Genomic DNA, 278,481 nt, shown 5'->3' on the forward strand with positions numbered 1-278,481 from the left:
CATCGGTGACAGCAACGTCCCTTCCCTTCCAACCCTCCTGCCCCGGACTTTAAGGGACCTTTCCATAAATCCCCAGCTCCAGACGTGCAGTTTGTGTTTGGAGGCTCAGAGGTGGGACGGAGGGGACAAAAAGCTCCTCCAGAGCAGGGCCGCCAGCCTCGGGAAAGCCTGGAGGAGCGGCGACGACTCAACAGCGGCCACCCCTTGTCCCCACGTCCCCTCCGAGCATCCTGAACGCCCATGGGTGTGAGGGCCGCGATTGAGCGACTTTTGCTTTGCATCCAAAAAAGCTTTTCCCCCGTAAATCCCTGCCTGGTGCCAAGGCCACCCAGGTGCCCCAGCCTTGTAGCCTTGACCGGATCCCCCCGAAAACGGGACAGCTTCTTCGGGCGGGTCCCTGTCCCCTGCACGCTGGGCCTGCCCATGCTGCCCGGTGGTCCAGGAGCTGCGGGCAGGATGATGATATTAACGCCGGTTTCCATGGTTTCTCACCATTTGCATAGGATGCTCCTTAGGAACCGGAGCTGCTGGCAGGAAAACAAAAGGGAGATGTCGGAGGAGCGCTGCGGGGGGTGGGGGGGGGTGGGGGGGGGCTGCGGCGCGGGGGCGACCCGGGGGTCCTCCGCCTCGCTTACGTTGGCTGACGTGATCCCTTTCCAGCAGCATCCCTGGTACGGGGAACCGGGGAAAATCGGTGTCAGCATCCCGCATCCCTCCCATCCCCATGGGGATGCTGCCCATCACCCCTTGGCACAGCCTCGAGCTGGCAGTGTTTGGAAATTCGGGCACCCCTCGTCCCGTCTGGGCACAAGGAGCACGTTTTCGGGGAGCGAGGAGCAGGCAGCGAGGCTGTTGGAGTCGCCCGGGCTCGAGCGGGGTGAGCTGTTTTGCTTTGTCAGGCCCGAAGGGAACGCTTCCCTGCAGCGTCTGGAGTAAAAATGGCACTAAGGGGTGAAACGAGGCATCGCTGGGGATCACAGAAGTGAGACGTTCTGACTTTTTCTGACCCATTTGGTGAAAAAAATGTTCGGGGGAAACTATATCAATTAATGAACTACTTAGCTCCCTAAGACTCTGTTTTTTAGTGTAATCGGGGTACCTGCTTCTTCCCCAGAACTTAATTTCCTTCCCACAGAGGCAAAGAAACGGCTTTAGGTGGAAATCAAGGCAGCGAGCGCTGCTCCTCGCACCCACCCAGATCCCCCCGGGGCCAGCAGCGAGGCCGATGTCCCCCCCGGCGCTGAGCACGGGCTCACGCGTTTGAGCACCCACTGGGGAAAAGCAGGTGGGGGTGCGGGGGGGTTTTGTGCCCCAAAACCTGAGCGTGGTGAACACCCGAGCCCAAACCTTCCTCCTTGCAGCAATCGGAAGGCCCCCCCGTTTCTTTTCAATCGCCATTCCTGACTTATTTTCGGCTGTGGGAGCTCCGGGGGTTCCCCAGCCAAATGCACGCAGGACGGGATCGATGCCCCCCCCCCCCCCCCCCTCCAGCCTGCGGGGCATCCCCAACCCTATAGACCCCATATGTTCCTACATCCCCGACCCCACACATCCCTGCATCCCCCCCAGCTGGGCATGGAGCTCCCCAGTGCCGGGGGGGGGGGGGGGAGGGGGGGCGTGTCAGGGCTGCAACCCCCCCGGGGGGGCTGAGCTGGCTGCCACGGAGCCCCCCAGCTGCCATTCGCCCCCATCCCTGCAGCACCCAGGATTTATAGGGACGGGCGAGATTTCGGAGAAGCAGGCGGCTCTCCCATTGGCTCGCGGCCGGGCGATGATGTCATTTCTGCCCAATCTGGGGGAGGGCGGTGCTTTTTTATTTTTTTATTTTTTTATTCCCCCCCCCCCACCACCCTTCCCCCTCCCTGCTTTTTGTCCCCTCCCCAGCCCCGGGGCTGGTGCTGGAGCCCTCAGCATCCTTTTTGGAGGCGCGGAGCCTCCGCTCCCAGGGGGGTCCCCAGCCCCGGCAAGGGGGACCCCGGCTTGGGAGGAGCTGGGAAGGGGAAGGGGGAGCTCGGGGGGAGCTGGAAAAAGGGGCTGAACAGCCAAAATTAGGCAGTGGCGTAAATGCCACGTGTGGGGAGAACGAGGAGGGTCCAAAGGTGTGGGTCTGAAAGATCTGGGGCTGAGCCGTGGCTGCACCGAGGCTGCAGGATGTGTGCCCAGGGGGAAACCTTTCTCTGGTCCCTTCCATCCCCTTCGACCCCATAGCCGGGAAGGTTTGGGTATCAGCACCAGGGTGCTGAGCAGGTTGTTAAGCGCGCAGGTGCTGCCAGACCGTGGGGCTTCTCCCATGGCCTCGACTCGCTGCCAGGGCTCGTTCCTACCTGCCACCAGCTTCGTGCCCAGCTTCTCCTCCAGCCCCGTCCCACCTGGAGCTGGGGACAGCCCCGTGCCATGCTGACCCCCCCCCCCCCATCCCACCCGTCCCACCTGGGGACAGCCCCGCGTGGATGGGAAACGGGTGGCACGCGGCAGCCCGCGGTCCCCAGGGCCCTGGATAGACCCAAATCTCCTTGGCCTCCTTTTTCTGGGCCTCGCTTAGCTGAAAGCGGGACAGAGAGAGGCTGCTGCTGGAGGAAGGCAGCTGAGGTGCTGGGGGGTGCAGGGTGATGGCCAACATGACGGTCACAACCTCACGCAAGGGCTCCAGGAGCTGACACCAAGCCCTCTCCCGCCCCAGATGCTGGCCATTTGGGGCTGGGGAGGCAGGGAGATGCCTCTGGACGTGCCCCCCCCAGGGATGGGTTTGTGCCCTGAGCCTGGACCTGTGGGGATCTCAAAGGAGGAATTGTGCAGAGCCCCCCCCGCGGGGTGCCACGCGCCCGGTGCCAGCCGCGGCCGGGCCCGTCCCGCTCCCGCGTGGTCCCCACAATGGCTGTTTTGTCCCTCTGCCAGATGCCACAGCTCGATTCTTCCCTCGTCCCCGCTGTGTGTTCCCTTCCCCCCACGTGTCCTCATCCCACGGGTGTCCCACGGCCCCCACACCTGCGTGGGTGCCAAGGGGGCTCTGGCGCGGAGCTCGCCTCCCACCGGCGCACGGGAGCATCCTTTCCGAGGAAGCGATGCCCCGTCCAGCTTCAGCAGGAGGTGTTATAAAAGCCCCGCGATGAGACGAATCAGGCCCCAGGTCCCTTTTCCCTGCACTAACACAACGGTGCTGTGCACCCAGGGGTGCAGGTGCGTGCAAAAGTGTGTGCAAGCACATGGCGGGGGGGTTGGGGGGGTGCGCCACGGGCACGTCCCCGCTTGTGCTGCCCTGTGCCAGTGCTGCCCCTCGGACCCCGTCACCATCTCCACCAACGCCCCACAGAGCCACGGACTGATTTGGGTTGGAAGGGACCTTAAAGACCACCTAATTCCAGGCCCCCATCCTGTGTCCTGCTCCCTGCCAGCACCCCGCATCTCTCCCCTCTGCCTGCTCCACTCCCTGCTGCTGCCCCAGTCTGCTCCCGCTGCTCCCCCAGTCTGCTCCCGCTGCTCCCCCAGTCTGCTCCCACTTCTCCCCCAGTTTACTCCCTGCTGAGGCAGCCCTGGCCAGCTCAATTCTTTTTTTTTTTTTTGGGGGGGTGGGGGTGGGGTCTGGCCATCACACCAAACCCCACGTCTCCACTACACGGAGGGCAGCTCGTGCCAAATGGTCGGCGTCACCTCCCCGGGGTCTGCCGAGCTGTGGTGCCCCCCGCACGGTGTCACCCCGATTTCCACCTGTGGCCATCCTGGGGCTGCAGGCTCTGCAAAGCCACCCGCCGGGCATTTTTTTTTGGGGGGGGGGGGGGGGGGAACACCTCCCCGCAGCCCGATGCCCGCGGTGTGACGGAGGAGACCGGTGCCTAAAATATACCCGCACGGTCCCCTGGAGGTGCCGGGCTCGTGATCGCCGCCGTCGGCGTAAATAGGCCAGGGTGAACCGAACTGGGGGGGAAGGAGATCGGGCTCGTGGGGAGGGCACGGACCTGAGAGGCGCTCCCCGAATCCTCCGCGCGCCCGGCGGGGGGGACGTCACACCGAAATAGCTTCGGGACGTGGGACTTGGCCTCGCCGAGCTCCCGTTGCCCAGTTTTATTCAGAACTGGTCCTCACGTGCCTTTGGAAATGGGTCACATCGGGCTTGGGTGGTGTCCCAGCCCTGGGAGGATGGAGGGGACACCCCATAACCGATGTCCCCAGAGGCTTTGTCCTGGCGGGGGGCGGCGGGGGCGCTTTGTCCCCACCTGGGGACATCAAAGCTGCGGGGTGTCCCCGAGCCCCCCGCGCAGGGAGGTGCCTGCAGCCTCCGGTTCCCGACCATTGTCACTTTGTCACTGCCCAGCTTTGTCCTGCTGGGGCGGGTGGCACCCACTCCTCGCCATGCACGAGCCCCCCCCCCCCCCCCCCCCCAGCCAAAAGTGGGACCCCGTTGGGTGCCAGCCGAATTCTGGGCTCGAACCCTAGAAATAAAAACTTAAAATTATTTTAAAAAAATCCCATTTTCAAGCATTTTCGTGCCTTCCCCCTCCACGCTTCCATTAATTTTCTTTTTTTTAAAAAAAAATCTTTTTTACAAATATTTTTTTTTAATTTTTTTTTTTATTTTATTTTTTTTAATTTTTTACCCTTTTTACCCGAAAATAGCAGCCGGCCGTGACGTCACCGGGCTGCTCCCCGGTTCGCACGGCTCGGGGCCAATGAACGCGGCCGCGGGGCTGCTCCAATCGGCGGCCGGGGAGGTGATGTCATGGGGGGGGGGGGTGGCACCGGGCCCCCCCTCTCAACCACCCCCCCCCCCGGGGGGGGGGGCAGCTCCGCCGAGCCCCCCGCGCCCGCGTTAAATGAGCCCGGAGAGCGCCGAGCGGCAGCGCTGGTGCCGGCGGTGGGGTGAGCGCAGCGGGCGGGGAGGGGAGAAAAAAAGGGGTACGGGGGGGTGGGGGGGGGGGTGTTGGGGGGAAAAAGGATGCATTGAGAAATTTGGGGAGGGGGGGGGCGTGGGGCGGGGGGGGGGGGTTCGCCCTCCGGACGCGGCTCCCCGGCTTCGTCACCCTCCAGCATCCTCACCGGGGGGGGGTACCTGGGGGAGATGTCTGCGCGCCCCCACCCCATCTCTGGGCGCTTTCTGGGGCAGCGACCCTCCCCCCCACCCCAAAGCCACCCCCCCCCCCCCCAGCCTGGCATTCCCCCTCGCCATGCACAGCAGGACCCCCACCCCTTCCCTCCAGCCGGGGACCCCCCCGAGCCCCCTTTTCACCCCCCTCACCCCTTTTTTTTTTCCCTCCCCGCTCCCCAAGCGCAGGGGTTGCAGGATGGGGTCCGCAGCCCCCGCTCAGCCTGGGGGGCATCCCGAACCCCCCCCCCCCCGCCCCCCCCAGTTATGCCCAGCACCCCGAGGGCAGGGCCAGCCTGAATTATTGCTGGTGGCAGGAAGCCCCGCTGAAATATTTATCCCAGGCAGGGGAGAAACGAGAAGGAGGGCGGGAGGAGGTGGGTGAAAAAACCATCCACGGCTTTGAAAGCTTCGAGGAGGGGAGCGGGGAGCCCCCCCCCCCCCCCCCCGAGACCCCCCCCCCCATCCCCGTTCTCCGTCGCTCTGCGAGGGAAGGGGGCAGGAGGTGGGGTGTCCCCGCTGTCCCCCAGCGGAGACCAGGGTGTGATGTGGCCCTGCTGGGTGTCACCCCCTTGGGTTCGTCTCGGGCTCCCTCCCCGCCACGTGCGCCTCGCCGGCATCGCCTCCGCGCCGTGGGTTTGAGCGAGGTTTCATCCTGGGGGCGACAGCGGCGCCGGAGCCCCCGCCACACCCAGCTCCACCATCGGGGCTCAGCGGGGTGGAAACCTCCGAACCCCAAAACGGGTGCTCGATCCAGCGACGGGGAGCGGGGCTGGCGCCCCCCCCCCCCCCCCGCCCGGTGGCCCCCGACCTCCCCCCGCTTTGATAGGGGGGAAAAAAATCTGCTGGGTTTTATCCTCCAGCCAGCGCGGGAGGGCTGCAAGAAGGGCTTCTGGAGCCCAAAATGCCTCCGAGCCCCCCCCCCCCCCCCCCCCCCCCGCCACGCAAGCCCAGGGAAAAATGAGGATTTGGGGTTTTAACGCGAGGAGGGGGGAGGCTGCCAGGCAGGATCAAGGCGAACGCTTCCAGGCGCTGCCAGATCCCCGTGCACAGCCTCGTGTGGGCACACGAGCCACCAGAGCATCCCCGCCCTGCCTCGGCTCCACGCTTGGCAGGAGCTGCTTAAAGGCAAAACCCTTTGGGCAAGCGATGGGGAAAGCCCTCAGAGGGGTCTCGCCCCCGGGGGGGGGGTCACCAAAAAGAGGGGGGGGGGGGGGGGAGGCGTCTCCAGGGAGGTGTCCCTGCAGGCTGCCACCACGTTTTGTCCCTTTTCCCCCCCCTCCGGCAGCGTTGCCACGCGGTGGCAGGTTGCTTGGAAAAAAACGCAGAGGCGATGAGCGCATCGTGTGCGATGGGGGTGTCGGGATTTTGGGGGATCCCACAGGATGAGCTGGGTCAGGGCGTGCTGCGGCTGGGGGAGCCAGCAGAGCCTCCCCCCCCAGAGCTCCCCTGTCCCAGGATGCCTGGGGAGGTTGCTGGAAGGCGCAGGTTTGGGTCCCTTTTTTATAGAAGGGCGCGTGGGGCGGCAGCACGGGCAGATTTGCAGCTCGTGCACCAGCAGAGGCTGTGCAAAGCGGGGGGGTGCACTTGTTCATGGGGTGGGGTCTGTGAGTGTGTGTGCAGGTGCACGCTGATCCTGGCACGGCCACGCACGTGCATGCATGTGGGTTGTGCAGGTGTTGGGCAGCATGGAAAGGGAAGGGCTGCACGTGCCCAAAGCACGGTGCTGGCTGCTGCCATCACACCGGTGTGTGCCCATTGCACCAGTGCGCGCCCATCACGTCACACCAGCGTGTGCCCATTGCACGAGTGGGTGCCCATCACATCACACTGGTGTGTGCCCATCACATCGCACGAGTGCGTACCCATTACCCTAATGTGTGCCCATCACAGCCCACCAGTGTGTGCCCACTGCACCAGTATGTGCCCATCACAGCACACCTGCGTGTGCCTGTTGCACCAATGTGTGCCCATCACATCACACCTGCGTGTGCCTGTTGCAACAGTGTGTGCCCATCACTTCCCACCACGTGCGCTCTCCACCCTGGTGTTTGCACATCCCACCGCACCGGTATTCCCCTATCCCAACACCACAAATCCCAGCCCATCCCAACGGCGTGTGCCCGTCACACGAGTGTGCCATCACATCTCACCACCCTAGTATCCCTTACACCCCCCCAGCGTGTGCCCACCCCATCGGTGTCCCCTCACATCACCTCCGTGTCCCCGTCCCCCCACCGTGTGCCCACCACATCACACCGGTGTCCTCCCATCTCAGCAGCCTGCACGCGAGGCCGGGTGTGTGCAGCTGCCCCCCCCGTGGGAGGGCAGGGCCGGGTGAAGCCCCCAGACCCCCCGCACTGATCCTGCCTCTTTCCCCTCCAGGCCCCAGGATCGCTCTTGCTGCAGACGCCCAAGGATCGCCGCGCCATGACTCTGGCTGGTACGGTACCGTTGTGGGGTCCCACGGGGACAGGGGGCAGCGTGGCTCCGTGCACCCAGCCCTGACACCCCCCATCCCCATGCTGGGGCACCCCCAAGCCCCTTGCCCACCCAAAAGACCCCAGGAATGGCTGACATCCCAAGCTAACCCCTGCCTTGGGATGCGCACAGCACCCCAGCAGTGCCATGCAAGGGGTCGTGCGTGTGGTTAATACACCAGGACAGGCATAACCCGCGTTGAGAAAGGCTCCCCATCACCATGTGCCTTGGTTTCCCCATTGCACGGTGTCTTTGCACGCCTTGCCTACCCTTCCTGCATCGGCCTGCTCTAACCTCTGAGCAAACCGTGCCAGCCCCATCCCAGCCCATCCCCAGCATGTGGCAGCCCCTGCCCAACGCCTGGCAGGACCCCCGCCCCCTGACCCCGCTCCCGCCTTCTCTCCCCAGCTTACAAAGAGAAGATGAAGGAGCTGCCTCTCGTCTCCTTGTTCTGCTCCTGCTTCCTCTCGGACCCCCTGAACAAACCCGCGTACACGTATGAAGGTAGGAGCCCCGTGGGCGTGCTGGGCCCCCTTGTCAAGGCACCCACAGCTTCTCTGGGACACCTCCAGTGTCTCACCACCATCAGCATGAGAAATTTCTCCCTTAAAGCCAATCTAAATCTGCCCTGTTTCAGCTTCAAACTGTCACGCCTCCTCCTGTCACTACAAGCCCAAAAGTCTTTCCATATTTCTTGAAAGCCCCCTTGGGCAGGGTGCTGGGAGGTCTCCCCGGAGCCTTCTCCTCCCCCAGGCCCAACACCCCCAGCTCCCTCGGCCTGGCTCCAGAGCAGAGGGGCTCCAGCCTCTGCTCATCCTCGGGGCCTCCTCTGGGCCCGCTCCAGCAGCTCCACGTCCTCCTGGGACATAGGGGGAGAACTGGGACCATCCCCTCCTCACCCTGCTGGCTTCACTTCTTCTGATGCAGCCCAGGATATTGTTGGTTTTCTGGGCTGCAAGCACACGGTGCCAGCTCCCTCCATCCCCCAGCACCCCCAGGTGCTTCCCTGCGGGGCTGCCCTCGATCCCTTCATGCCCCATGACGTGGGAGGATGTGGGTGGGATGCGCCCGTGCCGGCAGTCAGCCCTTGCCCCTCTCCCAGCAGACACCGTAGACCTCACCTGGTGCGTCATCTCTGACATGGAAGTCATCGAGCTCAACAAGCGCACCTCGGGGCAGTCCTTCGAGGTGATCCTGAAGCCCCCGTCCTTTGACGGCATCCCCGAGTTCAACGCCTCCCTGCCCCGGCGGCGCGACCCATCCTTGGAAGAGATCCAGAAGAAGCTGGAGGCGGCGGAGGAGAGGAGGAAGGTGGGTCGGGCGGGTCGCCCGCAGCAGTGCAGCCTGGGGAGGTGACATGGGGAGGTGACACGGGGATGTGACACGGGGACACAGCCTCATGCCCATGGCATGGCCACCACTGGGGTCATCACTGAGTTTGGAGGGGATGGTGCCATCAGGGAGGGAAGGAACCCGTGGTCCCTGTGGTCCCCATGGTCCCCATGGTCCTCATGGTCCCTGTGGTCCCTGCGGTGCCCGTGGTCCCCGAGGTCCCCGTGGTACCCATGGCCACGGTGTCCTCTTTGCCCACGCAGTACCAGGAAGCCGAGCTGCTGAAGCACCTGGCGGAGAAGCGGGAGCATGAGCGGGAGGTCATCCAGAAGGCCATCGAGGAGAACAACAACTTCATCAAAATGGCCAAAGAGAAGCTGGCGCAGAAGATGGAGTCCAACAAGGAGAACCGCGAGGCGCACTTAGCGGCCATGCTGGAGCGCTTGCAGGAGAAGGTGAGAGCCCGGCGAGGAGGGAGGGGGGGAAGCACTGGGACACCCGTCCGGGCACCCCGCATGGCTCGTGGGGTGGCACAACCCCCCTGGGGACACCGCTGAAGGGGGGGGGGGGTGCCCCTTCCCCTCCCGCCGCGTGGCGTTACCCAAAATCAAGGTCCCACCGGGGCGGGGGTGACCCCACCGGGCCTGGCGTGTCCGTGCTGCCGTGCCGCCGCTGTGTGCAGACCTCTTCTCTCTCCCCCGAAGCAGGTCTGCTCCCAGCCTCAGCACGGAAGGTCCCACCCTCACCACCTCCAGCTCCCTCCAAAACATCCCTTCTGCAAGGAGCTCGCCCAGTGCCCTTCTCCAAACGCCTCGGCCAGCCTTGGGGCAGAGGCAGAGAGCACGAGATAATGACGGACAATCCGAGCTCGCCCCATCTCCTTTGGGGTTCCCGCTCCGCCTTGTCTGGCTGACGTCTACCTCCTAGATAGAGGGCGAGGACAATCTGTCTGTCTGTCCCCGAGTGCCTCCACAGTCCTTAAAACGCCCCCCCGGGGAGGAGAGGACGCAGTTGACCCACCGGTGTCCCTCCGGGGACGAACCTGGCCTCGCGAACGCCCTCGTGCCTTCGAACCCCTCCGAAGCCGCTGGCCCGCCCGTGGGGCCCGAAGCCCGGCGAGCTAACGCGTCTCCCCCCTTCCCTCCCCCCCCCCCCCCCCCCCCACAGGACAAACACGCAGAAGAAGTGAGGAAAAACAAGGAGCTCAAGGAAGAAGCCTCCAGGTAAAGAGGCGATGCTTGGACTGACAGCTCCGGGGAGGTGGCGGAGGCTGCCGCAGCGCAAGGCCGGCCGGTGGAAGGGGACGTTCCTCTGCTTTCTTTGTTTGTGAATGTACAGAGTTGACCAGTGAAGCCATCCTAGTCGTTTCGGGGAGGGTGGGGAGGGAGGTGAGCGGATGGGTGGGCGGGTGGGCGCCTCCCCGGCTTCAGGGCACGCACCCCACGGGGGTCCAGCGCGCCGCCCGCCAAGGAGGTCGGAAGGAGCCAGCCCAGGGCTGGTGAAGTGGAGGAGGTGGCCCCGGGGATGGAGAGGGTGGGGAGGGAAGGGGGGAAATGTGCGTCGTGTGTGACTTTTGTTTGGTGCTAGGCAGGCGGGCGGGTGCGCGCCCCCCTCCAGCTGCGGTTCTCCGGCTCCGTCCTGCCCCGGCGGGCGCTTGGCCATTGATGGGCAGCAGCATCTCTTGGTGACCCCCACTCCCTTCATCCCACCTCAGCTCCAGGCTCCTAGCCAGGGTGGGTGTTATTGACCCCTAAACCTTACAGCACCACTTTGGGGAAGGGGAAGAGGAGACCCCTTGGTGGAGGTGGTCAGAGCGAGACTTGCTTGCTCCAAAGGCTTCACCCGGCTGTAGGAGATGCTGATGATCCTTTTCAGGGTGACACCGAAAAGCCCCGTGACTTCCCAAAGAGCTGCTTGTTTTTGTAAGAAATCTCCCAAGACTCATCTTCTCGGTAGCTCTTGGACAAAAATCCCCTTTTCTGCTCTAGAGTGACTCCAGGGTGAGAGGCTGAGTGGCACCCCGCTGCTGGCTTGTCCCAAGCCATGCCCCCCAGGAGGTGCTTTGCGGAGGGAGATCTGTGCCTCCAGGGAGGGTGAGGAGGGTAGGGGGGTCCTGTCTTCCCAGCAGGAGACGTTGGAGACTCTGCTCTCTGCTGGGGGTGTACAGCCCCTCCTCTCCCAGTTGCCAGCAGGCAATGGTCCCAGTACCGCCAGGCCCTGGCACCTCTAACCCTGATGCAAACCAAGGTCTCGGTCTCCTCTACGGCCAGAGAAGGTTTTACAAGCATTGATTCAGGTCCGGAGGGAGCCGTGTCTCTTCTTGTGCCATGAGATGCTCGCCCCAACCCCAGGGCCGGGGGGGACCAGCCCCCAGGCCAGGAGGGGCTGCCAAAAACGGGAGCGCGGGAGAAGGCAGCGGGTGAAGGGGATGGAGGGGGCTGTTCTAGCTGCGGCACGAGCTGTCCTTTTTTTGTATACTACAGTTGTAAATAAACTGCCTTGGCATTTCTTTTGTTTTCTCACGAGCGGTGCAGTGTCTCCTGTGTGTGTTTTTTTTTGGGGGGGGCACCGTAGGTTTGCTTGCACTGGGGTGGGGAAGGGGGCAGAGGGGGAGCACGAGCCAAATTGAAGCTGTTTGCGTGGAGGGGAGGAGAGGAGATTTGGCCGACACGGTAAGGATGAGGGGGCTGGACATGTACTGAGGTCTATACTGAGGCCAGATGACCCCCCCTTGGTCCATCCGTGGAACAAAACATTGCGTCCCTGGTGTCAGGAGAGCCAGGGGGAGTTCTGCTTCCCCAGCCCTAAGGAGGAAACAGCACCAATTCTTCTCCTGTCTTCACTCACCTTGAAAGATGATGGCACCAAATTTAGGACCAGCTTCCCAAAGGGGCCAAAAGTCCATTCCTCCTGGGCCAAGGAGATCCTCACCAACCTGGTCCTCCCCGGTCTGATATAAGTACGTCCTCCCTGAACCTGAGGAGTCTTGGAAGGTGGGTGTCCAACCAAGAACCTGGTGGTCCCCTGGCTGTGGGAGTCAGTGCCAGCATTAAGACAAATGCCGGGGGGATCCAGTCGTTCGTGGGAAAGCAGAGATCATGCTCAGGGGGTCCCATCACGCTCAAGTGCAACAGCAAAGTGGGGTATCACATAGGGCCTTGCAGAAAAGGAGATGGAGTCAGCAGTGTGGAGCTCACCATTGTCACACAAAATGGTGGGCTGTGCGTTACCAAACCCCCAAAAGCCACGTGGGGGAGGAGCAGGGGGCTGCAGAAGGTTTTGTTAAACGCAAGAAGTGAAGAAAGGCCTCAGGCTCAAAGAGCGGGCAGGAGGCATAAATCTTGAGCAGATGACATCAGCAGGAGTCTCGAGGCCGACCATCGGCAGATTTGTAGGAGCTGGGTAAACCCACAGCAAATAAAATACCGCTCTGTTCAGTCCATTGTATTTTAATGAACAAAGAATAACAAAATATATTGCTCTACCCGAGGGCCCTGTGCCACAGCCTACAACAGCGTGTGCACTGCGGGGCCCGAAGGGCTGGAGGAACCATGGCACAATGGAAAGAGGCACTCATGCTATGCTGGGGAGGAGGGAAACAGGGAGAGACCAAGGGAGCTTCCTCCAAGGAGTCTTGGAAAACACCCAAAAGCTTTGAGGAGGGCGGCAGAGAAACGGGGAGCAGAGCCAGGAGAGCACAGCTTGCCCTGGGGAGAAGCCAGTGGGTGGCAAGGGAGGAGAAAAAGGGGACACCGATGTTAAGAAGGTGGCAGTGTGGGCACAGCTTGTGGCACCGACACCTCCAGGAGGAGGCTGTTTGGAGGAGCCTCCCCAGGGAGGTTTGGGGGGAGCAAGGCGCAATGCAGAAGGCATCGGGATGCTCACCCCAAAAACCTGACTGTGTCCGGGCTCCTGGTGCAGCATCCCAGGTTATCCCATCCATAACCACCTGCAGCTCAGATCATCCTTTGCCAGGCCCCAGCTCCCGATGAGCCTGGACAATGACCCAGCGAGGCTCGGGGAGCTCATTTTTCTCCCCTTGCTGTTAACCTGTAACACATCTGCCATTCCCCTTCCCTGAACCCTCTTTGAACTCTTCTGCCCAAATGAAGCAGGAAAAAGGTAATTTAATTAAAAATTCATCACCAGCCACAGCATGGCCGTGGTCTCCATCTCTTGATCCTGCGAGGAGGCAAGCTGGGGAGAAAAAAGAGGGGCTCTAGCTGCAACTACAAATGTAAAAACCCTACAGAAATTAAAGGAAAGCAACAACAAGTCCTCTTTATCCAGAACAAGGCAGTAAAAGAAGACTTAAAATCACATCCTATCATTCCTGCAGACCGCTTTTAAGGTGGATAGAAAATTCGTCAGTTATTTGTCAGAGAAAGGACTGAGAGGTGAAAACGCAATGGAAAATGGAAAATCTTCAGCATTTTGATTTTTAAATCCTTTTATTTGGAGCATAATTATTGCAACTACACAATCCCTGCCAGAGAAGCGAGGACCACTGCAGAGCTTCCTCCTCTTTTGCCCATGATGATGTCTGGGCAGCTCTCCCAGCTCCCCCCAGGGCCATCTCAGCACCTCGCAGCCACCCCAGGACATCCCTGGGTTAAAGTGGTGGACCTCCAGTGCTAAATACACACGGCGATGTGAACACTGAACCCAGAGATATGGAAAATACATGCAGGATTGCTGGTCTGAAATTACTCTTGGGTTCACATCCAGAGCGCTCGACATCTCCCCTCAACACAAGCTCCGGCCTCAGCATGGTGCTGAGTCCCACCACCCAGTCCAAGCCAGGACTTGGGACCCCAGGTTGGGGTTCAGGCCTTGGGGAAGCCCAATCCTGCCAAGAACTGCTGCCAAGAACTGCTGTGAAAAACTGCCCCATGCTCATCTTTGCAAGGCCCTTCTCATGGCCCACCTCCACGGCGTGAGGAGAGCTTTCACCACCCAAACACTGCTGAAGGCCTTCACACTTCTGCTGGTGGTTCAGCTCTCTCCGAGGCCCACAGGCAGCAAGAAGGACGGTGGCTCAGTCTGTCAGAGATCCCCAGACTCAGTTTTTGCTCCCAAGGAGTTATTTCCAGCCTTCTGTTCCCAGCAGTGGCTGAATCGAAGAAGGTCCAAGGCTGCTTCACGGGGAGAGGTGGGGCCTGAAGGTGCGTGGCCGGATCATCATGACCACCTTCCTCAGGGAGTAGTAGTCCGTGTCCTTCCACGAGTACCACACAATGCCATCCGGCCCCAGGATCTTTCGGTTTTTAATGGAGTATCGGCCGCCCTGCGGTGCAGAAAGAAGGATGGGAAACGTATGGAGGTGTCATCAGAAAACTGATCGCTCAGACACCACGGCAAAGAGCTTAACGGTGATGCAGTGGGAAGAGCATGTAAAGCTCGACATATTTCAGATGGTCCCAGTGGAGATGGCATCTCAGGCCGCATGAGTCACCATCAAACGGCCCCAAACTACAGCATGCAGAGGTGGCTTGATACTTGTGTCTGATCCCTGGCACCAAAAGGGCTGGGCTGCCCTGGTGCCAGCGCTCCCTTGAGCCCTGCCCCAAGAGCAGAGGCTGGCCAAGCCAGGAAGGATTGCAGGGACATGAGGACAGCCCCCTTCCAGCCCCGGGCCTTGTATGGTCTCTGTCCCCAGGCCTTGAGCGCTACACCTGTGTCCCTGTCCCCCCCCTTACCTTGTAGTACACCCCGTTGAGGTTGGAGAAGAAGCACTGGTGGTACCACCAGCCTCCGTGGGAGATCTCGGCACAGATGTTCCCCGAGTCGGGAGTGCTGAAGCTCCTCTTGTTGTGGTACCAGGCGAAGGAGTCCTCCACCGTCCCGCTGAACCCGTCCACGTGCAGGCGGTAGTAGTTGGCCTCGTCCTCGATGCTGCCAGCAAAGGTAAAACTATTTAAAAGGGAGTGTCTGAGCCTCCTCTCCAGTTTGGGGACCGCGTTCCTGGTGTGGGCACCTAGCAATCATTGGGCTGCTCTGCCCAGGCTCCCCGCTGTGATTCATCACCTCTAAGAGCCAAAGTCGATGTATTTCTCCCTTCTGTGGGATGCTTTTGTCATGACTCAGGGCACTTGCTATAGGTCTGAGCCGGGCAGACCATGACTCTAAAACCACAACAAAGGGCTGAGATGGCTTTGGCAAGACGAACCCTCTGATTACACAGTTGTGCCTCTCCTCCACAGAGCAAGCATCCTGTCCTTCACCTTGACCGAGATAATTAGTAATTTGCCCCTGGGCTAGCAAAGGCGGAAGGTGACTGCTCTTGCACATGGCATCTGATGAGAAAAATTGGGGTGATGATTCAGAGCAAGTTTGCTGGCAGAAGATGCTCCAAGACGCTTTCAAGCGACATTTTTTTGTGTGTTTTTGTTTTTCTTGTTTTGTTTTGTTTTGTTTTGTTTTGTTTTCCGGGTAGTTTCAGCAGTTTTGGGGTCTACCTTAAGCCCCAAAGCTTCAAACATGCAGTGCTGCCTTGCACATCCTCCCATACAGGTTACTCCATGGTCACCCACAAACATTTCCAGCAGAGAGAAGGAAGGAGTTTTTCTGGGACAGTCTAGACAGACCTGGCCACCCCTGCTTAAGGAAGGATGTGGCTGATGTGGTACGGATAATAAAACACCAAGAACCAGCAAAGGCCATCCCAGCTCCTACCTGAAGACCTGGTAGAAGGCGTGTTTGTGCTTGTTGTTCCAGTCCTCCAGGTCAATACGCAGTGAGTAGTCCCCTTGGCTCGTTATCTTGTGGATGTTCTCGTTGCCCAGCCAGAACTCGCCGCTGAGGTCCCCAAAGCCCTCCTTGTACTCGTTCCAGGTCCGATTGAAGTCAACCGAGCCGTCCTGACGCCTCTGGATGACCGTCCAGCCCCCACCTGCCAGGAGAGAATGGAAAAGGGGAGTCTGTAGGGAATGTCCATGAGTCCCCACACCATCATATGGTGTGGTGTCACCTCGGAGGGTCCAGCTCCAGCTCAGGAAGGTGTATCCTTGTCCTGCCCTCTCCCACCAAGTGGCAAACCATGGTGTGAGTTGGTTTTACAAGGATCAAACGTGGTGCCCAACGCAGCTCAGGGAAAGGGGCTCCCACCTCTCCCATGTCTGCTCATGATGATGTTCTCCTGCCAGCTGTCAAGGGTTCATTCCAGACCTTCAGGTGGTTTTAAATGAGTACGGTGGTAGTCTGGGGGAGGAAAATGTTTTGGGACTGGAACGAACTGGAGATCCTGGAGTTTGGAGATTGTTATGTACTGTTCCTGCAGCACCACAGAGGCACACGAGCTCTCTTCCAGCATTGTCTCACTGTCTCCATCTGCTCTCCCATCTGTCTGAATCCCTCTCTCTCATTTTATTCCAAAACTGTAAGACTGAGGAGGGGACTGGGGCCATGTTTTTATTTGCTGTTTGTACAGGCTGTCACCCGGCAGTGTCCAAGATTGTGACAACGGTCATGCAAATAATAGTAATGCCATAACACAGACCACATTGTCTGAATAGCCTGTTTCTTAATGAGTGTTCATGTCCACAAGCTGCCATCACCTGTAGATCCTTTGGGCCAACCTTCCCCAGTAGGTGAGAAGCCTGCATGTGGGCAGCCAACCTCTTCCTCCATCTCGGGATGTGTTAATGTGACACGTCCAGCCCGGCTGGAGCACACCCATGGGGCAAAGAGCTGACAATCCACCATGGTTCCCTGACAACTGGCATCATTCTTCCAAACTCTGGGTGTCGCAAACTGATTTTGTTAGTAAGTCTGTGCCTGGGGATAATGGATATGTGTATGGATGTTTAGACAACAATGGTCTGGGTGGTCATCTGCTCCCACTTATACACCCCAAAATATCTCTGGGCAGACTCTCCCCTCTCACTTCAGCACAGCTACAGTTAGGGATTGCTCTCGGCTGCCCAGAGATGCTCCAGGCACCTCCAGGGACCACCCGCTACTCCAGAAAGGCTTCTCTTTCCCAAAGCCCTGTGTGGTATCCACTAGATCTTTGCAAACACCTCGGGTATGTGAGAAGATCTCAAAGAGCCCTAAATGTTTAGACAACTGGGTCCCAGCCATAATGCCTGGTTTGAACTCTTTATCCAAATATCCCCTTCTTTAGCCAGCAGAGAGGCTGAGCTCCCCCCGGAGATGCTGCTCTCACTGATCGTGATGTAACCCAGATGTAACTCTCCTAGGACACAGCTCACAGGGACACATCTCCCACTCAGAGCTCTCCTGGGAGATCGTGTAGGTCCCGCAGTACCTTCGGTATCCATCTCACACAGCACCTCGATAGGCATCCCTCCAATGGAGGGCATGATGCTGTAGACCCCCGACCGTCGGAGCCCGTTGTAGTAAACAGAAGCACAGTCAATGGGGCAGTTCCTGGCGTGCTTCACCTCTGCAAGAAAGCAGAGAAATGCAACATTTGGTACACAACACAGAAAAAAGGGTAAGGGTTATTTTCATGCCATCGTAACACAGAGCCTGACAAAAATCCTGAATTCAGAGCTTCTACATTGCATTATGTTGCCTTCCTGCCCAAGTGCAGTGGCCCATTAGTGACCAAGTTCATTAGCACGGGTCTGTACTTAGGGTGCTGTGGCTGGGGAAGGGTCATCAGCTGACGTGGCTTTGTGATAGCATAACAATAACACAGAAATGTCACATGTTTTGCCAGGCCTGAGGTCTGTTGGGTTACACCTCACCCCAAAAAGTTCTTCAGCAGCTGTTGGTGCATTTGGAGAGGAAGGATTTTTTTCTTCTCCCATACTGCTGCTGTGGGCATTGTCTCACAAGGAAAGGAGATAAAAACCATTCTGAAGACTCTAAAGATGCTTCTAACCAAGATGTGCCAGGCAGGATTTATTTTGTCTGGCATGAGCTATCTATACTTCAGAGGCAGTCTCGGCTGGTGTCCTTAGAGACAGGCTTCTGCAGAGGGTAGCTCATCCTGGCTTTACGTGGGAGAGGAGAGAAATCCACTCTCCCTGTCTCCTCCCATCACCTACTGGCTGAGTTCTCTGCACAGACGTGCCCAGAGACATCTGAGATGCCCAGGAGCATCCTGGCTGGCTCTCAGGTGTCCCAGGTAGGTCCTGTCCTGTACCTGCCAGGCTTAGGGGGATGCTTTGGATGCTCCCAAGTGTTTCAGGTGGCACTAGGTGACTGCCCAAGGGGAGCTGAATGGAGACCCTACCTAGTCAGGGCAGTGGAAAGACCACGCTTGGCTCAGTCCATGTACTGCTTGCCTCAATATCTTAAATATCCAGCTCATGTGCGTGTGGGCACACAAAATGAAGCATTTGTGAGAAGAGCCTCCCTGCAGATGGCGACAGCCTGGTGTGATGATTGTCATCTTTAGAAAGAGAGACACAAAGGCAGCTCCCATGGGCAGCTCCCCTTCCTTCCACTCATCCAGCGAGGCCAGCCTGAAGCACATGTGGCCTGGACACCAAGCTGGTGTCACTGGGAGATGCAGGGGCCCAGGAGGGGACGAGCAGAAAGCCCAGGAGACTGCCTTTCCACGAGGCAAAGAGAGGCTGCAGGATTGGCAGCTGATGAAAGCTCCTTCTGGATGGGAAAATAAGTCTGGAGGGGGCAATGATGGTTGAATAGTGGCAGCATCCTGGCTCAGCAACTGGGGAGCGTGGTGGCTGCAGGCTGGGGACAGGCTGGGGATGCTGGGGACAGGCTGGGGACGCTGGGGACATTCTCTGGGGCTGGCACCAAGCAGCTGCTGCAGGAGAGCGTGCAGGGGTGAACCAGCTGGGTGCAGAGGAACCAGCAGAGGTTGGGGAGACGCAATGAAGACCCTGCAAGCCTCCAGGAGAGCAGGCAGATCCCCGCTCCTTCTGCAGGGAACAGCTCTAAGCGCTGTGCCATCCGGCTGCACCCAGGCTGTGATTCTCCAGGACAGAGGTGTCAGCATCCCGGTCACATCAAATTATGGAGGGGGCTGCCATGGGTGTAGAAGTGAGCTCCAGCACCCCTTCACATCCCAGCTCGTGCTCAGGAAGGAGCACACATGTCCCAAAGGCAGCAGGTAGGGTTAGAGCTGTTGGCATTGCCTCCACCACAACATGGATGGTCAAAAGAGCTTTGCACTCTTTTTTTTTATGCAATTTTCTGGAAAATTCTTACATTAGTTGGCCTGGGGAAAAATAATGTGCCTTTCCCCCTGGCATCACCAGCTCAAATCAGATCAAAGCTGGGAGGTGAAAGCCATCAGCAGCTCCTGTGCGCGCCGTCTGATTGAGCCTGCTTCTTTCTGGAGAAGGCAGGTGCTGGATCTGTAAGACCAGGCGCACGGCAGGATGGAGGACCATTCTGGAGAAGCATCTCTTCATCCTTCCCTAATGTTCCTCCTGGACTTCTGCTGCAGGGGATCCTGCCCCTCTGCTCAGCACCAGAGTGCTGGGACCAGTCCTGGACCCCCAGCACTGAGAGACCTGGACCCAGTGCCCAGCCCAAGGCCCCCACGGTGCTGCTGGAGCCCCTCTGCTGCGAGTTCTGGGGGTGCCCCCAGGCATCCCGGGGGCTTTGGGGTTCTGAGATGGGGCTGGGCACGGGGGTCAGTACCCCCTTACCAAGGCCCCGGAGACCCAAAAGGTTGCAAAGCCAACCCCGCTGCAATTCCAGCAGCTCCAGGTGGAGCTGTGCAGATCCCGGCTATGAGAAGCCCTGGTTGAAATGTTTTCATCAATGGGGATTCTTTGGCAGAAAACTGGGGCAGAATGGCAAGAAAAAAAAAACCAAAAAACGTGTTTTTTGATTGGAAGTTCCCATGTTTGCTAAAAAATAATAAAATGAATAAAACATTTCAATGACTAACAAGGAAATCAAGCAAAAAAAGACTGGCAAAAACTTAAATGCATACATTAAATCTAAAGAGTATGAGAAATAATGGAAAATTGTTGGTTTTTCGGAGTTGAAGGGTATTACCAAAGCCCTAATTTCATGTTATGAATTTTTGAGACAAAATTATTTCTTGCTCCTTTGTCTTATCTTTCTTCTTTTTTCTTTTTTTTTCTTTTTTTTTCTTTTTTCTTTTCCTTTTTTTTTTCTTTTTTCTATTTTTTTTTCTGATGGGGAAACAGTCCCTGGAGCTGGGAGGAAGGCTCCTGCAGCTGACTGCAGGTGGAATAATGGTAGGAGCGATGCCAACAGGGCTGTCAAAGCCAAAGCTGAGCCCTGCGAGCATCTCACACCATCCAGGGTGAGGAAAAGGAGCTACCAAGGGACCGGACCCGCTCCTAGGTTGCACAGAAAACATCCCCAAAGGATTCCACTGCTCCGAGGAGCCTCGGGAAGGCTTGGGTGAAATCGGGCTGCATGCAAAGGGGATTGAAAGCCTTTTTCCCACCCCACGGTGCCCCTGGCATCTCCCCATCACCTGGCCGGTGCATCTCCTCCTGCAGCCTCATGTCGGCGGGGCCGAGGCAGGTGGGGTTGCGCCAGACCCAGTCGGTCAGCACGGAGACGTTGTTGATCTGCGCCTGCATGTCGTAGAGCAGCGTGGCCTGGATGTGCTGCAGGGTGCTGGCCTCGCTGTACCGCTGCTCCAGGTCCTGCACGCGCTGCTCCAGGCTGCGGTTCGGGCCGGCCGCCTCCTCGTGCTGCGGGCAGGGCAAAATTTGGGATGGGGGGGGGGTGTGGGGGAACCCTGCAGCCCCCAGACCCTGGCAGGACCCACAACCTGCGTGGTGTTCCCTGGCACAGGTGGGACGTGCACAGGTGAGCCAAGTGGCAGATGGAATTCGTCCCCAAACCCCTCCAACTTGTTGCATCTCAGGGTGAATCCAGCAACCCCACCACCACCGCTGGGTTTTTCCTCCTGGAGCACTCTTCTTTCTCCCCTCGGACCACAGAAGCTTTCAGCACCCTGCTGCAAGGAGCTGCCCGTGCCACCAGGAGCCACCTCCTGCTCTTCGGGTACCAACCTCGGTGATGCAGGGCCCCAGCCCCTTTTACCACCTGTATTTAGGATGTGCAGTCTTTGATCCCATGTAGGATATGTGCCCGAGCTGGGGGGGGGGGGGGGGGACGGACTCACACTGAGATGGGCGAGATGGGCACCCCCAGCCCCACCAGCACACACCGAACGTGCTCCAGATGCTGAGATGCTCACCTCGCTCAGAGCTCCCTGCCCGTTAGATGGCAGAGCAGGCTTTGAGCAGCCCCTCCAAAACCCCACTGCAGCCTGGGGAAAATCCTCTCCCTCCCCTGGCCGGTGCAGCCCCCTGCCCCATATCCCAGGGGTCCCACAACCCCTGGCCCTGGCCCTGCACTGGAGGGATGCTGCTTCTCCCCCGCCTCTCCTTTTCCTCCTGATGTCCCCATGTCCCCACGCTGTCACACTGGATGCTGTATGGGTGAAGCCAGACCCCATATCATTGTTATCTCGCCACCTGCATCACCCCTAAAGGCGTGCAAGGTGTCCAGGTACCCTCAAAACCACAACGATGCTGCTTGAGCGTGGGGATTTCCTCCTGCGGGAAGGGGTTTGTGCATCCAGAGGATGTTTTCTGCACCGGTAACTAATGGCAGCTCTACAGCATCCTTCCCAATGCCACTTGAGCATGGCCTGGCCCTGCCAACAAGCCCAGATCACCACGGGATGAGCCTGCCCATATCCCCAAATCCCAAGCAGATAGACAGGCAGGGGGAACGAGGCTGGGAACGAGGATCTGCGACGATGTGGTGCTCTCCTTATCGGCCCCGCAAAGTCTCTGACTCGCCCGTAAATCAGCTCTGCTCCGCGAGCCGTGACCGACACCAGCAGCCTGCACCCACGCGCCAGCTCTGCGCGTAAACCCATGATGCTCTCTCCCAGACAATCACTCCCTCCTCCACAGTCGACAGCTTTTTTTCCCCTGCTGCTGATTAAAACCAGCACAGCCAGGCTGGTTTTAATCAGCAGACCCCGCCGCATCCCCCTGCTCCGCCGGGGCTGGTTTGTCAGGGAGCTTCTCCATCGGAGCGCAGCGGGGTCCTGCTCCGTGGGCAACGGGGCAGTGCAAGCCTTATAGGGCTGCTCACCTAAACCACCGTGGAATAAGGGAGGTGGGGAGGGAAACAAGGCAGAGAAGGGGCCACCTCCCCTGACCCCATTTTGGGGTCCCCGTTAGCCCGGGAGGAGCTGGGACCTGGCAGAGCCCGCTGCTCCCAGCGCGCTTGGGAAGGCTCCTGGGGTGCTCGGGGAGACGTCTGTGCCGGGTGGATGAGCTGACAGCGAGCTGCAGGAGAAGCACTGGTGGCAAAGCAGCAGGAGGCTGATTTATGGGGACGGATTAAAGGAGCAACAGCACCTCAGCGGGAGGAAGGGTCGTGGAGAGCCCTAGCCGGGCTGGATGGTGGGCACGGCGGGGAGGCAGCAAGGGGAGGTGGGGAAAAGCAGCCTGCTGGGCTGGGCACGGGCGTTGGGAAGTGGCCAGACCAACAGAGTGGGAAAACTTCTAGTGGAATTGTCCCTGTGACTGTAGGGTGTGCAGGGGACCAGCTCAGCAGCCTTTTCTGCTTCTGGCTTCCTTGGTTCAGCTGCAAGGTCTTGTTTCCCACCCCGCATTCGGCTGCGCTTCTTGCCATTACCCCCTCCTGTGCTTGGACAGAGGGCTGCGCTCATTGCAGAGCCCTCCAGTCTTTGTTCTCTTCACGCTTCTTCCACCCCTTTACATTCCGGAGTCTTTTTACAAAACTGAGAAATTGCTGTAGGTCTCTGCCGCAGCTTCCTGCTGAAAACAAGGCTGGGTTCAAAGCCGAATGCAGTCGCTCAGGGCCCTTTCCAACAGAGGGCTGAAACCCCCTGCAAATGGCCCAAAGGGACCCCAGATGTCCCAGGGGACATCCCCTCTCTGAGTGCGGCTGTAGCCTGGTGGCACAGGCATTGCTGGCACTGTCCCCAAGGTGTGAACTGCTCGGGGACACCTGGGTAGGGTTGGGGACCTGGCTGCCCCCCCGGGACCCCTGGGTGCATCCTTGTAGGGTGCGGAGCCCAGCAGCACCCCCAGCTCCTTCCCTGCTGCTCACCGGGGATCCCATAGAGGAGAAATGAGTTCTCCCAACTCACCCCTTCCTCCAGGAGCAGTGTCTGTGTCACTGCATTCACGGCTCTCTACGAGAGGGATGCTCTCTACGATCCCTACAAGACCAACTGGGTCCCACAGAAACCATTACATGGAAGGCACTGCAGTGTGTAGGGGAAATCCCCCCCCAGCTGCTGCCCCAGAAGCGTCCCCATCCACCAGCAGCCAGGGTTTGCTGGGTGAGCATCCCCTCTGCCACCCTCTCTGGCTAAGGACTACTCAGTGAAAAAAAAATAATAATAACAATTAACAGAGAAAGGGATAATAAACTAAGCACAAAGACACAGAAATTATCAAGTGGGTGAGAGGGGAGACAAAAAGGGAGAGCAGACAGGACGGGAAGGGACCTGTATAAGCGGGACATGTACCAGCAGTATGACGGTCAGTGCCCTGGTCCAACCGAGCAACATTGCCACCTTCCCCCAGCCCCCAGGGACCCTACACAACAGGCAGGATGTTATGTGGGTTGTTTCAAAGCTTGGAAAAGAAGACAGGATTAAGGGCATGAACACTGCCCGGAAAATATCTAGCGCACTGCTGTCCCTCTCCCTCCTTGGCTTCAAGCTGGAGAGCTCCGTGAAGGAGCTGCAGCTCCAGGTAGCAGGGATGCATGCTGTGGGGCTGGGAATGGGGAAGCATGGGTTAGACAGCCCTAAGGAACCAGGTGTCACCAGGGATGGATGCGAGAAGCCAAGGATGGAAGAGCTGTCCCATCGGCTTGTCCCGGTGAGAGGGGAAAGAGGGCGAGGAAAAGTGGAGACTGGGGTAGGCGGCGGGGTGGGGGAGCCTGAGATGTGCCTGCTCCCTTGCACCAGCAGCAGCTCACCCACAAGAAGTCGCCCACGGCACAGATGTCCACGAGTGGGCACCCAACAGCATTGGGGTCACAGTGCTCAAACAGCTCAAACGTGCCCGATGGGACGCAGCTCCCTTGGGATGGTGGGCACAGGAGGGAGCTTTGGTCTGCATGGGGCGTCCCTGCATGATGGAGGTATTGTGGTCCCAAAGAGTGGGCGGCCAGGATGCCCACGTGGATTTGGGGCTCCCCCCTGGACCTGCAATCCATGGGTATCCCTGGGCTATGGTAGAACAGTGACTTCTGCCCTGCGTGGGGTGGACGTGGGGGTTTCGTGGGGGGAGGTATGGAAACAAAGCCCCAAAACCCTTCACAAAGTCTGAGAAGGGGAAGCCTTGCAAAGATGGAGCCCGTGGGAAGAGCATGGGCGAGGGGAAAATGAAGCCAAACAGCGAATGAGTCACACGGGTTCCCAGGGCCAGACCCTATCAGGCCCCATCTCTCCTGTTGAGATTTACGCAACAGGCTTCCAGCCTCCACCAAGATATTGCCCCTGGTTCTTCTGCACACCCCCCAGCAGCTCGTGGGGCACCCCCAGCCAGGCAGATGAAGCCCTGCCAAATCTTCAGCGCAGCCCAGAGCCATCCCTCCGTGGTCAGCTTGGAGCCACGCTTCTCCCAGAGCGCTCGTCCCCTTCCTTGCATTATACATGGGGGACTCAGCCTTGGACACCTGAGATGTGGTTCAGCCCTGGCTGCCTAAAGCTTCATCTCTAGTCCCGCTATGGGTAATGGGTCAGTGACCCCAACCCATCCTAGGCAGGCTCAGAGGTGGTGGGGATGGTCTCCTTCCTACTACAGCAGGATAAAACCAGAGGGTTTGCAGTTCACGATAAGAAAGATCAGCCCTGGAAGGCTCTCGAGCCAGCGCAGTAAAAGGGGTTTAATGGATAAACCCCTGTGGTCAGAACAATGCTGAGCATTTCGCCGTCATCCTCTGCATCCCCTCCCTGCAAGCGGCTGGGAGCCGGCAGGCGCCGCGTGCGGGGGTGGTGGGGGACCTGCCGAGGGCAGCCCCTTACCTGCAGCTCCAGGACTTTGATACGATGCCGGTGGTTCCTCAGCTCCTCCTGCAGCTCCGAGATCAGCTCCCGCAGCTCTAGGATCTGCTGCTTGCGCTCCTCGTTCTCGTGGAGCCAGTAGGACACCTCATCGGTGCAGCGGAACATGTCCGGGCACCGCTGCTCGTCCCCCTGCGGCAGCGTGGCCACGATCCTGCAGCGCCCGTTGGGCAGCACCTGGTTGCTGTACTCCCCGCACTGGATCAGGCCCGTGCCCTCCTGGGGCTCCTCGGTGTCACCGTATGATGCGGGCAGGGATTTTGGCAGCGAGGGGATGCTCAGCACCGCCAGCAGGAAGAGGGACATCCACGGCACCCCGACGGGGCGGGTGCTGGGGCAGGGCTCCATCGGGCGCATGGGGACGGTCCCCAGGGATGGCTCCGTCACCTCGGGCAGGGCTTTGTGCCCGTGTGGGGCCACGCTGGTTTTCCCCACATCCCACTGCGCTGGAACTCCCTGGAACAGGACCCACAGCAAGGATGCAGCTGGTGGGGACAAAGGGGAGCAAGCAGCCCTCGCACCACGCTGCCCACCAAGGGGTCCCACCACCTCCCCAGTCCCCCCAGGGAGCTCATGGATTTGGGGCTCTCCCCATGCACCTCTGTATGGTTTTGGGGCAGACGTAGCCATAAATAGAGGCATGGAGGGCATGGTGCCCACCTCCGTGGGGAGCCCAGACCATCAAGACACCCCTGGCAGGGTCAGACCTCCATCCCACGCCCTCCATCCCACCGCCATCCTGGGCTTGCCTGGCCCAATTTCCCCATGGCTGTGGGTCGGTTGTCCCAGGTGGGCTCAGGTCCAAGGAGGATGGAGGGATGGTGACCTGGCTGATAGCAGGACAAGACAAATACACGACTTTGTCCCTTTTATCCCGAGAAATCAGCCAGAGCTGCCCAATGCTGGGGCTCCCCACAGTGCCATCCTGCTCCAGCTCTGCTCCCCAGGCTTCTTCCAGCCAAAAGCCATCCCAATCCCACCCTGATGGGGATGGGGACGTGGGAGGACATCCGCGGCTGCCCAGGCACCCACGGTGCCAGCACGTACCTTGGCAAGGGTCGGCTGGGCACTCTGGTAGCAGACAGCAAGCGGGGACTGTCTGCGGGAAGCGGGGCGAGCGTCAGGGGCTGCTGGGCGCTGATTCCCCCTGATCCTCTCACCGCACTATAAATAGGGCCCCGAGAGCCACCGGCCCCAGGCGGCGCACGGCAGGCAGGAGCACAGGTCCCAGCGTGACCTTATCAGCACAGCGAGGATTAAACTGGAGTCTTGGCAGGAGGGCACGGCTCCCTGCTCCCAGACACCCCCATCCCATCCCATCCCATCCCATCCCATCCCCACCATCCTGTCCCTCCTGTCCCCGTCCTGTCCCATCCCCATCCCACCCGATCCCATAAGACTTTCTCTGGGGACAAGCGGGCAGTTCTCATCTTTCTCCCCATCATGCTGTCTGCTCCTTGTAAGAAGGAAGAGTAATCATCTACCCAGCTAGAAATGTCAACAGGCTTGCTTAATTAAATATGCTAATCATTCTGACATAGGAATGCGAGCTGAAACCAGAAATTTCCAAGCTGGACAAAAGCCTTGGCTTTGGGGTTTTCTTCACTTCATGAAGAGTTTCCAGATGATGTTCCCAGATTGAGTCCCACAAGGAGATGCTTGAACAGGCTCAGATGGGGTTCAAAAGCAGAGGAAAGCCTGGAAAAGGGGAAATTCATTAGTGGACATCTGCGAGGGGGTGTTAAGTGTAGGTGTATGTTAGGTGTAGGGTTTTCATTGGTCTGCTTTGTTTCTGTGGGGTTTCGGGGCAGAGCAGGGAGGTGTCCTGCCAGCTCAGGACATGGCACTGCTCCACGGGGCTGATTTCCCCATCTCCGGTGCCTCCGGGTGTCCGTGCGTCTGTCCGCATCCACCACCCAGGGCAGCTCGGAGAAGAAAGCATCCCTGGGCAAGCAGACCCCCCCCCCCCCCCAAGCCCTTTTGCATTGTTAATGAATGGGGAGAAAGAGGGCAGGAAGCACACCAGCCCACCTCCCCTGCTGGGACAGGGACCCCCATTTGCTCCGAAAATCACGTTTTGTTCACGCACTGCCTCCCCGAGCTGCACTCTGCTCTTTTTCAACCCAGGATTTGCTTCAAAAGCCTGTTGTGGGAGCAAACCATAAAGGCGAGCATCATCCCTGGAGCAGGCAGGAGCTGTGCGAGCATGGGAGCAGACAGCCCCGGCCGTGGTGCTGGGCAAAAAGGCGAGAGGCACCCCAGGATCAGGCCACAGGGCTCTGCTGGGAGCCAACGGGGACGGCGAGGGAGGCGCCGTGTGAAGGGACACCGTGGGAAGGGGCTGGGAGAATGGGACTGGGGGAGAAAAGGCAGAAGATGAGGGCGGGAGAGGGAGGAGAGGTTGAACTCCGAGCCCACCGAGACGCACAGCAAGGGCAGGGAGGGAGGCAGCAGAGAAACACAAGCCCAGGGCATGGGACAGCGCTGCAGGGGTGCACCAAGGGCTTTCCCCACACCCTCATGCTCATAGCACCTGCAGGGCAGCCTCCCCAAGCCTGAGCCTCCGAGGAGGATGTTTCTGCTCCGGACAGGGTGTTTCAAGGCAAACAGAGAAGTTCAGTTGTCGGAGCGAAATTTCCTGCCAGCCCACGTCGGCGCACTGAGGACCACAAGCATCCTCACCAGGATGCTCTGCAGCCCTTGGCCATGCAGGAAGGTAGCAGCAGGGCTCAAGAGACAGCACAAAACCCACTGCCTGTGATGGTGTGATGCCAAAATGGGTCTGCTCTGCCAATATTACCTCCATTATCTCTGTTATTGGGGCCCCAACCCTTCACAGGCAGGGGTGCAAACCTTCCTCCCTGGGGCAGGGAACGGTCCTGGCTTGGGGTAGGGGAAATGGGGCTATTTTGTTCCCCTTAAAACTGTAGGTATCAGAGCTGAGAATCATCTGTTCAATGGGAAAATGCTACTTCTGCAGGAAAAAATCACCTCTTGGGCCATGAATAACCCCCAGTCCCTGGAGAATCCCACCTGGGAACAGGGCGCTCTGAACCCCACCAGCTCTCGGGGAGTTGAAACGTTGGAAGCTCCGCACCTGGAGCCTCAGTTTCCATCCCCGTTTCTCCCTCCAGATTACCCACACCACATCCAACCCAAGCACAGAGCTCACCGCCACGCGCTAGGGGTTGTGTCGGGAACACCCCTTGGTCCTGCGATGGCCTCGGAGAGCTTTTGGTGTTCCTCTTTGGCTCCTCCACAGCAGCAGCAAACACCGCTCCAGCACCGTGGGAGCCTCTCCTCTGCCAAGACGTGGTCGTTCGCCCTCCAGGGTCACCCCAGGAGAGACCGAGGCTGGGGGGACAGGGGGGGATGCGATGGCAGGATGTCTCACCCACACCGGGACGGGGCGAATCGCACCCCACAGCCCCTTATGGGGCGCCGCGGGGCAGTCTCGGGGCGGGGGACCGAGGAGAACATCTCGCTCTCGAGCCTCATCCAAGAGCTCCTCCAGCGCGATTAGCTAAAGACCAGCTTCCCTTTATTGCACACGAGTGGATAGACATTTATCGTGCTTGCCTATAATGCAACCCATTATCCTCGTCTTTGACGGGGGCTGCTGGTCCTGCTGGGGGGCGGCGGGGGAGGCGAGCTGGAGGAGGGATGGAGCCGGGCACAGCCGGGCCTTTGTGCGGCCACTCAGGAGCCACTTTCCTGGTAAATGTTTGGGCTCCTAAATGGATGTGACCTCCCCTCCCCCGGCCCCTTTTCCCTTTCATTTCTTTTCCCCATTATGCTCGGAAAAAACCTCGTCCGGATCATTAGCGTCAGAGGCGGAGAGGGGCGCTGAGTGCCACATGGAAGAGGCGACCGAACATTTCGTTCAATGCCCCTCGAGTGGCGTCTCGCTCAAGGCTGCTCCTTCAACAAAGGGAGATGTGAAAATGGGCCCCGGCGCGCGGCTCGCGGGGCGGCCGGGCAGGAGCTGCCTCTTCAGGGAGACAAAGCTCGGCCATTTCGGCTCCCTTCCATTGATGTCTGCCTCGTTCGGGGGAGCATTTAGCCAGGAGGGGAGCGGGAAGGGGGCGGCGGGGATTCAATGAGAGCCTGGGCGATGCGACAGTCACCGGAGAGACGGCAGCTCTGAGATGCCCAAGGTTGAGCGCTCGGGTGACCCGTCCTCGGCATCCTTGGGGGGGACACCAGCTGCTACCCTCCCCCACTGGCCCAGGACTAGCTGAAGCCAGCACCTGGCACCCCTTGGCCAACTCTTTATGAAGCATCAGTGCAGGCTGTGTTGTGCCAGGGGAGGTTCAGGTTGGAAACGAGGAGACATTTCTGCTCAGAAAGAGCAGTCAGGCGTTGGGACGGGTTGCCCAGGGAGATGGTGGGGTCACTGTCCCTGGGGTTGTTCAAGGAGAGGTTGGACGTGGTGCTTGGGGACGTGGTTTAGTGGGTGACGGTGGTGGTAGGGGGGTGGTTGGACCAGGTGATCTTGGAGGGCTTTTCCAACCCTAAAGATTTTAGGATTGTATGGTTCCACGCACACCAAACTGCCCAGGCTCAGCCTTACCTGGTGCATGCACCCTGCAGGTCCCAAATTCTGGTAACATCCGCACGGAGCACAGCTGATGGAGGTCCCCATCCTCTTCGGGCAGCCAGCTGTGCAAGGGATCGCATCCAGACAAGCACCACATTTGCCCCTTTCCCTCTACCCACGCTCGTTTCTGCGGAGACGAGGTCCCCACCACCACCACAGCCTCCATCAGCCCATGGCCAGCCTTCAACATGCCCTCGGTGTGCCAGCTACCCACCAATGGCCTTTTTTTGAGGGAGAAATGATAAAAAACACAATACTTTTCCATTTCTTATTCCTGCCCAGAGGAGAAGAGGTCCCCCAGCTGTCCCCAATATTTAGCATCCCCTGACTGTGCCTTGGCCTCCTGGAAAGGACAAACCAGCACAGCTCAAGGAAGGCAATGCACATTTGGGACCACTTTGGTGCAAAGTGCCCCAGGGCTCTCCCGGCTCCCCAAACCCATCCCTGTCCAGCCACAAACCCACTGCCAGGACCGAGGACACGGCTGAGCATCGCTGTCCCTACACATCTGCCGCCCAGGAGCCTCGAGGTGCTGAGCAAGTGACCGGGACGTGCTGGTGTGGTTCATCCCTGCTGATTTCAGCTGAGCCCTCCCTGCACCTCCTGCTGCGATAAGCCCTGCCGTGGCCACCGGCTTTGTCACCGGCTTTGTCACCTGCTTTGCCTTCTGTCCTCCACCAGATCCATGCAGCTGGCATCACTAAGGCCACCACCATGCTTTAGGCAGCCTCCCTGTGCTCCACCCCTGCTGGGACCAGGCATGGAGATGGGGCTGGGTGCTATTCCACCCCCCTAGGACCCAGGAACACGGTGCGAGCACAGGGCTGCAGGAATGAATCCCCTGCTCATGGCCAGCTGCCCCTTAAGAAGCCGTAATCCCTCTTAGGGGCATGGGCAGTAATCGGGGATTTGGCTCCGGGTGAGTAAATGCGCGTGCAGGGCAGCATCTGCAGGCACATGCGTGTCACAGCTCTTCTAGCCCACTTGTGCCTGGTGAGTGTGTGTCTGCGGGGATACCACCGGCTCTGCAAAGAAAAGAAAGGCAGAATGAATGAGGAATAAAGCACGTAATTGGACAATTTGGGGTACCTGGCTCCACCTCTCCCAGTTCCCCCAGGATGGCCCTGCCTGGGCTAACCCGGCACTGCAGAGTACAGGACAGTTCCAAATCCAGGAGCTGAAGTGAGATGGATTCAGTCTAAAAGCAAGGTGTGATGCTTAATTACTGCTTTTTGTCCTTACCTGCAGCTGGGCTGGAGTGAGACGCACCCAGGGGAGGTTTTCCCATGCAAGGTGCTGCCTCGCTCCCCATCCTTTGTGCATGGACGCCCCTTTCCTGACCTTCCCTATGCTCTGAGCAGGTTCAAAACAGCCCCCACCTGAGAGGGCTGAGCCTTCGCAGAGCAAACAGCCTGATCCCTCTGCAAGCCATAATTCCCTGCAGGAGGTTACAGCCCCAGAGCCCTGTGGCCATCCCCTGCAGCGCACTCGTCCCAGGACATCCATGTCCCTCCCGTACTGGAGATGCGCTGGGATATTTTTCATCCCTTGCGTTCCCAAGAAAATAAAACAACTATCTTTGCCTCAAAAGCTCTTGCTGAGGGGATATAAATTGCAGTGGCTGGGGGACAGGACCATGAGTTTCTCCTTTGCAGATCTGTGCTTGCAGCCAAGCTGGGCAGGGGCCAGGAGGGGGTTGTGAGCCCTGGGGATGCGCTGGGGATGCCCCATTCCCCCGAGGGGCTGCTGGGGAAAGAAGGCAGAATAAGGGAGGAGGAATAAAACTTCAGCCCTTCAGCTTGAGTCAGCTCAAGAAAGAGCAAACTCCTTGGCCCTAGCTCTGCATCCTGAAAAACAAGCTGGTTTTTGAAGGAGACCTCGAGAGACAAAATGCTCTCGTGCCTTGCCTTGCTGCAGCATCCCGTGGGTCATGCACTGCTGTCTTCAGTGTCACCCTTCCTCCCTCCCTCTGCTTTTGGCTCTGCTCACTGGCTGCTTCTTCAACAAAACCAGAAGGTGCTGGGGATTGCCACATGGCCACCAAGGTCCCCAAGGCTCCGGGTCCCCATCGCGCCGTGCTTGGTGCACGTGCAGTGCCACAAACCCTGCCGCAGTGCAAGCCGTGGTGCCCCAAAAAGCATCCCTGCTAAGAGGCCGGGAGGTCCCCAAGGGCCACCAGGAGCTGCTCAGTGGTGGAGGGCATCCTCTCAAACACGTCCACTGCTGGAAATCTCACTCCGATGTCCAGAAGTGAGGCGCTGCCTTACAGAGCCCTGAGATGGGCTGCGCAGCTCCTGGCCAAGGGGGGCTGTAGGGGATAAAAGTCAATGGGGATCCAGCCCCACGCAGCTCCTGCTGGTTCCTGACCCACTGGTTGAGCACTGTCCAGTGGGCTTACGTGACTCAAGCTCTTTGTAAAAGTCAGGAAGGAAAGAGAAAGCCAGAAAACAGGCAAAAAATACTAGAAGTCATCCCAGGGCTGACTTGCCGAAGGGCACGGTGGCTCAGAGCCTCAAACGCCTTCAGTCGCTTGTTCCTAGCACAGTGTCCAATTTCTGTTGAAACCAGAGGGGAAGAGGCATCTTTATAGATTTTGGCATGTAAATCGTGCTTAGGAAAAGGCATTGGCACCAGAAATCTCGAGCAGCAATGCGCTCCCCAGGTCACCATGCCACAGCCATTTCTTTCATCCGTTTGAGGTCTGATCCTGCTTTTGTTAAAGCCAGTGGGGGGAATTAATTGATTCGAGCAGAAAGGAAGCAGCCCATGGAAAAGGAGACCCCTCACGTGTCCTGTGTCCCAGCCAAATAAATGATTTTTTTTTTTTTCTCCCAGAGTCTGACCTATGCTTCTGCTGCTGTGGAGCTCAGGTGCCTTCATGCCCACCTCGACCTGGTCCCCTGGGTGATGGGATGCCCAGTCCCTTTCAGAGCTGCTCTCCAGCATTTTGCTCCAAAAGCAAGGTGCACGGCTTGCATTTCACCAACGTGTGTGCCCAGAGGTGATCGCCTCCACTTACACGCCCAGAAATGTCCTAACCCTATGGGTGGCCTGCCTGTTGCTGGCTCCAAGGCTCAGTAAGTCTCCTCTGGCTTTAAAATCTCCAAGCCATGCCACCAAGGAGGTAGTTTCATGGTGATCAACCCACTTGTGCTGCATCTGGGTGTCCCCTGGATCCCTGCAAATAGAGGATGGGGCTGAGCAGCTGCCGTTGTTTCAGCATCCTTTTCCTGGCCACAACTGCACATTGGGGTGGTTGCTTTTAGATAGGCCAGAGATAGATTTTCGTGTGTTTGTGCACCAAGGGCAGGCGTTCAGCACATTCAGGATCTCCTTACCAACAAACCTGCACTGACTCTCCAAAAATAAAATAGCCTGGAAATTAAGGCAAGCCCAACGGAGCGGACTTCAGACCAAGCTGCAGACAAACAAGAGGCTTTGCTCACTCGCGGAAGGATTTGTTGTCTCCTTTCTGGTGCCAAATAGCCCCCAGGTCAACTCTGCAAAACACTGCAGGAAATCTCCAGCCTGAGATAACAGGGGTGGGGATGTCCCAGCTGCTGGCAGCACGTGGCTGCGGGGCAGAGCCGCAGTGCCAGAGGGATGTGTGGCTCTGGGCAGTGCTACGTGGCTGCCAGGAGGTCCTCACAGCCCCGCCGGATTTGAGCGTGGCTGCGACATTCGCACCGTGGAACAGGGCTCATTCACACCGAGGTGAGATTTGTTCTCCAAATTAAAGTGGAAAGGCCAGAACTCACGTGGCAGACGGGCTGCGCACCCCCTCACCGCCCCTGCTCATCCCTGGGGATGAGGTCGGGATGAAGCCACCAGCTCTGGCACAGGGCATCCCCAAAGGATGCGTGCCCCAGGGATGCTCAGGTAGAAGCATCCTCAGGGGGCTCCCCAGTGGCACCCAGCCCGGAGCCCTGGCGGCTCCCCCTGCCCCTCAGGCAGCACTGCTGGGCTGGGCGGGTGCCGGAGCCCTGGCACGGGCTGCCCCGAGAGGGGCCGGGGGCTGCTCCTTGCAGAGCTCCCCGAGCCCAGGGACGCGGGGCTGGGCACCCTGCTGGGGCAGGGGGGCACAGGGGCACCCAGGGGTGCTCCCAGCCCCAGCCAGCCCAGGATCTGGGGTAGCTGGAGATGAGGTGGGACATAAGGAACCCACCCCAATCCCAGAACGAAGGAGGGGATGACGCTGCACGAGGTGGGAGCTGGGCAGCCCAGGGAGGTCTCTGAAGCCAGGGATCACTGGCAAGAGCCTGGTGAGCATGGAACCATCCATGGCAGAGGAATCCTTCATCCCAGTGCCTCTCTTCAACAAGGTTTCCGCGATTTCCTAAATAGATTTCTTCCTTATAAAAATGAACGGCTCAGATAGGCCTAATGAAGACGAACGAGCATTTAAAGTGGGAATCATAGTTCCGTTTTAGCCATAAAGCATCTTAGAATAGCTCTCCGTCATGGAAAAATATTGCAGAGCAGGGGCTCGGCCAGGGAGGACGGAGGCAGGTAATGCAGTTAGGGGCACGGCAGCAAGATATGGATTGCTTGTGCCGCGGAGGTCCCCTGGATTTGGGGAGGTCTTGGGGGGGGGCTGCAGAAGGCACAAGCCCAACTGAAATGTTGGAGGGAGCAAAAAGGGAGCAGGGGATGGCAGAGGAGCCTCCTGCCTGCTTCTCCCCTGCACCAAGCTCAACACGAGCCCGGGCATTCCTTGCACCTGGTGTGCTTTGCCCATTTAGTGACCCGTTTTTTTGGGCTTTTTTGTCTCACCCCAGGGAACTCGGGTAAATCTGCTGCACCCCAACAACCTTCGGCAAGGCGGTGCCGATGTCTGCAGCCTGCTTTGGGTCCACCCTGAGCCTCTCCAGGCTTCTCTGCCCCTTGGGAAGAGGGGAGAACCTCGAGACATATCCAGGAGGCTGCGTCTGAGGATGGGGCATCTCCTCCCTGATGCTTGCGAGAGGGGGCTCAGCTGTGCCCCAGCACCTGCCCTCGCCCCGGGGGGGTCACTGGTGCACCCCAGGAGTGGTGGTTATGGAATATCACTCTCGAGGTGGCTCCTGGCCCTGCAGACGTACACCTTGAGCAAAATAGGAGCAAATCTTTCACCCACGCAGGAGGAGACCCCGCTCTCTGGTGAGACCGATGAGGATGTGGTGATGAGGAGCAAGGCCAGAGGCACACGGGGTGCAAACCGGCCTCCAGCACCTGGAAATCTGTGCCACCAGCCCAGCTCTGAACACCCACCTGCAGTTCCCAGGCGGCTCCGAGCCCTGCCTCTGCCCGTGCCCCCAGCCCATGTTTGCTGTTTAAAATCCCCTTTTACCCCACTGAAAGACAACCCCAAACCCCAGCACCTTGCCCGAGCACGATGCCCTCCCACGCCGGAGCCCAAGGAGTGTCGTCTGATGCTCCAGTCCGACACCTGTAACAAACAGCCCCCATTTCCCCCCTCCCGGCCCCAAGGCTGCTAATGCAATTAGCAGCATCTCCCGGAAAACTTGACGAGCTTTAGCTCGCAGGGAGATGCTAATCCCCCCGGCCGCTGCGGGGTCCGAGCCGCAAGCGCCCTGCTCCTCGCTGCCCTCGCTCCTCTTTTGTTTGGTACCTGGAAGGGTCCCTCTGTGTGTGTGTGTGTGTGTGTCCCCCCCCCGCCTCCCCGGCTCCGAAAGGGCCATCATCCATCCAGAAGACAGCGGCGATGTGACGCCCCAGGCTCCCCGTGGGGTATAAAAAGCGCCGGGGCTGCAGCCAAGTCGCAGACGCTCTCCGGGAGCGCGCGGGAGACGGGGACGGCGGCGGTGGCGGCCGTGCTCCCAGCCCACGCCACAGGTAAGCATGGTCCTGATCGATCCCTGGGCTCCAAACCAGCCCAGAGGATGCACGGAGATCCTTTTGGGGTGCACGGGGTGGGGGGTGGGGGGGGGGAAACTTTGCAAAATCCTGGGTTGGATGGATTACAGCGGGCTGATGCGGGCTACTCGCATGGGTAGGTGGATGGTCCCCTGTGCAGCAAGGGAGAGGGGATAAAACACCCCCCCACACCGAAATGGTTAATTCAGCCCTGCCTCCTCTCTCCTCCTTTTATAGTCGGTTTGTTTTTTGTGTGTGTGTGTGTTATTGTGTGCTAATGTGTTACAGGAGTGCTCCCGGGGGTCGCAGCCCGAGCCCCCCGGTGCTGCTGCGCCTGGGGAGCCGGGAGGTCCCGGGCAGCTGCCACCAGGTAGAAAACGGAAAACTCCCCCCCACACACCCGGGGTCGGTCTGTCCCGCTCTCCTCTCCCCCCTGTGAGCCGCTGCTCGCTCTCAGAACTCCCAAATGCTTTTTTTTTTTTCCCCCCCTGCCAAAGAAAGTCTCCCTTCGCCCAGGCGCGACCCAGCAGCTCTTCCCACGCTCTCTGGACCAGGAGGAGATTTTCTGTAGTTGGCTTTTTGGGATCGTGGGATGGGATTTGCCTCCCCTGGAGCTCTCACAGCGTGGGGAAAGGTGAAACACGGGAGTCCCCACAAAGTTCAAAAAAAAACTCAGGAAAGTGTTGGTTTTAGCAGAAGAGAAACGTTTGAAACTTACCCATTGCATCACTGATGATACCAAAATTCTTATTTTTTTTTTTTTTACCAAAGGGAGCGCGCAGGCTCACAGCTTTTTCCTTTTCCTTTTTTTCCTAATTTGTCAAGTTGGGGGGAAGCACATTTTTAGGCAATTCAGCAGCTCCTGAGACAAGGGAAGGGGACAGCCCCGGAGGGGACAGCATGGCCCAGGTGTCCTCGGGGTGCCTTGAACGGGTCCTGTGGGTATCCCTGACCCCACCACACCGATCCCTGCTGGCAGCACAGCAATGATCCGGGTTTAGGCTGGATCCTGGGCTACTTTTCACAGCTTCCATCCTTCACGAGGCAGCAGACTCGTTCCCGATCACACCAGTTTTCCAACCACCAGCTGCATTTACAATAGCCCTTCCCAAAATCCAAGCAATTAACTTGGGTACTATTTCATGTAAAATGCTAACATCTCACTTTTCACACCATACTCTTTTAATCCGACTTTAATATTACTTGCAGCCCTGCCTCCCACCACGCAGGAGTTTTCCCCCACGGGGGGCAGGTTAGGAGGAAAAGAGTGAGAATATATTTTATAGCCAAATCAGCCGGCGAGCAGCGAGGGGTTAGCAGGGGATGGAGCCTGAAGGCAGCTCCGCCACGCTTTCCCCTTGCAGCATAACTCATCTTTATGTGCTTCTCCGGAGAGGGCAGCGAGCCTCGCTGACAGCAGCTGTCAGCAGCACGTCGGGTTTCGTGGCGGTGACAAAGACCCGGGATTTCGGAGGGGAAAGCAAAAGGCAGAGGCAGGGGGTGGCGATAGCCGAGCTGCGGCTGCACGGGAAGGGGCAGGGATGCAGGGAGGGCTGGAGGTAGGTGTGCTGCCCCCGAAAACCAGGTGTGTGCAGCCCCAGCGGAGGCAGCCGCCCAAAATTTGGGCATCGCTGGGGCAAAGCGACTCCCCTGGGGCTTGCATCCAGGCCACCCTCAAGCAGCTTCGCTCCAAAGAGCCCCGGCTCCTGCAGGCGGGGGCAGCAGAGGAATCTCCTGAACCACTTGGAGGAAAAAATAATGTGTTTTTTTTTTTTTTTTTTTTTCTCCTTCTTCTGTTTTTCCATAGTTTCGTGCCCGCGTCCCCTGCCAGCCAAGATGTGGGGCTCGCTCTGGAGCAGCCTGCCCGTGGTGCTGGGGCTGCTGCTCGGCCACCCCGCCGCCGCCAGCGGCCCGTGCTGGGAGAGTGGCAAATGCCAGGACCTGGCCACCGAGAGCGGCGTTTTGGTAAGCGGGGGGGACAGGGGGGGCCTTTTGCTTGCTTGGGTTTCTAACCCAAGAAATGGAGGTGGGGTGGGGAGGGGGTGGCAGGGATGCTGTCCTGTGGGGGTCACCACGTCAAGGTGATGCCTTGTGCCCCATGACCCATAGGTTTGGTGGGCTTCTGCCTCTTGGCTGCGTTGAATACTGGAATTGTTTGGGCTGGCAGGGCCCTCAGAGCCCCCCCAGTGCCACCCCCTGCCATGGGCACGACCCCTGCCCCCAGCCCAGGCTGCCCCCAGCCCCATCCAGCCTGGCCTTGGTCACCCCCAGGGATGGGGCACCCCCAGCTCCTCGGGGCAGCCTGCGCCAGGGCCTCGCTGCCCTCGTCATGACAAATTTCTTCACGCTGGGTGACAATGGCAAAATAAGTATTTGAGCTTGTGGCGCCCCTCCTACATGGAACAACTCCAGAATTTGGGTATTGGCCTTCCCCCGAGCCCGAGGGCGTTTGGCTCACCTTGACTGGCAAAGGGATGGCGGTGACAGGAGGGTTGTCACAGCTCGGCCTCTGCAGGGCCTGAGTTTGCTCCAGGGACCCAACGCGCAGCCTCCTGGGGGGGGGGGATCTGTGCCCCCCAGCACCTTCCACATCCCCACGGAGCGGGTAGGGTGCCTGGGTGGGGACATGCAGGGTGGCACCGTCACAGGGAAACTTTGGTGGGACATGGGAACGAGAAGCTCCAAAGCGCACGTACCGGGGCGGGGGGGGGGACAGCGATGTCCCCGGCGTCCCCACATGGCCCAGCTCAGCCTCCCGTCCCTCTGGCCCCCCGCAGGCGTGCGCCAAGGCGTGCCGAGCGGAGCTGTCGGCCGAGGCGCCCATGTACCCGGGCAACGGGCACCTGCAGCCCCTCTCCGAGAGCGTCCGCAAGTACGTGATGAGCCATTTCCGCTGGAACAAGTTCGGCCGCCGCAACAGCAGCAGCGGGCACAAGCGGGACGAGGCGGCCGGCGTCCCCCTGCCGCCCCGCCGGCCCGCCGAGGGGGAGGAGGAGGAGGAGGAGGAAGGAGCGGGGCTGGAGAGGGAGGAAGGCAAGCGCTCCTACTCCATGGAGCATTTCCGCTGGGGGAAGCCGGTGGGCCGCAAGAGGAGACCCATCAAGGTGTACCCCAACGGCGTGGACGAGGAGTCGGCCGAGAGCTACCCGCTGGAGTTCCGCCGCCAGCTGGGGCCCGACGCCGCCCTGGGCTCCCCCGGCTTCTCCAAGGAGGACGAGGAGGAGGAGGAAGGCGAGGAGGAGAAGGACAGCGGCTCCTACCGCATGCGCCACTTCCGCTGGCACGCGCCGCTGAAGGACAAGCGCTACGGCGGCTTCATGACCTCGGAGCACAGCCAGACCCCGCTGGTGACTCTGTTCAAAAACGCCATCGTCAAAAACGCCTACAAGAAGGGCCAGTGAGCGGGGCAGAGCCCGAGGGGCATCCCGCCCCCCGCCGCCGCCCCGCGTAGCTTTAGTGTCCCGCCGGCATGTGTGTCACTTAGAACAGCGATCGCTCGTCGTCTTGTCGATTATCGCCCCTCCGCCCGCTGCTCCCGGGCGAGGGATTTGTCCTCCCACCCCGACCGAGGACTTCGTCCTCCCACCCCGACACCGAGCGGGCCCGGGACGAAGGCACCGACGCAGCCGCCGGGCGCCCCCAGGGAGCGGCGGGTGCTCGCGCTGGGTTATTTTCATACTTTCACCGAGCTGTACAATACTGTAAATGATGGATTAAAAGGATTCTAAAATAAATAATAATTTTTTTTTGCAAGCTAGCCAGGTGTCCGTGATGTCTCTGGGGCTGTTTTTTTGCAGGGGGGGTGGAGAAAATAACCGCAAGGCCAAATCCTGCAGCCGGGGGAGCAAAGAGGCATGGCGGGGGACATGGAAGCGTGATTTTGGAAGAGCTGCTGCTGGTTGCAGGCTCAGCCCCAGCTCTGCTGCCCCAGCTCGGGAGTTTCCCTTCACCTGGCCGTGGGCGCTGGGTGTGGGGCTGCATTTTGGCAGGGTCAGGCTCCCCAAGCACCCGCACAGCTTCCCCAGGTAAGTCATTAATTGCCCACTGAATGACAATGCTGAGGATTCATAGGCAGGCAGGAAAGCTGCATCATTTACGAAGTCGTGCGTCTAAATCATTTGCGGATGCACGGAGGTGCAATGAAAGCAGGGGGATGGGGATAACAGTTTGGGGCAGAGCCCTGGGGGAGGGTAACGGGTTTGCAAACAGTTTCATTGGAAAGCAAACCTCCGCCAAGCTGCAGCTGGAGGTCAGAGAAAACTTACTGGTGCCAAGGCGTAACCACTTCTACCTGTGCACTGAAGCGGTAAGGAGAGCAGGGCGCTGTGCGGGGCGCAGCCCCATCTGTGCTCACAGGGTCGGGGGGAGATTCTCGTTCTTCGCCCCCCTTGGGTGCCCACCAGCCTCTGATCTGCCTTAGGGACACGGTTTAGTGGTGACAGGGGTGGTAGGGGGATGGTTGGACCAGATGATCTTGAAGGTCTTTTCCAACCTTCATGATTTTATGACTTTTGCAGCTCGCAAGGGAGCAAAAGCAGGGGCACAGATGAGCCCAGGACCCACCTTTTGCTAGACCTTTCCCCAGAGACTGCAGGGAGCAGTGGGAAAAGGGAGGAAATAACAGGTGATAGGAGGCTACAGGCTGCGAGAGACGAAGTATCAGGCCATTTAATTGCAGGGATGTGCTGCAAGAGCAAGATCTAGATCAGGAATAATAAATCCTCACCCTTTCCTCCAGCCCCTAAAGAGGTGGCACCCAGGTGCCGTGAACATGCCGACACAGCAGACCCCGTAACAGCAGACCCCATAAGACGGCAACATCAACATTTATTTGAGGGTGTGTTTGAAAACACCGACAGCCTCGTGGCCTTCTCCCCACCTGCCCTCGGCTACACACGAAAAAAAAACCACAGTGCCCCGAAATACAGAGATGGAAACGCACACATGCACCTAACGGCCGAGTTTATAGAAATATACTTTGTCATCTATACATACACCAGTATCTAAACTAAACGTGACGTACAAACAGGTCACTTACACGGGGGGGTAGGGACATTTACAAGTGGAGCTGGGGGCCTGAAAGGCGATGCTGAGCGCAGCCAGCACCCGATTTCGGAGGGAGGGAGGAGGGGGGTGCAGCAAAAGGGAGCAGCACTGGGAGCAGGGGGACCTTGTGGAAACCCCCCCACCAAGGGTTTGTCCACGGGGTAACATGCAGGCCAGCCTCCGGGAGCCCCAAACGGCACCGGCCCCCCCAGGACGTGCCCCATACCATCCCCACGGCTCCTCAGTTTCAGCCAGGCAGGCTCTAAAGAGCAAACCCTGTGCTCTCCTTCCCCCCTTCTTTGTGTTTTGGAGGGGTTTTCCCCCCCAGGCACACAATCTGGGGGTTCATTGCTTTTCCTACTGCATTTTCATCAGGACAGCAATGGAAACAAACCCTCCTCTGCCAAGCAGCTTCTTTGTGTTCCCGCTGACAGCCCCAAAACCTCACCCAGCCAAAATTCAGGCTCCAGGGGGACTGGGCATAATCCAGGGAGCAAAAAAGGACGGGAGTGGGTGACAGAAACATGGGAGGACCCTGAAGAGGGGCAGCGGCAAGGGACAGCCTCGGGCGCTGGGCAGGGTGGCAGAGGCAGAGCCCTGCTGTGAGCGGGGAAGTGCTGCAATCCAGCCCCGGGACCGAAATACACCCTTGTTTTTCCTGTCCTCTTAAGCTAGGTCATTTCCTAAACCCGGATTACAGGACGACCACACAAACAAGCGCTGACCTCGGGGCAGTCGCAAACTGTATCCGCCACCAAGAAAAAAAAAAAAAAAGAGACCAAAAAAAATATATACGTTAATGTGTAATTACAGCTTAAAATAACTGCCTGAAGAGCTGCGGCGAGACGTGGCAGAGAAACGTGGCGTGGCCGAAACGAGGAGCAGGAGGCAGGCAGGGGTGCTGAGGCCACCAGGCACGGGGGGGCTGCGCTTACCTGCTGGCCCTGTGCCACGTGCAGCTCCCACGTCTCCAATTTTAGACCCTCCTGCACCTCTCCACGCAGGGAAGTCGGAGGCGGTGTGCCCGGCTGGAAGGAAAGGGGCTGCCCCAGGATTTTATAGCGGTCCTGGTGCAGGAGGCTCCGTGCTTGGCTCAGCCAAAACCTGCCTGACCGCAGCAGAGGCTGCAGGCTGTGCCCGAGAGCACCTGAGCTCAGCCTGAGCACAGCTTCAGTGCACCAAGGCTTGGAAGGCATTTGGGAGCAAGATTTACCCTGTAAATTACTCAATACCTCCCGGGCATCCTTTTCTTCCCCATCCCTACCATCTTCACCTCGCACTTCTGGTTCAGGAGGAGCCAAAAGGATCCCAAATTCTCCCAAGAGGGTATTTTCTATCGCACGTCTAAAGAAAAACTCCACAGCCACATTTCTCCCCAGTCCAAATCCAGAGGTGTGATCCACAGCCCGCCAGGTGCAGGGTCTGATGGCTGGACCCCATAAAACACCTCTCATTGCAGCCACCTTCCCGCAGCCACTCGTGTTCTTCGTGGTTAGGGCTCTGCTGATTTAAGACAGGATTTAATCAAAGGGACTCTGTTAAAAAAAAAATAAATCTCTTCCTCAGACAGTAACCCCAAAACTGTGAAATCCCGAACCAAAAATGTGAAAACGGTTGGTTAACGCGTTGATAATCCCAACGTGGTCGCTCCTCATGCCTTGTGCCACGGCTCCAGGCACCCCACTGTACGCACGCTGCCTGCGGGCTGTCAGACTGGGCAACCCGCTGACGACATGGACAAGAAGCACAGCTCTTGTAGATTTCCCCTCCTCAAAAAAAAAAAAAAAAAAAAAAAAAAAGGCGTTTTCCCAAATAAAACATGTTTTCAGGTGACCTGGAACCAGCCAGGCTGCTGCGTGCAGCATCTACATCCATGATGGGACAACTGCCACCCTCGTGTCGCGCCGGGCACCCCCTCGTCCAGGGCATCAGGGCAGCTTCAAGTGCCCGGGGAATTGCCCCGCACCAGGGCAGCTGCCAGGAAGACGCAGGCTCACAGGCCAGGAGCTGGATTTGGGGACTGTACCCACCCCAGCGACCTGCCTCGAGCACGAGCTCCAGCAGGCTTTGCTTTTACAGCCGCCCCGGGGCACGCTGCGCCCCGCATCCGTCCTGCCTTTTACACTCTGACACCCTCCAGCTTCCTCCTGCACCCTCGCCAGGGGCTCTCGATGTGGCTGACAGATGACGCGGGGAGGGATTCCCCAAGGAACAGGCTTGCTTTTTGCTGGGAAGATGTACGTGCCCAATGCTGCCCACCAGGAGCCAGACCCTCTCCTCTCTCCTCCCCGAAACCAAAACCGGAGAGGGAGGTCAGAGCAACGACACCTCCCCGCACCTCCTGCCGCAAAACGTGGCTGCAGAGGGTCACGAAAGAAAGTACGGGAGACAGGTCTGTGGTGCCAACGAATCTTGGGGGTAGCCTCAGTGTCCGTGTCCCTATCTGTCACATGCACGAGGACGCAGTCCCCACGGGGCCGGCGGTCTCTCCCCAAGAGGTCCTTCGGCACAGGCTGCGCAGGGGCGGCTCCGTCCTAGCAGCACAGCCACCCTCAGTACACGCACAGGTCCGGGAACTTCATCTCATACACCGGGATGGAGTGGTTTTGGGGCTGGCCGTAGGCAGCTGTGATGGTGCCCGATGGGCTTGGTGGTGGCCTGAAAGGGGAGAGAGGCAGGGAGGCGTTTTACAGAGTTGTTTCATAAAGAAGCAAAGCCTGCTGCAAAAAACCATGCATCTTACACCGCTACAAACCTCCCCAGTGCCCCAATAGCTCAGGGGAATTGCAGCAAACAAACCAGAAGCTACTCCCAGCAACCCTGTGCCATCAGAGACACCCCAGTCCCGGGCCAGCACCCACTCCCAGCACCCTGCAAGCACCACGAGTGGGATGCTCAGCTAGCGGTGCTCAGCACGGCGTGCTCGGCCATCTCCCCAACTCACCGTATGGTGATCTCGAAGATCTGGTTGAGCTTGCTCTGCAGCAGCGTCGCCTGCAACAGACACGGTGGCTGCGTTAGTGCAGCTGCACCCCAGGGACTGCAGCCCAAGCACCACAAACACCCCGCCGGCCTTCCCAGAGAAGGAGGAGGGTGGCTTGGCAAAATTCAGAGCTGCACCGCCACCGCCCACCTCTCCCGGGGGAGCCGACTGTGGGGATTTCGAGAGCCACGGCCCCGACTCACCCGGGCGCCGCAGTGAGCAGCGATCTCCTCGAACGGGGCTTTCTGAAATTTCTCCACCACTTGTCGCCTCCGCTCTCGCTCCTGCTCCTCCACGGCGACGCTGTCTACTGAAGCAGAGGGGAGATGGCTCTCAGGTGCTCCCCCCCCGCAGCACGGGCCCCCCACGCCGCACCCCCACCTCCCCAGCAGCCAGGGCGGCATCCCTACAGAGCTGAGGATGGGTCTTTAGGGACACCCCAGGGCCAAGGAGACGGAGCTGCCTGGCCACCCTACAGCCTGGGTGTAATGCTGCTGTGGCAACGCACTGTGGATCCGCGGTGTATGCGCACAGAGGGGTGACTGTACCCACACACCACCCACAGAACACGTCGGCCTCCACCTCTCCCTCACTTACCTATTGCCTTCTTCAGTGTCTCATACGTGATCTCTTCTGCTGGTGCTCTCTGAAGGGAGGGGAAAAGCAGAGGAGGCTCAATACACAGCACAGGACACTGTTTGGGGATCAGAACATCCCAGAACCAGTGCCAGGGGCTGCATTCTTGCACCAAAACACAGCCCGTCCTTAAAGGACAGGGATCTCTTTCCTGGCAACCTGTACTTTTAAAGTGCTTTTTCAGGCTAGACTACCCTGGCTTTACATCTCCCACGGCTAAGAAATACGCATACTTGGAAAATAGAGAGTTGACACCCAAAAAGCAGTGTGAGACCCTTCCTGCTGTGCAGCTCCCCTTGCACGCTGGGATCCATCAGCACCTGGAGGGGAGCATCAGTGGGAGACGGGGATTTTCTGCCCCCCACTAGCTGCCAGACATACCAGGGCTGAGTTATACACCCCTGTGCTCACGGCCAGCCAAACATGCAGCCAAATGAAGAATTATAACCCAGCTGCACACTGCCAGGCTGCTAAGAGCTCACAGCACCAAAGGAACGACGCAGTTTCTACAAGCCTGGTGCATCACGGTACCTGCTCTCGCTCAGGACTGTTTCTAGACTCCACCTCAACCTGTAGGGAAATGGTCTCACCGATGCTCTTCCTCTTGGACAGGCGATCTTCATCTGGGGAGGAAGTAAATGGACAGAAGAGCTAATTGCAGCCACCCCAGCACCCCCGGATGTACCTTGTGTCCCATCCCTAGGGTAGCAGCCAGTCTGCTCAGGTTTCACCCAAATTCACCCAGCCCAGCAGCACCAAGCCAAGCCCAGCGGGCTTCATGGCTCCATCAGTCCGGCCTGCCATGCATTTGGCAACCCCAGAAAGCTCCCACCTGACAGTTTTGTCTCTCAGTTTCCCCAAAACGGCACCTCTAAGGGAAGGCAGACCAAACACCAGGCCCACGTGCAGCACGGGAACTTCACATCCCCATTGCTGTGCAGAATGAGGGACTGGTTTCCTGCCCCATGGTCCTCCTGTACCCAGCCCGTACCTGTCAGCTGGGGGATGTAGGGTGTGCTGAGGCGGTCCGAGTTGTAGCCGCTGCCCCCCAGCACCTCACTGATCTTGCTCTGCCAGAAGAAGACCTCCGGACCCAGGCGGTCGAGGCTCTTGCTCAGTCTACAGGGATGGGAAAAAAAAAAACAAAAAGCAGGGGAGATGGCAGCACTTCTTCTGCTCAGGGAACAGCACCAGGAAGGAGGGGGCTTCCAGCTCCTCTCAGTCAGAAACAGTGGGCTCACGTGGCTCTGCTTAGTGCCACCACAGCTGGACACGTCACGGTATCTCTGGACTCACCGGTACAAAGCCAGGGAGTACCAGAAGCGCCCTTGACCCATCACAACAGACACAGATGTGCTCAACAGCAGAGCACCACCCCAAAGTAGGGAACGCCTTGAGACAACAGCGGCACCCACTGGGGCGGTTTCTCCGTAAGGGACCTCACCACCAAACGTGAGGGATGCAAAGTGTGCCGAGGCTGTCCCAGCAGGAGTGGGACAGCCCAACCAGCCTCGGCCCCGGGATGATCAGCATGCAGTAGGCGTCTCTGAAATGGTGGCACACCGTCCTGCTGCCTGAGCAGGGAAGGGGATCAGCCAGCGGAGCCAATCCTGGTGTACGGCCAGCTGTGAGCACCAGCTTTGGCAGCTGGACCCTTCCCTGACTGCACGGGGTCCTCATATCGAAATAGAAGATGAAGAACACGATGTCCTTCCCACCGTGCCATCCCCAGATGGGAAAGGAAGACAAGCAGAGGCACACGAAGGGTTGATCAACTCTACCACCCATGCTCCTACAGATGCTGAGTCCTCAGGATCAGCTAGCAGGGAAGAGGGTGTTTCCAGAGGAGGCTCTCACCTGGGTCTCTCCACGAACACATCCTCAGGGAGCAGATAGGGAGCCTCCTTCTGCCGCATCTGGATGACCTGCGGGGGGCAAGCAAGGAACCAAGCTCAAACCTCGCAGGTGCCAGGGGGGCTGCGGCAGACAAGCCACCAGCCCGAGCCCTTCGCACCTCGTGGATGTGCTGGCAGAAGGTGGGCACGGTGATGAGCTGGCTGATGAGGTTCAGGTAAGCTGCTCCGAGGGCAAAGAGCGCGCAGCGGTTGTATGCCATCAGGTTGTCTTCGTTGATCTGGGCCATCTCCTGCAGCAGAGAGACAGAGCCGTGAGACGGGGACAGGCAAGGTCCCAGGGGGGTCCCCATCCACCTCCCAGCACCACCGCCCTGCAAACATCCCAGCTTTTGGAGCAGGGGTTGGGGCGTTGCAGAAGCTGGCAAGCTGACTAGGATCAATCCCTGCAAGTGCAGATCTGATCCCACTGCGGCAGAAGAAGCTAAGAGTGGGTGAGGAGCTTACATCCCCCTTGCTCAGAGACCCCAGCTCCAAAATAAACCCTTCTCCCTTCAGTTCCTCCGTTGCCTCTTCCCAAGTATAGCCCACATCTGGAGAGATTACATCGGGAGGGGACAAGGCTGGGTAAGACGCTGGGGAAGGAGCATCCTGGCCCACCCAGCACCAGCAGCGCACCCAGCTTCCCATCTGCCCACCTGCACCGCCAGCACCAGGCGGATGAGGTCCACCACAACCTCCTCGTTAGCCAGCTCGATGCTGATGAGCATCAGCATGCTGTAGAGAGCCTCGTAGTGAGCCTGCACGTTGCTCTCCTCCTTGCATATCAGGTAGATGTGCCGGTAGAGCTGCTGGCCGTGCTGTTGGGACACGGAGGGACACGGTCACCTGCTGAGCATCCCCTGCATGCAACGCTTCCATCGACACAAAGAAAGAAAAGCAGCAGGGCCCAGCAAAGGGGCCACCATCCACGCATGATCCAGAGCTCCTCGGATCACCAAGCAGATGCAGAAAGCCCCAGGAGAGGGAGCTGTGACTACCAGGTGGTGTTTCACCGCCTGCTGCTCGATCCTGACAAGGAGGAGGCACCAGCAGGGCTGAGAGCAGAGGCTGGGGCAGGCAAACGGTGCTCGTAGCACCAAGCCCTGTCTCAAGGGAAACACAGCTCTTCTGAGCCCAGGGGCTGCGCTGCTGCTCCCCGGCGTGCAAGCTAATAAACCGTCCCTCTCTCGGCCTGAAGTTAGTTCCAGAGGGGTTTAAAACATTTTCGGGCATGGTACAAAGTTGGGAGAAATAAAAATAATAATAATAAATTAAAAAAAAAACAAACAGGCAACTTTGAAAATCACTTGATAAGCAGCATTTGGGACACCAGTACACCCTGAGGTAGCCATTCCTTGGGGCAAATAGCAGATTTAGAGGTCTACAAAGGCCCCTTGGGCGAAGCACTGATAAAAACTGAATCCCACTGGCTTTTCCCGAGGCTATCCCCAGGTTTAGTGGCCTCATGGGACCCCAGGTCTCCAGTGTACCTTGGGGAAACCGAGACACTGTTCCCACACAGGTCTGCGTAAGGACAGCTCGACCCAGACCCTGACACTACCTTCTTCATGAAGACAGTATCCTGGCGCGAGCATTTCTCCACCTTCAGCTTCAGGACTGAGATGTCGCTGATGGTGCTGCAAGGAAAGGGAAGGGAAAACTCAGACAGAAGGAGGACGCACGATTCCCACACGCCTGCAGAGCTCTGGCCAGGAACGAGCCCTCTGGGAGGAACCAAGGGTGGGGAAGCTGAAGGGTGGCTTCAAAACCCGTGTGAGCAATTCGGATGTTGAAGAGAGCCAAACCACTACAGGATTTCAAGGCAGTGGCACTCAGGAACACAAAGGCAAGTTGACGAAGCAGCATGCACGCGGGCTACTTTAGCAGGACCACCGCAAACCCCATGGAGATACTTCCATGTGAGATCAGTCACCTTCTTCTGATTTAGCTTCGTTCCTCTCCAGAGTAAGGCTAGCTAAACGCAGCGCAGCGACACCAGCGCCCAGCAGGGCTATCTGTGGGGATGCAATGCAGTCGATGAACCCCCTCGAGGATATCACTGCTCCTGCAAATCCTCCTGGTACCAGTCTGCCTAACTATGGTTATATCCAGCAGCGTGGTCCCACACCCCTCTGGGCACAGAGAGGCCCCCGCACCCCTCTGGCTCCTGGCAGACCGTTCCTCTGCAGCATTAAACCACCCCAGAACTGGCACCCGATTTAATAACAACTCTTTGGCAGCTCCCAAGCCTGCCAGCACCCTCAGCCTGGCAGATCTCCCTCCCAAAGCCTGCTCTGTGGGGTCTGCGGGTCCCAGCCCCGCTGGGGAGCCCCGGGCACGCACCTGATGGTGGCGAATTTCTGCCGGTTGCCGTGGCGATCGATGAAGCTGATGAGGATCTCGAGGACAAAGAGGCGTATCTCGGCATCCTCCATGAGGGCTGAGGAGAGCAGCCTGTCCAGGAAGGCGCTGGGAAGCGCCGTGAGCATGTTACTGCACTGGAAGCCCACGGAGACCTGCAGGCATCAATGAAAAAGGAAGGCAACATGAAAGTGCCGCTTAGGGGATAAAACGCAGCAATAAAGAGGGGATGCAGGCAGAGAAAATTAAGTAGAGTTTGAGCTCTTCCTAAACTACTCGAGGGGAGAGAGTTGCTGAGCTCAGGACCCCCACAGCAGCAGGTGCCTTTGGTCACAGGCCTTGAAGGGGCTGGACACTCCTGCAGGGACAGTGACACCTTCATACCTGCAGCAGGGACTTCAGGAGCATGATCTGCGTCAGCCGGTTTCGGTTCTCCCTGCCAGGGAGAAAAGAAATCAACGGTAGAACCCGGGTGAAAACAAAACAACCCTCCTCCCACACCCCCAAAGAACAGAGAAGCCTCAAAGGGCAGGAGCAGTGTCCTGGGAGCCACCGCTGCACACAGCTGGGCTGTGAAAGTCCCCAGAAAACGAGGGTTTACCAGCCAGTAAAAAGGCTGCCGAAGGAAGGGTGAACACGAAAGAATTCGTCCCAGCTCAGGCACCAGAAACAAGCAGGCACAAAGCGAGCTCAGGATGACGAACCACTCCGTGCGTGCCTGTCCCGCCGGCAGCTCCCGAGGGATGCCAGGCACCAGATCCGAACAGGTCCCTCGCTTTAAGCTGCTGAAGAGTGGCAAGATGAAGCCCAGCCCTTCCTGTCCATGGAGGTAGGTACCTTTGCTTCTCGCTCCCATCTCCCTTCTTGCAAAGCCACCGTGCACCACGCTTACACTTCGGGGATGTATAACTTTTTTTCTTTTTTAACGCAAAGAGAAGAAATCTTGAATTCTTTACTGTCTGAACTCAATCCTTCCTAGCCTTCTGCTGGAAGAAAGGGACACATGGAGCTCTGGAGGGATTTCCAGACTGTCCCATCACCAAAACCCACCGCCTACCCTGCCTACCACCGCCCAGGGACTAGGCTACACCCCAAGCGGCAGCATTCCCCGAGGCCGAACCGCAGGCTGCAGCTCCTCTGCAAGCTGCTGGTCGGGTTCAGTCAGACATCCATAGCAAGCACCCTCCTTCGCATCTCGTGGGACTTAAAAATTCTCCTGGAGGAAGCTCATGAGCTGGTAAAGGAGCAGTGACAAACGGCCTGGCGTGGCCATGCCAGCACTGAGAAGTGGCTGGGGAATGGCATCAAGGGGCCACGAGCCTGATCCTGCTGCTGCAAAGAGAGCTGCTGAACAGCCCGGGGAGCCCAGCACGTCTCTCACGACGTGAATCAGGATCGAACCGGGAATTACCCCCACGTGAGCGAGGAGCAGAGCACGTCTCCTGTCAGCCCAAGCCTCTCTCCCATCAGGAACAAGTGGGAACAGCCTGACCACACTTCGAGGATAAATATAGCATGAAAATCTGTTCGCTCTTTACCTCCACTTTTCAGCGCTGATACCCTCGCTCCAAATAGCTCTCGGACTCGGTTCCAGCACTTCTCAAGGGATTATGTTGTTTGGGTGTTTTCCTTTCCCTCTCTTCCCCCGCAGCCGGGTTTACACACCGCCTACCGCGCAGTGGCAATAAAAGCCTGGGGGCAGCTCGGAGGGGCCAAACACGGGGTGGGGAGGCAGCAGAGAGCAGCTGGTCCCACGAAGCCATAAGCTTCTCAAAAACATAAGCTTCTCAAAAGCCAGCGGCCGCCTTGCTGCCCTAAGCATCCCATCTGAAGTCACTCCCCTGAATTTTATTCTTTCTTCCCTGCTAATTTTGGACGGCACCCCCAGGACTAAGCTCCTTACCCGAATCGTTCAGGTACCCGAAGAAAAGCAGAGTTCAACTGCAGCATCACTGCCTGTAAATACCTTTCCCCCTTAATGCTCCAGTGTTTCTCAGGACCTCAAAACCTTGTAATCATGGCTGCAGCAGACAGCAAAGCATTTTGAACAGGGATCTCATGTTCCTCAGCTTCCCTTGGTGAAAGCTCCTGATGCTCAGACCTTCCAATAATGCACCCACATCCCACCCTGTCCCCAAAGGTGGGAAGCTTCAGGAGCTCCCCAGCACTTCCAGCCGCACGTTCAAAGCCTTTTGCCTCCAGGCACGGGACAGAGCAAGGAGAGCAGGGCAGGGGAAAGGAAGAGGAGGGAGGAAGGCATCCGTTCTCACCCAGCTTTGCCAGCCTCGATGGACTGCTGCGAGGACGGCAGCGGCACCTTGTTCATGATGAAGACCATCACCTCGGACTGCTGGTACGTGGGCAGCGTGCTGGCGAAGGACCCTGCGGGGACAAGGGCACGCTGGCAACTTGTGAGGCACAGCCCACCACCCGCAGGGCCTGCCGCCCTGAAAGTACCAGGGCTGTGGGGTCTGCCATCCCACCCCGCTCCGATCCAGCCCTCGGCCAGGCTGGGATAGGAGAAGGCCTCCCCGGATCTGGTCCCTGCAGGCAGCTTTTCCTCCAGGATGATTCAAAACCCATCCAAACGCCTCCCGTGAGGAACAGCCCCAGGCTCAGGCAGGGTGAGGTTGAGAGAAGCCAAGCCCTGCCTCCAACCCCTCTTTTTTGGGTACATCCCCACCCTCACCAGCTCCCGCAGGCTCTACCTGCCCTCTCCTCCTCCTCTCCTTCCTTCCTCAGGGCCTCCTACCCGGGGAGAAGCTCAGCTTTGCCCACACACGGCAGCTCTGCCGGGGATCGCTGGGGTTGCGATGCCACCTGGCGATAACCCACCGCCACGCAAGGGATAAATCCCACTTCCCATCGCTGCTTTCAGGACGAGGGTGATTTTGTTTCACCCCGAGATGCAGAAGGCAGAAACCTCCCGCGCCGGGGGGCCCCCCGCCAGCACAGGGCCACGCGCTGCAGGACGCCCCACCTATGGTTTTAATGACGGCCTCCTGGAACATCCTCTCCTCGTGCTCCTTGATGATCTTGGTGCTGACGCCCGCGGCGCAGTCGTAGCTCCCCGTCAGCGCGTAGTCGATGCTGAGCCGCAGCTGCCTCAGCAGGGTGTTAAACACCTCCAGCACCGTGGGGCCTGCGAAAGGGACAGGGGAGAGACGGGGGAGCTGTGCCGGAAGAGAGCCGTGCTTCTTCCCAGGGAGCTGGAGCCTGTAGTTTCCCTAAGGATGGTGTGGTTCAGGCCTCCTATTACCCCATAAACAGATTGAAAACCCTTTTGGCCAGACGCACAGCAAGTTTTAAACCCACCAGTCAAGACAGGAGAGAAGCAGACTTTTAGGGGCGACATCAGCTCGGTGTATTCAGAGTGGGCCCCGGAAAAAGAGCCCTGAAAATCCCTTTGCCCCCCTGCGTGGAGGCGAGGGCTGGCATCGCGCTCAGCCATCTAAAGCCAGCCGTACGTGGGTGTCGTGCTCGGGTGCGCTGAAATGGCACCCAACGGATCCCCAGCTCCCCTCGATGCTCCGGACCGGATCCCCCAGCACCAGCTCACACCTGGGAGCACACCAAACCTCCGGCAGCTCTTCGCATCTCCCACCGAAATATACGGGCAGCGGGACGGACGGGGAGGACGGATCCATGCACCTACCTACAGATCCGGAGGCTGCAATCACCGCTGCCTCCGAGAGGACCTCCACGATGCCCGCGCGCACGGTGGCCGCGCTCTTGCTGTTGGCATCCAGGTGCCCCAGAAGCTGCTGGATCACAAGGTGGGAGTGCTGCGGCTGGAAGGAGAGCGGGAACGTCAGCGCAGGTGCCACGTGCACGAGGCAATGACCCTCTTCTGGTGCCCATGCAGCCACCAAGGACAAATCCTGCCCAGCTGTGCTGAGTCCCTCGCTCTTTCCAACATAGCTCCAGACGCAGAACAAGAGGGCACCCAGAGGAGGGCTGTTTTACGAGAGCTTGGAGCAATCTGCACGGGAAAAATGATCTGAAGAGCTGTTGAGATCTAAGGAAATTGTGACGATTAATCCTGGGGATTTCAGGGAGAAGGGTCCCGCTGAGTTATTGTGACCCTACACCTCCAGTATGCATTAACAGGATTCTATAAAACCTAGCAGTGCTGTAAAGGATTTTAGGCAATCTGCAGGATTATCAACATGAAGCGGAAGCGGGGGATGGCGACGTGCTTGTCAGAGCACTGCTTCTCCAAGCAGAGCTGTGGTTTGGCCGAGTCCAAAAGCAAAGCAAACTGCCAAGGGGGCGAAGTGGGGCAGCGGGTCCGGGGCAGCCCCAGCACCGTGGGGAGTCAGCAGCACTGTACCCATCACCACACAGGGACCCACGCGTGGAAGAAGAAAGGACGGGCCATTTTCCTTCCCTTTGGGGGTTACCTGCATGGCATTTCCATGGCCAGGGCTCCCGGTGAAAAGGGGCAGAGTCTGGCAGGGTCTGTCCCTGTCTAAGGACTTTCCACCCCTCCTTTTCTGCAGGGACGGGGAGCTTGGGTTAATTTCCACAGCAGCGGTCTGGAAAGGGGCAGCTTCCCACCAAAGCCAGGCCGCTTCCTTCGGCGCGTTTCACAGCCTGCTGCCAACCCGCCTGATTCAGCGGGGCTTTGCTTTCTGCTGAGAGGGAGGCGGGCGCTGCCGGGACTGAGACACGGGCTCCACGCCCAGCGCCCTAAAACGCACCCAGGTGGCACGAAGCAAGGCTAAGGAGCATCAGACCTTTATCTGCGGGGCCCCCAGCCCACCCTGCCATGCAGCCCAGTGGCTGCACCGTCTGCAGCCTGTTTTGGGGCACATTCAGGGGCTGAGCCCATCGCAAGCGCTCGGTCTCGGCGCTGTCGGGATGCAGCAATGCGGCAGCTGCTCTGACTCAGCCCAGCCCCGGCCGCTCCCGGGCACGCACGCGCGTCCCCAGCCCGCGCCGCTGGCCACAGCAGCCCCCCCCCCACCCCCCCAGCTCCCCACCTGGATCGAGTACATGATGATCCTGAAGCAGCGGGTGGCAAAGATCTTCGGCTCCCAGAGCGAGTGGTTATCCAGGTGGCTGGGGAGAGATGGAAACGGAGGGGACGGTAACTGCAGGTCCCCCGAAGCACGCAGTGCTGCAAAGCAGCCCCAGGAGGCAGGGACAGCCAGGAGCAGCAGGGAGCAAGCGATGCGGGTGAGAGCAGGGACACAAACTGCTCTCTGAAGCGACTTTTCTCAGCAACAGGTATCTATCCAGTGCCATCTTCCTCAACGCATCCAAAGAGGAGAGCTCGGCCTGCAACCCGGTCACCGTCTCCAGCACCGTGCCGGAGGAGCACGTGCCTTCACCCCAGCTCCAGCCCTCGTCGGCTGCTTCTCCGTGCCCTTGTGCCGAAAAGGAAGGACGCCCAACTTACATGAGGACGGGTTTGATGGCGTTCTTGATGTTGCCGTACGCCGCCCGGCCCAGCAGCTCCCGCAGGCACCTCTCCGCCAGCTCCGTGGGACTCTCCTTCTCCTTCTCAGTGGCTTGCAGCGGCGAGGGGGAGCGGCTGTGAAAGCAGAGGAGGGCGATGAGAGCGGATCTGAGCGTGCAGCAGCAGTGGGGGAGAAGAGGCACGGAGCCCAGATGGGAAGGGATGGAGCAAAACAGTCGTGGCATCTGCCTCTAGCCCCTGCTGCCACGGGCTACCCCTCGCACAGCGGCAGCCACACGTCGCCCTGCCAGGAAGGTGGCGTAGCTCCACCACGGCACAGCCCAGGCATAAATTGCTGCTGGATTTGAGCCAGATCAGCAGGCAGCGCAGGTGCACGGATCGCAGGGCAGGGGGATGCGCTGGGACGGCCCCGTTCCCTGCAGGAACGGCCCCCACGTCCCCGGGACTGGAAGGAGACTCACAGCGCTCAGCGCTGGCAGGGGGAAGGATGTTATCAGTGAGGACGCAGGGCACAGCGTCCCCCCAGGGGGGACACAACCTCCCAGAGGAGGAAGAACACAGCAGTCGGCGTGGCGCAGCACAAGTCACGCTGAACACGCACGCCCCGGAGGGGATCCCTCCCCTTTTCCACGCTGGGGCTATGTGGCATCGCAGGAACACAGCAAACGCCTTTTTTCCACTTCAGCGCTTCAGTTTACAAGAAAAAGGGGGACTGCATCCGGCCAAAAGCCGTCTTCCCAGGACTGATACATCTCTCCTAACCTTCAAAAGGAAAATCCCAGGAGAAATTCGTGCCTGCTTCCCCACTCTGTGCTTCTCAGCCGAACAACTCCCCTCCAGACACCCAGCTGGTGGCAAGCAGGCAGCCAGCAGGGGGTTATGCCGGCAGAATGGAGGGACAGGGAGCAGAGCCCTGTTTCAGCTCCTCACATTCCTCTTGCCTGGCTTTAACCTAATTGCTTAGGTAGCATTTAAGCACAAATCCTCGCAGGGCTCAGCCCACTGAGCAGGCAGCTCAGAGCCTTCGCAAACAGAGCGTGTCCTAACTGCAGGGGTGGTGCTGAGAGCTCTCCTCCAGAGGTAGCATGCTGCCCTGCAGTGGCTGAGACAGCGATAACCTTCCCGGCACCAGGTAACAGGCAGGGCTCCCGCCATCTGCATCATCCTTGAGCAAGGACACTCACAGGGTTTCCCCTCTGACCACCAGAGGCCTTCTTCACACAGGGGGGCAGGCACAAAGCAGCCCACGACGTCCCCCCCCCTGCAAAACCTGGCTGAAAGCAGCCCCCGAAGCTGCCGGCAGAGCCCTCACCTCTCGGCCTCCTCCACGTGCTGCAAGTTGAAGAGCAGCGAGGGCACGATTTTGTCCATGTGCTGCGGGTCCCAGATGTTGGCTTGAAGTTCGTCGTTCACCGTCTTCCTCACCACCCCTTGCAGGCCTTTAATGCCAGACATCCGGATCCTGGGGAACAAATCGACATCAGAATATTATCTATCTATACACGTAGATAGAACTTGACATTTCTATACGTACATACATATACGTGGGTGAAATTGTACAAGAAGTTGGAGAGAAGGCGCTGATTCTGCCCCACAGGAGGGGTTCACACTGACATTTCCCCAATTCTCAGCTGTGGGCCTGCTACACCCCAGGGATATCACTCTGCCCTCCATCCACAGAGACTCGGCTTCCTACAAGCCGACAGACCCAAGCAGGAAAGGCTCTGAAGCAGCCCAAATCGTTCTGGCAGCAGCAGCCGGCTCCCATCCACAGCCTTTCCTGGGAAGCCCCCGGGGCGAGCTGCAGCCACGCGCTAACCGAGACGGAGAGGTGGCGCCAGCAGCCCGGCCTCTCACGAGGGATGGTTTTGGCCCCGGTATGCACGGAGGGTTTTTGTTGCTTCCTCTGTTCCCAGTAGCCACACCACACCCACAGGGATGCTGGATACCAGGAAACCTGGATGTGCTTTGGACACCTGTGTCTTTTCTGGGTCCAGAGCTCCTGACTCTGCTCTAACCAACAAAGTCATCAGTAAAAATCTCCCTACGCAGCTAAGTCTGAAACCAGCCCCTCAACACCCAATGCTAATGCCCAAAGAAGACAGCGTGCGCTGATCTGCAGAAATAAACGCGTTGAATAACCTGCTCTGAGGTCTCCCTATCTCAGTTTGCAGACCCAATCAAGGCAACAATCTGCCCACGACACTACTCCTGAAGAAGGACCACCGAGCAGGAGCAGGGTCGCAGGAACGCCGAGCCCTCCTTTTTAATTACAGGAGAAGCAGAATTTCTTCCAGTCTCCGACACAGCGTCAGCAGGGCCCTAAAAGTCAATTGGAAATAATGAGCCTCTGGCATCACTTCCTGATTAAGGAAAAAAAGCTACCTGCAAGTCTGCAGCGGCGACAGGAGGCTGGGAGTCCCCAGAGAGCAGCAGCAAACCTCAAGGGTTCATGGTTTCAAACCTCAGGGGCTCACCCCTCTGGAAGGCGACCGGTCGCTGGTACCGCAGCTCCAGGAACAGCACCAGCACAGCACCAGGCTGCGCGGAAATGCTGCCTGACACCCAGGCTCCGCTTAAAAATTGCCCCTGGCAGCAGCCACCTCCTCTGCACAGGCTCCCAGCAATAGCCATGGCGCTGTGCCATCAGCGCCTCGCGAGGAGGCACGCGGCCATTCCAAGTGCTGGGTCTTTTTAAACCTGCCACCGCGAGCCCTGGCTCTGGCAGCAGTAAACAACATTAATCTGTCTGCTTTCGTCCTAATTAATCCCCTCAGGGCACGTTTCCCATCGCAGCAAAGCCCGTCGGTGCTCAGCGCTGTCTAGAGACACGGCCACCTTTAAAGGTGGAAAATAACAGCCCGCAGCTGCAGGAGGCGCTTTCTGAACGTGCGTTCATTCTGTCAATACTGGGCTTCTTCCCAGCACCATCGCCTTTCGGAACCGGGACCAGGATCGTTTCCTTGCCGCCTTCTCTGAGCTCTGGCCCAGCCCCGGAGCAGAGGTGAGAAACGCTTGAGGAGGAAGTGCCGAGGCAGCTCAGGTGGGCAGCCTCCAGGTGCTACCTGCCCACGTTTTGCCCCAAAACGAGAAGTTTCAAGTGTGCTGTGCCCAAGGGCACACGTTTGTCCCTTGTCGTGTCACTGGCTGTGCTCGGAGCTGGCCCTGCTGTCAGGACAGAAAACGCAAACTGTCTTTTCTCACACGCGTAACGCTGCACGCAACATCCCACACGGCACCAGAAGCCGGATACGCGCTGCACTGCATTTTCTACGCTTCTGTTTCATCCTCCCATAGAGCCAGGAGGGCTTAATGTGGGGAAAATAAAGGAGGGGAGAGAAGAGCAGCCGATTTTAAGCCCGAGAGCGCCCGGCTCTGGGGAATCACAGCACCAAGCAATGGGCCCGTGCAGCCCGCATCCAACCTGCTCCCAAAATGAGGCGCTCCTCCAGGAGAGACAACGGCTGGGGGCACAGGGAAGCCCCCCAGCATGCCTGCAGAACCAGGGACACCGCTGCTGGCCCCGCTCGTGGCACTCACTTCGTCCGGATCTCCAGGTCATCGTGGCTGGAGTGGCACATCTCGCTGAAGCGGGAGACAAAGAAGTCGTAGCTGCGGTGGTAGGACGGGGTGTCCTCCTCGATGTTGGCAAACTTCACGAACTGGGGGAGGAGAAACAGAGGCTCAGCACAGAGGACACAACAAACAGAGTCTGAAAACACCCCTCCGGATCAGAGCAGACACGCAGCGGGCTCCAGCAGCGCTACAAAGGACTCCGCCGTGGCAGCTTGCACGTGCTCAGGGCCACAAACCAGCCGCACCCAGGACGTCCCCAAGCGGGAACGTGTCACTGCACAGCCCCACCGGGCTGCAGCAGCACTCGGGCCGGGCTCTGGGTGCTGTCGACCTCACCGCGAGCCCCAGCAGAGGGCACGTGGAAGTGCAGCAAGGCTCTGAGTTAAAGACTTCCAACGTGCAGCGCACGCCGGTAACTGAGGGAGAGATTTGCCCCCAGCTTCTTTCCAGCCTCCCGGCCGGCACAAAAACCTTCTGACGTTTCCCAAACACGGCCTCAGGGTGAAAACGGCCTGGGAAATGACAAGGAGGAAACAAGCTGCAAGTGGAACCACACCCCGGGTCTGCCCGCGGCACCCGGCAAGCCAAGGTCCTGCCCATGGCTTCTTTCCAGCCTGGCCGCACCAGCGGGCGTGGAGCTTGCCAGGAAAGCCATCTGACCAACAGACCTGGGGTTTCAGCTTTCAAGGAGAAAATTAGGGGGAAGAAGGGATTAACTACATTTTCAAGCTTTCTTCTGACTTCATAAACTTCTTCAAAGGGTCAAGCAGAAAGAGGAGACCTCGGCCCATGCAGTCACACCGACAGGAGTAAATAAAGAAGGGCAAAATAAGTAAAACATCTGTAGCACGAGAGTGGCCACAAAATCCAAGGCGTCAGCTCCTGGCCTGAGCACACACAGGACACGGACCCAGGCTGGATCCATCCACCAGTGCCCGGTGCTGGGAACAGATGAGGTTTGCCCTTGGCCTGTGCCACCAGGACCTCGTGCTTCATCCTCCCCCTCGGAGCAAGGGAATAAGCAGCTGGCAGAGAGCTGGGGGGATGAAATCTGCCGCTCGGTTTACACTCCCGTGCTGCGCTCACGTTAGCGGGCTGGGAAAGCTGAGGCCACCTGGATGGACACGCGAGGAAGGGAGAAGATGCTCCCTGTCCGGGCAACGCCCCCAAAACCACCCCAAATTGCGCCGAGAGAGCAACGCCGCCGCTGCATTCGAGCTCAGGAGCCGCTCACTAAAACCGCCCTCTGCCAGGCGAGGAAAGCAGCCAAGAGACGCAGTGGAGCCCTTGGGCAAGATCCAAGCCCTGACCCGCCGGCAGAGGCGGAGGACGGAGCCGCGCACGCCCACCGGCCCTCCGAGCGAGACGTCTCCTGCTACAGGCACGTGCAGGCGCCGTGGGAAGGCTCCCTCCTGCCAGACGGGGAGGCTGCAGCACGGGGTGCTGATGCTGGCTCAGCACCGCCGCTGACGGCGCCGCAGCTTTGTGGTGGTGCCGGGCGATCCCGCGTCACTCATGCGAGCTGTCCAGGGCGGCACGAAGGCTCGGGCTGAGGTTTCGGGACGGCCGTGATCATCCTGGGAGGATCAGACTTACCTCCAGGGGGTTAGCTGTCCCCCCAGCACCTCCCAGGTGCCGCGCGGCGCCTCCTTCCTCACCCGACGGGCAGCAGGCTCTCCTCTCTTCTTGCTCTCTGCGTTTGCCGGCATCCAGCCCCGCCGCGAGAGCAGCGGGCGAACGGCCCCCGGTGCCCCTCCGCAGCCGGCAAAGCCAGCCTGCCCGTCCCAGCACTTGTCACCCAGGGCCAGGCACCGGCCAGCGTGCGCCCGCTGCGCCAGGCTCTTAATAACGTCAGCTGCAAAGGCTGGCTCTGTACCACCGAAGGAGCTGGCTCAGCCCTGCCAGGAACTGTTCCCAGAGCACGGGGACCGGCTCCGGCTGATAAACTCCCTCTTACTCACCAGAGAAATGCAGGGCTGTTACATAAGGAACCTCTGTACCAGGCAGAGAGCACAACGCGGTGGGGTTTTTTGTTGTTGTTGTTTGTTTTTTTTTTTAAGCTCGTGGCAGCTCCACGTGCAGCCGGAGGCGAGGGCAGGATGCGCAGCGAGGAGCAGGCACCGGGTTCCCCGGGGGAGCCGTCCCGAGCACCCCCGTGGGCAGGAAAAGTTGTGGAAAAAAAAGGAGGGGAAGGGCACGTCCTCGGCAGAGGGGGCTGAGGTTGGCCGTGAGCCGAGGACTGTGCACCTTCCAGCTGCTGCCTGCGGGTGCTGAGCACCTCGGGGCACCCAGCCCACGCGCAAGCTGCCCCTACGAGGGCAACTGTGGGGGGATGCCCACCCCGGTCCCGCTGCCAACCTGTGCCCCGGGGCAAAAAGCACGGACGGAAAAGTCCCAGCGAGGGCTGGGCTGGCAGGGAGGGCACCGGACCTTCAGGGGAAGGACTTCGCGTGAGATCCGTTGCCGAAAACAAAGCTGGAAAGCTGGCTCTGGGGCTCCGTGACCCATCTCCCACCGCCAAAATTTAAAACGTTGCACCGCAACGCTGCTCCTGCTGTGCTTTGAAGGGCTGTGGGGCCGGGCAGGGGTAACGCTGCCGCCTAGAAGTCCATCGGGCACAAACACATCAGAAGAGGCACATGGAGGAGGGGGAAGAGCCGTTTAAACGACAGATCCGTGACGGTTTGAGGAAAAATAAAGCCGGGGACGCCGCCGAGCTGGAAATCAGACGGTTCCTACCCAAAGCAGGGACGCTGCCCGGCAGCCTCCGAACGAGGATGAGAAACCAAAGTGGATTTGAGCTGCCGCTCCGTACGTTCACCCCGGGGATTACACAAGGAGGGGTTGTGGCGATCGCAGGCCGCTGGCTATCTGCTGCTGCCGTGCCGGTCCTGGCAGCCCCTCTGCAGCTCGTGGCGAGGAGGGAGGTGTGTGGAAGGAGAGATTTCAGGAGGATGACTCACTGGGAGCAGGTTTCTATAAACAACCTCCTCCCGCCTTCGCCATCAGCTCCGTTATTGTGCAGGCTGCTTGAAGACAGCACCCACTAATTAAGCCCGAGCCCGAGGCGCATTCCTTGTTAGCAGATCCAGGGAGAAGTGGCTCGTTATCATTACTCACTTCTCCATGAGAGCCCGCAAGGTCCCTGTGCTGTTTGCCCTCCGAACGCCGCCACGCTCTGGGAAACCGAAGGAAGAGCCGCTAAATCATCACTCCGGATCTGGACCCCTCGTTACAGCATCCACCACCGACTGCTGCCCACGGTTAAACCACGGAAACACGGTGCCCCCTGCTCCGGGGTGCCTGTGTCGGGGCACCCTTGGGTGCAGAGGGACGAGGGTAATGCCCGGAGATCCTGCTCCCATCCCGAGGAGCTTCCCCCTGCAGCACACCTGGGGCTTGTGGTGGCATTGCCACAATAAAAACACCGCGGTAAGGTGCTGTCGGCAGCAGGCAGCCCGGTCCTGCCGGGCGATCGATGCTCCTGCTCCTCCCCGAGCTGAGGATGAATAAATAGGTTTGCCGACGGGCAGCTCCCAGCGCTCTCAGCTGGGAGCGATCAGCAGCCAGGGAGAAGGGGGTGTGAGAGGTCTCCGCTCCTCTGCCCGTCCCCCTCCCATCACGCAGCAGAGAAAGACAGATCAGGGCTGAGCTGTCCCTGAATTTCCCGGACGCTCAACACATTTGCCTCGTCCACCCTGCTGCCCAAAGGAGGTTCGGCTTCACCTAACCCCTCTTTTTTTTTTTTTTTTTTTTCCTTTTTTAGGTACGCCCGGTACTCCCAGTAAAACCAGCAAGGAGCAAGCTGTGCCCCAGCAGGAAGGCAGCTCACAAGCATCCCCGCTGGCTGCCGGCCAGGATCAGCAGTTTGCACGTCACCTCGCTCGTTCACGCCGCTCATTTTACGGCTGCGACTGACACATCCCCGGCCTGGCTAAGCCATTTATTTGCTCTGATTAAGCCAGGCCTTTTACGAGCACGAAGAGCTCCCCAAATCCGCGGGGATCATCCTAAGTTGGGCTATTGTCTGAGACTGCTGACAGCCCCCGTGTCCTCAGGCTCCTTTCGGAGAAGCGGAATTCGAGAGCCGGGGGCGCAGCGGCAGAGATCGCAGGCAGCGAGCGGCGGAGACAGCACGCGGGCAGCGCTGCTGGGGGCTCAGAAACCTCACGCATCGCAGGACGCGCGGGGGGGGGGACATCCTAAACCCTCACCCACGTCCGCTCGCCCCTGTCCCAGCGGGGTTTTCTGCCCCGGCCCCGCGCAGGGACTCAGGGGCCGAGGAGAGGGGCAGCAGGGCGCCGCCGCCTCCCCCTGCGCTGCTACTCACCGAGTTGGTCCCCAGGATCTGCAGGTTGGGCTTCTCCGACTCCAGCAGCTTCGCCACCATCTTCAGGAAGCTCTCGACGAAGAGGTTGATGCTCTGGCAGTGACAGGCCATAAGGAGCTGGTCCAGGGCCTCCATGGCAATGCACACATACCTGGGAGCGGGCAGAGGTCGGGGTCAGCACGGGCGCAGCCCCACGGCCCTCCCTCTTCCTCCCTCCTCCCTCCCAAACCGCCCAGGTGCTCCCCAGTAAAGCCAACCTACCGCCGACCTTCTGCCCCAGCTGACCCAACGGGGCAAAGTTTACATCCCAGATAACCTCCGGAGGTTGTTAGGCTGCTCCCAGCATCCCTCCTCCTACGGAAGACTCGGCTGTCCCGGGACCAGGGCTGCAAGCAACACCGTGCAGCCCTCCCTGTATCCCCTCTGGGCTCCCCTTGCCTTCAGCCAGTCTTTGTGTCCTGCGGGGGAGTGCCGGGACAAAGCGGGCTCCGCATCAAGGGCAGCAGTCCTCGCAGACCCAGCCCTGGCCAGGGAGGAGGGACAGGACGAGGCCGCACTGCTGGTGGACTCAGACTGACGTGCTCCGAAAAAAATTTCACAGTTCGGCACAGCAAAGTATATTCACAGGACCGCCGAAGTTCCTGGGGCGAGAAGCATCTCCTCCAGCGGGAGCTGGATCCGGGCTCTTTATTAAACCGTTCCTGCCACACTCCTGCCTCCAGAGGAAGCCGGAAAGCCCCGTGCCCAGCGCCGAATCTCAATCGCGGGCCCATTCCGGAGGTGGCGACCGATTACGCAGCGACTGCGGGACTTGTCGGGTGTCACTTCACGTCTTCGAGACGAATTGGACCGGCTGCTCGCGGCGGCTCTGGGGAAACCTGCCGCTCGCAGGCTGGCCCCGCGGCACTCGCTGCATCTGGTTCAGGAACGCTGCAGCGGCCGGAGCTGCTTGTGCCAGAGCTGCTGATTGCCCCCTGTGCACGCGCAAAGCCCAGGGGAGAAGCAAACCGCGGCCTCCGACCGCTGCCAGCAGATATTTATTCCGGCTGAAGGTGCCCAAAACGCGCATGCAAAAAATAATAAAAATAAAAAAAGCAGTGACTGCACAGTTTCTTGCCTCTAACTCCTGCAGGACCTTTGATGTACCCGAACACCTGACATGGATCCAACGCCAAGACACAGAGCGCAGCAAACTTCCCATCTCTTTACCACCTCCCCCGACTCCTGTTTCTGCGCAGCTCTGAATCAAGCACCACAGCAGCTTGCACCGGGCCAGGATCTCCTGCCGCAGCCGAGGAAGCGAGAGGTGGCAGGCACAGACCTGTGCTCTTTATACCAAGCACGATTCATCCTTTAACCTCGATTTTGTGCTCCGGCTCCTCGCGCGGCCAGATCTGCCCGGGTGACACCCAGAAGCAGCTCGAGGCAGCGAGCTCACAAGGAGGCTGAGAAGATCTACCCGTGCCAGCCCTGAGTGCACATTAAAGGGCAGCTGGGGAGGAAACTGCCCTCTCACGGGAAGGAATAAGTCCTAAACTTCCAGGTTCCAGCTGATACAACACAGCAAGACTGATCCTTTCTCCCGAGGCCCCAGGAACTGGTGAAACCTGGCTGCATGCTCGAGTGGAGCTTGTCCTTCAGACACCGCTACAGCTCGTCCAGATACCGTGAAAATCAGCAGCCGAGTATTCCTGGGTCTGCCAGGCTCCGACCCATCTGTCGAACTGGGTTAAAAACGGCCCAGAGGGAAAAAGGGCACGAAGAGGTGACCAACGAGCAGCAGGAAGCACCAAGCCCCTTTCTGGTAGGAAAGGAGGCTGAGAACAACGCCACGCGTCCGATATTACCGCGACAGCGTGACCTCTCCTTTGGGGACGTTTCAAATTAGGCTTCAAAACTTAGCCTGCACGCACAGGAGGACGGGGAGGGAACACATCCCCCCGCCAAGGCCTGCCGTTAGATGTCAAACCTCTCCGACAGCCTTTCTTCTCCCAGCATCACCAGCAGAGCCCCGTTAACAGCCGCCTAGCCGCGGAACACCGGGCAGAGCTTTGGACGTCCCGTCCCTCCCGGTGACGGGTGAACGCGGACGAGGCTTTGAAGGTTTGCCAGCTTTCACACTTCCGAGGCGGGCCGCTGGCGTCTCTCCCCCCGGGGATGGAAGGCAGGCTGGAGCTCGCGCCACGAAGCTGAGCCGTGGCTTTGTTCCGCAGGCAGCGAGGATCAATCCAGGAGCTGCTTCAAAGGGAAGGAGCCCCCCCGAGCTCCCCCGGTGCTTCTAATCAGGGCACTCGGCTGTTTCCAGGCGGGTGCTGCCTCTCCCTGCAGTAAACACGGCAAAGCCTTGCGGGGTGGGAACGTGGAGAGAACGGGGCGCAGGCAGGACCACGCAGGACCAAGCCGGACAGAGCACAGCAATCCCCAGGCAGCCCAACGCATCCCCAGCACGTGCTCTCCCGAGAAGCATCAGCACGCTGCCCCTCGCCCTTGGTCCCCCTCGTGCCACGTCAGCGTGGCTCAGCGGAGACGTGGACGGGGTGCGGCGCACCCAAAACGGTCCTGGCTAAGCCCCAGCAAGGGCAGCCCCACCACGGACGTGCTTGTCCACAGCCAGACTTCCAGCTGGCTCTGCAAACATCACCGTGGGCTTTTAGAGGCCAGGAGGGTGCCGCAGGCTCCTCGCGATGTCCCGGAGGGACGACGGCAGCCCCGCGGCTGGGGACGAATGCTGTACACACGCAGACCCCTCGAGCAGAGGCATCACAACCCCAGGGGAATGCTGCGTGGCTCCCAGCTTGCCCGGCCCCTTGCAACTTCGCGAAGAGTTTGCGCATCCCTGCGGGCTCCCACACCTCACTTCCGGAGGCGGGACACGCTGCAGTCCCTCCGCAGCACGCTAAAAGCTTCGGGACACCCTAGAACACGGATGAGCTGGGTACCCCACACATCCCCCGTACCCAAGACCCCGCTCCTATCTTCTGGCCCGCCTTTATGTCGATAACAGAGGGGCACCGAAACAGCCTCCCAGCCCTCACCCGTATCGGTGCCGGCTCACGTCGCGGATGAGCCGCTCGGAGAGGTAGGCACCGATGCGATCCAGCTTCTCCGGGGCCGAGAGGGCATAAAACGTCAGCTTCTCCATGTTGGTCTTCACCAGCCCATCCTGAAAGAGAGCAAGGCAGGGCGTCAGGGCCTCCCAGCCAGAGCCAGCGAACATCAGGAGTCGCAGCAAACCCCGGCGGCGACGGCAGGTGCCCAGAGCACCCCAGCCACCTCCTAGCACTTCCCCACTCCTTGGACACTGGGGAACACAAACGAGGGCTGCATTTGGCCCCAGTTTAGTGCCCTCTGACGTGCCACAGCTGAGGGAGGGTGACCCTGGTGGAAACCTCCCCCGAGCACCCCACGCCGTGAACACAACGCGAACCATTTTGGCAGCACCTCGGCTGTGAAACGGAGCCAAAGAGCCCAGGCTTGGGATGCTCCAGGAGCAGCCGGCAGCCCTTGGGCGTCCCCGTCCCCCACTCAGCGAGGAGGCAGCACTCGGGGCACCGACTTCCCCGCATCCGGGCGGCATAAGCAGCTTCTGGGCCGAAGCTTTAAGAGGGCCCCGCTCTCAGAAGCTGCTTTTCCTCTCCTGCAAAGGGGGACGAACGCCTTCAAGTCCGGTCCCCGTCCACCTGCCCCAGCACGTCTGGGAATAGGAAGCCTGTCCTGCAGTGAGGCTGGAGGAGCTGCTTCTGGATTTCTGCTCACAAACCGGATTTGAAGTAAAAGCACTCCTCGCCACGCGGTTTTACGAAGGCAGAGCACCCCCCGCCTCCAGGGAGCTGTTTTGGGCAGGTCACGTCGCATCCCCGCAGCCCCGCAGAGCACGGATGCACGAAGCAGCGCCTCGTTTACCTCTGGGTCCTCGGGGAAGATGTTGTCCACCAGTCTTTTGTAGCGGGGACGCAGGGCGCCGCAGCAGCCGCACACGCCTGGAAGAGAGGAGACGGAGCTGGCGAGCAGGGACAAAATCCTCAGCTCCTGGGCAAAGCCCTGCGCGGAGATGCCCTCGGTGGAAAAACATCCCCGGATTCAGCGGCACCGACTTGCAGCGCAGGGCGCCAGCCTGCTGACAACCCAGCTTTTTGCAGCCAAAAGAAAAAAACAAAACCGGGAAGAAAACCGCAGCTGAGAGGCAGGGAACTGGCTGTTGACCAGCGCCATTTGACGTGGGACCGCAGGGCTGCTTCTCTCACCCGAGCAAGCAGCGCCCTGAGGTACAAAGCTCCCTTGAACGTGGGTCTCTGCACCTCAGGAGATCTTCCGCAGGTCCTCAGACCAAGAGGGAAAAGGAAGAGAGAACATCTCGTTGCAAACTGTGAAAGGAAAATGCATTTTCCTGTTCGCAGCCCCCACGCTGAGCTGCCGAGCACCACCACGCGCCCCTGACTCTCCCCCTACCTCCGGGCTGCGGGACGGCACGGGACAGCAGTCCCTCTACCCCACAAGGACACCAAGCCACCCGTGTGCCTCACGGTGCCACCCCACAACCCACGGCGCCGCGCTCAGCGGTGACAGCGCCGGGTAAAACCACCCGGAACCGGGGGCAGGAGCCGGAGGCTACCGCACGCAGCCCCTCTTTTTGGGGTGCCTCAGCCGTCACAGCAGCTCGTCTCGCCATGCGCGGGCCATGCCCTACGCAGCCTCTCCAAGGGCCAAAACGCCCTGCGCGGGGCGCTAATTAACCTCTCCTTGATTGGGAGCAAAGCCCCAGCCACCAAACGTCCCAAACCGGTTGCCCTTCCCTGCTCCGTTTTTGGGGAGCCGCTAAGGGGGAAGGGATTCCCTGTAGCCTGGGTGTTTCTCCCTCTGCCACACCACGTTTCTCAGGGCCACGGCATATCCCCAGCAGCAGCCGGAGCGCTCCCACCTTCAGTCCCGTGGGACAGTCGTGCCTCCGTCGCGCTCCCACCCATGCCGAGCACGGGGCCGGCTGCAGCACAGGCATCCAGCACCCCGAGCACCTCCGCCCCGCCAACATCCCCTGCGCAAAGCCACGCCAGCGCTGGCCGCCGGGAAATACCTGCGGAGCTCGTTCATTTAAAACAAAACAAAAACCAAACCGACCCCCGAAGATCGGTGGACGCGCTGCCCTCCGCACCCCCGGGTCCCCCCCCCGGGCTCCAGCCCCGCCGCCGCACGAGGCGTGTTTTCCTGGCCATCACCGGGATGCTGCCCCCCGCGGAGCAGGATGCTGCCAGCCACCCCAAAGCCCCGGTGAGGCGTGAGCAACGCGGGGCTGCTTTTTGGCTAAGGGGACAAAGCTGTGCCGGGGGGGGGGGGGGCAGCCGGCGACTGCCCCCGCTGGAAGGCGGCACCGCGCCGTGCTCGCTCCTGCCCGAGCCCTTCGCTTCCGGGGTCCCGTTTGGGGTGCCCAGGACCAGCACTGCCACGAAGCGGGGTGGCACGGAGCTCCTTCCTTCTCGTGCTCTCCCTGCAAAGCCCTCCGCTGTCCTGGCTCGCTCCCGGGCCGCCGCACCCGCTGCGCTCCTTCCTCTCAGCTGCCTCGCATCGATTGTCCTTTTTCTCCCCGAAGCACCTTGAGGCTGGCCCCTAAATAAATTCTCGTTCGCCTTTCGCGCAAACGAGCACCTGATGACCTCTCCCCTGAATCCTCCTAAATGCCTTCCCTTCGCCCGGGACAGCGGAGGCAGCAGCACGACTCGCCCCACCCGGCCGGGTCCCAGCGACCCCATAAAGCCGGGGCCCGCCAGCTCACCCTACAAAACAGCCGGAGGGCTTCCCCGGAAGCGATCCCATTGAATCCCGCAGCCTCGCGGGCAGTCATCCCCCACTCCAGCAGCGGGACTTCGGAGCATTTCTCAGGATTAACCCCGGGGAGAGCAGCCACGTTCCCAAGCTGCCACCCTCGCCCTGATGAACGAAGCCAGGAGCAGACCCAGCAGGGATCCATCGATAATAATCACTTAATTAAAGCCAGGGCCTTCCCTCTCACCCGGCGTGACCCCTTCTTCTCCAAGAACGAGGCTTTCGAGGCCTCACCTGCGGGCAGAGCAGCAGCAGGACAGAGACGAAGCCCCAGGGCGCCTGCCTTGGAGGGGGGGGGGGGGGGGACCAGGCACCGCCACCCCCCCAAGGGAGCACTTGGAGCTCTTTTTGGATGGGGAAGGCCAGCACCCTGCTGCCCGCACCCAAAACCACGCTGGGACACCCGTGGGCAGGATCCCACACGGCCCAGCTCCAGCCAGAGGGAGGACAAAGCCTCGTTCGGGGCAGCAGCTGCGGGCACGACTCTCTGATGCCTCGTACGAGGGCCGAGCTCACTGCAGCTGGGCGCTCCCCCCCTGCCTGTTTGCATCAAACCAGGAGGAACCTTCCCGTCCCGAACCCCTGCCTTCTCCCAGTTTTGACCCAGCCTGGACAGACAAACGTACGCACAGACAGGGCGACCGCAGGTCTTGAAGAAACCGGAACAAAAATAGCACGGAGCTTGGAGGAAACAGAAGGTTTTTCCTCGCTTTATTTCCCCTCCCCTAAGGGCTCTCCAGAGAGAAGAAAATAAATAAATAAATAAATAAATAAATAAATAAATTCTGGTCCCAATATCAGCTGTTTGGGCTGCACGGAACGTCCCCAGACGCTCCAAATCTTAGTGCCGGGGCTGGCAACAACCCCCGCGGCCAGGCTGGCGCCACCAGCAGCCCAGAAGAGCGGCTCCCCTCTCCCAAACCCAAGCCAGCACCCCAAAGAAAAGCAATTTGGGGGGGGGGGGGGGGGACGCCACAGACGCACTGTACCTGCTCCGGCCACGTGCAGCATCTCCCAGGAGCAGGCAGGGCCGGCGGCGCAGAGCTGCAGCGCGGGGCTCAGCACCCAGCCGCTCAAAGCCATCGCGGCCGGGGCTCGGGGCGCCGCTCTCGGCCTCGCAGCGCCGCGAGTGGGGCCGGCCCGGCGGTGGCGGCAGCAGCAGCATCGCTGCGGGGCGATGCTCAGCCGAGCGGGAGCAGGCGTTGAAATAAATAAGGGAGCTTTCAGCGCGGCTGCTGAGTCACCGAGGCGGCTCCGATGGCAGCTGGGAACGCGGCGCTGGCTTCGCTCCGCCGGCGGGTGCGCGGGGGTGGTTGGGGAGCCGGGCGTTTTGGGGAGCATCCCTGGGGGTGAGAGGACAGGGTGCAGGGGTCGGTCCGGCAAGGTCGCCGAGGGTCCAAGGCTCTCATTCGAGGCTGCCCCTCGTTAGCGTCGCTGGCAGATGAGCAGCGTGGGCAGCGCTAACAAGGCGGAGGCTCGGCGGGTCGCAGCTGGCCCCAAAAGAGCAGCCGGGGATGAGGGAGGCGCGGGGACGGACCCGCGCGGTGCTGCGCGCTCTGCTCCTGCCGGCAGCCTGCAGCCGCGAGAGCCACGGACGGGGATTTTCTTAAAGAACGGGGTAAACCGAGGCACGGAGAAACACGACGTGACCCCCTTCCGCCCCCCCCCGCGGAGGGAATAAGGTGGGGAACCCACAAACTCGGGGCTCCCGCAGGCACCCCGGTGACGTGCGCGATGTCACGGGTGTCACCTCCGCCTCGCACCCCCCCCCCCCCCAGGGGTCACTTTTCGGGCTCCTCCTCGCCGCTCTCAGGTCACATCTGTGCTCTCGCCGGGGGGCGAAGCGAGCCAAAAGGGCCCTTTGCTTTGGTAGCTCCAGGAAAAGTCGATCTGATCGGGGATAATTACGGCGTTTTCGTCGCGGAGATTGCGGCTCTCCAGCACGACCCCCACTTTGCTGCTCCAGCGCCCCGGGGCTCTCAGACAAACCCACGGCACGCACTTCCAGGAGAGGGGGGGGGCGCTGGTACCAGCTGTAACGGGGGCTTTTGGGATGGCAGAGCAGCCAGGGGAGAGCAGGACACAGCTCCCAGCCCGTAACGGCCGCGCACTCTCCCACCACGCGCTGACCTTGACCCGTTCCCCATGAACCCCCTCCCCTCTCCCCATTTTAGCGGCACGCCGGCGATAAACCCCGCCGAAAAGCCTCACGGGCGCGTTGTTCGAGGCGTGGAATTCCCTTAATAAGGGCACTCCGACTGATCGCAAATGAGTCTTAATTAAATCAAGCAAAATCCCTCGTTCAATCCAATCCGCCGTGAAGGTCGCTCGCTCAGCTCCAGGCAGCAACAGGGGCCCGAACGCAGGGAGCGCGCCGCCGGCCCACTGCCGTCTCCCCCCCCCCCGAGCCACGCACCAAACCAGACACCTTCCCCTAATCCGCTTAGCAAAATCTCATTTACGTGCCCGACGTGAGAGTCTCCTCCGTGCCCAGCCTCCGAATCCCTCGGGACTTGGGCACCCGGCGGGTAAACCCGCCTGGGGCGACGGGCGAGATCTCCGTGTTAGAAATGACGTTGGAAATGGCACCGAGCGATATTGGGGCTGGCCCCGGAGACCTTTCGGTCCTGGTCCCCGCAGGGCAGGATGGAGCTGGGAGCCCCAGGTCACGTCAAGAGGGGAAAAGATATCGGGGAAGGCGAGAAATAAGCAATGCCAGCAGGGAGAAGGGGCAGATTCGGAGATTCGGCGCCTCGATGGGTGCTGGTGGCTCTGTCGGGCACCGCTTTGCGGGTCCCGCTCCTGCCCCAAAACCACCCCTGGAGCCACGAGTGAGCGCAGCGGGAAGCCCTCCCAAGGGAAAGGCTTCTCTTAAGCGTTCCTCTGAGCTCCTGTCACCAACTGAAGAAGCAGGAAAACACCACCAAAAACCCAGCTTCGGTGCCAGCAGGCCCCGCACTGAGCCAGGGCGGACCCCGATGTAAATCGGGACGGCAGAGCTGTGAAGCACGCCAGCAAGTTCCCCTCTAATCGCATTTAAGAGAGCTGAAAGCACCGGGCACCGACCAAAACCACAGCCCAATGTCCTCGCGGCACCCAGCGCCGGAACGGGGTGAGGCTGCGGCAGCCCCCGAGCCAGGAGGGGAGCTGGACGCCAGCCCGAGCCGTCCACGACGTCCCCGTGCAAAGAAAGAGCAGCCATAAAAAGGTGAGAGGCCCCCCGGCTCCGACGCGTGTAACGGGGCAGGCAGAGCTGGGGAAGGCGCAGAGCCTTTTAGCCGAGCAATTAAATCTGCAGCTTCCCCCGGCGCTCCTCCGCACCTTGCTCTTGCCTCACCTCCACCGGGGCACACACCATGGCCTGGGGGGGGCCAACACGTCACCCCATGACGGTTCCCCCACGCGGTGACCCTGCGGGGGAGCTGTTTTGGGGGCCAAATCCAGGCTGGTTTTGGTGCTGGCGTGGCTGAGCCCCATCCGGATTTGCCCAAACTCGCCGCTTCCTCCTTGCTCCCCGCTTCCAAAGGCGCGCGGGCCAGGCCGGGGAGACGCGCGCGGATTCGCAGGGTCTCGCCCTGGAGAGGTGCGGAGCACCCAGCGCCACTGCCGGGCCCACCCTGCCCAACCTCAAGAAGAACCATCGCCTTGTCGAGGTACTCAGGCATCAAACGCGGCTTCAGCGACCCCAACGGTACGCGGGGGGGGGGGACGTAAACCGGCCCCGCTGGCGGCACGCATCCCTGACGGATCCGGCCACCCATTATTTACGCTTCGCCACCCGGCTGAGCCCGCCGGGCCGACACCGCAGCACGCGCACCAAGCTTCGCCAGCGGCCAGACTAATTAATATTTCGCTGCGGTGATTAGACCCGGGCATTAGAACCACAGCGACCCCCCTGCAACGGCGTTAAGGTTGGCGTCAGGCAGCGCCGAGCCGAGGGGAGGAGAAGGGGAGGCAAGCGCCTTAAGGGGCGGCCGGTTTCGTTATACAGCACACGGCAGCGGGAGAGCTGGGGGAGGGAAGAGCTTAAACAGCAGGAAATTTCACTCAGAACTCCGGCCTCGGCTAGCAGCGCGGCTCCTCCACGCGAGACCTTCGCTGGGCACGGCGTGGACGCAGGGGTTTTGGCGCAGGTCCCGCACGCAGGGCGGCTGGCAGAGGCGGCCTCCGAAAATCCGCTCAGTTAAGCTGACTTAGTTAAGTCAGCTCTTAGTTAAGAGCTGGGCTGAGGTCCGCAGCCTCCAAAATCTGCTTAGTTAAGAGCCGGGTTCATTGTGTGAGCCCAGGCCCCTGCCCCACGCGGCACAGAGGAAAAGAAAAGGGGGAAAAAAAAAAAAAAAAAAGATTTGTGCGCGTCCCACAAAAACGCGGCGAGGTTTAAGGCGAGACGCTGAGCGGACGCCTTCTTGTGGCTCCCCGTTTCCTCAAGATTTGCTAAATCAAAGCCCGCAGCTAGTTGTAGTTTTGGCAGGAAACGTAACCAAACGGCCTCATTTAGAGAGAAGTGAGACGAAGGCACCAGGGCCACACTCCCCTCCATCCTTCCTGAGCTCTTGGCAGCCCCTGCGGAGGGAGGAGGGGGGAACAACTCCAGGCGCCGGGGCAGGGCGCCCTGCCACAGAGCCACGGCGCTGCGGAGAGCTCAGCACCCCTGGGAGCGCGTCTGCTTGTGCGATTACCGCTTGTGCGACCAATTTCCAGAGCCCTTAAGCTGTCGGGCTCGACGAGCTTCGACGCGAGCAACGCCAGCCACCGGCCTGGCACCGTCCCCTCCGGCGCTCGCTCCGGGCAGAGGAGTCCCCGTCTATCACTGCGGCTGTCCGACGCTGCCGGACGCGCGGGTGCCGTCTGACGTGTGCCCAAAATAAAGCCCTGGACGCGACCGCGGCCGTCGAGCTTTAGCCCAAACCCGAAGGAGAGCCGTGGCTCGGGAAAGCCCCCGGCGCCGCAACCAGCCCCTTTTCCTCCACGAGCGCTGAATTAATTCGCGGAGAGCTTAATTGCACTTCGCGTCCCCCTGCTGAGCCATCCAGTCCCAGCGAGCGCGATTTATTTAGCGCAAAACCCATCCGCTGCTGGCTGCGGCTCAGCGGCACGCTGGCAGCCCCGGGCAGCTCGCAGGGGCCTTGCTGGCGCCCACCGCCGGCAACGCCTCCTCCCCGGGTAGCCGAAAAGCCTCCTTTCCCCCGCCGCCGCAAAAAGGGAACCTCTATTTCCAGCTCCTCTGGCGTGGGAGGAGAGAGCTCGTGCCGGCAGAAAGCGCAGGGAGGGAGCGTGGCGGAAACAAACCCCGTGGCTGGCCGGGCTGGGGACGGCTCAAAGGCTGGCCCCGCAGCTCCGACGGGGCCCCACGGCTGCCAAACGTAGCAGGGGACGGCCAAACCCCGCTGGGAAGCGCCCACGGGACCGCGAACTCCATCCCGTCCCCGGCGTTGCCGGCTCTCACCCCACGCTCTGCCCGTGAAGCCGGTCCCGCAGCCTGCCGGCCCCCCGGGCTCGCTCGGCCTTTCGCAGGGATTTCGGGTTTCAGCCCCTGCCTCCCGGGGACCGCGGTGCACAAAAGCACGGGCTTCCCCTGCGGGGCCGGGACCATCAGAGAGCCCCCAGGCACGGGGCGACCAGGCGGGATCCCCAGCCCATTAGCAGGACCCCAGCTCCCGTGCCGCGGAAATACCCCGAGGAGGAGCTGATCCCTGAGCCTGGCTCGGGACAGCGAGCTCCCACGGGAGACGGGAAGAGCGAAACGAAGGCCGGGCTCACAAAGCCACGCGCCTGGTTCGCTCGGCACCGGCTGCCCGGGCTGGGCTCGCAGCTCAGTTCTCCCATTTTCACCGGCGGCTGGGAAAGGAAACCAGAGGCGGGCAGAAACGAGGCAGAGCTCCCCCCGAAGCCCTCGCCTCGTGCACACGAATGCCAGCGCCGCGGGATTAGAGGGACGGATGTGCGGGGCGGGAGGGCACCGTGCCCCTAAAGCACCTCCCCGGGAGCCAGGCAGGTCCCCGAAACGGAGCGAGCGTCCTGCCCGCAGAGCGAAACTCCCCCAGCAGGCACCCACCTAATCCCTCCCGCAGGCCAAGGGGCGGTTAAAAGAGAGATTAAAGAGATACCGATAATCCCGCGCATCCCTAACGCACCTCGCATCATCCGAAGCATCCCACGGAGCTTTGCCAGCTCCTGGAAGCTCTCCAGGCCCGCGAGCCGCAGCAGCGCCCGGCGCTACGGGCGAAGGGACCAGCCTGGCGTTTGTCCTCAGCTTCACATTCAGGTTCCCCGGGGACGCTCTGCCCTTCCTCACGCTACATCCTGGGAGGAAACGCCGCGGATTTGGGGATTTCGGAGCGGGGGCATCCCCGAGACCGCGGATTTCGGAGCGGCGGAGGAGCTGCGGCCAGATGTGGCACGGGGTCACCTCCCCGCGGGCATCCGAGGGACGAGCGGAGGGCGTCACACCCCAACCACGCCACAAGCCCGACACCGGGGGGGCTGCCGGGGCTTTTGGGGTCTCGCAGCTCCAGTTTGGAGCGCTGCTGCCATCCGGGGCCAGACGGACGGGCTCGGCTATGGCGGGCAGCGAGGGGCCGCGTGTCCCCAGGGCGCGCAGCAGCCGCGTTCACCGCGAGCTGCCCCAGGGCAAGGAGGGGAAGGAAGCGTCCCCCTGGTTCTGCGGGTGGAAAAATACCGGCTCGGAGACCTGAATGACTCAACGGGAGGGCCACGGAGGAGTCAGCACCGTGACGAGGGGAGGAGAGGAAAAAAAGGAGAGGAAACCAGGCGTCCCGCCTCGGCCTCCTTCCCCGTGGCCCCGCTAGGTGGAAATCCGCTCCCAAACCCGCCGGCTCGGCTCCTCTCCCCCGTGCGGCATCCCAACGCGTCCCCGCCCCGCGGGCGGCCCCGGCGGGCCCCAAAAATCGAGCACCCCGTCACGCAGGGGACGGGGGAAAGCACCGTGCCCACGCCGCGCTCACCCCCCGGCACCGCAGCCCCTCGCTGAGCGGGGGCTCAGCCGGCAGCGACCCCACAAACTGGGGGCCCCGGGGACGGGGGTTCCCACCTCTGCAGCGCTCTCCCCCGCGCCGACAGCTCGGGAAGGATGCTCGGGCAGCAGGGAGGGAGGATTTAAGAGCCCGCTGCCACCCGGCCACCCCCCCCCCCCCCCGCCCCGAGCCCTTCCCAAAAATCTCTGCCCCGGGGCGGGGGGGCGGCCAGCTGCTCCCCGTTACGCCTGGCATCACCCCGCTGCGCTTCCAGGGCGGCCTTGGGGTCGACGAGCTCCGAACACCCCAGGGTGCGTGGGGGTACATAGGGCCGAGCTCTACGTCAGGACCAGCAAGCCCTCAGCGTCGCGGGGGGGGGGGGTGCTCGTATATAGGGCCAAGTCTCTCCTGCTATGGGGTGGGGGGTGTGGGACCCGCCCCCCCCCAAGTAAGCAGGTGGAGCTGGAGAACCCTATACAGCACTCCAGGCTTCCCCACACAAAGGACTGGGAGATTCCCCCGTAATCCGGGGTCAGCAGTCCCAGAAAGGAGCTTTCCCTCCCGGCCCTGGGGAGCACACCACCCCGGGAACCTGGGCTGCTAATGCGGTTAATGGGGAGGGGGGAGGTTAAAAGACCCCCCCCCCCCCCCCCAGGAACAGGGCAATGCCCCACTGATAAAGGGGGTGTACAGCCCTTTATGGGACCACCGTGTGTGTCCCAACCCCAAAGAGGGGTCACCCCCCGTAACCGGGGGGACGCACGGCCCTGTACAAGACCAAAGTCGTCCCCCCCCCCCCCCCCCCAAGCCCTAAAAAGTGGTCACCCCCCAATAACTGGGGGCATGCCCAGGACGGAGGTGCCCCCATCCCAAAGAGGGGGCACCCCCCAGCCACTATGGGGTCACGCAGCCCTATATAGGACCGAGGTTCCCCCAAGCCCTCCGAGGGGGCTCCCCCCAGAAAACGAGGGGGTGCCCGGCCCTATACAAGCCCGGGATCCCTCCAACCCCAAAGAGGGGACACCCCCAGCAAGGGGGGGGGGGGGGACCCCGACCCGGTACAGGACGAGGCCCCCCCCCCCCCAAACACCGGAGCGGGGACACCCCGGGGCGCACGGGGTTGGGGGGGGTGGGGGGGGGACGCAGAGCCCGGCCGAGGTGCCCTGAACCCAACGCGGGGGTCTCGCACGGCCCCGGCCCGGTTCCGCAGGCACTCACCGTACATCGCTGCTGCTGCCCCGCCTCGGCTCGGCCCGGCCCGGCCCGGCTCGGTTCGCCCGAAAACGGCGGTGCCCGGGCCCGGCTCTGCCGGCCGGGGGCGGCACCGGGGAAAAAGGGGGGGGCGGCACCGCAGCAGCGGCTCCTCCCGCAGGCACGGCTGCAGCGCCCGCCCCTGGCACGGCTCGGCACGGCTCGGCTCGGTTCAGCGGGGCCAAAGCCCTGCGAAGGAGCAGGGGGAAGCCGCTTGCAGGTCCCTGCCGTGGGACGGTGCCCCCCTGAGTGCCAGAGCCTGGATGTGGGGCGTGGGCGTGAGACCCCCCCCCCCCCCCCCCCCATTTGGGGTTGGGGCCGCTGATCGCTCGAGGTGCCCACAGAAGGCTGCAGGAGCCCCCCCCGGCCGCCCACGCTCGCTCATCAGGCAATAGCTGACGCCTCCCCAGTCCCGCCTGGGGGGAAGTTTATGCTTTAATTAAAACATTTCGGGAGCTTAATCCGCCTCGCGGGCTCCCCGGGCGGCGGAGCTGAGCCCCCCTCCCCGGGGACCGCGGGGCTGGCACGGGGGACGCGGCGGCTGCCACATCGAGGTCTGGGGCTGCCGAGCATCGCTGCTGAGCCCGGAGTGAATCGAAAGCCTCGGGGTAAAACGCGGCGAGGAGGGCAGAGCCCGAGCCAGGCGTGGCAAATCCTCCTGCCCCAGAAACCCCCGTCCCTTATAGCTTGCAAGGATTTGGGACCAGTGGCTCGCTGCGAAGGGACGCGGCGGTCACCGGGACGGCGCTATGGGGTGGCCCTTTGGGGACCTGGCGGCAGCCGCGGCCCCAGCCCCAGTCACCGCCAGCTCCCCTCAGCTCTGCCCAAAACACACAGGGCTGGCGCAAACCCCCGCATTCGTCACCGCTGGAAGCGGCTCTGGCCACGGAGAGCCGGGCCGGACACGAGCACCCCTGCCCAGAGCCAGGGTGCGGGTCCAGGCTGCCTCCGGGACCTTCCTCCTCCCGATCTGCGGCGCAAGAAAAGGATGGAGAGGAACCAAACCCTCCCCACCGCCAGCACCGCCCCCGTCGGCCCCTACCTGTCATCGCCACGCTGGGTCGTGCCACCACGGGGACCCCGACGCACTCCAGCCTTGCCCGGGGGGGGGGGTCCCGGCACGGCTCTGCACGGGGCACGGTCACCGCCCGGGAGCCGGCCGACCCCTGGCCTCTGCCCCGGGCGGCCGAATTATTTGGGGACGGGGTCGGGACAAGCGGCCCTGTCCCCGCTTCAGGCTCGGAACCGGGCTGCCGAGCTCAGCACAGCGGGCACGTGGCGCACCGAGGGCTGCCCTGCTCCGGGCCCCGGGGACCTGCTGCGGGGCAGCCCGGCGGCGAGGAGGTGGCCCGCAGGCACCGGGGGACGGCGGCGACGCGGAGCGGCGACGGTCATGCCGGGAGGGAGGCCGGCGGCGGGGAGCCGCTCGCCCCGGGCACCTCCTTTGTCAGGCACGTCCGTGTGTCCCCGGTCCGTCTGCTCCCTCCTTCCTCCCGCAGCTGTTTCCATGGTCACGGAGCTGCAGCAGCAGCAGCAGCAGCCGCAGCGGGGTCTCCGGCACCGAGCCCTTCGCCAGCCACGTGCCCGGGGCAGAACCGAACCCCACACCCACAGGCCGGCTCCCCCGGCGCTGTTCCCGCGGCCCCTCGGGGTGTTCGCGGCGGCCCTCACTCACCCGCCTCTGTTCTGGTGCCGACAGCGGCCACGTCGCTTGCACGGCACCCGGGGACGGGCTGGTCGCTCGCCTCGACGCTCCTCCGCGCGCAACGCCACGCCCCTCGCACGTCTCCGCGGCGCTCCTGGCACGAGGATCCCTTCCTCGCACGCGCCCGGCGCGGGAAGGACGAGGACGCTGCCACGGCGCCAGGCGGAACGCGCCCCGAGCGGCGGCCGGAGGACGATCGCCGCCAGAAAGGCGGCCGGCGCCCGCCCCGCAGCTGCAACGGGTCCCCCGAGGGCACCTCCGCCGGGAGCGCCGGCGTTCGCAGGGCGTCAGGGCGAGACGCCCCAGCTCCGGAGGACAAAACCCACCGTCATTCTGCCATAATAGGTCCCCAGCGCATCCCCCGGGGCCAGACGTACCCGCACCACACCTGGTTTCGAGGTGGGGAAAACCGAGTCACGCTCTGCCTCCCGCACCCCAACCCCAACGGCTCAAAACCAGCCAAACCCAGCCGGCAGCGATCTCCCTTTTGGGGGGGGGGGGGGGGAGGGGGGGGGGGTCTCCCACCTCCGTGGGAATATTCAGCACCTCACTTCATTCCCCGGCCGTTATCCTTACCTCGCGGGGTTTCTCACTTGTTTCGCTCCTGGCATTACGTATTTTTAGCTGGCCCTGGTCGCTTGTCAGGAGAAGCCGTGCCCTGCCTCCTGCCGCGGTCGCGGAAGTCGCTGCGTGCCCGGCTAGGAAGTCTAGCCCAGCACTGCTGAATTACTGGGTCTGCTGCCATTAAGACCCGGGCAATTGCACCGCTGATCTGTATTTATTACTGCGCCATTACTTAGAGATAAACTGTTTATCCCCAGAGCTGTTGGTACGGTGTCTGGTACCGTATCCCAAGCCCGTAAGGCATCAGGGCTGCCTTAAGCCCTTACGCTGCCCAAACCCACGGAAGACGTTGGCACGGTGCTAAACCATCGCCCTCCACCTCCTGCCCAGGCACGGAGGGGCTCTCTCTCTCCCAGCCCAGAGAAAACCCCACAGAGGGCTTTATATCCGCTAGCAAAACAAGGAGAATAAAGCGACCTTTCTTTCACCTCTGTTCCAACCAGACCAAAGGACACGCTTGGGCCAGGCTGGAAGGAAATCCCAATTTCCCCCTTTCTCACACCGCTCTGAGCAGAGCAGCACACGCTCCCCACGGGGCAGCAGGCAGCATAAACCCGTCGCCACGCTGCTGCTGAGATGTCCCAGCTGGCATCTCAAGGAGGAAGAGCTGAATTCCCTCAACCAGCTCCCAGACAGGTCTGTAAGAACCGTTAACATCCGTATGACCAGAAATGCCTCTGCATGGATGCATAGGACCCACAGAGAAAGGGTTAAAGGGATCAGCTTACAGTGCCACAGAGGGTTGTGCGCCCGCTTTCATCAAACGGCCAGACAGCAGGAAGATGAAGAACAAAAGGAAGATAACAAAGAACAAACCTAAAGATAAGGTGACATGAAGATGAAGAGCAGAGCTGGAGCCATAAAACGCCCGGAGACGTGTAACAGCGGGGCTCTTTTGGCAAAGATTTATGGGAACAGATAATGAGGCAGAAGGTTCCCAAACTGCCCATAACAGATCTGTCAGAGCAGCTTCTTGCTGCCACTCAGGAGGAAGCCAAAAGGGGCAGCGAGGACTCAACACTGTGGCACACACCAGTGATCCCCACCGCAGCCGCGGTGCCTGGGAGGAGGTGGTGGCAGTGTGTGCAGTCAGCGTATTCCCAAGTTTTGTGCAATAAGATCCCTTTCCTCACCTTTCCAGGTGCCCTGCCACCCCCTGTTCCAGACAGGAACTCTCACAAGCCTGACCCTTGCCCCCAGCAGGAGTTTGGGAGAGGAAAACCCTCTCAGGTCCATCTCTACTGTGACAGTGAAGTCCCAAAGAGCTGAGAGATGGTTAAGCTATGTACATGACCATGAAGCCCCCAGAGATACTCAGATCACGTGTCCCCTGCCTGGGGATCTCCTGACCAAGAGGTGATTGTGGAAGGGGGCTCAAAATCCCCAGCGGCTCTTTATGAGCCACCTCTAAGGGGGACACAGCCCTGCTGGTGTCCATAAATCCCCCATCTCACTGGTGTCACCCAGTTTGGTGAAGGTGAAGCCACGGAGCCGCCGTGTCCCCCTCCTGTTACCTTGTCTTCGAGGCATGATGCAGAGCTGCTCCTTCTCATCAGGGCCTAGAACGAGCAATTAAGGATGTTAATTACAACACAGGGCCCTGGGGATGGCTGCCCAACGGCCCCTAACCAAGACCAGACCCTTCTTTTTGAACCCAACCCCACCACCACTGTCACCACTGAACCACGTCCCCCAGCGCCAGGTCCAACCTTTTGCTGAACACCCCCAGGGACGGTGACGCCACCACCTCCCTGGGCAACCCGTCCCAGTGCCTGACTGCTCTTTCTGAGAAGAAATGTCTCCTCATTTCCAACCTGAACCTCCCCCGGCACAACCTGAGGCCGTTCCCTCTGGTCCTACCACTGGTTACCTGTGAGAAGAGGCCGACCCCCAGCTCCCCACACCTTCCTTTTCAGACGAGGCTCAGGACCTCGTCCAACCTGGCCTCAAAACGCCTCAGGGACGGGGCATCCCCAGCCTCTGTGGGCAGCCCGTGTCAGCGCCTCAGCACCCCCTGAGGGACGGATTCCCTCCCGACCCCCATAACCTAAACTTCCCCCTCGGGTTTAAAACCATTCCCGCTCCTCCTATCAACACCTGACTGAGCAAAGACTCTCCCCATCCCTTTTATAAGCCCCCTGGAGTACTAAAAAGCTGCAGTGAGCTCAAGGAGCAGCTCCCCGTGAGCCCCGGGGCGCTGAGGGGGCGCTGAGGGGGCGCTGAGGGGGCGCTGAGGGGGCGCTGAGGGGGCGCTGAGGGGACCCTGCTGCCCCCTCCCGCCCCGCCCCTCCCCGTCAGAGCGGCGCGAACCGCCCCCCCCCCCGCGAAATCTCGCGAGATCTCCGTCCGCCGCCGTTGCTGTGGGGACGGGAAGAACCCGGAAGTCTCGCGCGAGCGGCGGCGCAGGGCGCTGAGGAGGCCCCCGCCCCGCTCCCCGCTCCCCGCCGCGGCCTGCAGCCTGCAGCCGGGCCCGCTCCGCCGCCATGGAGGCGAACCCGCCGAAGCGGAAGGAGCCGCGCAAGGCGCTCCGGATCAAAGTCATCTCCATGGGCAACGCGGAGGTGGGCAAGGTGAGGCGGCGCGATTGGCTGCCGGGCGATGAGGGACGGGCCCGCTGGCCAATCGGGGAGCGGGCTGCCCCGCGAAGGAGGCCGCGGATTGGCCGCCAGCACGGCAGGGGGGAGCCAATCAGAGCGGCTCGCTGCGTACGGAAGGTTGGTGAGGCGCTTTCGTGATTGACAGCGGTGGGGGCGGGGCTACGCATGGAGGCGCGGCGGTTATTGGCTGCGTGCGGGACGGGGGCGGGCTTGTATGGCTGCGGGCGGGTGTCATGGCGGCGCCCAGCAGGTGTCATGGCGGCGTCCATACCCAAGGCCCGGCGGCCGTCACCCGGCCCCGTGTGAGGGAACCCCGCCGCCTTTAGGGTCCGTCCCTGGCGGGGGGCTCCCGGTTCCCATTCGGGTTCTTCTCCCGAGTGCTGCCCTCCCTCCGTGTTAAATAAATAAAATAAAAGTCCTTTAAACGGCTGACACCTCAAAGTCGCCTCGGGGCAGGCAAGTGCCTCGCAGGGAGCAAAAAATCTCGAAGGTTTCCCCAAAACAGCGTGAGCAGGCGTTGTTCCCTGGGGTATTTCTCCCTCCGAGGCCTACAGCAGCTAAATTCCTCTCACAAACAACGTCTCACCCGCCAGTCAGGGCAGAACTGGGGCTGGAGGGAGCCTGTTGGGTCCCTAAATGCGTTTTTTGACAGCCTGAGCAGGCAGCTTGAGGTGTTCCCTGAGATTTTGGGGGTCTGGCTTCACCCCGTCAAGAAAGGGCTCGTCCAGGCTTGGGGTTTTAAATAAGGGAATAAATCCCCGCAGAGTTTTGTGACACTCGTACCTGCAAAGGCAGGCAGTCTGCAGTCTGCATAGCCTTGAAAGCAGTGGACGTGGCCTTGCCTGGCTCTGCAGAACCTTTTGCCAGGTAAGAGGTGCCTGGACAGTGTGGTTTTCCCCTAAATCTCCTTAAATTTCCCTTAGATCTCCCCTTCTGATGCACCCACAGCTCCCTCATTCTCGCTCAGCTGCCAGCTTGTGTCCTGAGGCCAGCCCTGGGGATCCGAGCTTTCTCTTCCAAATGCTTAAAGAATAACAAACACCCAGGGGTGGCATCCCAGATTTTCCTTCCTTTTGCAGAAAGAAAACTGTTCCTGGTAAATATTGGCACTTTGGTTATGAGTTAAGTAATTGGTTTAGGGACTTAGGGCACAGAATGTCTCTGCAGCCACCCAGCAGGCTGGAGGCTGTCGACTAATTCAGCGTTAATGTGACCGTGTGATCCCAGCCCCACGGTGCCGTGTCCTCCTGGTGAGACTTTCCCTCTTCCTTCCTCCCAGAGCTGCATTATAAAGCGCTACTGCGAGAAGAGGTTCGTTCCCAAATACCTGGCGACCATCGGCATCGACTACGGCGTCACAAAGTGAGTACCTTCATGGTGAGGAGCTGGGAGAGGGGTGAGCCACGTGGTGTGGGGGCTGCCGGCGGGTCAGCGAGGTGTCTGCTGCGGGGGACAAAGGGAAAATGTGTGCTGGGCCTGTCCTGTGTCCCACTGCTCCTGGGTGACCACACGGCCCTGAGCTGGGCATGCTGTGGAGTACAGGGCAGAGACCTGCAGCCACGCTCTGCCGTGTTAGCTTCATACATCAAATAATCTGCATTTCGCCTTCCTCGGGTAGCACAGAGCCCCATTGCCGCGTTACATCCAGAGCTGGTGCTGTCCTCCTTGTCTGAGCAGCTCTTGGGGCAATTTTCTGGCCATTAAACCATGCAATCGGAACTTCGTATTGATTTCTCTGGCCCTGATCACCCAGCTCTTTCTCTGGCACAGAGGAAAAGCATTCCTCTGGGGGCACAGCCTGTGTGAGGGTTGAGGCAGAGCATTCTCAAGCATTTCCTTCCTGTTCTTGCAGAGTGCAGATCAGGGACCGAGAGATCAAAGTGAACATCTTTGACATGGCGGGGCACCCGTTCTTCTACGAGGTAAGGCAGCCCCGGCCATGGGCAGCGCGCCGCAGAGCTGCCCTCAGCCTGCCCACCCCCGAGGCGTTTGGCACCTGCCAGCTTTCCTCAGCATCCCCAAGGGGCTTGGTCCAGTGCCTGGCACGGGATCCTCGCTCTGCCCTGCTGGGTCGTCCACAGGGACACACAAGCAAACACAAATGGGTCTCTCAGTCAATTCCCAGACCTTACAGTCTCCCCATTTATTGGTCTGATGCTTTGTTTGCCACCGTGCCTCTGCTCTTTTGTGTGTGCAGAGATTCACAGAATCATACCACAGAATGGCTGAGGTTGGCAGGGGCCTTAAAACTCATCTAGTTTCAGCACATCTTCCCTGGGCACAGCCCCTGCCCCCAGCCCCATCCAGCCTGGCCTTGGGCACTGCCAGGGATGGGGCACCCCCAGCTCCTCGGGGCAGCCTGCGGCAGGGCCTCACCGCCCTCCTAGTAAAGAATTTCCTCCTAACATCTAATCTGAATCTCCTTTCTTTTAGTTTAAAACCATTCCCCTTTGTCCTATCATTATCTGCCCAGGTAAAAAGTAAAAGAAAAAAATATATATGAGTAAAAGATTGGTCTTTTATAGGTTGACTGCTCTCCCGTGAGTAGCCCAGTAAGGTATTACTTGCCTAGCTTTTGCTGCTACAAAAAAAAAAAAAAAAAAAAAAAGAAAAAAAAAGCTGCTTTTGGCCCTGCTTTTTGGCCCTGCAGGTGAGGAACGAGTTTTACAAGGACACGCAGGGAGTCATCCTGGTCTACGACGTCGGCCAAAAGGAGTCGTTCGACGCGCTGGACGCGTGGCTGGCCGAGATGAAGCAGGAGCTGGGCCCTCACGGGAGCATGGACAACGTCGTCTTCGTTGTCTGTGCAAACAAGGTAGGGCACGGTAGGGAGACAAGTTTGTGGCTTTGAGAATGTGGTGACCACGCATCGGTCAGAAAGGGATCAAGCAGAGGCTACGTTATATTTGTACCATGGAAACTCTTACGGACTTCTTTATTTTTATTTTCTGTGCTTTCTTTCTATGCTGCCTCCATCCCTTCAGGATAAACAATCAGCTTCTCCAACCAGATCATCGTTAGGTGATTGCCTTCAGAGCTGTATTGCTCCAGCTGTCTCTGCAGGCCCCAGCCAGGCTCCGACCTTTGCCTCTTGTCTCGTTCCAGATTGACTGCACCAAGCACCGCAGCGTGGATGAAAGCGAGGGGCGGCTCTGGGCAGAGAGCCGGGGCTTTCTTTACTTTGAGACGTCGGCGCAAACGGGAGAGGGAATCAACGAGATGTTCCAGGTAACGTGGGATGGAGGCGAGGAGGGCACAGACCCTGCATTGACCCAGGATGGCAGAACATCCTCCGAAATTCCTGAATCCCACAACACCTCTTAGCCCCCTGCCCTAGAGGTAACTTTGCAGTGAAGCGCCACGCCAAGAAAGCTGTAGCTTTCCCTTTAGCATTCCCTTTTTTTTTTTTTCCCCCCACTTTTAGCATTCCCTCCTGCTAACTCCTTCCTGCGTCTGCAGACTTTCTACTCTGCCATCATCGACCTGTGCGACAACGGCGGGAGGCGCCCCCCCTCCAGCATGGGGGTCGGCTTCACCAAAGAGCAGGCAGACGCCATTCGTAGGATCCGCAACAGCAAGGACAGCTGGGACATGCTGGGTGTCAAGCCTGGAGCCACCAGGTGAGGGGGGCTTCATGCCTAACAGTCCGTAATCTTTCTGGTAGCTTCTGTGGTCTCTTAGCGAGCTGCCTGCGGCTCACCTTGGTTTGTATAGCAGGCAGGTACAAGTAGTTTGTGTTTAGCCGCAAAATTAGGGCAATGTAAAGGAAACACTCTGTCCTGAGCACGAGATTTCCCCTTCTGGCAGCCAAGCCAAGCTGAAGGTAAGTGGAGAGTGATGAACATGAGAACTTCCAGCCCTTCCAGCTGCCCAGCCCCACATCCTGCCTCCAGGCTGAGCTGTCTCTGGTCGCCCACTTGCTCGGCATGTTTGGAGCAGCTCCAGCTTTACCTTCCTTGCTCTCTCCAGGTCCGGAGCAGCTTTTAGGCTGCCGCAAGGCTGCTGCCCACGTTGTCAAAGAGAGATGGCGGCTTTTCCACCTAGTAACGGTTCTCTCACGAGATGAGCTTTCTCTTGCCTTCCTCAGAGAACTTTTAGCTAGGAATTGGTCACTGCTGTGGAAGGGGTTGGATATTGAATCTCCCAGTTCTGCTGTGTGACTTGGGCAGCTAAAACAAGTCCCCAGGGCTATGTCTTACTTGCTTTTCTTTGAAACACGAGAATTATGCTTGCGTACGCTTTGTGGAGGGCCAGGAGAGTAGATTTTTGGGTAACGTCACTCAGGACTCGTCCGTTCTCCGAGGCTCAGCTCTCCGAAAGGTAGGTGTTGAGGCAGAGCCCTCCTCCAGCCCCCTTGCACCCACGGGGAGAGTTCAGCAGCTCCGAGGGCAGTTTGTGCTCTGATCCCTAGCGCGGACGGACTCACCTCCCTCACGAGGTGCCCCCCATCTCTGCACGGCCCTTGGCCTAGACACCACGGCTTAAAGGGCTGAAGGGCCGTGCAGTGCCTCCGCCCCGGTGCGTAGGCGGTTTGATGCGGAGCTGAGGCAGGGTGCGTGTGCCCCCACGCTGTCTCCCAGCTTTCTGCTCCTGGGGTGCCACCGAGGCACGTGGCTGCTTGATGGGAGGATTCGTGCCCGCGCGGTCCCGTGGCGGAGAGGGTGGGTGCCTGCCCCAGGAGAGGGATTCTCCTCCTCTTCCTCTGCTTGTGCCCTGCTGAGAAGTGCCCCGTGAGCTTTTCTTCAGCTCCTTGTCCGCATCATCGCTTTCAAAGCCTGGAAAACCATGGTGCCAGCGAGGGAGGGCTTCGGAAGTGCCTGCACAGGGAGCTCCTCACCCTACCGTGCTTTGCCAGCCAAGCCAAAGCTTTGCTCCCCTCACTGTCGTCGCTGTTGTGCTGTCTCCTAGGGACGAGGTGAACAAAGCCTACAGGAAGCTGGCCGTGCTGCTCCACCCCGACAAGTGCGTGGCTCCCGGCAGCGAAGACGCCTTCAAAGCCGTGGTGAACGCCCGGACTGCGCTCCTCAAAAACATCAAGTAGGGAGCAGAGCCCCTCGGAGCTGGAAGCCTTCCCCTCCTCCTCCCAGCTAGCTCCCAGTCAGCCGCACGGCCGTGGGGCGCTGCCCTCCTCCTCGGATTTACCCGCTGGCACGGACAGAGGCAATCCCAGCACCGACCAGGGGAGCAAGACCCCAGCGTGCTCGCGATGTGTTGCAAAGGGCGCAGGTGGCAATGTGAGGAAGAGGGGGGGGGGTTTGCTCGAGGAAACCTCTGCCGCTGCGGGAAGGAACTGGCTCCAGGGAGCGTCCAGTTCCTCCCCAAACTGTTGTGGCGCCAAGGATGGTCCCTTTGGCAGGATGAGGGCTCTCCCCCTGGCACTCGCCTCCTCATCACGGCACCTCCCTCCCTCTCCCTGAGCTGAACTTGTCAGGGAGAGCCCCAAAGGCTGCAGTCCCTCACGCCACGCGCTCCCTCTCTCCTTCCCCCGATGGGAACGCGTTAGGCATGGCTGGGTAAGACAGCCCCCCCCCCAAAAAAATGCAGCCCCCCCCACTCCCTTTTGGCATTCATTGCTGGTCACCCCAAGAAGTGCTTGTAGGGGCTTGGGATCTGCCTATTGGGATTCCGAGGGAGGTGATGGCCGCGACGGCTGCCGGGCTGAAATGGGAGATCCCTTGGGGTCCCGTGGTTTTGGCAGGACCCCGTTTTATTTCCTTGCTGCTGTGTGAGGTTGGCAGGGAAGGCCAGGACACTGAGCTATGAAACAAAAGCCGCCGAGAGTGTGCAGGGGTGTGTGGGTGTGTCCCTAACCCACCCCCAGACTTACCCTTTTCAGTTGTTTTTTGTTGTTTTGGTTTTTTTTTTTTCCCTGTGGTCAGTGCAATTTTTATTTATTTATTTCTTCACTCAAGGCAGCTTTTCTGTGTTTCCCCTTAAAACATGTCATAAATCAACAGTAGATCCCCTCCTTAGCAGGAAGCGTTAAGGACCTTTAAGGCCGGCATCTTTTTGCATCGCTTCGGTTTCTGCTTTCTTCTGGGCAGAAGAAACCGGCTGTCCTGCCGGGAAGCGCTTTCTGCTCCTCTGGTGCAGCTGCAGCCGAGGGGAGGTGTTGCTACAAAGGGTTAATGTGTAAAATAGCTCCACGTAGCCCTACCGAACCTATTTCTCTGTGTTTTTTCCACTGAGGAGGGCAAATAATGCTGCTGCTGAATGGCGTGCTTCGCTCTGAGGGCGAGATCTCCGAGTTGTTTAAAGGCTGCCTCGGCTCCCGCTGCTCGGGGGCTCTCCAGCCCTGCACACTCCCCCCCCCCCCCCAGCTCGCTCCTCAGGTGCCGCTGCTCGCTGCTCTGGGGTTTCTCCCGGCTGTTTATGGAGCTGCCCGGATGTTTGGCGACGCTTTACCCACGCCTGTCACGTCGAGCGATGCCGGTGACCTTCGAAGCTGTGTTATATTTATAAATTAAACCCCCCCCACCACCACCACCACCACCTCTTTGGAACAAAGGAAGCCCTGTGAGCTGTCCTCCCGCCGCGGCTGCTTGCTGTTAATGTTTAATTGCCCTTTGACTCATTTCTCTCCTCCCCAGCCGGCTCCGGCCGAGGCTGGTGGCGAAGAGCTGCCCTCGGGGGTGATGGAGGTTGTGAATCAACCCTGCAGAGCGGGGAGCTGGGCTAAGGCACCGAGGGAATGAGGCAGCTCGGGAAGCCCCGCGGGGACGTGATGTGGGCCTGCAGCCCTCCCTGGCTGCCTTCAGGGGACCTCGAGCACCCAGAGGCTTGGGGGGTGTGGGGGGGGGGGCTCCGTCCTCGCCCCCTGTGCGCACATCTCCGTGCTGGCTGCGTGCTTCCTCACGCGCTCCCGCGTTGCCCTTTGGCATCCAGCGATTGAGCCGGGAGCCGCCGCCGGAGAACAGAAAGCCTCCGTTCCTCGGGGTGCCCGCAGGTACCGCCCCCCCTTCTTCCCAGCGCTCGGTGGGGCCGGCACGTGGGGAAGGCGCGAGGATTTGGGGTCTGGCCCCATACCCCGTCCCCCGCAGCCGCTGCCGGGTCGGCTTTTTGCTGCTCGAGCCCCGTTCCCTGTACGCGTCCGGGCCCAGGGACTGAACCTTCCCCTGGGACGAGACCACAGCCGTCCTGGTCCACACCCCGGCGATAACCCCGAGCACTCCAGCAGCCTCCGGAGGGCTGTGGCTCCGCTGCCCTCATTTCGGTGTTAATTACCGCACAGAAGCAATTACTTCTCCTGGCAGAGCAGCCGGGACGGCCTCTCGGTAGAGGTCCGGGGCTGACCGAGGGCGTCTCCGTCAGCTCTGAACCACCTCCAGGAGGGCCCGAGGGGAGCAGGCAGCAGCTGCGAGGTTGGGGCAGAGGAGAGGGAACCTCCCGAAAGGTTTCCGGGAGGTCTCAGCCTCCTTGGGGCGATTCGGGCAGCCTGGGTGAAGGGGGACACGCGGGGGGGGAAGCCTTGGTTCTCTCTGCTCCCCGTGGGGATGCTGTAGGGCGGCTGGCACCCCCCAGGACGGGGCAGCAGGATCTGTGGGCATGCAGGGGGCTGGCCCGGCGCCCTGCACGTCTGGGAAATGGGGTCGGGGGCCTCGGTGCCCGGCGGAGGCTGAGGAAGGCGCTTGGTTCAAGAGACGCACGTTCCCCCCCCCCCCCACATCGTGGGGGCCCTGTCCCCGCTGCAGCCTCAGCTGCTCTGGGGTGGGGAGGAGAGTTTGGGATGCAGGAGGGGGCTATGCAGGGAAACCCCCCCCCCCCCCCTTCCAGTGCAGGGAAACATTTCCAGCTACCCCCCACCCCAAAACTGCCCCGGGGAGCTCCCCGGGCTCTCCGAGCATCCCCAAAACCACGCGAGGACCACGACGGCGCCAACCCCACGGGATCCGCGTGCTGCCCCGCGCGTGTGTCCCCCCCCCCAACCTTACCACCCCATTCCCACCCCCCCCCCCCAACCGGCAGCAGCAGGGCGGCCCCCGAGCCTCCGGCAGCGAGAGGGTTACGGAAGGCGGGGACGCACCGGGAGCGGGGGGCGAGCACCGGGAGCGGCACAGCCGGCGGGGGGCTCCCTCCCCCCGGCCCGGGGGAAAAGCCCCCTTCCCCTCCCCATCCCTCCCCCGGCCCGGGGCCCGAGCCTTGCCGGCCCCGAGGGGATGCAGGAGGAGGAGGAGGAAGAGGAGGAGGAGGAGGAGGAGGAGGAGGAGGAGGAGGAGGAGGAGGAGGAGGAGGAGGAGGGCGGCGGGGGCCGCCGGAGGATGCTCCCCCGCACCTGCGCTCCCCGCGCTGCCGCAGCCGGGAGGGAGGGAGCGGGGCGGCGGGGACCGGGGTTGGGGGGGGGGGGGGGGTGCTCCGAGGACCGGGGTGGGGGGGGCTGCGGGGGTCGCCCCCGAAAGCCGGCTGCCCTCGAAGGAGGGGCAGGGAAGGCAGGCAGCGCGACGTTTTTCCGCTGGCAGTGCGCAGGGGCTGGGGAGGGAGCTGGCGCGGAGCTGGGGAGGCCGGCTCGGCACCGCTCCCGGCAGCCGCTATTTATAACCCCCCCCCCCCCTCCTTCCCCACCACCTCTCGCCTTCCTCCGGCCGTTTTCCAGCTGGGGAGGGGGGTTGGGGGGGGGGGGGAGGTGTTGGAGAAGGGGAAGGGCCCCTGGGGCTCAGCCGGGCGGGGATGCTGCGGGCGATGCCCCGCTGAGCGCTTCGGTCCGGGTCCGGAGCCTGGGGATGCGCAGCGATGCCCCGGCACAGGGCGTTCTCCGAGCCCGAGTGCTCGGCCGAATACTCGGCCGACTACTCGGTGAGCCTCCCGTCCGACCCCGAGCACGGCGTGGGTCGGACCCACGAGGTGACGGTGCGAAGCTCGGGGCCCTGCCTCTGCCTGCCCCGCTTCATGCGCCTCGCCTTCGCCCCGGAGTCCCTGGAGAACCTCTACCAGACCTACTTCCGACGGCAGCGCCACGAGACCCTGCTGGTGCTGGTGGTCTTCGCCGCCCTCTTCGACTGCTACGTCCTCGGCACGTGCGCCGCGGTCTACGCCGCCGACAAGCTGGCCCCGGCGTTGGCGGCGGCGGCCGGCTTGGCCGCCCACGTGCTGCTCTTCGCCCTCTGCAAGTACCGGCTGCTGCCCGAGCGGGCGGCGCGCCGCTTCCTCCCCTCCGTCCTCTGGGTCCTCATCTTGGCCCAGATCTTCTGCTACCTGGGCCTCGACTTCTCCCGCTCGCCCGAGGCCAGCGACACGGTGGGCTGGCAGGCCTTCTTCGTCTTCTCCTTCTTCATCACGCTGCCGCTGCGCCTGGCGCCCATCGTGCTCATCACCGCCGTCTCCTGCGGCATCCACACGCTGGTGCTCGGCGTCACCGTCGCCCAGCAGCGCCAGGACGCCCTGGATGAGGGCGCGCTGCTCAGACAGGTACGGGGACGTGGGGGGGTGGCACGGGGCCGGCGGCCTCGCCGGGCGAGTCGTCACCGTTCGGTGTTTGCGTGATTCATCCCGGGGTCTGTTCCCATCCCCGCGCCTTGACCCTAAAGCTGGGTTTGGTCCGGACACCGAGAGCCGGTCGCGGTGGTTGCTGGAAGCAGGGTGCGCCCCCAGCACAGCTGGGGGACGTGGACGTAGACCCGGCCCCAAAAAACACGGATTTGTCCCCAAGAGCCACCTGGGGTGCGTGGATGAGTGGGCTGAAATTTGGCCGCTGGGGAAACCGAGGCACGGTGGGCTGGGGGCATCCCTGCCCGCCCTGCCTGGCGGCCCCGCTTGTGCCGATTTCCCCTCGAATTGCAAAACCGGCTAGAAATGGCCATTTTTTTTTTTTTTTTTGGCCGAAACGTGGCACGAGCCCAGCGTGGGCCTTCCTCCAGGCTCACAAACAGCCGCCGGAGCGTTCCCAGGAGGCCGGGGCCAGGAGAGCTGGGCAGCCCCACGCGGGCGCCAGCCCTGCCAGGCACCAACCCCACAACCACCCCCGCTGTGGGGCCAGGTCTCCATGTGGGGCGCGGGCTGCGGGGCCGCTCAGCGTGGGGCAGAGCCCGGGGACACCTGCGGATGATTTCCTACAAAACCAGAACCGGAGAAAAGAGCATCCCCGAGCCCAACAGCAGCCCTAGGGACGGGCCGCCATTTCACGCAGGGCAGCGAAGGCTGGGAACGCAGGGAGAGAACGGGCCCCGGCTCCTTGGGCTCACGAGCAGCCTCGATATTTCCTGGGAAATACCTGCCTGGAGCAGCTCGGGACTGTTCTCACCGCCCCAAATCAGTGGGTTTGCAGCCAGAGGGGTGATGCTGAGCCCCTTCCCCTGCCTGTGTCCCCACTGATGTCCCCGACGGGGACGTGCTGGCCCATCCATCTCGCACGGCCTTCTTCGGGGGGTGGAAAAAAAAAAAAAAAAAAAAAAAGGCAGCGCCGAGAACTCGCCCGCCGGTGGCTGTTTACGGGGGGGAAAATCCTGCTGGAAGCTCCCGGCTCTGCCCGTTCACCGCGAGCACGCCGTGGGAGGACGCTACGGAAAGCTGGGATGCTCTGGGGCAGGTCCTGGGAGACCTCCTGCTGCTCACAGCCGAATAGGGAGGAGGGGCAGGGGGGAATTTGTCTGCTTTTGGCGAGGTTTGGGGAGTGCTGAGTCCCCGCTCACACCAGGAGCTTGGAAACGGAGCCTGCTCTCCAAAGCCCCCCAGAGATGCTGACTTTTCCCTGCCCCCCGGGCTGGTGGTTCGGGGCCAGAGCCCTCACCCCTGCCACGGGACACGTCCTGGTGTCACACAGTGCAAGGAGAAGCACTTTTGGGACAATTTCTGGAGCACGTGGGACGGTGCAGTGATGCCCGGCCGGAGACACCACACCGGGAGCCGAAATCCTCGTGCAGCAGCGGCTTTCCCAGGTTTCTCTCCCGACGTGGGACGCAAACATCGCGCGTGGCTGGTCCAAACCTCTCGCAGCCCCAAGGATGCTTCCAGGAGCAGGCTGCTGGATGCGACGGGGGCTCCGTCTCTTCATTTCGCCCCCCCAGCACCACGACAGTGCCCGGTGCCAACGTGCCCGGAGCCGAGGGGCTTCTCGGGCATCCCCCCGGCGGGCATGCGCCGCGGCCGCGTTAATCATTGCTGTGGCACGGCGAGTCCGGGGCCAGCAAAACCTTGGCAACGCCGCATGCCTCAGCCTCTGCCTGCTGCAAAAGAGGAACATTATGTCCAGAAATAAACATCATACGCTTTATTATTATAGACGTTTGTACGGCTCCCTGAGGGCAACTGCTATTAATAGGATGGACCGGCGGGTGCCGCTCAGACCGGAGCAGCTCAGGGGGTTAACGAGAGATGCCGGCAGCTTCTGCCCCTGTCCTGGCTGTCGAGGAGGAACCCCGAGGCTGAATGGCACCGGGGGTCCGGGTTCGGTGATGTTTGATGCCGACTCAGCCCCGGGTGCAGGGTACAGTCGCGCACAGACCAGCTGCAAAGCATTTTCCCGGCTTGGGCATGGAAGCCGTGGCTTCATCACCACTTGCTGGGCTCAGCTCATGGCCTGTCCTCAATTCGGATGGCCCCACACACCACACAGGGACTGCAGGACACCATCGGGGATGGATGGAGACGTGCGTGGCCCGACGGGGCAGCATCGCTCCTCTGTGGTGCACAGCCTCACCCAGCCGGGGGCCACGTCCTCTGCATGGGGACATTCGGGGTGCCGGGACGTGTTTGGCATCTTGGAGCACATCTTGATGTTTTTAGGGTCGAGCATCCTCGAGCAGGATGTGCTCGGCTTGGTGGGATGGGGCCGTGCTGTGCGGGGTCTTTGGGCGAGCGTGTCCCCGGCCAGGCGGGGTTCCCAGCGGCCCTACACGTGCCGAGCCGTGCCGAGCCCGGCAGAGCGGTCCATTGTCATGACAACCCTGCTTAAAAATAGCGACCGGCGGCTTGTTTGGGGGTTTCTTCTCCGTGCCCACCTCCAGACGCTTCTCGCTTGCCAGCTGCTGTGCTGGGGCTTCCTGGGAATCCCGAGCTGCGGCAGTGGGGCCGGGCTGGGAACGGGGCAGAGTCCAGCCCGGGGAGGGGTCTGGGGGCCCCTGATGCTCCCCGCGGCTCCTCATGCTCTTTTCTTCCCCCAGAAATGTTTCCCTGCTGCAAAGCGCTTCAGCATCCCCGCATTTCCCACCACGGCTGGCACGTGAGGCTCCGCGCAGCCTTCCCTGGGGCCGCCCCCATCCCCTGCGGACCTGCTGCTGCTTTCCAAAACACCTCTGCAAGGTTTAATGAGGTGGAGTCAGCCCGCAGGGGCTGCGAGCTCTCCTGTGACCCTCGTCCGGACCCCTCCCGCAGAGCCACCCCTTCGTGACGGTCCCCAGCGAGTCACCCCAGCACTTAACCATGGCCGTGCTCCGGTGGCTCACCCCCAGACTCGAATTCGTGTCCTCCTCCAGAATATAAATGTTTTTTCCACTTTCACCGGTCGGGCTCTGCTGCCCAAACAGAGCCACGCGGTGCCACCGAGTGCCACCAAGCCACGTGGGCTCCCCCCCCCCCCCCCCCCCCCGTCTCCTCTCACCCCCGTCTCCCTCTCCGTGCCCCCGCAGCTCCTGTCCAACGTGGCCATCTACCTGTGCGCCATCACGGTGGGCACCATGTCGTACTACATGGCCGACCGCAAGCACCGCAAGGCCTTCCTCGAAGCGCGGCAGTCCCTCGAGGTCAAGCTCAACCTGGAGGAGCAGAGCCAGCAGCAGGTAGGAGCCATGGCCAGGAACAGCAGGGTGGGATGTGGGTGGGTGGCGGTGGGGAGAGGAGGACCCAGGTGGGAAATATCTTTGTGGTTTTGCACCCTGTCCCCGTATGGGGACTCTCCGCGTGACTGTCCTCCTGCAGGACCTCACGGCTCCTGGCATAGCTGTCCCCGCACTGTCCCTGTCCCTGTGTGGGGCCATACAGCAGGTCCCCAGGCACGGCCACGTGGCAGGTCCCCATCCCCATGTGCAGCCACGTGGCAGGTCCCCAGGTACGGCCCCGCGGCACGGCCCCATCCCCAGAAAGAGCCCCATGGCAGGTCCCTGTCCTCGGGCATGGCCCCATGGCAGGTCCCTGTCCTTGGGCATGTCCCTGCGGCAGGTTCCCATCCCTGGGGATGGCCGCAAGGCACGTCCCCGTCCTCAGGCACGTCCACACGGCCGTTCCCTGTCCCCACGCATGGCCACGTGGCAGACCCCTGCTCCTGTGCACGGCCACGTGGCATTTTTTCAGGTGAGGCCATGCAGCATTTCCCTGTCCCCAGCAATGTCCGCACAACAGCTCCCCGGGTCCCCACGTGTGGCCCCGTGCAGCATGGCCCCATCCCCGTGCAGCATGGCCCCATCCCCATGCAGCATGGCCCCATCAGGATCTCGGCCATTTCGCTTCCCACGGGGCTGATCCTGCCACGGGGCTGGGGTAGTGACACTGCCACGGAGAGGCCCTGGCGAGAGGAGCAGTCGGCGCGCTGTTGACAGCAGGCAGCCCTAAAAGCCTCGTTTTCTCCAGCCGCCGTCCGGTTCTGAGCCCGGCTAATTTTAGCGCCTTATCTGGGGCCTCTCTCCCTGTCTCCCATCTCTTATCTGCTTGAGCCGCTGCCAGCAATTTGCTCCCAATGGCAACAGAGATGCGTGTCGGGGCCAGCCCCGTGCCAGCACCTTGCTTTTTTGCCGGGGCACAACCCCCCCCCCATCCCAGGCTCTGAGCCCAGGGAGCGTTTCGTGGCCTCTTTCCCACCAGGGATGCCCCATACAGTGGGGCCAGCAGTAGCTTTGAAGCTCGCCGAGCAATTAGGTGAATTTGGGGGTATTCAGCATCAAGCCCCCACGGTTGGCTCGGGAAAGCCCTGACCCCCAGCCCCTTTTTCTGGCAGTCCCCGGCCCTTTTCCTCGCCGCGGGGGCTGGCCGTGCCGGGCAGCCTGTTGCACGCCGTCTGCGTGGTTGCAGCGCTGAAAGGCGCCGGGCAGAGAAGCGGAGCTGTTCCTCCAGCAACGGCTCTGCCGTGAGCTGAAACCCCAGGACCCGGGGGAAAACCCACTTCATTAACAGCGTTACTTCCACGGAGCGCAGAGCCCCGCGGGCAGCCCGCTGCGGGGTTTGTCCCTTCTCCAGCTCCGGGGCTGTGGGGACGGCAAGGGGCACGATGTCCCCCATGGGATTGCTCCTCCTGTAGGGACCCAGAGTGACTTTAAATCAAGAAATGCCCCCTGGCATGGTTTGCCCACCCCCAGTGCAGCTTGCAGGGACCTTGTCTGGGACGTCGCTGTAGGATCCTTGAGGCTGTGCCCGTGTCAGGCCTCAGGGAGGGTTTTTGGGCTGCTAAAATCTTGGAAAACCCAGTGTGTTTTAATTCTTGAGTTCCGGGTGTTGCAAGGAAGGTGTTGGGCTGCACGTCTGGGTGCTGCAGAAGGGCTCCAGGTTACAAAAGCAAATTTGCAGCACTTCTGCCTGTGCCAAAATACGTGTGCAGGCCCGTCCCTCCTTCCAACGGCACCGAGCACGGAACCTGCCCCCTCCTGGTCACCCACACGGCTGGGATGTAGGCGGGCACCGTCGTGCTGCCACTTGCAAACCTTTCAATGCCAACTTGGAAAATGGGGTGGTGGCGATGGCAACAGCATCGCCTCTACCCATGGCTGCGGGGATGCTCGTGCTGCCCAGATTTTGGGCACCAGGCTGGGAGCAACCAAATATTGGCCTGATTTGGAAATAGGCTCGATAATGGCAGCAAAAGGTGGATCTGGATGGCAAGAAGAGAAGATACTTTGCACCTTGCATTCAGGCCGCACATTTGCAGCATGCATTTGCACCGTGCTTGGCACAGGCTTGGCTTCACCTCGTGGCAAACTCTCTTTGCTGCCCTGTCCCCCCAGGAGCGGCTGATGCTCTCCATCCTGCCCAAGCACGTGGCGGATGAGATGCTGAAGGACATGAAGAAGGACCCGAGCCAGAAGGAGATGCAGCAGTTCAACACCATGTACATGTACCGCCACGAGAATGTCAGGTAGGGCCGTCTTCCCGCCGTGCTAGCTCTGCTGGGGAAAAAAAACTCCCATTTTGTTGTATTTGGCGGTCCCGCAGTGACCAGAAGAGCCCTAGAAGGAGATCGGGGTGGTTTGCTGTGCCTAAAGCAAAGGGTGATGGGGGCTGGCTGCCAGCCAGGCAATGCCCTGGGGCCGCGTTTTGCTCCAGACGTGATTTGCAGAGCATCGTTTTCAGCCATGTCCCAAAATAGCCTTTTGGGACATAGCTGAAATGACCATCTCCGTTATGGGAAAAGGAGTTTTTGCCGCAAATCACCCCAAGCACAGCATATCTGTAACACGCCTGCTGGCCTCACTCCCCGCAGCATCCTCTTCGCGGACATCGTGGGCTTCACGCAGCTCTCCTCGTCCTGCAGCGCCCAGGAGCTGGTGAAGCTCCTCAACGAGCTCTTCGCCCGCTTCGACAAGCTGGCAGCCGTGAGTGCCCCCGCCCGGCACCGAGGGGACCGGGGACACGCTGGACATGCCCTGCCCTGCGTTGCGCGTTGCAAAAATAGAGCTGGGAAGGGGTAGGGGCCCACCAAGCCTCCAGGGAGGCGGGGAGGGAATGGAAAATCGGATTATTTGCGTCCCTCATGGGCATGGGAGACCTCAGCACAGGTCAAGGATGGATCAAGCCCTGCCCAGGAGAGGGATGGGGGTGGTGACGTGGCCGGAGGGGCCCAGCTGTGGGGAGGGGGGCTCACGTTGTGGTCCCCCCTCCCCAGAAATACCACCAGCTGCGCATCAAGATCCTGGGCGACTGCTACTACTGCATCTGCGGGCTGCCCGACTACCGGGAGGACCACGCCGTCTGCTCCATCATGATGGGGCTCGCCATGGTGGAGGCCATTTCGTAAGGGCTCCTTGTCGTCGTCCCCAGAGTGTCCTCGTCATCGTTCCCAGCATGTCCTTGTCATCGTCCCTGGGGTGTCTGGCAGAAACTGGGGGAGGGGTCCCTGTGGTGGGTGCTGGTGTGGGCAGGGGCTCCTGGTGCTCCGCCAGGGGGTGACCCCGCTGGGCTTCTCCAAGCCAAGACACAACCCTGGGGCTTTGTGTCTCCCCTCCCGTGCCAAGTGCATTAAATTAAGAAGGGGCTAATAATTAATGAAGGGGAAGCGTGGGGGCATAATGGGCTGTGGCTGACTCCCGTATCACCCCTCTGCCCCCAGCTACGTGCGGGAGAAGACCAAGACGGCGGTGGACATGCGCGTGGGGGTGCACAGCGGGACGGTGCTGGGCGGCGTGCTGGGCCAGAAGCGCTGGCAGTACGACGTGTGGTCCACCGACGTCACCGTGGCCAACAAGATGGAGGCAGGAGGCATCCCAGGGTGAGCTTCTTTCGCTGGGGACAAGACGTGGTGGCCCCGTGCCATAGCCATGGGGCGGCCCTGCTTTACGGCACCCTGCACCCCGCAGGCGCGTGCACATCTCGCAGAGCACCATGGACTGCTTGAAGGGCGAGTTCGAGGTGGAGCCGGGCGAGGGGGGCTCTCGCTGCGAGTACCTGAAGGAGAAGGGCATCGTCACCTACCTCATCGTGGTGCCCAAGCAGCCCCTGCGCAACGGCATCAATGGGGTGGTGAGTGGCGGCGCGGGCACCGGCGCCACCGCCGCAGGCGTCCTTGGTGTGCCTCGAGCCACCACCTTCTCCTTGCAGAAGCTGTCCCTGACCTCGTCCCACGGTGGCTCCCCGCTGCTCGTCAACACCAAGGAGCGCAACGGCAGCGTCAGCGTGGCCTGCGCCAGCCCCGACGAGTCTGAAGAGCCCGACGCCAGGGCGAGGGGCACCTTGGAGAGCGGGGAGGAGGATGGAGAGGTACGGCATAGGGGAAGCATCCCCGCTGGCAGCTCACTTGCATTTTGGGGGGACTACCACGTTGACCACACCAGATGGCCACAGCCCCTTCCAGCAGCTCGCTTGCATTTTGGGGGGGCTACCACGTTGACCACGCCAGATGGCCACAGCCCCTTCCAGCAGCTCGCTTGCATTTTGGGGGGCTACCACGTTGACCACAGCTCCTGTGCCAGCACATTCTTGTTGACACTGCTTCACGACGCAGGCGGTGAACCCCTCCTTCCCCAACCCACGGCGCCGGCTGCGGCTGCGGGACCTGGCCGAGCGGGTGATCGACGCGTCGCAGAACGAGCAGGAGCTCAACAAGCTGCTCAACGAGGCCCTGCTGGAGCGCGAATCTGTCCAGGCGTGAGTTATCCGGCTGGTGGCGTGTCCCAGCATAGCCCCAGTGCCGTGGGGTGCTGATGGCTGTGTCGCTGGCAGGCTGAAGGGGAAGAGCACCTTCCGGCTCTCCATGCGCTTCATCGACCCCGAGATGGAGACGCGCTACTCGGTGGAGAAGGAGAAGCAGAGCGGGGCTGCCTTCAGTTGCTCCTGCGTCGTCCTCTTCTTCACTGCCTTGGTGGAGGTCTTCATTGACCCCTGGTATGGTGCGGGGACACGGGGGATAGGTGGCCCCAGCCCATCTTTGGTCCCACAGGGCTTCAAACCTGTCCTCTCCTGGGTCTTTTTGGGCAGGTTGGTGGCCAACTACGTGACCTTCGTGGTGGGGGAGATCCTGCTGCTCATCCTTACCCTCTGCTCGCTGGCAGCCATCTTCCCCCGGGTGAGAGGGGGAAGAGGGGGGCCCATGGGGTGGGATGAGCTGTAACCACACCCTGTCCCCACAGCAGTGGGGACACACCAGGGATGGGGCTGGATGAGGTTTGGGGTTGCTCTGCCTCTAAAAACCTTCCCCAGCTGGGTTTTGTGCCAGCCCGTTGTCCAGTTAGGGTTCTTCACAGCCACTGTGATGTCGCCCCCTGCTGTGTCCCACCCGGGTGAAGCCCCCTTTCTTCTTCCTGCAGGTCTTCCCCAAAAAGCTTGTGGCCTTCTCCACCTGGATTGACAGGACTCGCTGGGCACGCAACACCTGGGCCATGGCTGCTATCATCATCGTCACCATGGCCGACATCGTGGACATGGTGAGCCATGGGGGCAGTGCAGGAACCTGCTCTGACCTTCCCCATCCCCAGAGCCCATAATTGTGCACGGCCCCGTGCACGGCCGATCGTTAAATCAATTCAGGCGGCCCTGCAACGGGGAGGTGGATTTTAGCAGCGGGGCTGGCCGGGCACCCAGCAATTAGGATGTCCTTCTCCCTCCTACAAAGCACCGCATCCCTTTGGTGGCTTTGCAGCCCTGGGGGACATCATCACCCCATGTCCCCCATCCTCACCCTACCCTCGTGCCCCCAGCTCAGCTGCTGGCAGGACTACGGCGGAATGGGCAACGGGACAGCGGTGCCACCACGGCCGGGCGGCTGCGGGGAGCAGCCCAAGTACTACAGCTACATCGCCCTGCTGGCCCTGGTGGCCACCATCATGCTGGTGCAGGTCAGCCACATGGTCAAGCTGACCCTCATGGTGCTGATCACCGGGGCGGCCGGCACTGTCAACATCTACGCCTGGGAGCACATCTTCGACCAGTATGACCGCCGCCGTGGCCAGCAAAGCGCGTAAGGGGCAGCGGGGGGCACAGCACGAGGGACACGGCCAAGCCCCCCACCCACCTACACCTTGCTGTGTCTCCCAGCAGGTCATCGCTGGTCCCCTCCAAGTACTCGATGACGGCCATGATCTTCATCGTGATGCTCAGCTTCTACTACTTCTCTCGCCACGTGAGTGACACAGCCCCCTGGCAGCCTCCCTGCTTCACTCCCCTCTGTGTTGTCCCCCACCCAAGCCCCTGCCCTGATTTTTGCATGCTCCAAGGAAGCATAAATGGTCCCCAGCTGCGGAACCGTCTCCACCTCTTGTCCAAGGAAGCCCACCATGGAAGCCCAGGACCACATCAACACCTCCATCTTGCCCCTATGATTTAGGGCAAGTGGCATCATGGTGGCCCCAAGGCCAACATCTGCTCTGTGAGGGTCCCAGAGCAAATCCCACGTCTCTCATTAGGGCTTCAACTTGCCTCAGAGCTGCCATCCAAGCCTGGACCAGCCCCACAGCAGCTGGGATGCTCCCAGCACTGGAGGATCCCTACTGCACCCATCTCCCCCCGCCTGCAGGTGGAGAAGCTGGCCAGGACCCTCTTCCTCTGGAAGATCGATGTCCACGACCAGAAGGAGCGGGTCTACGAGATGCGGCGCTGGAACGAGGCCCTGGTCACCAACATGCTGCCCGAGCACGTGGCCCGGCACTTCCTGGGCTCCAAGAAGCGTGACGAGGTGAGGGGCACCCAGAGCCACAGTCCCACGAGCACATCCTGTGGAGCAGGATTTGTGATTGACCCCAAATTTTTGTGCATGGCCCCTGGATCCAGAGAAATTTGCCAAAGGCTCCAGCTGAGCATCTTTGGCTGGATAAAGGTCATTTCTTGGCCATGCAAAATGGGGACTGCAGAGCACCCTCATTTTTTTTTCTCGCACATGCCCAGGGAAAAGAGAGGCGGGTTGTGCTTTGCAGGAGGGTTTGGGTTTGCTGGAGGTGCAGGCACATCCCCGGCTCACGACCACCCTCCTTCCCCATCCCCAGGAGCTGTACAGCCAGTCCTACGACGAGATCGGCGTCATGTTCGCCTCCCTCCCCAACTTCGCCGACTTCTACACGGAGGAGAGCATCAACAACGGGGGCATCGAGTGCCTGCGGTTCCTCAACGAGATCATCTCCGACTTTGACGCGGTGAGTCAGACTGGAGCTGACCACGGGGGGTGGCACGGGGCTTTGGGGACACCTGTGTCCCCCCCCCGGATGCCTGAAGCTCTGTCTCCACGGCTCAGCTCCTGGACGAGCCCCAGTTCCGCTGCATCACCAAAATCAAAACCATCGGCAGCACCTACATGGCCGCTTCTGGAGTGACCCCCGACGCGAACGCCAACGGCTACGGCACCAAGGTGAGGGGTCCCTGTGCCACGGGGGGCGGTGGACAAGGTGGGGGGGACACGCCTGACCCTGCTGCCCTTGCAGAAGGAGACGCTCTCGGATAAGGAGCGCTGGCAGCACTTGGCCGATCTGGCTGACTTCGCCTTAGCCATGAAGGTGACGCTGATGAACATCAACTACCAGTCCTTCAACAACTTCATGCTCCGCATAGGCAAGTCCGGGAGCGTGGGGAATCAGGGCCAGGGGGTCCCCCAGAGCTGACCCTGGTGTCCCACCCGTGCCACGGGGGTGACAGCCACCCTGCTCCTGCGCAGGCATGAACAAGGGCGCCGTGCTGGCGGGCGTCATCGGCGCCCGCAAGCCGCACTACGACATCTGGGGCAACACGGTGAACGTGGCCAGCAGGATGGAGTCCACCGGCGTGATGGGGAACATACAGGTGGGGCAGCCCGGCTGGGGTGGTGAGGGGGACAAATTGGGAAGCCAAGGGATGGTCACAGCCCTTGGAATGCCCTGTGCAGTGCATGGGAGGGGAAAGCACTGCTGGCAGGGCTGGGGCTGCTTGAGGGGCTCCTCCAGGCTGGGAAAGGAGCTGGGAACAGAGCATGGGGGTGCTAAAATTGGGACACTGCAGGACAACGGGGCAGGAGCCTGGCTGGCGGGTTGACCTATTGCCTGAGCATCACACTGGGGTCCCTGCTCCCCATGATGACTTCTGGGCAGGGCCCCCCCAGCCTCCTGCTGTGTCGGTTTGTCCCCACAGGTGGTGGAGGAGACCCACCTCATCCTGAAGGAGTACGGCTTCCGCTTCGTGCGCCGCGGGGCCATCTACGTCAAGGGCAAAGGGGAGCTGCTCACCTTCTTCCTCAAGGGCCGGGAGAAGCAAGGCTCCTTCCTCAACGGGTCGTCTGTCACCCTGCCCCATCAGGTGGTGGACAGCTCCTGAGGGCCTGGCGCCCACCAGCCAGCACAGCCACCGCCTGCCCAGCACCCAGCAGGGCGTCTGGGGGGGGCCGGCGCCCACCACCACGGCTGCCAGGGACATCTCTCCCACCAGGGTCCAGATCTGAAACCAAACTCAAGCAACCAACCCCTTCGCACGACCCTTTCCGAGCCCCCGCCGCAGGTTTCTAGCGGGGCTTTGCTCTGTCGCGCCCGTGGCCGAGCAGGAGGGAGACACGGGGCCACCCCGGCGGGCTCCTCCGGCCGCTCACACTCACGTGCAAGCGCACACAAGCTCACAGCCCCCGGCGGGCACGGGGCTGGGGCCGCCTTTCCCCGGGCATCCCGGGGGACAGCATGGCATTCAAGTAGCATCGTGGGCCCCGGATGCCACCGCACACTCGGCACAAGGAGAATCACACTCAGGGCTGGATGGGAAGACACCACGTCTCTCCTGCGTGCCGCGAGCGGCAGCCACGCACCGCAGCGCCTGGGGTTTGCTGTTAGTCCATACCAAGTCCATCCTCGTCACAAACAACCATAGTTAGGAGACTGGGGGGAGAGAGAGAGAGCGCGCGCGCAGTACTGCCTTTGGCTCAGAGAAGAAAAACAAACACAAACCAATATTGTGTATTTAAGATATATAAATATATTATATATATATATATATGTATAAGAGTACAGATTGACATTTATATTTTTAACTGTGCCCATTCGCTCCCCGTGGCAGAGCTCCTCTCGCACACGCTGGGGTCGGCTGCTGTCACGCTGCTGTTGCCTGATGGAAGAGAGGACCAGGAACGGCCGAGAAGGGACTGCTGTGCTCAGCCTGACGCTGCCGGGGCTGGGGGAGAGGAGGCACACCCAGAGTGTAATTACGCCACTAGTTTCTTGAATAGAAAGCAGCTGAATTTCAAAGCCCGGTTCTGCGTCTGCTGTGTTCTGGGGTTGCAGGTACAGTGAGAAGGGCTTGGCTGCCTCTCCAAGGGAATACCGGAGGGGTCCCCACAGGGGAGCACAATGCCTTTGGCGGCTTTTGCTCCTTTCCCTTGTTGGGGCTCAGCTGGCTCTGGCAGCAGAGACCCAAAACACTGGGAACCGCAATATGAACGATACAGGAGTTTAACCTCTACCCCATCCCTCAAAAGGAAAGAAAATCCCCATCCTCAGCCCGCGCCGTTCCCCGTTCTGTCCCTGCACTCGCAGGACCTGGCTGCTGGTGCAAGCAGCACCCACGTGGAACAGGAGCGATGCTGATGCAGGGAGAAACCAGCAGCCTCGCCCACCCTGCCAAATGCAGGCAGCTGAGGCTGTTTGCACCCCGGGATATAAACCCGGAGGGGTGACGGGCCTTATGCAGGCACCCTGATGACCTGTCACCTCCTCTAAAGCAGCCTCAGCCTGGTGAGCCTTCCTCCGTGAGGAGCTCTGACCACCACGGGCAGGAATCGCTACCTGGAGTTACGACCCTTGTAAACTGGAGGTTACATTTAAACGGGTTCGGTTTGGACAAACAGCTTGAACAACTACAGAAACAATTAAAAAACAAATTACAGAGCTATTTCCACATGCCTTATCCCATGTGGGGCTGGCACAAAAACAGGGCAGAAGAAAATCCTGTTGCTCAACCCACACGTTATAAGGCTAGAAGAACCGATAGATTTCTTAAATACCACAGAAGTTCTATGTCACTGAAATTACTAAGTTTTAAAAATACTCCTATAAGAACATCAAGTTTTTAAGATCTGATCCAAACTCAGAAGCACAAAGACAGGACACCATGAAAGCTGTCCCGTGCCCAAAGAGAAGGAAACAGAATGTCCAAAGCCACTGCTGGTGTCTGGCGTGAAATCTTCTGGAAAGTTTGATGTTAATGCGCTGGGGGGGCTGCCCTAACAACCACAGCTGTCCTCCAGTCCTCCCAGTTCCCAACTTAAGTCCTTTCCTGGCTGTTGCAAGGACGGCAGAGATTCCTCTGCTTGCTCCCTGCTTTCTGAGGCCTGGATACACGCGCAGAGGCAATCCGTAGGGCTGTTGTTCCAAAAGCACCGAGCTGCTGAAGTCTCAGTATTAGTTTCTCACTATAATCACAAAAATTTCCGTCAGCTACAGAGTTCTGGGGCACCGGCCGCAGCGACGCATGACGAGCAGCAATCAAATCACGCAGAATCACAGCGCTGAGGAAAGATTACCTGCATCAGACACCCAGAAGCCTCCAGGAAACACTGCTCTCAAGATTCAAAGCGGGCCAAGTGCTCCTCAGGGGGATCTCAGCAACAGTGCCGGGCCCGTGGGAAGCATTTGCATGTTGAGAGCAGGCCCCGCAGGCAGGGGAGCTGAGGGGAGGCGAGTTACTGGGGAGAGCCAGGGGGACTTATCAGTGCTTCGTCCTGGGTTTCTTCAGCTTTGCTGAACGAGTCGAAGGCTTTGTGCAGAGCCACGCGGCGGAACACGTCCGAGTGAGCTGCTGCCATCTCTGCTAGCGCCGCGGGAGCGTTGGCTGGTGGGCAGAAGTAGGTGGGGAGAACAGATTTACCAGCACAGAACTATTTGCTTCTCCTTCTTCCCTTGTCCCTAGGGAGCTTTTACTCTCCCACGCCAGTTTTCCTTCTTGTAACCCTTCTCTCTCCTCCCTAACCCTTCGGGGCCTGCATTTCCCCCTCGGGATTTGAAGAGCTGCAGAGGGCCACGGGGAGGGAGCACCTCGGCCGCCCTGCGGCTGGGTTCAGCTCACACAAGGAGGCCTCAGACCACGGCTGGTGGCAGAAGGAGATGACGAGCTCGAGCTGCAACGTTTGGAGCTCCATCTAGCTGCACGCCGGTCCATACACCTTGCAGCCGAGCCAGCCCGAGGGGGCAGATGAGTGGGACACTGCACGTCTGGGGCAGGCCCACAGCCTTCCATCACCACAGGGGGCACAGAGGCAAATGACTCAACCAGGTTTGGTGGTTGGGGTCACCAGCCATAAAACAGCACAGATCAGGGTTAAGCCCTGACACATCGCTGCAGAAGATGCTCAGCACCGCTGTCTGTGACCCCAGGAGGAGGTAGCATTACAGAAGAGGGGGATTGGGTGGTGTCAGGAAAGCTTTTCTGGCAGAGAGTAAGCAGCATTTTGCAGTACTGCTGACACCTTAAAAGGGGTCATAAATCTCACTCCTGCCTCTCTCTGTGCCACTGTATTTCAGGAGGTGCCAGCACACCTGATGGTGCAATGGGGGCAGTTACAGCCTGGCCGAACAACGCGAGACATCCCAACAGCAGGCCTCGGTGTCTACATAACCCTCATTAATCATTTCTCTAATTACACCGAGAGAAATTCCTGATGCTAAAGAGATCCCGTCTTATCTCCCTACAACTAACCCCCATCCCACAGAAAGCTCTTTCCTCCTGCAGAAATATAAGAGCTTGCTCCTTTCTGTCCCCAGAAAGACTAGGAGGAATCCCCGCCCATCTGCACCATCCCCACCGGACACCTGCACCACTCACTCACGTGTGCACGAAACGATGGCTTCGGTAGGGAGGCTGCAACAGAGATCTGCGTAAAGCAGCTTGGCGGTGAACAGAAAGCTCCTGCTGTCGCTTGACACGTTGTAACGAAAGACCAGCAAGTTACACAAGGAGTTCCTCTGCAAGGTCCCTTCTAGGCAGTCTGAAAAGCGTTCCTGAGCGGACAAAGACAACTTCTGAACACGAAGCTAGGACAGGAGCCCGTCAGCGTAGGGCTGGGAGCTCCCCAAGCACAGATCCCCCACCCTCTGCACCATGCCCATACACCCCGGGGTGGCTGCACTGTCAGCAAACCCCACGAGGGTAAGACTTAAACAAACAAGTGCTCGTCTACGCCTTCCAGCCACGTTCTCCAGAGGCCTTTTACAAGAGCTCAGCTCCTCCAGCTTAGGGATCTCCGAGAGGGGAGGCAGCTTGCCTCGTGTTTGACAGCAAATTTTAAAAGAGCCACAGCAAGACGTCTAAATATCTGAATACCAGCGAAACAGGCAGTAGAGTTTGTAGTCACAAAGCCGTCTGTTAAGCTCTGAAAAATCACAGCTGCGAGTGCTTTGTATAAATAAACCTGCCTAGATTTCCCCCAGCACTTCAGAGGTGCATGCCCTCGTAATACTTGGTATATAAAAGGCAAAAGGACAGGTGAGCATCGCTGCCGCAGCCCCTGGTACCTGTAACTGGTCCGCCTGGTACCTCCGCCCAGCGTAAGCGTTCAGGTGGTCCGACAGGACAGACAGAAAGCGCCTGATGTCCGTCCGCAGGTACTTCTTGGCGATCTGCTCCAAGGGGATGAAGATGGGGACGGAGTGGCGTTGAATCTGCACCTCTGGCTTGGTGAGGACGTCCAGGTAGTAGGACTCCAGGTAGGTGCCCTCGTAAGCAGTGCTGATGCAGAAGCACACCCCCCGCTTGGTCAGCTTCCCGCTGATCCCTTTTGGGTCCGGAGAGAGAATTTTTACTCAGTGCTGCCAAAACGCGTCACCACAAGGAACTTTTGATGGGACAGCACAGACTGCAGGAGGGGCCGTATCCCTGGGGAGGTCCCTGGGATGAGCAAGGACTTGCAAGAGGTCAGGGATGTAAAAGCCAGCAATTTTTTTATAAGGGACATCGAATAAATTCAAGGAGACTAAAGGTAGCTTAAATTCCCAGTAACTGGGTTATGCTGGCACTTCCAAACAGTCCTGGCTTCCACATGACAGGGAGAAGAGGCTGCTCCCAGGGGAGGAAAGCAGCATTTCACTGCCCCAGAAAGAGTGGCAGGAGGGCTCAGGGGCTAAACCCACTTTCACAACACAGGGAACTATCCCCACACCGTCCCTCTAAGGACCAGAACACAGAGCACAGGTAACTCACGTTAGAAACGACAAAAAAAGAATTAAAAGTTCAGGAACAGATGAAAATAAGGTGCTGGGTTAGCACCTCGGACCAACTGGATGTGTAACTACCTAATTCCCAAAGGCTTCACTAGCACTAAGGTGTTGCACACTTTCCAAAATCTGATCTCAGTCCAAATGGTGCAGTTGAGTAAATAACAGTTTCTGCAACATCAGTGAGGCCTTCTTTGAGAGGCAGGAAAGTACAACACCACTGCTTTTGCTGGGCTTTCAGAATAAAGGCTTCAAGCACCACAGAAGTTGAACTTCACATCAAATTCACCTTTCAGAACTTGCGCCCCAAAAGCAGCAGAACACACGCAAACCTGGAGACATTACCTGTGAGGTAAAAGAGCTGCAGCAGGGCCTTAATGCTTTTTATCTTCCACTCCAGAACAGCCTGAGCGCTGGGCTGCTCTGGATCCGCCTCGACCCCTTCTTTCTCCAGAAGCTACAAAAACCAGAAGAAGAGAGAGGGCAGAAGTCAGCGACACCGAACTTGTCGCCTGCAGGGAATGCGGCCAGGCTACAGAGAAATAACCCAGTTCTGGGAAAAGTGAGGCAGAGTTTCAAGGGGAAGAGGGGAAAAAGAGTTCAGAAATAGCCCCACGATCTCCAGGTAAGTAGACCCAGCAGTCCTGCACTACACCGTACTGAAGACAAGGGACAGCAGGACTGAACGTTGCTTAAAAACGGAAAATACAAAACGGTAGTTGACTCTAAATTAATAACTTCAGTAATTCCACGCTACGGGAGGATGACACAGCCCTCTGCCAGATCTCTGCAGCAAGCCCTTTCTCACCCGCTTGTGCTGCAGCTCCAGTTTCGCCCGCAGCTCATCCCTCTGGGCTCTCAGCTCCTGCACCCTGGCTTTCAGTCCAGCCAGCTTCTCCTCTTGCTGCTCCTTTTCTTCTTGCTTCAGGGCCAGCTCGTGAGCCTGTGCCTCCAGCATCTCCAGGTGAGCTAACACCCCTGCAGGACGAGCACGACAGGCTCAAAAATCCAGCTATGATTGTTAGTCGTCTGCAAGCATTACCCAAACCGAAATGGGTCCATGTAGATACTTAAAGAAACCACTCACAACAACTTTTCAAAGGGGGATGGGACAGGCAAACGACTGCTAAAGGGGCTTTTGGGAATTTAAACAGAAAGCCTGAATGCCAGCAGGCAACAAGTACCAGGGGGTCCCCATACTCGTTAGCTAATGTCCTGAGAAGCAGAGTAAGCTGTCAAACGAACAGTCCTGATCCTAAGGGATCTGCAACCTCCCGTTTTATTCCTAACCCAGAGCAGCAGAGCAGCTTGTCTGATGTCCCCGTAGCCTAAATTTGCCCTGAACCACAACGTGGCTGGGCGAGTCAGGGTGTCACTCCTCACCCCAAGCACTTCATGGTGCGCTCCTGTGAGAGAGCATACTTCGAGGGACAGCATACTCTGCACCCCAAAGCAGCAGCTCACCATCCCGTGAGTACGCTTTCCTTTCCTCCATCTTCCTCCACGACCCTGGTACAAGTCAGACCGCAGGTGTCAGCCCTCCTCTGTCCCAGGAGGCGGCGGTGAGAGCTCTTCCTCACGGGGCCTCTTCTTCCTCGCGCTGCTGGAAGGGGGCTCCGAGAAGCCCGGGGGCTGGTCGGGCTCCAAGACTGGAGCACGAGGATGTCCTGAGGGCTGAAACGGCACGTTACAAACCGCCAAAGCCTCCCATGAGCACAGGCAGGGACAAGATTTGACACCCCGAGCCTAGAGGGACCGCACCCCAGGGGGGTGACAGGGACCCCTCGGGTCGCCCCCACATGGAGGTGGGGAGGAGGCAGGTGGCGGGGACACCTGGGGACACCACGAAGGGGGACCGAGGGAGAGCAGGGAGGGGAAGCAGGGCACTCTGCAGGTGCCTGGGGACCCCTGTTGAGGGGTCAAGGGGATGCGGGGGAGCTGGGCAGCCTGGGGCCACCAAATTTGGGGGGGGGGGGGGGGGCAGGGGAGGCAAACAACCAAGAGCTGAGGAGGGAACGGGGCCAATTTGGGGGCCAGAGGGACACAGGGCGGCCTAGAGACCCCCAGTGATGGGGATGTGGGGGTCAGGGGCACATAGGGTGGCCTGGGGAAGCCCCCCGAAGGGGGGTTGGGGAGGGTTCAGGGGGACACGAGGCAGCCCAGGGACCCCCATTGAGGGGGGTAGGGGGGTCAGGGGGACACAGGGTGGCCAGTGGACGCCCCCCAAGAGGTTTGGGGGGGCTCAGGGGGACACAGGGCAGCCCAGGGATGCCCCCTGAGGGGGATTTGGGGGGCCAGGGGGACAAAGGGCAGCTCAGAGGCACCCCTCGAGGGGTTTGGGGGGCTCAGGGGGACACGGGGCAGCCCAGGGACGTCCCCTGAGGGGGATTTGGGGGGGGCAGGGGGACACGGGGCAGCCCAGGGACCCCTATCGAGGGGGACAGGGGGGTCAGGGGAACACAGGGTGGCCAGGAGACGCCCCCCAAGAGGTTGGGGGGGGGGTCAGGAGGACACGGGGCGACCCAGGGGGACACAAGGCAGCCCGGGAACGCCCCAAAGGGGGTTTGGGGGGGGGTCAGGGGGACAAAGGGTGGCCTGGGGACCCCGACTGATGGGGGTGTGGGGGTCAGGGGGACACGGGGAGACTCGGGGACACCCCCAAGGGCTTTGGAGGGGGGTGAGGAGGACACAGATCAGCCCGGAGACCCCCGTCGAAGGGGGATTTGGGGGGGGGGGGGGGCAGGAGGACAAAGGGGGGCCCGAGGGCTTTTGGGGGGAGGTCAGGGGGACGCGGGGCAGCCCAGGGACGCCCCGTGAGGGGGATTTGGGGGGACAGGGGGCGGCCAGGGGATGCCCCCCAAGAGGTTTGGGGGGGGTCAGGGGGACACGGGGCGGCTCGGGGACCCCCAGTAACGGGGATGTGGGGGTCAGGGGCAGCCCAATGACACTCCCTCAAGGGGTTTGGGGGTATCGGGGGGGGATTTTGGGGGGTTAAAGGGACCCAGGGACCCCCCCGTGCCCCCTCCCCTCTCTCACCCCGCTCAAACTCCGCGCTCCGACCGACCCCGCCGGAACTACGTCACTCCCCCTCCCCCCCGCTCCTTTTTGCCGTACAACAAAATGGCGGCGCCCTCTCCTCTCCGCCCCCAGCACGCACCGCCACGCTCCCCCCTCCCCTCCCCTCCCGTCCCCCTCCACCGTGAGGCTGCGCGGCGCCGTACGGCAACATGGCGGCGCCCGGAGCGGCGGCGGCGGCGCTGGTGCAGTACGTGGTGCTGCGGGGCGACCTGGCCCGCTCGTGGCCGCTGGGCGCGGTGGTGGCCCAGGCCTGTCACGCCGCCCTGGCGGCCCGCGCACGCGCACGGCGGCCACCCGGACACCGGCGCCTACCTGGCGCTGGGCGGCGCCATGCGTACGGTGGTGCTGGAGGTGCGCGGGGCATGCCGGGAAGGGGGCGCCGCGCTGAGGGGAGCCGTGGCCGCCATTTTGAGGCGGTGCCTCGGGGACCCACCAGGACCCCTCAGCCCCGCTCCCTGGGGACCCCCCCCCGGCCCCCAGGCTCAGCCCTCGGGACCCCCCCCCCCTCCCCCCAGGGTCCCATCAGCAGTGGTGGCTTCGTGCTGGGTCGGTGGGCGTGGGGGACGGCAGAGGGGTTTGTGGTAGCCCGATGACGATTTGGGGGAAAAAGGGGTGTTTTGAGGGGTTTAATGCTTGTGTGGGCTCAAAACTCCCTGCTGGTGGTGGTCACTGTGGTAACCTAACGAAAAAAATGTGGGTCTGGAGCATGAGGCCTGTGAGGAGCAGCTGAGGGAGCTGGGGGTGTTTGGTCTGGCTCAGGGGAGACCATATCGCTCTCTGCAACTGCCTGAAAGGAAGGTGTGGGGAGCTGGGGGTCGGCCTCTTCTCACAGATAACCAGTGATAGGACCAGAGGGAACGGCCTCAAGTTGTGCCAGGGGAGGTTCAGGCTGGAAATGAGGAGACATTTCTGCTCAGAAAGAGCAGTCAGGCATTGGGATGGGTTGCCCAGGGAGGCGGTGGCGTCACCGTCCCTGGGGGTGTTCAAGGAGAGGTTGGACGTGGTGCTTGGGGACATGGGTTAGTGGGTGACATTGGTGGTAGGGGGGTGGTCGGACCAGGTGACCTTGGAGGGCTTTTCCAACCTTCATGATTCAATATCTCTCTGCGGCTCTTACGTGCACCTTACTGCAAATTTTTTCTTCCCCAGGCTCCAGATGAGGCCGCCCTGACGGTGCTGGCAGAGACCCTGAAGCAGCACAGCATTGACCACGAAGTATGGACTGAGCAGCCTGAGAACATTCCCACCTGCCTGGCGCTCAGGCCCTACCCGAAGGACCAAGTGCACCAGCACCTGAAGAAGTTCAAATTGCTGAAGTGATCTCTGCTCTAACTGCGGATGGCCACGGGCAGCTCTCCTCCCAAATCAGAGCTTAGCTCGCCCCCAGACAAGCGCCAGGAGGAAAGCTGCTGCGTCTCGGGAGCGCTGCTAAAGCTTATCAGCCTTGTGGGATAGCGGTTAAAAAGTGTAAAACGCCTCTTTAGTGGAGAGGATTAAATAATTGTCTGTGCAGAATGTGACTCTGTTATATGGGCCTGCTGTGTCTGCGTGCAGTCAGTGTGCTTGTAGATCTTCACCCTGCCAGAGCAGGCAACCTTTTAGGGTCTGCCACACCTGGAAATGTCTCTGGTGTGTGTTAGGGGTGACATTCTTCCACGACTAGATCATGTTTTATATGCCATTCAGCTTGAATTTTACCTGATCCCTCCTGTTCTGCTCTGTATACAGCACATACGGTGCTGCTGTACCTGCCTTTCAGTTCTGTGGTGGCTTTAATTCTCCGTGTTCTCACTCAGCTGCTCAAATGCTTTATGCTTTGAGCTTCCTGCCATTTCTGCAGCTCCCTTGGACGCTGGTGTTTCTGTGCAGGATGGGCTGCACGTTCGCTGCCTCGCAGCACAGGTGGTGTCGTGTCACTTTTATTTCCCACTGATGCAGGGACAGGAGGTGACCCAAACCTGCCTGAAAAACCACAACCCTCCCCCCCGCCCCCAGCCAACCTTCAGGGTCAGGTTAACCTGGGGAGCTCCCGAAGCCAGTCGCCGAGTTTCTTTGCACCAAGCTGTTGCAAAACCCTGCTGGGAGCTGTGCGAACAGCAGACGGCAGCATCGGCCAGCGAGCGGGGATCGCTGCGGCCCTCAGCCTGCTGATTTCTGCCTCGTTTACACGCGTTTTTTGAAAGCAGCCCCCTCTTGTTAAAAAAGAAAGAAAGAAATCGCTGTTGGCTAAAAGTGCCCCGCGGTTCCCTGGCTGGGTCACGCTGTTAACGCCACGTTGGTTGCCGCCCGTGCAGCCCCCCCCAAAATCTCCCCGTTGCCCAAGCCCCCGGTGGGTGTTAGGAGGGCGCCCGGAGCCATTTCTTGTGGGGCTTTCAGAAAAAAAAAAAAAAAAAGAGCTGTTTTTGCTGCCCACTGAGGTTTAGTAGAAACCCTTGAGACGTGCAGGACGGAGAACCCCAGCGGTGCTCCTCTTCCTCACCCACCACCGCCTCCAGCACCCAGGAGGAGCGCGGCGGACACCCACCACCAGCCCTGGGGCACCGGCTGAGCACCCAAACGCCTCCCCTCTCCCCTCCCCAAAACGCTCAGGCACCCCAAAACCCCGAGCTTTTCTCGGGTGCCAGCGGGTCCTCCGCCAGCCGTGAGCATCGGGGCCCGGTCCCCCCCCCCTCCGAGCCACCGGGGCTGCGGCACCGCGCCGGATCGCCCGTCGGCACACAAACAACGAAACGTTAGCTGGCAACTCCGGTTCTTTTTTTTTTTCTTTTTTTCATTTTTTGTCATCTTTAACTCTTGCAAATGTCAATCAACAAAGCTACACATTTTTTTTTTCCACACACCAGCGCGATTTTAGAGAGAGAGAGAGAGAGGGAAAAAAAACCCATAGCCCCCCGCTCCCATAAAAGTCAGCAGTGAATATTAAAAGCGACCCCCAACTAAAAGAGAAGAAAACAAATTTATACAGAGCTCAGCGCTATTTACAGTGACAGGCTTGAGGGAAAAAAAATAAGCTATCTCCCAACAGAGAATTCAATTATTATTATTATTTTATTATTATTATTTTAAATAGTTTAAGCTACCTCAGCTGTTAAACACAATCAAAGCAGAAAGAACCGACTGCTTAATTTTATTTAATATTTAATCAGAAAATTTTATCTACAATAATTGACAGACCCCTCCCCCCCATCCTTCCCCCTAAAAATTATTGCGGTTTTTTTCCCCAAACTGTTCTTTTTTTGTCTTTTTTTTTTTTTTTTGTCTTTTTTTCCGGTTGTAATATACACGTCGTAGCCTCTGTTCGCTAGGAGGCCTTAAACCAGCATAAAACATGGAAAAAATGGTGGGTCAAAATACTCTGTTTTTCTTTAAAACCGACAAACTCACGATTGCTAGAAAAAGCTGATTGTACGCACAAGCGGGCTGGGGCAGAGGGGAGAGAAGGTTTTTTTGTTGTTGTTGTTGTTGTTTAAGCATGAATAAAAACGGCCTTTCTCGCAGAAGTCCAGCGTCGACCCCTTCCGTGCCCCACGCTGAGACGTGATCAGTGACAGATCCAGCTGAAACTGAGCTTGCTCTTCCTCCTCCTCCTCTTCCTCCTCCTCCTTTTTTCTCCTTTTTCGCCTCCTCCTCCCGACGCAGTCCTCCAGCTGCCTTCTCCCTCTCCCCTCCCCGCCTCCCCGAGAAACCTTCGTCCAGATTAAGAAGCCAGCAACTGATTACAAAAATAAGAATCATCTGTAATTTTGGCTCAAGAAACCGACTGTCCCGCCTCGTCGCTTCGCCAACATCCAACGCTGTTTTTTTTTAAAAAAAAAAGGAAAGAAAAAAAAAAAAGGGGGAAAAAAGGGGAAAAAAAAAAAATAACCCCCCAAACAAAACGAAACAAACCCCCCTTTTTGCTCCAAACACTACGAGCTGAAGAATGGCTGCGGTTTGAGATATCAAAAATCTCAGAAAAATATATAATATATATATTTATATATCTCTGTACGTCTTATTATTTAAATTTCACATTCCTCGAAAAGCGGTTATTCAGTCAGTAGCTGCTGAAGAAGGCTCTTCTGCTGGCCCTGCGGGGTCGGCGGCACCGCGGCGGCTTTCGGGGCGCCCAGGGGAGCCGGCGGGTTCAGGTAGGGGTCTCCTACCAGATTCACTGTACACTGCACGTCGGCAAACACCTGAACCTGCTGTACCTGCTGGGACACAAAAGACAAGAGGGGGTTTTAGCGGGGATGGGGCAGGGGCCGGCGGCGACGGACTGGGTACTACGTGAAGTGGAAACTCACTAGAGACTTCCTCTAGTCTGGAGCCACCACAGAGAAGAACTCTTCTGTCTTCTTGTCCTATAAAAAGAAAACCGCTGCACTCATTCGGATCAGAGCTCTGCGAGGTTCACGTTGCTCGTTCAAAAAAAAAAAAAAAAAAGAGAAAAAAGAACCAAAAAAATTAAAAAAGAAAAAAAAAATAAAAAAAGCCAGCCTGGCATCCCCTGGGCACGGGGAGCTGGCGGTACGGGAAGGCAGCGGCGTGGTCCGGAGCGGCTGCTTTACGAAATTAAAGAGCGGTGGCGCGTGGCGGCGTGTTCCCTAGGGGCTCTGCAAACCAACGCCGCGCTACGGGGAAGGGGGAGACGAGAGGCGAGGCTGAGGGGGTGGTTGGGAAGAAGGCGATTAATCGGCTGGTCCCAGCGTGAAAGGCAAATCCCGGAACCCAAAGGCGTCGGCGCTCGGTTTCGGCGCGCCGCAAGGAGGCTGCGAGGCACGGGCAGCACCCGCCGGCGCTGCCTGGCGGGACGGACGGATGGACAGACGGACAGACACCGTCCCGCAGCCTCCCTCGGTCCCTCCGTCCCTTTCCCCTTCCGAATCCCCTCGCTCTGCCCCGGATCAGCGCCGGCGGCACCGCGGCCACCCCGGCGATGGCCGAGAGAGGTGGGCACAGCCCCCGGGCGCGCTGCAGCGGAGCTGGGCAGCGGGGACGGATCCTTCCAACCCAAAATCTGAGCCTAGGATGGAAATCCTCGCCGCCTGCCCTCGCCCTGGGGCTGCTCACGGAGCCGGGCAGGGGTTCAGCTCCTCCTGCCTCCAGCAGCTGTTTTCCCAGCTCGGGTGCAGCGTTTCTGCTCCTCTGCACTAGCAGCAAGATTTTTAAAGCGCTCTGAGCAGCGCACCGAGCTTGGGCTTGACGAGGCTGGAGAGCAGAGCAGGATTTCTGAGGTCCCCAAGCGCCAGCGGCGGCAGGGACAGACCCAGCCCCGTGAGCCAGAGCTGGCCCCGACCAAAGTATTATTGCCCGGTGCCGAGCGTGGCGCCACGACACGGCCGGGATCGCTCAGTTTTGGGAGCACAGCCAACTCCTCTCTGTACCTGAGATGTGCTTAGCAGTTTCTTACTGACCTGCGCCCCATCTGCTTCGGTTTTCAAAAGGTCAGTGGAGGAAAGCTGGTTGCAGTAAAGGCCCGCGGGTCTCAGCGCCGGGTCATTTACCTGTCGAAAGCAAAGACCAAGGCTCAGCGAGGGCTCCCGGAGGTCCCTGGGCCACTCGCCACCCTCTCGAGCCGAGCCTGGGTGGGTCTGGGGAGGGGGAGCCCACGCGTGGGGCAGCGCCGGTGTCCTCCTGGCACCGGGAGCGGGTTTGGGACCTCTCTGCCTCTCTCCCAGCCTCCTGCACCTTTGCCTCGAGCTGCTGCCAGCTCTGGGAAGGTCTCCAGGGAGCGTGAAATGTCACCGAACGCGTTGACAAGAGGGGGAAAAGCCACGGGCTCGGCCCCTGGGGAGGCTGCAAGGCCTGGCCTGCAGCGCTCCCACGCAAACCCCCATGAGCCAAGAGCAGCTCCAAGGAGCTTCGTGGTGTTGAGACGAAGCCCAGCAGCTAAAACACCCGGAGACATCTTGGGCTGGCCGGGAAGGACGGAGCATCTATCAGCCACGGTGCTGGCGGCAGCATCCTGGCCTTAAATAGCCAAGGAGCAGCAGGTTTCCACGCCAGCCCCTCAGTTTAGGTACAGACACTGGGAAATTTGCTAAAAAACCCCAAAACACCTCGCCAAAGCTGCTCTCGACGGGCTTGGGGTGCTGTGGGTGCTCTGCCCCTGCTAAGGGCCCATTGGCCAGGCTCTGGCACGGTGGCAGTGGAGGCAGAGGCGTTTGCTGCTTCTCCCCTCGCCTCTTTCGGGAAGATAAATGCTGGAAAAAGTTGCAAGCCCAGCCCCGGCCCTAAACCCGCGGCAGGGGCAGCTCCCCGTGGGGGCAGCAGGAGGTTGGGACGCACGGCGCTTGTGAACGGGGGGGATTTCACAAACCCCGTTAACCTAACACGGCTCGGGGGGGACCTGGGGGAAAGGCAATCACCCGGGGAAGGTGGCAGGGGGCAGAGGCGAGGCGGCACTGACCTGCTCCGAGCACATGGAGTTCATCCCGGGCATCTGCAGCGAGCTCATCTGCATCTGGCCCGCCATGGGGTTCATGTTCTGGACGTTGGTGTTTCCTCCCGCCATGGAGACGGTGATGCTCATGTTGTTGTACATCCCCTGCTGCGCCGGGGCCGGCTGGGTCTGCCCGGCTTGGCTGAACACGCTGGTAGAGAGAGGGGGGAGAAGGGTTAGCCGGGTGTTCACGGCACTTGGGAGGATGTTCTCTGCCTGTTCTGGGTGGGATCAAGCCCCCGGAGCCAGCACTGGCTGTGCGTGCAGCTGGGGGTGGTGTGGGATGGAGGGAGAGGGGGAAAACTTTGCTCCTGCAGCCTCCTCGCTTTCTTCCCTGCACAAAGCAGGGACCCAGGTCCCTGGGACGGAGGGAGGGACAGGGGGGCATCAGAGGGGCCGCAGCAGCCCGGGGATGCCCTGGAGGGTTGGTGAGCAGGGTGGAAACATCTGCCCTCTGCTCCTGCTGCAGCAGGAGGCTGCTCAGCGTGACCTGGTGGGGCCGGAGAGACACCAGGGGCAAGGGGGGACCACGAGGGGCAGCCTGGGAGCGATGCGAAGCCCCGGTCTGTGTGACCCCAAACTCTCGCTGCTGCCTGACCAGGACAGGTTAGCTGAGCTGTGCAGATACAAAGCAATGCATCCAGGTGAAATTTTGGGTTGGTTTGGTTTGGTTTTTTTTTCCTGTTTCTGGCGATCCGAAGCTCAAACCTGACTCGCACACGAAAAAAGGCAGCAAACCTGGTGATTTCCCATTTCACCCCCCCAAGTCAGAGCTGGACGCATTTGTTTAAGAGGCACCAGCACGGGCCTCACTGGGACAGCCGGACACGGCTCCCTTTATTGTCACATTTCCTAAATCCACCTGCTTTCACGGCACATAATTAAGCCACCATCGAAAGCCAAAACCTGCTCCGTGCCTCGTCCAACACGTGCTCACTGATTGAAACCGAAGCTCTGCGGGCTTCTGGCCACCCCTGAGCCTGGGTGAACGGCCTGGATCATCGGGGTCGGAACCAGAGGCCCTAAAAATCCCCCCCGACCCCAAGCACCCGAGGATCCCCGTGACCTTACTTGCTGTTGCCCATGGCTCCTTGCTGCCAGGTCTTCATGTCGGGCGACTGGTAGCCCGGGGTCGGCGGCGCCGGCTGCAGCATGGGGCTCTGCGACGGGGGGAGCTGCGGCGACATCAGGGGGCTGCTGGGGCTGAGCGAGGGGGCGAAGGCGGGCTCGCTTTGCTGACCCATGCCTGGGGAAGGACAGAGGGCATCAGCCGGGCGGGGGGGGGGGGGGGTGGGACGCTGTCGGTACCCCCCTTCCACCTCCTCCCCCTGCAGCTGCTGGTATCAAGGCAGAAGAATCAGCCGCGACTTTCGGTCCCAGGGTCTCTGGGTTTCACTTCAAGCAGCTGCACCGCTCCCGTATTTGCAAATATTTCAGAGCCCAGCGAGCGGGGAACCCCCTTCCCCCAGTGGTTTCCATCAGCAGGCGGCCCTATTTCCTACCACGCCTGGATGGGAAACGGCCGGGGCACTGATAAGGTCGTGGCTAAGGGGGTCCTGCAGGGCTGCCGCACCCTGGGGCGGCCGTCTCCTCCTTGCTGAGACCCCGCACGGGACGTGAAGACCTTCAAGCACCCGACCCAGTGCGCCCTCCTGCCCGAGCTCAGGGATTTAACGAGAGCTCAGTGCCCACAGGACAAGCAGGAGCTGTCTGCAGCTCACCCCAAACGTCCTGGCAAGGATTTGGTCTGATCCCGAGCGTAAGTGTTTAGGGAAGCACAATTCGGGGGAGCGCTCTGCCGTTTGATTTTGGTGGGAAGGGTAAAAACAAACAAAAAAATGAATTGTTTGGCCAAATGATGTTGTTTCTTTTTTTTAGATTTGACCAGAAAAGGTTCGCTGGGGGTGTGCAGAAAGAGCAGTAAGACGCGGTGTGAGATGGCGGCGGCGAAGCCCGCGGTGCCGCAGCATCCTCCGAGGTCACCGCTGTGCCCTCTGCCTCTCTCCCCACACCGCTTTGCGAGGAGAGCAGACAAAACCAAGGACAACACCGCAAGCAAACCCCACTCCTTGCGATATCTGGGTAAAGCCGGGTTTTCCGGGAGCATCTTTGTGTTTTTCCTGTCCCTCGGGGCACACCTCCAGCGCGCCGTGCCTCCCCACGCCCTCGCCACCCTTCCACCGAGGATGCCGGCGCCGAGAGGGGCTCGCCGTCCCCTCCGGCCTCACCTACCTGACCCCGAATACTGAAAGATGTTCTGCTGCATCTGCGGCGTCATCCCGGCGCCGAACTGCCCGCCGACGCCGCCCATCATCCCCCTGTTGACCATGCCGCCGCGGTTCGCCAGCGCGGCCTCGGGGCTGGACGCCAGCTGCGAGAAGGGGCTGGTGGAGGTGGGGGGGTTCCCGGGGCTCGTACCGTAGTTGGGGGGGTAAGGGAACTGCTGCGGGGGGGCTTGGGGCAGCCGGGCGGCCCCCATCTGCACCGGGAGGCCGGCCGAGGGCGGGAGGTTGTTGCCGAAGCTCTGCTGTCTCATCAGGAGGGCTCGCTGCTGCATGAGCTGCCGCTGCCGGTGCTGCTGGCTGTAGAGCTCGCGCTGGCGCTGGGCCAGCATCTGGGCGTTGAGGGGAGGCTGCGGGGGGGGGCGGGGGGAAAGGAAGATGCCCGAATTAGCCCCCCCCGCTCCCCTGCAAACGGCTCGCAACGACCCCCGGGCCCTCCCCTTCCCCCTCGGCTTGGGGCGTCCGTCCTCATTTTGCGAGGGGGAGCTGGAAAAAAAAGCGAGGAGCAGCCCCGAGGGGCAGCGGGGGGAGCGCTGTAAATCTGCTGGTTTGCGCAGATCAGAGGCAGGGCAGACGGGGGACGTTAAAGGACCAGACTCCATCCAGGCCGTGTCCCCCAGGCGGCCAGGAAAGCTCCCACGACCACCCCATTATCGGGTCAATCCTTTTATTCGAGGGGTGCAGCAAAACCCCCTTCTTGTGCCTAAAAACCCTCTCCTTGGGCTCCCAGCGAGGGCCACTCGCGTGCCCAAGCTCAGGATCTCCGACCTCCATCTCTCGGCTGCGTGCCGCTCCCAAAACCCTTCCCCCGAGACTTCCCTCCGTGCTGGGCTTTTTTCCCACAGGGCCGAGCCAGATGTGCTCGCGTTCAGCACCTTCGAAAGCCGCAGAGCAGCCGGCGAGAGCTTGACAAAGCCATCGGCAGCTGAAAACGGAGCTGCGATGGAAACTGCCGGGTCCCCTCGTGTAATATTCCCCCCGGCGCACCAGGGACGCCACGACGCCTAACGAAATTCAAAGGCGACGTGGAATGAAGTTACCCGAACTCAGCTACACTTTCCAACCCCTCCTTGTAGCGAGCAGATGTTTCATCCGCTTCATTCGAAGTGAAACGAGAACTTTAGGGCCTGGGGATTTGCAGGATCATTAAGAAGATTCACTGGAGATCCTGGTATTTAAAGGACGCCATCTATTGCCCAGAGATCCTTCTCAATTAACCGCGTTGGCACATCCATCTCTAAGCGATAACGAGGCATTTATACCTCACCCAGGTGGAGGGGATGGAATAAAGAAAAAAATAAACCACAGCAGCTCATCGGCAGCCACCTCCTGGCACGCTGGGCGGTTCTTCCGTGCGCGGTGAGCGAGCAGAGGGGATCGGGGCACCCTGAGCTAACGGGGACCGTGCCACCGCGCCGTGTCACCTCGTGTCCCCCTTACCTGGGGTGTCATCTGCTGCTGCATGCCCGCCCGCATGTTGATGCCCACCGGCGAGCTGGCTGCGAACTGGTTGAGGATTGCCTGCCGGTTCTGGTGGATCAGCTGGAGGGGGAGAAAGAGAGAAAAGGACGGGTCAGGAAGATCTGCCAACTAAAAATGCCACAGCAACGTTTTCCCTCGGGAGCCACCCACCCTCCGGCTCCCTAAATACCCCCCCCCCGCCCCCGGTCCCCTCCTAGCCACCAAGGGAGGCTTTTACCTGCTGCTGTCCCTGCAGCCGCTGCTGCAGCTGAAGCCGCAGCTGGTTGGGGGCCGTGGGGGGCCGGCTGAGCGCCTGCCGGGGCTGCATGGCCATGGCGGTGGGGAAGGCGCCGCGCGGCGGCGGCACCTGCACCGGCATGGGGCCGAAGGACGGCTTCTGGCGGACCATGCCGGGGAAGGCGGCGGGGAGGCTGGCGGTGGGCGAGGCGGAGGAGTAAGGCTGGGGGTACATGCCGGGCTTCTGCTCCATCAGGAGCTGCGGGGTGGCTTGCTGGGGTTGGAACCGCTCCGTCAGGGCTTCCAGCCCGCCGCCCTGGGGGAGGAAAAAGAGGGGGGGGGGGAAGAAAAAAAAAACCTTTACGGTGGAGCCCGGAGGAGTTCGAGCCCGGACCGCTGGCGGGGGGACGGACGGATGCTCGCCGCGCCGCCCGATGCCTGGTGCTGTGCGAGCTGTGCCCCTCGAAGCTCTGCACTCGTGGTTTTGTCTCGGTAAATAGCTTAATTTCGAATAAATTGCCGTAGTGCTGGGCGTTGCAACCCCATCCCTCGGCTGGGTGCACGGCCCCAGGGTTGGGTGTGGGGGACGGCCCCAGCCGAGCGCCCTAAAAGATGCTGCTCTGCCAGGGCAGGCTGCTGCAGGGCTAGCGCTACCCCCGGGGGGGCTAAACGCCCGCTCCCCAGGGCTCTGCAGACCTCAGAGAGATGGGAAGGATTTTATTTGTCCTGCTTTGGAGCAGAGACCCCAGAAAAGACTTTTTGGGAGGGCCCAGGGCCCAAACGGCATCGCGCCCCGCTCGGAGCATCGACCTGAACACGGGGAACAGTTTGGTCTTCTCTCCCTTCCAGAAATTCGGATGGAACTTGCATGGTTCAAGGACTGGGTTTCAGGCCATAAAGCAGCGGCCCAAAGCCAGGCTCGCCAAAACGAGGCTTTTTCACTCTTCTCTCCCCAAAATCCCCAGCTTGCGGCCGCCTCCTGATTAAACGGGGCGCAGACACCTCCGGCGCTTCCTCTCACCACGTCGGCGGCAGCAAGGAGAAGTGGGGGGGACTGGACACAGGAGGGGGCTCAGGAAAGGTGAGAGGACCCACCCGTGTCCCGGGACGTGGCAAAGTGTCCCCAAGGCCGCCGTGTGCCTGCCTGTGGGTGCCAGCACCGCTCTGCACCGCTCTGCGGGAGCCCAGCCCGCGGCTCGAGGCAGCTGTGCTTGGCCCTCAGAGCCAGTGCTGGCGGGGGCCTGAAACACCTGGGCCTAAAAAGCAAAAAAATTTGACGTCGGAGTAAATCCCCGAGCTGTCCCCAGGGGGATGCGAACTCCTACCTGCCAACAACATCTCCTGGAGGGGAACTATCAGCACGCTTTCTTCCTGCGTGCTGACAGCGCCGTTTCTCTAAACACGTACCGCAAGCAAATATTTCGTGGAGCTACTTAAAATATTTCTGAGGTTCATCTGAAGCCGTGGAAAAAGCCCGAGGTTCGCGTTAATGAAACGATCCCTGGATGGGAGCAAAGCCCGGGCCGGTTCCACACATGAGACAATCCTCCCAGCCAGGTGCTCCTCGGCCGGGTCGGTGCGGGGGATGGCGGGGAGATGTTCGGGGACATCTCAAATCCAGCAAAGTCCTTGTGCAAACACCCAGCTTTGGCAAGAGCATCTCTGGTAGGACCAGAGGGGCCGAACTCCCTACCCCTAAGCGCACTTGTAGGGAAAAAAAAAAAAAAAAGGCAGTTGTTGATTTTGGATGCACGGTGTGAGAAGAGACCTGGTTTTGGAAGGCAAATGCTTGGCTCGGGAATCACTGGCGGGTCCCCCAGGTCCCTCACGAAAAGGGGACGTGCCACCCCCTGAGATGTCCCTGGCCTTCAGCAGGGGAGGATGAGGCCCAGAGCACCAGGAGGGATCCGCTCGCAGAGGTTTCTTTTTTAGGGCACTGCCGTTATTAACAGGTTGGGTTCGTTGTTTTGGAAAAAGCTGAGTGTGAGCATTACGGGATTACGGCATTACGTGGAAAAAGAACCCACTCTACGAAAAATCCCGAGCCATCCGTCTCATCTTCCGCCTCCCTTGCTGTTCTTCCTACAGGCAGGCTTCCCCCCGCGCCGTGCCCCGTTATTCACGAAAACCCAGCTCCTTCAGACGCCTCCGCACACGCCAACGCCTGCTGCCGGGGCCACGGCACCGTCCAAAAACGACGACGGCGGCGACACCGAAGCAAAACTGGCATTTGTTTCTGCGGTTAAATTCGGGGCAGAGGGGCAGCTGCAGTGTAAGCCAATCTCGGCAGCGAAGGCCGCAGGGTTTCATACCAGCCAGGCCATTAGATATATTATTAGGCAGCACAATTAAGGCTGAAGGAATCTCTGCCCGTGGGACTCCAGCCGGGAGGCTCCTCCGCGCCCTGAATCCCCCGAGCGCGGCGGGGAAGCGGGACGGCCCGCCAGCTCTCCCCACGCCCCGACACATGAGCCGTGCGGGACGGGCAGCGTTCGGGCTGGCTTTTCTCACGGGGGGGGGGCTGCGTTAAAAAAATAAAATAAAAAGCCGAGAGCGGGCTATTGGATTTCACCGGGCTGCTTTCCAACGTTTCCAGCGGAATGGCACCGTATCGGGTATCCTCTCCGAATCTGCTGTTCCCGCTCACATCTGGCCTCCTGTTGGCAGATGCTGGGAATCCTCCTTCACCCTCGTGTCAGCCCTCGGCGTCTGGCCCCGTCCGCCCCCTCCGCCCAGCCCCAGCAGCCCCAAGCCCTTCTCCCTCTCTACCTGCACCAGTTTGTCGATGCCGAGGGCTCGGTCCAGCTCGGCCAGCTCCGTCTCGTCTTTGCCGCTCAGGAAGGACACGAGCTGCTCGAGCAGGGCTTTCTCGTCGTTGCGGCCCTCCGGCGTGGTGGGAGGACACAGGAGCTCGTCCAGCTGCGAGGTGATGCAGGGGCTGCGGGGACAAGAAGCCGAGGGGGACACGTGAACGTTTGCCAAGAGGCGACGGGGGCCGAGCCCTGCCGAACCCGAGCGGCGCTGAGCCCCCAAGGCGCGGGGTTCCCTCCGCCGGGCGCTGCCGGCTTCCCGCCCCGCACAGCACCGCGAGCTGCTTGCCAGGACCAAATCCACCAAGGAACGAAGCCAGGACCGGGCTTCGGGTGGGTTCTGGAGTGCAACTTTGCGCTTTTGCTCCGCGGGAGCTTTGGGCAGGGCAAAACTTGTGCAGGCACGAAAGCGGGGAGGCTGGGGAGGCGCTGGGACAGCTGGAAGCGAAGCAGCTGAAGGCAAAGGGAACCTTTCAGCTGCAAAAAAAAAAAAATAACATTTCTGACAAGCTCGCTCGATATTCTTTGGGAATAAGATTAATATGTAATGAGAGACATTCCAATGACGTGACTAATTGGAGTCAATCGGATTTGCCGGGTCTGACACAATGAAGGGAGCCATGGCACACCACGCTCGCAGGGAGGCACAAAGGAGAGAGCTCGAACATGCCAGCGGTTCCCAAGCAGCAGACATGTTTATCCTTTTAGCTCCAGATGAGGACCAGATGTACAGTAAGTAACTGGAGCCAATCTGACCAAGAGCGCTGCAGCCAACACACGCAGTTTAATCCGGGGAAAGAAAATACTCGGTGCTGGGATTTCTTAAATCGCAGAGCAGGGGCAGAGAGGGAAGCAGGGGGGCAGAGGTGAAAAGCGGGGCTGCTTGCCCTACAGCCGGGATCCCTGCTGGTTGCTGCTCCGTGTCAAACCAAGACCCGAAGCCCCAAGGCCAACGAACGGAGCTCGATGCCCGAACGCATCGCTCTTGCAGTGAAAGGGGAGGGCAAACTTTTTTCCTCCAGGTTAACAGGCAGCGAGGGGATAAATTCAGGTTGGCAACATCTCTTCAGCCCGTGCCGGAGCTGCGCACGGATGGCAGATGGTTCATAAAGAGATCACGGGACGACATAACCTGCAGGGAGCGAATAAACCTCCGACGAGTCCTGCTGTGCAGCCCAAACCACGGCAGCGCCCTCCCCACCCCTCTCCTCCTCCAGCACCAGGCTCGGCGGGCTTCAGGCGACCCCCAGGCAGGTGACCCCGGTCGTATTTGTTTCGTGTTTCAACATTTTCTACCCACCACAACCATTCTGGCTTTTTTTCACGGTGAAAACTCTGATTCTGCACACGTCGGGTGCGCAACGTGGGGTGCCCAACTCGTCCGCGCGGCTCAGACCCGTGCTGCCGGGTGGGAGGAATTCGGCTGCTCAGCAAATGCTGCCCGAGGTCCCAGAAAACACCTCCCCGGCACGAACGCTGCTCCAAAAGGTCTCCCGCCTGCCGCACATGCCCCGGCCACCTCGGGCATCTCAGCTGGCACGGGATGGCAGCGGCGAGGCCACCGCCTCGCGCCCCGGGCGGCATCCTTGACCTCGGGGGGGATTAGAGGAGTGCGTGAGGGCAGCCTGCAGCGACCTGGACGTGGTTCAAGGCGCCTTGGACCCGCTCCATGGTGCAACCGCCCCGCTTCCACCGGCGACACGAGCGCAGAAGAGGGGATGTTGTTGTCCTGCCTGATCAAGAAGCGAAGACCCGGAGGATTTGGGGAACGGGAGAGCTTGAAGAGGAGGCTCCCCGTGGCCAGGCAGGAGATTTGGGCACCACCAGCTTGCTGAACAAGGCCAGGCCCCAGCTGAGACGGACCTCGCGGCTGGAAAACCTCCACAACCCCCCGGGCGAAAGCTCTGCCGGCAGCACCCTTAAGGGAGGCAATTTTCACCACTTGAGCCCTAACTGGGCCACTTGAAGAGAAAACGAGGAGGCCAGCAGAGAGCTGGCAGCCTGGGACACACACACACACGTGTGGCAGCTTTGCCATAGCTTAAACTCATTTCCCAGCCCTGCAAGATCTGCTTGCTCTGGCTGGGGTCTCCTCCAGGGGCCCAGCAGCTGCTTGGACCGCGGGCACCTCCCGGCTGGAGCCCAACTGAAGTTCGTTAGCGAATATTTATTAGCGCAACTCTGTTTGTGCACGTTGTTAGTGCAAAACTCAGCCGGGAGGCTTTTCCTTGGCAGCGCCTCTGCTCTCAGCTCGAGCCCAAGCTGGGTTTTTGCAGCTTACGCCGCTAGATGGAAGCGTGCAGATCGCAGCCAAGCCCCCTGGAGACGTAAGTCGGGGAGGGACGGAGGCTCACCACCACAACCAGCCCTCTCTACCTCTCGTCCTGCTGTCAGCTCGGGGTCCCAGTCCGTGTCCTGGCTTTACCGGTGGCTCCCACCACGCGGGGAGCCTGGCTTTGCTGCTGGGGGCTTTTCAGCACAGACCTGACGGACCCGTGAAAAACCACACCAGGCAGCAGCCAGCCCTGCAAGCAACTCTTTGCCTGCTTTCGACCCCTTCAAGGCTGAGAAAAGCAAACAGCGACTTGCAAAACTCTAGCCAGGCTTTTGGTGCCACTCAAACCGCTCTGCATACCCGGGGACTGTGCAAGGTTCGCCGCCCCTGCACCTTGCCAGAGGTGTGACCTTACCGTGCACGTCCCAAGCCTTTCGCACCAGCCTGGGCCCTGCTCTTTGACTCAGTTCGTAATTCTGCTGCTGCTGCGCGAGCCAGGAGAAAATCCAGCTCCCTTCCTCGCAGCTGTGCTGGCTGGGGAGAAAAAAGTGACTCCAGCACGGCTGCCTGACTCAGTGCTTGGAGAGCAAGGCTGCTGAGTAAGGGAAGGTCATTTTTACCCGATAAAGCAAGTAGAGCAGCATTTTAGGGAGCGTTCATAGCTTAGAACCAAGATTGATTTTCCCAACTGCTTTGCCCTTCGTCAGATCTGCCCCACGGATCTCGCGCCAGCGACGAAGTCATGGCAGCGCCAGGGTTTAAAAGGGGAGTTACTTCCTCGCAGCAAGGGCTCGGGCTGATGGAAACGCTGCTCCTCAATTAAACGGGGATTTGTTTTATCTCCCATCTCATTCCAGCAACGAGGAGCTGAGTTGTTCGAGCAGAACTCCCAAGTGCAGCAGCAGAGCCCATTTAGGCGACCCTCTCCTTGGGCTGAATGACGAGGTTTTAGAAATTAATCCAGATTTAGCCCCGAGAAGAAGATCTTTGGCTCCTGCCTTGCTCAAATGCAGCTCTTACACACATCCTCCTCACGGCTGGAACACAGTGCTCATCTGTTTAATTAGCAGAGCGAGTTTCGCCTCTCCACAAACCACGGACGGATTTGGGCAGCGGGAGCTGCAAGAGGATCCTCGCCGAGCTCCTCACCCAGCAGGTTCAGGATCCCTGGGCCAGGGGAAGGACTCGCCTTCTGTCCAGACACCACCACCTGCAGTGCTGCTGCCAGTGCTGATGGCTTGGAGAGCACCTCGAGGTGCCCCCTGCGTGGCAGGGCAGCAAGCACGGAGCTCCATCAGCGGGGCTCCCCAACCTCCTGGCCTCTTGTCCCCAAATAACTGACCTACAGCACCCTCCTGGCCTCCCATCCCAAAATAACTGACCTGCAGTCTCCTGCATCCATTTCTACCAAGGAGTGAGGTTGCACGTCAGGCAGGTGATGACCCCAAGAGGTGGTCAGAGGTCCGCAGGGGGTTGCTCGACCCCTGTAATCATTTCAGCTGAAGCCAAGCGCGTGGGAATGCAAAGAGCTGTGGTCACGTGAAACCACAAAACCGCCCCGTGGCTCTCCAGGTGCCACCGCTGACCCCAGCAAGGAAGGATGCTGGAGAACGTTAACCCAAATATTGGCCAGCGGGGACTTGCAGCATGGATATATGGGATTATATGGGTCCAGACGGCGTGCATGTCTCACCGTCTGTGTCTGCTGACACAGGCGTCCCTAGAGAAACGGCAGACCCTGCACCTCCCCAGCCCCAGCACCTCCCAGCCTGTGCTTGCTGGGTTTCCAGACCCTTAGTGACACTAGGGCACGTCCCATTTATTTATCCCAGGTATCGCCAGAGCATCCCGGTGTCCTGCCAGAGCTCAGGAAGCCGCCTGAGGCGCGGTACTTACTCATCGGGTTTATTCAGCGTGCCTCGATTCAGGGGTGCCATGCTGCTATCCGTCCACGGGATCTGCTCCCCCATGCCCGGCTGTCCAAACTGGTGATCCGGCACCCCCATCTCCAGCTCAGACATTCCTGGGGGGAGAAGCAGGGGAAGAGGGGGATTAGGGTGCTGGGGAGGGCTCGGGCACGGCTGGAGGATGCGCAGAGAGACGCCATCCATGCTCGGACCTGCTGGGGATGGGGCGAAACCGCTGGCGAGGTGCCATCCCCGTGCCCATCACGCTGTGATGTCTGCAGCTAAACCCTCCGGGAGCCGTCATTTTTCAAAAAACAGAGCTCAGGCTCGTACCCAGAGGTACCTGGGCACCTTCACAGGCAGAGGGGTGAAAACCAAGAGGAAATCTTTCACCTTGCCTGTTTCAGTCCCGATCCCAGGGCACGAGTGCAGAGCAGCAAGCAGCCCCAGCAGGAACGGTGCTGGACCCGTGCAGGAGCACGCGGTCCTGCAGAGACTGAGCACCATGCTGCTGAGCACCCCGTCCCACCCCAGCACCCTCGAACCCAGCTTTGGGACCACAAAACCGCCCCCGTTAATGATGCAGCTCACATCTGCTGATTGCACTGCGACGGGTCAGGGACGACACGGGGGCTTTATCGTTTCACTGGCACGGAAAAAAACGATAAAGAGGGGAAAAGAGGGCTTAGGGATTTAAAAGGAGTGACAGGAGCTATCAGGAAGCAGAGACACGAAGTCACACAGCTTGTGCAACGTGTGACAAGCCCCCAAAGCATCGTGCCTTGGGCCAGGAGTCACCTGCTGGAGCTCCTACAGCTGCCAGCCGTGGATTTGTGATGGTCACCGCTGAGAGCTTCGGGGTGAGCACCCACGCAGCTGCTGGGCACGCACCAGACCCGTAAGGCCCTACCCAGCACCTACCAACGCTCTGGAAATGTTCACCCCATCCAAGTTTCTCTTTTCAGAACACTTTTAGCAAACTTTTCAAAACCTAGTCAAGGCAGAGGGTTCATTCCTGAAGGCCGGTGGTTACTATCGGGGATTTTAGGTGAAGCAGCAGCCTACACCCACCAGCATCTCCTGACTCTGTTTTGGGGAAAAGTTAATTTGTGCAGGGCAAGGAGCCAACGCAATTAGATTAAGTTCAGCAGAACTTGGAGCCCGAGCCCAGGACAGGGAGATTTATGCAGCTGGAGACCTGACATCATCCCATTCGAAATAGGAATTGGGACTGAAGATCAAACGGCGTCTTGGCTCAGCTGGCCGTGGAGCTCCACGCAGATGGAAACGGGGGAATGAGTCTGGTTCTGGAATATGCCACAGGTGGCCAACCCTATGCCAAAGGCCCCGAGTTTGTAGGGAAAACGCTTAAAAGGTGGTTACCAAAGTTGAAAACCTTTCTTCTTTTGACACAGCTGAGCTGAGCTGACTCTTTTCCCAATAAATACACCATTTCCTCATGGACAGCTGCGATCACAGGGCTGCCAGGAGCCACGGTGGCACCGGCGGAGCTTCCCCAAACTAATAGGAGAGAAACCCCGAGCCCAGCCTGGTCCGGGCAGGGGACGTGGGGCGATGACAGCGACCAGGCTGAGCCTGGGCTGGGGGCTTTATTTGCAAAACCAAGAGCCCCCAGCCCGCTCTCTGGGATGGAAACGCGGAGAGCTCCATCCGGCACGGCGGCGCTCCTTTACTTCTCGAAATGTCTTCAAAAAAGCCTTAAGGTTGCTTGGCAACAGGAGGATAAAAGCAGTGGCAGCAGCAGCTCCAGCCCGGGGCCGGCTCGGCGCAGCCGCGGTGCGGTTGCTCCAACCCTTCCCCGCTCGCCCGACAACAGTTCCCTGTTTTGGATTTTTTTGCTGAAAACTGCAGTTTTTTCCCAAGCAGAACATCAGGTCCCCGCTGCTCGCACGTGGTCCCGAAGTTTGGGTGTCATCCCGCAGCTGCGCATCGGCCTCGAGCAGGGGGAAGGCAGCGCCGGGTCGCGGATGGGACCCTGCAGCGCGTGCGGGGCTGGTGCTGGGCACTGCGCTGAACGGGGAGGAAAATTGTAGGGCTGAGCAGCTCAGCGGGCTGGGAGCATCGAGGGAAGAAAGGGACAGTGTCCAAGAAATGGGAAGGAATATGGTTTGACAGGGGAAAAAAGAAAAAGGGAAGGGCAAGCTTCCTCTGATGTGAACTAATATTATATAGCTGCAAGCTGCAGCCTCTGCAGACTCTGAGCACAGCTCTGGCTCCTGCCTCTCCTGGAGGGGATCCGTTGGGGGAGGAAAACTTGGATGTAAAAAAAAAAAGGGGCACGGGCACAGAGCAAAGCTAAGATTTGGGGCTGGTGCGCTCTTGCACGCGCTATGGCTTGCACAATTGTGGAAGGAGCTGAGCTGGGCCGTTGGGTTTCTGCGAGGTCCCACTTCCAGGTCCCATTTAGCACCGCTTGACGCATCGAGCAGCACCCAAAACCCCGCAGGGCTGCGGGAAGGGGGCACAGGGAGGCGGGTGGCATTTTGCCGTGGGTGCCGACACGGCGATTTCAGCACGGCGAGGTGAGGCTGCTGCTCCTGCAGCCCTCGTACCTGCTCGGCTGAGCTGCTGGGCAGGAGCAGGACCCAGTCACCGCACCCCGTCACCTTCCTCTGTGTCCCCAGAAGCAGTGCAGGAGCTCCAGGCTTCGAGGAAATCAACCCCAACCCTGGCCAAGAGGCTCTGGCAAGAAAAGCCATTCCCTCTGCCTGCCTCTGCGGGCCCGGTATGGAAAGAAAGGTCATTCCTTCGTCTGAGATAACGATGCAAAAAGGGAGAAAAGAATAAGCAGAGCTTGAAAGCTCTCTGCTCGTGAAAGCCATCAGCAAACAGGGACACTCAAGCCACTGACTTGCTTGAAGCAGCTGTATCGAGGTGGATGGTTTGGGTCTGCAACCCTGGGACACCAGGGACGGAGGGGCTGGCACGCAGGGCCACGCGCCGGGAAAGCCCGTGCTCCATCCCATGGCATTTTTTGACATTTTAAGAAGAAAAAGCAGACAGAATTACACCACCTCACCACGTCAGAGGCATTTTTAAGCCCACATTGCAACTCTCCAGCACCCACAAGCCTGAGCAGCACCGCTGCTCCTCGCCCTTCCCGTTTGCGATGGGGTGACCTTGCCCAAAAAAGCTCCCCAAGCGAGTGCTTTAACGCTGCATTTTGCCTTGCCTTTTCTGCCAGAAAGCCTCAGCGCGACCTGAGGATGGCGGAGATGAGCGGATACCTGTGGCAGCACGTACCTGTGTCGGGCGGGAAGGGGTTTGGTCCCGTCACTGTGCCCCTGCCCTGCTCGGCCGGCGCGCGGGGCCGCGGGCTGCTGCCGTTGGTTGCAGGAAAAGCCACGGGTCTGAGCTGAGCCGGCTCCAGAGGGTCGCAGAACTCAAAGGGGGCCCGAGCAGGCTGCACGCCCTGCCCGCTGCTCAGAGCTGGAGAAGCAGTAAAAATAAATAAACAAACAAATGAATAAGTAAAATAACAAGGCAACTCAACCCAAGGGCTCGTCGCAGCATCAGCCAGCACTCGAGGGATTTGCAGCCCCACCAGGAAGGGGGAGCTGGGCTGGAACCTGAAAACCAGCTAAAAAAAAGCAGCAGTCGCAGCAGCTCCAGTGAGAAATAAGCAACTGGGCATAAAAAATAACAATAATCAGCTGGGCATTAAAAAAAGCAATAAACCAGATGTGTGCAAGGTGGGGGGGACAGGGCTGGCATCTGTAATATATATAAAAATAGGTTCTGAACACCTCTAAAAGGAGGGGATTAGGACCAATTCGTTCTCAGTGAATCATCTGTGATCTGCTGGGCACTGCTGGCCTTAAATCAATTAAAATCAAACGGGAAAATGATGGTGTCAAGCCTCGCAGCATTATCATTTTTATTCACACGGCTTTTTACAAGTTCGGCTGCAGCTTGCAGTCGGGGAGCACGGAGCAAACGCTCGTGTTCAGCTGCAAAACGAAGGAGGCTCGCTTTCTGACAGCCTCGCACATGGTCACGGCCACCAGCTGAATTCATAACCGTGGCCGGTGGCATCACCTCTGCCCCGCGCGGTCGGGTCCCTGCCAGCAGCCCCGCGCCACCTCGTCATCCTCGTTCTATGGGCGATTCCCTGTCCTCCAAGGACAATAAGCTCGGCTCTCATTAGACCCACCGTGTCACCACGTTGTGCTCACCGTGCTGAGCCTTTCAGCCTCCGGGACAAGCGGGTCCTTGGCAGGGAAATAAAATGCCGGAGCGATGAGCTTTGACCTGCTCCCCACAGCACGGTGCCCCGACGCTGCCGGGATCTGTGCCACTTGTGCCCGTCACCCCCACCCCTTTTAGCACCCATCCTGCCCTGCCTCACCCCGTGTGTCTTTGGGCAGCCGATGCTGGAACTTGGGAGCCCCCAGAGCCTGGTTTTCAGCAGAAGCTGCACTTCAGGGCTCAGCGCAGCTTGCAGCGGCACGAAGGGCAGCGATGCCGAGGATGCGACAAACAATTTTAGCCGTGCACCAGGAAAAATCAGAGGTGGGATGGGAAAAGCCCCAGGGGACTGGTCCAGGCTGGCACGCTGTGCTGGGACTGGCACGGGACAGAAGGGGACCGGCGAGGACGGCTGGCAGCGAGCGCCGGCACGGGGCTGCCCATCGAGGCAAGTGCACAGCGTGGGCTCCTGGGCTCCAAGCGACAGCACCGTGATGGCTGTGAGTCTGCTGGGTGCAGTTTTACGGGTAAATTTGTGCTCTCCTTGGTAAAATCTTGCTTTTCCCATTTGCTGGAGGAGGCTGTGCCTGTTACAGTCCCAGCACGGGCATGGGGACAGCAAGGAGCCACAGCCACGGGCTCCACGCGTTTCTCCTACAGGACACCCCAATTTTCTGATTAGCTTGTGGGCTCCTTCGGGAGACAAATCCTCATTTCTGGGGGTCAAACTGCTGGCTTTGGGGAAAAATCAGGGATTTTTGTTTTCTTTTAACCTCTTTGTGCTGGCCCTGGTGCTACACCTGGGCGTATTCAGCCCGTGCGACCAGGCACACCTCTGCTGTACCCCTGGCCTCTTACTCACATCAAGGCTCTTTGGGGGGCAAACCCAGATCCCCCGCGCGCCCCTGACACCAGGAATGGGACGGCAGCACCCCTGGGTGCCTGCAGCTCACGCGTGCTCCCACCCACCCCAGGGACCCGGTTTGGGGACGAGCTGTGGGTTTGCCCCGTGGACACCTACGGTTGAGTCCGGCGGGGGCTCTGGCGGCGGCGCTGGGCTGCAGGGGGGCCGCCAGCATTTCGGGTTTGACGGCCACGCCGCTCTCGCTCCTCTCCGGCCCGCACAAGCCCGGCAGCTGGGCTGCCTTCTCCAGCGACGGCAGGAGCTGGTCCAGCTGCTCCAGTTCGGCAGCAAACTAAGGAAGGAAAGAAGAGCACAGGTCGGTGAGCGAGCCCACCACGATGCACCGGCGAGACCGAGCTCTGCTTTTGCACGCACACAGCTCCGAAATGCTGCTCCCCCAGCCCTGAGCAAAGCCCTTTGCTTAAAGAAGTGATAAGCATCGAGAGCTTCGGATGTCCCATCATTGCTCGGTGAGCTCTCCAGGGCACGCTTGTGGCCCCCCCGGTGCGGTACAAAGCTCACGGCTGGAATTATTTCTGCGTCCCAGGGCCTGTTGGATTTGCTGCCCCGCTGTCACCCGGGTTTAGCTTGCGACCTCCGGGAAAGAATACAAAAACTCGACCCCTGGGGAAGGAATCGCCCCCAAATCACACGGACGGGGCATCAGCAAGCTTTCAAATCAAAACCACACCCAAGGGGACGGCGGCACCGGGCTGGAACGAAGCAAAGCAGGGACTGGTGTCGGGTTGTCCTGATAATCCTGGGTGAATCCACATCCTCCCAGAGACAAACAACAGGACACGGACCCTAGGGACAAGGACTGTCCCCCCCCCGTGCCCCGCCACCAAGCCTCATCCATGGCTGCAGCTTCCAGAGGAGCGCACGCTGCAATTAGCACAATTATTAATGGCTCCAGCAGCACGGTATTGAGAGGGCCATACATAACCAGCAGCAACTTAAAACGGGAGCTCATTTGCTTTGTTAATACACGTATGCCTATGCTGAAATGATAACAATAAAAAATGGCCCAAGAAGCAGAAGTGACTTTCCGGAACCACTGCCCGAAGCTGCACTTCTGCGCCCGCCTCGGGCAGGCAATTACCATCAGTGGGTTGGTGAAATATTGAAATATCACACGGCTTTTCCTGCCTCCTTCATCCCCGAGAGTGGCCGAGTGGATGTTTAGCCCGGGGACTCGAATAAATGGGAAAGGGTAAGGGATTTGCACCGGAGGATGTAACGGCGGTGCCGTTGAGCAGCAGGTTGGGATTAAAGGGGCCAGGACAAATGAGCTTCGGCTAAAAGGAAAGATGTCTCAAGGGGAGTCAAATATTTGAAAATCTAAGGGCACGGACCGTTTCCTGATGAGCCACCCTTCAGAAAGGCTGGCCATTAACATGTTGTAATGAACAGGCACCTCGAAAGCACTGGAAAAACCTTTGCATTTGATACAAGACCTGAGGCTCCCGTGGGGAGAAGACAGGGAAATTCGGCAGGAGCCAGGCTATGGCCCCGTGTCCGCTGAGACGGGGGGGCTGAGGCTGACAGCCCGTGCCCAGGACAAACAGCAGACGATTTCCTAAAGGCCGAGGGGTGCAAAACACCTCCGTGCTTCCCAGCACAGCCTGCGGCAAGGCCAGGATCTGGCCCTGGGATCCCTTCGCCCTTCCCAAGCTCACGGAGCCGTTTTGCAAGGTCCTCCTGCAAAACATCACCGACGGGAGCTTTCTTCCCAAATCCTACTTGGTCGTGTTTTACAACCCAGCCATAAAACAGCCCACAGGGGTTGCAACTGCCACGGCAGCTGCAAAAAAGGATGGAAAACAAAAGCCAGGTGGGTCCTCCGCGGGCAGGGACTGGCGGTGACGAAGCTCTGCCGCGTCTCCCCGGCGCGGGTTCAAGGTTATCGCTCTCCACGGGCCCAGCTCCGAAGGCTCGTCTCCAGATTTATTCAAGTGCAGCGAGAAAAACTGCGGAAGACAGCTCTGTCTGCCTGCATTAGCTCTTGCTTCCCCTCCCCTTTCTGAGGAAGGACACACACACACACACAAAAAAAAAATCAATGGTTTATCAAGCACCTAACCAAGGGGTAACACCGAAGTGTTGTCAGGTAGAGACCCGCTAGAGAAAGGCATTAAAACATGCCTGCATGTTTTCCACGAAGGAAAATCAACTGAATAACCTGCTTTTGCCTCGTTTTGCCAAGAGGCCGTGCCAGAGCAGCTGCAGGTGATGCTGCGCCCTGTGGCACCCAGCTCCATCCCTCCCGAACCCAGGATGCTCCCCAAAACCATGATCCCAGGGGGGCTGGGACCCCACAGACCCCCCTGACACCCCCAGCAATGTCACAGATTTCCTCCTTGACCTTGAGCAGGTTTTTTTCCCTGTCTCTACAGCCTCGTGGCTGTACCTGCACAGACGAATTGGTCTTTTTAATACCCGTGGCAGGGCACATGATTTTTTTCTCTCCAGTGGCATTTGGAGAATTAAATGATGTTTAGGCAACACCGGTGATGGAAAGCCTAACACGAGCGGCAGGCATCGATACCACGATTTACAATGCAGTATCCAGGGTTGGTGCAGTGCAGGGACCATATCTGTACAAGTTTTAACGTGAGGCCATCCCATTTGCAGCTCACACATCTGTAAATCTGGCAGCTGCGAAGGGAAAGCCACTTAACACGTAGAAACGGGGTGGAATAGGAGAGTCAAAAAAAAAGTTTGTCTCCTACCCCAACCATCAGTGCAGTTAGAAGACTGGGAAGGCGTGTTTGCAGAGCTCTGCTTGGGTCTGCAAAAGGGTTTTCACGACAAACCCCATTTTCAGGCGGAGTTCCTCAAGTTTGCAACTCGATGAGGCATCAGGCTGGGCACGAGGTTATTCTTCCAGCAAGCAGGGTGAGCAAAAGGCTGGGGAAGCAGGCACGCGGAGGGGAAAAAGGCATAAAGCAGTGCTCTGGCTGGCTGGGAGACCTGGTATGGAGCGAGCTGCAAGCACAGCAGAGCATCCCTGAGCATCCTCATCCCTGCGAGCCCGGGAAGTGATCCTGGAGGAGCACGGGGTGCCTCACAGCAAAAGGAGCGAGGTCGTCTTCTCAGAAATGATTACGAGGCAGGATCCGATCAGAAATTCGTCAAGGTCAGGATCCTCATTTCCAATCCCACGATTTTATCGCAAGCTCCAGCTAATTGGAATTTTCTGCAAAGCCCTGGTTCCAGGAGGCACCAATTTCCGTGAGGACCTCTGACTGTTATCGTGCCTTTTTTTTTTTTTTTTTCCTTTTGGAGAAATGCAAAGATTCAGAAACCAAAAAGCAAATGGAGAAGATAAAGCTTTGGTCTGGGATTCTCTCTAAGGCTGGCCCCAGCTCGGTGCACACAGGGTGGAGGAGCTGAGTGCTCCCAGGCAAGGTGCAGAGGGCAGGTGGAAGGCAAGCTGACCTGCAGGAAAATTCCCTCTAAACCTACCTGGAGCTCGGCTCATGCCTTCGAGCAAAAGGACTAAGAGACTTTCTAAAACCTTGCCTTCTCTTCTGTATTTTTTTTAACTCTTGAAATCCCTCCTAGCAATGGCTACGTCTTTTCCTGAGCCCCGCTCAACCGTTTCTTGCTCTCGCTCCAAGAACAGGTGGCTCCCAGCTAACCCGTGGCGTTTCTATAGGATAAAGCCGGAAAAGAAATAATTGCCGGGAGGCCGGCGGCAAGCTGCGGAGTGTGCCCCACCGCTGTGTCGTTCCTAATTGCTATTTCGACGCAAACATGAAAACAAAAAATCCCAGGCAAGTGCTAGATTTTATCTGAAATGGCAGCTCCCCCTCCCCACGCCTCGCTGAAGCCATCTAACTAACAGAAACCATGTGGAGGCTGAACTCTGCGCTCAGATGCTGAGCAGTTAAGGGTTGTTCACTCCTTCGAACACGCGTTTTAAGACTCCACAAACCCTCTCCAGCCTCTTTCATTAACTCTTTGGAAGCACTCGTCACGGTCCGACGTAGAAGCCTGACATTCTCCAGCTGTCTGGGGAGAGATACTTGGAAAGGAAAAGCCACGAACGAGTCCAAAAACGCGAGCTCGCTTCCAAAAGCGGAGAAGAGGGGCTTATAAACACGGCCAGGCTCCAAGTCCTCCGAGCCCAAGCCCTTTTCTGCTTTCTGGAGCCCCGCAGCGGGCACGGTGCAGCCCTGTGCTGTCAGCAAGCCGTACCAGCAGCGTCCCAGAAGTGGATGGCACAGGCTGGATAACTCATCTGGATTTGGGAGAGCACGTTAGAGGAAGAGATAACGGGGGAGATTCCCATTTCCCTGCAGCATCGCTGACCGCAGCTCCCCGGCGAAGCGAGCCCGTAACCTTATTAAGAGCCTCGTTGTGTGGTGGTTGTTCGAGGCTCGCGGCGTGCTCCGTTCTTCGCGCCGTATCTCTCGGGCTCAGCAGCCTTATTTGACACAGTCGGTGAGCAGGCTATCAGCCTCGCTCTGAATGTCAGCCTCTCTGTTCTCGTCGCTTAAAAAGGATTAAGCAGCCTTATCCATGTTACCATCTCCCCTGGCTTTCAAAAATAAGAAATCTCTTCTATTCAGAGCCGCATGTAATGAATATTTATACGCTCAAATCTCTATTGCAGAGATCTGTCACTGGATTATTCAATTTAATAATACTTTTAGGATAACTAAAAGGCCCGTATAATTGCTAATCTCAGCCAACAAGAGGGCAACAGATTGAAAATTCCCAGGGACGCGAGCCCTGAATGTGCCCAGAGATGCAGAATTAAGAAGCCTTTCACTTGGCAAGGCGCACGTGGCCTCCTCTCCATTCAGGCCCACCACCTGCAGCAAGGAGCACCATTTCTTTCTCCTTTTTGTACACCTCGCTGAAGCCTCTTCCCTTCTCTCTCGGCATTGCCTTGAGGGTCCGAGTTGCCAAAATGTGGAGCACCCAGACCCCAGGGCACGGTACCGGTGCTGGAGAAGGTGGCACCGCTGGAGAAGGTGACATCTCACCCACGCCTTCCTGCTGGGGGCGCAATGGGGCAAAACACCCAAAAACCTGCCTTTTTGGCAGTGCTGACCCCGAAAGGTGTGAGGATGCTCACGGCGAGCATCTATCTCACCAGCACGGACTCACCTGGCCCTGGGACTCCAGCTTGACCTCCTCCGCGGCCGGAGGCTTGGCCAGCGGCACCGGGGCGGTGTTGCAGGGCTCCATCTGCTCCGTCTTCTCCACCTTCACCTTCACGTCGTCCAGGCTGAGGGCCGGGGCGGCAGCGAGCTCCTTCTCGTCCTTGTCGAGCAGATAGCGCAGGAGCTGGTGATCCTTGACGTCTTTCTTCTTCAGCGCCTCCGGCTCCAGCTTGATTTCTGGGTTGCCCGGGAGCTGGCTCTGAGCCGTGGGGGTGGTGGCGGGGTTGGGGACGTTGTCCTTTTTCTCGTGCTCCATGGCCAGGGTGGTAATGTCCGAAGGGCTGCCCTCCTGAAGGAGTCTATGCAAAATCTTGTGCCGCTCGGTCAGCGAGCTATGGGAGGAGGGACAGGTGCTGCTCGGAGGGTTGCCAGCAGCCAAGGTGCCGGGGGCGCCGGCGCAGGCTAGCGAATCTTTGCAGCTCGTGTCCGCGTCCGCGTGCCGAAGCTGCTGCTCCGCCGTGGTGGCCAGCAGCTGGACCAGCTTATGGCTGGTGGCTTGCGAGCACTTGCTCTCCCCCTCGGCGAGCCTCTCGCCGCCGTGCAGCATGCCCGAGTCCAGCGGCTTGCCGTCGCCCGCGCCGCCGTCGGACTGGATCATCTCGCTCAGGATGGAGGCGATCTCCTTGCTGTCCTTCGACTCCGTTTTCATGGGCTGCATGCCGAGCCGGCCGGGCGAGCTCTGGGAGCCGAGCTGTCGCAGCACGGGGGGCGGCGTGGAGTAGCCCACCGGCGTGCTGGCGCCCTCGTTCAGCCCCTGCATAGAGTTTATGGGGGCGCTGGGAAAGGACCTGGAGCCGCCGCCGCCGCCGCCGCCGCCCCCGCCGCCGCCGCAGCCGCTGTTTGCCATGCCCACGGGGGAGTGCATGGTGGGCATGGGGGGGGAGAAGGGATTGCTGGGCCCCCTGGGCCGGGGTACCAGTCCCGGGCTGACCCGGTGCCTAGGAGACATGAACTGCGGCGGGGTAATCCCTGGGCTGTTCATGGGGGAGCTATTGAGGTTTAAAGTGTGGTTACTGTTCTGGGGACCAGCTTGTCCCTGGCTTAAGGCAACGTTGGCTCCTATCTGGTTCCCAGGCGAACACCCAAAGCTCGTTTGGCTGGTGCTGGAGTTGCTGCTGTGGAGGCCGGCGCCGGGCTGCTGCTGGTTGCCGGTGGTGGCCAGCATGCTGCCGTTGGAGGGAGGGATGGAGGGCGGCAGGGCCATGCCTTGCCCCGGGGAGATGCTGGGGTTCAGCGAGGGGCTGACCCGGGGAAGCGCCATCGCCGAGTTAGTGTTCTCCTGGGGAGACAGCATGCCGTGATCCCTGCCGGAGACAAAAGGAGAAAGGAAAGGAAGAGTCACAGGAGGCTTTGCCCAAGCCTTTGGTAGTGCTCAGACAGTTCCCGCCAACCTCTTTGATTTTGTTCTGCAGAGATCTGAAGCCTGGAGAGCAGCAGCTTGCAAGCCCTGGATCCATGTCAACAGCGTGGGAGGAGGGCAGCAGCTTTACCACCTCCCAGAAAGGTGACACAACGCTGGAGCACGGCCGCTCCCGGCTCAGTCCTGCAGGCATCACCTCCTCCGGGTCCTATGCTCCATGCTCCACTACCGTTCCCCTCCACCCCGACCTCCTCCCATTCCTCCTGCACAGCCCAGGTCCGCAGCCTCACCTCACCCTGTTCAGCCAGTTCTTCCGAGCCTCTCCCTCCCGAAATATTTCGTCTAAGTTCTCCAGGGCAAGGCAGAAATCTCAGGCATGTCTGTAAACCTCTACCTGAACGCCCGGCGCTGCCTCTTTGCGAAATGGCCATCATCGACAAAACCCAACGGAGCTGCTGCTGTGCTGGTGTTTGGGCTTGGATCCCCCACGGGGTTCACATCTCCAAACCAACACCACGAACACCATGCGTGGATCCTCCTGCTGCTGCAGGGAACGGATGCTTTCATTTCTGGATCACCCCCAGGCGTCGGTACGGAGCCCGAGCGCGGCTCGGCAGCGGCGGTGCCGGGAACGTACCTGTCGATGACGTGGATGCCCATGATGAAGGGCTGCATTTCGGGACTGGAGGGGTAGCAGAGCTTGCACTTGGTGTGGGCGCTGAGCACCGTGCCGTCGCTCAGGGTGAAGCGGTACGACGGGCTGAAGGCCGTGCCACGGGTCATCACTGAGGGAGACAGCCCAAAAGACAGAAAGGCCCTTAGGAACCCGAGCAGGACCACTCGAAGCACCAGGAAGAGGATGGGGGAAGAAGACAAAGCCTGGGGCAACACAGGGCCAAGACCACCTTCACGGCAACCCAAAACCATACGCTGCATTTTTGCTAACCCCTTAGACCCAGCTGCTTCCAAGTGAGTAAGAGAGGCCAGAATAACCCCGAGGCCAGGCCACGGTGCTACACTTATTCTCCCAGCTCTTTTTTCACCATTTCACACCCACCTAAACCCATCGAGCACCATCCCCGAGTGTTCAGAGCTTAAGAGGGGCCATCACTCCATGTCCAGCGGGCAGTACGGACACGTGGATGAACGCCAGCCAGGCACCAGGAGCTGCAGCAGGATGCTTCCACTGCAGCCCTGCCTGAATGAAACCTCTCCAGAAGCTCAGGCAACCTGCCTGTGCTACCTCCTGCCGTCCTGACATCCTTTTTGCGAGCATCCTTGCCGACAGAGCATGAAGAAGCGTAAACTTCTTCCACTGAGCCACTGGGGATGGCATTTGCATATGGCACAGGAAAAAAAAAATCACATTTAGCTCAACATAACGCCCAAATCTGGCCTGTGGAAATGTGTCTCCATTCTGTTATTTCCTGAAGGGTGCGAGGGAACCTCCTGCTGGGCCAGCTCTGCTCCTCTGCGGCTGGAGGAGCTCCTCCAGCGCTGCTCAGCCATCTCACCTCTCCCTCTGGCACCCGGCGCTTATTATTGCGGTGTTTGTTTTTCCAGAAAGCACTTATCCAGCAACGAGGGCCATGCATCAGCCTCGCGCTGCAGCTACCGCCGCTCAGCACGAGAGGGAGAGAGCCGGGGAGAGGAGCCTGTTACCTTCCTGAAATAGCTGCTTGGCGTAAGATGGCTCTCTGCCCTGGGGCTGGAAGAAAGCGTAGATGCACTTCCGCACTAAATCCTCCCAGCCTGTCCTGCCGGCGGCTCTCAGGGAGCTGGTGTCGATGGAGATGATTTTACCTGGGTGGAGAGAGAAAAGGCACGTTACTCGAGCACAGCAGTGCTGCAGAATATATCCCCCAGCTCCTGCACAAAGGGGTCTGCAAACGGGTGCCTGCACAGAAGCTCGACTGTGAAAGAGGATGGAGAACCGTGCTGTAGGAGCTGATCTCGAGGCACGCATGCGGCTGAGCCCCCGGTGCTGAGCAGGAGGTACGCTGGGGACCAGAGCCAGGAACGTGGCCCTGGGAAGCAGAATCCCAGTACGGACACCTCACCCTCATCCACAAGACCTCTGGGGGAAGTCACCCTCACCCCTGGGGTCCCCAAATGCGGCATGGGGGCAGCTGGCCTCACCCCCAGCACCCTGCCGGCCTCCCTCCCCAGCCGTGCCCGCTCTGTTCTCTCCCTTGTCGAGACAAAAAACAGGCAGCCTTGCAAAGCTGGCTGGTATTCCAGCAAGGGACAGGCAGCAGAGAGCTGGGAAGCAGTCATTAAGGATTCGCAGGCTGCAGGGAAGTCCACGGCGGTGATTAACTATCAGAAAGGAGGTCACCAGAATGGCTACGGTAAAGCACAAAGCAATGTTTGGCTGAGAGCAAACGGAAACCTGAAAGGTGATAACTATTTCGCTCCTATCAATCAGCGACCTCAAGGCACCCCCGCATCAAAGAGCGGAGAGCGGCTGCGTGTGCGGAATGGGTACGACACATCCCATCAGCTGAGGTGCCAAAAAAACCCAGGAGGTGCTACAAAAGCCCGGGCGAGGAGGGGAGAAGGATGTCTCCAGGTCCCAGCGCCAACCACAGCGCTCCCAGCAGCCAGCTGGTTGGAGCTGTACGTAGCTCGCTCTTGCTCCAAGCCCCGCGGCGATGCAAGCTGCAGGCCAGCACCACTCCGGGACTACATCCTGCACCCAGGGACGCCCCTCCAAGGGACACAAGTCCAGGTTTCCTCTGGCAGGCTGAGGAAAGCACCAAATCCAGCACTTCCCAGCATCTCCCAGACTTCAGCACCCTCCCCGAAGCCTTGGGAGAGCGCTGGGACGCGTTGCGGTGAAGGAGGTGGGATGCAGCAGAGCATCCTTCGGGACACAACGTGGGGACAGCAACAGGGACAGCTTGGGAAGGACGCTGCCAGCCAGGAGGAGCTCCGACAGCCCCAGCAGCACCGCCTGGGCATTACCTGTGGTGTCTTGCTTGGTCACGAAGGATTCGGAAGGGGCGACGGCTGCCGGTCGAGGTAATCTTCTCGCGATGCAGATCAGGCATGACTGGAAATCTGCCAAAGCAGAAGGAGAGGGGACGAGGAACGTGAAAGTCAGACCTTACAGCCACCGCTTGCAACTCCAAATTTTAATTAAAATAGCGCTGCAGTGCTCAACTGCCACGTCCTGCCCTGGAAGTGTTTACCCCGAGCAGTCCTCCAGCCCTTCAAAGCACGGAGGCTGTCTCTAAACTCTATAAAGTTTGCTGGAAGAGAGAGGTTCCCAGTGTTTGGAGAAATTAATTGTAAAGGCTTTTTGGATCTGGCAGTATCACACAATAAAAGTCAGCGCTAAAAGCCAGCAACTGTCGGCTTCAGGCAAAGTATTTGGTCATAAAATACCATAATTTATTCCTTCCAGTCATGATCTCCTGTGTAAACCGCAGTGGATTAATTCAGCTAATGTGCTGGAAAATAATAGCTGGTACACAGAAATGAGAGTTATGGCATTTGCAGGGAAGCTCCTCTGCTCTCCTGCTCCGAACCCCAGCAGTGGGAAGGAAGCAGCCCTGCTGCTGCTGCTGGGGCGACCCTGCCTGTCCCAAGTCCCTGTGGGGATGTGAAACCTGAAATTTGGCTGAAACCAGGCCAGCAGCACGGCGCTCGGCAGCTCCCGGGGCTGGGAAAGCTCTGGATGGTGTCTTTGGGCACCTACTCCACTTGCTATGAATCAGGGTGCGACGACACCTCGGGCTCACCCAACAACATCCCCCTTTCCATCCTGCTGAGAAAAAGCTCGGCAGGTAAGGGTTGTGCAGCCAGAGAGATTTCCTTGGTAATGAAATGGCATTTCTCCTTCCTTAAGCAAGACCAGAGGCTGCTTCTGGAGACCAGGGAAGCCTTGATGGCTGGACAGCATCCGCTCAGAGGGAAAGGGAGCTGTAAGCAGCCCACAAAGCATCTTTAGTACCCAGAGTGTGCACACGCAGACCCCGCATCCCTCAGCAAAGCCCCTTCAAAATCAGCCCGCCCATTTTTTGGTGAGCGAGTAAAATTCTGGAGGGGCAGCTCGTCCCTGTCCCCTTCCCAGAGCATGGCTGGAAGTACAGGATGCTCTGCCCTACCTTCTCCTTCCTCCTTGAATGACTTGGGCTGGGACACAGTGAAGCACTGCATCACCTCGTAGCGCTGGCGAGCCTCCTGGTTCTCCGCGCCCGGCTCGTCGGGCGGCCGGATCAGCATCCTGCAGCTGAAGGTGTGGCTGTTGCGCCGGGTCGCTTCTTGAGGCCAAGGAACTCCGTTTACTGGGGCGGAGAGGGAGAAAGGAGGAGAAGAGGGGGTGTTACAAGCCACATCTGTGCACACATATCACAAAGACGAGGCGCCACGGATCAGAGCTCTGATCCTTACTGCGGATCTGAGGCCGGCAGCGTTTGCACCAGCCCAGGCTGTGCCCACATTGCCCCAGAGTCCTGGGGGATATTAAACCATCACGATCCTGAGGCACCGCTGCACGGCGTCTCCCTGCTCAACAAACCTTGGCACGGCAGCAGTGGTCCCCATCTCCTCCAAAAGCACCAGGAACCAGAATACGCAGAGAGCGATGTCAGCGGGTGCCGCCTAACCACGGCCGGGTTTCCTGCCAACCCCTGCTTTCTGCAGATGAACTCTCCAGATGAGAAGGAAAAAGCTCTGCTGAATTCAGCCTGGAGGAGAAGCAGTGCCACAGCCTGGGATACCCAGTTATGGGATGGCTGGTGAGCCTGCCAAAGACCCAAGGAACAGGTCCATGATCCCGGACAGGCAATAAGAGCACCTAGAACCCGCGCTGAGGTCAGAATGTCATCGTGAGAGTCATCACACCGATGTTAATGAATTGCTCTGTACACAGCCATTGCTGATAGGCATTATCGTCTCTATCTTATACACAGGGAAACTGAGGCACTGGGTGGCTGAGACACTTCCAGAGCCTGGGAGGACTCCTGACTTCTGCCGTTTTCCTTGAAATCCTCCTGAATGAAGCTTCTGGGACGTCTGCAGCAAGCCAGCTTCCAGCTGGGCATCCCCACAGAGATGGATTTCCTCTTTACTTCCTTCTCATTGCTGGGGCTGATGGAAAAGCAACTCACCCGCTGCTCTCACCACAACGAGACCTTCTGGTGCTGGTCCAAGCAGCTGCTGCTGTCTCCAGCCCACGAGGAGCTTCACCGCGATTTCACGGCGGTGCAGCACACAGCAATTAAAACTTCCCCTGGCTTTCCTCGGAAGTGCTTTAACCACCGTGGCACATCCCAGGTTTCCTGACCATGCAGTTACAGTCAGGTCAATGCTTCTGTTACCAAGCAGCGCTTTTGGAGGATAATTCGGCTGTAAAAAGTCACTTTTGGAGCTGGAATGGGCTCTCGCGCCTCGGTAGCAGTGGGAAGAACAGCACCAAAACATCCTGCTAACTTTACCTGGCTGTTTCAGAATCACAAAAATCTGGAATTGAAACCACTGGTTTTTGGTAAAGCTGCTGAATTGGCTTTGATATTTTCCCATAACCTGTTTTTTTTCCCATAAACTTACAGACACCTGTTGGAAGGCTCGCGTTGCTAAACCCCTCCAACATCTCCGCAAATATCCATATTCAATCTAAGCGATTCTGCCACCAGTAGATTATGAAGCTCTCGTACAACCTGATCTGCAAGAAGAGCCAAGGGGCTTGTAACATCCGAGCAAAAGAAAACACACAGCTGTTCACAGCCTTCAGCCGGGTAACCGCAGGGAAGAGACAAAGCTCCTGAAGCTCCACGGGCTCAAACTGACGCACGGCTGTATATACAGGTGGTTAAAATCAGCATTGCATTTACCCTGAAGGAAGACGACTGTGAATTTCAAGAAAAAAGCCCTATTTTTAAGTCGAGCTATTTGGAAAAGGCTCATCTTCATTTTGATAATCATGGTTATTTCTTCAAAGCTGTCGCTGGATGAGGTATCGCGGCTCAGCGTGCCTCCCCTGCCTTACCCATCTGCCGCTGCGTGCAGAGTGCATTCTGCTGTGGGGAGGAGGAGGATGGCAGGGAAAAGCCCCTCTCCGTAGGCAAAACAGCCCCTGTATTTTGTTGGTCAGCACCAGCCCTGAATCCCTGCTCAGGCTGCTTTGAGCTCAGGCTGTTTCTTGAAGCTTTCAGCTCAGCATTGCTTGCAGAACTGCATTCCTGTCTGAGCGCACGCCGACTCTGCAGCTCCTTCCTCTGCTGCACGACAGCATCCTCTGAGAGTCCGATGAAGGATGCCTGCATCAAGTCAAGGAATAAAAGCTTCTCCTTCGATTGCCTCTAACACTGTGTGTGTGCCTTCATGGGGTGACACTTCCAGCTGTCGGTGTCCCGGTGTGGAGGACAGAAGGCAGAGAAACACCGAGGCTATGCACCACGTAGATCCAGCAAAGCCTTCCCAAAGGGCAGCCCGTGCCAAGCACTTAGGGGCTCTGAAAGCAGCCGGGAACACAGCCTCTCCATCTGGGCGAAAACCCTAAATGAACTGGGAGAAGCGAGCCCCTCGTTTGGGTTTTGGCCCTATCAGCCTTAGCAGTGCCCCGTCAAAGGCAAAGCTTTTGCAGCCGGGTGTTTCATAAAGGCCGCCGAGGGCTCTGGTGGGGGAGAGGCTCGTACTGGGAGCTGAATTTCGGTGCCGTTGGGTAAGCACATTATTTTAAAAACGAGCTTAAACGCCGATTAAGCGATGTGCGTTTTGGCAAGCGACCTACCGGTCGATGGGATCAGGCCGGGCTCTTTCCACTAACTCATAAACAAAGCCCAGTCCTTCCCCAGCTCCAACCCGAGTGGCTTTGTGGAGCCTCACTGCTGAGCTGCGGCACCGAACACATGGGTGTTGTTAGCAGTGAAAGGCAAAGAGAAGGTTACTTTCAGACTGCCATCCACTAGGACTGCTAGTTGTTCATAAATAGAATATTTCACTGGGAGGATGTATGTCGGCAGAGATAATAATTTGAGAAACAGCCCGAGCTCAGCACCTTCCAGGTCAAACCATGACCAGCCACTGTAGGAGAACTGAAAGCCAAAAATGGAACAAACCTCCTGTGGAAGAAGGGAGGAAAAACCCAACTCAAAGGCTTTCTTACCTAAGGATTTGGGCAACAAGTTCTTGACGAACTCGGCGTGATCGCCCACGTGCAGGATGCTGTAGACGCTGGTGTTCATGAGCTCCTCCTGGTTGTAGCCCAGGTAGCTGGTGACGTTCTCGGAGACGAAGACGATCCTTCCCTCGCGGTTCACGACGAAGAAGAAGCCGTCCAACGCCTGCAATGGGAGCAAAGGTGGTCAGCGGGTCCCTGCAGTGAGCCAGGGACTGGACATCAACGTCCTGTGACTTGGAGTCACTCTGTGACTGTGGGCAACCTCCCTCTGCCTCTCAGCACCACTCCATCCCCACCCTGGATCCTCACAGAAGCTGGCTTCACGGCATCTGGCACAACGAACACTTTTGTTTACTGCTTTCTCCCTCTTCTGTCCCAATTAGCGATTGCTTTACACCCATTTTTAGATGTTTTACACCCATTTTTAGATGCTCCTCGACAGGGGCAAGCGGCACCCGAATCAATCGGGAGAGCTGACCTCAAAGCCCAATTACCTCGCGCGGTCAGCTGGCGGGACAGAGGAGCGAACACGAGGAGCTGCGCCGTGGTTAGCCGAGGGGCACTAATGGGAACGAGCTAGTTCATAACCGCTGCGGGTCCTTTGCCGGAGATCAAATAACAGCGCGTTTGCTTAAACATGTACCGAGGTCTGCAGGCTGCGCCGAGGACGTCTCCGCTTCCACGTCGTGTGCCAGCAGCCCATAAACAAACCTTTTCCGAGGGCCAGAGCTGTCCGGAAGACTCTGATCTGGCACGACGCTGAAGTTAAGCATATGCCCGATTTACTTAATTGCAGCCCGGGCAGAGCAGAGCCCTAGCGTCTTGCAGAGTAACTTTTTTTTTTTTTTCATGCATTTCGGATGCAAGTGGCAAACTCCTGCAATCGAGCTGATGAGGACAAGCGCGAGCCAACCCCAACCACGCGGCACGGGAGCTCTTCTGCTGACTGTAACGAGGACACGAGGAAGGTTTTTAGCTCCCTGCTTTCTGGTGCTCTGCAATAAGCTCGGAGTTTCTGCGAGGAGCCCTTGAGAAGGCTGAGCGCTGATTTACTCTTTTTAAGGCTCGTTAAATCAGCTGAAATGATGAATTCACGTGAGCAGGATTTGATTTTCACCCTCCTGGAGTTTAATTTCTACCTCCCCTACCATCGCTGGCGAGCTCTGACCCCACACCATCCTGCAGCCGGACCGGGCCACATCCCAGAGCAGGAGGTGCCCTCCAGGCTGTCACAGATTGCCCAGGGACATGGGAAACTTGTCACTCGTGATGTCCCCAAGTCTGTCCTCACCATCCCCCCCAGCGAGCCCCCTCCCGGCATCCTGCCTGGCCAGGAGGGAGCTGCTCTGCTGGAGAGCGGCCGGGCTGCGCTCCGAAACGCAGGTTTTGCTGTGCAGAGACAGCAAGTGCAAGAAAGGGGAAGTATTTAAGGGGGAAAAAAAAGACATAAAGAAGAAAGAAATCTTTTGTCAAAACGGTTCTGGCAGATCGGCTGCAATTTTCCTTATTCCCAGCTGTTGCCTGTTGCCAAGACAACCAGTCTTTGCACTTCGGGCGCCCAAAAAAAGACCCAGGCTGGATGGCAAAGCCCCACGGACCCCTCTCCCCAGCAGCCACTGGTTTGGGGGGGGGTGCCCTGGTGGCAGGGGCTCCGAGGTGACATCCCGTGGGGTCCCAGAGGGTTTGGAGGTGGCAGCGTGCAGCTCTGCGCCCTGATATCACCACCACGCTCCACATCCCCTGGTTCCAAGCGTGCTGCTGGATGTGTCCCCAGCATCACACCCGCGGTGGCCACTTGGGCGTGCTGGCCCCATCCGGCAGCTCTGAGCCCCAGCCCCGAATCTGGCGGCGTTTTCACCCCTGGGGATTTGAAACCCTGCCTCAGCCAAGGGCATCCCGGAGCTGGAAGTCATTTCGGGAATGTTTTTCGGCAGCAGAGGCTGAGTTGCTGCTCGGGGACCAGCGAAACCACAAACTGCTGCTTGTGGTCAGTCCGGACAGAAAGCAAATTCCTGGTGCGAGCAGGCTCCCAAAGCTGCAAGATCACCTGCGGGGATGGCAGGCACGGCCACCATCAGTAACACTGATGTCTCTGACATGGGGCAAGGGCTTCCCAGCTCAAAATGCTTCATGGGCACATGCTGCCTGTGTCCCCAAGGCTGGGAAACCGGCTGCTCCCAAAGCCAGAGCCACGGTGCCTCCGCCCCAGCACCCATCCCAGCCCCTCTTGAGCCAAGGTTGCAGCCAGACGCTGGACACGCTGGCTCTGGAAAAGAAAAACCCAAGGGATTTGATGTAGGATAGCAGCACATTTCCCCCAGGCTTGGAGGCAGAGGGTGGCTTTGCTGGGGAACGCAGCTTCCACGTCCAGCACCGCTTCTCGTGCTCCCACGGGAGGCCAACAAGGAAATCACTCCTCGCCCGTGCGGGTAATAACTGCAGTCCCACTGGGCGTTTATGACCAAGAAGTACATGCCAGGTTATTACAAAGCAGTGCTCACAAAACAGTAACACGCCTCCGTGTTCCTTCCTGCAGAAAGGGTAGACTGACACCCCGCACAAGCACGGCGTGTAATTCTTGGTGATGAACGAGCTGATTTAATTAATTTCCCCGTGTTTGCAGTGACCTCAGGGTTTTCGGCACCGTTTGTGGCACTGATGTGTGACACTCCCAGGTGCCCACCAACTTCTCCAGCGGGGAGCTGGGGATGCTCCGAGGAGCTTTTGCTCCACTTGCTGGCACCGTCCAGCGGTCCCTGCATTCCTCATTTCAGGACGTGGTAGGTAAAGGCACGTTCCCAGGGCTGCACTACGAAATCCGGGGATTTACTGCAGGTTTACGGGTGCTGCCTTCTCCAGAGTTTGTGTTTGCTCTGGCACTGTCCCCGCTGGATGCAGTCTCTCGATACAACCTGTCCTGCCCTCCTGCCTGTCCCGCATCCCACTCTAAGCCTCTGCCTCGAGGCTGTCCCGCTGGGAATGCAGCACAAACGGGCACGATTTGGCTCTGCCGGCACTTTGCATCAGCAAATAAAGCTTTCCATCAACGACCACAAGCCACAAACCGTCCAGGCAATTACACCAAGACTGAAGCATCTGGAAAAGTGAAGCTTCCTCACCTCCAGGGTAACACCAAGGCGATCTCTGCAATGGCTTGGGTGCATTTGGCTTGCAAGGCGGCCGAAGCAGACACCTTACCCACATCAGAACCCCAACAGAAATTTGGGGAGGCTGGAAAAGACACCGCAGGATTCAAGGGGTGGATGAAGGATGAGAGGTGTGCCAGCCGAACAGCAAGCTGCTAGCTCCTCCGCTGCAGTGTCACCTCCTGTTTTATTCATTTGGACAGCTTCACTCCAGGGTTCAAGGAAGAGCAGCACAGTATGGGCAGAGATTAAGCAGGTTTTGGAATGCTCTTCCAAATCTCCCCTTGCACTGCAGGCAAATCCCAACCCTCATCACCACTCAGACAGCCTCGCTCCCTCTGCCAGAACATCCCAAACGTGTCACCTTGACTGCCACGCCGTTCCAGAGCATCCCTGGGGCAGGGATGCTACACACAGCACCGATTTTCTGCTCCTGGAGGCATGGACGTGCTCCTCCACGTGTGCTTCTGCAGCTACCGCTCACACTGCTCTTGTGCTGGCTCCGTGCAGGGCAATGCAAAGATCATCCCAAGGCCCCCGAGGCCAAAAACGTGGGGGATGCCTCCCTCCCTGGTGCCTCATTCGGGATCCAGATTGGTTTGATAATGTGCTCACCACCAGTGGATGCAGGTATCCTGACTCCCAGCCTGGCTTGCTTTCTCCAAAAACATGCCATGTTTCACCCACCAGTTATTCACTTGGCTTCCAACAGAACTCACAGAATATGGGCTGTGCCACGTCAGGAATTACGCTACTGCAGTCACTAAATGAATCAGATTATGATGTTGTTTCCTTTTGGTCTTAGGATCTGCGATTTTAGAAGCCATTTGCAGCGAAGCAAGGTGGCTGCAGGAAGGTCCTGCCATGCCTGGCCATTCCCAGGGAGCCCCACCCCAGGTACCCCCTGGGAAATGACCAGCGGAACGCTTTAGGATTCAAAGTTTGTCTCTGGGACCTATGATTAACATCATATCCAAGTCATACACTCAGCTAGAGCATGCCCACCCGTCACGGGGGTAATACAGCCTCCTTCTCTGCACGTCCGCGTAACAACCACCCCAGGTCCCGCTGGGGGCTTCCTGCCACACAAGGTTGTTCCCCATCTTCTGAAACCAGCAGAAACTTGGAGCACATTCTCCCTGCTTTTCAGATGATGGCAGGATGCAAACCTGTCGGAAGCCATCCATCTATACGACCCATATGCCCCACCTATATGAACTTCTAGATGAGGCTGCGAGCTCAATTTCATCCACACTTAAAGAAAACTCAGGATTTTATCATTGATATTAAGAAGCTATGCAGAACTGCTTCAACTTCACACCAAGAGCTTCATATACACACCTCAGCTCTTTGAATGTGCTCTGCCAAGCTTGGTTACGACTCCATTTCTGAACAACTTGTTGAAGTTGAAGACTGAAATGAGTTGCCTGGAGCATCTTTCCTATGAGGAAAGGCTGAGAGACCTGGGGCTGTTCAGCCTTGAGAAGGACTGAGAGGGGATCTTAGCAATGTTTACAAATATCTTAAATGTGGGAGACAGAGGGATTTGGCCAACCTCTTTTCAGTGGTCTGTGGGGACAGGACAAGGGGCAACGGCCACAAAATGGAGCCCAGGCAGTTCCGCACCACCATGCGAAAGAACTTCTTCCCGGTGAGGGTGACGGAGCACTGGGACAGGCTGCCCAGGGAGGTTGTGGGGTCTCCTTCTCTGGAGATATTCAAGGCCCGTCTGGATGCCTACCTGGGCAGCCTGCTCTAGGGAACTGCTTTGGCAGGGGGGTTGGACCTGATGATCTCTGGAGGTCCCTTCCAACCCCTGAAACCCTGTGATTCTGTCATCCCCGCTGCACCCACTCTGCCTCCCCCCTCTGAATTTTACCTTCTGGGTGCACTGCTTTGCTTGGCAGCAGCGGGAGGCTGGCAGCGTGGGCAGCACGGTTTCAGCACCTACCTCCAGCAGGAGAGGTCCCAGCGACTCCTTCTCAATCACTCCCTGGCTGCTGGAGGAGATGTCGGACTTCTGGACTTCATCATCGGCTGCTTTCTCTGTGGCAAAGGAAAAGGGACGTTTCAGCCAAAAGAACCGTAACTTTACTACTGAAATATTCCCAATAATAAACAAAACATCAATGGCTGGACTTCACATTTCCTGCCACCCAGACAATTCGTGATGCATCAAAAGACTTCGGCATTTCCACGTCATCCCTCGGCCCTGCGAAGGGGAAAAGCTTGAAGGAACATATAATGTCATTTCTAATCCTAGTAAAATAAAGGCACTAATTAGATCACAATCCTCCACTGGCAGGAAGAAAAAAATTATCTTAAGCACAGGACTGGAGAAAGAGAAATCCAACATCAACATTTTGAAAAGGAAATGGGATATCCAGTTTACCACGGTACAGTGTTTGAGCTGGAACTTTTTGGACAATGCGTTAATAAATCACCGGCGGGGGGTACTCCCGAGGGGCAGGCTGTGCCAAAAGAAACCCGGCATGGCCCGAGGTGCAGAGCTGCTGACCAAGCAGGTAAGGACCAACCCAGAAAGTCTGGTAAGAACCCAAAAATTTGGGTAAGAACCGACCCAAAACGTTGGGTAAGAACACGAAACATCGGGTAAGAACCAACCCAAAAAGTCGGGTAAGAACTGACCCAAAACATCAGGTAAGAACCCGAAAATGTGGGTAAGAACCGACCTGAAACGTTGGGTAAGAACCCGAAACATTGGGTAAGAACCAACTCAAAAAGTCGGGTAAGAACCGACCCAAAACGTCGGGTAAGAACCTGAAAAGTTGGGTAAGAACCGACCTGAAATGTTGGGTAAGAACCTGAAAATTTGGGTAAGAACTGACCCGAAATGTTGGGTAAGAACCTGAAAATTTGGGTAAGAACTGACCCGAAATGTTGGGTAAGAACCCGAAATGTTGGGTAAGAACCAACCCAAAGAGTTGGGTAAGAACTGACCCGAAATGTCGGGGAAGAACCCAAAAAGTTGGGTAAGAACCAACCTGAAACGTGGGGTAAGAACCCAAAAATTTGGATAAGAACCGACCCGAAACATCGGAGAGCAACGCCAGTGTTTATCTCACACTCCCCCGAAGGTGCTAGCCGCTGCGTGCAGCCACTCTGAGGAAGGTGGGCTACATCCCGCAGCGAGAGGCGGGTGCCAAGTGGGATGTGATAACGCCCGTGAGCACAAGCCACGGCGCTGCTGGAGCTTTGGGGCTGCTTCGTTTGCTCCGCCATGCACTTGTGCCTCTGTCTCCAGCCTCGGCAAACCCGGCCCCAGGGGGTATCCACGGGTGAAAACGCAAGATCCAGGGTATGACACACTGCGCTTCGGTGCTGGTTGGAACCGGCAAACGAAACGATCGGCCACGCAGGATGCAAAAGCAAGCCCAGCGGTCCTAAAGCATCCTTGGTCCAAGCTCACGTGCAAGGCTTCAATGCAGCTGATGATTAAAAATTAGATGACTAAAAATTAGAGAGACTCTGTGGCTAGCTGAGAAAGCTTGGGATGTCTCCCCGGTAACTCCTCTCTTATATTTGCATCGTTCCCAAGCTTTTCCTGGGTTTTGACTTGTGCCAATTCAACCTCGCAAGCTGAAAACAAAGCCGTGCCCTTTCTGTACAGCTATGACCTGTTGGCAAAAAGAAAAGTCTTGCCTCGTGTAGGACCTGGAAATACATGTGTGTGTGTCAACAGATGCATTTCTCCATCAACCAAACACCGTGTATCAATACACCAGGCAGAGGAAAAGCCTATCTCCGTAGGGTAGGACGTGTTTCTTGGGAATAAAGCCCGGAGAGCAGCAGCGGGCACACCGAAGATGCAAACCATGGGGTTTCTGTGGCTGGGGCAGGTGCCACCGCGTGTCCCCCGGCTGCTGCTGCGGCCACCCAGTGCTCCGCTCCCCGTGCCTCTTGCTGCCCTCTGTCCCCACCATCGTTTTTGTGTCCCTCAGTGAGAGCCAAATTGCATTTAGTGTTTTGCAGCACGTCGGAGTCACCAGCGAAGTGTCTAATTCGCCGTAATATTTACTGCAAGCAGCAGATTCGTGCTGTGATTCATTTGCACGGAGATCTAATCCTATTAACGAGTGGCAAGTTTTATTACTCAGCATCAAATCACGTTCGCAAGCCTTCCAGATGTGTCACTTGACACACTTCATCCCCCGCATCCTCCCAGGACTTTCCCCCTCTCCAGGCTCACTCCGTGCACGCTCCTCCCCGACTTTGCTCTTCAGCCTGTGCACGGCACATAAAAGGGCTCTGAGGGGAGCAGGCTTCAAAAAGCTTTTTGCTTTTCAGGCAGGACCGAGCCGTGCCACGAGCTTCCCCTGATGGTTTATCAGGTGATCTCTGCCTCTGCTTTCGCTCTCCCCCGGAGGCTGTTAGCAAATAAATCAACTGAGAAGTGCCGCGTCTTCCCTGCTTGCACGGTCCCAATGACAGCAGGCTCCAGCACAGGAGGGAGTGACGCGACAAGCACCTAGAGCCACCTGAAAGCAAAGAAATCCTAAAATACACTGTTTAGGATGGCATGGGATCGCTGAGGAGGAGCCAGCCCCACGCCTGGTCTCTGTCCTGGCTGGGGGCTGCGATGCCACGGCTCCTGCCCGCTCCTGTAAGCTCACAGATGCACGCAGAGACTTTGTATATTCCAGCGATGGTCAGACTTCAACCCTAAAAACACCTGAACCCTGAATTTTCCTACAGGGACCCTGGGTCCCTCGCCTGATCCCCTGGGGTCTCCATTTCTCCCGTTTCAAGCAGAAGCTGGGGCATGTCCCCATCCAAACTGCCCCAAACGCGATCCCTGCCCGCGTGCCCATCGGCTGCCTGGGGTTTCAACTCCCAGGGGAGCAGCAGGCTCACGGGGAAGGCGCCCAAGAACCTTGCAGGCATTTCAAGGTTCCCCATGAAACCAAAGTCACAGGCGGCATCTTGCTCCGCGTGGCACCGGGGCAGGAATTCACCCCTGGCATCAGGGAGGCAGCGCCCCGAGCAGAACCCGTCCCTTAACACCAAACGGCGTGAGAAAGGGCTTTTTTTTTCCTGCTCTTTTACAAATTCGTGTGCTTAGAGGCAATGTACTGGCTTTCAGATCTAATCCTTTAATTGGGCTGCGGGATCCTCCTCCTCCTTTAGCAAACCGGTTTCATATGCCATCTCCAAGCCTATTACCGGGGAGGATTAGCTGGCAGAGCGCGGAGCCGTCGCCGTCTCTCGCGTGCGAGTCTTTTCCCTCGCCTGCAGCCCGACCACTGGCCAAGTTCTTGGAGCAGAAGCATCAGCACAAGCCCCGCTCACCTCCATCGGGGCGATGCACAGCTCCTTCAGCTCAAGTGTCAGCGCGTCCCGGCGAAGCACTTAACATAATGCGCTTAAACGCAGCTCTTTAGCATCGTCTGGAGCAGCTGCTGCGAGGAATGCATTACCACGAAGCGCCGTGATGCTCCCTAACCCGTTACTCTCATTTTTCCTTTTTTTTTTTTTTTTTCCCTTTTTTAATACAACTCGCTTGATGCTCCGGTCGACGGCTTGAGCTGCGGCAGCGCCTGGGAGCATCCGCGGCGGGCCAGGCGTCCCGGCGTGACGATACGGCCAAAGTCACGGTCCCGGCGGCCTCGGAGCTTGTAATTTAATTACAAACCTGAGGCTGGACAGACAGATCGACAGGAAAACAAACCAGCACGAGCAACAAAAGCCGCTGTTGCTCCTACCCTTGGAGACAGTCGGGATTCAGCCCCGGGGGCTTTGGCACCCGCTCGCACCGTAAATCCCCCGCACACAATAAAAGTCAGGCACACCAACGGCCCTGATTAGAATGTAATTGCCTCAAACGTGATTAAAGCAGCGTCTTCTCTCAGCACAAAGGGAGACGAGCAATTTGAAATGCATTCCTAAAATGATGCCCTGATTTTCTGACAGCCACAGAGACTTACGGGTGCCTGCGAAGCCCATAGGAGCTGTGGATCCCCTGCAAGCCAAAAACTCAAGTCGTTGGACTTTAACCATGCTCGGAGCAGGGCACCCTTTCTCACGCCAGGCGTCAGCAGTAGGGTCACTGCTATTTTCACCTTTCTCCACAAGGCTCTGCCTCTTTTTCCCCTCTGCTCTGTTGTTTACCCATCCTCCTTAGTTGGCTTTGCTGCTTCCATCCCTTTGGCAGGTCTGTTTCTTTCTCTACCATGATTTTTGGGGACACAGGATGCCCAGGATCCTGCAATCCATCTGCTTCATAGCCCCTCTACCCACAGCCACGTGCCTTGGCACAAGCAGGCATCCAAAACGGGGAGAAGATGCATTATATAGAAGCAGGGTGGGAGCCACCACCATGGCACTTGAGGGCATGACAGCAAGTCTCCAAAAAACATTAACCCATCCCATTTTACCTAAAAACGTGACAAAATTGGTGGCGAGAAGAGCAATTGTGCTCCAAGGGGCTGGAGGAGCAAGGACATGCCACCGGAGTGACAGCAGGACCACAGGTGGCTTTGGGGACACCTCCCAGAGCTGCCCTTTGAGAATAAAATACAGGAACACAACTGCCTGATTCCGCTCTTCCCTTACAATTTTTCATCCGACACTCTTTTTTTTCCTTTTCTCCCCGGGACAGTATGTAGTTTCAGGGAAAGGAGTATGAAAAAATAATATATTGAATGTGGGTCTTCTGATCCTCGTGGGTCCCTTCCAGCTCAGGATATTCTCTGATCCTACGAAGCAGGGTTTTTGTTCAGAAGCGTCGCGCTCTTAAAAAACAAAACGCACCCAGAAAATCAGAACAATAGTTTCCCCGTTCCCAGCGCGGAGGCTTTTCATATGTGTCATCCCGCAGTGACGCGGGAGGAGCTCGCCGCACTCCCGAGGGAGCCCCCACCGAGCGCCGCGGGCATCGCCGGCACCCAGCGCAGCCCAGTGCCGCCCTGCCCCATCCAAGGGCTCTTTTTTAACCCCAAATTTCCACAGGAACATCCTCTTTCCACTTCTTAGGATGGATGACCGAAAAGTCTTGGGGTTTTTGAGTTTGTTCCGGAAAACTGAATAGCTTGGAGACCAAACGTCCAAGGCGAGAGGACTTGGAGCCTGTCGGGGTGGTCGGGCACCCGGTGGGCACCGAGGACAACGGGGCAGGGTCCCCGCAGCCGAGCCCGAGAGCTTGGGACAAGGACAGGAGGATGCAGGGGAGCTGATGTGACGCCTGAAATACCCCAACGAGCCCCAGGCACGAGGACTTGCCTGGCTGTGCCCGCCGACCCCGCGCAGCTCCCAGCCCTAGACCTGCTCCGGCTGCTTGGTGAAAAGAGGAGCGAGGCGAGCGAACCCACATCTGCAATTTCCCCGACGAGGAGCTTTGATTTTTAGTTAATTAAAGTCAGATGGAGCAGGCTCGGTGCACCCACGGATCGAGAGCGTGACGGAAAGCTATGCCATTAATTAGTGCCTACTACGGGACTCATCAGGCCAGCAAACCCGACAGGAAAAAAGCTGCCATAAAAATAAAGCACTTGGCAGGTTTTCTGAGCGCGCTGCGTGCACCTTCCAGAAAATAAATGGTGTAAAAGAGCCACAAGAGGAGAAAAAGACAATGGCATTCATAAAGGAAAGCAGCATGTGAGGGGATTCAGACTGTAAAAAAAGCGGAGTTTTAGGTGGTTTTGAACAGTGCCCAGAGAAGAAAACGTGTTTAGGGCTCTCTGTAGGATTAGGGACGGATGCTGGGAAAAGCCTCCGAGCATCGCTGGCCGCTGGTGGCGGCGGTGGCTCGGCCACCCGGGGAGACGCGAGGTCAGGAGCTTGTGGTATGGGCCCACAGCCACATGGAGTCCAGGTTTGGGGACCAACGTGGTGGGGAACATCGTGGTAAAGAATCTGGGCCATGTGCAACAGCCCCAGTGACCCTACTGACTCACGAGGGCTTACCCACTGGAAGGAGCTGCTATTTCCATGCACGGATGGCGCCAATTTGTGCTGCCCTGGGCAAGGCAGGGACACAAAACCCATTTGTCCCCCCTTTGAAGGCTTTTCCAGCGGCATCCCCCCTGCTCTACGAGGTGATTTGGGATTTCTTTCATTTGTAGCTTGATCACAGGGCCCCGCCACGCTCCCAAAGGCAGCCACTGCGCGACAGCTCCCACCGACCTCAAGAGGGAGATGGAGCTCCCTGCCCAGGACGGCCGTCCTGCCTCGTCTGCAGGGCCAACACGCTCAGAGAAAAGAAAGGATGGTTTCTTTGGAGGTACCACAAACCAGAATCGAAGCTGGGAATTGCCCAACACCCACCTGAGTCACGTCAGCACGTTCGCACCGAGGCAGATGCCGAAAACCCAGCCCCGAGTCCTCCCTTCTTCACTTCCCCCAAGACCAGATTCCTACAAAACCCTGCACGGAAATCGGCAGCTTTTAGGTTGTGTAACTTCTTATTCTAGCAGGAGGAAAGGAATTACCCAATCTACGAATTTCAAAAACGGTGGGAAAATACAACCTGCGGGCCTCAGAGCTTGGAAATCCCAACGCGAGAAACAGAAGAGCGGATCTTGGCTTTGAGGAACGAGCCCGGCTCCTTCAGAGCCCCGTGGCGATGGCCTGGTGGTGACAGGCAGCGTGCCGCCAGCCCCCCGACGCCCGGCTGAGATGTGGGACAGCTGCCATGGGGATGTCTCCACCTGAGCTCCTCGCCTCGTGCTTCCCACACGGGGAAAGCAGGCAAAAAGGCATGTTTAGAGGAGATTTACCCAATCCAGATTAATTGTCTATTCTGAGCCTGATTTTGGAGTTTCGGTTTGGTCGTGTTTGGTTTTTTTTTAAGGTATTGTTACCCCCTAGTTCTCCTCCACATCCAGGAGAGACAAACAGGTTTTGCTCTCTCTCTTTTCCTTTTATTTGCACCGAGAACTGAAATTCTGGTTTCATCACCTAACCCCAATCCTGGCCCCAAAAAACCAAGCCGCGCACCTCCAGAGCTGGCCGCGCAGCGCTCACCTCCGTTCTGAGCATTTCTACACATTCCTGGAGAGCATCCTCACCTGCATGGCCACAAGTGGTGCCTCAAACACATCACGAACCCTTACTGCCCCGTAACACATGCCAGGAGGATGTGCCTCACCAACCAAGCAGCCGAGCAGGGAAACTAAACCCTCTGGGCAGAGAAAAGCCGGCTCTAGAGCCACGGTGGGTGGTGAGGATTGAGGGCTGGAGCTGGTGGCTGCTCTACCAAGGGCAGGTTGCCACCAGAAGATCCGATGGTGGAGACAGGTCGGTGTTGGGCAGGATACCAGGGATGTCTCGCAGCACTCCCACGTCTCACCTGAGCTCCTTCCTTCCTGGCCTGGCTGGGCGGACAAGCTCCAGTGCTGCTGTACTGGGAACAATGAGGAATAAACGGTCTGGGAGGACCATACAACGCACACGAAGCATCAGTCTTGTTTTAACCCATTTGGCTCTTGCTCCAGACCTCAATGAACACCTCTCGGTGTTGCAGGCATCCTGATCGACCTGCAGAGACTCAACTGAATGGCAAGCCGTGACATCCCTCCACGTGAGGACCTCAGGGAGGCTGGACAACGTTCACGTTTGCTTTTAACGAGCCTACAAGGCTAATCCCCATTAACACTGCCGTCGTGCAGCCCGAGAAGCCCGATGCAGAACCAGACACGCTTTTGCAGCTCCTGCTGGAGCAGATTAAAAAGCTCATTGACATCCTCTGAGCCGAGATGCCCCAACACGCCGCACGAACGCTCGTAGCCCTTTCCGGCACGAAGTCACCCCTGGTTTAGGGTTAGGGGGTTCCCTCTTGTAGGACTCCGGGTGGACCCACAAGAGCACGTCTGACTGTGCACCAAGGCATCGCACACCATTCATTCACCAGGAATTCAGCTTAAGAACCACGACACTGGTTCCTGCTCCGACCAACAAACGTCGCTTCCTTTGGCCAAGTTTACGTGGAAAAGTCAATTTTTCTGCTTTTGGTAAAATCCTTGATTAACAGCGAAAAGAGCAGAGCAAAGCACGCTGCCACTGAAGCAGAAGGAGAAGGAGATTTCTTTCTGTCTTCACACCTTTTAGAGTTAAACATTAATGGTGTAGAGATGTCTTAAGTAAAAAAAAGGCTGGTTGTCTGAACAATGCCAGGAAAAATTATACGGTGCTGAGTGAATGCAAAATTAATGAGCGCTGAATGCTGACAGGAGCTAACAGGCACGAGGAGCTGAGACTTTTTACAGTCAACTCCGAGATCAAGCAGGTAGAACTTCTCCATCTTACCGGGGGGAGGAAGAAAGGGCAAAAAAAAACAAGCCTTCTATCTCAATCTGAAGAACTTAATTCATTCAAAAACTGTGTCAACTCTGCATGGCCAAATCTGCGAAGATGAGAAAGGAATACGCATAGCTCCCTCCCAGCTTTAATTCAGCCCTGGTGTAGCCTTTATTCCCCTCCTGCAGGCATAAAATACATTGCGACGTGCTTTTAATGACCCGATTTAATTAATTTTGCAAAGAATTAGACTGACTGCCTCTCCTCCGCTATCGTCCCCATATGCAGTATCTTGACGCCCTGGCATCGCATGCGCTCGAGTCCAGGCGAAGTTAATATGAAAAATTCGCTCGTGTCAACTGCTAAACCCGCTCCACGCTCAAGTTGCACAGGCACGTCAAATATGTTAACTGCACAGGCAAGGAGACGTCTGCCAAAGCGTGCAGACAATGTAAAAGCCGAGCTGGGCGAGCTGACACTTCCCATGCTGCTCACAAAGCAGCGCTCCCCACCCCGGCTCCGCTCCTCCTCCGGCTCCGCTCTCGCGACTCCCATCTGTCTCTCCCGCGGCGCCGAGGGAGAGCTGTCAATCCGCAGCCATCGGGGGATCCACTTGCTCTGCCGAGGGGATCTGGCGGAGGAAAAGGCTTGGTGGCACGGTGCAAGCGCGCCCAGGGGCGGCTGTAGGGTGTGCGTGTAGTCAGTAGGTTCAAGAGTTGCTCCAGCCGTCGGGGAAAGGAGGACCGGGGAGCAGCGTGGCGTGGGAAGCCACCCAGAGGTGAAGCGAGCTGCGCAGGCAAGGGTTGCTTCCTTGCCCACCTGCTCATGAAATTAACTTCAACTCCACCACACGCAGAGCTGCGGGTGCGGTGCTGGATGCTGGATATTCACTGGGGTGTTCTGAGGCACTGTGCTCGGGTACTGCCTGTCCCAAAGCAGGAGAGTGTCCAGGAGACTGGGGAACAAGGCTGCCTGCCTGCACACCCCATACCCACCCTTCACTTTGCTGCATGCCCTCCAGAAAACGCCACAGAGACCGATGAGATGGGGTTCTGCACCCGGGGCAAACCTGCAGCCACCTCCAACCACGTTTTTAAGGACCCCGTGTCCATCATTTCAAAGATTTGGGATGGCCCAAACCATTCCCTGCTCCTGCAGCCACCTCCAACCACGTTTTTAAGGACCCCATGTCCATCATTTCAGAGATTTGGGATGGCCCAAACCATTCCCTGCTCCTGCAGCCACCTCCAACCACGTTTTTAAGGACCCCGTGTCCATCATTTCAAAGATTTGGGATGGCCCAAACTGTTCCCTGCTCCCATATGAAACAGTCCATGCACAAAACCCAGGCTCGGTGCAGTGGCTGCCCCAAAGCTGGTGCAAATATCAGCCTGGGGAACCCGATCTGCTGCTCCAGCCCTCATCAGCCCCACTCCCTGTAATACTGACTTCATGATTCAAAGCTAGTTAGCTGAGACTGGCAGCTTGATTAATTAATGAAAACACTTCTTGGAACAAGGGAGGGAAGCCGCCTTCTTAAATAGCAAGGGCAGAATTAAAGGTGTCAAGTATTATTTAAAACCTTCCCAATGGCATCCTTCTCTTGGCCAGGCTCTGGGCCACCGGCTCCTCCCCCAGGCTCTGGTTAGTCTCCAAATGCCACAAAACACCCCAAAATGAAATTGTGTGGCTCAGAGAAAGCCCAAAAGCTGGACAAGGAGCTCGGCAGCTTCTCGCTGGGCACTGGGGAATAATTTCTCCCCACTCTGCTGAGACGTGAGACCTTTCTTACGCATGGCTCTTACGTGAAGGCACAGTCATATTCCCATGAGTTTGCTTGCTTTGCCCAACCATCTCTCTTGGCCTAATAAAAGCTATTACCTCCTTTTTACAAATCTTGCTTTATTTCCTTTGCTCACAGGAGCGCTGAGAGGATTAAAGCCTACAAAAGGTTGGTCGGGGGAAGAAATGAAATGAAAGTGGAAGGGATTCCACAGCCACCTCCCCACACTCAACCCAGTGACTTTTTTTCCCCATGAGGAGGAGGCTGACAGTGCCAAGTCCTGCTTGCTAAGCAGGGCGATGCTCACACCGCCGAGGGCATGTGGGATCTCCGAAGGGGCAGGAATTGGGACAGGCAGTGCCGGGAACGCACCGGGGCGAGCTGTGCCCTCCATGCACAGGATGCTCGAGGAGCCGTTCCGATGGGATGCCTCCATCGCCTTCCCTCCCCAGAGCCAAAGGGACGCCAGCTCACGGGGTGGCCAAACCTCCTTCTGATCGCCAACCCAATGAAATGGGGTCCAAAGCAGGGGGACACCGATCTCATAGGAAGCAAAATCCAGGCTGGGCACCATGCCGTGGCCAGCACGGCATTGCTGTTGCCTTAGAGGGCAGAAGGATCTTCTGAGGGGTTTTGTCTGGCTCTAGGAAGGATCCCGTGGTCCGGGATAAAGGACTTCAATGGAAGGGATTTTTTTTTTCCTCTTCATTTTCTGCCTCTCTTAAAAACGAGACAGAATTGAAGAGGAAAAGAAAAAAAGGGGGGGGAAAAGAAAAAGCTAATCCAGCACAGCAGAAGGCAAGAGGAGGAGTGATTTCTACAGGTGGTTTATGACTCTCTGCATGATCCACACGCCTGTTACATCCTATCAGAGCCTCTTCTTACAGCTAGGTGCTAAAGGATTTATTAGTTCTTGACAGTGTGAGATGTTTAAAAGCTTGAGGATGTAATAACCAAATGTTCACTTGTTAAAAAAAGGCAATGTTTGGAGAGGTCTGCGCAATTCTTAGCAGCCTCCCCTTCCCCTTGTTCTATATTTAAGCTGCCAGCTAGATTAAAACTGTCAGAAGAGGGATGAGAATTTTATTGACATGCTTTGTAGGTGGTATGGCTCCATAAAATAAACATATACAGAGGATGCTCCCTGGCGTTACTGCACAGGCAGCGATTTTTATAGTACTGACCTGGGGGAGTTTGTATCTGAAATCAATTCCTGATATAAAACAGATTCCAGAGGATATGGAGAGACAGACTTCACAAGCGTCTGTGGAGAGCGTAGGCAGAGATGCAACCCATTTAACATTTCACATCGAAACAAACCGTGGAGAAGGGGAGGGTGTGAAATTCCCCGAACCAGCTCCGAGGAACCCTTCGCGTGTCATGCGCGAGGTGCAATTAGCTGCTCTCGTAAAAATACCCTGTTTTATTCACCCCCGAGTCATTTTGCATGGAAAAGAGCAGGCCTGTCCTGCACTGCCGAGGGGAGCAACGAAAGCACATCCATTTCCCTGGGAAAAAAAAAAAAAAAAACAGCATCGAGAGCCATGCAACAATTTCTGCATTACATCACTTCTGCTTGTCACTTCTGCCTGTAAAAGCAAACTCGCAGCCTGAGTTGTGAATTACACGGTGCATGTTTACAGCTCAGAGGACACAGGAAACGAGACCTCAAAATTTGGAGATTTATGGAGTTTAAGGCCAGGAGAGATCACTAGATTGGCCAACCTGACTTCCTGAACGCTGCGGAGCCATCGGAGTTCACCCACTTCTACCACAAGGAGCCCTCAACTTCTGTTTGGCTTAGACCTGCCTCAAGAGCTGCCCAATCCACCGCTTCCCTTGGCAGCTCCTTCCCAAAGCAATCACCCTCCGAGCTATAAATCTGGGCCCTATTCCTAACTTGTTTTTGTCTGGCTTCGGCTTTGAGTCATTCTTTGTTATACTGGATTTAAAAACCTCTTGGGTAGCCAGCATTTTCCGTTCTTGACAGTGCTCATGCCGTGTCATCAGCCTGCCCCCACTCCTCCGGATACACTCAGCAGAGCTCTTCAACCTTCCAAGCTGCAAGACATTTTCTCCAGCCCCGAGTCGTTCTCACGGCTCTCCTCTCTGCCTTCTCCAGACTTCGCAATCCCCTTTTCCCAGCGTGGACACGGGGCCTGAGTTCCAGTGGGGTCCCACCACCGTAATGTCACCCACGTAATGTCACCCCCGAGATGCCCACTTCACTTTTCATCTCATCAGGGGTTCACATCGACCGTCCTCGCTCCCAGGATCTCCAGGTCTCCTCGAACAGCACCATTCCCCAGGCACCATCCATCCGGCACTCCCGTAGTTACACCCCTGGACGTGCAATGACGTTGTGCCTCCTTCCACGTCCACGAAGACATTGGGTAGCATGCAGGTGTGGCACAGGCTCCCCAGAAACTCCACAAGCCTCGATTTTGAGAACAAAGGGGTTCATCGGGACAAGGAGAGGTGGCCAGCAGCTTTCCCCTGGCACCCAAGGTTTATCAGTCGTGCAGGGAGAAAACACACAGCCGCCAACTCAACGGTGGGTTGACCCATCACCATGAAAGTGGGCCAAATGGTAGGAAGACTACCAGACTGCTCTGCCAAATTGTGCTAATTTCATCCACATTCTGCTACTTGAAGGTCACGCACTCAGCAACCGAGAGCAGGAGCTTGGGCCAAAGGTTGGGGATGGCTCAATGGAGGTGACAGGAGATGACAACGGTCATCCCCAGCAGCCTGGGGTGGTACCAGCAGCAACCTCACGCTACTGGTAAGATCTAATAATAGAAACTGTGACATCTGGTCTAATTAAATCAAGATAAATGAAGCTGAATTGGAAGAAGTACAGAAAAGACTTCCTAGGCTGATTAAAGGCAAGGCATAACTATGTGACACAAAGCCCAGGAGAGCTTGGTTTGTTTGGACTAGTTGAGCGAAGGTAGAGAACAAGTGCGACAACTTCTTACAAATATATTAGGGAAGAGTGGTAATTACCAAACAGAAGAAAGAACAAGCTAAATTAAAGGGCAACGCGGGCAGAGAAATGATCAGAAACTCATTTCCACTGAAAACGAGCAGGTGGTTTCCAATCACGCACGGAGGGAAGCTCGGTGGTGACGCTCAAATTGGACAGAGAGCACCAGGAACACAACACCCCCCCCACCACTCCCACCAATTAGCAGTGGGATCCCCTTCATTAGCACAAAAGAATTCCCCCAAGGATGAAATTTAATGGTTAAAAGGACTGGATGTGTTTGCACTCTGTTTGCTTTGGATCAGCCTCACTCGTTGGGCTTTCAGTGGGCACCTACCGAAGCCAAGGAGGAATTCCTCCTCCCCGCCAGGGTCTAATCTGGCCTCCAGGGTTTGCTTGGTTTTCCTTCTCTAATATATGGTGAGAACTTGGCCTCTGAGATGGGATGGAAGTGGTGAGAGATGCTCCTAGTAGCACGAGTCTCCTGAAGTGGTTTGAGAAGAAGCAGCTCCTGCGGGGCTAACGCAACCATGACATCTGGGAACAAGGAAGGTTTTCTCCCCAGCACCTGCAAGCACCCAGAGTCACTACCACCAGCCGAGGAGCTTCTCTCTGACCCTGGGGACGAAGCCAGGGTCTGCAAAACACCACTCGAAGACAAAGGCAAAGCTCCCGCTTTCTGACCTCCTTTAACGCAAACAGAATCAGGGTAACGCCGATAAAGTCGATGCGTTTAAAGCGGAGCCTACAGAACCAGGCTGACAGTTGTAGCCTGAAGAGACAGCAATCTAATTTTAGATTTGACACAAACCTTAATGTGGTTTTAATTAATTAATTAATTAAAAATCCTTTAATTAACGTAAACCCCTTAGAGCGGTTTTCATTCACCCCATTTCCAGAAGACGTTTCCTCCTCAGATGCCAGTCTGCTGCTAACTTTTGTTCTTCAACAAAACCTCAAAGGTTAGAGCTAAACTTCTGTGCGCGACAGATCACCGGCCTTAGAGCTGCAATGCTTTCAGCTCGGGCTATTTCCCCACCCTTCAGTTTTATGGTTTTCTACGTAACAGGGTTTCCATCTCCTATCTACGCAAATATTGTTCTTCCACTGCATGGAAGTGCCCTCTTTTGGGTCTACTGAAGGACCTGTATCGAGTCAGCACCTGAAAACCTCCGATTTGGCTAACTGCTGTCTTCTTGCATTGGCTTCTGCCACGCTACACCTCCTGCCAGCCTCACACCGTTAGTCTTTTCTGCAGACAGGACCACCTTGCCCTTGAACTTCACATCGTAACTTCTCCTCTTGGCCTTTGGTACATGCAGAGTCCCTCCTGATGGCAACCTGCACTCAGTAGAGCGGCTCCAGGTCCTGTCTTCGCCCCTCTCCTTCCATGTGGCCACCCTGGGCACCACGACCAGCTTTTACATCACGTCTTCATCAGGTGGGTGGAGATGTGTGTCCTCCTGACACAATTTTTTCTCAAAAGGAATGCAAGACCACTTTTCCCAACCAAAAATCCAGTCTCCTTTCTTCTGGGCTAGCGGAGCAGCAGGGCTTTGGCAGGGTAAGACAAAGCAGAGTGCGTTCATTCGGAGTCCAACGAGAGGGTCAGGGCTGGAGCATTTATCCTGGGATGGGAGGCCAAGGGAAGGGCTTTGCTCAGCCCTACAAAATGTGGGGGAGCTGGCAGCAGCCTGCCTGTGCCTGCAAGGGCACGGAGAGGACGGAGCCAGGCTCTTCAGTGAGAAGAGGAGAAGCAATGGGTACAAGTGAAGCGTTCAGATGGGACAGGAGGAAAACTTTCCCAGCTGAGTGTTGGAGAAGGTTGCCCAGAGCAATTGCACGCTCTCCATCCTTGGGGGCTTCCAGAACCCAAGTCAGTAAAGCCCTGAGCAGCCTGTACTGACCCTGCTGCGAGCAGGAGGTTGGACCAGAGACCTCCCGGGGTCCCCTCCAGCCCAAATCCTGCTGCGGCTCTGGCCTCAGCGCCCAGAAACGCACGCTGCCAGCAACGGGCTGACAGATTTCAGCCCCAGCCACCGAGTTAATAACCCAGCAGGAATTCTTTAATCTTCCTAAACCAAATGGAAACCATGAAAAGCTTGAGTGAGAAGCACCAGATCCTGCCCTCCCACGGATTTCATCAGTGTTCTGCCCATTTGTCAAATAACAACATTATCGGCGTTGTGATCTTATAAGACACCAAATGAGATGGAAATAAGCTTTGTGGAGAAGGAGGTGCTTCCAGGCTGACAGAGAGACTGCCAGAGCCCAGACAAAATGTTAGACTGCTCCAAGAGGACACTGGGTTACAGCACTGGGAAAGGGAAGGACCAAAATGAGAGAGAATTCAAAAATGTAACATGCTGGAATACACATTTAGAGAGAAATAATAAAACTCTGCTGAAAACCGGGACCTCAACAGTAGGAATTAGCAAGAACAAAGACCAGGGAGCAAAACTGGAGGAAATTAGACACACCCCTGCCCCAGGACGAGTGTGTCCTACTCCTGGGTTAAAAGCACTTAAAAAAGTCACAGAGCACGCTATGCACGAGGTACTTTTTCTCGGCGGCACGGAGGCAGCAGCGCCTGAGCTCCAAAGACCTGAGAAGCTCAATCAGAAACTGGAAGTGCTGCCTCCCATTCAAATCATGGGGAGAAAGATGAATTCAAATTGGAGTCAGTGAAAGAAGGGTATACAGACAATTTAGGAGGATCCTAAACAGAATAAATGCATCAAGACTTTTAATTCCTTATCCCAGCAAAAAAAAAGCAGGGAAAAAAAAAGCCTGGGGAGAGGAGGGAGCGAGGGAGGGGGTAGGTCCCCAAGGCACCTTCTGCTCCTGCGCTGGAGACGTCCAGCCCCGCTTGCAGACTCAGTAACACGGACCTGGGCTAGATATGTCCTCAGAGCAATCAAAAGTGAGTCCAGGTAGAGCACAACCCCAGGACCACGGACACAGAAGTCGGGGGGAGCCCGGACATGGGCAGAAAACCCAGCAGAAAGCCTACAAGTGCTCCGCGCCGGGTCCCTCTGCTCTGGGGTAAAGCTCACCAAGGGCCTCGGCTCTGTGACTTGCTTCCACACGCAATTACTTCTTTGTGGTTTTATGGGAGCAATTTTATGATCTTTAATACCCTACCACATCACTCGGGCTGCCAGCAGCGCCGCAGGGAGAAGAAGGGGCTCTCGACTCAGAGCCCGAGGATGGGGTCTCCTCCTCTTCGCCCCACAAAACGCCCCGCTGCCATCACGGGCTGGGGGAGAAGCCTCTTTGCAGGCCACCAGTCCATCCTTTTCTGACCACTAAACACAAAACCAAAGCCTTTTTGTTTTCTTTTCAGAGCTCTCCATATGGTGGCATTTCCAAACCCCGAAAGAAACTCGGTATTCATACTGCAGAGGCTTCTATATGTTCGCCTGAGGACACAGGACCTCTCTGTGCCAGAAGCTGTACATGTATATAATAAAATAAATCCAGGGCCAAAGACTCAGAATCTCAGCATATGACAAGACAGCAGGGAAACTTAATTAAAGGCAAGCCACTGACAGCCCAATGATCGTATGCAACGGAGCAGCCAAAGTCAATAATTATTCCATATACTTTGCTTAATTAACCCAGTGTATTTACCCAAAAGGAAAATTACTTCCCCGAGTCGGTTGCCTTACGAATGGGGGGGTATCCATAAATTAAATATCATCTTCTTTTGGGGTTTGGTTTTTCCTAGTGTCTTTGGATACGGCCACACTTTGGGGAAAAGCTACTCAGAAGCCGCCAGGAGGACTCACCTCCACCACGGCCTGGAAGGGGACGCTTCCATGGAGCGGAAGAACAAATCCTGGTGGGTTTGAGTAGTCTGAGAAGAGAGAGAAACGCTGTTGCCCTGAACCCCTGAAAATCATTAAACCAAAGGCTCAAGAAATAGCCTTCTGCCCCTCCTTGCCCAAAGTAATTCGACTTACAAATTGAGGGTCATCTTTGCAGGCTAACGCAGCGACGTGCAGAAAAGGAAGCTCGTTCTTAACCCTCTGCCCTTTCAAAACGTCCTGAAATCAGGTCAATATTCTGTAACGTTGTTAGGGAATGAGACCGCAGCAATTAGAGACGTGATTTTTTTCCCCCCTGTGCCCCGACGGACACAAATTTAGCATCTCGGTGGGTCAGGGGTCACTCCTGCGGCTCCCTCACTGCCACAAGCAGCTCTACACCGCGCAGAAATGCCGGGTGCCTCCGTCAGACTAAGCCGTACGAATCCCGGGAACAAATCCATTCTTCTGGCAAGAGCAGAACAAACCTGCTGGGGTTTTTGGACCTCGCAGGACCAGCAAGTCATACGCAGCCCCCCCCAGGCGTCCTGGCGGGGACGGGAGCTGCTCCTCGGCCAGGTCGCCGGCGGCTCCGCGCGGCGCTTTGGGCAGCGAGCGAACATCCTGCAGCCCGGCGGGAGCAGCCGAGCGCAGGAAGGACGCGGGAAGGAGGCCCTGGGACGTCCGCGGGGGCCGAGCTGGGAGCACGCCGAGGTGTTTCAAGGGCAGCCCTCGGCAGCTGGTCGGGTTCCGGAGGCGGCGTAATGAAAAGCTCGGTGCCGGGTTGATTTATCCTGTTAAGGCGCTGCACTTACGCCGCCCGCTTTGGAAGGAAATTAGGGACCTTATCGATGCAGAGGGCTTTGGGGAAAAGACGTGGTGGCTTAGTGTTGAAAAGGACGCTGCCAAGGTTGGTGGGGCTACGAGGGAGGAGACATCACCCCTCTGACGGTGCACGGGGCTCGCATGCCCCGTCTCCACCACACCCCCGCGTGCCAGTCACCCCTTTCGTAACCCGAAGGTTGTATGCTGCCAAAACTGGGCATTTCATCAGAAATTCTTCCGCGGAATAAGGAGAAACCTTCCCTGAGCTGGCGTACTGCAGAGCCTGCCATTGCAGAGGCGCTGGATGCCAAAGCTCTGCCTCTCCTTGGGGCAGGGGCAGCCCCGCTCTGTCCCCAGGGCTCGGGCTCAGGACCCCTCGCTGGTATGGGGCCAGCGGAGGGAATTTGGGAAGGGAAAGCTTCAGGCCGGGTGCCAGGCCAGGAACACGGCATCAGCTCCCTCTGCGTGCAGCACCAGGGCAAAGGGAGGGCAGGAGGGCACTCGGCGAGTGCTTGAAGGTGGTAAGCTCCAAGGAAACGGGGGGTGGAGAGAGGAAAAGAGCTCCGGGAAGCACGGCAGCAGCCTCCTCGGCAGCACCACAAAGCCCATTGCTCACCCATCTCCAACAGAGCCACAGCACCAAAATTTCATGTGGCTGCTCACATCCAAACCTCTGCCTAGACCCCAAACTCTACAGTGTTGTAGATGTAACACAACAACATATTTCACCATTTTACAGAAAAGAAACAGAACGAGTGGCAGTCCGCACGCCGAAGCAGCATTTCCAGTATCCCTGCTCATTTCTGTAGCCAACAAGATGCCCTATTTTTTGCCCATAAATACATGAAGGGTTTTTCTTTGTTAAGAAAAGTGGAAATTGAGGGATTTGGTCTCTGCCCAGCAGGGTTTGAACCAGCGCCTTGCTCTGGAGGAAAATAACCTTGGCACCCACGTGCTCGGCACCCTGCAAATCTGGACGCAAAGCAGTGACACGGTGCTGTGCCCCACTAAGGCTCTGCCACCCCACAGGATCCCAGAATCCCAGAATCCCAGAGAGGTTTGGGCTGGCAGGGAGCTCAGAGCCCCCCAGTGCCACCCCCTGCCATGGGCACGGCCCCTGCCCCCAGCCCAGGCTGCCCCCAGCCCCATCCAGCCTGGCCTTGAAAGCTCGCTGCCACGTTCTCTTTGCTAAGCCCCACGCTACCTGGGTGACTTCTCCTCGTCCAAAAAAGAAAAAAAAAAAAAACCTCAACCCTGAAAAACTTTTTGCAGGACAGATGAACGCTGAAAAATTAACTGCCTGGGCCCTTCCTCCGCTGCGTTTATTGCCGTCTTGGCAGAAGAATTTCAGGTTGCTGCCACAGCCGCAAACTGCTTGTTCTGCCAACTGTACATTACTAACATTGGAAGGGGGCCAAACCTAGGAATCTTTTCTAAAAGCATTTGCTTCATACTTTAAATAGCAGCCCGGCAGGCAGGGGGATGGGAGCACGGGCTCGGCGCACGCGTGCGAGCTGCTGCTGGCCGAGCCGCCGTCCCCGTCCCCGCTCCCCCAGCGCTGCCACCTCCCTGCTCGCGGGGCGCCCGGCCGGCTCCACGTCTCACACAGACCTTTTCCAAATGAAATTAATAACGGGACATTGCCTGTTTTTTTAATTGAAAGCCCCTCTGCTGCTCTGCTACAAGGTTGGGTGCAATTCGCCCCGGCGCCGGTGGGTCTTGCTGGTTGTTGGCTGATTCTCGTCGCGTGCTGGGATGTCCGCAGAGCGCCGTGTCACGTCATCGCGACCCCAAACCCCCAGGCTCCTTTCCTGGGTGCGAAATAACGCCCACAGGTGGGTTTCCTAACACAGCATGGCAACGATCGCTGCCACACGCTGCAGGACGCTGCGTCGTTGACAATGCTTTAGCAAGAAAAACTCAACCTGGATAGCTGGCAACTATTGATTAGTTGTGTGCCTGGGAAACAGAGGGGAGGAAGAGGAAGGGCATGGGCAGGAAACACCACGTCCAACAGCCGGTACAGCTATGAGGACACAAAATTGCCTTTGACCATGGGACAAATATCCTGACATTTAGCCAGACTTCTCCTACCTCCTCACGAAAAGCATTCCTGCAATAAACTGCAAAGAACAAATACAGGTGAAGTTTCTCTTCTTCGGTGATTTGGTGCAGCGCTAGATAAGCCTGCAATACAGAGCAAAGCTCAAGGAACAATATTTTTAAGTAGTGCTTGTCCTAGTTAATGTTCAGCCCTGCCGTGCAATGTCAAGAAAACTAATGAACGGTGAAGTGGCAGCGAGCAAGGAGCTCCGCGTACTCACCCACTACCAAACTCCTCTCGGAGCTCAGCCACGACGTGAATGAAATCTAAAAGCAGGCGCCCCGTTTTTGCGGGAAGCCCGAGCAACGTGAGCCGAACGCTTCGCAAAGCGTCTCTTCCTCCTCGTAGGAGTGCAGCTCGGTGCCTAAATTAAGAGCGAACCGGGAGGACCTTACACCGACGCGTAAATTGTGTGTGAGTGCCTCGACGTGCACACCCAGATCCCGGCTGCAGGGTTTAGGAAAACTTTAGCATCTGGTATCGCGCTCGGGGCGTGCAGCAGGAGCTTTGGCAAAGGCCCCGTTTGACTGATGATGCTCTCTGAGCGCGAAGACGAGACGAGCGGTGTTCACCTTGTGCAAAAAGGACATCGCCTCCGCGTGCCCGGCCCCACAGGGCTGGAGATGGGCTCGGGGAGGGATGCTGAGGCTGCGAGGACCGGGATGAATCCTGCTCCCTGACACGCACGCACCTTAACGCACCCCACCTCTTTTCCTGGGCGTCGCTTGAGCCCTTTGGACCTGCGTATTTCAACCTGCGAGTTGACGCTCGGGGTGAATTTTAACCTTTATATGGCTTTTCAAGCATCTCTTCTCTGTTTACCGTTCGCAGTGCCCGCGTTCACCGGCGCTAGGTGGATTCATGCCCCTCTAATCTGTTTTGTTGGCAGGAAAACACATCTGACAAGGGGAAATGGGTCTTCACGAAATCTTACGCAGCGTGTGGCAGACCTTGCTGTCCTTCATCTTACCCAGCTAGAAAACGGGTTTTCTGTCCGCCCTAATAGCAGCATTGCTGATAAGTACTTCATGGGCCCGATCCTAAAAGCCTAACAAGTACTTCTGTTCATTGTCATCTATGGAATAAGACCAGGACAAACCACAAACCCTGAGCCAGGTGCCACCTTGCAGTCAGCAGCACCACTGGACACAAAGGTGGCTCCTCCAACAAGCTCAGCGGCGGCGGCGAAAAGCACTTTTCATATTAACGCGTTCATAAAAGCAGGAAAAGGAAAACTAGCAAATGGACCTGCCTCTAAGCCATGATTATTTGCTCAATTTAGGGTCCACAACGCACCGGGAGAAGGCTCCCCAGCTTTCAGACAAGCCAGGGCAGGAGGCTGCCGCCTTACCTTGCTCCAACCTCTTCATCTGCTGGATCTGATCAACCGTCTTCTTCAGGATCTTGCATTTGTCTGGTTTGACGCTCAGGGTGTCGATGTCCCCGATGTTTGCAGACAGCAGCTCCGCCAGCTCCTCTAAATATTTGTTCTCCTGTTCCCGACGCCGCTTTTCATTGCTGTTACAGAAAATAAACAAATTAAACGCCATGGTAATGAGTTCCCTCCACTGCTCAGCCCAGCCACACCTATGCTAGACAAGGATCTACAAATACAAGTGCTGGCCACAGCCATGGCCTTGCTATAGTCCAAACATCTCCAAAAAAACAGTGGGAAGTTCATTCAGGACTTTGTCTGGTTTCATATGTAGAAAAATGTTCAAAATTAACGCCAAGGAAGACACACATGTTCCAGCTAAACAGACCTGTAACATCCAGGACTCTGCCTTTCTCTCAAAGTTAGTTTTAAGCCTACACTGCCTCTTGCTTTTCTAAAGCCACTGCTCCAGCTGTCGCAAAGTTAAATCCTAAATTCACACCTAAAGGCTAACAACATCCACTGGAGATCACCAAAGTGAAAATCACAGCGACAATGTCACAGTGACAAGGACAAGATGAAAAATAATTCATGAGATCAACTTTTTGCCCACTGAAAACCGCTTTGTATTTTTTTTATCCCAAAGCCAGTGCAGAAGCCCCAGCACTCTCCCATCGACTATTTCTACATTCTGAAAACTGAGGACAAATTATTCACGTGCTAGAAGGTGGCCAGCAATAAAGCCACCCTGGACACTCTAACATATCCCTTTGCCACAGAGTTTCAAAGTAGCATGGTCACCAAAACAAACTGCACATGGGAAAGACAAACTGAGATATTTCCCCTAGTGCACCTTCCTCCGTATCAACTATGGGATGAAATGAGGACAGCTCCAAATGCCAGCCCCAGCTCCATACCACCTACCAATGCCTTTTATCTGATTTTTTTTTTCAATAAGCCACCTAATCTTTCTTGTAAGCTCCGCAGGACACACTATCTGAAAGATGCTATCGTATAAATTACTGCCTGAAAATTATGCCGACAAGACGTACCATGTGAGGTACATGTGGCACGATGGGATGGTTCTGGCCTCAAAGAGGGCAATATTTTGCAAGCAAGCTAGAGCAGAGTTTCCAGCAGACAAGGCAGGTCCTCCAAAGCCCCTCTGCCCCATGAGGGGGACATGGAGCATTGCCAGAAAACACTACTTACCCAAGCCGAATCAAAAGCCCATTTCCAGAGGGAATTTGGATCCCATCACGGATGGACTCTGACTTGTGCTATGGGATGAAACAAGCTCTGCTAGCAGCTGGAGTCTTCGTGAAGAGGCCTGCTTTGTTTTATCTGCCAACAGGGGTGCGTAGCAAGTGCAAGGCATCAGGACCTTGAACATCCCCTGGTAACTCTGGGTGATTACATCTGTCCAAAATCGGTGAGACAACACCGGCCCTCCCCTCCAAGGAGCCACTTGGGTAGCCTACGTGGCCGTTTCCTTATTCTTCCTTAATTCCAGCCATTTTATTAGCTCAATATCCAGGCCTAACAGGTAGGCTCTGCCACTCGGGTATTTTGCTGTTGCTTGAAGTTGTTCTCAGGTGAGAATATCTGAAGACCACAGGCCATGGCGAGCCTCCCATCACCTCCTACACCACCTCAGTCTCCTCCTCCCCTTGGCATGACTGCCGAGGGGGGCAAGAGAACTGGTTTGCACTCAAGGCACTCAGCGGAGCAGCAGAACCATAAAAGAAAAGAAATATCATCCACAAGGCAAAGTCAGCTGCAGGCTGAGGAGGACACACGAGCTGTGTTTCTGCTCGGGTCACCGGCCTTGTGGAGCCCACGGTGAAGACTTTCCATGGGGGGACACCTGGGAGCTCCCCTGGAGTGACTTCAGGAGCTCTTGCTTCCCAGTCCTGCGGGGTCCAAGGGCTCGCAGGCAGCCCAGGCAGCTCCAGGGCCGCGGGGCAGGCTGCATTCCCAACCGGTGCACAAGCAATGGGTCCCCGCCACGACCTCAGCCTCTTGTACGTGGGCGTCAGCGCAGGCAGCACTGCAGAGCAAGGCGTGCTTTCCAAAGCGACCCATTTACACCGCGGAAAGCACCGAGCCGTACCCAGTCACACGTCCTCAAGGGACCTAACGCGCTTGGCAGGGACTGGGATGTATGTGGAAGGGATGGGTCTACCCGAAAAGCGTCACCTTGCCCCCTCCTCGCTCGTACCGAACGCGCTGCTCCCATTGCCACCCAGCTCCCAAGAACGCGCTGTAAAGAGGCCAGCAGCGCGCTTTTTTTTTTTTTTTTTTTTTGGATATTACCAAAAAGAGAAGCGAGGCAAGGTGCCAACAGAAGAAGAATCCCTAAGCGGAGCAGCAGAAGCAAAGGAAAAGTGAGCGAACCCATTGCAAAGCCCGAGCGAAGCGGCGCACCGAGCCGAAGGCACGGACGCGGGACGGATGCGAGCGTGCCGGCAGTGAGCCACGCCACCAAGCGCTCAGGATCTACCCAGCCACGGGCAGGCAAGTGCTCCTCGCAGGAGCTGAATGAGTATTTTAGTTAAGGTCAAATTAATTCCTAGCTCGCCTTGCGAACCGAAAAGAAATAGCAGGGAAAAAAATAAATTAAAAAAAAAAATCCCTCTGTTGTGGGTGAGCTCATTTCATGAAAACCCTTAATGTCGCTGTTGCTGTGGCAACTTTCGAATTGTAGGAGGGAGAATTGGCCAATTTTCCTTACATAAAGGCATCATGAGAATATTACAGCAGTGGGCTGTTCTTTATGACTCTGAATTACCATCAAAAGCAACAGTTAAACCTTCCCGGTTTTAACAAAGGAGGTCTGAGGTTCGCTTTGCTCCAGATCATGCTACAAAGGGACTCTGGGCAGTCTGCGGGACTTCAGGAGGACAAGGTCCCTGCCCTGTGCCACTCTCACAATCTCATGAAGGAGATTTCCTTTCCTAATGAAAGCAAGAGACAGCACAGGAGAGGACTTCTTGGTCTTGCTCATGTGCTTCAGCTCTACTGCTTGCTGCTTGATGGCTTCGAGCTTCTAAAAACGCTTTTAGGTGCTTCGTGCGCATAAAGAATTGTTGTGCTTGGACAAGGAAGGAGAATCCTTCATCCCAAAGTCCCTGTTTCTCTACGACCAGTTTGTTCCTCACCCTGCACATCTGGAAAACTTTCTGATGTCTGTTCTCGGGGTGCTGAGTGGTGTAAAAACGGAACACAAGAGACTCATTTCCCAGAGGCAGACCAGACAAAGCAAGGCCGGGTATGCGTGCCCATGTATCTAGAGCAGGTCCTCCAAGAAGGGGGTGCAAGCCCACCTTGCTCCCCAGGGCTGAGCTGTGGGGACTCGAGGCACGGGGGCTTTGTCCCCGGGTGGGGACCAGCCCCGAGAGCAGCCTGGAGCCAGCAGCGAGGGTTGCAGAGCTCTGACTCAAACAAGCACCGACTCAAGTGACTCAGCCAGAAACGGGGAATAGCTCACGTGATCTCTACAGCATTTGTTAGGAATAAGGCAGATACCTCAAGGGCTATCAAAATGTGTTCCGCAATTACTTTTTATTTTAATGGCACAGTTAAGCCATGAGCTACAGAGGCTTTGTGAGGAGGTGTGCGAACCCTACAGAGGAGAGACGTGACGACCAAAAACTGCAACAGAAATCCTCAGACAACCACTTAATGTTTCTCCCCCTTATTCTACTGGAACCCTGTAGCCTTTGCACTTATTGTCTACCATACCATGTAGAGCTATAACTGACAGAAAATACACCCAGAGTTTGCTCAGTACATCAATATTCTGTGACGATGAGCAAACAGGCTGTAGAGGCACAATCAGCAGCAGCGCTGTAAATTCACCCTTACTAATAGATGATATTGCAATGGAAAAAAGATGCACAGGATTCACAGAGCCAGCAAAAGCCTGGCTCTCACTCGTGTGGATCTAGGACTTGTTAATGTTAACTCAGCTGGCAACGTAGCTGGGACGTGAAGGCTCAGTCATTAGCAAAGGGTGCGTTTCCGCAGTGAGCTGAGTTTTGAAGCAGTCTGCATCAGCAGTCAAATGAAAATATTTCGCACGGAAGCTGTTTCCTAATTGCACCGTGGAGCACAAGGGTCTCCACCGAAGTTTCTGAATATTACACAATAGGAATTTCTTGGGAATCTGGCATGAAGAGGCAGAAGGCTTGGCATGATCTGCAGCCCTCGCTACTGCCCTTTACAGAAGTATCTGCCCGAAATTTACCCTGAGAAAGCTTTCTTGATGCTCCTCCACTTGATTGAGTGCTCTCAATTTATAAAATCAATACATTAACTTTGATAACAAGCCTCTAATCATCATTTGCCACCTAACAACAAGCAGAGCAGATGGGGAGCTGCATTTCCATCATGCTCCATCTTCCACCGCAGCCACTGATAAAAGCAAAGCGAAGTTCTGGTGGGAAGTGTGAACGTTTACGAGTGGCTGAAACCCGGCTCCATCTGCTCGAGCAGACGGGACCAAACGACGCCGTCAGAATGACAAAGTAGCCGGGGCAGGGGACGGATCCGGAGCGGCACACGTACCTCTGGGCCGTATCACAGGGCGAGCCTTTCCTCTTCCGCGAGTCGGGGTTGGCAGGGTCCGTTGAACTGTCCCCAAGGCCGCTCATGTTGACCTACTTTGCACCTGGAAATGAAGAGAGAAGGGGTCAGGACAAGGGTTCTGCAACCGCAGGGTTGGTCCCGATGTGGCAGCACCAGAAAACGTCAACCAAGCCAGCTCTGAAGAGGTAATCAACCCAATGCAAGTTGTCCCGATTGAATTTATGCCTCGGTTCGGCAGTTTGTGAAGGAAAAGGTGTGAAGAGAAGACAACTGGTCACGTTACCCTCCTTTTGGTGTCCCTCGGTCACCATTTGGCCAAGCGAGCCCTCACCATCAGCACCAGTACCGCCGCACCACAGCCTGAGCTCTTGCCTGCATCCCTGCAGATTTGGGCTTCCTGGCCCTTCCAAGGGCTTTGTTTACACACACGCATTTCATCCCTTTTGTTTTGTTTCCTTCTCCTGCAAGCGTTGCCTTTTAGCTTTTAACACATCCTCAGCCCTGGCACCATCTCCTCCTGGTCCCTCTGCCTCAGGGCTTCCCGAGGCCTTGCCACCCGCCTTGTATCCACATCCCGGCTCCCCCCACACCTCCTTCACCCCCAGCACAGGGCCTGGACTTTAATTAGAGCTGCCAAATGACCCATCTACAGCGGGACATGGCACCCTCCCACCCACTGGAGGGGCCGAGAGCCTCCCTCGGCCTCTCCCTCCATGAGGCACCTCCTGGCCTGCTCTCCTCAGCACCTGGACGGCCTACGGTTATTTCCAGGGCGTAGCTTCAAGAGATGTCGGGTAAAGAACCTGAAGGGGGCCTACAGGAAAGCTGGGCAAGGAATGTGTAAGGCCAGTAAGGGCAAGGAGGCCAGTTTAGGCTTTTCTCTGAACCCTTCACCTCTGAGCTGCATTGAAGGGGTTTGGCCAAAGACCCAAGCCCAGCCCAGCCCAGTCAGCCTGCTCGGGCTGCCCAGATGGGACCAAACCTGTCTCCTACAGGGCTGAAACCCCTCCAAGACATCAAACCAAGGGACACCGCTGCTCCAGAAAGCAATCAGCCATGCACGGTGCCTCTCTTGCTTTCCTGAAGCTGTTCAGTGATTTTTTTTCCAGTAACAGCAATAATTCAATTCTGGATATTGCCACCCTTCAAATTCTTCATTTATTTTCTAATTTTTACAAGTGTTTAGCATTGTGAGAAGATACAGTGCCTGAGGAATAAAGTAATGGGACCCCACACAAGAATTTCGTTGTGTGGGTAGGGAGCAAAAGGGACCAAGTTATTAAACTTGGTTCCCTTCGTTTCTTACATTGCTTTCCAAAAGCTGGAATTTTAACGAGCACTAAAGCGTTGACGAAGAGCTGTAAAACAAACCCTACAAGACTCTTTCATAGCTTCCACTGCCCAGATTACCAAAGCACTTTATTCAGCCAGCCCGAAAGTGCGGCTGGATGCCTCCTCTGACAGGGATGCTCTGGACCGACCCAACGACCCATCTCTGTGCTCAGCGTTTAAACCAGCTCCTCCGAAATAAGGGGACTATTCATGCTTCCAGAGCAGCAATAAAGGAAAGCAAACTCCTTCTGCAGCACGCAGCCATTTCTGCTAACGCCTGCGTCACCATTACCAAGGTGAGAGCGGTTCCTGAAGTCATTTCGGCGATACCAGCGCCGCCGCTCGACGCTGCCTCCTGTGCAGAGCAGGGTGAGCTCCACAGTTCGTCCACAGCCAGGAACCCTGAGCAGATGCCAGCAAGGCGGCCGTGACCACGGGGCCGAGTTCATTCCCCGCTATTCGGCGTGTTTGAAATGAGGAGCGATGCCAAAGCAAATAGATAGGAGGGGGGGGAAGGTAAACTCTTCAAAAAATTGGTGATCAGAAAACTAGAAGTGATGCATCACCTGCTCGGGGTGAGAAGGGGTTGCTGGGCTTTCAGACACGTTTTCTGAGTTTTCAAACCCTTTCCTTCCACAGCAAACACAGCAATTGGCAGCCTGGTGCCTTCCATGGCTTGCAGTCAACATCTGCCTCGTGCACAGGTCAAAAAACCCATCAATATTGACATTAAAAGTTTAACTTGCCCCCACCAAAACACCGAGTCCTGATAACTCGTGTTGCTCCTCCAGGCCCTGATCCTGCCTTATCAGCAGCCAAATCAAAACAAAAAAAATGTTCTTTAGGACCAGGGACGTGGCAGGTAGAGGCAGCCGTCCCACTGGGATGTGTGACCTTGGCAAGAGCCACCAGATGCCCCAGAGAGGTGAATTAAGGACAAAATTGCAGCCTTAGCTGAAATCCTTGGCTTGCGTTAAGCCCTTGATGTAATACATCCAATGTTTCTTTTTATTGTAAAAGTAGTTTATTTTACACCAAATCTTGCCAGGACGGACAGGCCAAAAATGTAATCTGGTCTAAAAATAGGCAGCTGAGCCCCACAAGCCCTGGTGGATAAGGGCAAGGGTTGCGCTCCTGGTGAGACCACGCTGGGGCATTTTCACAGGAAACCTGATTTCTAAATGCCAAGTTCTTGTAAAAATGTTAATATTCTGCTCAGTTAGGAAAGCAAACAGAAACAGATGAAGTGCAGCATGACGGCAATGAAAACAAGCTAATTAGTTCGGCTGGGGGGGAGCAGGGGCAGCGGTTTCCAGGCTTAGTATGAGTGGTCCCTGATGCAAACCTGGCCGGTAAAACAACTGCTCCTTTGCTGTCACTAAGGTTTGCCACCAGAGCTGCAATGAGGGGCTGCACCAAACGCTGCTGATTCACCCAGGGGATGCTCAGGGGCTATTCATGAACTCACGACCAGCGCCGCATCGACGCACGGTTTTTGGCTCTCCAAAAAGGAGCCTCATCCCAGAGACATCGCAGCTGTCCCCAGCCCACCGCTGGGACACAAATCTGCTTCGTGTTGCAAACCCAAAACGTTGAGTGTATGTTTTCTGTAAGTATGGACGTTCTCAAAAAGTCACTGCACTTTGCAGCTTCACGCGTGGTCCTATTATGCACAAATCAGTGATCTTGCAGCAGTGGTGTAAAGGAGCAACGCTGCAACTTACCCCGCATGTAGCAGCAAAGAAAGCTCCTCTGACACAAACTGCAGCTCCCTGTTGCCAGCTAGAGCAGGGCTAAACTCAAGCAGCAGGCAAGGTCTGGAGCAAAAACTTCTCAACGGTAGTTCTTACCCCATGGAGCCGGATACAGCACCAGGCACTGGTTCCTCCTGCTGGCAGCACCCCGCTGCACCACTGCATCTGCTCGCAGGGGACAATTTGTCTCAAAGAGACTAATTGGAAGAAAAAAAAAAGCCGAAGAGGGAAATGGATAAGAAGCACGAGAGCTGACGTCACCTCCCACAGCCATGCAGATGAATCCACCTCTGATTTCTAACCCTACGCTCTCCCCTCCTTCATCGATCCTGCACGTCCACCTGAAGAAGCTGCTGCTTTTTGGATGGTAATGAACATCCGTGCAGTGACAAGAGCCTTGCTCACCCGGGACACAGAGGCTCCAGCCCCAGCCCACATCAATATTTCAACACGACCTTAGGGATCTTGACAAGAACGCAATTTCCATATTAACAAAAAATAACAAAAAAAGAAAAAGCATGTGAATTGCTGAGGCTTAGTGATTATGCTGTCATACTAACACCAACTGTGATTTTGATTTGCCCACGACCACTGAAAGCAAAAAAAGGCAGAGCTGACCACCGAACACTTAATTCTCACAGAACTTCCTTTTCCTAAAATGTATTTCCCACATTTTGGATGAATTTGACCCCAAAAAAACTGCTTATAAAATACTGCTGACATCTACAGGAGAGAGGCACAATCAGGAGGCTGCTCTACAGAGAACTCCAGTGTTGGAAAAATCCCTCATATTACACCCATTTATCAGTAAAATACAACCCATCTGTGCGTACACAGCCTCAATTAGAGGTAATTAAGAGCATACTCGGAATGTCATAAGGATACATCTATATCGTTGCCCTCACAAGTTCATCACCAGCTGCTAATCCGAGCACTGGGGTCAGAACAAGACTTAATTTAAAAGAAAAAAAAAAATGCACAAAAAAGCCTTCTGCAGATTACGGGAGAAACAACGAAGCCGTAATGCGGCTAGCGGGGAAGCGATGGGTGAGACAGAGTGAGTCACTCGCGAACACGCTGCATGTGTTGTTAGTTTGGGTTTTTTCTTTCAAACTTCTTTTCCTGACCTCACCCCCAACAAAAAAAAAAAAAAAAAAAAAAAGGAGAGACTTCCAGCACCGCTCTTTCGGCTGCTGAAGTTGTCAAAAACAAATGTCACATCTGTTTTGTGCAACACTCCTTGGGGGGGGGGGGGGGAAATCCCTGGATCCATATGCCACCACGCCAGCACTGGCCAGCAGACACGTCTGCCTTCAAACGAAATCCTCTTTTCTTGGTACCTTACCCCAATTTCCCTGCCTGTCTCCTCCTGTCTCTCCCGCAGCCTGCGAGCCCTCTGTCAGCCTCTGTCTTCTGCCTGAGCCCCACCGAGATGCCGACGGATGGACCCTTTGGCCCTGGGACATCGAACCCCACCTGGAAAGAACAGTTTGAATAAGAAAGACCCCGGGTTTTTGGCAGAAGATGAGCAAAGCGGTGCAGAAAAGAAAGGTGGAAACAAAAACCAGCAGCAAAAGGTGCAAGTTGTTTTCTTCCTCTAGGAATCCCGTCTGTTTGTGTTGGTGGTGAGCTCACCTTTACGGTGCCCTGCCACCCCAGAGCACATTACACAGCCCAGGAAATGCGAACGACAGGGTTTCTCTTCATTCCCATTACCCATCCTGGCCTGAACATCCCCTCTTGACATCAAGTGATCAGCCTCTCCAGTCCTTGTATCATTACTGCACTAATTATTATTATTACAGCGATGATGTCGGTGCAGCACTCGGAGCCTCCAGGGATGCCAGCTCGGCTCTCCTGCGTGGGACCACAGAGGGGACCCAGCGGCACCTGTTTCCATGTGGGGATCCAGGCAAGGAGAGATAAAAATCATCACCTGAGACCGACTGACACGAGCAGAATTCAAAGGCTCCAGTATCTTGAGATACAACTAACCGAGAGGAGCTCAAGGTCACCAGGAGGGCTCAAGGAAAGCTGCGTTGGCCCCGTGTCTCTGTGGTCGTTAGGGCCACAAGAGGAGGGAGCTGATGGATGAAGATTTATTTTCACCGGCCTCCAACGACAGAGTGCTGGGCACCTTTTGGTGTGGGGGCAGAGCAGCCTGCTCTGACGTCCCTGCATACAGACACTGTGTCCCCCTCGCTGGCTGCGCCCCGCGCCCCCCGGTGCCTGCAGGGCTGGTGTTTGCTTCCCTTCCTACGAGATAAGTGGGACATGCAGACATCTTAATTATCGCCGGCTCTGCCGAGGCAGCGGGCTAATAAAAGCTGTCAGCTCGGGGATGCGGTGGAGCGAAAGCCCACGGTCTCAATTCCCCAGCAAGCATGCGAGTGCATGCGCACCCACCTGCTACCTCGTCCCGTGGGCAGGCGGACACAGAGGACAGGCGCACACTGCCAAAGCCCTCACAGAAAGGTTTTCCAGGGCTGTTTGCATTAAGGAGAAAGGACCAGTGCTGGTGGGATGGCCAGAGGTCCTTTCTGCATCTCCTGCTCCCACTGAGCACTTTCATGGATGGCTGGGGCTGGGCGCACCCCTGGGTGCCCCTGTCCCCCCCTGCCCCAGCAGGGTGCCCAGCCCCACGTCCCTGGGCTCAGGGAGCTCTCCAAGGAGCAGCCCCCGGCCCCTCTCGGGGCAGCCCGTGCCAGGGCTCCGGCACCCGCCCAGCCCAGCAGTGCTGCCTGAGGGGCAGGGGGAGCCGCCGGGGCTCCAGGCTGGGCCCGGGGCCTCTGGGCCTGGCCCTGGGCACCGCTGAGCAGAGCCCGGCTCCGGCCTCTCCGCACCTCCCTGCGGGTACTGACGGCCATGGGGGAGCTCCCCCGGAGCCTCCTCTGCTCCAGGCCCAGCAGCCCCAGCTCTCGCAGCCTCTCCTCACAGCACGGGGGCTCCGGGCCCGGCAGCGCCCTGGGGACCCCAGCCTGGGCTCTCCCCGCTGGGCCCAGGTCTCTCTGTGCTTGGGGCCCAGGACTGGTCCCAGTGTTTTGAACACCCAGGAGCTGGGCAGGCGACGGGGCAGCGCCGAAGCTGGTGGTTATGTTAACCACACTTGCTGTAAGGGGATCACGTGGAGAATTCCAGTCAGGGAACAAGATCAGAGCCCACCGGCTGGGTCAGCCCCTGCTGGAGCCTCACTGAGGCAGCGAGGCTGAAGTCCTTCACTGACAGAGCGGGTAGACCTGTGTCCTCTGCAGAGCAGGACGGGATGAAGGGCATACTAATGTGAGACACAGGAGACTGACCCCACCTTCCCTTCGTGGTTCTTCTCCTAATTTTAATTCCAAGCACTAGAAACTCCTCTGTGACCACTCTATGGAGAAAATGAGCTTTGCTCTCCGAATTCAGGTTCCTCCATCGCTTGTTCTTTTACCCACAAGAAATGTTTTGCTTTGGAAACGTAGCACGGGCCATACAATCGATAAAATCGAACGTATGTGGCGGAAGGTAATTCTGTATATGGAAACAAACAGAAATATAAACATCAAAGTGAATTCCTCGAGGAGGAAGCACAAGCCAGCCGAACGTCAGCTCCAACTGCAGTTCAACAAGTGCTCGCTCGCTACATGTCTGACACACAAAAAGCACAAAAAAGGGAAAGAGATGTATACAAATCAAAGGCCTTGCGGACTAAGCATCATCCTTGAGACTACGGTCCAAAGGGCTTAGAGAAATGGTGAATTTTAATACACCAATCATCTAGATTGTATTTGCAACTCGCAGACCCACAGCAGTCGTTCCCCCTTAGCCTAGGGATAATTCCAGCAGCCAATTTGCTTTGCAAATGAATGGGAAAATGTGGGAAAGGGCTCTGCCTTAGCACTACAAAAATGAATAATCCAGCTGTGGGAAATCAATATTTGATGCCTGAGGAGACCTCTAGAAATCCACAATGCCACTCTGTTATTTTCCCAAGCTCTCTTTCAAACCCGCCTCAGCTAAAACACAACAGACACAAGATAACTGATGTGCCGCTTATTACACTAATTGCAATCATCTCCTTGTTACCTGGTGCTCACCCACATCTGTTTGTCGTAGCCATCTGTTGTCTGTCTTAATTAGATCACGCACTCGCGGGGCAGGGGCTGTCACAGCACGTGGGTTCCTAACACCGCCGCATCCCACTTCTGCCCCAGCATCTCCGAGCCGCCTCGGCGCTAGCTCCTGCCATCAGTCCCCTGGCAGGCCAAGCGACACCACTGCAAATAAAGGGCTGGAGAATAGGAATTCAAAAACAAACACCCCAAAAGCTGAAAATTAGCTGGGTAAGAACCCCGCTGCCCTTTCAGGGCCGGGGAGCAGTGCTGTGTCCCAGGGGACTTGCAGGAAGTCCCAGAGATGAGTAAACGATGACCCAGCAGCTTCTGCCTCTCACCCTGACTTTCTAGGATTTACCTTTCAGGCTGCTCTCAGATCGCTCACCGCAATGACCAGGCCCCAGAATCTTATCCCCAGTCATGGGGATAAGATGCAAAACTGCACTTTTCCTTCCACTCCATTCCAAAAACGACAGGAAACCACAGAAGGACTCGCCGCCCCACGCCGCTCCTGTCATCGCTGCTGCCCCCGGGCAGGAGCCCACCAGCTCCAGCAACGCCTTCACGAGGTGCTGCCTTCCACCTGATCTCTCCACGTTAGTTTCTGGCGCAGTGAGATCCTTCTGATTAATCATTAGCGACTCGATGTGTCAGCCCAAGTGCTTCCTGCTAAACCTCCCTGTCTTCGAGGCTTTCTGGAGAAGGTGGCTGCTCAGAAGACGATTTCCATTGCTGACTCGAGAGATCAGGAGTGATGGCAGCTACATACGAGGACGTTAGAGTACCTACACTTAAAAGAACAACAACAAGAACGACATGGTGTTCCCCACCCCACTAGATGGACATCCCACTAGGAGCTGGGGTAGGATCCCACTGCTGCCGTGGGATTACCCAAAGCCCCGGATAGGACAGCCCTGCTCATCCCAGCACCAGGAGCCAGGGAAGGAGAGCACTATTTAAGAGAGATGCCCAGGTACGACGGTACCCTGAAACAATTTGCAATTGAGATCTTTATGGCTCATAATTTTGGACCAGCTCAGTTATTCCCCCCCCGCCATGAGCACACAGGTAAAAAGCCTTTTTGGAAGGACGACGGCACGCTTCCCTTGCAAACAACTCAGAGCAGGTATGTTAAAAGAACACCTAAAGATCTCCAAGTCTTAAAGGCGCTTTGTTTTTTACACTCATTAAAAGCCCAATAGAAATTCAAATTTCTCCTTACACCAGCTGTTTTCCCACAACGCACCAACTGGCTTACTAAAGGGTTGCTCACGAGCGTCAGCACGTCCTCCTCGAGCGTTTGCATCTATGCATTTCTCCGTTTATAAAACCCGGAGAAGAGGCCTCCGCACATTTGGTTGCTGTTAGCGGCTGCGCAGCGGCCCCGGGAGGGGAGAGCCGCGCCAGCGGGGCTGCGGGGCTGCTCGTCCCCAACCCCAAAGCGTGTCCGTGTGCGTGTGCCTGCCCTCTCTGCCTGCAAGTCGAAGACCAGAAGTGGAAACTCCGCTTCGAATTTGCCCAAGTCACGGAAGAAAACCAACAAAAGTTTGTTTACGCACGTTTTTATTGGCATTCAAGCCTCCACACCACCCCGAAGCAAAACCGGGCCTAAACGTCACACAAATACCAAAGACCCTCCTCTGCAGATTTATAGCGAAAAGGAGAGGCAAAGGGGACCGCGGTCATGCAGGATGCTGCGAGGTTTACGCCTCTCCCTAAAATCTGGACTTCAGTGCCGTCCAACTCAGAATGTAATTATTTTTCCATCTTGGGACGAGCGCTGACAGCACCAGCAGATGCTTTTCGTGCAGCAGCCTCATTTTTTCCAGCAGTTTCTGCACCGCTTTGTATTTGGGAGCCTGGGGAAGATCCCCAGGCTCTCCCCTTTGTAACTGCGTGCTCTCGGAGCTGCCCCAAACACTGGAGGGGACAGGCGAGGGGGAGCAGGGGGCAGCAGTCACATCTGCTCTACCCTTACGGTCCCCCCCAAGGCTGCATCATGCGTGGTGACAAGTTTGGGAGGCAGCGAGGCTGCTAGCAAGGTTAGGTAGGTGGATGCATGGTGTCAGAGAGCATGTGATGGAAGAAACCCTCTGAGAAGGTGAGTCAAGGTTAGGCGTGCACAGTTTAATAATGCATCACTCCAACCATTTTTGTTTTTTGCTCCCTTCCTCCAAACCCACCCTCTTAGGGCCACGAAGTTCCCCGTGATCAGCCCAGGATGACAAAAAAACCCTGGATCCCAGGATGACAAAAACAAGCAGCTGCCCCCCAAAAATATGATAGGGATTCAGAGCTGAGCCAGAACTTAAAAACCAACAGCAAATCCAGGCAGAACTGAGTCCAGAGCCTGACGCTGCAGGTCCTGCAGCACTTTGACCCGAGCGGAGTTTGGGGGGAGCAGAGCGTCGTCACACTGCTGCTGGGCACCACAGGGCTCGGGGCTCTGCTTCGGCCACCTCTCGCTAAAGGATGCTGAGCAAAACACACAGCTCTGCCCCCGTCACGATGGGAAGGGAGCCGCTTCTCCGGCGTAGAAAGGAACCCTGCTCTTTCAATATACAAAACTAAAGGTTTTTGCAACCGCTTTGCCCTAATAATGGGAATATGCTGCAAACACAAACTGGTGAAAAGCCCCAGACTCGCCTGAACGGAGGTGGAGAGACAATTCCGTTGCCATCCTTGAGCAGCCTTCCTCGTGGAGCTGCTTGTGTCTCAAAGGCAGCGAGGATCGCTTGGCAACGTTTACAGCAGAGATAAGATAGAAAACACAACGGCAAGAAGCGTAACCTTTTCTCCCAGTAACTGATAGGAAAAGTGGGTTAATTTATACAGCTTCTGAAAGGAAAAAATAACACTAATTCCCCTGTAGTCACAGAACATTACACACTTAGTTTCATATTACGTTTGTGAATTACACTTTGCAATTACACAATTTTCTCTATGGGGAGAATAAATTATTTGGCAGAACGTACAAATACATCAGGTTCTCATGTAACTCAAATTAAACTGCGGTGGAAGCACATGCGGCTTTGTAAGAAGCACCGTGAGCCCGCCTGGGTTACGCGATCACTTGCAAGCAGCAACGCAGGGACAAATCCTGAGCTGGGACACGTTACGGGAGCCTCATCCAGCAGAAAAGGCACTTGGCCAGTGGTGCGGCTGAGCTGCAAGTCCTCAGCTTGCCCTGGTCTCAGCACCTTTGACACCAGGAGCAGGATGGAGCTGGAAAAAATTAAATTTTTGAGGAGCAAACTGGGGATTCGGACTCCATGGCTGTGCGAACCTACCGGGACCATGTCATGTTGGTTGTGGTCCTTTTCTAGTGGGGATTTGGTCCCTTCTATCCAAAATATGCAGGATTCATTCACATATATATATCCACATACATACGCACACCCCTAATTTTCTCATTAAATGTTTCTGTACTTCCATACCTTAGCTACCTCAGATGCATGGATTAAAGAATGATGGCCAAGGGCTCGGCAGCAAAAATGAGTGAATGCAATCAGCTTGCACAGAAGCTTCAGCTTCCATTTGGGGCCTCCCTTGTGCTACAGCAACGGCGATAACGTCCCACAATCACAAATTGGAGACTTTCAGCAGAAATACGCGGGAGGCAGTTCCTTGCTATATGCTTAAAGTTGCTAAAAGTGGAACTCTGGCCTGCAGCTGCCGACAAACACTCCTGATAAGAGCCAAGTAGTGCCAGCGATGGTCGTCCAGCACCCCCGTGCATCAGAAGCACATATTTTGGGGAAGGAACGGTGCCAAACAGCAGCCCCGACAGCTGCCAAGCCACTCAGCCCTCTGGAGCACAAAGCGTATTTAATTAGCATTCACGCTGCAGCGATACAAACCGAAACTCCTCCTTGAAACCCAGCAATTGATGCCTACCACGCCTGCCTTCATCAGGGCCAGCTTCGGCTGTAAGCCCAGCAAAACCCTCCAAGAGTTCCCGCTGCGTCCTTTGGCATCGTGCGCGGAGCATCCCCGGTGGGGGAAGCTCCTGGAGTGCCTGCAGGGCGTTAAGCCGTGCCTCCGTGTCTGCGAGAGGGGCTTTGGCCATCGCAAGGGGCCTGGTGGCTCAGACACCATCTGCTGACTCAACAACACAGCCGCTAACGAGACAAGGGATGCTAAGAAGTGGAGTTTTTGGGGGGCTGGACCTCAAATCTAACGACTAACCTCGGAGCTGCCCTCTGAAGAAAGCCGAAAGGAGGCTGCCACACCTGCAGGAACGTCATCTTCTCCCCTTCTGCTTTTGCTCCTGCTTCGTTTGATCGCATGTGCCCTGCTTTCAGACACTTCGGACTTCCCCTCTGTTCTCCTGCCGTCCCCACCAGCAGCACGCTCGCAGGTGCCACCGGCATCAGACGACAGAAATCCCTGCCGACAGCCTGCTGCCAATAGCCACGACCTCTGCTTTCCACTGTCCTTCTCTGCCTGCTCCTGCTAAGCCCTCTGCGGGACTCCTCTTGGGTTTATTTTTTCCTCTAGGACTCTCCAGGTTCAGTTCCTCTGGGAGAGGGAGGCCGAAGTGTGGAGGATCACAAACGGGAGCTGTGAAAATGCGAGAGGACTTGGGGAAAAGGAGCGGCGCAAGAGGAAAGCTTCGATGGGGAAGTCTTTTCGGGGAAGTCTTTTCTGGGAGAGAGCAGAGCAAGGCAGCCAGGCCGAAGGAACCAGAGCAAGACATAACCCCGAGAGGAGCTGACACCCGTTTGTCTCAATGGGGTGTGAATTTTCCCACCAACACCACATCCCCGGGGAGAACGACGGCACAGAGAAGAAGCTTTCACCGCTGCCATCTCGGCACAGCCCTGCCAAGCTCAGCGGCCAGGCTCCTGCTAGAGCCGGGAAGAACCAAACCGAGATGTCCAATGCCAAGAGGATCATCAACGGATGTCCAATGCCAAGAGGATCGTAAGGATCATCAACGATCAACGATGATCCTTATGGGATCCTTATGGGATCAACGATGATCCTTATGGGTCCCTTCCAACTCGGGATATTCTAAGAGCCAGAGGGACGCCGAGAAGCAGCGGGGACGTTCTGGGGGAGCAGCCGCAACGCGCTCCCCAACTGGATGGGCCTCAAGATGGTGCCACCTGCTGCCACCCCGCTCGCGGGGGTGGCCAAGCCAACACACGTCCTCCAAAGGCTGAGGAGGCTGAGGACAGCCTCCGTGTCCCAAGCCTCAGGAGTCTGTGTGCTCAGGGAAAGCAGGAGTCGGAGGAAAACTCTTCCCGCGTCGTCTCCAAAACGATGACATTTTATCCGCCGGAGAGAATTTTGTGCTCACCAAAACAAAAGCGTGTGTTACAGAGCTCGTTTGAAAAGCCTGCTGTGGCTTCCCTGTGAATAAATTAATCAGTTTTATTAGATGTGATGCTAAATTCCTGACCGACAGCTCCGCTCCTAAAGAGGCGAGCTGCAGGCTGCCTGCCATGGAAGAAGTCTGGAAGGCGCCAGCTCGAAGAGCTCGTGTAACACGAAGCTAACCGAGCCGCAGCGAGCACACCAAAAATAAAAATATAAAAGAATATATTCTTAACCCATTGATCACTAGCCTTCTACAAAATCCGAGTTAGCATTACTAGTTAAATTCTGCCTGATCTCTCATTATCTCGGGATTAGCAGAGGAGGCGGGGAGATCATCCTGGTTTAACCGCCCGCGATAAGCAGCACAGTGTTGGTCATCTCTAAGATTTTGCTAAAAGATAACAGAATGCACAAATGCACATTTTTTTTTAAACCACAGAAGAAGAAGAAAAAAATCTGATTCTGATTGCTGAAGCCAAACTTTAGAAAATCTTCAAGCCAAATGTCCCCCTGGGGCAGCACCCTGCCTGCCTCTACCTGGAGCTGCGGTAACCATCTGCGCCCTCAAGTCCTTCCCCACGCTTCAGGAGTACCCCTGTGGGTTCTGGACCCAATTCTCCATCCCAAAGCCACCCATTGATATCCTTCCGGTACCACACCAACACTCAGAACCCTGATGATGGTGTGGAGATGCACAGAGGTCCCTGTGCCTCCCAGCCCGGAGGGTCCCTCGGGAGCACGGGGACACGACTCCCACAGGGACGTCGCGACGGGACCGGGTGAATTCGTGCGTGCCTCTGCCTCCCTCCTCCAGTTACAGACTGGAAGCTGCGACGTGATCTCCTGCCAACCTCCTCCTCCCGCAGCAAACACCAGCTCCCACCAGCGCCACGAGACTGAGCCAGGATACGGCCACCGCCACCGATGGGCAGCGCCCAACCTGCTGCCGTTCACCCCCTGCATCGACGGCCAGCGGGGACAACCCTAACCCCATCCACACATCCGTGTTTCGCCCACTCCATCAGGCAATTAATGCAGGATTTAAAGGCGTTACTAACATTCGGAGATCTCCCAAAGCCGCCTGGACATGGGGCTGGGCACCCAGCTCTGGGTGGCCCTGTTGGGGCAGGAGGGGACCAGAGGGACCCGGAGGTGGTCCCTTGCTTTTACAGCTACCACCACGACGCGGCACGGGCACACATTTGGAGCAAAGCGTTCGCCTCCCTGTACCTGGGCACCCCTTGGGCATCCCTTGGGTAGCCCTTGGGTAGCCCCTTGGGTTGTTGGCGAGTCCAGAACTTGGGATTTCAGCTCAGCTCCGCGACGTGAGCTACATCCTGCCTGATCAGTGCATCCCGAGTATTTAAACAAATTCCTGTTGGAAAAGACATTTTTTTGCCCATTGCATTCAGAAGCCGGAAACCTCTATTTGCTTTCTCCAAAGGACCTGGCAATGCTCACGGCGAGGAGCGTCCCTCTCCAGTGGTGCCCCAGCGCAGAATTTCACTCACCAGTACCTTACACCCGAACATTAATTTGCCCGCGACCAAAGCAAACAATCCATCAAAGCAACCAAGCGCTTCACCCTCGCTATTAACGTCCTACCCTCATGTAACCAACCATATCAGCAAGACAAGCTAAGTGCTGTGCCGAAGCTTTTTAAATAGAGAGAAGCCATTAGTGAGACAGAATAATAATAAAAAAAAAAATAAAGCCAGTGAATTTGGTTTCTTTTCTGCGCAAAGTAAATCTTTCGAAAGTCTGTAGAGGGAGATACTGAAAAAAATAAAAGCGCGCACAAAGAAGAATGCAGCTTAAGAAATGAAGCATTAGCAGCCTCTTCAAAATAAAGCCGAACCCTTGTGGAAGGCGCTGAAGATCCAGCCGCAGGAACTCCTGGCTAATTGGATTACTGGTGTTAGAGCGACGTCCCCGAGCCGCAGCAGCGCGACTAGGCGATGCGCGGTGCCTCGTGCGCCGTCTCCGCCTCGAGCAGAGCGCAATGCAGGTGCAGACAGCCTGCATATCACATTGGAGCTGCACTTTGGGCTTTGGGCAGGGATGAGCTGAGCCCTTCCCATGGCTCGAGGTGGTTTGGGCACCAGACCCTCTCCCATCGGCCAGCAAAGCTCTCGGCCCCTCACCGAGGAGCCGGCGAATCGCCCAGCGGCGTTAGCAGGGAGCTGCCGGCGTGCTCGCAGGATATCTGCTAAGCCTTCTTGTATTTAATAACTTAATTAGGGATCAGAGAGCTATCGAAATTTGCATACAATACGAGATTCGGAAGAGCTGTAACCATCCCCGAGAACAAAAAAACTGATTATGAAGCAACCCGGGGACTTGAGGGGTACGGGCAGGAAACAAAACAAAACCCAGCCAAACGCAACCCCGATCGATAGCCCCGGGGGGAGATAACCCCAGCTGCTGCCCAAGGGGCTCATCCGGCACCTCGCTGGATTTGGGGGTGCTGTGGTTGGGTTTTTAAACACTTCACGTTAATCAGAGATGGTGATAATCCGTGGCAAGATATCGCATGTGAACTTGCGCCAAATGCAGCAGTGGCAGGGCAGCACTCGTGGATTATTTGGACACGGTCAGCAGAGCATGGAGAATGAAGGGTTCAGGTTTGGAGGCAGCATCAGTAGCTATCTATGCATAATTAGCTAACCAAACAGAGAATTATGCACAGCTGAGATCACCTTCTCAGCAGAACGATACCAACAATTGGTCATAAAAGAGCAGGGCGGATGACAAAGCGATTAAAGGGATTTAAAAGGGAAAGATTAAAACAACGAAGTGTGTACAGCCTGACCGAACCCCGGGGAAAAGGAGAAGCGGCTCGATTTGAGCAGGTCTGAACCGCACATCGCATCCTCTGCGGGTCTGCGAAGGGTGAGATTTTCAGACCAAGAGGAGCCAGGTTGATGAATCGTGACCAGGGAAAAGCAAGATTGCCCAGGAATTTCCCAGGGAGTGTGGTGGAAGAGGTAAAGGACCGCTTAGACTAATCAGAGAGGGATCCTGCTTTGGGAAGAAGACAACCGAAGGTTTATTTCCACTTCTGTGAAAGCGACCACGGAACGATTTGCTCCAGAAATCGACCACCCCAACCCCACCTTGTGCCGCAGCAGAAACCCCCCCGGCTGCAGGGCCAGCACCGAGAGGCCTCCACCTCCACGGCGGGCAGGATGAGGCCCCGGCCACCTCCACCTCCACCCCGCGACCCGCACGAGGCTGAGCCCTGCCCGCGGAGCCAGGATCTCGTTACCTTGAGCCCGGCGCGGCGCTCCCGAGCGAGCATGGCGCGGTCCCCCCGCCGCAGCCCTGCTGCTCCCCAGGCAGGCGAGCCGGGAGCTGCGGCGGAGCAGGAAAATGCCCGAGCAAGTCTCGGGAGCGTAGCTGCTTGCTCTCGCTTATTACAAATATTCAGGCATCTCTAAGTAGGTGGAGTACAAAAAGAAAGGGGTTTCTAGAAACTCGCGGAAGAGCGAGCAACAACAGTTCATAAATTAGGAGGCGGCTCGGCTTCTGTTTGCTTTAGAGCAATACCTGGAGGGCCCGGGCACGGCCGGGGATCCATCGCACGAGGCTCGGCGGGGAGCAAGCGGCAGCAGCCGCCCGGAGGAGTTTGCGAAGCGCTCGGAGAATGCGCCGGGGGCCGCGCAGCGGTGTGTCGGAGGGCACGGGCAGGCCAGGACCTGCCTCGGGAGAAGGAGAACGCTCGAGTCGGGCTCAGCGATTCAGCTCTGCGGGCAGAGCACGACTGCTGCCTTCCTGCCGCTACCACCGAAACGGCGACGGGGCTCTGGATTTCTGCCCAATTCACTTCTGCGTTTGCAGGACGTGGGTAGGTCTCCACGAAGCCTCCGTTTACCAGCCCCGGGTGATGTCCTCGGGCCAGGCTGGAGGCAGAGGTCCCCCCGCTCCCCTGCAAGCCCCCCGAGGTGCTTCCTCCGCCTGTGAGCTTCGCAGGTCAGCAGCTATCACGACACAGGGGAAGCCAAAGCAGACTGAGGAGGGATGAAACGCAAGGCTGGGGAGAGAAGAAGTGGACACACCAGAGGGGATGCCGCTCCAAAAGCGCGGATTTATTTTTTTTCCCCACCCTCAGCTATCTTCCTTTGTGTAAGGCTTGGATCTCCGAACACCTCCCTCTCCTCTCAGCTGATATTTTCGACTAACCATATGGAGGAAAAGGGGAAAAAAAAAAAAAAACAGCAGCAGTGCTGCACGAGGGAGACAAAGCCAGAGCTTGTTACATCATTATTAATCCTCTATTACTAGCGCTCCCAGCTGCAGCAGACACCTCCAAAACAGGAGGATCCCTGCCCTGAGGTCCTTACAAACCCAGCGAGCTGCAATATAATTAGGAGGCAAACAAGGCAGCAGGGAACGCGGTGTGGGGAGGGAGGGGGAAGAAAGGCACCACGAACTTCAGCAGCTTTGCAGAGGTTACCCCTATTTTACATTGAAGTGCCCACGAACTGTTGGACTCGCTATTTTTGGAAGCCATCTGGTGCTTGAGCGCATCTCGGCAGCAGGCGGGCAGCATCCCATCCCCGCGCCCGTCTCCGTTTGCTGCCGCTTCCTCCTCCGAAGCCGCTGCCCAGCGGGATGCTCCCCCTGCTCCTCCCGGTTTCAGCCAAGACCGGCTCATTTTCCACCCCTACTGACCAGGTAGATGGCAGCGGCAGATCTGGGAGCCGCGAGGATCTTGCCTGGGTGCTTGCTGGACGTGGCCGCGCTCGCCCAGGGCACCCTACGGGTTCTGTGAGCGACACCAGCGCTTCCCTCCAGCTTCCAGCCCTGCTTCCAGCTCCTTCCTTCCATCCATCCGTCCGCCCCGTGAATGATTTAATAGGGCAGGGAGTAGGCAGCGTGGCGCAGAATGACTTGGAGAGCATCAGAGCAGCGGCGCTACGCCCTACACCTGCTCCATTTCCCTAATCCTCCCCGGACACCTCTTCTGCCCGTGCTTTGAAGTCGCTCCGTGACTTTGGGCACAGCCCCGCAGCCTGTTTGCCTCCAGGACTTGCAGCTTCCCCAAACGCTCCCTCTGCAGCGCCAGGCAGTGCTTTTCAAAGATGCTTTCCAGCCCTTAAAAAGCAGAGGGGCAACACCAGGGGGAAGCCCGACCACAAGCCCGGTTGCCCTTCGGTAAATGTCCCTCCAGGTGGGTAACAGCAGCCCCGACAAAACTCAGCCCGCGCCACCGCGGGGATCAGCTCCAGGAGCCGCCCGAGCAGACGGATGGGCGCTTGTTCTGCCACCCTGCACCGATGCAGGCAAAAATCAATTAATTGAAGCATTACTGCCATGGGTAGGGACGGCAGTGGTGGAAAACACCAGCGCAGATCACACCATCCGAAGGCAAAACTCCGCCAGCGAGGTGCCAGCAGAGACACGGCTACGGCCAGCGGGTGCCCCGGCACCGCTGCACGCAGACCGGGCGGCTCACACGCACAGCATCCCATGGCAGTTAATTCACATTAAATTACAAAATACACGCGCGCAACACATTCCTCCCCCTTCTGTACGGATGTGCTAATCCCAGCCAGGATCCACGGAGCAGCAGAGATAAAATCGACACGGGGGTGGATCACAAAAGCAGCTGACAGCTACCTGGCTAGCTCAGGAGCCGAAGGCAAGGCACAGGAAGGCGCTGTACCTCTCGTCTCGCCCAGCGTGTCCGAAAAGGGGAAATTCCCCATCGAGACGCAGCCCGCCCTTGGTCTGGAGCTCGATCCTTCCCTGTTTGGGAAGCTGGGAGCTGAGAAGGAAGGCGGCCAGCACCGTCGCTCTGCATCCCCCGCTTTTACGGTGTTTTGCTGAAATCGTGCAAGAGAGGACAAACTTTTCGAGCCTACCTTGTGCAGCCGAAACGCAGCGAGAAGGCCGGGCTGCTTCGCGCAGCTCGGAGACGGGGTGCAGCCCCTGACGGCGTGCTGAGCACCACGACGGAGCCCAGCAGCAGCTCACGTGTCAGGGATCCGGCCCGGCGCCGCGCTCACCGCTCCCAGCCACCCTCTCCGGGAGGCACGCCGTCCGCAGCGCCTCGCATCCCCAAGATTTTACTTTCACGGTCGAAGCTCCGCATTTAATTAAAAGCAGCCTTGATAATTACGGTTTCCAGCCAATCCCCTCGTCTGCAGCCCTGCTGGCTGTAGAGATCTTCATTTTCAGCAGGCGTAAAGAGGGAGAAGCGCGGCTGCGGCGGCGCCTGGAGGGCTGGGGCTGCGCGGGGACCAGGAGGGACCCAGCGGCGCCGAGCACCGCTCGCTAACGAAGCCCCAGGGTGGCAAAGCAGCGCCCGGGGAAGGGAGCGAGCCTCGTACCCAGCCACAATTTGCCACAAGGAGCGGCACCGCTGGAAATTGCATTTATTTTCACCTCCGCGGCTGCGCTCCTAACCACGCTCCAGGTGCGCGGCCGTGACAATTACGGTGCTTACACGATCGCCGCGCTCGGCAGCGCAACAAACGCCTCCGCCAGCAGCAGGAGGACCACAACCATTAGCGAAAGGAAGGTAGCAGGGGACGTTTTAGCACCGCGTTCCCCGGAGGACGGTGTCAGAGAGACCAGCCTGTTAGGAGAGGTAAAAAGGAGCAGGAGTAATTGCATCACTTCGTGCCCTTCGAACAACCTTTGGATCCCGACGCTTTTTGCCAGGGAGGATAATGAAAGTCAGGCTAATTAAGCAACGAACATGCCCACGGTACGGGGTGTGAAAATTTTAAAAGTCTGACAAGTTGTTAGGAAGCGCGCAGCTCCCAGCTTCGCCTCCCTGCTGTCGCTCTGGGAGCAGCCGCGATGGTGCAAAAGCTCCTTGCGCTTCTTCCTCTTCCTCGGTATTGACTTGGAGCAAAGAGCCCGTTTTAAAAACATTTCTGATCCTGCAAGCAGCCACCCGCCTGCTTTTCACGTAAGGAATTCAGTGCTGCTTGTCATATCTACAGAATTACAGAATCCCAGAGAGGTTTGGGCTGGCAGGGAGCTCAGAGCCCCCCGGTGCCACCCCCTGCCATGGGCACGGCCCCAAAAAGGTCTCTGAGGACACCCAGCAGAGCCTGAGCCGACACCGCGGGCACCTTCCGTGTGCCAGGAGCTACCGCTGCCTGATTACCGACCCCCCCCGCACGAAGGCTGCCCTACAATGTCCCGTCACCACCAGAAAACCCAGAGCACGGGGAGCTGGCACGTTTTAAAGCCCCGTATTTCTGTCGGGCCCACTGGAGCTACCACGCTCAGTGCCGGCGTGGTTGGCAACCTCACTGCGAGCACGGGTCTGACCACGATGAACGTGCCTGGCTCTTCCCGTAGGTTACCCAGCCGGCACCGGCGCGAATCCCACATCCTCTCTAACCCCATGCAGAGCCTATAACGATGCCACAGCCCCTGCCCACCTCCCAGGCGGGACCACCCAAGGCCGGGGTGCCCTCCCCGAGCAGCAGAGCTGAAGGTCACACGCTCGGGGACACAAAGCCGTGTCGTCAGTTCCATATCCAGGGCCAGGGAACTCTCCGAACTGCAGAGAACCACTAACATTCGGACTGGTCTGACTGTGGGAGTGGGAACGCCGGGTGTGGAAGTGCCAGGAGGAAGAGGCAGCAGAGGCAGGGCTGGAAATAGGGCAGAGGCTGATGGCACCCGGATTATCGGGTCACTGAGGCACCAGCACGGACCCACCTGCAGCGTGCCGGGGTGCCCAGGCTGGGAGACACAAAGCAGAGGGTAAACCCTGGTGAGCCCCAGGATGGGACTGGGTGGATCCTAAGTTTTTCATGAAAAAGAGGTTCTTTTAGTGCGAGGGTGCCCTATTTAAGACCTATACAGATAACACGGGGAAGGAAAAAGGCAAACAAAAGCGCTCTGAAAGCCCAGGGGTGATGCGAGGCTGAGGAGCAGCATCACGCTGCCAACGCCTGGACGTTCTTCTCGGGCTGCTTAGTGGGGCACCGATGGCAACAGAGACAAAACAACTGGGGAAAAAAAAAGACAGAGCCAGGTCTGGAAACGGTAAATTTGCCGCTGCCACACAGGAGGGGTGCAGCAGTGCCTCCGGCGACAATTTAGCCTTCGGCACCGCCACAGCCGGTCGTTTCGGCAGGGGATGGGGACCCCAGGCTTGTCCCCTGCTCTGTTTGCACAGCCCCCGTAGCACCGGCAGGGCTTGGAGCCGCGGCACGGCACCGATGCGAGGCGAGGAGCCGCTGAGCGCAGCGCGTGAGCTCCTGACCCAGCCCCGAGTTCAGGTTGCCCAACCTTGCCGTGCACACGCGGTAAAAATCAGAGCGCTCCCCCAAAGCAGGTGTGCATCTCTGCCATTAAATGCCTCCTCAAATCTGCCTCCACAGAGCTGTTTGTTTAAGAAAAAATAAATAAAAATATTTCAAAGCCTTTAAGGCCAGGAGAAATTCAAGCACAAAAACGCGTTCCAAGCCCCCACACAGCCCCCAGGAACTTCCAGCAAGGGGAAGAGCTCCTGCAGATTGTGCAACGCTTTGCTAAGGAGAACCCAAACCTCCCCCCGTACACATGTGAAATCATTAACTTCATCTGCTGCTTTTACTTCTCCCATCAATGATTAACAAATGTTAAGCAATCAGCATTTTTCCTTTTAACGAGGAACACTCTCTTTTTTTTTTAAAAAGAAAAAAAAAAAAACAAGTGATGTCCTTACTTCTGCAAGTCGCTGCGAGGATTCTTGCCAGATCTCTCCAGCTTAAACATTTGCACGTTGATTTTCAAGGTCACCGCTGAACCACGTAATTCTCTCCTTCGCACATTATTCTCAAGGTGCACGGCTTTATTCAGCGCCGCGAACGGCGCGCGCCGGCGGGGAGCCGCGGCACCCGAAACGGTCTCGGCGAAGTTCGATCGATAAAAAGAAAATGCCCGCGGGAAGGCAGCTTCGGAAAATGCAAATATCATCGGGCAGCGGCCGGACCCCGTCCTTTCTTCGCGCCGTTACGTAAAAGCCTGAAAGAAGCGAGGTGGCGGGGAGCTCGCGCGGCGGGGAGCGCGCTGCAGCCGCCCCTACGCAGCCACCGCCCCGCTCACGGCCCCCCAAAAATTTAGGGTGGCGGCGATGCCGGGTGGTGACAACCCCCTGCCCCTTACCTGCCTGCTCCGAGTGTGCCGGGCGTGCAAGGCTGCGTGGTGCCCGGCTCGTGCCCGCTCTCGCCCCATGCGGTGCCGCTCGCCCGCGCGCGGGGCTGCCGGAGCCGGGTGGGGGGCTCCTCTGCGCCGCCCCGGGGGGGGGACACCAGGGGCACCCAGCGGGTGGCTGTGACCGCACGGATGGCTCCCGGGGGGATGAGGAGGAGGGAGGGGAAGGAAGCAGCGATGATGCTCGTGGTTTGGATTAAAAGCGGAGCTGGTACGGTCCTACAGGCTCTCGTTTGAAAAAAATAAAATGCCCGATTTCTGTTCGATTTTCAAAAATAAAAATCAAAAGCAACACACTCACTGCCTGCAATTTATTTTTTTTTTTTTTACTTTTTTTTTTAATTACTTTTTTATTTTTAATTTTTAATTCAGACAGGTTTCTAATGTGCATCCCTGTAACTCACGGCTGTGTGTGCCCCGCCGAGCTCAGCCTCCCGCGGCACACAGAATTACCGTTCCACGGGAGGAAAAGCTACGATGCGACCAAAATGACCAAAAACCCTCAGCAGACCCACATTTTGCTCCTCTACACCACGGGGCATTTTTGCTCTGAGCAGAAGCAGCTTTTTTTATTCCACTGCTGGGGGCTCTGGGCAGCCTGCTCCGGTGGGAGGCGTCCCCTGCCCAGGGCAGGGGCTTGGAAGAAAATGATCTTTAAGGTCCCCACCAGCCCAAACCATCCCATGACTGATTCCGTGGTTCTCTGATTCTATAAAAAGGGCTCCCCAGATTTCACCTTGGGCTTGCAAGCAGGTGACCGTGGGACAAGACCAGGGTGACAAGTACCAGCTTGGCTAAAATTTGGGATGCGCGCAGGCTGGCCCGCTAAGGAGCCGCACGCGCTCCGGGTGCCTGGACAGAAGCGGTCCTCAGCGCATCCTCCTCGCAATCGAGGCAGCACGAGGATGAAAACCAAGCCTTTCATTTCCTAATTACCCACTCTGGGAAACAGCAGACTCCTGTCACCCTGCTGCCTTCCCCCAAGGGGACGCGTGCCCTGGTGGTCCGCGGCGCGGGAGGGACAGGGTCTCGCCGCGTCTGCGCACCGCGAGTCACGTCGCCCACACGGCCGAGGTCTGGAAGTTATTTGACCGAACTGTAAACAAAAGTAAACAGAGGAACCTTAAGATGTTTGGGCCGCAAAATGGCTGTTTTGATGCGGAGCCAAAAAGCTGCAGTTTTGCCATCGCTGTGCCAGCTGAAAGGGTGATTTGTGGCGCCCCGAGCCGGGAGCATCACCGCTGCCCCTGCCCTGTGCTGCTCGAGGAGGAAGCCCGGATTTCAAATTCCCTTCATCAAACCCACGGATGAATCGTTGCCACGATGGGACTCCTTGCCCTGACCAGCGACAGACGCTGAAGAACAGAGGGAGAAAGCCTCAGAAAGCCGTGGAGGAAGGAAACCTCAGGGAGAAACTTGAAAGGCGCATGATGGAGAGCTCCAGAAAACAGCGGCCAAGGAGAAAATACCTGAACCCACCGCAGCTGTGTTTACCAGGGAACTGAAAAGCCCAAATACTTTTTAAAAAATAGAGGAAAAAGGATGGAAAACACGAGATAGACATGAGAGGAAGCCCTGGAGGACTCAGAGCCTGTACAGCTACCGCTGCGGAATAACTTATTTAAGGCATCACGTCCGGGGGCATCCTTCGCAGGTAGGATGTTGTTACGGACACGTCAGGACCCTGGGCTTGGGGTGGCCCAGGAGAAGAGATGACAAAATGCACAGAGGAATGGCAGAGGATGCGGGGGGAAAGCACTGAGGGGTATTAAAAATATTTGGTGCTACAGCCACGAAGACCGGTGCCATAAATAAAGCCCCGAGCGCTGACCGCAGGGACCTTCTGGGCTCCAGCTGCACGAAGACAGCACGAGGGGAAAGGAGAAAAATGCGAGAGAGATGAAATTCCCCCAAAAATCCAACACCCAGGTGAAAACCCTGCCTCCTCCACACCCTTGAACAAACTACGCTGAAGACTAAACCTGGACCAGCTGCTCAAAAATCGAGTTTCTGATTGAATTATTTCAAAGCAAAGCTTTTTATTTTTTTTTAGAGGGGATATTTCCAGTTTTTCTACTCTTTGCAGTCTTGGAATCTCTCCTGCTGTTGCTTAACCCTTTGGCTGCCATTGCTGGAAAACACCCATTTCCTTGGAGGAACGGGTAAGCGTCTAATAGAAATCCCAAAAAAATGAGAATATGGTAAGTTTTGAGAGTTTACCAACAAATTCCACCCCTTCAGCTGTTCGTTTTTTTTATGACTTCAGCAGCAAAAATACCCTTTCTGGCATGGCCCGGCTCCAGCAATGAATTTGATTACAGCTGCTGTGTTAAATGAATGATTAATAGACGGCTTTGTCAGAGCTGCATCTGCCTCTCCAGCAGCGGAGCAGTGCCTGAGAACATTGCTGTTAACCTGGGCGGAACAACAAATTTTGTCTTCATTATGTTGCGTCCTGGCTACCCCGCGTATTCCCGAGGCTGCAGAAAGGAAGGAGGTTTTTCAGTCCATCTCCTCGTCCGTAAAATACAGAATAGAGCAGCCCAAGCCTTGCCCGGGCAGTTGGATGCACCCCGATAAAACGTCTCCGTAAAAACCCTCGACCGATGCAACGTCTCCGTAAAAAAAGGGAGGTGAGCTCCGGAAAAGCGCTGCTCCCAGCACAGAGTTAAATAAGACAAAAGCTCTGGGACACAAAGAAGAATTTGCAGGAGCTACGGAGCGGTCGCGGGGAGCCCAACTTTCATTTTCCTGCCCGTCCTCCCGAGCGCGGTGATTGATTACGAGGACTGCAGGAAGCGAGGGAGCGGAGGAAGCGAATCCCCCGCCGCAGCCCCCGGCCCAGCTGGGACTCACCTGCAGCCACCCCCGCTAAGGACAGGCTCCAAATACAGGTTAACTGCTGAAACGTCTTTCTTTTTTTTCCCCAAAAATAATCGCCAATCAACACTGGACACTAAGAATGGTTCTCTATAAAATAATTTAGAAAAAGGCAAAGCCCCGCAGCAATTCACCCATCGCTCCGTTGAGCTCTCAGGGCACGGCACGGCTTGTTCTTTTTACGATTTCTCCTGAATCAAGCACAGGTTTTGAGCGAAAAGGTTCCAAACCTTTCACCTAGGGTAAGCCCCACTCTAACTTCAGTGACCTTTCTGCCCCAGCCCTTCCACCCTCCAAACCCACTGGCACCACCTGAATCCCCAGGCACCGCTCCATGACAGCTTACCAAGCCTCCAACTCAAGAAAATGAATAAAAAAAGAGGTGAAAGCTGTTCTTCTGTCAAATACCCCTCCACGGTGGTTCGCCAGGGTACTCAGAGCCAGGATTTAGCTTTCTTTTATGCCATCTTTTATATAAAGGCAAATCTGAAGTGTCGTGATAACCAGCAACACGTCCTCGGGTCCCTTCTCAATGCCCTGAAATTGTCCCCGTGTGGCTGAGAGCCCTCCCGAGCATCAGCAACCCTGAGCTCTCTGCTCCCAGCGATCATAAATCTGCTTTAAATGGGTGCTAAAAGGAGGAGAAAGAGCACACTGGGACCTGGAGCGTGCCGTGTCCAGGTTAGGGAGGGAAAACGACATCCCTCGACATCCACCTCCACGGAGGTTCCCTGCCCGCTCCAGGTACGAGGCACCCACGGAGCATCCGAGGTAAGGGTCTGAAGGGAAGAGCAGGGACAAAATAGCTTTGTTTTCTTTTAAAAGCCACGGAAATAAGATGTGGGCTCACGCCTGCGTGCGTGCTGAAGGCAGCAAATTCAGGATCTTCCAGCCCAGTGTCCCTCCATCACTTAAAGAAGCTGCGAGGAGCTGAAGACCTCACCGGGTTACTGGTTCTGTTCCTGCAGCTAGGAAATGAAGCTCATGGTAAACGTCTGGTTTCAGCAACTGTCAGCACTTAATGTTTCTATTTACTCCAATCCAAAAGAGCAAACTCTAAATAAAAACTGAACTTAATTAAGCGTGTCGCGTTCTTTCAGGCATGCCAGCCACAGTCGTGAGCAAGATGCTTTTCCCAGCCCCCGTGCTACCAGCCCCGAGACACAAACGCACTGCCTGAAGTCCCCAAATCCATCCCAGCCCACAGACTGGCTTTATTAAGGAAGAAATCGGTGGCAAAACAAAATTCAGCCCAAACTTTCTCATCCTTTCTCATCAACTTCCCGCATCCTTTGCACCCAGCTGGGGTCCCTGCGGCAGCACGAGGTGCTCGGGGTGGGCAGACACGAAGACGCCAACACCCGGGTGCAAGGGGCTGTGGGGTTCGGGGCCACGAGCAAAGCATGGAATAAGCAGCTCAGGAAAGGTTTGGGGTTCAAAGTCCCAGCCAAAAAATCCTGAGCCCTCTCCTGAAAGGGAAGGGACCTCGTCGTCCCCATGGGGTGCACGTACCTGGGACCGGCGTTACAGGGCGCTGCGACAAATAAAGTGAAATCCAAGTTACTAGGGAACAGGCTGCCGCTTATTTTCAGCACCAGCTGGGCCAGCAAACAAATGGCTCGTTGCTGACTGTTAAACATGCTTACCAGGGCTAAAATTACCATTTTCCTTCTACCCACCCAAAATCTGCAGCTGCGAATCCCTCTGCGCGCGTCCACCTGGAGGCTTTGGGGTCCCGCTCTGGAAGGCTCCTTGGGGACAAAGGACAAACCCGAGGACGCACCGCGGGGACAGCCGCTGCCAACACCCCGAGCGATGCCACCTCCTCCGGATTTCAGCCAGGACCTCCAAGAGTTTCCATTTCTCTCCAGGAGCTCCCCCCGGGCCAGGTGTGGCACACCTGGGCACCGTTTCATCCACGCCCCGGGAGAGCCGAGCGCGCGCGCGCACACGTTACGTACACGGAGGCAGCTCGCGGTACCTTCTCGGCCAGGAAACACGGCTGCTGCTGCAAAAAAGCTCCCCGAGCTCTGGGTAAGGGAAGGGTGAATTTCGCTGCCGAAATGGAAGCTCAGCCTGGAATTGCTAAGCGACAAAAACAAAAGATGTTCTTCCGAACGGATGGCGTGTGTTATAAACTCCGCAGTGGTGCAGTCTTGATATTCAGCAGCACGAAGAAAGAAGTGCAAACTTCGGGGGGGGGAAAAAAAAAATACCACAGCAGGCTTCTACCCCCTAAATCCCTAAAACACCCGTGCCAAATGTTTTCCACCCACAGCAGACCCCCACCAGTTCGGAGCAGCCACCGAGGAATCCAGAGGCGAAGCCGGGATTTTACAAATCGGGGCACGGCTGCAAAACCACAGGCAGCAGCAAACTTCCTCCTCTCACCGTGCCCAGCACAGGCTCGCCGTGCGGGAGGATGCAGGAGGAAGCTCAGACCCAGACCGACAAAAAGCCTTCGCTTTTGTTCAGTCCCTGCGAGGGGACTGAACCCTCAGTCCCTGTGAGGACAAACCCGATGTGTGGCACGGGGCGGGGGTGGGCGCAAAGACTGGGGCTCAGTTTTGGTTCCTCTTCGTGCAGAGACATGGAGGCGTTCCCCGAGCTGGTAGCAAGAGCCCCTGCACTACAGAATGCGTGTATGTCTTATTATGCACACGTATTCGTATTATATATATTTGTGTTATATATATTTATATAGAATAGACTCATAGAATCATTTAATGGTTATAAACTACAAGAGGGGAGATAGAGATGAGATGTTAGGAGGAAATTCTTCCCTCAGAGGGCGGTGAGGCACTGGCACAGGCTGCCCGGAGAAGCTGTGGATGCCCCATCCCTGGAGGTGTTCAAGGCCAGGCTGGACGAGGCCCTGGGCAACCTGATCTGGTGGGCGGCATCCCTGCTATGGCAGGGGGTTGGAACTGGGGGGGCTTTGAGGTTCCTTCCAACCCAAACCATTCCAGGATTCTACGATTTAGGTTGGCAAAGACCTCCAAGATCATCAAGTCCAACAGTTAACCCGGCACTGCCAAGTCTGCCACTGAACCACGTCCCTAAGCACCACATCTACATGTCTTCTGAATACCTCCAGGGATGGTATATATATATATTATATGGTTTATATATTATATGAGACATATTTTTATACATACATATATATATATATATATGTTATAATAGTCTAGTTATATTACATTATATTATTATATTGTTATATATTATTATATTGTTATATATTATTATATATTATTGTATTATATCTTAATATATAATAAGAAGGAAAAAGGTAATTTTAACACTGGTAAGCGTGTTTAACCTTCAGAAATGAGTGATTTGTTTGCTGGCCCAGCTGGTACTGAAAATAATTATATATTATATATTATATATTACATGTTATATATTATATATTACATGTTATATGTTATATATTACATGCTTTATATATATATATATAATATTATACATGTTATATATATATATTATATTATACATGTTATATGTAATATATACTATATATTTAACAATATATATGCTATGAAGTATAACATATAGCATCACATCACATAATATAAGTAGTACAGAACGTATACGTGTCTGTACACCCCGGACGCCTGCAGACAGACGGTGCAGGGCCCCCCCAGGTGAAGCAGGGCAGCCCCCTGAGGCGGGCTCCCCGCGGGGCTCCTCCAGCACCAGGACCATGCCGTGACACACATTTTGGGGCACTTTCTGGCCCCAAAAGCAGTCGGAAGCAGCGTGCTACGAGCAGACCCTCCCTTCTCAGGGAAGGGATCGATGCCTCGCCGCTCGCTGTGTTTTCGTTTTAATGCCTCGTAAGAGGTTCCACGACAGGAATAATTACAAACGAGTTATGAAAATAACTCCCCCCCGCCACGGAGCAGCGAGGTCCTGAGAGTTCAATTACGTGACAAGAGAAAACAATCAGGAGACACCCTGGGTTCAGCCTCGCTTCGGAAAAATGTTTTGCCTTTGTTATCCTGATCTAATTGTACCGGCTTAGGTAACCAGGCTTAATTGGGAGCCAGCTGTGCCCGCGGGACGCGGCCCTCAGAACCCAACAGGATTTGTACCGGGAAAAAGCAAAAAAAAAAAAAAAATAATAACAATAGTTAAAAAAAAGGCAGGTTTGGGATTAAGGCTTGGTGGTAGGGGCCGTGTCGGAGATGGACCTGTACGGTGACCTCCTTCCCCCTTCCCTCTCCAGGAAAACTGCTTCCCCAAGTAGGCACGGAGGGAAGGCGAGGGACTTGTTGATGCCGGTGCTGCTCTCAAGATCCCCAGCTGGAAGCTCACAGATCTTTTATCGTGTCTCCAGACCACTGGGGCCCCACATGGGTCTGCGCCGGGGAATATGATGACCCCAGTCCCCACGGCAAGGGGATGGGGCTGGGTGGGCTTTAAGGTCCCTGAAAACCCAAATTATTCCAGATTCTGTGATTTTATACCCATCCGTCACCCCAAAGAAGCCAGCCTGGCCTTTTATGAATTATTTTAAAAAGGAAAATATGTGCGCCAGTGCTCATCCCTGCGCTGCCATCAGCAGCAGTTAGATCAAAATTATACGCTGCCGGCACAGCAATTTGATAAAATAGCTGCGCTACGGAAGAGGCTGCTGAAGAAGGCAAGCAGGCACGTGCAAGGAGGGACAAAACTCGCAGGAAATCTTGAAAACCTTAACCCTTGGGGATCGCAACCTAATTACCTTCCGAAAGGTTCGAACACACGCCAGCTTCATCCTTTCCTCCGTGCACCGAAATAAAAAAAAACCCTGCCCATTTTCTGCATCCCCCCCACCCCGGGCAGCACGGAACGAGGGCACGCAGGAGCACGGGGCCAAGTGGCTGTGGCGGGTCGATGGCCCCAGCAGGAGCTGGGAGGAACCGTGCTGCTCGGCACAGCCCCGAACCAGGGGTGGCTGCTGGTTTTTCCAAGCCCCCTGCCCTCGAAGGGCACGGAGCTGCTCGGGAGATGGGGCAGGGGAACCACCTCCAGCACCCAGCTCGCTGCGTCCCTGTTTGTAACGATTGTCCCAAAGCAAACGAGGAAATCATTTGGTCTCAACTCTGAAAAGCAGTGCGTTGAGCGCAGAAAGTCCTGGCGGTCTCCTGCAAGACGATAAAAGAAGCCTTTTTCCCTACAAGCTGTGGTGCAGCAGCAAGCAATGGGTGCGAGGAGGTATCCAAAATCGAGCAGATCGTAAAGCTAATGAGAATATCAACGCTGCAATTTGCGTACAAACGCTTCTGAGACGGCAGCTTTTTCTCCTTCCTCCCCTTCCAAGCACCAACGAGGCCACGAGGAGGTCTGAAGGAGAACCTCACCTCCCACCAAAGCCGCCCCTGGCACAGGGGGCTGCTCCTTGCAGAGCTCCCCGAGCCCGGGGACGTGGGGCTGGGCACCCTGCTGGGGCAGGGGGGGACAGGGGCACCCAGGGGTGCGCCCAGCCCCAGCCAGCCCAGGATCTAGGATCTCCAGACTTCCATCAGGTGGCATTTCAGCAGCACCTGCACATCGTATTTATGCAGCGAAATTAAAAACCTGAAGCCTGATCCATGAAGCCGGCGATGATTTTACAATCCACGGTGCTGTGCTGCTGCGAGCTTCTGCTGGTGCTGAAGAGCAGCACGGTGCAGGCCCTGCTCCCAGGAAGAAAACGGGCCAGATTTGGGGTTTTGGCTGTCCCCTGGGTCCGCCGTGCCACCGAATGCGCGACAGGTCTCGGTCTGAGGAAACGAGGGGGTGTAAATGGTTCGCCGATCCCCAGACGACACAAAGCAGCGCTTTCAGCTGATGTAACACGAACTAAAGGCAGGTGACGTGACCGCACACGACTTATGGGGAAACCACATCTCGTCCCAGCCAAGGGACTCACCAAAAAAGCATGCGAGCGTGTGTGGGAAGGAGCGAGCATCTCTCGTGAATGAAACGAGGCAGGGGAGCAGCTCAGCACCCTCGGCTCAGGGTGAGACGAGGGGTCCTGCACCCGCAGCGCCGAGACTCGGTGCTCCCAGGGACACCTCCCGGCACGCAGCGAAGTCCTGGGGGATTTAGGGAGGGGAAGCATCTTTCGGCCGCAGGAGGCTGGTTTTGCTACGGACGGATTAAGCCCCAGGTGCAGAGGAGCTGATGAGCGGCGGCTGCGAAGGCGCAGGAAGGAAACCCCAGGTTGAGGAGCTCTGTCCCCGCTCTTGGCGCACAGCAGCCTTGCACCACGGTGCCCGTGAGCACGGGGAATCACGTCCAGGCCACACGAGCTGAAACATTGCAACCAGGGCAGCGGCGGGGAGAAACCTGTGGCCGACATCTCCCGCAGCCCGCGGCGTGCAGGGCTCTCCACGGCTGCAAGAACCGGTGGGGAAGCGTCTCCTGGGGAGGTCAACGCCATGCTCCGGGCTCCTCCGTGCTCCCCCCCCCACGACAGCGACCCGCGTATTTATTATATATATTTATTGCCTGCAAGTTAAACTCTCCAGAACCCGATATTCCCCCTGCTCGCCGCACGCACTCGCAGAGCAAGTCCTGTCACATTTTCCCCGGGCTGAGCAAGATCCCTCTGGGCCCGAGCGTGCCGAGAAGATGGGGTGTAGGCAAGGTGCCCCTGTGGCCATCCACAGCTCTGGGGCTTCTCCAGAGCTCGGGACGAGAGGCTGGGGCCATGATTTCAGCCCTAAAAGGACTGGTCATGGGTGGGGGTACGGGGGAGCAGCGCTGGGGAGGGAGGTGCTGTGCTCAGCACCGTGACCTTGGCGGCATTCCTCAGCGTCCGTGTGCTTCCCGGATTGTAAACACCCGTCCCTAAAAATGCCCTTTGCAATCACGCAGTCAAAACAACGGAGACTTGAAAGCCTCCGTGTTTCACGTTGCAGAGATTATTACAACTGCATCTGCAGGGGCGGGAGCGAGCAACACACTCGGGATCGCACGAGGTTGTGCTGGAAATTGGCGACCGCGAGTGCAAACTGCTTCGGGTGATAAGGGCCAGGAAGATCTCAGTGCAGTGACAGCCACGCTGCTCGGCGTGCTTTTGTTTGCCCAAAGAAGCCCAACATTACCTACGGCCAAGCATTCCCTGGGAACCCACCGCCGGCTTTATCCCGATGCCTCGTGCTTCAGGGAGGGGCAGACACCGTCCCTGCAGAGAAGCCATTCTGTAATTTTTACCACCGAAACCCGGCACGGGCATGAAGGCAGCACGGCCAAAACCAACACAAAATCTCCCCCCAAGCCCATCTCCCCCGAGCTACACATCTGGGTAAAGCCCAGCGCTTCCAAGGCGAGAACAAATTCCCATTGCTCATCTGCCTGAGGCTCCCCGAACACAAGTCCTCCCGGGCACACGGAGATTTCTAGAATTTGCTTTTTGCTTTTTCACAAAAGGTTCCCCAAATAGCTCCATTTTGAAGGCTGCGAGTTAAAAGCCACGCATTTCAAAGTCTGCACAGAAATCGTTGCTTTTGGTAGCAACTGGAGCACGGCACGGCGAGAAACACTCCTCTTGTTCGCCGGCTTCTGCGCAGACTGCCGAAATCGTTTTCTAGCTATTGCTTTAATGTTGAAGTCCAAAAATATCGTGTTTCCTGGGAGCCTCAGAAACTGAAACCAAAAGCGAGCTGGTACGTAAAGCCACACTCAAATCTAACCACATTTTTAAGAGCTTTTCTATTTCCAGGTGCTTACTGTTCCATTAAAAAAAAATAAGTCCTTCCTCCAAAATTTGTTAATGGCTCCCGAGGAGCCGCTGTACCGCGAAGACTTCACATCCTAACCAAATATTATGCGTGTACATCAATTTCTGTGGCACTCCCAAACAGCACGTCTTCGGTTTCCGCATCAACACCACTCCTCTCGTGCCCAAAACAGAGGGAGAAATCATACCGGAGAAATTAGGCTAAGCTCATAAATGCTTCGAATTAGCTCAGCCGGGGTTTGCTTCCAGCCACTTTACAGTACTTCCTTTTTTTGACACATTTATGCTACATGTTAGTAAGTTTGTTTTATTTTTAGCCTGGCCTTGATCCTGCGGACAGGTCCGTGTCGATGCTCCGAGCCGTGGGGCTGTCCCCAGCATGAGCCAGCTTACAGGGATGTGCACGAAGACCTGGGGGACTCGAGGATTCAGTCTCAGGGGACTCGAGGATTCACACGTGAGCTGGCACAAGATGCATTTCCATCAACCATCCAGAACAGCAGGTGTTGTGCCTGAACACCAAAGCAGGGCACCCTCCACCCTGCTTCCTAGAAATGAGAGGAGCAGCTTCCAATCGCCTTCCTCCTCCAACTTAATTCCCGTACCCACAAACATTAACACCCGAAGCGGCTCCTCGCAGCTCAGCAGGGCCAGGGGAAGAAGAATTTCTCTGCAAACACCGCCACTCGCTCAGCAACACCTACAAACCCAGGCGACAATTGCCCCCTGCATCATTATTTCAACGCTGCCGTCCATGCCAGCAAGGGCACCGGTGAGGAATGTCACTGCTTTTCCCACGTTCTGAGGAATATGGGGAATACGGGGAAACCTTTGGGGTGAAAACGTGTCACGGAGCAGGCTCGGGATCACCCAGGCTCACGGCCCTGGATGGCGTCGCAGCGGTCACCGAGCTGGCATCGCCCTCCCGCTGCTCCTCCCCGCGGGCTTTAAAACTCTCCTGAAACAGGCTGAAACCAAAAGCAGGGCACGGCAATGAGAGCAGCCCGGTCACAAGGCGGTCACTCCAAGAAAAAGGGAAAATAAGCAGTTTTACCATGCCCCACACTGCACCCGGCACTGCGCAGAGGTGCGGCACCACGCAGCCAGCCCTGCATGAGTCTGTGCATGGAAAACGGTCACAAGGCAAAAGCCACTACTTCAAACACATTGCTTTTCCCTAAACAGTGCCCCCTTTTTGAAAAAATATACATATCAGGGGCTGTAAAAGCCCCATACGGAGCTTCTGTTTTTAAGCAGCCGCAGGTAAGGCAGCGGTGCTGCTTTGGGGTGCTGCACGCCAGTGCTGAGCCTGTTTTGCTCCATGCTGGCACCAGGGCCGGGACCAGCACCGGGACCCGTGCCTGCCAGCCCCATGCCAGCCCCACACTGTCCCTGCAGCGGGGTGGCTCGCTGGTTGTCACTTCGGCACCAGCAGGGCTCGGGGAGGGACGGATCCACGAGGGGAATTAGTTAAAGGATGCTTTTCCGCAGCTGGAGGTGGAGACCTGAATAAGCAGCCAGGCTGGCTTTTAGCATGTAATTAGCAGGCTGTTAAATTTGTGTGTCAGGTGTCACCGCGCTGGGGAAGATGAAACACCCCCGGCCTGCATCTGCGGAGGGCAGGAGGATGCGTGAGCTGGATGGATGAGCGGGGCAGAGAGGCACCGCGAACCCCACACCTATTTATCAGGAGGCTGTCTTATCTGCTACTTATCTGCTCAGTGGAAAAGACTGAGCTCTATCCCCCTGTGAAAGGAGGGGAGGCTTAAAAGCTGATGAAGAATATCAAGAAACGGAGATTTCTTGGTATTCTTGGTTTCCTGGTATGCCCCAGCAAAGCCCACGTAACTCCAGGGTACGGAGATCCCTGGCCGTCAGACCTGAGCTCACAACTTAAAACTTAATTAAACTTCACCTTACCTCCTGCAAAGCACTTCCAAACAAATACTTGAGTTTACAAGCAAGGGAACTTCTTTCTCTGCCTCGTTCAGCCCGAGAACCGAAACGCCTTCCTTTCTAGCTCACAGCAGCCTAGCTACACATCAGATGGATGAGACGGTTTCCATACTTGGGAATCAAAGCGCAATTACACCGGTAGTAGGAATTTGCTATTTCTTCTTCCAAAAAAAAAGAGAAATCAGAGTCAATCACGTACTTCGAAACCCCACGGCAAAGTCTACCTAGCAGTTAGAGGTAGCCCTGATTGCCAGGTACTCTAATCACCGTTTCCCTCTGAGCACATCTCGTGCTCCTGGTCGCTGAGGTTCAGAGGTACGGGGCTGCAGCGCGGTGGCGACCCCCAGGAGAAGCCAGCGGTGCTCCCTGCAAGCCCCCCATGGGCTCAGCGTGGGTGCCTCCACCACAGCCCCTCGCCTAGGCTCTCTAAAGCATCCCTGGAGAGTCACGCCCCAAAAGGACAGCCGAGGCAGAGCTACTCGGCGGGGCAGAGACTGATTTGGTGGAAGAAGGTGGGAAAAAGAGTAAGGGATGGTGGGAAGGGGCAGGCAGAGAGCAGCCGTTTGGTGATCAGTCTTAGAAATGCAAACCACACAACAGTTGCATTTCCTCAGTTAATGCATTCGCTTTGATGGAAAGCCCCGAAATGTGAGGACAGAGGGAAAGTATTCCGGCAAGGAGGAGGGACAGGGAATAAAGAGATGAGCGTGGCGCAGGGAAAGAGGAGCAGAAGGAGCCTGCCGTGCCTGCCGGAACTCCCGTGAGGCGCAGAGGTGGTGCTGCATGCCGAGGGAACACGTGGGTGCGGGAGGACAACGAGAGGCTTCATCCCTCAGCACCAGCCTTCGACACCGGGGAATTAAACCCGCAGCGACGCTTCCTCTAAGAAGGAAGGTACAAGTTCAAGCAAACATACCTGCGCATACTTATTTCCTTTGCTTATGTAAGAGCCCGTAAGCCTGTATGCAAATTTTGTGGCCTTTGGATCATTTCCGAGTTACCTCTGCAGCTCCGGAGCTGTTTCGAGCGAGCAGCCCCAGCCACCAGCCCGCTGCTCACAAGCACGCTGAAGCCGGGCTGGAGCTCACTTGCTGGTGAATCCGTCCCGGCGGTGACCGCGGCAGCGATGCTTTTTCTGTGCAGCACATCCTGCCGTGATTTTAAAACGATACTGCTCATTAATCATGCAACTAAGGGGTTTTTGCAGCTCGGGCTCAACAGCCACAGACCGTGCAGCCCCTCACAACGGTGGCTGTTCTCCCCATGGACAGCAGGACTGGGGTTCCCGGTGCTGCGACCCCACTGCTGCACCCACACGGGTCCCTTTTAGACTCCAAAAACACAACCCACGGGTAGCATCACCTCCAGAACACCCAAGGACTGGTGCTGGCCAACCTCTGCACCCCAGCCCAGGCTCCTGCCTCGCTGCTGTTGGAGGAGGACATCGCAGGAGGCATTTCTCTCCACCTAGGAATGGAGGAATTTTAACACAAAATGCCCTCCAGCTTACTTATTTCTGCAGCAATTAGTCCAGAGACAGCACAAACGAGCATCGGCCAATCTGGAGCAAAGGTTTGGTTTTATCCCCTTCCACCTCCGAGGTGAGGAATTCCCTTCTGGGTCGCGGCACTCGGGTGGAAAGGGAGCGGGCGGCGCGTGCGTGACAGCCCCGGCTCTCCCAGCTGCAAGCCTGAATTTTCTCCAGCACGAGGAAGTTGTCAGAAAACGCGCTTGGTAAGCAAAAAAAACGAAATAATCAAATCAAACAGAAAAATGTAAACTCAGCTTTCCGGGAACTCGAAGGCGTGGAAGAAGAGCGTGGTGGCTCCATGTGAGCAGAGGACGGCTCGCTGAGCACACAGGTTGGGCGCTCCACGACTTTGTTACGCCGCTAACGAACCTCTAACTGCTCAGAGATCCTCACCCATCCCCACCACCATCCCAAACCAGATGACGGTGGCCCCAAAAATAGTCCGGAGAACTTGCAGGATCCAAACCCAGCAAAACAATTGCATCACCCAGAGGGCTGCGCTGCTTACGCGAGCCTCTGCTGCAAAACAAAACCGATGGCCACATGCTGCTGAGGCTGGTGGCAGAAGCCCACCCTGACGTGGGGATATTGACTTTGGGGTTGGGAACTGGTTGAAGTGGTCGGGCTGTGCCAAACCCAGCGCCCAGATGCTGGACTGAGCGCAGTTTTGGGTCCTGTAATAGCTCAGCGCCGCCGCACCGAGAGGCGAGCCTGAGAATCGATCACGTTCCTGTTCGGTACATCCTGAAATACCAGCAGCTCGTGTCCTAATGAAATAGATTTTTCAGGCAAAACCTAAAATTACAGTGGACAGTTATGTAACAAACTACACGTTTTACACCGTAATCAATCTCTCCAAACGAGAGGTAACTTGCGACGTCACAGCAGGGTCAACGCCGACCGCGCTACCACCCCTCGAAGTCTGGGAGAAAAATGGGAAACTGTAGGGGAGCACCGAGGGGAAGGGAGAAGCATGGGGAAAAACGGGGGAAAACATGGGGAAAAAGGGCGAAAAACAGGGGAAAACATGGGGAAGAAGAAGGGGGAAATAGGGGAGAACTGGGGGAAATCCAGCTGACAAAACCCAATGGGCGAGTGCTCGCAGCGAGTGGTTGCAGGTTTTTTTTCTTACCTGACCCATTTCCATGCTAAAGTTAGACTCTGCGAGCTCTGCTTGATTTCAGCGCATTTCCTTTATTTTACTTTCAATTTTACTTTGTTCCCCCCCTTTCTCATCTTTTTCACTGGGGTTTCCATCACCTTTTTAAAGCCTTCTCAGGCCAAATTACTTTATTTTTGTGAGTGCAGAGAGGTCTCACATGACTCAAACCACGTTCATTGAATAAATTCTACAAAATTGTGTTTTGTTTTGTTCTGTTTTTTCCCTTTTTTAATTCCTCTCAATTCGCAAATCTGGCTGATGGCTTCCCTGTCTCTGCTCTTACATTTCAACACTCCCCTCCCACCTAGGACCATTTGTGGACCTCCAGTCCTGACATTAGCAATAAATCCTTCCATCCTAATAGGTAGTTCTGCGTTTAATTTATTATTATTATCACTAGTATTGTTATAATTTAACAGTGTATCTGCCTCCACACCTTTCCAAGTGCATCAGTTTGATGCAGGGAGACGAGCCCAGAGGGGCTGATGCTGCAAAGTGAAAAGTCTCCTTAGGAGCTGTGAAGTACAATTGCTGATTTTATTTATTTACTTATTTAAAAGTTCACCAACTAACCTGACACCAAGTTGCAAGGTGTCCTTTTGGAGCACACCTAAACTCAGATTCAGAATCCACATGCAAACCAATGGCTGACAGCAATTACTCTTCTTGCTGGCTAAAGGTTTAGGCTTGGGCCAGTGCCTTAACTGAGGCCACATCCCTCCTTTTCTGAAAGTTTGACATCTCACCAAAAGTCCTACAGAAAGCAGATGCTAAATTCCAGTTTGCTCATGCACCTTTTGTGGGAAGAGCAATAAGTGGTAGAGACTACAGCTAATTTTAACTTAAACTGGCTCTCGTCCCAATTAGAAAATGCTATTTCCAAGCTTTAGGAAGCATCTAAGTACTCTGAAAGTGAGTTACAAGATCGTGTGGAGGCTTTCAGAGACAACAGAACTAACGGTTTTCCATCCATTTGTACACAGTGGTTAAAAAACCCACAAAACTATAATTGTGTTTTACTGAGATTCAATTTAAGACCAAGAGGAACAGAAAAGCTTCTTATCATGGAGCTACCAGGGGTCCTGCTACATAAAGAATTAAAAATTATAGACATAAGATAATTATTAACTTTCATGCTGATTACCTTCGTATCTGTCAAAATACTTTAAAATACATTTTGAGCATTTGTTCCTGCTTATACGGAAATTCACCACTTCACATTATTAGACCGTTCTTAGAGGTGCTCGATGTTTCAAACACTAAAAAGCCCTTTACTAAAATCCTTTTTTTGCTCCAAACGTGGCCTTTGCAAGATCCCCATTCTTATCTGGGTATTTTTTTTAGTTGCATAGCATACCTTAAGACCCCAACAATACAACTTGGGCTTTGTTTATTTTTCCAAAGCCAACTTCTCCAAAGCAATACGCCTAACTATTAATTGAGATTGCCTGATAAAGTCTACCCATTCATATTGATGCAGCAATTTTTGCACTGCCTACCAACATATCCACAAACTTAACTCCTGGTAGCACAGCAGAAGCGAAACCCCTTGAGTGATGCTACAAGGGAGCACGCTGCACAAAACGAGCCCCGTGGAGCCAAGCGTGCTCAGCTCTGTGCAAAGAGCAGGCGGGGAGGTGAACTTCCTTCTTCCATCGCTGCCGAGCAGAGCAGCTGCACAAAACACCTCATCTCCCTCCTCCCCCTCTCCTTAATCTAAGCATGTTGTCAACACGGCTAAAGCAAGAGAAATCTGCAAGCATAATTACACCTTGGGACTGCTAACATGACATTCTCTAATAAGTACTCCCCCGAGCATCTGCTGATCTAATAATTGGCACTAGAAAATAATGCGGGCTTATCTGCACGGCGATGAACTCATTGACTAAACGCGGTGGCAAGGCACTGAGCTGTGGCAGGTACAGGGGAAGTATGAGGAGCTGATCGAACTTCTCAGACATCCATCACGGTGCAATGCTATCTCAGTACCTCGGCAATTTAGACGGTGGCAGAAGATTGTTAAAGCATTTAAAATCGGGAGCGCGCCCGATCGGAGCGGCTGCCGTTGTAATGCAGTCTGTAAAAAGAATTTAAAAAAATAAAAAATTCCCTACCTGTCGGGAGTTTCAGGAGTACCCATTTTTCCATCACTCAGTCAAAATGGCATTTCAATTTAATTTGACAGCGAACACCATCCTCCCACACGATGGCCCGGGCAACGCCTGCAGCGAGCAGCCTGAGTTGGTCTTGCCTGCCTGTTTAACGTTAGGGTCGTCGCTGTTATTAATCATTAAAAACCATTATTTCTGGAGCTCATTGTGGTATTTCTTCAACAGCCACCTGGGCATGGTGCTGGGCACCCTGCTCAGGGTGGCGACCCAAGGTGCCTCCAGCCCCAACCATCCGGGGTTCAGGGCCTGGCACTACACCACTTAATCACCCTTTTTTGAGCCCTCTCCGGTGTGATTCTGCCTTTAAGCACTCAGCTACAGCCTTTTTTGAGCACTCTCTGTCGTGACTCCATCTTTAAGCACTCAGCTACAGCTCTCTTGGGCGCAACAAGGCCGAGGTGATTGCGCTGCCAGGGCTGGATTTGGCCTTGTTGGAGCTCCGTGCCGTGAGGCACTCCTGGCCACGAGCTAAGCCACCACGACGCCTTTAATGCCTCGGTAATTAGCTAGTGGGTGTTAATGCTAAGAGGCTCCCGTCCTTCAGTTCAAGAGGGATGGGCTAAAGGAAGAAATTTCCGAGGTTTGGCAGGGAGCACGGCCTTGCGAAACGCCGGTGTGAGTTCACAGTTCCTCAAATGACGGCGCCGGCTTGCTCGTGGAGGGCCAGGTGCTTCAGGAACACACATGGGGCCATCTTCCCAACACATGAGGCTGTCCATGCTACCTCATGAAAAAGCCAGCAAGGCGATCAAAAACAGTCGGCATGCTCTGGTGTGATAAAAATACGTGAGTCCTCGCCGCCTGCCCAGGCCGCACTTCCCTGCAAGCCCACGTGCCGCACACTGCGACAAGAGATGACGGCCAGGAGAGAGCTGTGAAACACCCTATTTCCAGCTAATGATACAAAACAAACTGTATTTTGCAGAAGCAGACATTAAAAAATGAATAAATAAAAAAATATCTGCTTCAGCTGAATGAATACAAGAAAACTTCTTCACGGTTAGCCTAAAGGTGGCCCCTAGCACGGAGGAAAGGCCTGCTGTGAGGACCAGGGCCTCTCCTCGTGCCCCAGGTGCCCTACACCACCTGGTGACCCCATGCTGACCACCCCAGGAGCGAGCCCACAGCCCACAGACCCCAACCCACACCCCCAGACCTTTCGGTGGCCAGGAGCCACTGCTCAGCTCTTGGAGACCCCCCCATCCTCCCTGGAGGGGCACTGGCTGCCGCTCAGCCGTGGTGAGGAACTGATAGGGTCCAGTCGATACGGAAAGGTCATTAATTCAGGAAAAAGGGGAAAAAATGCAAAGAACATTTGTGAACAGCAGTTGCTGAAGATCTTTGGGTAGAAAGACAGTCGGGTCCAAGTGACGTGGCAGGATTTGGGAACTTTCACTCTAGGGCCATAAACCAAGCTCTTCAGGGCAACACAAGGCTTCTCCTACACTCCAAAAGAGCACATTTCTCCCCAGGAGATTGCCCCACCATGGCAAAGTTTAGCAATACCTCGCCCAATCTCCGAGCCAACTGCTCACGCTCAGCAATACGGTGAATTTGACAAGTTCCTTCACTAGGCGACAAAAATCCCCTGGCAATCCTGCAGCCATGGGAAATACCCTGGACATGCTACAAGCAACAAGAAGGGCTCGGGGTGCAGGGGTGCCAGCCCTGCCTCTGGTGCTGCAGGGACAGAGCTCGCTGGTGAGGCACAGGAGCTGCAGGAGGATTTCACGCCAGTGGAGCACAGCCTGGAAGGGACTTGAGGTTTGTCTGGCTTTTAGCTTTTTGTTATTAAAAAGGGAGCGTGGTAAGCTGTTTGTTTCCAAATCGAGCGCACATGCTCTCCTGTTCCCCAAACGGGACGGGGAAGGGGCTGTGCATGGGGCCACATCTATCCGGTAGGTATTGCTTGCAGAAAGAGTACCCAGAATAATTTCAAACAGAGCCTAGCTTGCTGGAAGCTGCCCAGAAACACAGGGAAGAACCTAAATGACACCTTCTTAATTAACAACCTCTGCTTTAAAAGCAGAATGTATTCTTCTGGTTAATAGCAGATTACCTGGGAGTGCTGGTGACACCCCTGAGCAGAAAAATCCTCATACCAGCCCAGCCTGGGCCAACTGCAGTTCTTCCTCGGAAGGGAACCAGGAGACAAACCCTTCTCCCTCCTCCAGACCGTTTTATTTTAGGAGCTGTTTGCCTCAAAGCAGGACACGAGGACGTTACCTGCTCCCTACCACCGACGGTGCCACTTTGAGCTAAAGACAGAGGGGTTAAGGAAATGATACGGAGACCGTTAATTAAAAAAAGAGCTAAGTAGTTAATGTTCACAGGCAGCTTCTGATGGACAGATGCCACCTCTGCTCATCTCCCGCCTTACAGCAACAGCCTGGTGACAACCTGGGAGGCTGCTGAGCCCGGACAGGGCAGCACAGAGGGCTTGGCTTCCCCTAGGCTGAAACAGGTGATAAAAAAAAGGTGATAAAAATATGTCCACTTCCTGAAGTGAGTCAACGGGCTGTTCCAGAGCGATGCTGGGAAGCTCCAAGCCAGCTGCCACGCGCCACGAAACGAGAGGCCGGCTTCAGATGCTCCCTGGGGTTGAAACCCGTGAGCAACTGGAGCTGGGACATGGGAGAGGAAATGGAAATCAACACCGAGCACAGAGGAGAGTAGGGCATGTTGCATACAGACACTTTGGCCTGGCAGAGTACAATACAACTGAAATCTCATACTCGGATTCAAATAAAGCTCTGCCATTCTGACAAGGGAAATGAATACGGACTTTGAGAGAAGAAAACCAGGAAGAGAATTTAGGCTCCTTGCCCGAGATCAAGTATTATCTGTGGTAAAGCAAAGTTCTGACCCTAAATTACTGCAATCTAATCTCTAGATAGCATCTGACTGCCCGTACGATAGCACACAGCAATATTCTGCTGTGAAACGCCAGTCTGTTAGGAACAGGAATAACCACCACGCTCTCAGTCATCACATAAATACTCAACGAACGAAAATGAATCGCAGCAGGAAGGAAAAACTTATCAGTTCCATGTAGTATTAATTACTGCTTCTCGTTACCAAGAAGTAACCTTGGCGAGAAGCGAAGTGCTGTGCTTGGAGCTGGAAGCTTCGTGGTCAAAGCACAACCGTGGGGAGCAGCAGGCTGGTTACGTGCCCCGCTGTGTCGCTGCCCGTGCAGCTCCTGCACCTCTTGCCTGATGCTCAGCGATGCCAAGCGAGCTGCAGATGGCTGCAGGGGAAGCTGCTGGTGCTCCGTACCTTTGGAACAAATTCAGAGCCCCCCTGAGAGCTCCAGGCTCAAGCCTACCCCGCGCACAAAAAGCATTTGCCACTACTTGCAACTATTTGCAGTCCTATTTTGCCGTGCCCTGGTGAAGTGCGAGCGCGAGGCACGCACAGCTCGGGTTATTTTGTTTATATTAAGGCCAGCCACTACCGACAGCATTTTACCATGCCACAGGAACACTGAAGTGCGTGCACGCAGAGCAAATATTACATCAGCGAGCCCGGCACGTGCGCAGAAGCGGCTCCTCCTTTCGGCTGCCGTCCCTGCAGCAGCCCCAGCTGGAGGTTACTTGGGGCAAGCGCACGCTGCCCTCGCCCCCTTTCACTCCAGTTTTGCGCCCCACAGCCTCTGATGGTGCAGGGGATCCAGTTTTGTGCCCCATAGAGCTGGCTTAACGTGACTTCCTCAGATACATGCTTTGCAAATGGGAAAAAAAGAAAAAAAAAAGGTGATTGCCCAATGCTACGATCGCTTTAATTTTTCGAGGCATGTCCAAGCTTATTGAGCTACAGAACTTTCAAGTGTAGCTACAGGCAACGTGTTTTATAAGGTTATAGGTGAACACGCAGCACGGATCCGGGTGCTGCTGGGAGAACTGGACTGCTCCTCGGCCCTGCGGGATGCCCCTCAGCCCCACAGGACGTCCCTCGGCCCCGCAGGACGCCCCTTGGCCCTCGTGCAGTTTGGAAACACATCACTGCCTAGTGCTATTCTAGCCATAACAAGTAAAAAGCCACTTTTTCCCCTTTTTTTTTTAAGCTCTATCTACATATGAGGGTTTTCTCTTGACGGTTTATCCCCTCCCCGATTCCCCCAGCACACCGCATCCCCACTCAGATTTGCTAAGCAGTGCATTTGAGGAACAAAAGCATTTTAAAGGTCTTTGGGTTTTTGTTTGTTTTTCGTACAGACCTGCCCCCAGAGCCAGCTCCAAGCCCTGAGTCCACCTTCCATTTCCGAGCAGAAGCTCCCTCCAGAAGCTCCCACGGCCCGGCACCAGCATCCTTCTCCCTGCGGAGGGCAAGCAGCACCATGGGGGTGCTGGGGCAGCCCTTCGGCACTACGGTTATCCAACACGCCATTTCCCTCTTTGTTTTTGTGCTTTACCGTAGCAAGACCGATCCATTTCTTCGTTATATAATCTCTACTCACATTCTCCTTTAGGCTTTTCTCCTTGAAGCAGGCTGCAGAGAGCTCCCGTGGCGTTAGCTCTGCAACAAAGGCATCTGCAACGGGAAGCCTGCAAAACTCGAGGTTCAGGAGGACCCACTGGGAGATGCTCCAAAAAAAATGTTAATTCGCTCGCAGAGAAAATAAGACAGGGCTTCGTTTCGTCCCACCTTTCCTACGCGTCGCCTCCAAATTAAACAGAAGCGCCACGAGCCGGTCTGTTTCGCGTGCGCGCAAGAGGCAAAAACGCCACGGGCTTCTCTGCGCGGCGTCCTCTCCCCGTGGAGCTGCTCTCCTCCGAAAGGAGCCAGGTGAGAGATGCAGCTAAGCTAAAACGACAGCGTGTTGCACCCACTTCACCCCGGCAGGCCCCTGCCGTGTGTGTGTAACGAAGACCGGGCTAACGAGAGGGGGATCAGCTCCTGCTCTCCAGCATCCCCGCGAGCGCACGCTTTGCGGGCACGCGCCCAAGCTTCCTCGCTGCCTGCTAAATCATAAGCTTGGCTAAAACAATAGGTACTAATGGAACAAACAGCAGAATGAGACGCATTAAAAAAAAAAAAAAAAAGGACAGAGAACTGTAATTATGAGTGCTAAGAATGAAGAAAAGGGATGGGGCAGCACCACAAACCATACCTTTGCTTCAAGGAAGCGCAGAAAAATGCTGCACCAGGCACCTAATGTCTCGTGCCCTAGATACGGGGAGGGTGTTAAAAAAAGAGTAGTGATTGAGTGTATTTAAATGGGGGAAAAGGGGTAATCTCATACCGCAGAAATGGGTGTAAGTGTGTCCGGGTAAAGGAAAAATGAACGTTTCTTGCATGGCACAGGGGAGCGAGGACGTGGCTGCACGGAGGAACGGGGGAAACCAGGAGGGGCTGGGGGAGTTCGGCTCCCCCACGGAGGGAACGTGAGGCGAAACTCATTAAAGCCCACAGGCCACGGGGAGTTCCAGGAGGCAAGTGCTGCAGAAACAAGCCCAAAACGATGCTATTAAATCGCAGATATTAATAGTGGAAGAAAGCCACGATTATCCGCTGTGTTAAAACGGAGGGCAGCTTCCAGCTGGTGGGACCCGGCGTGCGAAGCCAAGGCGTTTGCCATCTGCTCTCAGGTGAGGGCTGGAAAACACAACCCCAGCTCCTCGTGGTGAGCCAGGCACCCCAAAACCCAGCTCCATCTGGGAGAGCTGCACCCTAAAAGCCCTTCCTTTCGGTCACCCGGGGCAGCAGTGGTGTCACTGGGTGACGTTGCGGTGCGCGGTGGCCTTGAAGCACCGATGCAAAGCAACAAACCCCGTTTCATACAGGAAAATTACATCAAATCCCTCCACCGACGCTACTCAGCAGCCCTTAAAACCAAACGGTTCCACGGCACAAAAATAGGCAAGTGCCGGGGAAAACGCAGCGGAAAGGCTGGGCTGCTCCACATAACGTTTCCGAAAAGTAGGACATCTTTTGAAAGGCACAGGATTGCACAAAGGTGACAAAGGGCTGCGAGCTATAAGTAACCCAGTGTCATTCCCGCTGAATTCTCCCCCAAAATTCGTCACTCAAACAGAGCTCCAGAGATGTGGCTTCCTGCTTTGTCCATGAATCTTTACTAACGAATTAAACGGTTCGCAAAAGTGCAAAAATGCAAGCAGAAGACCCAGTCTTTCAAAGAAAACTTCAACTGGGATAAAAAGCTAGGGGGAAAAGCCTACCTGGCTGCAGCCCCTGGAATTCAGTAGAGAAAGCATCTTCCATGCAAACTGGAAAAATTGAAGGCCAGCTTACATAACGTTGCGCACGCAACAAACATATTCTTTGTGTAACTGCACAACATTTCTGCAATGATGTCCTCAAGCTGCCGGCGCAATTTTTTGCAAAGGGAAAATGAAGCTCACTGTAAAAAAAAAAAAGAAAGTACCCAGTATTTGGTAAATCATTAAGAAAAAATGTTTGGCTCACGAGGATGAGTGACCGCGCAGGGGCTGCATTTCACCACCACGAGCCGCCCAGGCACGCAGTGCCTTCAGCAGCACAACCAACACCGGCAAATCCGACGGCTCAAGCACTTTGGCGTGAAGTTTGCCCTGGTGCAAGGATGCGGCTTGCTTTCTCCTGATGCCATCACACGATTATAGAAGTAAGACTTTTATTTTCCCCCCAGTTAAGGCACCGGGAAGCCTCAGCTGCAGCGCGGCGCTTGCTAAGGGCTGGGGACAGGCGCTCGCCCCCGGGAGGCTGCAGTGCTGGGTGCTCGCGGTGGAATCACGCTAATTATATCAATGTTCACGTGAAAGAAGTGAAGAAAGAAGAAGAAAGGCAATGGATCGCCACCCTATTTCATAACATCACGCCATCCCGAGGGAAATATCCAGCTTCGTTGTGAGCACCGCTGCCCCGCCAAGACGAACGAGGAGCAAAGCGAGAATTTAACAGGCGAGTCTCACTCCCCAGCCTTGTGCCACAGCAGTCGTCTCCCTCACTGAGTTACCCTTAGAAACAGCAAAGAATCAGGCCAGTGTGCACATTTTTAATTTCTATTCTTTTCTTTAGAGCCCAGCTTTCGCATGCCTTGCAATGCAGGAAGGAAAACTCGCTGCAAGCACCCACAAAGAAGGGCTTTTTTTCGGCCAAGGTGGGCGCTGCTCTCACGAGCTACAGCCCTCAGCTAGCTGTCGTGAAGTATGTATCAGCCTGCTGATGAGTTAATTAAAAATCTTAATACGATTCCCGTACTTACTGAAATAATTTACCCCATGTATAGTCACGGTGTTGACAATGGATGGTAAGTGGCACACGGAGCGATTTCTATTTTTTTCGTGACTTATCTACTTGTCTGCAAATGCTCCCATCGCTGCTAACAGCTGTAAAATTTATCTGCCCTTCATCTTCAACATGCAGAATAGTTGCTGGATTGCTCCTACCCTGTCATTCATCCATTATTACTCCATCATTTGCACAGACTGCTGCAGCATCCAAAACCCAGCCCCGGCGCGCAGCAGCGCGAGAGGGCTGGCGAAATAGTTCTCCATCAACACTCGCGTTAATAACGGCAGGGTGGAAGAGGGCTGGAGTTTAACTGCATACCCGAAGAACAAGCAAACAGCATCTAATTGTACCGAAGTTATTTCATCGGCTGGAGAAACAGGGATACGATGGGATTAGCATTGTGCTTTGCGGCGGAGCTGTTCTTCGTGGTACATTCAGAAATAATACGCTTGCACCAACTGGAGAAGCTTCCTCCCTGTTTCTCCGTCGGTCAGGAGGCTGCTGCGCGGCTGTATTTTCCATCCAAAGATAGAGTCTGGAGAAATATCGAGCGAAGGGGGCTCAATTGTGACAGTACACCATTATATTCAAGCAAAAATGCTGCAGCTGTATCTGTACATCATCACTCTGACATGTGCTTGGGTCTCTGATTACTGGCTTTTATGAACCAAAGACGCAGGAGAGAGGGATTAAAGAGGAGACAAATGCAAGCAGTTTGGAGGAGCCTCAGGTTCGGGCGAGACTGAAGCCAATGACAATCGGCAGCTTCACCTCACTCCTCGCTGGGGCGGTCGAAGCAGGGGGAAGCACCGGTGCCCTGCGGTTAAATAAAGGTGCACGGAAACCCTGGTGGGGATTTGGCACTGCAGGCGGGCGAGGAGAGCGCCACGGGGTCAGCACTTTGGTCCCGGTGCTGCGGCACTGCTGCTCACCCTGCTGCACCTGCCCAGGTTCTGGTCTATCCGCGAGGGAAAAGGGTTTTTGCTAGTATTAATTTCATGAAACTCAACTGCTGACCACCTGTGTGAGCACTAGAAGCGTTTTGCCTTGCTAGACAAGTTTTTTCGATGCTGTACCAATGGTAATGCATGGATCCATACGGCATTTCCTATGAATTTTAGCAAATTCCTATTTTAATTGTCTATCAACAGTCATGAGCCTCATGCCAGCCTTGCAAAAATCGTGCAAACCTCCGCCCAGCACAGCGGCCGGTCCACAACCCCCTACCAGAAATAACCCTCCCCACCAGCACCGTTCTGCTTTGTTTTGGCAAATATTTTCTACTCCATCCAGAGTAGAAACCTCCGCCAGGGGAGGTTTAGGTTGGATATTAGCAAGAACTTCTTTACCGAAAGGGTTGTTAGGCGTTGGGATGGGCTGCCCAGGGAAGGGGTTGAGTCACCATCCCTGGAGGTCTTCAGAAGATGTTTAGATGTAGAGCTTAGCGATATGGTTTAGTGGAGGACTTGTTGGTGTTAGGTCAGAGGTTGGACTGGGTGATCTTGGAGGTCTCTTCCAACCTAAGCGATTCTGTGAAGATCTCGAATGATCCGTTCCCGCACATCGATTTCTTTGCTGTTCTTTCATTTGTGCGGTTACGGGTTTGGATTGCCCATTCAGATCTGTGTTTGTTGAAGGGCTTTTTTTGTTAATCCATCCACTTTTACTCATTTTCTGTCTCCGGACCGCTTCCTGTTACAGTTGCCATACGTTTAACGCTGCCTTTAACACATCCCATTCCTCTCCCAATTTTATTCCGGCGTCTCAATAAAAGATTTTCCCTCCATTTGTTATACATTCAGAGAAACACGGAAACTGCTCAACCGTATAAATCTAACGCTGAAAGACATACAACCCATCTGATATAGCGTTACTTTGTTATTAAAATTCGCTAATTAGTTTGCCTTTCCACTCTTCACACTTGGGCTTAAGACAGCGGAGCATTTCCCCGCAGATGAAGCGCTCCCTGCTTAGCAAACCGTTCACGCTCCTACCAGGAGCGCGCTTTCTCCCAGGTGACGTTCTGCTATCAACTGTAACAAGCAACGGGGCAATTTGCCTTTGATTTTGAATTTCATTTTAACTTCTCAAAATATATTTTAATATACATTCCGCTGTTCATCTGTAGCAGGGATTTGTGACAGCTCCATTAAACAAATGTGTGCCTTTCACGGGATAAAGGAAGGCTGGGATAACAAGGGGAAGGGAGCAGGGCTGGGGAGGGAAAGCACGTTAAAGCCGGGGCTTTATTAACCTCACAAGGCTCTGGAAATCTGCACGGGGAGGCTGAGGTCTTTACAGAAATAAAAGGCGAAAGCATCGATGGGGTTGTGATTTGTTCCTGCCACCTCGGCCTCTTCGCAGCCGCCGCCACTCTCCTAGCCCCTAACTCGCCTCCCCAAAAGGGAAGTAAAGATAAGGAAGCAAGGGCTGGGAATAACTGGGGAGGGGACAAGGAGATTTTAGGAAGAACATCGCTCACCTTTCCACCTGCCAGAGCGACGGGGGAGTTCCCACGTAGGAGCTACCCCAGGTGAGCCCCAGGTGAGAGCCATCCCAGGGGAGCGGGCATCGGGCTCTGCACCGTGCTCTGCGGGTGCTGGATTTCTCTCGGTGGTCTCACTCTTGCCTGCAACATCCTCAGAAGTGCTCGGCACCACCCGAGGTGCTCCGAGGTGTTGGCACGGCCGGCAGGGCAAGGACCGGAGGAACGCGTAGCGAGGAGGAGCAAAATTCAGATTTGCATCCCTAATCACCAGGATTTCGTGGGTGCTGTGCTCCTGAAGCTCGCTCGTAATGAAAATTATGTACCAGCATTTCTGGTTCTTGGAAAGTACAGCTGTAGACGACGCCACTGTCTTCAGCTCACGAGCTTGACTCACCCGTAAATAACAATCACAGAAACCAGTATTCAGGCAAAATGGCCAGGAAATGCTTCAAATTTTGGTCCACGCGAGCAGAGCAGCTCCCTGCGATCTGGAAGACGGGCACGTGCGTGTTTTAAGGTGCAAACCTGCACGCAGCAGGATCAGCGCATCGAGAGCTTGCTTCCTGAGAAGCAAACAGAGCCCCGCACCAAGCAAAACCTCGCTGGCACGTACGCAAAGCATCCAAAAACAGCTCCTGGAGGAAGCAGAACCGGCACAGAAACTCTTCTCACTTTTTGCCAGCCAAGAGGTGGCTTTGGGGGTTTGTGTTTGTTTTCTGAAAGTTTCCCAGAAACAGATCTTCCCAGCCCCGCGTTATTGACAAGCGGTTACTCGCATCAGCACTGCAAAATGATTTGGGTGATAAATGGAAAAAAAAACCCTCCCGTAACTAAAGGCACAAGCACTCTCACTAAGGGTTTAACTCTCTCCAAATCTTCCGCTCTCAAAGACAGACCAAAAGCACCGAAGCGAACACAAAGGCAGCTCCGAGCAGGTTTATTTGGTATTTTCAGAAGATAAGAGGGCATCTTTTCGGGTACCCCGCTGTGCCACGTCTCCCATCAAAGCCATGGAGGGGCAGCGTGTCCTGCAGGACCTGCACTCGCCTTCCTCTCTCCCCCCACCACCACGACCCTGTCACGGGCAGGATGGAGCCCTCCACGAGCGCTCCTGGAGTCCTGCACCCATGAGGATGCATCGCTGCCCTGCAGGACAAACGCTCCCCCACGTCTTTATTACTTGGTGCTGTTTTTTCCCTAAATATTTCCGTGCAGAGCGGTTGGAGGGGTGCTCGGTGTGGTCCCGCCGAGGAGCACAGGCAGCTTTTTGCACACTTCTAGTGCTCTCCGAGTCAGCGCCCAGCTCAGCTCCGGGAGAAGCGGAGCCACACCGAAGTGGCGTCCTTGAGAGGCTCGGGGACGTAGCCAACGACACCAACAAAGAGCCACCAAAATAGCTGGAACAACGGAAGAAACAAACAGGCGGGGATTTATAACCACCTATCCACAGCAAATCCCACAGCCAGGCAAAGGACGGCGAGTCGTCAGGTCCCGCGAACGCACGGCCTCACTCGAGCGTGCTCTGCAATTAAACGATTCATCATCTTTGTGGCCCGGGAAGCAGGAATTCCTGCGGGGCAGCAGAGAAGCCAGCAGACTACAAAGCCCCTAAGATGCTCAGCATCACTGCCGCTGAGCGTGGCCCAGGGACTAGGCTGGATTCGAGCAGAAATGGGAAAATCTAAGAAAAAAATGCATTTGCGTAAAATTTCTAGGAACTGCAGGTCAAATTGACAAAGTGGGTTGTTCCAAAAGGTAAGCAAAATAAGTCTGGAAGTTGGATATAAGCAACCAAAATGGATACAAGCAACGCTCCTGGGCAACCAACACCTAACGCCAGATGAGCAAATCCTCACTTGGGCATTTCAATGTTTTGAAGGGGCTAAGCACCAAAAATTTCTCCCTAATGGAGGAGGCATGTGTCCCAAATACTTCCTGCACGAGCCAAGCACCCAAGCTGACCGAACTATAGGATTTACAAGAGCATCCAATGGTATTTTAGGATTTTAAGAAAGGAACAGAGAAAGATCTCAGACGTGAAACTACAGCCAGCTCCCCCATCAGCACCGCCCTTCCTTCGCTTACAGAGGAGCCCAAGTCACCAGCAGACATCTCAAACCCCATAAATTGTTTTCTTCTCCACGTAAGCCCAAAGCTTTTGCCCATGGCACCGCACAGAGATCTCCGCAGCACGTAACAAACACCCAGCAGAATGGACAACTTCAACATCAAGCAAACACGGACAGCAGCAGAATCAAATGATCGAATAAAAACAAAGAGGGGGGATTCAGCTCAGACCCGAACGCCTTCAGCAGTGTGGATGCTTTTAATATAAATGAGAACTGCTTTGCTAGGGACAGCTGGCTGCAATGCCTGCCCTACGAGCACGAAAAGAAACGTGCTGGGAGACTGCATGCCCATGCGCCCGTGCTAACTTTTTAAAAAGGACAACAAAGAAAAGTCTTGAGTATTTTTGTTTAGCAATCTAGAGAGATTCTAGATTATCTATCTGCTGCTAGCGTGGCCGCAGGTGGGCGTGCAGGGCCCACAAAGCCCAGCTCCGAGAAGCAGCGCTGCTGGCACGTGTCCTCTGCAAAGCCACCGAGCTTCGGCCAGCAGCCAGGGGAGCTTTGGCTACAGGGGGCTTGCCTTGTTTGTGCTCTTTGCTTAATAAAAGCAGGCTTCAGGAGAGCCAAACCTGGGGGTCTTTCTTCCCAAAAGGCTGCGAGCTTCTCTGGGTAAGTGGGGCTGAAACAACCAAAAGCAACCGAAGGTGAAAGCGCCGCCGCTGCTGCCGGTGTCCGTCCTGCAGCGAGGGGCTGCGACTCCAGAGCTCACCTCCGGCAAATACCTCGCACGAGATAGGCTTTATAAAGTGTTGCCACACTTGAAAACCTCGTTAACAGCAGGAAATCTATTTAAGGTGGAAGGAATATGATCATTAAGGAATAAAGAGGGAGTTTCAACACGGCAAAGACCTAGGGCTAGGGCGGGGAGGCGGCAGCGGCGCAGCCAGCGTATTTACAGCTTTTCATCTCAAAGCCCCATCACGGGGTAAAGGGGAAGGGAGCTCCACCAGAGCAAAGCGATTCAGTGCAACGCCAAAATGTCCATTTGCTAGGGGAAAGAATGAAATTTAATAAGATGGGGGGGTGGAGGGGGAAAGAAGAGCAAACAGATGGGAGGTGCCAGGTGGGACAAAGGCCCCCCCGGCTCCCCACACACACACACACACACAACTGCAGGGGCTACTTTGCCAGCCCCGATATCAGGGGAAATCCAGAGCACCTCACTTAAAACTCATCTAGAGCCCTTCCTGCCCGCAGCTATCCGATTTCAGGAGGAGGAATTTAACCCTTCCCCTGGCGGGGCTGCATCTGCCAGCCCGATGCTCTCGGAGCTGTCTCAGCCCATGCACGGCCATGGCCGGGCACCTTATTTGTGCTCAGTGCTTTGGGGAGATTGCAGGGGGGAGAAAAAGAAAAATGTGGAGCCAAGCACGCTGCAAGGTCACCCCGCCAAAGGCTGGATCTGGTCGAGGCGCCGGAGAGAAAGCTAAAGAAATCTCAAGAGTAGCAGGAGCTGGGGGTTTTTGTTTGCTTGTGATATGCCTTCCCCGCTTCCAATCAAAAAGTGCCTGTTATGTACAGAGGGAAAGGTGATCTTTTTTGCGGTGAAAAAGCCTGAATTCACCTGTTTGTTTATCGGAGGAGTCCGCCAGCGCAGTTTAATCATTAACCGCACGCACCGCGTCCGGCACTGCACCGGGGCTCTGCTGGTGCCTCGTGGCTTGAGGGAGATGCCCAGCAAGAAATCCCCCCGGGGAACTGGGGCTGCAGAGTCCTGTGGATGACCCGTGGTGATGGCCAGGAACAAGGCACAGCGCCACCGAAGCAATAATGAGTTTTACAGCCAAGCCATCACGCGCAGGCAGAGCTTACCCGAAGCGCAGGACCACGACAGGGTTACAGCTCCAAAGGCAGACGGAGCAGTGCGACGGCTCGCAGCCATTTGGCCTTTTTTTGCCTTACGGCATGCGAGTCAAAGCCAATTTTCCCATGGAATTAGGGATACAGGTCCTCCCTGCTCCCAGCAAGCGCTCCCAGTCGTGCTGGAAATCCCACAGCCATGCAGCTGCTGCAGCCAACCAGTCTTCTTGCTACTTGTTTTCACCGTTCCGTTCATTTCTAAATATATTCTACTGTCTTTCCAAGTTACCGCTCCATTACAACTATTTTCCTTGAAGATATTGCCGGCTGTGGGCAAACCACAGAAGTGTTCAAGTCGTTACATGCATCAGCTAGTAAGTGCTACAAGGATGCTGAGTACACGCTTCTTGCTCTCGAAGTTGTATTAGTCCTTGCCATAAAACATTTTGACTTCCCAAGTTGGCGACTTTTAAAATTCTCCAGTTATGGACTCGATTCACCTGATCAGAAGCCCTTGAACGCTGCGAGCCAGCCTACAATGTAATGACTTACCAAAACCACGCATTATTCTTTAGCACAAGCCCTCTGCATACCATTCTGCCACCACAGCAATTAGCTATTCAATTTTGCAAAACATATTGAGAAAGAACGGTTGATTCAGGCAATAATTGCATCTTTACGAGCTTTTAAAGCAACTCTTGTAGCTCCGAAGGCGAGGCAGACTGACTGCACATCTCACGTATGGAAAATAACCCAAAGGAAGCCAAGGACAGAGAGAAACGGCGACTTTTGCTTTCAGCTTTCTCAATAATTAATTCCACATGGAGAGGTGCTCCAGCGAAAGCCACCTCCACGACAGGTTTAAACATATTTTTGCCAGAGGAAAGAAAAAAAACAGAGACTTGAAACCTTACCTCTACCTTCCCGAGGAGAAAGATGGTTCATGGGAAAAACAGGACTCTTCAGGTGATTAACCAGCAACGCCGGCGAATCCTAGGGCTTCAGCAAACACAGGCATCGGCCGTCCATGGGCAGCCGTCACATGAGTTCCTCAGACAGGGGACCAGCATCAATTACTGAATCCTGCGGAGGAAAAGAGAATTTGTCTGCATTATCTTCCAAATAATTCACACGATGCAATTCTCGGCGCTTTGAGTGGGAAAACAGCAGTTAAGGTCAACTGCTAATTCACAGCAGCATCATTAATAGCTTGTTGACCTTCTCAATGCTATCAATTGTGAGGGTTTTTTTTTTTTTAATTATTTTTTGTAGAAGAATTCATCAAGGTTCCTCACGCTGTAAGTTCCTTGGGGGAATAAAGTAAACGAACGCTTTAAGAGTCCAACCAATGTGCATTTTTAATTCTCCCCTCCCTCCTTGCCAGCGCCACTCCTAAGACGTAAAGATTACCCTCCAGAAAAAGGCAGCACAGCCCTGGGAGCAAATCCGCCGTCGCGAGGCGGCATCCACACAAGCCGGGAGATAAAAACCAGCACCAGAAAATTGCAGCGGGTGTTTACAGGCAACAGGCCGCAGACCACCACCGAACTCGTAAAACACCGGGATAATTAGACGGTTCGGTGCCGCACAAAGGCGCTGCTAGTAAATTGCCGTTGTTACTAAGCATGGAGCTAGATCTGGATCAAGGGGATTTCTCAAGTCCCTCCTCTTCCGCAGACTTGCTGCATCGCCCTCAATAAGCCGGGGAGCCTCTGAACCCGAGACGAGCATAAATAATGATTTCCCTCCCGAGGCACATATGCTGTAAGAAGACATCGAGCCCGCGATGTGTCCGTGCGCTCCAGCCATCCGCTCTGCTCTAAGTCACGGCACGGATCGAGAGGAACCTTGCTCCTCTTGATCCCAGTGCAGGTTATTTTAACAAACCCAGGGCCTGCAAAGTCCTCGCTTGGCTGAAAAATAAAATTGTGCTCTTCCTATTACAAAGTATTTGAACAAAAAAGTCGTTTCAGACAAGAACTACAGAGACGAGCTCCGGAAGATCTCCTCCAAGCCACTCCACGCACTGCAGGCTCCATCTAATCTACCCGGCCACCGCCAAGAAGAGTCAAAACATTGTTTTTAAGTTTTATTTGTAGCAGCTAGAGGATGCAATTAATCTTAATCAGCCTGAGCCACCTAAGAGCTGATAGGAAACCCAGGCGTGTAGTTGTGGGGTCCCTCTGCAGCCACCCCACGGAGGTGCCCGTGGAGGTGCCCAGACATCGCAGCTCAGCACGCGGGGCTGGCAGCAAACCCTTCTCATTTTAATTGCCTTACTTTGATTTTTTTTTTCCTTGCTGGCTCAGCCCAGGGTCAGAAACACAGTTAGGCTGTGGGGCCAGGAATGGGACGGGAGGAGGCAGCAGGGGGATCAGGTTTGGTCCCCAAGGAACTGCCAAGTCCAGAGCCCACATTAGGGCGAGGAATTACTTCCAGGACGTGCCTGTTTCCTTTCTCTCTCTTACACAGGGTTACAGCATTTCTAGGTTACGTTCAGGGCTCCAAACCCAGCACCTGCGGTGAGATGAGGGCAGCACCATCGTTAGCTCAGCACCATCGCTGCTCCCGCTATTACAAAAGAAGTTGGATGGAGTTGATCTCTAACTCCAGCTTGGATGGAGTTAGATCTTAATAACGCAGCCGTCGTTAGCAGTACAACCACTGTAAGTCACTCGTTACGATTTATTCACGCAAAATCAGGGAAGGCAAAAGGAGGGAGGCCAAAACCAGCAGCAGCATCTCCGAGGCACTGACAATGAACAGCTCGGGAAGCGCAGGGATCTGCACCCCAAAAGGCACGGCGCAAGGAGAGGGGATGCCCCTGATGCCCCCCGCTCCATACACACAGGCACAGGAATGGGCACGAAGGTCCAGAAGAGGAAGAAAGAGCATCTTAATGCCATCCATGACAGCTCTTGAGCCGACACGGGGATTGCGATGAAAGCTAGAAGTCAGCAGCGGCCGTGATTGTTGAAATCGCTTCCACCAAATTGCTCATTAGAACAAAACCTAAAGCAACATCCCCCATCCTCAGCGTGCTGGGAGGGCTGCGCTCACCTCCCTCAGGACAAATAGATGGGATGACTCGAAGGAGGGAGGGTTAAAAACAGAAAAACAAATACTGATGGCAACGGTGAGTACGTGTTTGCAGAGTCCCTGGGCGAGGTGTGTGGCGGGGGGGGATTTGGCTCCTGGTGGTAAATGGGAAGTTGGTTGTGTTTTAAACATATAAACTGCCTGTCTCAAGCTGGCCCCAATGGAAAGGAAAGCAACTATCAGAATGTATATTTATTATATATACATGTATACATATTTATATATATATATATAATATCTGTATATTGGAATTATATATTATATATCATTGTTATAGTATATAATATTATAATTATATTATATAGAATATTTATATATATATATATATAAAATGGAGAGAAGAACAAGTAAACTGTTGGCATATTAAAATACATGAGAAATGAAGGGATACAAAAGAGCAAGAGAAGCCAAAAAGCACAAGAAGAACACGGTACTCGTAGGTTTGAGCACACCGAGGTATCCACATTACCTAGGAACAGGGAATTCAGGCAGGGGCTGAGGACAGTCGCTGCACGGGACCAGAGCAGCTACCAGCAATATCACAGGATCGGCAGAAGAATGCAACAAATATTCCTGTTTTTTTTAATTAAGAAAGGAACCCAATGGTATAGGCGAGCTGCAGGATGATACGGAAACGTTTCCTACTCCAAACAGCATTTCAGGCAGCTGGGAAACAACAGCTCTCGGCGCTGGTCATTTTAAAGCAATTGATCTTCACCTGGATCTTCAAGAGATCTTCACCCCGAGCGCCATTTATCTTACTTTTCAGCAAGTTTTAACTTTGGAGGATTGGGAACGCCGAAGGAAACACTGCTGGGCCAATATTTTAACCACCAGGAGGGCGACCAAGCGAGCAGCAAGAGATCGGCCCAGCCCACATCCCAGGCAGGCGAGCGATACGCTGCTGCTATAACCCCCGATCAGGAATCAGAGGAAGCAAATAACTGATGTCTATCAACACAGACCACTTGTGGCTGTTTTCGCCAGGATTACAAGGTCGGCTGCAAACCCTACCAGCTCTGATGCAACGTACTTGGAGTTCTGTAAATCATTGAACTTTGCAGAGTATGATTTCTCAAGTCACTGGAATTGCATTACATAACACGGGATATATTAAATAGATTAATAATTGGCCAAGCGACAAGTCATAAAATCTAACTAGATCATCATTAATCACGTGCTCGCGCTGAAATCCCAGCAGGATCGGTTCTCGTGCCCTACATTACTCATTTCCCTGCAGGTCACAAGCAAAAGCTGCTGCAACTCAAGCTCACGCCGACTCCAAAGGCTTGCAAGCAATAAAGGACACCAGATCTGCATCTTTTACCACACCAACTACAAGCAAAGACGTTGCACATCTTTATCAACAAATGCAAACTCGCGTCTAGGGACAGAAACCCTTCCCAGGCCAGAGGAGGGACGCGCCAACAGCAGATAAAGTCAGCGGCAGCCTGCTTGGTGCAACAACAAGGCAGCAACAAATGAAAGTAGCAGGTGGCGAGTCCAAAACCAAACCAGAGACGGAGGTTTCTTCGCACACGACCCAGCGCAGTGCTCGAGCTCCTCGCCACAGGATGTTGTGCACGCTGAGAGGCTGTGCGAGCTCAAGGGGGGGGACTGGACACGCCACAGAGCAAAAATCCCCCGGTGGTTGCCAAATAAGACGGAAATCATCTCTGGCTGAGAGAGTCCTGGCCGTGTTAAACGAGCAGAGGCCGGAGAGCTGGGCGAGTGTCCTGCAGTGCTTGCATCCTCTTGGAGGCTGCACCTATAGAAACTGGCTGTCTATCAATGCAGATCCCTTAATGCCATCCTTAGAAGAGCAAATATCACTGCAAAGCGGTAATTTTGGAACAAAGACCGTGGGGGCTGCCCCTGGCACAGCAGCACAGCAAAACCGGGGAGATTCACAAATTACAACGCAAGCGGCTGCAAGGACGCTGAAAGACCCAAAAGTGTTCATGGTGAAAGGTCACAGCAGCACGGTCTAGCCAGTTTTTAAGGAGAAGATTAGAGGTGACTGCATCGCCACCTGTAAACACCCACCTTCAGAGAAAAACGTAGGGACCAGGTAATTCAGACCAAGAGGTAAAAGAAACCAGGGAGCCAACAGCCACACACCATGCTGACAAGGTCGCACGAGACACTCGGGTGCAGGAATTCAGGAGTGAGAACAATTAGATGACCTTACACCAATTAATTCTGGCACCAGATATTTAAGAACAACAACCCCCAGCCCACTATTTCAAACAGATCAGAACGCAGGAGGTCCCGCAGCCCCTCGTACAGGGCATCGCGTCAGGTAACAACAACAACCTCTCCTTCTCCAGAGGTGGGGAAACCCTGGCACGTTTTCTCGCCCTGAATTATGCGATTCTGCTAAGCTTGCTCAGGTCGGGGAGGCTGCAGGGCTGCTCTCCACGAGTCGACGGCAGCCCACGAGCAGGAGAAGCGGCCGTCCCACTGCCAGCAGCCCGGGAACGGCAGAAAGGAGTTAAAAGAGTTCAATCTTGGCTTTCCTTCCCAGAGCACGACACCTCGAGGCAACAATAAAAGTCACTTTACAAGTGGTATTATGCACGAGCTTTCAGCTGAAGATATAAAGATACCTGGAGGACAGGTAAAGGAAATAAGTATCCATAGGTTACACACACCAACAGCACTGGATATTTTCCCCCTCATCAGAAAGCCTTTTAATTAGTAGGAATATGCATTTAGAGACTTCCAACGTTAAAAAAAAAAAGTCCTTTCAATAAATCTCGCATTGACTGGCGATCTTTGCTCTTGTGTTTTCTTCCAAAATCCTGCGCTCAGCATTTCTTGCTCACACTACTGACACCTGCCACTGAGAGGCATGAAGTGAGGTTTTAAAAGCGGCCACATTCTTCCCCAATTCTGCAACCCAACAAAGAGAAATTGAAATACCCGATGTACGTCAACGGACTGCACCGTGCATTTGAAAACGTGGTCAAAGACACACGGGAGTGCCTGGCATCTTGCTGGGCCCATCGGGCTTTCCATTCATGTGCCTACTTTGAAGCTGTGCTGATCAGTTAAAAAAATCAGAGGGGAGTATAAAGGGGCTAAGGTCTAACATGGCAGTTAAGCCCAGGAACAACCGAAAATACGTATTTGAGTAAAATACATCCACTAAACCATCTCAGATGTTCCAGCGGCCAGAAGAACAACTTCCATCACCCTCAGCCCAGGCTAGATCTCACCCCAAACCTTTCAGCTTCAGCTCACACCAGCACTTACAGCCCCTCGAAGCCACGGGATTTTTCAGCCAGAGCCCCCACGAGGCTCCGCCAGCAAGCAGTCAGCACCGACCACGCAAAGCAGGCATCTTGCAGTCGCGTTTTAAACATTTCACTAATATTTCCTAGCTAATAAATGACACCCTGCCATAAAAAGCAAGCAGGGAGGAGTTAAGAAGGATTTACTGTTGGTCGTATGTTGACAAAATCCCTCGCGTACTTCCTTGTCGCTCACTGCTGTGCTATGCGTAGCGAGGACACCAGGAGAGCAGCCTGCCTGCAAGAAAGATGCTGCACCAAAGCTTTTTTGCAGCTCCTCCACACTCCAAGGCTGTCGGGCCTGCGTAAAAGCCTCCTTTTTAGCTGTATTTAATCTCCCTGGAGTGAAGACACTCAGGCAGCAGTTTCGAGGCAATGCTAACACTCACTACCTTCCCCCCCCAAAAAAACACACTCACTTTCAGGTGCCCTTTAAATTTGATTTTGCTTAAAAACTTACAAACGTTTTTGAGCATCTGGAAAGCCTCTTCTTCTCCTTATCTCCTTTTTCATGTGCTGCTGCCTGATTTATATCCGATACCAAGCGGAGACAGGGAGAGCAGAGCCATTTTGCAAGAGGGCTCAATCTGCTTTGCCAGTCCGCTGTCGCAAATTAAAAGGTCAGAAAAACAATCGCTGTATTTGGAAAGAATAATTTTACACAACTAAGAAGGCAACAACAACAACAACAAAAAACATTAACTTTGTTCCAGTAAAGTGAGCTGTCTTATCTGCTCATGAGGAAGTTTAATAAACAGCTCTCTGTGCTTCTTAGGTTTCTGAACGCCTGCCAGGTTTTGCAGGGATCTTGCTTGTCCTAGCAGCGACTGCAGGGCTTTAAATGAAAAGCAGAAAGTGTAAAATGTTTTTTTAGAAGAAATCTGAAAAAGAAATTCATTGGTTTTGTTAGTTTAGCCAATTGATAACAACAGGCAACGCTGTGACTCGAGTTACAGCTGTGGATTGCTCCTGCTGACAGCGATCAGGCCCTATGAACTATCTGCTGGCTCCTGCTCCTGGGGATGCTGGCGGGGCTGAAGGGGCTGCCACGCTGCGAAACGTGGGGCTCGACCTCCTGAGAGACGAGCAAGGAGCAAAAAAAGAAGGAAAAACATCAAGGGAAAGGAAAAGCCACATTCGTGCATTCGAGTCCAAGTACGGAACATCTTCCAGCGGGTCTCCGCGCCTCCTGTGCCCACGAATGCTCACCCCGCCGTAAATCTGAGTCTTCCACCCGCCTCATCGAAATGCAGAGCTCAGAGTTGCCAATTTTGGTGCTTACACAAACTGCTGTTGTTCCGAACCAGCCCAAAACTCCCCAGGTGCTGCAAACCCCCAGCAGCGCTTTGCTGGCCCCAGTCACCCAGCTGGGACGCTTCAGGAGCTCCCGTCCCAAAAAGGCAGGAGGCACGGCAGTCCAAACCTCGCCCTTGGCACAACTTGGCCATTATCCACCCCTCTGAGCCCCGGGGAGCACCAAAATTGCTGCAGGACCCTGCAAAGAGAGACAGCAGAAAGCTCTTCAGAGGGCAACGCTTCCCAAGGGAGTTTCAGCCATCGCTGCCACCGTGCCCGCCAGCGGGACTCCGGTTCTGCACGTCCTTTAAAATGCAGGAATCCGGGGTAAGGAACATCTTCGGCACTCCAAATCCTGACCGTTAAACTATCAGACATCAGAGAGCCGAGCTGAATCCTCCCGCCTGCCAGCTAAGGCAGGAACTTCATTAATTACCGAAGGAAGCTGAGACGGAGGCAGACCGAAAGCAGAAGCGTGCCTTAAAGGGGCAGGAAAAGCCCCAAACCAACCAAACCTAAAGCGTTTTCCTTTCCCCACGCCACCCAGCACCCCGTCCGCTACGTTTTGCTCGGCGACTGCCAACTTAATCCACGGCTTGCTCCTCGCCCGAGGATCACCAGATTCGTGTCCCAATACTCTCAAGTCATTAACCGCCCTAACGGCACGCTTCGTATTAGTTTGTAATAACTTCCTGATAGAGATTAGATCAGCCTTTGCTCCTCCTTCACCGGCTGAGGCTGAGCTCTGTGGAGTTCAGATATCGCCCTAATTTTCGGGACGACGTCCGCGTTCCCAGAATCTTCGTTTTCTCCCATTAGGACCCGTCTGGTTCCCAGCCAAACGACACACAAATAATCAGTTACACGGCTACGTGTTCCTGCGTTGCTCGGGTCCCTTTTCTTCCCGAGCCTAACCGTTATCTTAGAAGTGTCTGCTGTCATCTGCAAACTGCTTTGTCAGACCGATGCCAAGGGGTGATAACCGCTCGCTTTCCTGATGTCAACTCGTTGGGAACGCTGCGATTGCATTGCGTTTCCACAGGGCTCTACCTGGAGCTATCTCTAAGTCATCTAGCAGAGATGATCTCGTACAGAAGAGAATAAGTGCTCTGAAGAGCCGTGCAAATGCTAATTCCATGTGCTGCAAAGACGGCGCATGTTTGGAAGTGGAATTTAAGTTGCCACAAGTTCCCTGTTCCAGCAAACCCAGCTGCTTCAAAAAATGAAATAAAAACCATTGATCTGAGTTCTCCCCCAAAGAACCATCCTGCTCCGAGGACCGTGCGGCTGACTTTTCAATCTTTCCCACCTTTTTTCTCTCTCTCTGCTCAAAGCCCACGACAAAGGCAAGCGAAGCCGAAGTGATGCCCGAGCACGCGGATATACCACGGCGGATATACCACGGCTCTGGGCTCGGCCCCTCGCCATCGCTCCAACAGCTGTGCACTGGATTACAAGGATGTGGTGCGGTACTTTAAACTGTTTACTTTCTTCCTATCCCTCATTAAAACGTGCTTAATAACAAACACCAGCAGCCTAGGACAGATGTTCTCGCCTCGTTTTCTTCCGCCACAAAATGCAGTTTTAAAAAAGCTAATGGAAAAGGGCACCGTGTCTTAAACAGACCAAGGATATTGTATATAAAATTAGAGAGGTTTCAACAATTTTAGTTCGCTTGTTAATGCAGTGAGGGTGCTCTGGAGTCCAACAGACACAACTTTGATATTAATTTGCACATCTGGACTTCTAGCTCTTAATTATCACCATCTTATGCTCTTCAACCCTAAAGATGCTTTATCGTCCTGGTATCGAACCCAATCCTCCCTGGCACGGGAGGGAGGCCCTTAGACATTGGGAAATCCCAATTCTCTTGATTTCAAGGAATTCGGAATTTCACCTAAATCAGACCTCAAACGTCATTTCCTGAGGGCTTGGGCCATGCTGTTTGATGGGAAAAATGTCAGGGGAGTAGTTTCCAAACGGGTGTTCCACGGTAGATGCCTTCTCATACCCATCCCCAAAGGGAACAACCAAGGGGATATATCTTCTCGGCCAGCACCGACAACATAAACATGTAGTTCACACCTTCAGGAGCTTCTCATACATTTGCAAAGACGTAACTCAGCCAGAATAACAACTACGTCCAGTGGGGGGAATAAAAGCCCTCAAGGAAGGAGGCTCAGGCAAGGAGCTGTGCGGGGAGCCGCGGCCGGGCTCGGCAGCAGGGCGGTCACTCGAGCCCTCGAGAGCTCTCGGCTCCAAAGCAAGCTTAAGTGGAAGATGCAAAGCACTCTGCAGCACCGAGCAGACACGTTTCTAATACAAACAGCCCTGTCCTTGGCCCCACGATTTCAGATCTGTATCTCATCCTCTTTATTGAAGCCAAACTGTGGCAGAGCTCCTTATACCCGAAGCAGTTTGGAAGTTTCAGAGAAGCTGACTAATAGGTTTCTTTTAAAAAGCGAAGCTGGTGGAATCATTTTAGGATGTTCAACGCGTCTCAAGTGCCACGTCTTAATGATTAAATATATTGGGATGGTGAAGGGGAAAAAAAGAAATGAAGGAGACTTTCAGAAACAACTGGCACTTGGAGATGTGGAAAGCTGCGCTGCTCCCTCTGCCCCCATGACTCACGTCACAGCAGCTGAAATTTTGATACAACGCAGATAACTCAGATAACAGACTGCATATGAATCCAGGGGTACTGCATTTACCCTAATCCCTGGCTGCCCATTAAATAACCCAAAGCATATTAATGTTAAGAAAACAATTATGCTGGAATTCCAACTCCGTATACTATGGAATACAATAATTCCATATATGCACGATATAAGAATATGTAGTTATGGCTACAGAAAGAAAACTCAGTAGTAAAAAGGTAATTTGGGGGATTCTGAGTGAAAAAAAGGTCAAGCAAAACCTTCATCATTGCTACGTTACTGCACACTAAAATACGATGCTGTTTCAACAGCTGAAAATGTGTCTTCATCCGTTTTGATTATTTCAGTATGATGCTTGGAAAAAAAAATAAAAAAATAAAAAAGAGACTTTATGAAAAGCCAAATTACTTAAAGCAGTAAGAACACTTGCGGAAGGTTTCAAAGTCAGGACCCAGCAGCCTGCCTTCCTGCTGGAAATAGAGGATCACCAGGAACGGGTGCCTGCCTTCATGGAGAGATGAAGTTAACCCGAAAGCTTTGCATCTTCATCTCCATGTATTCGTGCTTTCTAATAAATAAAAATAAAAATAAAAAATTAAAAAATATATATATATAAAAAAAAAAAACAGCAATTTCAAAATGTTTTAAGTTCACCTGCAGTCACCATTTCAGCTTTTTGAGTGATTTGCCCGCATCCAGCCCCATTGCAAATTGGGAACGTGGGGCAGTATTGCAGCCCGCCGTCCCACTGACTGCGCTGCGTGCCCCCTGCACGCCCTGCCCTGCTGGGGAAGGCATCGTGGCCCCTGCTGCTCTCACCGGCCATTACCCCATAACTTCCACACGTAATGCCTGAGCCCCATCAGGGCTGGGGGGAAAAGCAGATCTGTGGCAGTTAACGGGGCTGAGCCTGCAGAGCAGAGAGAGCTGCAGCAGAAAAGCCAGGGGCCAACCACCGCTTTCCCTTTCTCCTCAAATAGCTCATGAAAACCCCTGCTGCCCAGCCTGCTTTCCCGTGATTTCAGCAAATGGCAGCTAAAGATGATTCCGATCCCAAAGGCAGACCCGAGAGTGCAGGTCCCCAGCCCTCTGCACCCCATCGCAGCTCAGCACCCCTGCATCAGCGCAGCATCTCGCTGCTTTTCCAGGCAGCCTGCGATCCCAGCCAGGCACAGGCAGGGCTGGAAAAGGCCCTTTCCAAGACAGGTGCTTATAAAAAAAAGCATTTCCTAAAGGAAGCCACGCAACGTGAATGCGATGGTCTAAAAGAGGGGGAAAAAGCTGCTTACAGACTGCTCTAAGGCAATGTGTTGAGAACTGTTTTCTGCAAAAGCTGTCAGAAATCCAGACGCTCCGGGCGAACCAGCCCACTCTGCTCGAGCTTCTTCCACCCCTGACTCCGAGCCCGAGCTCCCTGCTGCTAGCAGCCCTTCAGCGAGCTCGGCTCCGGCATCAGAGGACGTGGCCGAGGGCTTCCACCTGTGGCTCGCGGCACCCCAAGCAACCCCGCTGCTGCGAAGCCCCTCGATCTAGCCCCATAGCACTGCGACTCCTTTTCAGAATGAAAAGCAGATGGTAAAGGAATCAAAGCACGTGCAAGCAGAGCAGTTATCTAAGTTACTGAGAGCCAATGTCCCTCGTCGCTCTCCAGCCGAAGCGCACGGCTTTCAGATTTACAGCCCCGACTCTGATCCGATCCCTGGTTTGCAATAGCGGGGAATTTCCTTCTCCTTTTCCAACAGCAGCTCCACAACCACACGCATTCAGCAGTTTCTGAGCCAATCCTGCTCCGAAGCCTTAGCAGGAAGGAAATAAGGAGCAGCTACCCGGGAGGTGGCACAGAGATGCGCTCTGCTGAAGAAACTTGCACATCTCCTGCATAAAAATACCGCACCTCCCGCAGGAAAGGCTGCATCTCCTGGAAAAAAAAAAAAAAAAAACATTTGAGGGCAGAATCTGATGTGCCCATTTCTGGCAAGCGAACAGCTCAGACAGGAATTCGGAAGTGTCACCTCCACGTCCCTTTGATCTACCAGCAGCGGCCGAAGGGCAGCGTGTTTCTTGGTGAAGCCACCTGCAAGAAGGCGAGGGCTTCGGACCCTTTGGGTGCTCCCAGCCATGGGAGAGAAAACCACAGGCAGGATGAGGTTGAACATCCCAGCCAGCACCCCTTCGGGCACATTCAGGGAATGCCAAACCCCGCTTGCCAGGGCTGTCTTTAATTGCAGACCCATCTCCTAAGAAGCGCTGAAGAGAAGAAGCAGCGTGGCAAGAAGTGGAGATATTTGGGCAGAAGACACCAGGGTGGGGAAGAAGCTCCCTTAGGTCTCCAGCAGCCCCAAACGTGGCCTGGTTATTCCTCCATCAAGCCCATGAATTCTGACCGTCTCTAATTCCACTTCATTCAGATACCTAGAAAGGGATCTTAGAAAAACATATCTTGGCTGAAGCACCCATATAATGTGGATTAATCCTCCGGCCATGTTTACACGAGAGCACCCGGGCTGCAGTCCACTGCACAGAAACATTATGGGGAGGGAGAGAAAACTGCAAATCCAGCAAAAAATGGCCAGCCCCGTGTTACAGGTGGCAACCAAAGTGACCTCCCTGCGGCATCTCCGTCCTGCTCGCTGCGTGTGCTGCGTGGAAGGAAAGGCGCCCGAGCAAGGTGGTGTTTATCGCTCCTCGCGGCAGCAAAACGAACCAGGAGCACGTGCATAAAAGAGAAGGGAGAAGGAGAGGCTGGGAAGCTGCACGAGCTTCCCCCTGCTTCATTTTCTGCAGGTGCGCAATGGGAATTACTGGCACCGGCACCTTCTTAAGCGCTATGTGATTTGCTCGCTTCGCCTTGCAGAGCAGCAACATCTCCGACACGAGTGACTCTGAAAAACTGTCACCGATCTGGGAAAGGAAATTGCACGAATCCAAGCAGATGGCTAATCAAAAGGTTAGCTGCTGGATCGCCAGCCAGAGGAAGTAAGACTTTTCTTCGGCGAAAATAAATCACATGAATAACATAAACACCGGTGGCTTAAGTCAAAATAAAAGTTTAGTGTAATTTGGACTTAATACCTTCATCTTCAACCCGTTATTGAGGCACTCCTGACTTTCAGTAGCCGAGTGCTAAAATAACCGTGGTCCTGCCCCGGTCCCAGCAGGCAGCAGTTCGCAGCACGGACTGCTGGTCACGTTCCCAAAATGCAAACGGGTACAAAGAAAGGCATCTGCGGTTCATTTCGGGGGCAAGATTTTCATTTATCGGCAGCCAAAATCGTCGGACTGTCACATAACCCGAGCTGCAGCTTGGTTGGAGGAGCTCTTGGCGTTTGTTTTCTTTTTGTGTTAAACACATAAAATACAAATGGACGACGCTGACGTCCCACCACATGCTGGTAAGAGCTGGTAAGCAAGCACTGGTCTGCGGCAAGAGACATTTTTAAAATCGGCTGTTTGGAGATGAGCTTTATATATAAAATTTCCATGGTTACCTCCATGCAAGTTACCATGGATTAGATGGGACTAAGCACTTATTTTTCCGAAGCCATTTATGAGCATTTAAGAGATTTTTCCGTTCTTGCCTCAAAGTATTTCATACCATTAGCCACTGTTTTTCTGATCACATCCATTATGTATTAAGTCCTAACCAAAACTTAATTTTATACTTTTACAGTTTACACGAGCTGCATTAGGGATGCATGCGATCGGGAGATACGGCATACATTTGTATAAAACGTCGAGCTAATTTTGACAGCTAGCAAAGTCATAGCGTGAATTCAAGGCTACGAGGAAAGATTTTATCCTTCTACCGGAGGAGACAGTGATTGGATCAAACAGATTTCTCCAGATGTTCGAAGAGAAGTCAGGGGCTGTACCCGCATCCATAACCATGGCCAACAGCTACGCAGCAGCATTTAAATGGTATTAATGATTCCTGCCAGCTCTGAAGGAAACCAAGGTAAAGCAGCAGTGTTTTCAGTCCGAAGAATAAAACCCTGAAGAGTATACAAATTAGACTTGTTGGTGCTCAGCACCACTTACGGAAAAACTCTCACCTGGGAAGGATTTCTGTATTAGTAGTTCAAGGAATACAAACTTTTTTTTACCACCATCTCCAAGATTTATTTTAAGTGCTCTACGAAAAAGAATACTGTTTCACAAGGGATGCCAATGTGTGATGAAGAGCCGAGCTTGAACATCAGCTGCTCCGTCAGGAGGACACATTCTGCTCAGCGAAATGGGTCACATCCAGCCCGAGCTGAGCTGCTCAGGTACAATGAACAACGGCCCCATTTCTGCGCTGGAATTTATTTCTGCTCAGCAGCCAGCCTTGCCTTGTTTCACACACCAATAGCCACCAAACCCTACCAGCCTCAATCCCCCCACCCCACAAATACCCACGCCGTGCCCCTTCTTTCTCTCCCCTATACACTGTGTAAATAAAATCCCCCCAAAGGTAAGGCAGAGCAGGCGAACAGTTCATCTGTAAGGTCTCGGTCCCACCTGACGGGGACTACGGGTGTGCTAAAATGGAATTAAGACACAGAAAATGAGTTACACGCCCCTGTTATTTGCAGCCCTACTTATCTTCCTCAAACTGCCAGAGGCATCCTAATCCCTGCTTTCAAGAGAATAGGTTCTTCAAATGAAAGGCAAGTCATTTTCAAAGCCAGCCAGCCCAGAGGGGCATGGGCTTGCCCGGCTGCCACCCCCGAGGGGTCCCTTAACCCCAGCAGAAGACATTTGAGAGATTCCCTAGCCCGGGATCCAGCGGGATCCTCCTCAGGATCCACTGCTGCAGCCCTGCCCTCGCTGGGCACGGGGCCAAGACGCATTAAAGACCATTTAATCCCCCAAGAGGCAGTAGGAAAATCGCGAATTTATCCGGCTGTCGCGATAAAGACATCACTTCGGTGCCGCACACCTCGGCACCTGTGGGAGTCGCATGGAGCGGTTTCTCTTCGAGGCCTTATCGCGCACACAGCGTGCAACAGATGGCTGGGACGTGGCTGAGCTGGAGGTTTCGACCACATCAATATTCCCCTAAGTTAAAACAGCTTCCCATGGAGTTTTGGAAGCAAAAGTTCGTTTGGATACTGTGCAAATTTAGTCTCCCTACTTCGGGACATTTTTTGAGGAGATGCAGATAAGCGCTGATTTTAAGAAAACACACTACAGAACAGCAATATATGCAGATGAAAGGGAACTATATTTTTTTAACCGAATAAAAGACATTGCAAAACACTAACGTATGCAAAATATGCTTCAAAAACGATTTTTTTTTCCAGATCAATCCTAAACAAGAGCTCCTTGTGATCAAAACCACACAGGGATCTAAAAATAGCTGGCCAGGGAAAACACTAAGCAAACATTTTAAGGATGCTTCCCCTTTTGAAGGGATTTATTCACTGTTTTTTTTGGTTTTCTTTCTTTCTTTTGAGGTTCCCAGCACTGGTTGGGTGTGAGGGCGGACGCAGCGCCACGGGACCGGCCTCCTTCTGGCCTCGCTTGGCCAGAGGAGCCCGGCACCACACAAGGACACCATGTCAGCACACCTGCACCTTTTTAAAGAAATCTGAAAGCGTGGAGCAGTTGCTGAAGCCATTCACGCCGGGAGCAGCCCATCCACAACCAGTTTTTGTTTCCAGCCGTGCCGCAGCGAGTCGCCTCCCTGCCGTTTGAAGTCTGGGGCGAGCTCGCTCCATCGCAATTCTCGCCTGCAAGTAGCTGCTTGCGGCAGCCGGCGGCGGGGCCAAGGCTCCTCTCCGCTTCAGATAGCTCTCTCCAGAAGAACTTGTTTAGTAAAAAGACCGTGGAAGCTTCTGAAAATTGGAGAAACGTGGGCAAACGGCATTAAAAAAGTCCTTCCTGGAGCAGGCTGTCTGAGAGGCTCTCCGCTGTGCGCCTCCCGCTAGGCCACACAGGCCAAAGCCGAGAGCTGCCTGTGGATTGAGCACACTGCTTTTGGGAATGATGCTTTTCCTAGGTTAGAACAACATGAGGCTTTTTGAGGAGGCACTTGATATCCAGCCTCGCTGGGCTCTGCAGAAGGTCCCTGTGTAGAGAGCAAAGCTTTGCCCCCACAGGACGAGGACACGCCAGCGCGCTCCACACAAGCAGGCCAGCCTCAGACATACCACAAGAAACGAGCCACGTGCTGCTTCCCTTCCATCCTGCGGTTATCTGCCTCTCTCCTTCCAAACACCCCCCCTCGTTTCCTCAAATTTTCACTAAATCTGTATAAAATTTGCACCACCTTGGCCACAAAATGCCCTCCACCTCTCCACACAGAGATTTCACTTCAGTTGTGCCACTCACTTTGCGCCGTACTCGCCATCAGCAGCTTCTGGTTCTTCTCCCCTAACTTTTCCCCAACAGACCCCCAAGTGTTCAGAAACCAGCCCCAAAGTCCTCCACAAACCGAGGTGAGGCTCCGGACACCCAGAGACAGGCCCTAACCTCTCCAAGGTTTTATTTCACAGACCTTTAAGGATGCAAAACAAAAGGGTACAAATGTGGAGCACCAAACCAGAGACCAACACCGCCCTGGCAGATAGAAATTAAATTTTAACACGCCTCGAGAGTCCTCTTGTAGAAATAAGTATTTGAAGCTGAGCAAGTGTAAGCCTTAACATGGTTTTAAATATCTGCTTGCAGGAAGAAACAAGATCAGCTAGGAGGATTTGGCTACATACAAAGTGTACTCATTTCCCAACATGAGCAAATTAAAGGACAATATTTTTTTATTTATTTCCATGTAGAAATGTGACTTTCAAGCTGATCGTGCCACCTCTGGAAAGCTATCCACGAGGCTAGTGAAAACCGATGGAAGTACAGAAAAGTCATCTCAGAGAAATTCTGGACTAATGTGTAGGGCTACATGGAGACTGTCAACAAGAATCCACATTGGAAAGCAACTGGAGGGGGGTGGGAGGGCAGGCAAACTGTTACAAAATCCAGAAGCTAAGTTCAGCAAATACTATTTACTAAAATACTAAAAACAAGGACTGGGATCCAAACGCGAGCTCTGCAGACGTCCATCTGGCAAATGTCGGAGCCGTCCTCCTAAAGCTGCCTTGGCTGTGCAAGAGCAGAACTTCATCTGCTGAGGAAAAGAGATGGGAAACAGCTCACAAACCTCCTCCGTGCCGGCTTCAGACCCTCTGGGAACGGTATTTTTTTCCTTTTTATTCTCTCCATAGGAAATAACACGCTAGGAGATACTGTTATCTTTTGCAGCTTGCTTAATAATGTGCCTAAAGCTCTTTTAACATCTACAAACGTAGCCTGGCTTCACTTCCACGTGCTCAGAATTTGGAAAGGGATACACACAGATTTGTCTCCCAAGAAAACATGAAACTATCCCAGCCAAGCTGGGATATGGGACATACAGGATATAGGACGTACGGGATATGGGACACACGGCTTCATAGCTGTGGAAAACCTGCAAATGGTGGCTCCGATACGAGCGCCTGCGTCTTGTTAACTCTATTCGATGTGCTTGCAGCCAACTACACTGCGCTAGCCAACTGATGAAACAAAGAACATTTGCCCCAGGCTCGAATGGATATTTCATTAATTATATGAGAATTAAGCTAAGATTAAGCGAAGATAGAGACCTCTCTTACAAGAGCAGAGGTCAAGAGCTGAGAATTTGTTTAATTTCATGGACAACAACAAACCGACATCAGCAAGAGGCAACGTTTCGCAAATGCATTCTTAAACACAGGCCTGAGATTTTCGTAACACTAATATTTGGGTAGAGACTGGGTCCACTGGAGCAACCCAATGAATGCTTCCCAGCTTACGGACCTTCTCCACATGGGGAGAAACTCAACCTGGGTAATGGCACGTATAACCAGTGGCATTAGAGACCCTGTGGGCAAGGTGAGGTGGAGAGGTTTAATTTGGGGTAAAAGACCTGGCCATTCTGCGGGATCAGCAGATCTGAAGCTGAGCCATTTGGGAAGTTGCCACACCATAGCTAAGGCATCGGTACGCGTGGGGGCATCTGTCACCCGCCCAGGAACAGGCAGAAGCCATCATCTTAGAATCACAAATACAATCCCAGAGCGGTTTGGGCTGGCAGAGCCCTCAGAGCCCCCCAGCGCCACCCCTGCCATGGGCACGACCCCTGCCCCCAGCCCCGGCTGCCCCCAGCCCCATCCAGCCTGGCCTTGGGCACTGCCACGGATGGGGCACCCACAGCTCCTCGGGCAGCCTGCACCAGGGCCTCGCCGCCCTCAGAGGAAGGATTTCTTCCTAATTTCTAATCAGAATAATGTACTCGAGATGAAACTCGTGTCTCACCTCGCTCTTCTGTTCCTCTTGGCGTACTGCTTTCTCCTTAGCTGTGGGGCGTTCAGGGGTCAGATGATTGCAGCAAATTAATTTTCCATTTAATATGCAATTTTCTATGACCATTCATTGAGCTTCTTGCCCTTAATCATTTTGCTTAATTCGTCTATCAAGGTTGGTTTTTCTCTGTGCTAAGTGCAAGGCCAGAGGGCCCTGAGCAAGTCTCGTGCCAGGAGCTCCGCAGCCCTGGCTCGCTCCCTGCACAGGCTGCAAGCCCCCAGAGCCCCCTGCCAGGCAAAAGAAACACTGCCAGAGCTGCTGCCGTGCCATGACTTTTCCCCAAAAAGATCCTGCTCTTCTGCAAAGCCGGTGGAGCAGGCACATAAAAGATTACAGACACATCATCTCAGCTCTGTGCGAGGAATGAGGCAAAACCCAGCAAAAACTTACAATTTGTTTCGCATTCTAGGGCTTCTTATGTAATTTTCTTTCAAGGGGATTTTGCTGACCCCTGAGCTATTCCCATGTATTCCCCACTGCATGACAGCCACGTGCATCAGTGGAAGGCTTCACGTCATGGTCCTGCAAAGAGGAGCTTCCAGCTTCCCAACCAAAAACCCCAAGTGGGGGAAGCAGCCTGCGAGCGCAGCTGAGCTGAGCCCCGAAAACGTAGTGCCAAATTGTTAGCAACGCGTTATTTTTTCCAAGGGAGAACTTCCAACTTTTCTCTCCCTTCATACAAGTGTAGATATGAATCCCTGTCATTTTAGGCTCTGAACACAAGAGACAGTTCACAAATCTGACCATAAAACAAGGGCCCTAGTGGCCGAGCTCAGCCCTGACCCGAACCTCCCCTGCCTGGCAGGCGCTTTCGTTTCAATAACCCATCCCTGAGGCAAACCCCATCCAAGAGCTGGGGAAAGGGAGAAAGGAAAGATTGGATGCAAATGCCTAGATTAATATATAGAAACGACATTTTTCAAAAATATTACGCTTCCAAAAGTTCTGGCACGAAGCAAGGGCTGACATCACTCATCAGAACCTGGGAATGCCTGGGACTTCCCATCCCAGCAGCTCCTCTCCCAAAAGACCCACAGCAGATGCTAGACATTATGCCTCTCTTCCCAATTTCTCACTGGGAGCTTACCGAAGCGCCTTCTCCCTCTTTGAAAACGTGAGCGAGGAAATCCGACAAAGCTTGGGTGTTGCATTTTCTTGCGTGAACAGGGATGAAACCTATTCTGCCTCTCCTCCGACCAGAGCCGCAAGCAGCGCAGCTCGAGCGAGCACCCATTTCCACCACGAGCTTGGTGCTTGCCCTGGGGCCGTTCAAGTCGGAAGGACAGCATGCCAATGGCACGCTGCGCCGAAGCCTAGCCGAGATGGAACCAATTCTCCAGGACAAACACGCTGTGTAAACACCAACACCATAATCTGCTTAAAAGCACTATTACCGACGGCACAGAACCACCGCGAATTTTCTAACACGAAGATAAATGCGAGCACAAATATTTGTTTAGTGCTAAACAGAAAGACCTGAAAGGGAAAGGATCCTGCCCCAGATCGGCTCCAAAGGAACCAGAGCTGCCAGAGCACCCCGATTTCTCCCCGAGGCGTGGAGCCCCTCGAGATCAAGCCTTGCCACCGAGGATTCGCGCAAGTGGGTTTACCTGACGGCCAGTCACTCCACATCCTTGTTCCAGCCTGCTTCGCGTTTTCTCAATAAATTCCTCTTTTTGTTTGCCGTTAAAATTACAGAGTTTTTCCTTTTTCTTTTTATAAAGCGGTATTAATATTTTATGATTGCATTCTTCTGCATCACAAACATATAAATAACTCCAGACTGCCGAGTGCTCTGACCGCCAAGAATATGTTCTCTTCACCCTTTTCTGGCTTTTTGTGTTGCAGGGGGGAAAAAAAAGGTGCATGAGGTACAATGCAGCCTGACATCATCCGTAATTCTAGGCTTGTTCAAAGACTTCACATCTCCTTAAGAACATGAAACCATCCTAGCAGGTCTGGTTAGCAGGGACGCGGAGTAATGCGGATATAATGAAACTGTAGGAACCGAACAGGCAACACAACAGGCTCGGCAGCAGGAACGCTGCACTGAGATTATTCACTCATTTCGCCTTCGTTTTAATAAGTCTGTGTCGATGTATTCTTTGGCCAGCTCCACGCAGCCGAAGCAGAGAAGCATTTGGAGGCTGCTATTGCAAATTACAGCAAATGCTGCTGGCAGAAGCCCGTACGCCGAGACCTCATGCTGTCACACGCAGCAAGGGAGTTGGGGGTAAAATCAGAAATGATACGATTCCCAACTATGAGAATACGCCCTGAGATTTTCCACGCACATGCTACATTTTTTGAGGTTATTCTTCCCTCAAGGCTTCCTCCAGTCATTCGTATCCACTAAACTCTCCCCACGATACGCTGAAATAATCGTTTTTTTGATGGGAGCCAGCAGCAATCCTGAAGTCTCATCTCAGCCCCAGTTTGGCATTTCCATCCTTCCTCCTTCGAGCCTGCAAGAACTGCTGAAAAATACCACCACCAAGTGCATTTCACTCAAAATTGGGTAAAGACACACCAAAAAGCCATATAACCTCCCGGGCTAATGAGGCCGAGCCAGCTCTCCCAGCCGCACCCCTTCCAGCTGCCCACCAGCCTGCTCTTTGTAGGGTTGCCGTTGTTTTGTGGGGTTTTTCTTTTGCAGGACCAAACCTTCACGTCCATAACCGTCCACCAAATAATTTGCCACAATTTCAGACACGCGGAGGCCACCACGGCCTCGTGCCACCGAAAATCAGCAGCTCCTTCCAGAGGCAGCTGCGGTCCCAGCCCCAAACCGCGCATCGGGGAGTTTTGCTGGAGTCCCGGGGACGGTGACGAGGTTCAAACCACTTGGTTTCTTCATTCTGCTTCTGCCAGCCACGGGCATGAACGTGGCAGGATGGGACCACGGCATGCACCAGGCCTTCAAAGTCGAGCTGATGAGCAGAGAGAAGGAAAAAAGGGAAACTATAGGGAAGTCATTTCACAAAATAAACGAACAAAACCTCTCAGGCTACCCAAGAACAAAAATGCTGTGCCCATCGACTTCTCAGACACCACATTATTACAGCAAAAGCACGGAAGTGCAAATCGTGGTCCCGGTTAACTACAGCAGAAGTTACGCTGCCAGTTTATCAGCGGATGGAAGAGGAATGACACCAAGGAGGAAAGAGCTTGTGCAGCAGCAGACTGCTCCTACAGAGCAATACTGTGTGTTTTTCTAATACATAATAGATCAAACAGCTTAATAAAAAATAAGCTTGTTTCTGACGGAACAAATATTCAAGGGCATGAAATACTGGTTTAAATTATTTCACTTACAGACTCGAAGTGGGGAAAAAAAAAGAAGCCTTGGCTGAGCAAGCTGCATGCAAAATTGAAGCGCTGTGCGGGAGGCTGGGGCCTTCGGCGTCCCCCCCCGGATCCCCTACTCCCTTCAATCAGCAACCAGGCCAGAGCTTGCCTCTTGCTCCGTTGTAGGTTTAGGAGCAGGTCTTGTCCTTTCCATGCCAGGAGCATTTTACATGGTCAACAGCGACAAAAGGTAATGGCGCCGGGTCCTCAGCGCAACCACAGGGGAAATGATCCCCAAGGCTCCAGCAAATCCATAAGCGCTTTCCTCCAGCATATAAAGAAAACCAAATTTAATATGCAGCCGTATGTTCAAAATTACTTGCCTCTGCCTTACTTCTGTCAAATCTGCTCAGCTTGCAAGTCATTTTTATATTTTTTTTCTTAGCTGCCTGCCTGGTAAAGTCACCTGGGAGTTCAATGTCAATATACGTCGCGCTTTGGAGCAAAGGCTCTGCCATTAGAATCCTTCATTACAGCACCGGGCATATTAAACGCATTTATGCATTATTCTTTTTTTGTTGTTTTACTTACTTTAGCTGGTAACTTTGCTTTTGGTTCTTCTTACGGAACGCCACGATGGTTTGTGTTACTAGTTAATAAAATATTTAAAGTCGTGTTCTCCTACAAAGAGATCTCACGCGTTAACATAAACCAGAAGTCACTGACAACTTATAAGCCCTTCAGAAGGGGAAAAAAAAAAAAAAAAAAGGATCTTTATAGGGAAAGACACCAAGCAAAACTGCAGTAGGCTCCGGGACACCACAATACGTATTTCTATCTCCAAAATCATTGAACAAATCCACTTAAAAAATACCGAGCACAGCCCCAAGGCCGCAAACAGAGGAAAGTGGTTTAGCAGGTCAAACGAGACAACCCGTGCTTCAGGAGCCCTGCTGAACCCACGACAGCGGGTCTCGCATGGAAATACTGCGCAACGAGCCCCTGTATCTGCCCAGCAAGGACTTTTTCGCTCACCATCACCCCGCAAAACAAACTGGCTCTTTCTCAGAAACGCCAGGACCTCCAGCAATTACCCCCAGACGTCCTAATTGAGTCAGCAACTGGAGATTTTCATTTCTGCAGCCCGCTCGCTGCAGTTAGCCCTGATTTAATTTCCCCTAATCTTCCACAATAAATTACTTTCACCCAGGCTTTGCCTCTCCGTGAGATTGCTCAGGCGGAGGCACGGCACCAGGAGCGGCCGAAAAATAACTTCGGGGAAAGTTAGCAGCCATCTCTGAAAGGCTGTCATTTACAATAAATTAGGCTGAAAAAAAAGAAAAGGCCTCGCATGCTGGGTCAGAAGATAAAGGTGAAAACCTACCATGAGATCTGGGGCGGTATTAATCATAGGAGAGGCTGCCAGAAGGCCCCATACACCCGGCTTGCTCGCCACCGGGCTTTATAGGTCTCCGTAAGGACACGCTATAAAGTTTGCAGCTTTTTTATCATTTCGCCGGTTCTCATTTGGTGCTTTGCAAAGTAAATAAAAAGCATGGGGGGGGGGGGGAAAATGAGAAAGCAAAGTCTTAGAAGTCGGCGTGCTGCGGCTCCCAAAGCCCCCAGACCCCATCGGTGCCCTCGGCTCGCGAGACGTTCGGCATCGTGCCTGCCGAGCCGACCCCGGCACACGGAGAGCTCTCCCGATTAATACAGCAAAAGCCCTTTTCCCCAGATTTAGCAAGCCTAATAGGTTAAAGTACACGTCACACCCTTTCTCTACACCCACTACATAGCTCTCGTCTTTGTTATGCAGACAAGCAGGCGAGCAGCTTAGTAAGCATCTCCGCGTGTTTACAGAAGGCCTCGGCACGAGCGCGCCGATCTTCCCCGCGCCAAGGCCCCGCAAGAGGCGGCTCCGCTCCCGAGCAGGGAAAACAGTTCCCAAAGGGAACCCTGGGTTCAAACAATACTTGAAAGGCTCGGCCGCGTGCTGCAGGCCCATGCGGGCGATTGGAAACACAAGCTCCCCAAACAAACATTTCTCCCTGGCATTCAGAAAGCTTGGATAAATTCTAAAAGCTTCACGGGGCGATGCGGAGGAAAGGGGCGTTCGCAGCTTGGGTGCTCCCAGCGCCATCTATTTGGGGTGTGAGCTGGTAGAGGAACGAGGCTAGCAAGAGAAAGGCACGAGGAACAGAGCAGAATTCCCTGTGGTGCCACGATCCGAGCCTTCGGGAAGCCGTGGTCCCCCGCAGCATCTCCAAAATCCCCGCAGCCCCTCGGCGCGCCAGCTTCCGCATCTCCTGGTCTCCAGCGGGACGAAACGAAGGGGCTGAGATAAGGCCGGGCAGGCAGCAAGCCCAAAAGACAACGTGCCTGTTCCTATTCTTACCTCACCCCTCGCCTTTACTTCATTGATGTGACGAGCCTGTGAATTCGCAGGGCAGCACGCACCGGCGCCGGGTTGTTACCCGCAAGGTCGCGCTCTTCCTCGAGTATTCTCAGCCCAGCCCCGAAGCAGGAGCAGAGCACGAAGGCAGCCCTGAGGAGTAGCGGCGAGGCCCTACGCTTCGCAAAGTAGGTCACTGGTTTTAAACGGAGGTGTGGACGGCAGCAACAGCCCCACAGCAGGCACTGCTGCGGCTCCACGTGCCTGCAGAAGCATTCCTGCCGCGGTGTAATTACGGGCCGGGACCACAAACGCGTGCACAGCTTTCCTCCTCGGCCGGCATCGAGCGGCCGGGCTACAAAGCGATCTGAAAGGCTGGCATCCCTCAAGACCCAGCTCCACAAGGCAGAGCCGCACGCGCTTTTAATTGATTCCTGCTTTCCAGCGCGGCAGCCAGACCCCTATGAATAGAAGCAGCAAAAGCTCAGGAAATGGTCTTTCCCCCCCCCCCGTTTTGAACAAGGGGATTTTCTGGCTCCATTATTGTCATCCTTCTGACTCAACGCACGCACTTGCGTGCGTGCATGCACATCAGAGGGAGATGGGGCTGCTATTAACGGAGAGCCGGTCTCCTGGCAATGACAAAAGGTTCATTTCTACTCATTAAGGGGTCTTGTAAAACGCCAGTCAGCGCTCGCGCTCGTCCCTCGAGCACAAGAGCAGCTTTGCGGAGCGAAATTTTCAGGAGATCAGGAAACCGAGGGCTGTTGGAGCCCCACGCAAATGCCAACTCCCTAGCAACACGGGCTTCCTACGCTGGAACAAAGGCTCTCCAGGAAAGGCTCCTCATCCCTCCGGGTCGGAGAACGCCCGGCATCACCCAAGGGTGCTCCCAACCCGGCTATGGGAGCAAGCCCGCGCAGCGTGCGCGGCGATGCACCGAAACACGGCTTTGTGCTCCGGAAGCAGCACGAGGCGAGGCGCTGGGTGCAGCCGAGGGTTTCTGCGGGTCCCAAGAGACCCTTGGTTTCTTTTTTCAAGAAAACAGATCTGAACGTAGGTCAGCACGCAGAGCAATAGCTGCCGGTCACGGGTACCCAGAGCAGCCCCCGGTGCCGCGCTCAGGGTTGGAAACGCAAAGTGGGATCCATCCAAAGAGCCAGGCAAGACTTCAGAAGCAGTGGATCAAAAAATTCTGCAACCTTCTGGAGAGCAGGCAGAAAAAATACTGATGCTGAACAGCCCCAGATCACCGGAGACAGACACTTACCCTTCTCCCCCTTTATCATCCTCGCCCTCGTGCCGGACCAGCAGACGGGAGCCCCCGGCTCACCGCCGGTGTTTCTCGACGCCGATTTGCCCAGCCCTTGCTGCCGTGTTGGTTTGCCTTCTGTTTGTCAAGGGAGGTTTTGTGGCCACTCTCTTCTGGTTACAACCTCGCATTTCAGGCTCTTGAAACATCTCTCCTCTTAATTCCTCCTTTTGTAGTGAGTGCGGTGCTGGTCATGGTTTCCACACTAGCTGCTTGTTATCAGTCATCCAGATCCCTCCGAAAAGGGTTTTTTTAAAGCAGTCGAGCATAACACACCAGTGTAAGAACGACTTAGGTTACAATCTAAGGCCTCCTGAAGATTAAAGCCAATTATTTCTAGGCTCTTACCCTGGTTTTCTTCTTTTCTCACCGAGGCTAAACAAGTTTGTTGAGGTTACATGACCTTCTACAAACCTAGCCTGCCTCTTTTTAACCTCTTCCTTGTTCCGAGCGCTCATTTCTGTCCAAGAATGGTGTTGAGTATTTGCTTGACAAAATGATCTCGCTACCTATTTACGGGGTACCCTCCTTTTGAAATATTAATCCCCTTGACTAAGAATACCGCACACATCTTTATTTCGGCCTGTTTTGAAAGGGACTTGCAACAAGACAGCTTGGGATCTAAGCGGTGCGATACTAGAGCTCCATTATTTTATTAGGAACGAGCACAGCATTCAAACCCCTTTAGCACCTTCAAATTGCTGGGGGTATACCAACAATATTGGTGGTGAACTTTGAAGCACTAGTTAAAAAAAAAAGTCAAAGAAGCAACCCTGAACGTTGCACCCCATCCACCGTGCTGCATTCGAAGGAAGGGTTTGGGATTTCTTCACTCGGTGGTGAGGCACTGGCACAGGTTGCCCAGAGATCTTATGGGTGCCCCATCCCTGGAGGTGTTGGATGGGCAGGTAGGAAGGCCAGGTTGGATGGGGCTTTGGGCAACCTGATTTAGCGAGAGGTGGCCCTGCCCATGGCAGGGGGTTGGAACTGGGTGACCTTGAAGGTCCCTTCCAACCCAAATGGTTCTGTGATTCTATGATTAGAGTAGGGAACCTTAGAGATACAAGTGCCTTCATACAACCACTCGATAACGTTGATAGTGGGGTGTTCCTGCCACCAAAGCCACGACCATTTCCAAGATTAGTGCCCAGCACCAACCAGGGCAACCCTGAGGACGAGCCGTGGGTCCCCACCAACCCAGCTCGCCCACCCAGGGCGGGATGTGCTGGGCTTGGGGGAAGAGCCCCCTGGCTTGCTGGGGGGGGCTGCAGACCCCCTCGCTGCCACTTGCTTCCCAGAGCTTGTGCCGAGGCCGAGCCACCCACCTCTGCGCACTCAGCGCCTGCAGGGCTCAGCTCCGAGGCAGTGCTGAATCGGTCGAAGGAAACGTCGCAGGGAGATTTCAACGAGGGAACAACTAAAAGAGCCCGTACCATCCGAATTTCTTCCCCTCGCCGCCTTCTGATCCCTCGTTTCTCAAGATCTTGGCCGGCTGCTGATTTTTCCGTGCGTCTCATCTCTATTCTGCAAGCGAGGAGGCGACCGAGCCGCCTTTTGTCCGGTCAGCACAACCGCGCTGAAAAGAACTGGGTTAGGCAGCAGGCAGGAGCTGCACGGGTTTGGACACATCGCAGGAAGTTGACTGTGCAGAATTAAATCCCAGTTTCCTCTTTGGGCCGTATATATTGGCCGGCGGTAAGATTATTATATTTTTTCTGCAGCAAGGACCGGGGGGGTTCGCACGCCGCGAGCTGGAGGTGCCAAGACGGCTGAAGAAAAGGATCGACGGGGTTTTCATCAGGATGGGCAGTTTTGGGCAGGAGAACAGAGGCATTTCTGAGCAGTTCATTTCATTTGACATTTCCCCTTCGTTACAGCTTCTTTTTTTTTTTTATCCTATATATACACACGCACGCAGTTTATACAACAGAAAATGGAACTCGGAGGAAGCAGATGTGAGAGGGGAAATTTCTGTGAATTTATCTTGCCCGCCGCAGAAGCAGGGCTGCTCCCGGAGCCCATTCTCGAGCGCTTTGTTAAATGAGGCAGCGAAGCCTCTGCCACCATACTGATGAAATTGCCTATTAGGAAACCTTTACTTTACACGTATTCTAAATTTAGACAAGAGGATTTGTGTGTTTAAAGGCTATTCCGTGCAAGCTGGTTTGTTTACTTCCAAATCCACAAAATCTTGCGGACAAATTGTCAGAATTGCTCAAAGTTCACTTTAAATTCCTCGCTACTAAAAACCTGGTAATTGCTCTCAACCATCCTAGCTTTCCCTGTCTTATTTTCCCCTTGTATCAGTTTCTGCACAGTTCACACCTTCTGTGGCTTAGTGTCACACTTACCACCTTAAAAATACGACTTGAGACAACACAATTTATTTCGTTTGAAAACAAAAGTCTGGACAAATGCGTTTCGTGGCACTTCCTACTAAAACAGCCAGATTTTGGCTAAGACCCGAAGCAACCCCCAGCTTCGATGCCACATCTCTTGCTTCAGGACTGTGAATCCCGAATGTCCGAAATGCACGGGCTAAGGGGCAGGCTGCCTTTTCTCCAAGTGAATCTCACCCTGATGATGCGGGTTTACATCAGCCTCGTTTCCTTACGGACCCGCTCTCCAAATACATGGGAGATCTTCCGTGAGCATTTCCCGGCACCTTTTGGTTGTCGGCTCTGCCCTACATCTTCCAGCACTCCCAAGTCCCCTCCACGCACATCTCCACCCGGAGCAGTCCCTCGGGTACATCACCAGTCGGGATAAAGCATCCCAGTTCTGCAGATCCAGCAAGTATCTGGATCAAAAGATGCCACCAGTACCAGGGGCACGTTTCGGAGCCCAAGCTGTCCTCACACCCAACACAGCTCCCTTCATACAAACCAAAGTTTATTTAACGGCATCTTTACACTTTAGTACACTGATTAAAAAAGAAATAAACCAAATAAAACCTATCGACTGCTGGCACCGCATCTGTTTTCCTTTTTTGCAACCTCCCCTTTAGAGCTTTTTCTAAATAAATAATTTTACGGCCTTATTGTAGTTACGATGGTCCAGATCGTGTTATTATGCAACCTGTTGAGACAACATTTTGAAAGCGTGACAACTAGAAGCGGTGATGATGCCCTAATTATTACAGCATGACTAAGTAGTTTCACCCTTCTGATGTCCAGGGACGGGACTTTACATAACTTCCCAAGGCAACAGGAAGATTTCATCCTCAGATCGCTCTTCAAGAGGCTTCTCCTGAAGTTCTCGAGCTTTGGCTCCGGCTCTGCAGAATTCCACCAACGACTTACTCCAATCTCCCAGGCAATTTATGGTTCTGGCACGACTTAGTGCAATCTATCACTCGGGTGACAGACAGAACATAAACTGTATCCTGGCTGACATCACTGCTGGAGTCCCTGGTGAAGTCAGAAGAAACTATTACCAAATGAAAAACAATGCTGTCAGAACTGCACGCGCTCTGCCATTCCTCTCCTGCCATATTCCTTCCTCCATGGAGGTTATTTTGTTTAAAAGCAGGCTTGCTTTGTCCAAGAGGACTTTGTAACGTCGGTATTAGCCAGAGCGCTGAAACACTCGAATAAAAGACTAAATAGGACAGCAAAGAGCCAGGCTCCGAAGGCGAGGCAAGGGAGGTTGGCAATGCTCAAAGCAGCACCGTGCTGCAACTACACAAAAATTGTGTTTAATAACTAGCTAGGCCTTAAAAAACAACAAAAAAAAAGTGTATGAATAGAGGTTGAAGCTTCTAGAAAATGAGCAAGTGATTTGAGGCTACCAAGGAAAATACAAACTGGAGAGGAACACCATTTGCTGAAGGCGTTGTAAAATAAATCCCAACCCTGCTACAATGAAGTAAAGGTTTTACTTAGATCTGATTCACTAAAACCTGCCATGCAATAATTTAGTGGTGTTGCATGGCCCTACCAAAACCTCAGAGAAAGGTAATTAAAACAGGCCAACTCCTCTCTCTTCCCTTCCTCCTCTCTAACACCTTTATCCAGCCTCCTTCCTCCCCTCTTCCCTCTTCCTTCTCCCTCGTTTCCTCCCCACAACGGAGTAAGGTGTGAAGAGCGCAGGCAGCCTCCTCTCCTCCAGGGAAGCTGCTCCGTCTGCTCCTGCGGTGGCTTTTTCTTTGGCTTTCTCCTCCTCTCTCAAGGGCTCTGCCACCAGGAGCACGAGGAGTTGCAGAAGGCGAGATGCTTCGCTGAGAATGCCAAAAGCAAGCAGCCAGAATCACACAATAACCGAGGACCAACATTAAAATATTGGTGTGATTCTTTGCTTCTCCTGTTAACGGTCTTAATAATTTACCTTGCAGGGTACATAAACTATTTTTCACGGCAATGCCTGTGAAACTTAAGAGAACGAATAGATGCGTCCCAGGAAGCAGAGCGCGGCAAGGCAGCGCGGGAGGAGCTCCTGAACGCCTTCACCATGACTCTGAGTTTCCAGGAGTGGAAAGCACAAAGCCCAGACCCCACACAACATTTTAATCTAGAGGGAAGAGAGGCTGCAGGCAATCCTGAGCCCCGAGCACCACGGCTGGTGGCTCCTCCGTCAGCAGCTCCCTGCTGCGGCCGAGGTGTGCCCGAGCTCGGCAAAGCACCCAGGGGCTGCTGGCTCACGGTACCCGCACCGCTTCCATACTTCTGTGCACTACAAATTGAGTTTAACCTAAACGTACGTCAACTTTAAGTGACATCTATCCTTTTAAAACACTTCTTAACTTTGTAAAAGTTTCCTTCAGCAGTTTTGCCTTGCTTGCACAAGTTCCCGAGCGGGCTGGTGTCGGTACATCGTGCTCCCGTGCAGATTACGGTCAAGACCAAATCGAGCTCTTGCTACACATCTAACTGGAACAGCGAGCCCGTAGACGTACTGCTATGGGCTTTTTTTTTTTTTTTATCTAAATCAGTTTAAATAAATAGAATATGCATCTGGCTGGAGACGGCGTATAGATAACCGGCATTCCTGACACACCAGTTGCACAACCTGCATGCTGATGAGACTCGCTGATGCCTGGTGGTCAAGCTGCCCCAACGCTGCTCTCCTCTACAGCAGCACAACCACCCCACAGCTCTCCTTACCCTTCTTTGTTTTTTTTTTTACAGCTAGACAGCCTGCGACAAGAGCAGCAGGCACTGCTGGCACGGCTAGCTAATCTGTTCATGCTGGGCATACTGGTTCCCAGCCAACGTTTTAACAAACTCCCAAAGTGGCTTAAGCCAAGAGAGGACCTCTCAGGTTGTGATGAAGATACCGAGGAACAGCAGTGGCAGGGAAAGCCAAAACAATCCGCTCATATGATTCTCCGAGGCCACGTTTTATCCTGTTCCCATGATGTAACCAGCAACAGGGCAGCTCGTGCGAAAACACAGGGTCAGGAGCATCCTCAGCTCTTGCTGCGGACAGGAAACAAAAGCAGTGCTGATCCCGAGCCTTCTGCAGACACAGAAGCATTAATGATCCTAGAAGCAAAGAGTCAAAAAGGAAAATGAGCAGAAAGCAGCGAAGAAGCAGAGTGAAGAAGCTGCCCAGAGGGGTGCGGGTGGCCTAGGAGCTTGGACACACTCTGACCCCCAGCACTGGGGATGAACACGGGTTTTTTTCCGGTATAATCCTACAGGGTGGCTGCAGACCACACAGCCAGCATCACCTTGCACAAAGCAGCGTCTGCTCCCTTCTTCCTTCTCCTGCCAAGGGCTGCTCTGCAAGGACACACGCCTTAGAGCCACCGCACCGGCTGTGAGCTATTCACCACGGCGCCACCAACTTCTCTCCGACAGACCGAAACAGCTTGGAAAACCACCCTGCTGGGTCTGCCTCCCTGCTGAGGAGCATCCCCTCGCCCTTGTCCAGGGGAGCAGGAGCAGAGCATGGCCCCTCCGCAGGGATGGAGCCTGGGATGCCCTGGAGGGCGAGCAGCACACAACCCCTCACCTGGAAGAAGCGCAGCGAGCAGAAGCATCCTTCCTTTCTCCCCGGCTGGCACTCGTGATGCAAGCTTCTCAAGATGATGGCCGTTCTGATCGTCTGATTTCTACTGATTTCTCGAAATAACGGGTCGAGCCACCCGGGCTCTGGCAGCTTCGGGCTCCTCACGCTACGCGCTGTGGTTTCCTGTTTGTTATGTTTTCCAGCCTACTTCCGACACCGACGCGAAAAAAGGTTCCTCTGCGCCCCCCCGCCCCAGGCTGAGATTGAACCACGTAAACATCAGGCTGGGCTAACAACTCGGTCTCGCTTTCAGAAGAGGAAAAATTGCCTAAATTCCGAGACTTCATTGCATCCCTTTGTCAATATATGCCTGCTATATATATTTTTTTAAATAAACTTTCATCGAGGAGTGGTTTAAGTGCTCAAAAATAAGCCAAGAGAAAACTTGAAACTCATTTCAATTACACTTTGATAAAAAAAAGTCAACCCCTTTCTTCATCCACTGAAAAGCAGTCATTTAGGCTGTCATCTCAGCGAGTGAATTAATTTTCTTAAGAGCAAGCGAGAAAATTAGAACGATTTAAGTCAGCACGGAGCACCCAGCAAGCGCCTGCAGCGTTTCCCCAGGTCGTGCATTGCACCCACCACCCTTCCTTTAGGGGAAAAAGGTTGATCTCGTGGTGGAAGCGTCGAGGCAGGACACCTGCACACCCCAGGGGATGCAGGCACCGTCAGCAGGGTTGGGGTGAGACAAGGAGAAGGGTGTTGGAGCATCGCAGGCAGAAAACCACTGGCTGCGTGCTGCCGAGCTCCGTTCAGATGTCATCTGGGACACCCCAAAGCCAGATTGCACGAGGCTTTATTCCCCTGGGACTGACCGTGTTGCTGGTAGGCTGAGAAACGTCATTTTCAGGTAAGGTTCCAATGCATTAGTCTTATTTTTAAACATCTGTATCAGCTACCGGAGCCCTGCTTTATGTCATTTTAGGAAAACCTTACGAAGAAAGGGTGTAAAAATTATATATTATGCCCTTCTCCTTTCCCAGCTAGTCACCCATTACCTTCTCAGTCCCTAACAAAGTCGGCAGAACGTAGACTTTGACCATCTGCAAACAAAACCCGTTCTGGGCGACTACGCACACGCTCTCATGCCTCCAGCCGACGCTGGCAATTAATTCTCTCTCGAAAAGTTGGCGCAGCGGTCAGCCCCCGGCTGCCACTGGCATGGAGGGACGTCCGAAATCTGCCAGCCGACGCAGGCGATCCCGTAGGGAAGACGAGGTGAGGAGCACGGGACTGTCACGGAGCACGTTTTGGGGTGTTGTGGCTCAGCACCACCAGCTGTGTGTCCAGATCCCGAGGTGCTCCATAGCCCTAACCCTACCTCGTCCACGTTTTGGCTTTGGGAACTCTCACCAGTAGGGTTTTTCTGCTGGTAAGGCTATCACAGCCATAGGGCTTTGTCTTTCAAAAGTCCTTGAAATACAAAGAGTCGGAATTTTTTTTTTCTTTACTGAAAAAAAATTAGTGAAAGAATATTCTCCTGGAAACGCGTGAACTGGGTCATGGGAAAACGAACAGAAACTCAACGTCATTCACGCCATCTGAGAACACGATCTATGATCTCAGTTATAAAAAAAAAATTGTACCAGGCTTCCTGAGAAGTACAGATCTGTTCATTGTTTGATACGTGGCTATTCTGATTTTTAAACAGGTTCTTGGTCATTTCAAACAAGGCTGCAAGTGGCAGCGCTGCCGGCTTGTGCCAAATAAAGGGCTTCCAAGAGGCTTTCACCCAGAGATCAGGCTAAATGGGAAACAAGAAACCTCCATCTACAGTAGACACAACAACAGCTGAAACTTTCACTGCACTAAGCCCTAAAAATTCAAGTTATGGCTTTAGCCTCGCAATGGAAACAGGTAGGGACCGGCCCTGGCATCTCTGTGATTCCCCTGGGAGGGCTTTCCCAGCACCCATCGGCTCGGCCCCGCGCTGGGAGTTTGGAGATGCTTCCCACTCTCAAACCATCATGGTCACCTTCCCAGCACGGTATCAGATACAAGAAATAAAATAAAATAAATAAAAAATCATTTACATCATTCTTTTAGACGTAATTTGCAAAAAATACGTTGTCAGCGCTTTTGCGTAACACATGCACGTCCATTACGTTTGGAGCAGAAATGGCATTTAAACCACTTCAAGTAGGAATTAGTCAATTCCAGAGATCCCGATAGGGCATAATACCCTACACGAACGTTGCCAAAACATTTCAAGAAAAAACAAAAAACAGATGGACACCACATGCATCTGTTGGAGGCAAATACAACCTTGCCTGGGATAAAATCTTCATAAACAAAAAAATGAAGCCCTGCATATTTTTAGCTTGACTAAGAGGATTAGGCGAGGGCTTTATGAAGACATTTACACCAGCGTTGACAAACGACACGGGAGCAGCAGACCTGCCCACGTAACTACAGCACGCAGCAGCCGTTCCTCCAGGACCTGCAGAAATTCAGGCTTCGTGGGTCAGATAGTGCTCATGTCCACCCCAAGATGAGGGTGCTGTAAAGCCCAATGCCATGATTTTTGGTATTCCCAGCCCTGGACGTGTGGCTTCTTTGCTTCTTCCACGCTGAGCAGCATGCGGCCGATGGAGCAGAATCGCCCTGCAATTCTCTTGGGTCTCTGCTCCCTGCACCTCCGAGGCCGCTCGGCCACCAGCTGGTGAGCTTAAGCAGCAAAAAGCGAGGCTGTAGGAGCTAACGGAAAGCAATACCCTATAAATTCAGGAGATTTAAAAACAAGCTTGCAGTTTGAAGCAAGGCAAAGCGCCGCAGCGCCGCTCACTCCGCCAACCACGGCTCACACGTTACATCAGCCACCATCAATATTTCTAAGTCATTAAAGTGTCTTAATGGAAACGTGAACGCCTGCCCAGAGCCCACCGCCACGGCGAGCTGTCCAGCACCCTTGCTCAGGATGCAGGTGGAAGCCCTTCCTCCCCAGCCCTCGTCTTCTTGATAAATTCATGCCCAAGCGCAAAACCAGATTTTCAAAAGATGGTAATTACTGGCAGCATCTTAATAGCATCATTAGAAGTGAGAGCTCCCCATCCATGCCAGGGATCGTGCCAGCATGCCAAGGAAAATTAACAGTGCTTTCCTCTATCCAAACAGGCATTCCTTCTTTAGGTAATGACAGCACGATTCAAGGATTACAGCATTTCTTTTTTCAAAGGATCACTATTAAACATACAGACCTCAACGAGCAGCAGAGATTTTTCTATCTACATATATTCACGTATCCACTTTTGGGGGAACCATTACAAAAAAAGCAAGGCAATTCTACTGCTCAGCCATGACCTGCTCCACGGGGCCAACTTTGGATTTGAAGCTCCAGGATCTGACTAGGAAGGTCCATTTGTGGTTCAAGCACGCATCCGAAAATCTCAGATCTATTTTCAGCTCTGCCATAAACATCCTCTAAGATCTTGAGCAAGTCCGGTTCAACCAAACCAGGAAAAACTCTCTTCCTTTAGAATCCGAGAGTCGTTCTGCGATAAGAGTGAACCACAGTGCTTACAGCCTGGAAATAGATAACTACTCCCAAATAAACCGATGTATGACACGGTTAGCTCACAGCGTTCGCTTGGGTAGACAGCCTTACTTCTCTTAATTCTTGGGAAACAATCCCAATGGTTGAAGCCATTTCCAATCTAACATCTTCTCATCACTCTTAAATAATTCAGCTTTTAAAGAAAAAAAAATATTTTCAGATTTGACGGCTAAAACTTATTCTGGAGTTGGTTTGGACTTTTTTCTTTTTGGTTGAAGGAGTGTTCTGGGTGGCAAAAAAACAAAAAAAAATGAAAACACAAATATCTCTTTAACAGCTCCTAAAAGTCTACAAACTAAAACCCAAAAAACGTCAACAGCTGGATTTCCAGAGCTGGCCTTGAACTAGTAGGGCCTTTATTCTACCCAACAGAAATTGCGGTGCTTCCGTATCTCACAAGAGATACTAAAGGTAAATTCAACGGAACTTAGTGACTGCGAAGCTCAAGACACCAGAGCTGCAAGGACTGTAGAAAAAAACAATGGAGCAATTCAGAGAATTTCAAATTCAGTGCAACAGCTTAAGCGTGAGCCCATGCAGCAAGCGAGGGCAGGAAACAAAAGTGAGCCATTGACCAAGGCTCGTGCCATCCTTCAAGTTCCTTCTTCATCCTTCTACGCCCTTCCTTCTACATTCTTCTCCTTCTGCATACCTTCCTACTGCTCCGAGTAGGGTAAGTGTCCTGATGCAATAAAACCAATCCACAACTGCACACCAGTGTTTACAAGTATCAAAGACCTGCCTGTGGAGGCAACAGCTCGGGCATTTCAGCACTGGGAAGGCAGGAAGATTATTTAGGCAACGGTTTTTATGGACAGCCTTAAATATTTAGAACTCTGTGCCACGGACATAAATTACTCATCTGGGACAGGCTGTAAGTGCGCGGATGTTTAATAGATAGCACAAGCTTCCATAAATTAGGCTTGCATGAAAAATAGTTAATAATGCTCAAGTTGACTATTAAAATACTTCCCAGTACTTATGTAGCACATATTAAAGAAGTGGCTAGGTAGTAACTGAACGAACCCCCATGAAAACACAATGATAATGCCAGATTTTACAATTATGTGCACACCGTGATGGCTGTATTTGCCCAGCTCGTGGCTGGCGTGACTAAGGGTCTGCTGTGGAACACAGCTCGCCCAAAGCAATTGTCACAACAAAGGTCTAAATATTGAAATATTATTTCCTCAAAGCTTCTGCTAAACCATTGTGGCTGCATAAGACCCACGGTCCAAAGACTTACCCATGCTAACGGCAAAGTGTAACTAGGGCTGAAAAAGGAGAAAAATTTGTTAGAGAAAAAAAGGAAGGCATTCAACCATTTTTCCTGATTTTTTTTTACTGCAAATATTCACTAGATTGTTACTCAAATATTTAGCTCAACACTTCATGCCTATGAAAACTGCTGATTTAATTGCAATCTGAAAGTCCTTAATGACAAGCTTGCTAGCAGCAAGCAAGGGTGCAGTCCCTAAATCCTTACGTGACATCTTACAAGCACGCCACACCTTGCAACAAGGAGTATTTGAACTTAAAGGCAGCTGAAGACTGAAATTAAGCACAGTTTGGGTATGACAACCCAAGAGGGATCAAGGTAAGTAAAAAGCAGACGGCATATATTAATAAAGATTACGCTTACGTGACTAAAAAAAAGGTGTACTGAGTATCACATTACAATATATTTTAGACTTATTACAAGAAATGACAAATACACTTGAATCACGGCAGTCCCTCCCTAAGTAGCTTATTTGTTTGTTTAGTTCCAGGCACAATGGGAGCTTGGGCTAATTCAGGTTGCCTGTTACTACCTCATTATAAATACTAATTACTGCTATTACTTACTAAACGTTTATTTGGGTTAACCTATAATGCAAGCCAAGATGCCTTTTCAATTCTATCTCAGAAGCTCAGCAGGAGCAATTGTGATTCCAAAGCGAGCGCGAAGACAGTGTTTTATAGACTTTCTCCTCCTCTCTAACAAGGGCTTGATTTTTAGGGAGAATCCACTCCTTCGGTAGAAGGAAAAAAAGAAGAAACCCATTCGAGCCCTGGCCCAGAGCAGTACAAGGGCAGCTGATGGTGGTGCGAAGCCCAGTGGTGTTGATGATGGGAGAAAGGGGAGGCGAGTTCCACTCTTCCCCCTTTGAAAAGCAAGGACTTTGCTTTAGGTTCCACTAGTCCTGTTTTGCAGTTATGTTCCAAGTGCTTTGCAATCAGCTTATTAATCCTCGATACAGGGAGGTGAGATACTTGTTAGTTTTTGTTAGAAGAAAAATCACGAAGGACGAGAAAATTACTTAATAAGCTGAAAAATCAGGTTTCGAGCCATCTCAGAGCAACGAAACATAAAATGTTCTTTATCAAATTGCAGCACATCCTCCGTCTGAACACCAGCAGTCACCACAGCTAGTTCAAACCCTCCCCTATAGACTTAGCAGATAACATTTTAATAATCCTTTTATCATTTCATAGCATAAACGACTGAAATAGGTATTAAAATTAGGTCCAACAGCTCTACCCAGCAGTGAGAAGGAGAAAAAAAAAAAAAAAACAGATAAATTGTTCTATAGACAGCAATATCTAGTGATTTCGATCCGGCTAGCTGTGTTTCTTTAGCAAATATGTGCCCGTGCATTAGGCAGGCACATCTCCGAGTGACTCCGAGTCCACGCATACTAATTTTCTCCCACAGGAGAATTCTAATAGGTCACTTCAGAAAAGAAAGATAAGGGCTTTTATTTCTTTCTTTAATGAGGAGGAGGTTCAAAATGGCCAGGTATACAGAACTTGTGATGTATTCAAGGAGCCTGCAGAGATAAGACTATTCATAACATTTTCAGGGACCTTGAACTGAAGACGTGGTAGCTTTACACAGCGAAGTAGGAAATGAGCCTGGAATAAACAAAGCTGGGTTTCAATACTCGGGGAAAAATAAAAGAAAAAAAGAAAAAAAGCCATTTCTGAAAACACAACAGATTGCAGAAGACGACAAAGACCATCATCAGTTTTGACAATCTACTGTGAAACGGGAGGGACAGGAAGAGCTGAAGGCTCAGACGAGGAGCCTTTACGAAACAAATGTACAGCCTCTGATGCCTTTTTACCTATGTGATCAAACCCTTGCAAAGCATCGCAGAGCCTTCCCCTGGCTGTTTTATAGTGTTTTATTCCATCTCTGCCACATGGTGCTCTCCAGACCCCATCGTACAGAGTTCAAGAACCCAACTGCTGCATCAGGAGACCACTCCGGCCATCCCAGGAACTAAGGAACCTCTGCTAACACATGACAAAAAATTAAAATCCTTGACTTTGGACATGGCTAAGAGTCAAAACAGCAGACACTTCCATTGCAGCCTGCCAGGACACGAGCACCCTGCCACTGGTGCAGCAAATTGCAGGGCTCCTCTCAGCCCTCATGTAAAGTCCATCCCCTTTTCACTGCTCAACATGACAGAAGCAGCTCTTATTCTGCTCTTCATGCTTGTATTCTCCAGCATGACCCTTCCTCAGTCGTGCTCTTTCATTATCTCCTCCTGATGGAGAAACAGAACAGCCTTTTAGAAATTTCCAGCACTTGGAAGACACAGCTCCCACTCATCACACCAGAGAACACTTAATCCTACAGCCTGTTCACGTGTCTGAAGTTCCAGATAGCTCTTTTTCCCTGCTAGGAACACAAGGGCTACTTCCCTTATGCAGAAATCTTTGTGGACATTGAGAAATGCCTTCTATCTACTTAAGTCATCTGCCGAAGGTGGAACTACTTGCTGATTAAACCCGGTTTGCAGCGTATCACAATTCCCTAAATTATTTCACCAGCAAAGGCTGCTGAGAACAATGGCTCTGTGATGAGCCACACGCATCATTTTGTGGGTTAGCTGAGAACTCATTTAGTGCTCTAAATCTCATTATAACTTGCTGATCAGGATGTAAAATACACGCTTATCTGTGAACTGAAGGCTTTCAAACAGCTTGTACCAAACTCAGCTCCTCTGTCTTCAAGCAGTTGTTGCTTACTCCTCACGCTCTGGGAGCCCTATCTGAAGAAATCTCGTAGCAAACCAATTAAGATTATGTTGCCGTACTAGATTAGAAGACTTAAACCAAAACCTACACGCAGGTACAAAGGTCAAACACCAGAGCTCCGTACTTCCCCACGGCAAGCTGGACAGGCCTGTGCCAATCTGTGAAATGGAAATACCTTCCCACCCCATGGAGACGGTGCTGACACTTTGCAAAAGCCCCCAGCAGACTCCGGACAGCAAGAGGCTTGTTCTCCACAAGCAGGAGCTCTCAAAGCTCCTAAATTTGCAGGAAGACAAGTCCAGGTGCAGCAATGCACTCGTCCTGCCAGCGCTACGCCACCAGGCACCAGACTGCAGCAACCCCTGGCAGTTTCAGTATCAAGGTTTCCCTGGGCAGCAGGCTAATGGGCGGCACAGGGGGAGGAAAATATTTCTAGGCTGGTATTCTTTGGTTTTGGGCTGGGTTTTTCGGGTTGGTTTTAATTTTTGATGGCTGTTCTGTGTATTTCCCCCTCGCACTTTAAACCTCCACAATGAAACTTCAATCTCATTTAAGGAGATTCATTTAAAGTGTTTCTATAAACCCCAGAAAGTTTATTTCCAGCCTGCCAGTTGCACGCGAAACACGTGAATTACCAAACACAGGTATTTTCCAGCATCCGAAGGAAACCCAAAAGGAAAAGCAGGCTTCTTGCTTTTAATACGCCTCCTTAAAAAGCTTTCAGGGTTATTTAATACTGTTTTTAAGAAGTCTGTGGCATCTCTGCAATCATATATTCTGTGGCGAGCGCCCAAATGCAGGCACCCAGCCCTCCTCACACGGAGTCCCGCACGCACACCTACGGGTCTGCCAGCCACACGGCGACGAGCGGGCCTGCTCCACGTTGGGGAACTAAAGCTGTCGGGATTTTTTGGAGGCCATTATCAGCAGCGACGGGTTTCTGCTTTTGCCTTCTCCCCAGGCAGATCCTCCCTCCTGCTGGATGACATTTCTCGGCGGCAGGACTTGGCTGAATACCTTCCCACCCACTCCCCACCTGCAGCCCCGAGCTCAGCTCCGGGCCCAGCACCAGGAGGACGTGGAGCTGCTGGAGCGGGCCCTGAGGAGGCCCCGAGGATGAGCAGAGGCTGGAGCCCCTCTGCTCTGGAGCCAGGCTGAGGGAGCTGGGGGTGTTGGGCCTGGGGAGAAGGCTCCGGGGAGACCTCCCAGCGGCCTGCCCGGGCCTGAGGGGCTGCAGGAGGGCTGAGGAGGGACTCTGTGTCAGGGGTAGGGACAGGACGAGGGGGGCGGCTTTAAACTCAAAGAGGGGAGCTTTAGATTAGACATGAGGAAGAAATTGACAGTCTGAGGGTGGTGAGGCCCCGGCGCAGGCTGCCCCGAGGAGCTGTGGGTGCCCCCTCCCTGGCAGTGCCCAAGGCCAGGCTGGATGGGGCTGGGGGCAGCCTGGGCTGGTGGGAGGTGTCCCTGCCCATGGCAAGGAGCTGGAATTTGATGATCTTTAAGGTCCCTTCCAACCCAAACCACTCCGGGATTCTGTGATTCCACATCCCAAAATGAGAACCCCGGTGCTGTCCCCACCGCACCTGAGCAGCACACGCCATTCTCCACAAACGAGGACACGAAGCCTGGCCCCCACCATCTCTCCTTCGGCATCCCCCAGCCCCACGTCCCCACCACCCATCCCCATCCTCACTCCCCCCAGACACAGACATCAGGACAGGCTCCCCACAGGTGCCACGATGGGGACAAACCTGCACTGAGGGTCCTGCAAAATCAGGAGTTACCCCCTCCATATCCCAAAAAGGCCCCATTTTGAAGCGCTCTGTGTACCAGGAGCGTCTGCACGCCACAGTTTGGGAACCTCTGCTCTCGAGAACGAAAGCCATCGGATGCCTGTCAGCAGGGCCACTTGTCAGCAATGCAGAGACTGCTGAAGCCAAGCCTCTTGAGGGCTGCTGGCAAACCCAAGGAAAGTTGCACCCAATTTAATAAATCCACGTACACAACTGGAGTGGTCGAGCATTCCAGGTGCTTGAGAATAACCTGTCAAGTGCCTTTTACCTTTCAGGAACACCCTGCTACTTGGGTAAATTATTAAATTTTCATGATTCTGTTTTATTCACCTGAAAAATGGGAGCAGAGACCAGGATTTATTTATTTTTTGTCTTGCAGGGGCATTACAAAATGTAGCCAGTGCACATGCGATGCTCAGTTCACATCAAAAATTAACAGCATGAAGCAGCTTATCATCTAAAAACATTAGAAGAAAATTAAGTAGGTTGCAAAAAACTGAGCACTAAAAATTATAGAGTAACAGATTTATGATCATCTGTGCAACCTTAATCCATTCCACTTTGTTGGTCCAACCCATACAGTGAATAAGTCAGAGAATCTATGGAAAAATATCACGTGGCTACAAAATTATAATTACAGTTGCATCTGTTTTTCCTAACTTTAGAAATGTTCAGCTTTACTAACTAAGATAGGTTTTTTATTTAAACTTCCCAGGTTTTGGTTCTAGTCTGCAATAACAAATTTGTTTTGTTTTTTATATGCCATATTTAAACATACTTCATCCACAGAAGTACCAGGAAACTCTATTAAATTATCACATTGTCACATAGAAAGAGACTTAATTAATACAATTTAGGTAGTTTATTTTTTTCATTTTCACTGAATATGAAAAATAAACCAGATTAAGTTACACTTACCATGTAGTTATTCTCCATACAGCAAGCTTTGTATATACAATATTGTTTCCGTTTCCAGCTACAATAAAAGTGTAAAATCAGGCCAAATGCTATTTTCAATGACATTTTTGAATTCGTTAAAGCATTTTCTTTTATTTATTTTGGGCCTTCAAAGGGATTATCGCCACTGCATCTTCAAAAAAACAGAACTTCATGCCAACATCGTCAAGTCTGGGCAAACTGCTCTAAAGGTTAAGGACGTGACTATTAATCTAGCTGTCAGAGGTGCTGGGTTAGCACAGCTTCCACTGCTTTTGGTGTGCAACATGCACCGAACATAATCTGATTACACCAAAATATGAATCTACAAATGCAATTTCACACACCCAGAGAAAATTCACATACAAGTACTTTTACTAAGAAGAGTTAAGAGTAACCTCTATTGACAAATAATCGTGTGGACGCTAGGATATACACGGGAGAGCACCAAGAAAGCCTGCAGACAGTACAAACACAAAGCATATTCTAGAACGCTGGGTTTTTACAGCCTTAACTTAAAAGAAAGCAAGAGTTGCATGCTGCCAAGGCAGAACTAGTTCAGGTCCTTGTTCCTTCCCCAGGAGTCACAGAGGCGTACCTACCGTGGTGCTTCACCCGACCCTTCACCAGCAGCTCTCCCTTATTCCATGAACCAGCATCCTTAAAATGACATTCGGAGACATGAACGGAGATATTTTATACATCGAATCCACTCCAGGAAATTCTGACTACCAACAATTAGGCTTCACACTGATTACATCTCAATAAACATTGGGACTTTGCGCTCAGCTTCACCTAAGTTGAGATATAAGCACCTTGTAAACGCTCAAGTTTCACGCTTAACAGTATCATGCACACAGCATTTCACTATTAAATTTGAACTCAGGAGTCGTACAAGAATGCAGCATGGCTCCTCCTATAAATGTTTCTACTGTAAATGTTTCCAGAGCGCCCAGTTATCATGCCTGAAATCCTAACGCAGCATCTCCCATCATTAAAAACTACTTGCCTGGTATCTGCCTCTCCGCTGAGCGCAACGGGAGCATGGAAGAAAGTCTGGGGAACTCATCCTGCTCCAAGTCTGCTCGGAAATCTCCGCTCATAAAAGAGAAACAAGCAGCCAGCTGTTTACAGAATTAGCCACAAGACCCAGGGCTCTCCTTGTCAGCAACCACGTTCAAGAAACACAAGAAAGACAAAGGGGTGAAGCTCACACGCCCAGCCTACAACAGGTTTAACTCTGGCTTGTTTATTTCCAGGCACAATTTTTCCAGTATGATTTAAAATAACTGGTCACAAGCATGTGTCAAAATCCTTTGCAGGTTAGTCAGACTTTTTTAAACAAGAACTTCAAAGACGGAGGCTTGAATAGCACTTCCAGTAAAAAGCTCATCTCTCAACTTCTTCAAGACCTTTGAAGTGTGTTGATAAAACTGGATGTAAAGTCTCAGATTAAGAGCAAAACACAGGCTCTGGGGGAGAGAAGAGGGCGGATCGGTTAGAAGTATGCTGTTTACAAGAAATAAGAAGAAAGAGAAGTTAAGCAGTCCAAGCTGTGAGATTTCTTGTGCACTTTACACATGAATTTAATTGATTTAATGGTCTGAAAAGTTCAGGGCTTTCCTCTCCGTTTTTTTTTTTTTTTTTTTTCAATCCAGGAGTTATACAACGTTAACAGAAAAGGGGAGAAACGAGAGAAAAATATTTTCAGTTTTCATTTTTAAGCCCTCAGTGCACAGTTTCACTGAAAAATTATAATACCAACTTTATTTTTTATTTATTATTGAAACATCAAACACTATTCTGAGATCCCTGGACAGGGAACGGATCGCTGTGCTAGGGGTTGGATGCTCTCCCCCCTCCTGGGGCCCTTATTTCCCAAAGCCAGCACACGCCGTGCAAAGGAGAAAACCCTAATATTAGGTGTGTAACGTTGTCAGCACCTAACCATTTGGAGGCTGTGTGATACCTTTCAAAATCAGGGCAGTGTTGTGACTCTAAACATATCCCTCTGTTCATAATCAAGACCCGAGCTTCACATATGTATGAAAGCTGCTGATCTGTTTGATTTTGAAACAGTTCCTCGTCCCTATTTTCATCCTAGGAATACAAGAACCAAGCCTTCTTGCCTTGCCTGCCATATTGCTTTATTTTTCGAGTCGTCGCATTCTGCAAACCCCAGAGAAAGAGACCCTTGGAGTTTCAGATGTCAAATTAAAAAAGGAAAACAAAAACCGAATCCAAAGAAACCCAGTGCTCAGCTCGTTTCATGGCATATTCCATGACATATCATTCAAAATAAACACAGAATACACATAAATAGCTCAAAAATAGACATTTTAATGATTTGTGTTTCAAAATAGCTAGCTGCAGGATCAGCCTCGACTGGGACATTTCTGACACTTGTTTAAAGCAGGACCTGGTGCTTCAGGATCCTTTTTTCCTCTGCAGAAGAGTGCCGACACATCCCAGAACCGCTCCACTCATCTGTAGAAGCTGTAAGCTGACAATTTATGGATTCTTTAGAGCAAAATATGGGTACTGGACAGTCCACTAACCAAGGCAAGCCAGCAAACTGTTGACTTCGATGTTGCCTGCGCTGTTTTCAATTCCTAGATCACCTTCCTGCCACTCCAACTTGCATCTAAGAAAAGGCAAACCTCTGCATGGACACGCTGGTTTAAAGTTGACCACCAGGATAGCCTGCCTTAGCTTACAGAACAAACTAAATCAGGCTTAAAGAGGTTTAGGAACATCTACCCGCAGATTTACCCACGCTGGTTTACAAACCTACCTAGTTTAGGCAAGGCGACCTTGTCGGAGCAGCACATCCATTCCAAGCACATCCAAGGTCCGTTCCCAAAACCACATCCTGACTTTTTCCACACTCCCCCAAGGGCACCTAAGGGAAACGTCCCACTGCTCCTGGTGCCGAGATATTGCTTCCCAGGCAACTGGGTCAACTGCACGAGAGCCTACCTGTCTTTCGGGGGAAAGAGGAGGAAAAGCACAGCAGGATGATCAGCGCAGAAGCTATGGAGCCTGCGTTCTCCCTGCAGAGCACGTTGGCTCTAGCCCAAAGCCAAGCGAAGCCTAGTTTCTAACCTACATTCCCAGTCAGGTAAATTAGTTCAGGCTTACAGAACCTCCAAACCAGTTCAGCAGATTTTTCCTTTTGTAAATGACAGGGGCGCAGGCAAACCGCGCGGCGCTGACACATCCTTGATGCTCAGGCCGGGGCTCTGAAGCCTCCGAGCGCTTTAGGCTCCGTCCCACACCAAAGCCGCAGCATTTCGAATGGTCACCGTCACACGGGGACGCCGCTGTTGTGGTACAAACCCCTTCTGAGCCAGCCCGACCCTCACGCGCCAGGCTCTGGGTGCAGAATTTGACGGCGCTTACGAGTGAGCCTGAACTTTTAATATTGCAGCTACAGGAAGACGAACTACTCCGGGCCCTGCTGCATCAGGGGGAGAGGTTAAAGCCTCCCCGACACTCGCTGCTACACCTCTGACCTGTCAGCAGAGCCGCTCGTGCGAATCCTCCCCCGCCCAAGGAGCTGGATGAGCTCAAACGGTGCCAGGGGCTCGCGCATCAGCCTCCTGCCCCTTTTTCTGCACCGTCCCTGGTGGATCTACGACGAGAACCGGCGTTTGCTTCCCAACGGGCCACAAAGAGCTCTTCTGCTGCAACATGACTTAAAATGAAACCAAAACACTCGATATTTAGGCTGCTGTGACTACCGTCCTGCTGCCCAGCACCATCCAGTTGCTTCCCCATCACGGCTCTGCTCCTCCACCTCTTGCCTTTGGTTCAGACTTAAAGTTTTTTGGAAGTAGCGTCCACTTTTTCTTTATTTTTTACATCGATCCTACCCCACTGCAAACCCGGACCAGGATTCCCAGGTGCTGCAGCAATACAAATAACATATAACCATATAACCACCAATAAAAATCACTTGTTTGCATCTGCCAACAATTAAAGCCTGTATATACAGAAGGGGTGGCCACATGCTACTGGGTATTACACGCTGCCTCGGCCCTTCAGGAATACCTCGTTAAAATATTTACCTGCAACTCCAAGACATTCCTGACCCAAGCCCTGTCTTTAAAGGAAGAATCTAACTTTAAAAACCATTTTTTCAATTCCTCCTCTTTGATCAACGAGATAAGAACCACGCTTCAAAGAAACACAGTCAACCAAGCGAAACAAGAATAACTTGTAGTATAAATAGTTTCCTTATACAAAATATACTGTTTTTTCGACTGGCAAACTATTTATGCAGGAGCCGGGATATTTTTGGCAGTAGCGCTCACACCTTCATTTCTGACAACCCCTGCAAAGTCTCATGCAAATTACCCCCCTCAGATTAGCAAGCAACGAGGTGCTGATCTCCAGCAGATCTGTTTGCTGAAAATATGCTCATATAACGCAGCCGAGTAGTCCTGAAGGCTCCACGTATTTGTCAGCAGCCCACCCAATAACCGTGGCGAGAGACCACAGGGAAGTCAACAGAGGGCACATGTTCCCCGACGCAGACTTTTACAACGTGAGAATGACACTGACACTACTCCAATAAATCTAGAGTGGAACTGGATGACTAATTATGTGAATTAGTCATGCAATTGTGAGCATGTGTCTTAGCATTATCGGAGGGCACGGCTCAGGGAAAACATGAGCACTAAAATCAAAGTCAACCACTAGTGAGTAAGAAGCAAAGGCCTCCCGCCTCCCCAGCTCTCAGCCCCCCTGCTCCCTTCCCAGGGAGCCTGTTTGTTTTTGGAAGCGGCGATTTGTGCTGCCATATTGTTTGGCAACACGTTTCAAACAACAGATACCCATCTTGAGCAAATAAGTTGAGATTTAACATTTCATCATGCCCATCGGCTGCGAGCCAGGTACAGTGCTGCCAGAGCTACTACTGTTTATTATCTACCGTCGAGAGCTGTTTGTCCCCTTAAGTGGCAACTTGAACTTTAATCATTTTCACCAAACAGTGCTCCAGAGTGGGAATGCTTCACCACTTACCCGGCTCCCCAGCAAATTTGTAGCTTTACACCCAGCTTTTCCTGGCTTACAACGTTTCTCACCCTGCTGCTGGGCCAGAGGCCTGGGTTCATCGCTCTACGTGCATCACCTACCGCAGACAGTTCTGTATCCAACGTTTTTAAAACTTTCTCTTATCTGAAAGCAAGCTGACGTTTAGAACACAGGGATGTTCGCTGAAATTACATACAGGCAGAAGAACACAGCCTCCAAACTGCAATGGGACGGCGCGTCCCTAGAAGGGGCGATAAAGCACCTTTTTTCTTCATATACCTCTAGCATCTTGCAACCACAACTCGCCAGGTATACCACTCTTCCATTCATATATATAAATATACACACACATGCATGCAAATGTTGCACGCACACGCATATATATGTATATCCTGCCAGCCCACACAAACCAGGTCTTTTTTTTTTTTCAGATTAAACCAGCAACACGAAGAATACAAGCCCTGAGACAGGCTAAGGAACGTGCAAGCACCACCCACACGAGTCCGAATTTCCAGTTACAATATACTTTGCTGTGTCACTCTTTTTTTGGCTATGCCCTATTTGGGTAGTGAAAATTTGGTATCTACTGTACGCTGATTGAGCTCCCAGGGGACCGAAAGAGCAGCCCGCAGGGAGCTCCCCCCCAGCCTTTCCGCCCCCCAAAAACGGGATCTTTGGGGTGCAAACCCGGGAGAGCATCGCAGAGCGAACACGGCCATGACCCACTTCGCAGCCGCCGAAAGGTCAAAGCGCACCTAGGAAACTGGAGGATTTCAGCGCCTCCGCCAGCCTCCATCGGAAGGAAACGGCTTTTCCGCTACAGATTTTCTACCGCGAAATGTCATATTCCCCCGGCGAGACCCCAACCCCAGCCGGAGCAACCCCGGCTGCCTCCCGCAGATATTCGGGACCGCTCGCAACCTGCTGCCGGCCTCTGCGGGAGGCACGGAGGCGACCGAGGGAGGTTTGGGGCACAGCGGGTGCTGGCAGCGGGCGATGGGCACCCGAAGTCGCTGCGCCCCTTCGCATCCTCCCTGGGGCGAGCCGGCTGTTTCCCCCAAAACCGAGCGCGCGGCACTTGACCCGTTTCCGACTGAAATCACACCAAAAGCCCCCCGCTACCTCCTTGACACCTCCTCGCCACCTCCAGCCTCCCCCGACCTCTCAAACCACACCGGCGCCCAACTCGCTCACCCAAAAAACCGCCGGGAGGGGAGAGAGGGAGGCCGGGGGGGGGCAGCCTCGGCCTTGGGGGGGGGGGGGCAGGAGGCGATTGGGGCTGGGGGGGGGGGGGGGGTTGAGGAAGATGCGCCGGGCGAACAAAGAGCTGTCACCGCCAGCAGCGCCGCCGAGCCCCGCGGCCTCCCCGAGGGGGGTCCGAGGCCCCCCCCGGAGGCCGGCGCCCTCCTTTTCCCTTCAGCCATCTTTCCCCGGGACGTGGAGGATCGGGGAGGAGGTTGGTGGAGGGGAGGAGGTTGGGGGGGGGGGGGGCACGAGCGACGTAAACTGCTTTTCCACTTTATTTTAATCAACTTTCAAAAATTAAAAATTATTAAAAAAAAAAAAAAAAAGAAAGAAAGGGAGGGGGGTGTGTTTGGGGGGGGGGGGGGAAGGCTCGCGGCCTCACAGCTCTGTGGATATCGGGGGGCCCCCCAGCCGCCATAGCAGCCCCGGGGGGGGGGGGGGGGGGGGCAGGGGGAGGCCGTGCCTCCACCGTCGCCGTCCTCCCCCCTTCTTTCACACACACACACCCCCCCCCCCGGCCATGACAGCTGCACCTCCCCGGGGGCCGGGGGGCTGCGGAGGGGCCGTCCCACCACCACCACCACCACCACCACCACCGTCCCCCCCCCCCCGGCCTCCGGCGGACACACCCCCGCCTGCGCGGCGGGGCAGCGGCGTGCCCCGGCCTCCGTCCCTCCCTCCCGGCCTCCCTCCTCCGTCCTCCCTCCCCGCCTTCCCCTCCGCCGCCGCCGCCGCTCACCTGCAGCCGCTGCCCGGGTGACAGCAGCCTCCGGCCTCTCTCTTCTCTTCCCCACCACCACCACCACCACCCCCGCCGGTCGCTCAAGGCGACAGCGACTCCCCCGGCCGAGAGACGGCGGGGGCGGCCCCGGGGGGGGGGGGGGGGGGGGTAGGCTGTGGCTCGGCTGGCGGAGGCTGGGAGCTGTGAGGACGAGGAGGAGGAAGGAGGAGGAATGGAGGGAGGGAGGCTGAGGCTGAGGCTGAGGCTGCGGCGGCTGCTGCTGCTTCTGCTGCTGCTGCTGC

At 55.7% G+C, this 278,481-nt stretch overlaps 9 protein-coding genes across 27 annotated transcripts; 5 read left to right on the forward strand and 4 right to left on the reverse strand.

Moving 5' to 3' along the window:
* Positions 1-7,507: 7,507 nt before the first annotated feature.
* Positions 7,508-10,184, forward strand: STMN4 (stathmin 4). 6 transcript variants are annotated; one of them, XM_035563655.1, is made up of 5 exons: positions 7,508-7,520; positions 7,967-8,073; positions 8,609-8,869; positions 9,154-9,345; positions 10,058-10,184. In XM_035563655.1, the coding sequence occupies exons 1-5, from the start codon at positions 7,508-7,510 to the stop codon at positions 10,115-10,117; spliced, it is 633 nt and encodes a 210-aa protein (XP_035419548.1). In that variant the 3' UTR covers positions 10,118-10,184. The 6 variants fall into 6 exon arrangements, with proteins under 6 accessions (XP_035419548.1, XP_035419549.1, XP_035419550.1 ...); XM_035563656.1 differs by having other exon boundaries at positions 7,967-8,062; positions 8,661-8,869; XM_035563657.1 differs by having other exon boundaries at positions 7,967-8,062; positions 8,664-8,869.
* A 3,494-nt stretch (positions 10,185-13,678) lies between these two features.
* On the reverse strand, positions 13,679-25,244 carry LOC118256570 (angiopoietin-related protein 7-like). Its single transcript, XM_035563649.1, has 6 exons — positions 24,858-25,244; positions 20,292-20,514; positions 17,160-17,297; positions 15,566-15,782; positions 14,590-14,785; positions 13,679-14,177 (listed from the first exon to the last, which is right to left on the reverse strand). The coding sequence occupies exons 1-6, from the start codon at positions 25,242-25,244 to the stop codon at positions 14,031-14,033; spliced, it is 1,308 nt and encodes a 435-aa protein (XP_035419542.1). The 3' UTR covers positions 13,679-14,030.
* Positions 25,245-37,173: 11,929 nt separating this feature from the next.
* POMC (proopiomelanocortin) lies at positions 37,174-38,753 on the forward strand. Its single transcript, XM_035563635.2, has 2 exons — positions 37,174-37,317; positions 38,130-38,753. Exons 1-2 carry the CDS (start codon positions 37,189-37,191, stop codon positions 38,751-38,753), a joined length of 753 nt encoding a protein of 250 aa, XP_035419528.1. The 5' UTR covers positions 37,174-37,188.
* Positions 38,754-42,793: 4,040 nt separating this feature from the next.
* Positions 42,794-80,293, reverse strand: EFR3B (EFR3 homolog B). Of its 10 annotated transcripts, none has more exons than XM_035563670.2 (24): positions 79,846-80,293; positions 79,490-79,534; positions 65,508-65,584; positions 64,640-64,767; positions 61,605-61,755; positions 57,239-57,360; positions 55,011-55,160; positions 53,678-53,812; positions 53,259-53,337; positions 51,929-52,064; positions 51,254-51,415; positions 50,544-50,655; positions 48,658-48,709; positions 48,256-48,428; positions 47,474-47,549; positions 46,569-46,730; positions 46,032-46,163; positions 45,875-45,942; positions 45,009-45,136; positions 44,549-44,640; positions 43,979-44,027; positions 43,585-43,688; positions 43,343-43,392; positions 42,794-43,056 (listed from the first exon to the last, which is right to left on the reverse strand). In XM_035563670.2, exons 2-24 carry the CDS (start codon positions 79,503-79,505, stop codon positions 42,951-42,953), a joined length of 2,460 nt encoding a protein of 819 aa, XP_035419563.1. In that variant the 5' UTR covers positions 79,506-79,534; positions 79,846-80,293; the 3' UTR covers positions 42,794-42,950. The 10 variants fall into 10 exon arrangements, with proteins under 10 accessions (XP_035419563.1, XP_035419562.1, XP_035419565.1 ...); XM_035563669.2 differs by having other exon boundaries at positions 43,585-43,691; positions 79,846-79,959; XM_035563672.2 differs by lacking the exons at positions 79,490-79,534; positions 79,846-80,293 and adding an exon at positions 75,614-75,726.
* Positions 80,294-80,321: 28 nt separating this feature from the next.
* Positions 80,322-87,098, forward strand: DNAJC27 (DnaJ heat shock protein family (Hsp40) member C27). Of its 2 annotated transcripts, none has more exons than XM_035563664.2 (7): positions 80,322-80,545; positions 81,852-81,934; positions 82,425-82,494; positions 83,223-83,387; positions 83,678-83,800; positions 84,032-84,192; positions 85,481-87,098. In XM_035563664.2, the coding sequence occupies exons 1-7, from the start codon at positions 80,459-80,461 to the stop codon at positions 85,611-85,613; spliced, it is 822 nt and encodes a 273-aa protein (XP_035419557.1). In that variant the 5' UTR covers positions 80,322-80,458; the 3' UTR covers positions 85,614-87,098. The 2 variants fall into 2 exon arrangements, with proteins under 2 accessions (XP_035419557.1, XP_050565404.1); XM_050709447.1 differs by having other exon boundaries at positions 80,341-80,689.
* Positions 87,099-89,299: 2,201 nt separating this feature from the next.
* Positions 89,300-101,410, forward strand: ADCY3 (adenylate cyclase 3). Of its 2 annotated transcripts, none has more exons than XM_035563674.1 (20): positions 89,300-89,974; positions 93,130-93,279; positions 95,431-95,561; positions 95,907-96,018; positions 96,309-96,436; positions 96,753-96,911; positions 97,000-97,162; positions 97,241-97,399; positions 97,644-97,786; positions 97,862-98,023; positions 98,117-98,204; positions 98,446-98,562; positions 98,836-99,095; positions 99,173-99,257; positions 99,651-99,809; positions 100,117-100,263; positions 100,362-100,475; positions 100,549-100,675; positions 100,779-100,903; positions 101,228-101,410. In XM_035563674.1, the coding sequence occupies exons 1-20, from the start codon at positions 89,300-89,302 to the stop codon at positions 101,408-101,410; spliced, it is 3,387 nt and encodes a 1,128-aa protein (XP_035419567.1). The 2 variants fall into 2 exon arrangements, with proteins under 2 accessions (XP_035419567.1, XP_035419568.1); XM_035563675.1 differs by having other exon boundaries at positions 97,241-97,360; positions 99,176-99,257.
* Positions 101,411-102,060: 650 nt separating this feature from the next.
* On the reverse strand, positions 102,061-109,373 carry CENPO (centromere protein O). Of its 2 annotated transcripts, XM_035563690.2 has the most exons (7): positions 109,321-109,373; positions 107,749-107,958; positions 107,093-107,262; positions 106,630-106,741; positions 105,586-105,845; positions 104,901-105,072; positions 102,061-103,906 (listed from the first exon to the last, which is right to left on the reverse strand). In XM_035563690.2, the coding sequence occupies exons 2-7, from the start codon at positions 107,777-107,779 to the stop codon at positions 103,758-103,760; spliced, it is 894 nt and encodes a 297-aa protein (XP_035419583.1). In that variant the 5' UTR covers positions 107,780-107,958; positions 109,321-109,373; the 3' UTR covers positions 102,061-103,757. The 2 variants fall into 2 exon arrangements, with proteins under 2 accessions (XP_035419583.1, XP_035419585.1); XM_035563692.2 differs by lacking the exon at positions 109,321-109,373 and having other exon boundaries at positions 107,668-107,793.
* A 103-nt stretch (positions 109,374-109,476) lies between these two features.
* On the forward strand, positions 109,477-110,877 carry PTRHD1 (peptidyl-tRNA hydrolase domain containing 1). Its single transcript, XM_035563693.2, is given in 3 exon segments — positions 109,477-109,634; positions 109,636-109,713; positions 110,512-110,877. Coding segments are annotated over 3 exon segments (372 nt in total). The 5' UTR covers positions 109,477-109,511; the 3' UTR covers positions 110,683-110,877.
* A 1,488-nt stretch (positions 110,878-112,365) lies between these two features.
* Positions 112,366-176,477, reverse strand: NCOA1 (nuclear receptor coactivator 1). 2 transcript variants are annotated; one of them, XM_035563688.2, is made up of 19 exons: positions 176,392-176,477; positions 171,799-171,965; positions 150,635-150,729; positions 145,523-145,700; positions 142,521-142,700; positions 141,376-141,471; positions 140,071-140,211; positions 139,046-139,193; positions 136,993-138,352; positions 131,989-132,163; positions 126,748-126,874; positions 122,536-122,704; positions 119,768-120,082; positions 119,509-119,610; positions 118,019-118,418; positions 116,858-117,032; positions 115,754-115,937; positions 114,759-114,848; positions 112,366-113,555 (listed from the first exon to the last, which is right to left on the reverse strand). In XM_035563688.2, the coding sequence occupies exons 1-19, from the start codon at positions 176,475-176,477 to the stop codon at positions 113,391-113,393; spliced, it is 4,353 nt and encodes a 1,450-aa protein (XP_035419581.1). In that variant the 3' UTR covers positions 112,366-113,390. The 2 variants fall into 2 exon arrangements, with proteins under 2 accessions (XP_035419581.1, XP_035419582.1); XM_035563689.2 differs by having other exon boundaries at positions 112,366-113,558.
* Positions 176,478-278,481: the final 102,004 nt, after the last annotated feature.

This window comes from Cygnus atratus, chromosome 3, assembly GCF_013377495.2.
Source record: "Cygnus atratus isolate AKBS03 ecotype Queensland, Australia chromosome 3, CAtr_DNAZoo_HiC_assembly, whole genome shotgun sequence".
Classification (NCBI taxonomy): domain Eukaryota; kingdom Metazoa; phylum Chordata; class Aves; order Anseriformes; family Anatidae; genus Cygnus; species Cygnus atratus.

Excerpts from the sequence above, each read along its gene's own strand:
- STMN4 (XM_035563654.1), top strand. Across the intron at positions 8,870-9,153 it reads CGGCGGAGGAGAGGAGGAAG|TACCAGGAAGCCGAGCTGCT; the intron begins GTGGGTCGGGCG and ends TTGCCCACGCAG. Across the intron at positions 9,346-9,597 it reads TGGAGCGCTTGCAGGAGAAG|GTCTGCTCCCAGCCTCAGCA; the intron begins GTGAGAGCCCGG and ends CCCCCGAAGCAG.
- LOC118256570 (XM_035563649.1), bottom strand. The coding sequence starts at position 25,244 with ATGGAGCCCTGCCCCAGCACCCGCCCCGTCGGGGTGCCGTGGATGTCC. Across the intron at positions 20,515-24,857 it reads TCAAAGTCCTGGAGCTGCAG|CACGAGGAGGCGGCCGGCCC; the intron begins GTAAGGGGCTGC and ends CCCTGCCCGCAG. Across the intron at positions 14,786-15,565 it reads GCCTTCTACCAGGTCTTCAG|CATCGAGGACGAGGCCAACT; the intron begins GTAGGAGCTGGG and ends CTTTGCTGGCAG.
- POMC (XM_035563635.2), top strand. The coding sequence starts at position 37,189 with ATGTGGGGCTCGCTCTGGAGCAGCCTGCCCGTGGTGCTGGGGCTGCTG. Across the intron at positions 37,318-38,129 it reads CCACCGAGAGCGGCGTTTTG|GCGTGCGCCAAGGCGTGCCG; the intron begins GTAAGCGGGGGG and ends GGCCCCCCGCAG.
- EFR3B (XM_035563666.2), bottom strand. The coding sequence starts at position 68,504 with ATGGCTTTGAGCGGCTGGGTGCTGAGCCCCGCGCTGCAGCTCTGCGCC. Across the intron at positions 64,768-65,507 it reads TCTTCCCCGAGGACCCAGAG|GATGGGCTGGTGAAGACCAA; the intron begins GTAAACGAGGCG and ends GCTCTCTTTCAG. Across the intron at positions 55,161-57,238 it reads GACCTGGAGATCCGGACGAA|GATCCGGATGTCTGGCATTA; the intron begins GTGAGTGCCACG and ends TTTGTTCCCCAG.
- DNAJC27 (XM_050709447.1), top strand. The coding sequence starts at position 80,459 with ATGGAGGCGAACCCGCCGAAGCGGAAGGAGCCGCGCAAGGCGCTCCGG. Across the intron at positions 80,690-81,851 it reads CGGCTCGCTGCGTACGGAAG|AGCTGCATTATAAAGCGCTA; the intron begins GTTGGTGAGGCG and ends CCTTCCTCCCAG. Across the intron at positions 83,801-84,031 it reads GAATCAACGAGATGTTCCAG|ACTTTCTACTCTGCCATCAT; the intron begins GTAACGTGGGAT and ends CTGCGTCTGCAG.
- ADCY3 (XM_035563674.1), top strand. The coding sequence starts at position 89,300 with ATGCCCCGGCACAGGGCGTTCTCCGAGCCCGAGTGCTCGGCCGAATAC. Across the intron at positions 95,562-95,906 it reads TACCGCCACGAGAATGTCAG|CATCCTCTTCGCGGACATCG; the intron begins GTAGGGCCGTCT and ends CACTCCCCGCAG. Across the intron at positions 98,205-98,445 it reads TGGCAGCCATCTTCCCCCGG|GTCTTCCCCAAAAAGCTTGT; the intron begins GTGAGAGGGGGA and ends TTCTTCCTGCAG.
- CENPO (XM_035563690.2), bottom strand. The coding sequence starts at position 107,779 with ATGGAGGAAAGGAAAGCGTACTCACGGGATG. Across the intron at positions 107,263-107,748 it reads GAAAGCGTACTCACGGGATG|GGGTGTTAGCTCACCTGGAG; the intron begins GTGAGCTGCTGC and ends CTCGTCCTGCAG. Across the intron at positions 105,846-106,629 it reads GCAGCTCTTTTACCTCACAG|GGATCAGCGGGAAGCTGACC; the intron begins GTAATGTCTCCA and ends CGGACCCAAAAG.
- NCOA1 (XM_035563689.2), bottom strand. The coding sequence starts at position 176,477 with ATGAGCGGCCTTGGGGACAGTTCAACGGACCCTGCCAACCCCGACTCG. Across the intron at positions 132,164-136,992 it reads AGCTGGAGTCCCAGGGCCAG|TTTGCTGCCGAACTGGAGCA; the intron begins GTGAGTCCGTGC and ends TTCCTTCCTTAG. Across the intron at positions 122,705-126,747 it reads ACGCTGAATAAACCCGATGA|CCCCTGCATCACCTCGCAGC; the intron begins GTAAGTACCGCG and ends TTGTCCCCGCAG.